At 37.3% G+C, this 269,906-nt stretch overlaps 12 protein-coding genes, 4 long non-coding RNA genes and 1 pseudogene across 45 annotated transcripts; 7 read left to right on the top strand and 10 right to left on the bottom strand.

The window, feature by feature from the left end:
- The first annotated feature begins 20,181 nt into the window (after positions 1-20,181).
- Positions 20,182-42,061, top strand: LUG (transcriptional corepressor LEUNIG). Of its 17 annotated transcripts, none has more exons than XM_088959245.1 (19): positions 20,182-20,565; positions 20,850-20,998; positions 21,482-21,579; positions 21,687-21,796; positions 25,264-25,668; positions 25,767-25,855; positions 26,110-26,197; positions 26,272-26,347; positions 26,537-26,586; positions 30,938-31,255; positions 31,372-31,566; positions 31,712-31,942; positions 32,084-32,201; positions 32,325-32,434; positions 32,569-32,718; positions 37,608-37,763; positions 37,901-38,017; positions 40,609-40,815; positions 41,540-42,061. In XM_088959245.1, the coding sequence occupies exons 2-19, from the start codon at positions 20,967-20,969 to the stop codon at positions 41,681-41,683; spliced, it is 2,694 nt and encodes an 897-aa protein (XP_088815371.1). In that variant the 5' UTR covers positions 20,182-20,565; positions 20,850-20,966; the 3' UTR covers positions 41,684-42,061. The 17 variants fall into 17 exon arrangements, with proteins under 17 accessions (XP_088815371.1, XP_088815362.1, XP_088815367.1 ...); XM_088959236.1 differs by having other exon boundaries at positions 32,057-32,201; XM_088959241.1 differs by having other exon boundaries at positions 31,697-31,942.
- Positions 42,062-42,869: 808 nt separating this feature from the next.
- Positions 42,870-43,941, bottom strand: LOC148842796 (leucine aminopeptidase pseudogene; annotated as a pseudogene).
- A 19,238-nt stretch (positions 43,942-63,179) lies between these two features.
- Positions 63,180-67,720, top strand: LOC148842795 (putative 2-oxoglutarate-dependent dioxygenase AOP1). Its single transcript, XM_088959205.1, has 3 exons — positions 63,180-63,757; positions 64,628-64,952; positions 67,363-67,720. Exons 1-3 carry the CDS (start codon positions 63,378-63,380, stop codon positions 67,618-67,620), a joined length of 963 nt encoding a protein of 320 aa, XP_088815331.1. The 5' UTR covers positions 63,180-63,377; the 3' UTR covers positions 67,621-67,720.
- Positions 67,721-72,741: 5,021 nt separating this feature from the next.
- LOC148842794 (paramyosin-like protein) lies at positions 72,742-103,229 on the top strand. Of its 4 annotated transcripts, none has more exons than XM_088957283.1 (11): positions 72,756-73,178; positions 73,714-73,873; positions 76,267-76,353; positions 76,513-76,626; positions 77,252-77,428; positions 78,163-78,242; positions 79,975-80,014; positions 80,131-80,238; positions 86,316-86,396; positions 101,428-101,550; positions 102,876-103,229. In XM_088957283.1, the coding sequence occupies exons 1-11, from the start codon at positions 72,943-72,945 to the stop codon at positions 102,921-102,923; spliced, it is 1,254 nt and encodes a 417-aa protein (XP_088813409.1). In that variant the 5' UTR covers positions 72,756-72,942; the 3' UTR covers positions 102,924-103,229. The 4 variants fall into 4 exon arrangements, with proteins under 4 accessions (XP_088813411.1, XP_088813410.1, XP_088813409.1 ...); XM_088957281.1 differs by having other exon boundaries at positions 72,802-73,178; positions 76,237-76,353; XM_088957285.1 differs by lacking the exons at positions 101,428-101,550; positions 102,876-103,229 and adding an exon at positions 91,744-92,043 and having other exon boundaries at positions 72,742-73,178.
- A 571-nt stretch (positions 103,230-103,800) lies between these two features.
- On the bottom strand, positions 103,801-105,942 carry LOC148842792 (gibberellin 3-beta-dioxygenase 1-like). The gene is made up of 2 exons (XM_088957286.1): positions 105,213-105,942; positions 103,801-104,783 (listed from the first exon to the last, which is right to left on the bottom strand). The coding sequence occupies exons 1-2, from the start codon at positions 105,707-105,709 to the stop codon at positions 104,144-104,146; spliced, it is 1,137 nt and encodes a 378-aa protein (XP_088813412.1). The 5' UTR covers positions 105,710-105,942; the 3' UTR covers positions 103,801-104,143.
- On the top strand, positions 104,016-105,013 carry LOC148842793 (uncharacterized). The gene is made up of 2 exons (XR_016103158.1): positions 104,016-104,103; positions 104,197-105,013. It is a non-coding gene; the product is annotated as an uncharacterized LOC148842793 (long non-coding RNA).
- Positions 105,943-115,794: 9,852 nt separating the features above from the next.
- LOC148842791 (gibberellin 3-beta-dioxygenase 1-like) lies at positions 115,795-117,303 on the bottom strand. Its single transcript, XM_088959197.1, has 2 exons — positions 116,739-117,303; positions 115,795-116,626 (listed from the first exon to the last, which is right to left on the bottom strand). The coding sequence occupies exons 1-2, from the start codon at positions 117,242-117,244 to the stop codon at positions 116,002-116,004; spliced, it is 1,131 nt and encodes a 376-aa protein (XP_088815323.1). The 5' UTR covers positions 117,245-117,303; the 3' UTR covers positions 115,795-116,001.
- Positions 117,304-122,714: 5,411 nt separating this feature from the next.
- TIFY8 (TIFY domain protein 8) lies at positions 122,715-127,556 on the bottom strand. 2 transcript variants are annotated; one of them, XM_088958039.1, is made up of 6 exons: positions 126,958-127,556; positions 126,092-126,282; positions 125,520-125,977; positions 125,325-125,388; positions 123,076-123,328; positions 122,715-122,989 (listed from the first exon to the last, which is right to left on the bottom strand). In XM_088958039.1, exons 1-6 carry the CDS (start codon positions 127,223-127,225, stop codon positions 122,895-122,897), a joined length of 1,329 nt encoding a protein of 442 aa, XP_088814165.1. In that variant the 5' UTR covers positions 127,226-127,556; the 3' UTR covers positions 122,715-122,894. The 2 variants fall into 2 exon arrangements, with proteins under 2 accessions (XP_088814165.1, XP_088814166.1); XM_088958040.1 differs by having other exon boundaries at positions 126,092-126,274; positions 126,958-127,541.
- Positions 127,557-140,963: 13,407 nt separating this feature from the next.
- Positions 140,964-142,726, bottom strand: LOC148842789 (uncharacterized). 2 transcript variants are annotated; one of them, XR_016103311.1, is made up of 4 exons: positions 142,341-142,726; positions 142,083-142,162; positions 141,568-141,965; positions 140,964-141,485 (listed from the first exon to the last, which is right to left on the bottom strand). It is a non-coding gene; the product is annotated as an uncharacterized LOC148842789 (long non-coding RNA). The 2 variants fall into 2 exon arrangements; XR_016103312.1 differs by having other exon boundaries at positions 141,886-141,965; positions 142,341-142,698.
- Positions 142,727-151,232: 8,506 nt separating this feature from the next.
- On the bottom strand, positions 151,233-175,032 carry LOC148842788 (ABC transporter G family member 32-like). Its single transcript, XM_088958376.1, has 24 exons — positions 174,298-175,032; positions 173,389-173,509; positions 173,206-173,294; positions 173,042-173,126; positions 164,845-165,004; positions 164,683-164,759; positions 164,511-164,564; positions 162,864-162,954; positions 162,455-162,756; positions 162,085-162,366; positions 161,556-161,872; positions 161,315-161,475; positions 161,121-161,224; positions 160,652-160,811; positions 160,421-160,543; positions 160,226-160,320; positions 158,674-159,006; positions 158,309-158,599; positions 156,105-156,188; positions 155,868-156,001; positions 155,559-155,786; positions 153,367-153,538; positions 153,018-153,272; positions 151,233-151,672 (listed from the first exon to the last, which is right to left on the bottom strand). The coding sequence occupies exons 1-24, from the start codon at positions 174,570-174,572 to the stop codon at positions 151,400-151,402; spliced, it is 4,266 nt and encodes a 1,421-aa protein (XP_088814502.1). The 5' UTR covers positions 174,573-175,032; the 3' UTR covers positions 151,233-151,399.
- Positions 175,033-193,697: 18,665 nt separating this feature from the next.
- LOC148842787 (katanin p60 ATPase-containing subunit A1-like) lies at positions 193,698-199,885 on the bottom strand. The gene is made up of 7 exons (XM_088957297.1): positions 199,351-199,885; positions 198,313-198,793; positions 197,304-197,501; positions 196,881-197,125; positions 196,361-196,519; positions 196,101-196,188; positions 193,698-194,272 (listed from the first exon to the last, which is right to left on the bottom strand). Exons 1-7 carry the CDS (start codon positions 199,470-199,472, stop codon positions 193,991-193,993), a joined length of 1,575 nt encoding a protein of 524 aa, XP_088813423.1. The 5' UTR covers positions 199,473-199,885; the 3' UTR covers positions 193,698-193,990.
- A 40-nt stretch (positions 199,886-199,925) lies between these two features.
- On the top strand, positions 199,926-203,286 carry LOC148842786 (2Fe-2S ferredoxin-like superfamily protein). The gene is made up of 6 exons (XM_088957298.1): positions 199,926-200,338; positions 200,470-200,583; positions 200,756-200,809; positions 201,066-201,128; positions 201,274-201,336; positions 203,036-203,286. Exons 1-6 carry the CDS (start codon positions 200,144-200,146, stop codon positions 203,069-203,071), a joined length of 525 nt encoding a protein of 174 aa, XP_088813424.1. The 5' UTR covers positions 199,926-200,143; the 3' UTR covers positions 203,072-203,286.
- Positions 203,287-204,534: 1,248 nt separating this feature from the next.
- Positions 204,535-220,012, bottom strand: LOC148842785 (pentatricopeptide repeat-containing protein At2g41080-like). Of its 7 annotated transcripts, XR_016103164.1 has the most exons (9): positions 219,869-220,005; positions 219,647-219,737; positions 219,124-219,201; positions 217,801-217,859; positions 217,436-217,478; positions 215,215-217,303; positions 214,693-214,793; positions 214,434-214,525; positions 204,535-205,669 (listed from the first exon to the last, which is right to left on the bottom strand). XR_016103164.1 is itself a non-coding variant. In XM_088957295.1 (6 exons), exons 5-6 carry the CDS (start codon positions 217,439-217,441, stop codon positions 215,270-215,272), a joined length of 2,040 nt encoding a protein of 679 aa, XP_088813421.1. In that variant the 5' UTR covers positions 217,442-217,478; positions 217,801-217,859; positions 219,124-219,201; positions 219,647-219,737; positions 219,869-220,005; the 3' UTR covers positions 215,010-215,269. The 7 variants fall into 7 exon arrangements, 1 of the variants encoding a protein (XP_088813421.1); XR_016103161.1 differs by lacking the exon at positions 217,801-217,859 and having other exon boundaries at positions 214,434-214,534; positions 219,869-220,012; XR_016103160.1 differs by lacking the exon at positions 217,801-217,859 and having other exon boundaries at positions 219,869-220,012.
- Positions 220,013-221,794: 1,782 nt separating this feature from the next.
- LOC148842784 (uncharacterized) lies at positions 221,795-224,854 on the bottom strand. Its single transcript, XR_016103122.1, has 3 exons — positions 224,583-224,854; positions 224,449-224,488; positions 221,795-222,358 (listed from the first exon to the last, which is right to left on the bottom strand). It is a non-coding gene; the product is annotated as an uncharacterized LOC148842784 (long non-coding RNA).
- A 10,328-nt stretch (positions 224,855-235,182) lies between these two features.
- LOC148842783 (cyclin-A2-4-like) lies at positions 235,183-245,595 on the top strand. 2 transcript variants are annotated; one of them, XM_088959598.1, is made up of 12 exons: positions 235,183-235,426; positions 236,477-236,833; positions 237,116-237,428; positions 238,481-238,614; positions 239,532-239,624; positions 241,238-241,371; positions 242,398-242,473; positions 244,277-244,353; positions 244,456-244,489; positions 244,593-244,742; positions 244,835-244,969; positions 245,155-245,595. In XM_088959598.1, exons 2-12 carry the CDS (start codon positions 236,537-236,539, stop codon positions 245,206-245,208), a joined length of 1,497 nt encoding a protein of 498 aa, XP_088815724.1. In that variant the 5' UTR covers positions 235,183-235,426; positions 236,477-236,536; the 3' UTR covers positions 245,209-245,595. The 2 variants fall into 2 exon arrangements, with proteins under 2 accessions (XP_088815724.1, XP_088815723.1); XM_088959597.1 differs by having other exon boundaries at positions 235,193-235,421.
- Positions 244,355-247,548, bottom strand: LOC148842782 (uncharacterized). 2 transcript variants are annotated; one of them, XR_016103724.1, is made up of 3 exons: positions 247,320-247,548; positions 246,939-247,231; positions 244,355-244,860 (listed from the first exon to the last, which is right to left on the bottom strand). It is a non-coding gene; the product is annotated as an uncharacterized LOC148842782 (long non-coding RNA). The 2 variants fall into 2 exon arrangements; XR_016103723.1 differs by lacking the exon at positions 244,355-244,860 and having other exon boundaries at positions 246,574-247,231.
- A 6,494-nt stretch (positions 247,549-254,042) lies between these two features.
- Positions 254,043-261,563, top strand: LOC148842781 (D-glycerate 3-kinase, chloroplastic-like). Its single transcript, XM_088958357.1, has 12 exons — positions 254,043-254,492; positions 255,419-255,825; positions 256,081-256,160; positions 256,282-256,333; positions 256,415-256,456; positions 256,567-256,645; positions 260,303-260,334; positions 260,422-260,490; positions 260,584-260,658; positions 260,764-260,880; positions 261,003-261,053; positions 261,244-261,563. Exons 1-12 carry the CDS (start codon positions 254,261-254,263, stop codon positions 261,385-261,387), a joined length of 1,380 nt encoding a protein of 459 aa, XP_088814483.1. The 5' UTR covers positions 254,043-254,260; the 3' UTR covers positions 261,388-261,563.
- The last annotated feature ends 8,343 nt before the right edge of the window (positions 261,564-269,906 follow it).

Genomic DNA, 269,906 nt, shown 5'->3' with positions numbered 1-269,906 from the left:
AATGCTGGTCCTCGTCGGCACCGACGGCCGGCCAAGAAGCCAATAACTAATTACAACTACTACTACTACGCTTTTTCTTCTCTTCTCTGTACATAAGAAAAGCCATCTCACGATACTTCATCTCTTTCGATCTGTGTTTCTGGGTTTTTCATTTCCTGTGATTTCTTCCTTACCGAGTTCCGATCTTCTACTGTCCTGGCCACTCGCATAACTGGGCCAATCATCATGATTCGTGCCAGCTCCGTATGCGTGGGTCTCATGCATCTGGCTGACGTGGGATATCAGAGTTGGCCCAGCAGCATCGTGCCAGTTCCGTAGAGGATTCGAACTGCACCTTACCTGTCAGCCAAACGCTGATCTACTAGGTAGGACCTATGCGATGGTCAGTCGGGTTCTTCCAAATGTGGGACAGGTGGCAAATCAGTCCCCTCGGATGGTAGGACGTGTGGACCTTTTTGGGCAATGTATTTACATCCGCTACGATGTTACGAGGACACTACACAACAGACACTTTGGTTTACAAACGGGTCTGTGGGCTTCGTCCTCTTTCTCTCTCTGTGTGTGTCATGGATGTTCTTATAGCTCTAGTAGTGTTGCTACTCCAGCTCCCAATTAAAACGGATTAACTCCACGTGGTCAAGTTATTAAAAGGCTCCGTTTGGGAAGCGTATAGATAGAGTGCAAATACAAATGTTTAGAGTATACTCTAGTCCATGCAAATACAAAATTGGTTTAATTTTGTATTCTTGTCAAACAACTTTTTGTTATAAGTGCAAAATTTGCTTTGTATTTGATATCATTGTCTAAGACATAAATATATTTTTACCAAACATTAGCAAAATTGAATCAGAATGCATATATACATTGAACCGATATTTGCACTATTTTCAAATGGAGCTTAAGTTAGTTCAACATTCTATAGAAATAACTGATTTGGTGGGGCCAATGGGGTCTACATGTCCTGCCACCTCAACATCATTCCATCTGTCAAGTTTAGCACGTGGCATTTCAAAAATTCAATGTTTATCCTTCACGCAGGGAAATCCGATTCATGGTTTAAGATATTTATATATAGCCTTAATATTATCCCGTGAATGTACCAATCCATAAAGCTGGTGCAGTTCCACCACATGTTTTTGTTTTTCCACCTATTTTTTTCGTTCTCCGTTTCCTTATTTTCAGTCCAGGCCCAGGGTCGGTTCGGCCAGTGTTGTCGGGGTCGGCCAGACCAGACAGTGGATCAGTGGCAGCCACACAAAACAGTTTTGGGTTGCCCGGTTCTTAGAAATTTTGACTCATTAAACTTACCCCAAACCCAATTACACGTGGCAATGGGTGTTACAATCACAATCTTAAAAAAGCATTATTTCAAATTTAATTTTGATGTAAAATTAGTTGGACCTGACAGAAAACAGAAGAGCTGACTGGGTCACGGTGTTATCAGTTGACAGGGTTGTTGAATCGTTCAGTCCATGAAAACTGTTAAATAACCAGGACCCAGAAAGCTCATTGGGTCACTGCTGATTCAACCACATGCTCCAGTCCCAGTCTGACAATGTGACAATAGTGCCCAAAGCCCATCATGTGCATGGAGACAGGACCCAAGTATGAAATGGATGGTTTTGGACCTCGCCCATCAAAAAATGGATCCTTGTTTAAAAGTATTCAGCCCACTACTGGAAAGACTCGGACTGCATGAGATGGGCCCAATATCGGCCTAGCCCGTTAACGTGCAGAACTATTTATTAAAGCTTATGGCTCCATAGGAACAAGTGACTTGTCTAGGTCATGACACTCAGGCATGTCCTTAGATATATTTTCAGGAAACCCAGAGTGCCATGATAAGCCATGTATTGGGCCTGTAATCTTCTAGAGTCAATTGAGGACTGCTCCAACATAAGCTGGGCTTTATGCACTTCTGGCCGGTCCAGCCCAACTGCACCTTTCCCAACCCTAGTAAGTAGTAACCCCATACCAGAATTCCAAAATCCAACGACTAGTTTCAAAGGGAGCAAGTCGGGTTGCCCCGAATTGAAGAATTGAAGAATTTCTGGGTGGACCCAGAAATCAGAACTCATCATAAACCTGGAATTAGAACACATCATTGACTGGGTCCGAGTAAAGAATGCTTTACAATTGAAAAAGAGATCAAGATCCGATTATTCTAACTACCCGTTTTATGTAAGCATTGATTTTGGAGCTTTTCTAATAGATGTATAGATGTGAAAGAAAACTTTTTTTCTTTTGACAAGTGGCAAGTGATGCACGTTTTAAAGCATGTGGTTCATATTTATATGTTCCCTTTGTTTTATCAATTCTGTGAACAATAATTCACATCATTATCATGTAGACGTGGCAGGACCCAAATGATAAGAAAGAATAAGTTTGTTTGATCTTATTATCAACCAAAACAAGCAAATGACGTGGCAGGACCCAAAGGATCCTACAGTATGGAAGGAAACAAATTGCATTCATTAATATTTACTGCAGAATAAATTAATATCTCGACTAATTATATTAAAGTTTATTTACTTTTATTGCTTCATATTTTATAAATATATTCTTCTCTTTATTTACCATTGCAATCAACCAAACAAGTTTTTTGCTGTATGGTGCAATGAATGAATTCTGATTAGCTGAACGCGATGGCTGTCCAGCGGGCTGTGAAACCAACTCAATTGTAGTTTTCTCCACCAATGGAATATAATTGTGTGTGTGTTCTGTGTTAATTGCACAATCTAGTATATGTTTGGCATCGATGTTGTAGATAAAACGGTGCTGCTGATGTGTGGGTTCGAAACATAGTTTCTGAGAAAACAGTACCTTTTTTTTGTTTAGAAACGTTAGTGTTAGATAGAACGTTTCCTGGAGTAACAACAACGTTTTTTGTTTGGTACCAATGCTCGAAGAAACATTTTCAGCACTGGTACCTATTATACAGTGCCACATCATGTCCCTATCACTGCCACCTCATATCCCTATTGGTAGCAACGAGCTGCAGCTCCAGGAAATGCCAAATTCGGCGTTACTTCAAACCATGCCTTCCCAATTTCTAAAGTATGGCATAAAGCACTATTTTTTATGAAAAAACGGTTCCCAACAAACAGTCATTTTCTGGAGCACCATTTTTTTTTCCGACATGGCATTGATGTGTCACCATTTTCTAAAGCAACAGAAACAATGCCAAACAGACGCCTAATATAATTTGACGGTGTCTAAATTGAATTCAGAGTTCAACATATTATGCATTTACTAACATTGGTTGCACTTTATCAAGATCTCAACCAATCACATAAGAGTTTGCTTACTTTCATGTTTAATAAGGTATATTTATCACTACAATCAAAATAAAAAAAAAAAAAAAACACACGCATACACACAATTCTATTAGGAGGTAAATGAAATGCTTTTAGAAATATGAGGGATGCCAATGAAATTAACCAAGATTCAAAGAATTAGAAGAGAAAGAGTGGAGAGGAAACCAAGTTTACATGAAAACCGTATCTTCAATTATGGCCCAATATGTGATGAGCTATTTTCTTTTACCAAAGAAATTAGGGGTAATGTTGACAAAATTCAAAACATTATGGGATAGATGGGCTTGATCTTAAATATGCCCACGATATAAACAAAGCTAATTTCACCAATTTAGAGTGGAAAACACCAACAGAACTCAGATATAATATTTGGGTGGATTTAGTGTGAAGGAAATATATTACCAAAGAAAGTATATATTAAGAAAATACTTGTGTACTTGTAGATACAATTATTTTTAAACTAACAACCATGAAAAAAAAACTTATGGGGCTTGGATAAAGAATTTTAAAAACTAGAGAATTGGGTTCGGAAAAAACCATTTGTGGGCCTCTATGCTTTTATAGAGTCCACAGAATAAACATAGAAGCTGGAAATATAATAGGCCTAGAACAGGTTAATCAAGTGTTAGCCATAAAATCCATGATTTCTTATGAGGAATTGCCTACCTTGGTAATCACTACTAAGTGTTAGTTCAAATGGAGACAATGAACAAATATCAAAGTATTTACTTTTAGGCCTTGTTTGCTTTTCGGTAAGTTATTTATCCAAGTAAATGCAGTTACCTGGGTAAATTTTTTTTGAGAAACATTTATCGGATAAGTGCATTTACCCATATTCTTTTATTTTTATGTAAATAAGAAAATGATCATTTTAACCAAAAAAAATTCATAATTAAAATGATTGACTTGGAATCACAGACCAATTCATTTTCAAATGGAGAAAATGACCTGTGATTCCAAGTCATTTAGACACATACAAGTAATATAATTGGCCTATTGTCCAAATGACTGACTCTTTTTTTTTTTTTAAACAGGCAATTCAGACTACAGAATTCATAGAAATTAAAATGGAATCAAGAGAAGCAAATTTTAAAACTGAACTTGGAAACAATGGTGAAGAAGCACAATGGAAGCTAGATGAAGTGTTTTGGTTGCAAGGGAATTAGAATCTTCAAAAGTTCGAGTCAAAGGTGACTCAAAGATGGTCGTTGATAGGCTTAAAAAAGTTTGAGGTATTCATGGAGGATTAGAACTTTAATAGTTGACATATGGACACATATACATGTATATACATATATATATTATAAATACATATAAATATATTAAAGGCAGGTCTAACAAATTGGGCCCAATCCCGGGCCATAAATTTTCTATGCTTGATGTGGTCCCTGATCAGAAAACATAGGCCCAAGAGTATAAATTTGCAGGTTGGGTTGGGCCAGGCTAAAAATAATCACCCCTAATTCAATGTAACTACTAACATTTAAAAAATATTTGAAAGACAAATTTAAGAGATGCATACATTAAAGAAAATGAATAAACTCTAAATGGTAGAATAATTAAAATATGCATGCATAACTTAGGAAATTGATATAACCCCCATTAATTCGTTAATTCTCTGAAATAACAAATTGTAATAATCAAGTGTCTTAAAAGTTATAAAACTTTAAATTTATGGCGATTTAACAAGTTATGGCAATATGGTATAGTGGTAAAGATTCTTGTCTTTCAAATGAATAACCCAATTTTGAAGTTTGAACTTTGGTTGTTGCACACAGGATTTTAATATGGTTTTAATTAGATTAAGGGGGTCTTATTGGTTCTCCATCTAATAAGATTTTTATAGGTTTGTATGGATGGGAACAATAACAAGTGGGAGAAATCTAGTAAAATACAAAGAAGTATTGTAGCATAGATGAGGATTTAGAAAAATAAAATCAGAAAACCAATAAAAATTTTTGAAATAGGCATATTACAATACATTGGTATGATTTGGGAGTGCTGAATGAATAGGCATTGGTTTGATTCCAAGTATGGCTTTAAAAAATGACCCAGAAACTGAACTGTTTTAGCCATCGATTTTTGGGTTGACAATTCGACTATCTGATTTGAATGGATGGTCTATTTTGACAATAAAATAACATAATTAAAAATAAAAAGGGCCAAAACCGTTGAACGGGCTGACGGTTTGACCATCCGAATCAATGGGTCATTGATTAATTCAACAATTTTTTGCCAATGATCGGGTTTGAGGTAAAACGGAACCGGTTGCCTGAACGGTCTTACTGTTCGAGACAATGGCGGTTCAAAAACCATGATTCTAAGAATTACAAAATTTATATAATGAATTTTAATATAATAGATTGTTATTGTGTAGAAGGTACAGGTGGGATTATAGACATGATTTAACATACTAGAGTTTGTATCAGTTTATACAAATAAGCACCCAAAGACATGATTTATGGGAGTTATACCATGGTGAATGCATTTTTCTTTTCTTTTTTTTTTTGTACTCATGTTCTTGGAGCTACAAAATGAGCTCATCCCGCATTAATTAATATTGGTTGCATATTAAATCCAAATTTCAACTGATCACATTAAAATTTGCTCACCTTTTCATTGATTCATGTTTCACAAAGCGTGCCTCCATGTTTAATAAAATATACTAATCAACATGTTCAACCAATCATGTATTTTGTTGCACGGTACAGTGGATGCATCATAAATTTTGCCTACTTATGGATACTGGTGGAACTACACCTAAACTTGGTCATTCCAAAATCTATTTAATAGTGCTTGTTAGATTAATCATGCTAAACTATTTTTTATTCTTTGGGGTCTATTTGATTTTTAAGGCTCAGTTTGGAAAGAGTAGAAATGCAAATATATGCAATAAAAAAACCTTGCATATTGTTTTAAACTGAGCCTAAGAAATTAAAATGAGATATATAAATATAATCCCACCATTTTAATATAAAGTGATGTAACGGTTTCTATTCACATATCATTTTTTCGTAATGTATCAATTTTTTGGATGAGTATCTCGTTATCTCATCTACTCCAAGTGGCCTGTGACTCAGAGGCTGGAGCTCCCTGGTGGCAAGCTACCTGGTGGTGAACTGGTTGGTGTTAAGTTGCCTGGTGGTGAGCTACCTGGTGGCGAATTGCCTGGTGCCGAGCTGCCTGATGGTGAGTTACCAGGTGGTGAACTACCTTGATGAGCTGCTTTGAGGTGAGCTACCTTGTTGAGCTACCTGGTGGTGAGCTACCCGGTGGTAAACTACCTTGATGAGCTGCTTGGAGGTGAACTATCTTGATGAGCTGCCTAGTGGTGAGCTACCTTAATGAGCTTTGTTGCTCTTTTAGAGGCTTGCAATGAATCAAATGTCAGATGACCCGGGATGGCTAACCCGATGTCACTTTGATGCCTAAGTTAGCACTTAGTGGAGAGAGCTGAGAATGATATTAGAGAATGAGAGAGCTAGAGAGCAGAGGTTACCCCTCCTTTTTTCGCATACCTTTGCCCCTGGGGGGTGAGGTCTTTATATACTGGATTCCCGCTGTGATGGGACCTGCTTTCGTGTTAGGTGAGGATAAAGCTACCAACTGGTAAGTTTGCCCATTTTCGCCTGACTCGAGGAGTGGGCGAGCTAATATAGCCGTTACAAGTCACAATCTCGTAAAATGCGAGGTACGGTGGTGAGGTCCTCGGGGTTGTTAGGTTGGCGCCCGTGTCAGGCTGCCAGGTCGGTGCTTGGGCCAAGCTGCTAGCTCATGTTAGGGCCAGGTCACGCCAGGGCCAGGCTGCCAGCTCATGCCAGGGCCAGGTCACGCCTGGGCCAGGCTGCCAGCTCGTGCCAAGGCCAGGTCGCACTAGGGTCAGGCCACCAGGTCATGCTTGCGCCAGGCCGCACCTGTGCCGGGCCGCGCCTGTGCCAGGCCGCGCTCGTGCCAGGCCGCACCTGTGCCAAGCTACGCCTACTAAGACACCATCAACTTAGCAAAGGCAAGTTATTACCAAAGTGGTCACAGGTGTCACCCAGTTGTTATGAGGTGCCAAGTGTCATAATGTCATTGGAGGGCCAAATCCGCCCTCATCATAAAGCATCTATTAAGATGTTGTTCAAGTTGTTAGACGCCTACCAAGTTGAGATGCTCTTCAAGTTGCTTGAGAGGTCCACTAGGAATGATTCAAATTAAGATTTTCCAAAAACATTTGTTTGGCTTATGCAATTGGATTGGTATCTTTTGTACACTCGTCCAAACTATCATAAGAAAATTCTAATTAATCCATTTGTTTCTCTCTCTCTCTCTCTCTCTCTCTCTCTCTCTCTCTCTCTCTCTCTCTCTCTCTCTCTTCTCTTGAAATTCAACATATAAAAACTAATAATAAATGACAAGTCAAAGAGCTTAAGTTAAGAAGAGAATTTTAAGATATACCCCACAAACACCATCCGGTTGGCATACCATGTTCTTAAGGCCCGACTGTTTTCAGTGTGATTTTATTTGTGTTGGCATACAAGAGTATGGGAGTGCAAATGATTTAGGGGGTTGTTCTTTTTCTATATTTTGGGAGGGGGGAAAGTTGGTCAATGGGATTTTGGTTCCTATTAACTAAGAAACCAATGTTCTTTTTTTCATATTTATGTGGGGACCATGGAAAGTTTATTTTCCTAGGTACTTACTTACCCGAGTTAGTGATATCCATCTCTAAGAGGGTAAATAATTTTTCCACTCATGCCTTATTCTTTTGTAACAGTGCAACTTATTTGGATAAGCGAGGTAAATAATAAAATGACACTTTTACCTATAAAAAGTAACTATTAAAATGGGTAAAATTGTCCCATCATATTTTATAAAAATTTATTCCAGTTGGAAAACTTACTTGCCCACCTGGGAGATGGATAAGTTTTACCTAGAAAAGTAAGGGTAACTTTCCCATACATATTTACTATGGGGACTATTGCTTAATGCAAAAAGAGCATAGAAAAGTTGGTCAATGGGAAAATGTTACTCATTAACCAACTTTCCCATACATATACGAATGGATAAATGCACTTGAATGGAATTGGGTTTTTATGGTTAAAATGGTCATTGCCTTATTTACATGGGAAATAAAAAGAAGATGGGTAAATAGACTGCGTTGGGTAAGATTTTCCTAAGAAATACTTATCTAGGTAAATACATTTACTCGGATAGATAACTTACTGAAAACTGAACAGAACTTGCAACTTTTGATTTATTTTTGTTTCAATTATTGCCTTATTTTTATTTGTTTAAATTGAAAATGAAGTAAAATAAAACCTGAGGTAAAGTAAAGTAAAACCCGAATCAAATAATGAATCAGATATTGCATTATTTTCATTTGCACATTCATGCATTTGTACTAATGCAAATGAAAGTGTATCTTAAACAAATAAATCACTAGGAATGAAATAAAATAATAAAAAGGCATCAATTACAGCATTCACTGTATGATAATTGTCATAACTTCATGTTCAAACCACTATATACAAAATCCAATCACTTTCGATTTTCTTTTTTTCCATTCTCTCTCTCTAAGGATGCAACTTGGGTGGGTTTAGGTTGTTGGCGTTTTATTAAAATTTGAATGAATCCAACTCAAGACCGAGTCCAGTGCAGTGTAAAATATTGAAATTGGATACCCGATTTGCACCCTCGTGACTCCCTCTCTCTCCATTTGTTTCCTCTCTCCACATTCTACGTTTTCTTCCTACACGTACAAGTGTCTAGCCCTCATTGAAATGGGTAAATAAATTTTATTCAAAATAAAAATATATGTAGATTGGCATGGATCCCACTCTACCTCGTATGTATTGAAGCAAATCTTTCAGACAATGACCTCCTTCATACTTGAGACTAAAGGGGTAAACAATTTATAATTTAATGTGAAATGGAGCGGGCCTCGCTCTATCTCTCAAATTGTGCTATTTCTAACTCAAATAATTAAAAATCACATTATAAAGGTCCCATTCTAAATGAATTATTTAATTAAAAAGTTCGAATTAAGTGCTTTAAGACTAAACATTTGGATGGTAAATTTCAAACAAAATATACAGATTTGAGAGGAGGGAAAGTTGGTCAATGGGATTTCGGTTCTCATTGACCAAAAATCCTATGTTCCTTTTATATATTTATGTGGGGATCAAGGAAAGTTTATTTTCATGTGTATCACTTATAGGTGGGTAAATAACTTTTTCACCTAGGGAGAAGGTTGCCAACACTTAAACGAAATAAAAATGTCCCTTTTAATAATGAATTTTTATGGCTAAAATGGTTATTGCCTTATTTACCTAGGAAATAAAAGAACATGAATAAATACACTTATCAGGATAAGTATTTCTTAAAAAAACCTTACTAAATTAATTGCATTTACTCAGATAAATAACTTATCAAAAAACAAACAGAGCCTAAGTATAAGATTAACCAATGGCCTAATAGTTCTCCGTGGTAAGGTTCATGGAACTCATGTGCTTGCTCTATTTTCACCGTGTTTTGGGCTTATCTATCAATTATATTCATCAAACCTTGCTTTAACTTTTGTGCCCACTCCAAACATAACTCTGAACTAACCTAAAGGGATTCCCCTATCAAACAATAAGAACTTCACTTGGATCAACACAAATTACACCATTTAATTTTAAATATGGTAAAAAATAGAGCATCTCGATTTTAAATATTACACTTTGTTGACCTGATCTCCCCAGTTAGCTTCATTACTTTTTCACCAATTCGCCTTGTCCTTTCCTTTTGGTGGATGGATAGAAAGCTACAGTATGTCATTGTCCTCTTCGTGAACACATAATATAAACACAAAATTCGTATTGTTCTCAACCGTGCTACACATGGATCTTTGGCTTATTAATACACCTTAACAAGATCTTCTGCTGCTCACATAACTGTATATGACAGGCTATGTAACCAATCATAATGAACATGCCAGTGAATACATAAAGCCTACAGATTGGGCTTTCATCTCCCAAGGAGAAAATCAGCTAAAGTTGTGTAGTTTCTTTTCTCCCATCTTCATTAAAATAGAATTTGGAAGGGGAGAGATAAAAAAAAAAAAAAAAGAAAAAGCTTTGAGAGCTGGTGTTTACAATTGGAAAAATTCCCGATTAATATCCTGTATTTTGGGTCTAGTACCACTGTGGTTTCCAAATTTTAAAATGCGACAATTCAATATCCGAACTTTCAAAGCGTAACAATCCAGTACCTATCGTTAATTTACTGTTAATCAGTCGTTAAGTAGTATTTTAAAAAGATACAAATGTCCTTCGAATGTCACCTAATTTTCTTTATCAACCATCCAAATAGTGACAAAAATTTAACAGTCTCAAATCCTTGCCTCTTCTATTTAAGAAAGTTGGGATTAGTAGAATGTCCACTCAAATGTGACCCCAACTTTCTTGAATGGAAGAGGCAAAGATTTGGGACTGTTAATTTTTTGTCAATGTTTAGATGGTTGATAAAAAAAATTAGATGACACTCGAAGGACAATTGTGTCTTTTTCAAATGCTACTTAATGGCTGGTTAACAGTTAATTAACAATAGGTACTAGATTATCACATTTCGAAAATTCATATACTAAATTGTCGTCTATCAAAATTTGGGGACCAAAGTGACACCAGGCCCAAAGTACAGATACTAATCGAAAATTTTCCCTTTACAATTTAACATGGGAAGAGTCCAAAGGCTTTTGTTGGATGCCAGTTAACACATCGGCATCACAACCCACAAGCCTCCAACAGCTATTGGATGACTTGGGCTGCTTTCAAATTCAGATTGACTCAACCATGTTGCAGTTCTTTATGGGCCAGAATCACCATCCATCCTATCTTCCAATGCTACTGCAGCAATGTCGGGGATGGTTCACTAACAAAATGGAAACTTCGTTTTCAGCTTGGCTTGTGTATCCTAATTCCTGAACCAGCTTTGAAACTCAAACCAGTCACTAACAAAATGGAAACTTCGTTTTCAGCTTGGCTTGTGTATCCTAATTCCTGAACCAGCTTTGAAACTCAAACCAGTGAACAATTTTAGCGATTTTTTTGTTATCCTTTGTGGATCGGCCCACATTATCTGTGGTACACAACCCAGATTTCCTTAGCCCATTTTTGGTCCATCTATTATTTGTACATTGCCCTTATGCCATGGTTCTGTGGGAGATAAAAGGATAAGAGAAAGAAAATAAAAAGGTAGGAAAATGTCCACATGACCAACCCAGGTGGTCCAGCAACTTGGGTTGACACACCAACCCTTTAGGCTGTGCTTAGAAAAGATGCAAATATGTAAAGTGTAAAACGGTTCATATAAATTGTAAAGTTGAGTTAGTTTTGCATTGACAAATTTACCTTCTTACCAAACAATATTTTAGTTGTAATGGATGCAAATACAAATTCCAATAAAGCATATGTTTTTTTTTTTTTTTATCAAAAGCCCACTTGAATGCAAATTTACTTCTTTGTTATTGATGTACTTTTACATATTATAATTAATGTAAATATGCATTGGTCTGTTATTTGTCAATGCAAAAATGTAATGTTCCCAAATAGGCAAAAGTGAACTAAAGTGCAAATTTACCCTAAATCGGGATTTATACTCATCTTTTCCAAATGCAGCATTATGTAATGAATAAATTTGTTATATATACTAATAGAGGATTACTCTCTTTTTCTATTGAATCTGAGGAAGGGTAGTCACACAAGAGGATCCCAAGCTTTTCTAGCTAAAAGTTACAAAAAATGACAAAACAAATCTAGGATATTAATAATAATTGAATACCTCCAATTCTACCACTAATCTTTCTTTCATTGTCTCTTTCTCCACCCACCATTCTGTCAAAACTCATGAATCATTTTGCTAACATTTTTCTCTTATAACCTTAGAGGTCAAATGCTCTAAAAAAATTAAGTTTGGCATCTTATATTTGTCAATTTTGGATGTTGTAAGCAATGGGACCCTTAAAATGGACCCATGTGTGTTTCCCACATGGGTGAGTTTTGACTCAATAAAAATGCAAAATGTAGGTGGTGTTTGGAACCGCTCCCGTCCACGGGATTTGGTCGTGTTCAGTTGGGTGTGGATGGGACCAGTGCTATCCACACCCCAATATAGTGCATATAGGTCCCGACCACACTCCAATTTCTCATCCATGGTAAAATCTCGTGGTTGGGAACTGTCCACATTTGATTTTTGATCCCCTGCTTCACACTTTCCCTGAAAGGCTACCCTATTGTCTATTTTACATTTCAATAAAATATTAATTATTTTATTTCATTTTTTATTTTTCTATTTTTAATATTTTATCAATAAAATTATATTTTAAATATATTTTTTAAAATTTTAATTATTTTACTATTGTTTTTATAAAAAATAATATTTGTTGGTTAATATTAATGCGTTGATGCATTTTTTAATATATTTATCATATAAAATGCAAAATTTAGATATTTATGATTAACTATGTAGATCAAGGTTTTTGAACCGTCATTTACCCGAACGGTCGTATCGTTCAGCCAGGGAAAAGTCCAGGCAAGCAGTTCCATTTTACTCCAAACCTAGTCTTTGGCTAAAAACCATTGAAAAAGTCAACAACCCGTTGACCCAAGCGGTCAAACCATCAACCCGTTCAATGTTTTTTATTTTTAATTATTTTTTAATTTATTTATTAGAACGGGCCGTCAGTTCGAATCGATCAGACCGTTGGCTCAAAAACCGGTGGCCAAAATGGTTCTATTTTCGGGTCATTTTTTAAAATATTGGTGTAGATCATTCATAAAATGTATACAATATACTTGAAATAAAAAAAAAAAAAGTGCACTACAGAATGCCTCTATGGGTGTGGATTGGTCTAGTTCACACAGTTTGTCCATAGTTCAAAACAACTGTGGACTATGGTGTGGTGTGGATTAGTCCCTGCCACCGAGTATAGTGTGGACTAGTCCACACCCACCAATTTCTCATCCACACTACAGAATACCTCCGTAAATAGAAAAAAAATAAGAAAATAATTTGTTATATGAAGCAAACATGGACAAAGTCTTGATTAAGATGACTGATATAGGCTAGCCTTGTCTCCCAACTGGTTGAAACCTATACATTGCACATGCATTGCATGCATGCTTTAAAAAATCTAGAGTATTCCTTGTAAAACATTTAAACAATGTATTAATAATAAATATATTTCATGCCTTCATGAGCATTTTTCTCAACATATCATTTAAGGAATAAATAATAGTGTAATAGAAACAAGGGCTCTTAGAGCTACCTATAAACAACATATCAATTGACTAAACCATTACTAGCTCATGTGTAGTTATATTATTCCATTAATCTCAAGGCTAATATTGCATGAGGATATGTATTTATTACAAGGTAGACTATGTGAAGGCCACTTCAAAAGCAACAAATTGAGTGCCCCTTTGAGTTTTGATGGCTTTAGGGCCTTCTTCGTCTTTTGGGGAGTTAATTATCCGAATATTGTAGGCTTGTCAATGATATCCAAAAATTTGAGGTCTAATTTGATATCCAATCTAATTATCTTGGATTCAAATATTGTAATGTATATTTGATTAATAGTCGAATTGGATTCGGATTTGACCTCATCCAGTCAAATTAATATCCAAATATGATTATATTATAATACTTATTGATTTTAATGTATAAGTTTTATATATTTATATTTAAATTTATAAAAAATATATTCTATATATTATATTATATATATAATAAGTTTAGTATGTTATATTTACATTAATTTATTATATATAAAAGTTGAAAATTATTATTTTTAAATAAAAAAATTAAAGTGAAGTTAGATTAAATTTGAATCCGATCTGAGTCTGTTATGATTCAAATAGAAACTCGAGGTATTCAAATCCAAGCGGATTTTGGATTGGATTCGAATGCAAGTTTTCGGTAGTCAAATTAAATTTGAATCCTCTTCAAGTCCAATCTGATTTTGGATTGGATTTGAATGCAAGTTTTCAGTAGTCAGATTAAATTTGAATCCTCTTCAAGTCCAATATGATTTTGGATTGGATTTGGATGCAGGTTTTCAGTAGTCAGATTTAATTTCAATCCAATATGAGACTGTTATGCTTTGAATTCGAACCCAAGGTCTTCAAATCCAATCGGATTTTGGATTGGATTTGGATGCATGTTTTCGATAGTTGGATCATATGCAAATTTTGGCTGAATCCGATCCAAGCCCAATCTGATTATAGTCCTACAGATAAGTGTTTTTCACTAAATACTGTCTATGTTCTTTTATTTCCCAAGCAAATAAGACAATGGCCATTTTAGCCATAAAAATCAATTATTAAAAGGGACAAATTTGCCCCATCACCCACCTAGGAGATGTAATACCAACTTTCCCTATCTTAAAATCCAAAACCCAAATGGCCCCTAGTGTTGCATGAACCATAAAACCTAGAAATTTGTGAAATCCTGTTTAATAAAAAACCAGAAAGACAAAAATAGGCTTCCATGAGTCAAAAAATGACTTACCCATAAAGCTATGGAATAGGTAGCTTCTTAGAAGTGGCTCGGTTAGCACAGTTCATTCATTGCATAAGCCCTCCCAAATGGGCTGAGAGAGAGAGAGAGAGAGAGAGGGATTTGTCTAGTGGTAAATGGCTCATTATGTATATGTTGGGCATCAATGCTGCAGATACAACACTGTTTTTCTACTGCTGATGTATGGGTTGGAAGCATTATTTTATGAGAAAATTGTGTCTTTTCTTGTTTGGAAACGTTGCTGCAAGGTAGGACGTTTCTTAGAGCAACAACATTTTCTGTTTGGTACCAATGGTCTAGGAAATGTTTTCAACACTGGCACCTATCATCTAGTGCCACATCATGTCCATGACACTACCACCTTATGCCTTAGTTGGCAGCAACAAGTTGCAGGCTTACAGCTCCAAGAACCGCCAAATTCGGTGTTACTCTAAAACATGCATTCCCTATTTCCAAGGCGTGGCTTGGAGCATTGTTTTTTATGGAACAACAGTTACAAATAAACAAGTGTTTTCTGGAGCACTGTTTTTTTCGATGTGGCACCGTTTTTTGGAGCAACGACATCGATGCCAAACAGACGCTATGTTACCACTAATTCCACCGAAGTGTTCAATCAATTCTCATTTGATTTTTTTTATTTAATTAGTTGAATAGTTCATTCAACCATGGTTTTTAAAACCAAATCGATTAGGGGTCCGGCTACTAGGTCGAATGGTTCGACTGTTCAAACCGAATGGTTGGCCCGTTCTAACAAAAAATAAAAAAATTAAAAATTAAAAAAACAAAAAAATGATCAAAACCGTTCGAACGGTTAACCGCCCAAGTCAGCAATTTGCTGCAAATTTCTGATTTTGAGGAAAATTGAAACCAATCACCTGACTGATTTCCAATTTTTCTAGTCTAACCGTCCAATCCGGTTCTTGAATGGTTAAAACTTCCAAGCCTTTTTCGGTATGCCTGTAACTATTCTAACCCTTCCAACTTGTAATAAAATCAGTTTTTTCCAACGGATGTTGTTGATAGCCTTCTATACACATATTGGAGCCGGTGCCAATATACATGTGTTATAAATTTTTGTAATATAAAATATAAATCTTGTTACTCGTAATTTTTTTTCCTTGGCAAAATATATTCATTTTTCCTTGCATATTTTACAAAAAATGCACCATTACATTTTGTGATTTTTTAAATGAAGAAAAAATCGACCATTTTAACTCCAATGGTGATTCACGAGGATCTCATTTAGTAATTACTTTGTCGATCTGTTCTACCATGTAGCTACATGTTTTCAAGCCAATGAGTATTATTCACTAACGTTGTTACACTGGACCGACCATTGATCCTCTAAGGGGTCATTTGATAATGGCTGAAGTCACAGGACTGAATGACTTATGGATTTGTCTTTAGTGAATAAAAATAATTAAATGATAAAAACATTAAGTATATGATAATTAACCCAATTTCAGTTTCAGCCATTAAATAACTCAAATCTTTTCTTTTTTATCCCAAACTTTAGTCTACATGAAGGGGGCCACCTTAAAATTTTATTAATTATCCATCTTCAAAAGTAACAACACCAAGCAATAAGAAGAGACATCAGCCAATACTAAGAACAATAAGTTTCATATAATCCTCTTTGAACAAGTTTATAAGCTCATGTGGAGCACCATGCATAGACTCCGCTTAGTTATGCCTATGTTTTTTATTCTTATAAATTTGCAAATCTTTCTGATATCCCCTAAGGCTCAGTTTGGAAAGAATACAAATACAACTATCTAGAATGTAAAACCTTGTATTTTATATTATTTTGTATATATTTGTATTTGTGTTTTTTTCAAATTGAGCTTAAGGCTGCATTTGGTTGCAATGTAAATGCAAATATGTACATTATATATTTATCCATTTTTCGTTTCATGAATGCAAATATGATTCACATTTTAAACTGTTTTTGCATTCATCTTGTTTGTTTGAGATAGGTGCAAAGTGCGAACCCATCATTAAATGCTCCAATGCCTTTAACTTTGGTAAAAAAGTTAAATTTTCGAAAGAACACAAAATTGTATCCAAAAAATAGGTACAATAATGCTCTCTTCTCATAGTATAAAAGTGTCGGACAATACATTTTTGCTCTGATAATCATTACTTTTTTACATATCAAACAAACGCTTGCAAACGCGAACCAGTGTACATAAATACCTTGGTTCGATGTTTGTATCGCAAACAAACAGAGCCTAAGTGATAAGTGATGGACCACGGGCAAGGAATCTTCTCAAGAAGAATTTCGACTAGGTGTTATTAGAGAGCATGTCAAACATATTTTAAGGGCTTATTTGGGAAGGGTGAGGTAAAGATTGAGTTAAGTTGGTTCAACTTCTTTGGTTTGGAGTACTCTGAATTCTGGATAAATAAGCTATTCTTGTTGGATTCTAGTTGAGGCCTGAAAGGCTCAAATAGACTACACAACGGAAATAGCTTTATCCCCCCATTTACAGTCATATGGGTCATACTTAGACCTGTTCATGAATCGGGTAGCCTGACGGCCCGGCCCGACCCAGCCCGCACCCTGGTCGAACTTGGACATGTAATTAGGCCCGCGGGCCTGAACTCATACCCAAAACAACAAGTCTGACTGTGTTTCGGGCCGGGCTCAGGATTTGTCAAAAAAGCTTGACCCGACCTGACTCGACTCAACATTATATATTTTATAAAATATATAATATGTAATTTATATAATATATAATATATATTAGAATATATATATATATATATTAATAATTTAATATATACATTTTTTATTTTTTCTTTATAATCTCTCACTCTCTCTCTCTATTCAGCCGCTTCAACAATAACAGCGGCATGAACTAGACTTTGGGCTCGGGCCTTAGAAAAATCTATTAATGCAAAGTGAAAATCTGGTGTAACTCGGCCCATGAACAAATTTAGTTATACTCATAATGCTTCGATCCAAGTCTGACAACATTGATGGGCACATAAGATTAACATACGAGATCTCCTTCTCATTTGATAACCACTGTTTTGGCTTTGTTGCTGAGGTGGTGAGGTTTGATGGGCCACATGATTTGCAAGCAACCAAAAAAAAAAAAAAATCATGTGAACCTCTCCGGTGTCATGTCTAGGAGTTTTGCTTAAGCTGTCACGTGTCCCTGTTCCTTCACATGTATCACAAAACCATCATCTGTATGGCATAGGATGTTGAGTCATGTTGCAAGGAAGGGCCTGTTTGGGAGGGTTGAAGCTTTAGTTGAGCTACTTTTACCAAATGGACAGAGTAGGGCTATCACTATCAAGTATCAGCCTCTGATTCATGCCTAAGCTCGGTCAAATTTTAACAAATTCTCAACCATTAGGCTATGCTTGCACCTAAAAATACGATATTTAAATTTTAAATTAATTGCTGTCGTATTTAGGTGTGGTTTGAAACTTAATTTGAACCCATTTTCTAATGCAGCCTTTTTCTTTCCTTCAATTGAAGCTCGAGTCTAGTTGGCAAATGAGTGTGATTTTTGGACCCACGCAAGCTGTCACGTGTGCAGTTTGTGTAAAATAAAAATTGAATGCATTTTACTTTGAACAAGTGCCAATTTCTCATTTGGCATTATTTAACAATTCATTCTATAGATTTGAGAAACAATATCAATATAACACTTTTGGTGCTCTATGAATAAGTGGATTGGACAAACACCTTAATATTTTTTCTTCTCTTGTCTTTGACAAACACATTGAGGTGGTCAAAACCTAAATGAAGTATGAATGGACCCATGGGAGTAGATCTGTTCATGGGCCAGGCCGGGCCGGACTTTCACTTGTCATTAAGGGAAATATGTTAGGCCCGAGCCCGAGCTCGATCCGGACAACGGGCCTATAACTTAGGCTCAAGTCCGGCTCTGATAAAAAGCTTGAAGCCCGAAGCCCGACCTAATAAAAAAAAAATTCCCTATTCAAATTAGAATTAAAAATTCAGATAGTTTTTTTTCTTCTATTTAAATGAACAATGGGCCTACAAGATGGATTTTTTCCCCTTTCTTTTATATTTTAAAACACACTTTTATATTCTTAAATAAAAAAAACTATTCAAATGGACATAATCACATTATTCATTTTAAGTCTAATATTAGGTAGGGCCGACAAAACCCGAGCCTGACTCGAATTTATTGCAGGCCAGACTTTTTGGCCCGAATTTAAGCCAGCGGACCTATAACCATGTTCAAGCCCATTCGGGGACTGGGCTGGCCCGTCGGGCCACCCGGCCCATGAAGAGAGGTCTACATGAGAGAGACTATTGAGGTGAAGAGTGGGAGGAGAGGAAAATTTACATGGAAACTATGTATTAATGCGGGGTGCATGGCTCCTTTGGGTCCCTCTCGCTCCGCCCCTAATGCCAAGGCCGTGTTTGCAATGCTTTCAAAGGATTATTTCTGAAAAATTTTGTGACTCAAAGGATAATTTTTTAAATTAAAACCATGAAAATTGTTAGAATTAATTATTACCTTTGCCCAAGCAGTGGTTAGGGGTGCAAGTCAGGCACCCGTTTTGTTTTGGGTCGGGCTATTCAAGTTTTGACAAAATTCTAACCCGTTTTGTTTGTTAGTATTTAGGGAGGCATTAAATTGATCAATCAATAAATTGATCATGATCTTTGCATTCATTTGCCACTATATTTGAGTTCTACGATAAACAAATATAAGAGAGTATGAAGAGTATCATTCAAAAACACTAAAATCTCACTTGAGCAAATTTTACTGGAAAATACTTGCCTATGTAACTAAAACAAATTGGGCATGGTAATTAAACAATTATAGAATCAAAAACTTATTTTAGGCACCAAACCCATAAAATTTTATTGCATTTTCATACCGCTGGCAGCACCGGAATCTCTTTTTTTTAAAGGCGGTCAAAGAAACAAAATTAAATATATATATATGTATATATAAATTATTTTTGAAGGTCTGAATGCACATTTATTATAATACCCTTTACAATTTTAAATTTGCTAATGCGGTCCCACAGCTACTTTTTATAGGATCCGAGTGGTCCTTCAGTCATCCACCAGGCCACCAGGACCATCTAAGTTATTTAGACCATGGTGGCCCTTTTCATCATTGGCGCTCGGATTTATGGAAGATTCTCGACTTTGACCCAATTTGTTTTCAATAAAATAATAAAAGAAACAGAGTAGTCCATGTTCACAAATGGGACGAAATGAGCAAAATAAAGTAATGGGCGCCCCTTTTAGACAATTTCTTTTAAATAAATGCCCGTTTTAGTGACTCGAGTTAAAGACTCAAGAATTCTTGAAAAGTCCATCCCAAATCCATAACACAGAGAGAATTAGAGAAAGACAAGAAAAAACGGGGCACAGCCCTTGGATTGGAGATCCCAATTCTCAAGGGTGGGAGATTGACAAAATTTTGAATTTTTCGGAACTTGGCTAGCGGGAATGATGGAATTTCTGAAAGATTTAGGGGGCATTTCTAGCATTTGACGTTGCAGAAAGAAGTTTGGTCTAGAGAGAGATTTGGCAGGAAGACGGGGCTAATTCTGGTCAATCATGTATGGAGGCAGTAATGATATCTGCAGCAGCTCAATCCACCACCGAAGCTACAAAAATTTTCCAGGACTCGATAAAAAAATAAGACCAAAATAAAGACTTTTGCTCAAACAAAAGCAGGTTTTGGGTTTTCCGCAGGTAAATCTACTCTTCTTTCCTAGTTTGTCTTCCCTAAGCTGAATTAGAATTTTCCCATTTCCTCTTTTGTTCATTCTCTCTCTCTTCTTTCTATCCTGTTGTTTGTTGTTGTGTCTTCTGTGCATTGACTGTTCTCCTTTTCTTATATTACTTTGTGTCTAATTTTGGTTTTGTTTATTTTTTTTATTCGTTTTGGGTATGTTTGAGAAGCTGTTTTGAGCGAAGGAATATCTGTTTTTTTTTTTTTTTTTTTTTTTTTTATGGGGTTATTTTCTCCAGAGCAGAGTGTGGAGAAGATCGAGCTTGTCCCAAAGAAGAAGAAACTATGATCTTAGAATCTGACTGAAGGGTAGAGTTCTCTGACATTTCTGCAGGGGTATTGAGATTTTGAGCTGGGAACCATGTCTCAGACAAACTGGGAAGCTGATAAAATGTAAGTATTTCGTTTATATGCGTTTTTTTTCCCTTCTTTTTCTCTTTCTTTTTATTTGTTCTGTTACTCTCCTTCTCTTTCTAGTGGGTCTCCTTTTGGGTTCTCTTGTAGGTTTCCTGTTTTTGGTTTCTGGGATTCTTGTGGTCTGGTTTTCTCTTCTGGTTTTTTATTTGGGGTTTGTTTCTGTAGTGGGTTCTTTTCATTCTTCTTTTTCTTTTTTGGTGTTTTCTCATTTGAACATCTCTGACTTTTTTTCTTAGGGTTTAGGTTCTTGCAATAGCTCCTTTGTTTCTGCTTTTACCTTGGGTTCAAGATTTTCAACTTTGAAACTTGGGTTTAGGTTATAAATGAGCTAGGTCTGTCGATGTTTCTTCTCTTTTGCCCCTCCTCTGGAGTCTGCAGTTTTTTTTCTCCGTATCATTTATGAAGTTTCAATCTTTGTTTCTGAATGGTGATATTTTTTCTTGTATTTCTTCGTAACAGGTTGGATGTGTATATCTATGATTATCTAGTGAAAAGGAACTTACAGGCTTCAGCAAAAGCCTTTCAAGCCGAAGGGAAAGTGGCTTCAGATCCTGTTGGTAAGATTATAAGAGATACGACAAATAAGTAATATCTCTTTGAGTTTCTGATTTTCAAATTTTCACATTTTGAGGGTTTTGAAATATGGGATTACATTGGTTTTCAGCTATTGATGCTCCTGGCGGTTTTCTTTTTGAATGGTGGTCCGTGTTCTGGGATATCTTCATTGCAAGGACAAATGAGAAACACTCTGAAGTAGCTGCATCTTACATCGAGGTGGGTATGTTTGTTTTTGTGTCTTGCATACTTTTTGGGGGTGAAGGATTTTTTCGTGTCCTTCCCTCCATAATTATATTTTCTTCCTTTTCGTTTCCTTTCAGCTTTGATGATTTTAAGTTTTAACTTCACAAGGCATATGTTTTTATTTGCATTTTTTGTTCATTTGTAGTGTTTATTCAGTTCTGTTCTATTCTTTAATATGTACTTTGCAGACAATAAAATAAGACCACTCTGTTTGAGAATCAGAGAATATGCCTTGTTTCAGAAGTATCATCAATATGTTTTGAGTATCTTATATGCTGCATTTTCTGCAGGTGGTTGAAATACACTAGAATTGATTCTCTAGGATTTGGGTTGGGATTTTTCATGTTGCATCTAAAATGTGGTTATCTTTTCCACTGGGAAGAAAATTCCGCAAACATACTCTTGTTTTCATGAGGCATTTTGTGGACTGTTTTGATGTCTATCTTCAGTGGCATGATTTGGCACCTTTTATTTGCCATGGCGTATTTGTATTTGGTTACTTCTGCTTGACATGTCTGTATATGTCTATACCACTCAAACCATTGAGGATTCACTGACTAAAATTAACTACCCAAGTAACTCAACTATTCTGTGTCTTGAAATCTTTTTTGAACTATCTGGAGGCAGTTACAGGAATCCTGTATGCCATTTACTCCATCTAGGACCTGAAAGTCCTCTAATATTTTCCATAGTTGTCAAGGCGTTGCCTAGGCGACAAAAATGACAAGGCAGACACCTTTTATAATGTCATTTATATTGATGTATCTTATTAATGTATGTGTTACTACATTTTATTATATGTGTTGAAGATTAATTAGTTTTATGATGTTTTTCTGAGTAGATGTTTTATGTTAGTTGTTAGATAGGAGGAGGTGGGGACCACAGTAGTTATCTCAGTCCAAATTTTATTATGTTTTTTGAGTGTTATATATGCTGTTTTATGCTTTGCCGCCCAATAAGGTCATAGTTGTCTTTGTACTGTTCTATTATTTTAGTATAAATAATAAGTGAAGGGGGCGGCCAGATCATTGTTCTCTTTTCTTTCAACTTCTCTTCTTCTCTTCTTCTCCTTCTCTCTTCCTTCTCTCTTCAAGAAACTTTCTTTCATATTTTTTAATTCAGCAGATTTCTACTATATGTTATATATATAAATTATACTTTGTTTTAATGTTTTACTGTTGAAATTTAAAAGATCAAAGGGTTTTGAGGAGAGAAAAAGAAAAAGAAAGAAAGAAATGAAAGAGGAAAGAAAGAATAGAATAATAAAGTTCTTTTTTTCTATTCTCTCTCTCTAATTAAATAAAAACAGAGACTCCATCCTTGTTTTTTTTTCTATTTACTTTCTATCTTGAATATTTATCATATAAAGTTAATAACCTTCTTTAGCTGCTAATTAATATGAATTTGCTCTATTAAATACTTATTATAGTAGTATTATTTTTGAAAATAATGAAATTAATATATGTAAAAGATTTTTATCTTTTAGATGTGATGATTTGCCACATTTTTAGAGGAAATTTAATGTTCTTAATAAAGAGAATTGCTATTTTTTCAATTAACACACATGCTGAATGGTATATAAAACTAGGAAACTAGCCAAAAGTCAGTTTTTTATATTATAAAACTTTTATCGCCTAGGCGCCCCAATGTCGCTCAGAATCGCCTAGACGCCTTGAAAACTATGGTATTTTCTCCGTACGACCCATGTCTTTCACTCTTCATTTTGGAGTGTTCAACTTGCAAAAAATTTCTTCTCCTCAATGGTGTAGTGGCTGGTCTTTGGCATAGATGTTCTACTTTTAGGTTCCTGCTTAGGCCACTGCTCATCCTGCCATTAATCTGGAGATCATTTGTTCTTTGTTACACTCATCTATTCTACTTTTACCAAGTGTAATTGATAGTGGAAAACCTTGAAGAATGACATGTATAACTTGCAGGAAGCACTTAGCCTTCAAAAAAAAAACTTGCAGGAAGCACTTTGTGCTAGGTTTATATGTGATAAGAATTATTATGATTCAAACCATTCTTTGATGAGATCATATTAGACCTTGTTTGGGATTTCAGCTGGAAGTATAGCTTGCAGGAAGCACTTTGTGCTAGGAATCTTATTTGAAGTTGCTTATAGATAAGCACTTGGATGAAAAAGAACTATGCAATTTTGTGAAAATAACTTGTCAGAAGAACAAGGCAGTTTGGTTGTTTTGGAAACACATTGAAGTATTATGGGTAGGTTGGCTATTGAAGAAAATTATTAGGACAGTTGGTCATCTATAAACTTATAAATGGATTAGGTGGACAATTTTATCATTGAAATGATCACAGGAAGAAATAATCCATTTCTTTCTTTTTTTTTGGAGAAGAGGTAAAGTATCAATTCATTAAAATAGGAAAATAAAGGACCCACACACAACCAGAGGCTGTACAATGGGGTGGTACAAAACCAGTTAAACCACTATTCTGTTCAAACTCAAAAAGAGAACTAAAGAAAGAACCATCAACGGCTAACTGTGCTGATGACCGGGAAAACAATTCCCCACTATTTTCTGCCACACTTTCTCCTGTTGACAGCCTTTGTTTTGGAGTAACCTTGAGTTCATTTCCTGCCATATCAACCAGAAGACTGCTCTTGGAATCAAATACCCATAATATTTTCTCTTTCTTACTCAAGCCTTGTATCCACCACCCTTTTACAAAAGCATCCAGAGGCTGGGCAGCAAATTCTGATACCAAAGATCCTGAAAGTTTTCACCCAAATGTTGTAGGTGAAACTGGAATGCAATAACACGTGGTCACCTGATTCTTCTACCCTGTTACATAACACACACCTAGGTGACTCAATCACCATTACCCTCTTAATCAAGTTGTCTTTTGTAAGAATCTTGTTCAGATACTCAATCCACATACATTTGTTCTCTATTCCTCAGAAAAAGTACAAGCAGATTAGTAGCAACCTATCTCCACATCTTCCCATTATACTAAACTTCTACTTTAAATTATCCATGCTTTGAAGGCACTTAAGTAATTCACTAGATCAGCATTGCTGCTTTTTCTTTTATTTTCTTTTCCAAAAGGGCTTAATATCTGCAATACCAAATGGAACCTCACCCTTTTGCCAATAAAATGGAACCCTAGAGTTTTCTGTTTTTGGTGGCACAAAACATTTCTTACATACTATTACTATAATATATCTAAAAATCAAGTGAATAAAATTAATTTACCTCTCAAAGGAAGGGCCTAAGGTTTCAATGAATTGATAGATAATCACTGATTATTTAATGCCACAAAATTTTCTCATTGCTCCTGTAAGCTTTCAAGAAGGGTTTTTCCCACTTGTAATTATTTTTTAAGTGTATAACTGTATATGCTTTTAAAGTAGATACTTATATTTATGTTGATATTTTGGAGGGCTATCCATGCGAGTTTATGTTCTGGAATTTCAGACCCAATTAATAAAGGCAAGGGAGCAGCAACAACAGCAGCAGCAACAGCAGCAGCAACAGCAACAACCTCAACAACAACAGCATCAACAACAGCAACAGCAGCAACAACAGCAAATGCAAATGCAACAGCTCTTATTGCAGAGGCATGCACAACAGCAACAACAGCAGCAGCAGCAACAACAGCAACAACAGCAACAGCAACAGCAGCAGCAGCAGCAACAGCAGCAGCAACAGCAGCGAAGAGAGGGTGCCCATCTTCTTAATGGTACTGCAAATGGGCTTGTTGCCAATGACACTCTTATGCGACAGAACCCTGGAACTGCAAATGCTTTGGCTACAAAAATGTACGAGGAGAGATTAAAACTGCCAATTCAGAGAGATCCTTTAGATGATGCAGCTCTGAAGGTAGTGCTCAGTTCATAATTAGCATTAGAAACATTACTTTCTTTTTTCACATCTTTCTTGTTGCCATTTTTAACAAGTTAACAAATTTTCTTTTGCAGCAAAGATTTGGTGATAATGTGGGCCAGCTTCTGGATCCAAACCACACCTCAATGTTGAAGTCAGCTGCAGCAGCTGGCCAACCATCTGGGTACCTTCCATTCTCATTTTTTATCTTTATTGCTGTTCTTACCGTTAATGTTATTTTTAAATGTTGTTGTCATTCTGATATGTTTATTTCATTAGTTTTAGTAAGGGTGTATTCTCAGTTGGTGTGTAGATGTAAAAGTTATTGTTTTTATTCCTTTATCATCATTACTTGATATACATGTATTATCTGATGTACTTGGTTGTATTAGATGTATATGCTGATTTTAACAGTTGAGCTTTTTTTTTTCCCTCCAGACAAGTCTTGCATGGGACTGCTGGTGCCATTCCAGGGACCCTTCAGCAAGTTCAAGCTCGGAATCAGCAACTTCCTGGATCTACACAGGTGTGGGTTGTTAAGACTGAGCTCATTTTATGTCTTTCCTCTTAATGTATGCTATATGACTGGAATTGAAACAGGATATAAAGAATGAAATGAATCCAGTACTAAACCCCAGAGGTCCAGGTCCTGATGGATCATTGATTGGAGTTCCTGGTATTGTCTTCTGGTTTCCTTCTTGTGTTGCCTTTGAGTTTAACTATATATGCATGCATGCATGTATCGTGGGGTGTGTGTGTGTGTGTGTGTGTGTGTGTGTGTGTGTGTGTGTGTGCAGAGGCTAAGTTCAAAAATTGATTTTATGTAGGACCATTTCTTTCTGACATTTCACATCATTTGTATCAGGATCAAATCAAGGTGGTAACAATTTGACTCTGAAAGGATGGCCACTCACTGTAAGTATTTTATAGACTTTATTATCAGTCTTCCTTGTCATTCTAATTTTATTATCATTTATTTAACTGCATAATCATGACTATTAATTTGTTTATTATAGTGACTGTTAACCTTGTGGTATTAACAAGTGTTTTGAGTCATGTATGATTACTGGTAGAGTAAATTATACATGGTTGCTGAGTTAGATCGGACATCACCTAAGGACCAATTTCTGGTGAAAGAAAGGAAAGAACATGTATTATGGTTTGCACAAGTGGCATAATTTCTTTACTTTTAAGGTTGTGGCTTCTTGGTTTTTGCAATGGATGGTATGGAATGGGATCTCTTTAACTGTTTGCCAACTTTAAAATATTCTCCTTCCGTCAATGTTCTTGTTGTGCAGTTTTAAGAGTGAGAAGGTGCATTCTTGAATGCAGTGAGGTGCCACTTTAGAAAGAAAATCAAAAGAAAATTTTAATATATAAGAATAGGCAAATCTAGTTTCTGAAACAAAAAATAAAATCCGTAAAATGCCTATTAGTTAAATTGGTTTGGTTTCTGCATCATGCTTTCAAGTCCTAATGGGCTAGATTGTATAAACCTTATAATCTGTAGTTACATCTATAATGTTGTAAATTACCCATTCTGTTATTTATCAAAAAAATTGTAAATTACCCACTTGAACCAAATATTTGTTAATTAATCAAATTGTAGCAGCGAGCCACAACTTGAGCCTTACCTGTGAGGATTTTTCAGAATACTATTGCTGTGGGACCATAATCTAAGAAAGGGGAAGCTGAACCCTTACTTCTCTCTTGGGATAAATGGGGCTTCATTTCACTGTCACAATTAGCAGCAATTGGATTTTCATAAATCCATGTGAACTGGCCAATTCCATGAGCCTAAAATGTTGCAATAGCAGTTGTAACTCTAGTACGCCATTGAGTTGTGAGCCTTGGGACCAAGGCCCACAAAGTTCAGCCTATTCCAAATATCCAATAAATTTACTGTTCTATTCCCAGTAGACCTGTTCATGGGCCAGGCTTGGGCTGTGATTTTGCCAAAACTTGAATTGGCCCTGCCTGAAAACTGAGCTAGAAACAGTGTAAAATGTTCATGGGCCAAGCCTAAAGCTAGGCCCATGAACAGGTTTAATTCCCAGACGATCCCCATCAACACAATACGAAGGAAGCTTCTCTGGAACTGCACTAGAGCATCTATTCTTTGAACTGTGTGGAATGAGCACAACTCCAGAATTTTTGAGGATAGAAGACCCAAATTGATTATTGTATGGTAAGAGCGGCACATTTGGTGTTGACTAGAAAGTAGAAATGAGTTCAAAGGCATTGCAGTGGGCTCTATTTTTAGAGGTTGATCAATGTTGGCAGGCTTCTATCATCATAGACAGGTGGCTTGTGGACCTTCAGTGGTGTTAGGGATGGACTGTAAAATTTAACATTGGCAATCTGAATCTGTTGGGTGTATGGTTATGTTCAGTGGTCATGCAGGAAGCATTCTGATGAACTCTTGAGGTCCAGCTGGAGTTGGAAACTCTTTAAGGACCAAACTTCTTGCTGTATTCCAAGGGCTGAATTTAGCTTTCAGTGTGGGCTGAAGTTGATTACCCGTAGGAGACTGTCAAGTGGCAGTAGGTTGGTTTCTATTGGGAATGGGAAGACCATGGATCCCAAGACTTCCGGTTATAGAAATTAAAATTTTAGCTTCCAACTTGAATTGCTCATTCAGGTGGATTCTTAAGTTGGCCAGAAACTTGGCTTAAAGGCTGGCTGGAAAGGTGTCAATAAAGCTGATCTAGAATCGGAGAAGCCAGGCCTGGGGATTAACATGTAGTTTTGCCATTTTCTTTTCATTATTTGTTCAGCCATCAAAAAAGCTATTGGTGATGTCAAACCTACTTCTTTAAGGGTTTCTCATGAGTCATGTGTTCTATTGCATATGTTTGTCTTTGATATGTCCTTTCTGTTTTTCCCCACTCATCCATCTTAGTATTTTTGTCTCATCTACTCTTTATTTGCTAGCATGTCCATTCCATGTAACAATTTTAGGCCTTTAGCCATCTTGTAATGCTTGGCCATTACTTAGTGTAATGGTAAAACCTCAGGCTGACAAGTGTGAGAATGTGGGCTTGAGTCTGAGAGTGGCTACTTTGTGTAAAAAAAATGCCAGTCCACCTCTTGGTCCCCTTCCAACTTCCAAGACCCAGATAGTTGGGCCCAACATTGGGTAATGGCTTTTTCTAGCCATCTTGTAATGCTTCTCATTTAGTGTCATTTATGGGAAGCCCTTGCTGGTCTTACTATGAACTCAAATAGTTTTTATTGATCCTGAATTACATTGTTGGACTAAGAGATTATTATGGCCAGCAATCAACTTAAAATGATAATCCGGCAACTATGTCATTTTTTTTTTATTGTTTCCATTATTCATTTAAACAGTACTTGGTTAGCATGGGAGATCAGATAAGATGGACTCCTAGATAGTTGAATTTGATTGCAGCTTTTTGGGTGGACTTGCTACAGCTGGGATTGGGAATGCATTTTTGTGATTTGTACAGTGACAGCTCTGTTACTGTGTTGTTTATTGTGGTGGGTGGAGCTGCCTATCCATATTTTGTGCATCAGTGTACATCCTTTAATCTACTCCTGCTTTTGGTATACTTTACATAATCAGTGTAGATGACTAGCCTTTGCTATATGTGTAGGGTGAATGAAGATGCAATGCATTTTTTCGCCCATTGTTGGGTGGCAAATTTTGTCTGGTGCTTTTTCTTCACATTATTTAGGGTTCAACCAAGCCAAACAAGTAATCCTAAAGGAATTTTTGCTGATTGGCCCCATCTACAAGGAAGCAGGAAGGCTAGATTTTTTCTGGAGTTGTTTTCCTTTTGCTATCTGTTGTGGAATTTAGAAGGAAAGAAATGGAAGGTTGTTTGATTGGAAGAAGAAAGCTGTAGAAAGGATCTGTGCAGACATTGGCGTTATGATAGTGGAATGGATTCTAGTTCTACCAGAATTTACCAAGACTGCCGTGGAGTCTTTTTGATCCAATTTTTGGTCTTCCATTTAGGCGGATGGAGTCTTTAGGAGTTTTATTTTATTTTCTGTTTTTGATGTCTATTCTATCTTGTTTGGTTCTTGTATTGTTGTCTTCTTTCATTATGGAAGTGGTCTGTATTATTGTGAGGGGTGCTATCTCATAACCTTCACTTTTTGTATTATCCTTTTTATGTTTTAATAAAATTTCTTCTATTTACTATTAATAAAATACATAATTGTTACCTTTTTTGGATACATTTTGTATGTAGCAACTTAAACAGAATGGCATGGAAAACAGAATTCTTGTAGCCAACCGCATATAGTTGGGATAAGGCTTGAATGATATGAATGATGATGATGATTTGTAGGTAGTAACTAAAAAATTTAAACAAGGTTATAACAACTTAAAGAAAGATCTGAAAACAGTTTGTAGGTATCATTATCATTGCCATAATGCTTTATCCCAAGTGCTTTGTAGGTAGTAACTAAAAAGCTGTAATGCTTTATCCCAAGTGCTTGTTTTTCATTGAGCATTGGTTTTTGGGAATATATTCATAATGTTCTTTTAAATTCTTAAACTTTCATATGCCTATAAAAAGACATTAACTTTCATAACTAGTCTTATAGGATATCTATTTTGACTTTATTATCTCTTTTATATACATTTTATGGTTTTATTTTTTGCTTTTTCACCCAACATCCTGCACTTTTAGATTTTGGCTTATATACATGTGCACCCAAGCCAAAATTGAAGGGTGGTTGTAGAGCCTTGCCCCTTGCCTTTGAGATCCTCAAGTATGCCATGAACAAGCTATCTAATCCTTAAACAAGGGTTTTTAGCTTTGTTAGTAATATATATTTCTTCTGTTGAGCCAGAATCTCTTGCAAAGGGCTGGGTGTACTATTACTCAGTATGTACACCTAATTTTTCCAAGGAATCTGACAATTAATTTCTTCCCCTGTGGATATGAGTTACTTTGAAGTCCATCTTTAGGAATTTTATGTAGAAATTCATACTTATTGTTCAATATAGCAATTTTATACCAAGAATAATTTCAACCATAGGTGACGAGTCACTTTCAATAATAGCTTGGGCCTTATCCATGTTATGATGTCCAACCCATAACTAAGATGGCAAGAAAGCACTAGGTTACATTGGTAGCTTTGTAGTGGAATGCATTACCATTTGGTATTAAAGTTGCATATATCACTTTTTCCTTTCCTATGTTTTCATCTGGTTATAGATAATCCTGTGAATTTGCTCTAGTAAGATTTAGCTTTTCTAACCATTCTCATTTGTTTTACCCCTTAATAGGGAATTGAGCAGCTTCGTTCTGGGATTCTTCAACAGCAAAAGCCATATATACAGTCTCCTCAGCCTTTTCATCAACTTCAGTTGTTGACACCGCAGCAGCAACAGCAACTCCTGCTTCAGGCACAGCAAAATATGAATTCTCCTTCATCCAATGAAGTAGACAGCAGAAGGCTGAGGATGCTTCTTAATAATCGAAATTTAAATCTTGGAAAGGATGGCCAGTCCAATTCTGTTGGTGATGTAGTTCCAAATGTTGGATCACCAATGCAAGCTGCATGCCCAGTTTTACCCCGTGGGGAGACAGAGTTGCTAATTAAGGTGTCTCTTTCCACCAATGATTATTCTTACAAATTTCTTCTGGTTTTTGAGCTATCAGTAATTCTTCCATGCTCTGGGTTTCTTTCATCCTCATAGAACGTGTTCCTGTGTAGTAGAAAATAGCTCAGTTGCAGCAGCAGCAACAACAACAAACCAGCAATCCACAGCAACCACAACTTCAACAACATCCACTTTCTAGTCAGCAGTCTCAGAGTTCAAACCACCATCTTCACCAACAAGACAAAATGGGTGGTGCTGGAAGTGTCACTGTAGATGGTAGCATGTCAAACTCCTTTCGAGGAAATGATCAGGTCTGCCTTTTTATGACTGAACTTCCTATTTCAGTTTTATCTGTCACTCATTCTTTCTAATGTTATCATAATATCTAATTTATAAATTTCCATTAGGTTCCTAATAAAGTTTTGTTCAATGCACTTTAAGGCTTCGAAAAACCAGAGTGGGCGAAAGAGAAAGCAGCCTGTGTCATCTTCTGGACCTGCCAATAGTTCGGGAACTGCAAATACAGCAGGACCCTCCCCAAGTTCTGCACCCTCAACACCCTCAACTCATACCCCAGGAGATGTGATCTCAATGCCTACTTTACCACACAGTGGTAGTTCCTCTAAGCCTTTGATCATGTTTGGGTCTGATGGATCTGGTACTCTAGCATCACCATCAAATCAGCTGGTGAGCGGATATTCAACTTCTTGTATTGGCTTAAGTTGGTGTCTCCTCGGAAAAAAAACGAGTTTTCAAAACTTCTACTTGCTCAAAATTCTCATTAGCACTCCATTTTGGCAGTGGGATGATAAAGATCTTGAATTGCAGGCTGACATGGACCGATTTGTGGAGGATGGATCTCTGGATGATAATGTTGAATCTTTTTTATCTCATGATGACACTGATCCTAGAGACACAGTTGGCCGCTGTATGGATGTCAGTAAAGGTGAGATTAATGCCACATCGTGTGGTGAAACATGTATTCCAGGAGTCTATAAAGATTTAAATTAGTAGTGGATTTTGATGGACTATTTTTTGCATTGAGACTTTTGTTTGTGATCTAAAACAGGCTTTGCATTTAACGAAGTTGGTTATATTCGAGCAAGCACAAATAAAGTTGTCTGCTGCCACTTTTCATCAGATGGAAAACTGCTTGCTAGTGGTGGGCATGATAAAAAGGTTAGGTCTAAATGGTGTTTTTTATTTTTATTTTTAGTGTTTATAGTGCCACAGACGAATTAGCCGACTTGATAGAAAAGCATCTGGTTTGTTAAAGAATAACAATTACCTATTGTTTTATGTTTGTGTTGCAGGCTGTATTGTGGTACACAGATACTTTAAAGCAAAAGAGTGCACTGGAAGAACATTCTTTGCTGATAACTGATGTTCGTTTCAGTCCAAGCATGCCACGTCTAGCGACATCTTCTTTTGACAAAACTGTCAGGGTTTGGGATGCTGACAATGTTAGTTTCCAACATATTACTTTTTAATGATTTGGCCAAAAGTTTGTTAATTATTATTCCATTTTTGTGGAATCTGATTATTACTGTTACAAATTTTAATTGTCCTAGCTAAGACTTGTAGCACAGCTTCTGTTCCTAAACATGATTTATTGTTACAATAGATTGTTTCTTAATTGTATCTTTATCCAATATCCGATATTTATGATGTTGCCAGTAGGAATTCTCTCATATTTTAAATTGGTATTCTTAGTTTGTCTTTGGGACATTGACAATGTTAGTTGCCTTCATGTTATATTTTTTTATGATTCATCCAGATTTTTGTTATTTTTCTTTCCATGTTTTTTCTGGAATGTGATTATTTATTGTTTCTAAACATGATTTGTTGTTACAAAAGATTGTTTATAGTTGTATCTTTGATCCATATTTACGATGTTGTGTATGGTCATGGAAAATCTTGTAATGCAATTCCTGGATAATGTGTGAGATGTTTCTAATTGTTGTAGTTAAACTTCACTGCTCTTTGATTGGTTTTACTTAAAGAGTCAAACGTTATGCCTGGTTCTTAATCTTAGGTACTGAATAGCTGTCAAGGTGTTGCTTAGGCAATTAAGCATCCTTTGTTGGGTGCCTTGTCTGAATGCCTTGATTTATAGCATCAAGGCAGTTCTCTGGGTGACTAGGTGCTTGCCAAGTCTACAAAAATATAAGGCAGTCGCCTTGTTATAATAATCATTAATATATGTGTGTTAAAATATTTTATTATAAACTGTATATTTTTATACTTTTGTTTTTTGCATTGAAATTTAAAAGTTTCTATAGGTTTGGGAATGGAGAAAGGAAGGAAGAAGAGAAGGGTTAAGGGGTTTGTTTTTCTTTTGTTTTTCAACTCTCTTTCTCTCTCACATTAAATAAAAAATGGTTGTACCCTTGTTCTTTTCTCCTTGTAGAGAACACTGATGTGGGCCCCATGGCTGTGGTCCCCACTGTGTTCGTATGACAACACATGTAACCTTTGATTAGTTGTCAGTGTTAGTTAGTAGTTATCTTAGACAGCTTGTTATCTTAGTTATTTATTTGTTTTATTTGCCATGTAAGCATTAAGGGCAATTTTGTCCTTTCCTACATTTATTGAACATAAACCATAAATATTGAGAGAGTGGCGGTAGCAGATTGATTCGATCTGCCCTTCCTTTCAAAACCCTTGTGTACTTCTGCTTCTCCTTTCTTCTCCCTCTTCCTTCTACTTTTCTTAATCCGAAATCTGTTGGAATTCAAGACTGACTATAGTCTTGATCGACTACTTGGTATCAGAGCTTATCTAGGGTTTCTCATGTGATCACATGAGAACTGTCTAGGGATGGAAGCTTACAAAGGACTGTTTGTTGGCTGATTCTTGGAGGTTACCAGAAAAGTATAGCAGCTGTTCGAAGACTTGTCGAGGCTTGCAGAATGTTTTGGTAATCAGGAAGAATCAGAGTGTTCGTTGGCTGATTTTTGGACTGTTCGTTGATCGATAATGCAAAAGAATACTTTGCTAATTCACTGGCCTCTTATCTATTTGATCATGGGGTTATTCACCAGAGCACTTGTCATCATACACCACAGCAGAATGGGGTTGCCGAGAGGAAGAATAGGCACATTTTGGAGGTGGCTAGAAGCATCATGTTTACCTCCAATGTGCTTATCCGTTTCTAGGGTGATGCTATCCTCACGGCTGTGTATCTCATTAATTGGGTTCCTTCCCGGGTTCTTGATATGAAGTCTCTGTTTACCCTTTTATACCCAGACGAGGAGTTGTTTACTGTTCATCTTAAAACCTTTGGTTGTACCTGTTTTGTTCAGCTTCTTGGACCTCATCATTCCAAATTTGACCCTAAGGCCTCCAAATGCATTTTTCTCGGTTATGCACAAACTCAAAAGGGTTATTGTTGCTATGATCCTGTTTCAGGGAGGAGATTTGTCTCGATGGATGTCACCTTCTTTGGGGAGGCTCCCTATTATCCTAGGGTTTCTCCTCAGGGGGAGAATTTGGGTCATTTTTCTCAGGGGGAGTGCAGTGAGAGTGGGGTTAACTCATCTGAGGTTGTTCCTTTACCCATTCCATTGAGTGATGAAGGCTGTAATGGTGAGGGTTGTCAGAGGGATCAGGAGTTGAAAGTCTATCACAGGCGATGCAAGCAGGTTGATCTCGGTCATCGGCAGTCCAGGCCACCTCCAGTTCCTTCTGCGGATCCAGATCTAGGTACTACAATCCAAGAGCCCACTGAGATACCTTCCACTGTTGCCACTTCCTCCCCTTCTTCATATGACCTTGACCTCCCTTTTGCAGTCCGTAAAGGGAAACATTGTTGCACCACATCCACAACTCACTGCATTTCATAGTTTCTATCCTATGATCGTCTGTCTCCCTCTTACAGGTCCTATCTCACTTCCATTGCCGATATCCCTATCCCCAGAACAGTGCAAGAAGCCTTATCAGTTCCAGAGTGGAAAGATGCAATGAAAGTTGAGATGGATGCCCTTTTGAAAAATAATACTTGGGAGCTAGTTGACCTACCCGGAGGAAAGAAACCGGTTGGATGTAGATGGGTATTTACTGTGAAACATAATGTTGATGGCTCCATTGAAAGGTACAAAGCCCGGTTGGTTGCAAAAGGGTTTACTTAGACTTATGGTATAGACTACTTGGAGACTTTTGCTTCAGTAGCAAAGATGACCACTATTCGAGTTCTATTAGCCCTTGCAGCAAGTTAATCTTGGCCCTTGTTCCAGATGGACGTTAAAAATGCCTTTCTGAATGGAGACTTATAGGATTCTATGATACAAAGACAAGTAAGAAGGTTTGTTGACCGAACAAGGCATTGTATGGATTAAAGCAATCCCTTAGAGCTTGGTTTGATAGATTCAGACTAGCCCTTGGAAAATTCGGCTATGTACAGGCCCAGTCAGATCATACACTGTTCGTTAAAAGAGTGAACTCTTCTTTGACTTTGCTTGCTGTATATGTGGATGATATTATAGTGACAGGGTATAATAATAGTGAGATTGAGTCCCTCAAACAACTCCTTCATCAAGAGTTTGAGGTGAAAGATCTTGGTGCACTGCGATATTTTTTGGGTATTGAGGTTGCTAGATCTAAGCAGGGGATCTTTATTTCTCAAAGGAAGTATGTTCTAGATCTGTTGGAGGAAACTGGAAAGTTAGGTGTCAAGCCTGACGATACACCCATTGAACAGAATCACAAGATCAGTGCAGAGGGTGGAGAGCCTCTCGAAGACAGAGTTATGTTCCAACGGTTGGTTGGAAAGCTTCTATATCTCTGCCTCACACGGCCATACATCAGTTATGCAGTCAGTGTTGCCAGCCAGTACATGCATTCCCCTAGAACTACACATCTTCTTGCAATTGAAAGAATATTAGCATACTTGAAGAGATGCCCATGTAGAGGTATACTGTTCAAGAACAATAATCACATGAACGTGGAGGTCTATACAGATGCTGATTGGGCTGGGAGTGTTGATGATAGGAGGTCTACATCTGGATATTGTGCCCTTGTAGGAGGTAACCTTGTCTCTTGGAGAAGTAAGAAACAAAGTGTTGTTTTCCGCTCTAGTGCCGAAGCTGAATACATGTCAATGGCTAAAGGAGTGGCTGAAGTCACTACTTGAAGAGTTGGGTATTGATTATGAGAAGCCCTTGATGTTGTATTGAGATAATCAGGTGGCTATTAATATAACTCACAATTCGGTGCAGCATGACAGAACTAAACATATTGGAGTTGATCGACACTTTGTCAGAGAAAGAGTTTCATCACAAAAAGTGTCTCCCGTATATTACCTCCAACATGCAGCTCATAGATCTTCTCACCGAGGCCATTCCAAGGAAGAAGTTAGAGGCAGGCCTATTCAAGTTGAGAATGACAAATATCTATTCCCAACTTGAGGGGGAGTGTAGAGAACACTGATGTGGGCCCCACGGCTGTGGTCTCCATTGTGTTCGTATGACAGCACATGTAACCCTTGATTAGTTTCTCATTGTTAGTTGGTAGTTATCTTAGACAGCTTGTTATCTTAGTTATTTATTTGTTTTGTTTGCCATGTAAGCATTAAGGGCAATTCTGTCATTTCCTACATTTAGTGAACAAAAACTATAAATATTGAGAGAGTGGCGGCGGCAGATTGATTCGATCTGTCTTTCCTTTCAAAACCCTTGTGTACTTCTGCTTCTTCTCCTTTCTTCTCCCTCTTCCTTCTACTTTTCTCAATCCGAAATCTGTTGGAATTCAAGACTGACTGTAGTCTTGATTGACTACTATCCTTTTTGATAGATTTGCTCTTTTCCTCTTTTACTTAATCTCTATCTTAAACTTTTAACATGTAAAATTACAGCCTTCATAGTTTATATGAAATTACTCATTGTTGATGAAAAAAAACTCTATTAAATGTTATATTATTATAATTTGTTCATATATTTAACATACTATTCACTTTTAGATATTGATGGTTTTTCGTGTTTTGAAGAAAATCCATTGTTCCAAATAAAGAGAATTGCTATTTATTTTCATCTAATGTGCATACTGATGGGTATATAAATGTAGGGAATTAACCAAAATTTATATTTTTTATTTTATAAAGTTCTTATCATCTAGGTGCCTGCCTAGCTAAGTGACTAGGTGCTTCACTGTTACCCATCATCACCTGGACTCCTTGTTAACTATGGTGCTCAAATCCTAATTTTTTCTTGTGTATGATTAACATGTATAGCTATCCTTGGATTCTTTGATTTTGATGTCACAAGAATGTTGGTGGTTTCCCCTCTTTGTATTTTTTCTCATTTTCCTTTTGCATGCTGGATATCATTTTCACTTGATACATGAATCCATTGCGCAGCCAGGTTATTCTCTTCGTACTTTTACGGGGCATTCTGCCTCTGTCATGTCACTGGATTTCCACCCAAATAAAGAGGATCTTATCTGTTCTTGTGATGGAGATAGTGAGATACGCTTCTGGAGTATCAACAATGGAAGTTGTGCTAGGGTATTCAAGGTATAAAACAATTGGTTATTTTTTAGTTTTTTAAACTTTTATTTAATGTAATATTATTTCCTTAGTTTTTTATTTTTGTTTCGTGTAAAACTTATGAACATTTTGACTAATTTTGTAGTTTCTGGTGTTCTATGTAGGGTGGCACAACACAGATGCGATTTCAACCACGTCTTGGGAGGTGTCTTGCAGCTGCAGCGGAAAATGTTGTATCTATTCTTGATGTGGAGACTCAAATGAGCAGGCACTCGTTACAGGTTTGTTTTTAGAGCCAATGGTTGGTCATCTTTCTATCTAAATATGGTGCCATGAAAACTGTGGATCTGGTGCATTTTGTAGTATCCAATTAACTGTTACTTTTCTTTTTGAACCTTGGCCTTGCATGAAGTGCCAGATCCATGGTGTTGAAGGCACCATGTTGTTAACTCCTTGTTGTTGTTAACTCCTTCAGACAACTTGGGTGCAACAGAGATGGGTTGAGGGTGGCCTTTTGTATAGTGGTTCAATTATTCAATCCTTACCCAGTTTGGTGTGCGATTTAAAATTTTCTGTCCTGATAAATACAAGGGAGTTTTTTTGATAAATAAATTTCATCAGTTTTCATTAGAAGCAAAGGATAACATCTGTTACAAGCATCCCAGTGGGAGGCGCGAGGTGCAGCCTCACTCTTTAACAAAGAAATGCAACACATTTACAAATGGGCCCAGTACATCTGATCCCTTGTTACCCCTTGCTTAGCTAGAGAATCAGCCAGTGCATTGGCCTCCCTTCCCATCCATTGTATAGTTAAAATCATCTGTTGTATTAGCCATTTGAATTTCTTCATTTCATTTCTGTAGCATCGAATCACTGAATGTCTTTTAGCCAACCCACCACCACCTTGGAGTCCCCTTCTATCACCAACTTCTCCACGCCCAACTCTTTTGCAATCTAGGTGCCTTGTAGGGCTGCATATAGTTCTGCCTTTAAAAGGTCTCCTTTTCCCATTGGTCCTGAATAGATGGCTCTAAATTTCCTTGTCTCTTACAACCCCTCCTATGCCAGAAGGACCTGAGTTACCTTGACTGTAAGGGAGTATTTTGAAATTGTATTTCTTGGAGCATGGGGTTATACATCAGGACAGTTGCACTTATAATCCACAACAGAATGGGGTGGTTGAGAGAAAAAATAGACACACTGTGGAAGTTGCTTGAAGCATTATGGTATCTGCCTTAGTTCCTGTTCAGTCGTGGAGCATGGGGTTATTCTCCTGTGGTCTCATTTGTCACCACAACATTGGCAATGCCCTTCTTGTTCCTAAAATGAGCTGGAATAAGATTAGAATGAAGTATTCATCAAAAAATAAGATTAGGATGAAGTTTCCAGCATGTGTAGGCTTCTTACAGTGATCACACACCACATCTTTCTTCTCCTCTTTCTCACCACTACCTCCCTTGTCTCCTCTAGTTCAAGGTCTGGCACTCACCATGGCTGTAGGCTCACAGGGTCTCATCATAACATTCCACCTACTCTCCTAAGAGACACTATCACAAGTGAGAGTGTTTTGTTTGGCAATATCATGCTTTGGTCTGAGTCCATTTAAGAAGTCAAACACTATTCTTCTCCACTAGCTTCTGAGAAACACTATTATCTGAGAGAGTATGTTCTGTTTGGCAATATTGGACTTTGGGTTGAGTTCATTTAAGAACTCAAACACTCTTATTCCTCTCCACCAGCTTTTGATAAATAGCATCCTCGGTACACTCTCACCTTACTGTTTCAAGGTGAACGATCACTTGGCACAAGGTCTTCAGAGCAGAGAAGTAAATTGCAAGTGACTTATCTTCTTGCTTCAGACTACTTTTGACATCAATTGATAGGCTCATGCTACATTCATAGCTTGAGAATAAGTTCTTCTACTCCATCCCAAATCTCCTTGGTAGTATTCATCCACAAGTTCTTACTAATATGTGGCAAACATTGAATTACACAGATTCATAAAAAAAAGAAACATTGAATTAGACAGCTTGGTGAGGTCATCACCATGTAATTCTCTTGCACCCATTGGGCATAAGATAGATCAGAGGACTCTAGGTCCTTTGTGTCCCCTGTGATATATCCCAATTTTCCTCTTCCACCAATGGCTATATGTGTAGATCAAGCCCATGCAAGGGACCTTGTTCCATTCAGCTTCACAATAGTGATCTGAGTTCCTTGCATCTCTCCCATTACTCCCAGAGACCCACCAAGCTCTTCTGTAACTTCTGCTCACTTCTTGATGCTTCCATTGTTTTCAAAAGGGTCAGTTATATGCCAGTAAACAAACAAAGAATCTCAGAGGGGCACTATATAAGGAAAAAAAGCATTCAAGGTTCTCTCAAAGCCACTAAACAGCAAACAAGGGTTTTGGACCGACTGGGCCTTCTAGATTAATCTCAGTAGAGCCTTTAGATCTCTTATCTGGTGCATTCGATCTCTTCAAGGGATAAAAACAACAGAAAAAAAAAACCTCTTGGGAACAGGTCACTTGTCATACTCCAGGTCTGGACCTTGAGTTTAGGAGAAACTTGAGATGGGATCACCTCTCCAGATTTAAAACGTTGAGAAAGCTGAAGCGCCCCCTCTAGAATAGTGAAAGAAAACTAGGGGAGCCCAAGTACTAGACCCAAACTGAAAAATAAAATCCTATCTCAAACCTACATACCTCCTTGTATCTGCTTGGTTTTTCCTGTTTTTAGTATTTGTAGTTGTATTCATTGCATCATTTTTCAAGTTTTTTGCTTCTATCTTGTTTTTTTTTGGCTTGGCTTGCCATATCATAGACATTGGTGGGCTGATTTCGTCTGTATTCTGGATGGACTTGTACCAGGGACATACAAAACCTGTTCATTCTGTATGTTGGGATCCTTCTGGTGAATTATTGGCTTCTGTGAGCGAGGACTCTGTCAGAGTATGGACTTTTGGTTCTGGGAATGAAGGGGAGTGTGTTCATGAATTGAGCTGCAATGGGAACAAATTCCATTCTTGCGTTTTCCATCCCTCCTATCCTTCTTTATTGGTGATTGGTTGTTACCAGGCAAGTTATATTATTTCAAACAAATATTTCCTCCAGCTATGCCTATTAGCATGCTTTATGTGTGATATTTAATTAGTGTTATCGTTAGTTCTCTAGCTTATTTTTGGCTTGAAAATTTCTTTTTATACGGTTTTAGTTAAAATATATATAGATTTATGGATGACGTATCATATTGAACTTACTAACTGAGAAGGGCCTTGTATTGGTATTTTCAGGATGTTCTCTCTCTCTCTCTCTACTAATCCATTATCTCTGATTCTTCCACTCTTTCATAACATCTACTTATTTAGCGTACAACAATTTAACAAAATAATATGAAAATGATAGAAAGTGGGTATCCACATATTTTGTTCTAACTACTCCTGATGCCCCTTGTTGAAGTATACAAGTTCATGCTCTAAGGCGTTCCAAATTTGGGTGGTGGTTTGAATTTGTAGCTCCAACAATTTACTGCCGTGTCTGGGCACTTTGGTCTGTGCACAACTCAAAAGTTGCATGGTTTTGGTAATACATGTGGTGGAAAAAACAGGACAAATAACCGGCCAGTATTTTGTCTTTCTTCTTAACGAATGGTGTTCTTCAAATAATAAATAATGTATTAATATCATATTATGTTAGTTCATTTTTATCAGCTTATTACATTCAATTTATAGGGACTTTGTATCTATCATGAAAAAAAAATGACTTGGCCGATTCGTAACATGTTATTTTGGCATTTTTACAGTCATTGGAACTTTGGAACATGGCTGAGAACAAAACAATGACTATGTCTGCACATGAAGGGCTGATTGCTGCCTTGGCAGTATCAAATGCGACTGGGTTGGTAGCATCTGCCAGTCACGACAAGTATGTCAAGCTCTGGAAGTGATCGCTGTATCAGTGCCATCATAGAGGGTGAAACTGTTGTGTCTTGTGTGTTCATAGATATTAGCAAGTCTAACATCTCTTTGTTAGTGGTTTGTTTTAATTGCAGTTAAGTTGGTCTAGCAGGGGAAAAAAAGTTGCTAGGCCTTGTCAATTTCTCTTCGTTTTATTCCCTTCCATCTAACACGAGAAGATGGCATTGATGCAACAGATACTAACCTTGTTGCTGTTGTGGTATTAGCCGGCTATATTTATACAACCCAAGCTAGCGGAATCCGTCTTTGAGTGCTTCCTTTCTGTCAACACATGGAAGTCTTTACATAAAACTTGAATCAACTTGTAAAGTATATACTCTCGTTAAAGAATGCGTCGATTTTCATAACCTTGCCTTCATTTTTGCCTGTCATATGCTGTCCTATCAACTATTATCTTTGTTTCCTTGTACTATAACATATAAGGCTGCTTGGTGCCCCTAAATGGTTTGTACTAATGCACAACATCGCTTATTACTAAGTTCTGGATTGACTCCAATGGGTGACTGCATCCATTATCGTCCATGGTCTGGGCAGTGGTGGGCAGGTGTTTGACAGATGATTGCTCTTGCATGGTATTGCCTAGTGTCAAATCCCTATGGTGGGTTGAATGGAATGACATCTGGGTGGGTGTTGCTGGATCAATTGGTCTGATGATTATTGCAGCGAGCTTGTGTTCTTAATACTGGTTTTTATATCTAAGTCATTCAGTGAGTTGATTTATCCTATCAATGAAACCGTTAAAATTTATGATAAGTTGGATTTTAATTTGGTGGTTAAGATGTTCAATTTTGAAAGAAATAGGATTATTATTATTATTTTCGTGAAGAACATGCCAGAAAGGTGTTGATGAAGTTGGAATTGGAGACTCGAGAGGATTAGAGAGGGAGAAGGTACACGCCTACACCTTTTAAATAAATTCTTCCTTGTTTCAGTCTTTCTCTGGTCAGTATGTGTCCTGAAAATGGGTTTTTTTTTTTTTTTTTGGTTATTGCTCGAGGGTGGTAGGGTGAGTTTATGAAGAAAACACAACCTTATTTACAGTCAATCGTATATTATAAGAATAGAAAAAAGGTAAAGAAATCATATATCTTAACAAAAAACAAAATTAAATTTCGATTCATTAGTATTAGTGAGGTATATTTGTGCATGAAGAAGCTACAGGTGTTTGGAGAGAATGGAGTGGAGAACACCTTGAGCTATGGGATGATAACAGCCACGGGCTTCTGCAAAAACTCTTTTAGCCAATATCTTCGCTTCTTCCTTTCCACTGCCTTGAACCAGTGCCGTATACAGAGGGCGAAGGTACTTCAGCCTCCCAACTTCCTTCAAAGTTTTCTCCACTTCACTGTAGTGTTCTTGCACCCAGACGAAATGGCCAGTCGGAGAAATGCCGCCTTCACCTCATAACCTTTGGATTCTGCTAGCCTGTACCGGGCATCCAATGGGACAACCTGTGAAGCTTCAACGGATTTATGCAAATTCTCCAGATAAAGCTCCCATTCCTGCCCTCGTCAATCCGCAACTTCATCCTCCCTTGGCATCCTCCCAAGTCTAAACTCGTTTGCCAGTAACACAATCTTACTATAGATGTTGGAGACAGGCTCAAAGGCATCTACAGGGATACCTGTATCCTCGGGCCAAAGAACCAAATCTATATGCTTCTCTATTCCAGGAATATTTGCTTTCAGGAAATTCAGAAATAATTGACTGGAACTTAAATGTAGCGATATGTTTCTTAATGAATTCATCAAATGCAGGCCGTCTGATCTGACGTTCAATGCGCCAAACAAACTGGAAACCTTTCTCATATGGAACTCTGGAGTAGATATCATCTGGGTTCACCCCTTCCTGTTTGTTTTTCAGCTTAATGAACTCCATGTCATCCTTGAATCTCCATTGCATTCAAAACTCTCCAACCAATTCCAATGCTCAGAGCAGCTCTGTCCTCTCCCTGTACAACTTCAATGATTCTCCGTTCCCCGTATGTTGTGAAGCCCTCGTTCAACCAGAAATCCTCATTGGTTTTATTGGTGATCAGATTCCCAGTCCAGCTATGAGCAAGCTCATGGGCTACTACTTGGGCACCACCAGCATCACCCTTAATCGCAGTCTGTGTCAAGAAGACCATCCTCGGATTCTCCATACCACCCAAGGAATAAAATATACGGTGTATCGTATAGTAAGGGGCGATATGATCTATACCGCACATCTGCATCCATGCCTTCATCTGATAACAACCAATTGCGTCTCACTTTAAAAAAAATGAGGCAAGACATAGAACTAAAGTCGCCCAATGACCAAGAGCATATACCTCTTCTACTACTAATCCACTTACCACTTTTTGTTAATAAAAAAAAACACATTAACCTTTATCAACATTAAAGTCTAGTAGTCTACATATAACCCGAATAAACAATATATACTAATATTCAACAACTCCAACTATAAATTAAAAAGAATAAATTTTAAAATTAATATTTTATTAACAATAGAATAAATAATTTATCAAATCTACATATATACCAAAAATTGATTTTAAATTTCAAGAAATTTATACAAATAAAATTATTATTAGTAGAAAAATTATTTTAATACTTAAAATTTATAAATTTGCAGATATGTATATTCAAATTTTTATAAATTATTAATTAATATTTTAATTTGTATTAAACAATAATGTATTTATTATTAACAAAAATAAAAATATTATTTACAAAATATTTGAGAATATAACATAAATTGAATTGGTCAATTCCACTAATCTACATTTTTATAAAAATAAAATAATTTTGTATTTTAAAAATTTATAAAATAAAAATATTAATAACGGAATAATTATTTTTGTAATTAAAGTTTTTGAATTTTGATATGATATATATCTTCAAAGTTTTAATAGATTTAATATATTTTAACTTTAGATTATATGTTCTTTAATGAATTATTATTTACTACTTTACTTTAAATTTTATAATAACATATTTACTTTTTAAAAAATAAAATATTGTTTACCAAACATTTGGGAATTGATTTTTTTTGTTGATTTTTTGTTAATGTTAAAAATTAAAAATAATAAAATATAATTATTGATATAGTAATTCAAATAGAATAATTGCATATATTTTGTGCCTTGGACTTTAATAGAAAATAAAATAATAATGGTTTTGTGCATGTATTAATTTCTAAGAATTTATGTAATATGTCTTAGATTATTGATTGATGCATTATCAATAAAATTGCATAATATCTATGCATCTCGCTATATTAGTGTAATGTATTTCTTCATATATACCATTAAAATATAAAGCTCTTATGTATTTATATATTATTTATAATTATTTTGACATTAAACTTAATATTATTAATATATTTATGAAATTCTTGTGCATTTTCCTAGCGTATCCAAGCGTTTCCATATTTTTCGTTCGTATCCATGCGTTTCCCAAATGTATCTGTATTTATATCCATATCCAAATTGTTTGATACGGTGCTCAATATCGATACTTTGATCATTGCTTGCAACCACTTTATCACTTTGTTTAGAAGGTTGCACCATTTTTATGACTTAAGTATAATTCACACAGAGGACGTGTTCCCACGTGGCAACAACATAAAAAGGCTTTGAATGCTGACTTTATACTCAGCTCGTGTAGATTCCATTTACTCTACGCTCAGGCCATCCACAAATCACTGTTTTGTAATAATATATACTAGCGAGAAGCCATGGAGGAGACGTTCCCACCTGGCAAAAACATAAAAGTGCTTCGCATGTTGACTTTATACTCAACTCGTGTAGATTCCATTTACTCTACGCTTAGGCCATCCATGAATCATTGCTTTGTAATGATATATACTAGCGAGAAGCTCATGCATCAGAGAGAAAATGATAGAATTAACAAATGAAATCAAATTAAACCTATTACATTTAGATTAATAAATGAAGCATTTAAAAGAGTTTAGTCCCCTGCGAATTGTTTTATTGGTTTTCCCAAATGTATTAAGTAAAGAATATTAAAGAAATTATCATTAAATAAACATATTATCACAAAAATTAAAAACACCACATTGGTGCATGGATCTGTGCAAACCTTTCTTGTAGCAAACTGGATTAGACCATGAAGAAATGGGTGCATTGGTTGCATCTTGAAAGACCAACACTTAAAATTAACCTCCAATTATAAACAGGGTGATAAAAGAAAATAGATCCCTACAAAAAGGAACACTAATAGGTAGAAAGAGAAAGGCTTATGTTAGGAGACAAGTTTCTATTATATTAAAATTGGTTTTTTTTTGGGCCGTTAGAAAAAATAGGTTCTCTTGGAATTGAATAGCTTGTCCTAATTTTTAACAAGGAAAGAATAAGGGAAAACAAAAAGGAAAAAGGGGGGGGGGGGAAGTAATAGCAAATTAGAAAGAGAATAATAAAACATTTCTAGGAGATTATAAAAGGAAATTGCAAAGTTATGAGAAAATGGAAAATGAGATACCAACCAAATAGCACCAAAAACTAAACCCACAATTATCTTGTACATGGGTGGATTCAAGTTGAGCCGAGCCGATTAGTACTAGGCTCGCGCTCGGCTCGAGACTGTTCTTCAAGGCTCGAGCTCAGTTCAAGCTAGAACCTTGAGCTTGAGATCGGTTCTGTTCGAGCTCGATTTTGAGAAAAAATATTTTATAGAAATAAAAATTAGATATAAATATATTTTTATTTGTGAAAAAATATTTTAAGAAAATAAAAATTAGATATAAATATATTTTTATTTTATATCTAAAAAATTAAGAATTCTAATTTTTTTATTATATATATTATTTTCTATAATTTTATTATATATACATATATTCGAGTTGACTCACGAGTTGAGCTCTAGCAGGCTCAAGCTCGACTCATTTAATAATCGAGCCAGTGAATTGGGTTCGAGCTTGGTTGAAATTGAGTCAAGCTGAGCTTTTCACGAGACGAGCTCGAACAACTCATGAAAAGCTCGGCTCGTTTCCACCCCTATATGTACAGATCCACTTCAGTAAATAAAAAACATAATTATAAAGGAATGTAAAATGAATTAGATAAGAAAAGGGTAAATATCAATCAAAACCATGGAATTTAGATTTCTTGATTTGATGAAGACGACAAGTTCTAAAGGACAAGAGTAAAGAAGAATTAGAGGATAGCAATAAAGTGTATCCCATGTCAAAGGAAATACCAAAAATACAACAGAAATGCATAAATACATCTATAAAATTATTAAAAAATGGCAACGGAAATAATAGAGTAAAGCATCAAAAGAACCAACAAATTAAAAAATAAAAATAAAACAACCTATTCTAAACCAAACTAAACTCCATAAAAATAGCAACCTAGGTCGTTTTGATGAAGCACTTCCAAGGAAAAAGGATGACGAATGTTAGAAAATAAAATACATTTAGTTTCCCTTCCATCATACACCACCCAAATCCTACCATCATCACATCAAAAGTGGTTCAGATAAAATGAACCTGAAAACTGATTCTAACAAAATAAAAATAAATAAGTATAAGATAAAATAAAAAATAAGACAGTAATCACTAATTCCAACAAAATAAAATAAATAAGAAATAAAAAGTAACTAGTGAATTAGAAAAAAAAGAAATTAAAAACATAAGCACTTATGTGGGATTTCTACTAGATTCTCCCCTGTAACCAGCTATATAATATCACTTTGAAACAGTAAAGGGTAGCCATTGCTTCCATGAAGTAAAATAAAAATAGGAAAAAAAAAAAAAGATACAAAACTTATTGTGATGATCAATATGTGGTAATCTCTAGCAGGTTCAGTGTAGCAATAAGAGAGTAGTCACCATTTTCATTGAAATAAAATAGAAAAAGAATAGAGTAGCATTGATCATAATTGAAGGAATAGTATAGTATGGTAACGAATAGCAAATATAAAATTATAATATTCAAAAGATTAAAAAAAAGAGAGGGGGGTAGAGACTCTTGAGAAGACAAAAGCAGAGGTGTAAAAGACTAAAGACTCTTTCTAATTTTATGTGATTAATTAGGAAGGATTAAAGTGAAACTAATGGGGTGGTGGGAATTAAATAGTATGGTGTAATGTACTATTAGTATGGATTAAAGTGATTTTTATAATGGGATGGTGGGTAAGGGTGGATTCGAGCTGAGCTGAGCCAAATAGTATGAGGCTTGAGCTTGCATGGCTCGACAAGGTAGTATAAGGCTTGAGCTCGAGCTTGATTTGAGAAAAAAATGTTTTATAAAAATAAAAAATTGTATACAAAAAATATTTTTTATTTAATATTTTAAAAAAATAAGAATTATAATATTTTTATTATATATATATATATTAGAGCGTAAACCTCACGAGTCGAGTTCTATTAGGCTCAAGCTCAGCTCGTTTATTAATTGAGCTTGTAAATTGGGCTGGAGTAGCTCGTGGCCACCCCTAGTGGTGGGAATCAATTTCATCAAACCAAAATTTTAATTTAGGTAATTAAATGTGATGGATTAAAGTGAAACTAATGGATTATGGGAATTAAATAGGACACTATACTAAATTGTAATGGATATGAAGTAGTTATGAATTTTAATATTTTATTTTTTCCTTTTGGGGCCACACATGCGTTGTAAAAGAATTGAGAGGATTCTGTTTGAGGCTTGTGGGAGAGGCCCCTTTAATTACCTCCCCTCTTTCTTCCTTATATTATAGATATAGATATATTGATTGGTAGTTAAATAATAATTAATTTAATTTAATATTAAAAAAAATATTTTTTATTTAATATTTTAAAAAAATAAGAATTATAATATATATATTAGAGCGTAAACCTCACGAGTCGAGTTCTATTAGGCTCAAGCTCAGCTCGTTTATTAATCGAGCTTGTAAATTGGGCTGGAGTAGCTCGTGGCCACCCCTAGTGGTGGGAATCAAATTTCATCAAACCAAAATTTTAATTTAGGTAATTAAATGTGATGGATTAAAGTGAAACTAATGGATTATGGGAATTAAATAGGACACTATACTAAATTGTAATGGAGATGAAGTAGTTATGAATTTTAATATTTTTTTTTACCTTTTGGGGCCACACATGCGTTGTAAAAGAATTGAGAGGATTTTGTGTGAGGCTTGTGGGAGAGGCCCCTTTAATTACCTCCCCTCTTTCTTCCTTATATTATAGATATAGATATATTGATTGGTAGTTAAATAATAATTAATTTAATTTAATAAATAAATAAATGAGATGAATAGATAATCAAGTGAGAGAGTAAATATATATATATATATATACACGATTCTATATCTTACTTTGCTAGCAATAATAATTTGTTAGATTATTAAATTATTAGCTAATTAAATAATTTAGTAAATAAGTAAAAAAATAAATAAAAACATTATGTATTATCAACACAAGATTGATAAAGGCTATATCAAATTATTTAATTAATTTAGCACTATTAATGGGTCGGTCTGAACCATTGGGCTACCAAGCCCATGAACATGCTTAGCTTAGTTTGTGGTTTGGCCTGGCCTAAGACTTGCCCTGTAGACCAGCCTGGCCTGTGGCACGGCATGGGCGTGTGCGAGCTTGGGCTAAAATAAAATTTTAAGATCTTCTTTAATTTTTTGTCTATTTTTTAATTTATGTCAAAATTTTCATTATTTTTTTTCAAAATTAAAAAAAAAACATGGCTTAGCCCAATTTGTGGCCCGACGTGTCCCAAGACTTGGCCCGTGGCACAACATAGGCTTGTACGGGTTTGGGTTGTATATTATACAATAATTATATAATATATTAATATATATGATTTTATTTTCAATTTTATTATATTATTGCATAATAAACTATTATACACATCATAATTCATATAAAATAAAAATTTAAGATTCTTTTTAAATTTTATCTATTTTTTAATTTATAAAAATATGGCTTAGCCCAGTTCATGGCTCGATAATTATTATATAATATATTAATATATATAATTTTATTTTCAATTATATACATCAAAATTTATATAAAATAAAAATTTAAGATATGTTTTTTTAATTTTTTGTTTATTTATTTTAATTTATGTTAAAATTTTCATTATTTTTTAATAATTTTTAAAAAACATGGATTAGCCTGGTTGGCCTAAGACTTGGCCCGTGGCATGGCATGAGTTGTATATTATATACTGTATACAATAATTATATAATATATAATTTTACTTTCAATTTTATTATATTATTTCATTTTATTATTACATATATAAACAAATGTATACATCAAAATTCATATAAAATAAAACTTTAAGATCTTGTTTAATGTTTATCTATTTTTTAGTTAATTTTAAAATTTTCATTATTTTTTTTTCAAAATAAAAAAAAAACATGGATTAGCTCGTTTCGTGGCCTGACTTGGCTTAAGACTTGGCCCATGGACCAGCTCGACCTACGGCATGACAAAGGCCTGCGTAGGCTTGGGTCAAGGGCTGTGCTAGAACGACCCCCTAAAGTATCCTAGGGGAGGGAAGCACGACACGCACGTATGAAAATGGTGGAAGTTTAGTGGCATCATTATAAATAATTAGTAGTGGTACCATTTTAAATAATTACATGTTTAGTATCAATTATCTAACATGAAAGAGGAAAAGGAGAAATGGCAATTGATTTTTATTTTTGTTTGATTCAATAACATTATTGTAATTAATAAAATTTATAATGGTAATGATTAAAAACATGAAAAGAGAAAGATAAAGATTATAAGATTTCATTTAAATTATATAACAAAGATTCCATTTGTTAAACACATAGTATTCAAATTTTCCATTTGAGATTTGATGGGCTGACAGAAAAACTATCAAAATGACAAGAATAGACATTTAAACAATTAAACCTATTCTAATCAATATATTAAAAATTATTATGTATATATAAAATATAATTATGAATATATAGTTATTATATAAAATAATATAAAGTTTTTAATTGATAAATTTAATGTAGGGATTTATTATTTATGTATAAAGCATTCAGTTTTTTTTTTTTTTAACTTTTTTTTTTGTGATTTGGGATGTGGATAAAACCTGAACCCGACCCGAGTCTGACATATCAAATTTTGGATTGGATTAGAATCTAAATCAGATCCGATTCAAATTAACACACGAGCATGGTCGAGTTGACATGTGGCAAGAATTCATGGTGTGTTGGCACCTATGTGGTACATGAGACATGTTAAATAAAATGTCAAATTTGTATTTATTATTAGTTGTTAAGATCAGTTTAATTAGTGGACTGTGATATGCATGCATTGGCCCACTTCAAATTAGTCTAGACAATGACAAACAAAGTATTTAATGTTGTAGTTGCTTACTGTCTTAATTTGTTTCATTGAAAAGAATAAAAAAAGGCATTTTCAATTCAGCTTCATTGAGTGGCATTCGCTAGCTTTGATTGAAAGGCATCCCGGGCTGCTTCCATCCTTTTTGGTCAAAATCTTTTGGTTTTTGGTTGTTCTCCATCCTCCATTGCATCCATTGCAAATTCGATCCAATTGTCACCCTAATTATCAAAGTTTTGGCCCAAAGAGATTTTGTGATTTAATGATGGAGTTGTACCTTGGTCTGGTTGGTTTCTTGCCACCTGGCAAGGGATCCAAATGTTGTCCAACTATGTCATCAATTTGAGTCACTGCCATGGGCGGAGCAGTACTACTGGCCACAGAACGGACCGAGAACCCTGGACAAAGAGGGACATATGGTAGAATGACAAGTCCTACCGCCCCCACCGATAGTGTCACCCTAAAACCTCGAGTGAGGGAGCCTCAGCGCACACCACGTGTCCTAACAGGCGGGGGTATTTAAGGGCACTCCCCTCATTTCTTTCCTCCACTTTTCAAGTACTCTACCCCTCTTGATCTCTTACCTTCCCTTATTCATCAGCTTTTCGAACTATCTTTGGGTGTAAAACCGATCTAGACAATGAATCGGTCAGGGCTCTCATTCTCGGGTCGAATGATTGGCTCATTTTGACAAAAAAATTAAAAAATGGTCAAAACTGTTAAACGGTTTAAATGATTCAACTGCCTAGATCAGCAATTTGTTGATCAAATCAAATCAACATTTTTTTGACAAAAATCTGATTTTCAAGAAAAATGAAACCAATTTCTAGTTTTTTGATCCAACTGTCTGGTCCGGTCCGATTTTGAAAAGCATGCCTTAGGGCCTCTGCCTTAGTTTTCTTGCAGGTCGTCAAGCTCTCATCACTTTGCCTTGCTCATTACATTCAACACTGCTCGTCTAACATGGATCATCCATCGTGGCGCATCCAGCTCAGTTTGTCTCATTCAACATGACAATTATCTGTTGCTCATCCACCCTAGCATGGACAACATCATTTTGATAGTTTTTTTCTTTTTTCTTTTTTTTTTCTCTCTTGACCCATTAAATTTTGAATGGACAATTTTTGTAATTTCATATTCACTGTCAACTGTGTTTACACAATGGAGGGCAAAGTTTTGAAATTTAAAAGTCTAAGAGTCTCTGTCGTGAAACAAAGTTCGGGGGTCCAAGTGTTACCACCCCCTAGGCTGTAATATATTCGTGATAATTTTGCAACTTTTTGCTTGTTATCCGATGGAACGTTCTATGGTTGGTTCCTGCGATGAGAATGAGAAAATACGAATATTTTCCTTAGGTTCTCTTTTTTCGATGTTTATTCGAATGAATGGGATGAGAAATCATGGGATGCAGGTTCCCGAGTCCCGACCCCAGTGAGAAAATAAAAGTTTGGGAAAAAAGGTATCGGGCTCTTCCTCAAAACCTTGTGCAACCATCACCGCCTACCTGCATCCACAGCAGTCATGTCGTCGCCGTTATTCCTGTCGGCCTCCAGCTAAGATATGATTAGAACCATGACCACCGATGACTGACGACTATTTTCATACCCTTTTTGAAGTCGTCGTCCTCCTCGTGTCGATGGGAAGAAATGGTCATTCGTCGTCCAGAAGTCATTCTTTCATGCGGTTTAACTTATTTTTTGTTTTTTTACAGATCAACAATCTTTCCGATGGGAAGAAATGCCTCATTGCCTTGTTCATCTTTTTTTTTTTTTGTATTTTTATCAATATCTCTTTCTTTCTTTCTTTCCATGAGTTCCACTCGCCTAACGGCCAAAAGTCTAAATTGTCTTCTTCATCCTCTGCGAAGGTCCGATCTGTTGTCTTCTTTCTATATATGTTTTCTTTATCTGCTAACCCCCTGTCTTCTTCCCATGTCTCAGCAATCAAACAACGACAGTGATAGAAATGAGAAAATGAATTTTCCTTTTTATCCCATCCCATCCATTTTAGTAACCAAACGGACCATAAGACTCTCATGGTATAGAAAAGTCTACGAAGGTATCTCCAAGTAAGGGAAAATGTTACGTTAATATTTAATTATTTGGTATTTGATTTTATTGTTATTATTATTAATTCACAAAAAGCATGTGCATGTGCGTGTTTGTTGTATGTGTATGTAAATGATAAATTCTGACAAGTTTAATTACTAAATTCTTAACTTTTGCTAAGTCTTAATAAGAATTAGTTTTAGACTTTTAGTTCATTAAACATAAGAATAGGTATGACCATCTAGTAGAAAGATTTGGATTGATGAAAGTATGGAAGTTCAGTGCTGGAATTTTTTTTCAGCAATTTAGTCTTGCTTGTTTTGATGTGTTTTGCTTGAAAGATATGTGGTTTTTATTTTCAGTTTGCTAGTTTAGTTCATTCTTATCACGGACACTTGGAGCATGGTTTTCAAAACTGGATCGGACTGGATGGTTGGACCAGAAAAACCGAGAATCGATCATCTGACTGATTCCGTTTTTTCTTAAAACTGTTGATTTTGGTCAGCAAACCGTTGAACCGGTCAGTTAATCGTTCGAACCATTCTGACCGTTTTCCAATTTTTTTGTCAGAACAGGCCAACTATTCAGGTTGAACGGTTGGACCGTTCATACCAGTAACCGGACCCCCAACCGGTTCGTTTTTAAAAACCATGACTTGGAGAACACAAAATATAGAAAGTTTTGGTTAAAACATATAATACATGAAAAATATGGATTTTCAAAAATAGGGGTTAAGGATTACAATACATATTCTTAAAAATATCTTTTAAATGTAATAAATTATTTTATCTGTAAATAAACTAAATATGAATAATTTTAATAGACATGAGTAATATCAACTTTCCCATATCAAAGAATGCGTCTTTTGACAATGCAACCACTATGACACCAAGGTGTGGCAATTGTCTACAAAAAGAATAGGAGAAAACAGTAATAATACCAAATTCCCAAGTCATGGCTGTTGTCTAAGAAAACCTTAAGTTATTTATGGAATTCCTTCGTATGAAAAAGTAAAAATAATACCAAGTATATAATCAAAATTGAAAATTGAATATTCTCTTTTCCTTTTGAGAGAGAGGGAGAGAAGAGAATATTCAATTCTAGTGATGCAAGTATCATTATTATATTTTTATATTGTTATTTGGTGTTAGTTAGGGGTCATTGTGCACCAAGGCAAAAAGGATGAAAATAGTGTTTTCATTGTAAAAAATGTCAAAATGGTATTTTCTCCTATAATTGTTTTTATAAAAATTAAGTCATCTGGTATTTATTTCATACGGCCTAAAAATGTGCAGCCAAACAAAAAAAAAAAAAAAATGAGGAAAAGATAAGTGTGGCATAAGGAAAAAATGTTTTAAAGAAACGATTCCAGTACCAAATACCAACACAGCATTTTCCTATAAACTCTGTAATACAGCTAGCATTCATGCTAGCAAAAGAGGGTAGGTGCTTGAAAGAGGTTTTCCATCATTCAAGTGGAACAAGTAGGCTTAGCCCAAGTGGTTGGATTTTATTTGATTCTCCTGTTCATGGATCCTTCTATCTTGCCTCATGTCGGTTACCTACAACAATACCTACCATGATGTTTTTATCCCTGTGTATCCATTAAATTAATTCAAAGGCCGTTTTGAATTCTAGCACTTGTGGATCCGGCCATATTCCAACTCTGCCCACCCGAATTCACATATGGATTTGGTTTGAAATTCCAAAATCCGAATCTTATCCAAATAGAAAACTGGGGATTCTATAACATGAATGTTTTTGATTTTATTTATTTTTGAAATTATTATATCAATTAAAAAATAAAAATATATATATTCTTAAATTCTACTTTTGTTTTCAAAGAGAAAGACAAGATGCTTTATTTCTATGGTATTAATAACCCCAGATGAAAATATGCTTTTAAAACCAGAAGTCCAAAAATATATTTTCTGAATTTGGTTTTGAATATATATATATATATATAAAGAATATGCTTTTTTTTCGTGTTTTTCTTGTGAAAAATAATTTATTTTCAAACCAGATGAGTTTGATTTATTTTTGAAATGGGAAACAACAAAGAACAATTTATATTAATAGAACGGCTCTTAAACTTTTGAATTTTGAGGCACTCAAAGACAAAGGGCAGCCATACGGCCCATACCCATATTTGAGAGAGAACAGATTATCATAATAGCCTAGCCTTCCCTAGTGCTACTGCTACATGAGTAACATGACACATCGTTCATTCTAGGTTATTTAAGTGCCTAAAGCCTAGGAATTGTGGGTCATTTTGCTCTTAACCTTTGAAGGACTTGACCTTCCTCTTGGCAAGTTGGCAATGTAGACTTTTGGATGGGCCAAGAAAATAAAAGCTCAACTTCCTCGATTTATCATCTTTATGGTAGATTTGAGCCCACAGACTCAATTATGGGCCCCCTCCCCCCTCACTGTTGTGCACCAAAAAGCTTCCTTCGAGTCTAGCACCTCTAATCTAAATTCCCTTAAGAATCAGATAAATACAAGCAAAAGGGTCAAGACAAGACAGTCTGAGTTGTAAAGATAAGGTGCGAGTGATTAATGAGTTGCAGAGAAGGTCTCACTCTTTTACTATAAAAAGTTGGCTTCTTTTAAACTCCAAAACCACAAGTTATGCTTTGGGGTTTATATGTGTTTTGGCCTTATCATACTCTTATTGAGAGTGATACTGATTCCTTTATTATCAAATGCTCAAGGAATCCCTTCTTTCACTAAGTTTTCTTTTTCACTTGCCAAAAATTCAAAAGCAAAAACTTATCCGAAAAATTTTCTTTTGGGTACGTATCTTAGCAGTTAAAGCAAAAGATCAATAGCAGCCCAGAACCTTTGCAACCTACACCAGATTTTTGAGATTGGGAAATCAATTTCTTAGCTATACTAGGGATTTGTTGTTTGACACTTAAACCATGTACAGCTAAGCATCATACAAGCACTATGTATAAATGGAAGTGAATTATTATTGAATATTCTCCTTGGTATTGACCTTTTCCAAGCCATGTCATTTTCAATACAAATTTTGTTTCAACCAATCGCATGTCGATGTTTACTTTTCATTAGTCCAATGTACTTATAACGAAGACTTCAACAATGCTGAATATATCAGTTGTGTATGTTTTATCACCCCCAGTTCATATTTTTGACGGTGCAATTCATTCAACATGGGTTTTGCCCTAAATTTGATTTTTTTTCTTTGATTTAACAATTACTCCATTAATGTGTAATCAACTCATTAAATGGCTATTTTTCTTGATCTTTTATTTCTGCTCAAAGGCTCAAATCATGCATTTATTTTTGGTTAGTGAATGTGAAGATCAATTTGAGACAAACGTCCATGTGAATCAATTAAGCCACCTAATGTTATCATATGGTTTTTTCATTCAATGCATTTTTTTTAATAAAGGAGTTGGTGCTTGAGCTCTAAGATAAATGAATCTCGTGTAGCTGCAAGTCGGATTGGGCCAACCCTAGCCCAATCCTAACCCTAACTCAACCTCACCTACTCAATTCTAACTCTAACCTTAACTAAATTCTTTCAACTTAACCTAATCCAACCTGATGAGGGCAGATTTAGCCCTCCAGTGAAATTGTGACACGTGGCACCTCGTGACAACTAGGAAAACACCCAGCCAACAAACTTACAAAGTTGGTGACCCACCCGGGCACCAGTCTGGCCAGCCTGACGCGACCTACGTGCGGCCTGACGCGCTCCTGCGCGACCTGCGTGAACTGCGCATGGCACGCGCGGCCTGCGCGAACTGCGCTCGGCCTAGCGCGCCTCTTGCGCGAACTGCGCACGGCCCGCGCGAGCTGCGCGACCTGGCCGACCTGGACCAGCATAGCGCATGATCCGGCCTAGTGCGCGGCCTGCGCGAACTACGCACGGCCTGCGCGAGCTACGTGCGGCGTGCGGCCTGCGTGACCTGGCCGACCTGGACCAGCCTAGCGCATGATCCGGCCAAGGCGCCCTCTAGACACTGACCCGCCGACTGACACAGGCGCCGACCTGACGACCTGGCCTAGACACTGACCCGCCGACCTGGCCGCCTGACACAAGCGCCAGCCTGACGACCTCGAGGAATTCACCACCGTACCCCGGTTCTGACAGGATGCGACGAGTCTCACCGTTTGGAGGCTTTTTCACCCACCTAACCCGCGAGGACTATGGTTTATAAAGACCTCACCCCCAAAGGGGGGGGGGGGGGGGGAGAAGGGAAGTAACCCCTGCTCTCTAGCTCTCTCATATTATCTTCAAAGCTCTCTACAATAAGAGTGTTAACTTAAGCGTCGGAGAGCCCCCACCGGGAAAATATCCCCGGGACCTCTGATTCAGTTCTCGTAGGTCCTTCAGCTCCTGTCGCCCACAAAGAGGAGGAAAAGATGGAGTTCTCGCAGGTCTCTCAGCTCCCGCCACCTACAAAGAGGAGGAAAATATGAAGTTCTCGCAGGTCCCTCAGCTCCCGCAGCCTACAAAGGAAAGAAGACCACCTCATGCTGAGGGCAGTCGGATTGTGCCGCACCAGGGAGCTCCAGCATTCTCTAAGTCATCGGCCACCTAGTAGGCAGTCCGCCACCAGGCAGTTCGCCACCAGCCAGTTCTCCACCGAGCAGCTCACCACCGGGCAGTTTGCCACCAGGTAGTTCACCACCAAGCAGTTCGCCACCAGGCAGCTCGCCACCAGGCGGTGCACCACCAGGCAGTTCACCACCAGGCAGTTCGCCACCAAGTAGCTCGCCACCAGGCGGTGCGCCACCAAGCAGTTTGCCACCAGGCAGTTCACCACCGGGCAGTTTGCCACCATGCGGTTCACCCCCAGGCAGTTCTCCACTGAGCAATTCGCCAGTAGGCAGTTCACTACCAAGTAGCTCATCACTAAGGCATTTCACCACTGGGTCAAATAACGAGGTACTTAGTCAAAAAATTTTACATCACAAAACATTGGTACGTGGCCGAAAACGGTTACATCACAACCCAATCTTCTTCCCATCCCTTAAAATCTTATAGAACTTAATCTTAGATCTTAATTCAATTTTAACTATATATATTAATCCTATGTTTTATTAGTATTTGTTTGTTGATATTTTTATTGGTTCTTTAGGCTCCATTTGGAAGGAGTACAAATACAAATATGTAAGTGCAAAACCTTATATTTTGTATTATTTTGTATGAACTAGTAATTAAGCACATGCGTTGCACGTGAGAAAAATTTCTTCATATCAATTACTTAAATTTTAGATATATCATAGTTAAGATGAAAATTGAAAATTAACAAAAGTAACAATATTATTAAAATTAAACTTAAATATTTGTTATTCAATTATGGCACCATGGGTTTTTTTGGAAAATTTTGATCATTGACCCACCATCTAGATAAGAAAATATCATTGTTTTTGGATTAGTTTTAAATTAGGGAAAATTATAGTCAAAGCCGACTACACATTTAAAATTAGGCTACAAGTTGGTCCATAAACCAACATAACTTTGACGATCGACTCTTCATGTCAAATTATAAAAACCCTCACCATGTCTTCGGAGGCTTATGTGGTTGTTTCCAACATGTGACTTTTAATCCATATTGGACATAACAAAAAGCTTATACTGAAATTGCCCTTTAATGTTGGGTGATTGGAAAAAGAAAAAGGGTTTTTACTCACTCTCTCCCCCCTCACACCATCTCACCCACAGTCATCTTTATCTACTCAATGACTATGTGATTTGAAAATAAATAAAAATGGTTTTTGGTTTCTGCATTTACGTTCTCTATATCAATTTCTCTCATTCTCTCTCTCTACCTATCATTCTCCCTCAATCTCTCCCATTCTCTTTTTTTGGTTGATCTCTCCTTCTCCCTTAATTTCTATCGTTCTCTTTCATTTTCTCTCCCGCTCCCTCTCTCATTTGTTTTATTTTCTTACACACTTATATGGTATTAATTGGATTGTATAAAAGAACATGAGACCAACTTGGTATGATTCAAAAATTATTACACCAATTTGATAAAAATTCACAAAAAAACTCTTAGCTATGAAATTTACACCAATTTGAAAATGATAGAGATTAAGGGAGAAGGAGATATTGGCCGAGAGGGAGAGTGAGTAAGAAGAATGAGAAAGATTGAGGGAGAACAATAGAGAGAGAGAGAGAGAGGGAGAGAGAGAGGTTTTGATTTGGCTACAGACCGAATCTAAGAGAGTGGGAAAGACAAAGAGAGTGGGAGATCGAGAGATGCCTGTGAGAGTGAGAGAGAAGAGAGGGAGATCGAGAGACAAAGGGAGTGGGAGAGAAACTGAAAACTTATTTTCGGTATAAGTTTTTTGTTGTGTCCAACATGGACTAAAAGTCCCATGTTGGCAACAACCACATAAGCTTACGATGACATGGCAAGGGTTTTTATAATTTAAAATATAAAGACGGTTGTTAGAGTTTTGTTGGTTTCTGGACCAACTTGCAACCTAATTTTAAATGTACAACCGACTTTGACTATAATTTTCCCTTTAAATTATATTTTTTATTCACATTATATAAAATATTTTTTACTTTTCACACTTAATTTTTGTTTATTTCTGGTATCATTTATCTCAAACCACTAATCCACCATCTAAAAATAAAAATTGTTTGATTTCTAGGTTGACAATAAATTCTGTATTACATTTCATCATTGATAAAAGGGAAATTTCCCAATCATTACCCTATACTTTGGCTCAAGTCACAATTTGGTCTATGAACTTTAAAATCTGACAATCCAGTATCCGTACTTTCAAAATGTGGCAATTTAGTACCCGAACTTTCAAAATGTGACAATCCAGTACCTGTTGTTAACCAGTCCATTAATCAGCTGTTAAGTGACATTTGAAAAGTCAAAAACACCATTTGAATGCCATTTAATTCTCTTTATCAACCATCCAAATGTTGACAAAAAATTGAATAGTCTCAAATCCTAGCCTCTTTTATTCAAAAAAGTTGATGATTGTTTAGAAGAATATAGAATTTGGGATTGTTCATTTTTTTGTCAATGTTTAGATGGTTGATAAAGATAATTAGATGACATTCTTAGGGCCTTTTTGACTTTTTAAATGTCACTTAACGATTGATTAACGATAAGTACTCGATTGTCACATTTTCAAAGTTCAAGTACCCGATTGTTGCATTTTAAAGTTTGGGGACCAAATTGTATCTCTAGCCAAAGTACATGGATCATGAATTTTCCCTTGATAAAATTATTTATTATGTATAAAACTTATTTTTGTTTAATATAATGAATGCACAATATTAGAGATGCATCAAATATTTTATTTTTTATAAATATATAACATTAGATATCTGCCCAAAATTTTCTCTATCTTTTTTTTTTAGTTTTATGATTCTTTGTATTTTCTATTATTAAAAAAATTATTATTTTACTATGACATCATTAATTTCTAGGTAGATTTTGAATTTGGAATTCCATTTTTATCATTAATAAAAATACTTCTTACATTTCATAGTTATTTATTTTAATTTTTTATTATTTAATTATGGCATTATTTATTAATCCATTTGACCCCAAATGGTCGAATTGCTTGCCTACCACCGGGAGGGAAGAAAATGATTTTGTTTTCAAATTACTTTTCAAAATATTTATTTTTATACTATTAAAATTAATATTATGGATTTAATTACAATAATTTAATGATGAAAAAATATATCTTAAATATAAGATTTAATGAGAGAGAATAGGAAAATATTTTTATTTCCAATTGGTTTTAAATTTTACATCCATTTCCATCATGAATAAAAACAATTCTTATTTATCATACTTATTATTGTTTAATTTGTATGTTAAAAATGTCCCCAATTTTTTTTAATTTTATTATTTAGTCGTGGCAACATGGATTAACCCATTTGACCCAAAACGATTTAATTTCTTACCACCACCTAGATGAAAATACTATTTTTGATAGGTAGATTTTAAAAGTATAAGCTTTTATGTTATTGAAATTATTAATTTATTAGGTATGGATTTAATTAATAGAACTTAATGACGAGAAGAAACAAAAATGACTTAAATATATGATTTCAATAAACATGAATGCAAGTTAATAACTTAAATGTTGGATTTAATGAGAGAGAATTGATTGAATTGAATATTTTTAAATTACCTCTTTTCAACTCATTTAATATCAAGAACCAATTACCCTATTTGCCCTCATTTGTTATCAATAAATTAAATATAAGGGTAAATTTTTTCCTTAGAAAATTCCAAAAATATTCTTGAGGTCATTCGTGATTTTTAAAATAGTATAGATTTGTATTGTACATATTTGTATATGTACTCATTCCAAACTGAGCCTTAAGTACAAAATTCAGAAACACAAAAGTGATTGAAATGACTATGGTTTATTATGAGTTATAACTTATAATAGATCTTTTATAAAGAGCAAGCTATGGGCAGCAAACAACAAAGAAGATATAAAGAATAAAGTATTCAAAAAACATAAAATATGTTATTAAGGTTTTGGTATTTCTAATTAGGCTCAGTTTGGAAGGAGTACAAATGCAAATATGTACAGCATAAATACATACAAAATAATACAACATATAATGTTTTGCACTCTACATATTTGCATTTGTATTCCTTCCGAACTCAGCCCTAGGATTAAGTGAAGTGGTTAACAACTATTATGCAACTAAACAAATCAATGTATGATATATCATATTTATAAAATATATTTATATATGATATGTACTATAGAATCAGATTCGGGGTGGATTGGATTGCCTGAAAAGTTTCAAACAACCCGAAATAAAATCGGGTTTATAAATTTCAACCCTAACCTTAACCCGAGCATCAATCCAACCCGATCCGACTTTTTTTGGATTGGGTCTGGATAACCCGGCCCAAATTACAGCCTTACTCGTAGAAAACCCTCCCATTAAATTCAGATTTCAGCCTGCCTTGAATTGTCTCGTTTCCCTACGAGGGGGTCAGGACAATGGTCACTTTTACTAGACACCAGGTGCTGAATTTGCAAATATGCAAGAACCACATTGCTAAATAGGGTCAGGACCATTTTGGCAACTTCCGTAAGAAAATTAAATTGCTTGGGGATGAGCTGGCCCATTGCTATGGCAACATAAGGAGAGAAAAGGAGGTCAGACTTGATATGGTTATTTATGTTTTAAATTAAACGTTTTTTTGGAGAGTTTTTTTTTTAAGTTAAATTAGTAAGGATAAACGAAGTCAAAATAAAACCCTCTTACGTCATAATAGTCTTTAATAAAATCCCTCACTATTCACCCCCACACTCCAAGTATAGGCGAGCCAAGTCTTCCACCTCAAATGTGGACCTTATATTAGACCCAATTTGATATTAAAATCCAAATTTGTCAATTCAAACCTGACGGTATTCTATTTAACCCATGCATTATGTGGATTTTTAATTGTATAATAAAAACCCTAAATTAGTGGGGAGACAAACAAATCCTTTTAGTTAAAATATGGAGTCCACTCAAGTAAGGAAAACGTGCACACAACAAACATTGTTGTTTTTAATTAACATCTTATCCTGACGGTTACATTAATTAAGTAATATTTGGTTTTCAACCTTTACCATTACAAGCAACAAATAAAAAAAAAAAAAAAAAAAAAAAAGAAACAAAGGTGATGCAATGAAATTCAATGTCAAACCTAAAAAACCTGATAATTCCCGAATCTGGATCACCTGTGAACAAAACACGTTTCAATATTTTACCAACATGATCTGATTTCACACATTGAGACATGGCAGGTCCCACATTTACGATAGGTCCCAATCTGAGGGTGAGATGTATGGTGTCAGATCATATTGATATGATATAAAAACGTGTTATGTTGGCAGTAGATCCTAACTCATAATTCCTGCTGCTGGGGAGTCAATTATCCGTAACAGCTGGCCCTTACTTCCAAAAGCTCTTCCAACGAACCTAAAGAAAACAATAAAAATCATTAGTGTGTTGGTACGTTAGCAGAGAAAAATAATCAGAGAATATTGATTTTTTATTTATTATTTTATTTGTCAAAAATCATTAATTGCAAATGGATTTATAACTACTACATCAGGACAAGCATAAATGCCACGTGATCAAGTGCCCTCTACAGTCTTCACAACTCTATTCAGTAGTGAAAATTTTGATATGATAACCCCCTCTCTCTCCCCACAATCAGTCTGTATATAAAGGGAAAGAGAAGAGAAAAGAGAAAGAAGAGAGCAACCAGTCTGTACATAGAGGGAAAGAGAAGAGAAGAGAAGAGGAGAGAGAAAGAGAGAGATGGGTTTTGAAGGAGTGAGAGAGATTCCATTTCTTGGTTTCTCCAAGCAGAGTCTAGACTTGGAGGAAGGCAGTGAGGAATGGAAGGTCCTGTGCAACAAAGTTCGGGAGGCGTGTGAAGACTATGGTTGTTTTCAGGTGGCCTACGATAGGATTCCTGTGCAGCAGCATGAAGAGATGTTCGTGGCCATAAAGGAATTGTTCGAGCTTCCTGCGGAGACCAAGAAGAAGAACAGCAGCACCAAACCTTACTTCGGCTACGCAGGCAAGTCGGACGACGTTCCTCTCTATGAGAGCCTCGGCGTCGAGGATGCATCCAGACTCGAATCTGCTCAAGCTTTCACGGAACTGATGTGGCCGGACGGGAACCCGGGTTTCTGGTAAGATCGATCTCTTCTAACCTTGACTCTCCATGCACTGGATGGTTTGCTGCTTCAGTCAAGATGCATTTACAAAAATACATGCAAAACCATGCCTTGTGATGAAAATGTGAAATAACAAACTGCTTCTCTGAGGTCATCATAAGAACTGATCTTCACCTCGGTTATTGATGTAGACCTATAACCAAACACCCCCAGAGTCTGTCAGAAAGGAAAAAAAAAAAAGTTAAAAAACACCCGAGTTTCTTTCCTTTGATTAGGGCTACACAACAGGGAAATGATAGAGATGGATTAGTGAATATTTTATTTATCTATTTATTCATTGATTATTGGTTACAACAAATTCTACTGTTCTATTAATCTTTAATTAAGTTAAGATTTGGTTTTTTCTTTTTGGGTAAATCAATCTTTTGTGGTAAAGGGTCCATATCTGACAGCCTGATTTAAGTGTTGGGAGAGTACAAGAATTACAGAAACAGTGACAAATATCAGTTCTCATAGGTAGACAAGAATTACATCATCATCATCATCATGTTCGGAAAATTATCAATTCTATAGACATGGATTAGTGACTAGTCGACATGCCAGGTCCACAATATATGTTGTCTTCTACAAGATGCAGCTGGATGGTTGTCATCTCCTTTGAACATTCAAATCAATCTCTGAACAAGTTATATCTCTGTACTCAAACTAATTGATGATATTTCGATCTTTAAATCCTTTCATGAACATCACCTGAAAAAAGAGAGAGAGAGAGAGAGAGAGAGAGAGAGAGAGAGAGAAACATTCATGGATGAATTCCCATAGAAGTTTACGTTCCTTTTCAAGAATGTAACTGAAGATTGATTGGAATTGTTCTCTTTTGGGCAGTGAAAAGCTCAACTCCATGAGCTCAAAGATGCAGGAACTGGGGCTACTAATCAGGAAAATGATCTTCCAGAGCTTGGGCTTGGAAATGTACTATGATTCACATGCGGAAAGCAGCAATGGCCTCTTGCGTCTGAATAAGTATGAAGCTCCGCCAGCAGGCAGCGAGTCGGCCATGGGTCTGTTAGCCCACAAGGACAAAAGCCTCATAACAATTTTATCTCAGAACCACGTAAAAGGTCTCGAGGTGCTCACTAATGATGGCAGTTGGGTCTCTGTAACTCCATCTGAAGGCTCGTTTATAGTTTTCATCGGCGAAATGCTAGAGGTATGTCTTTTCATAACTCACTCTAATTCAGTCGTAGTGAATTCACAAATTCACAATCAGAACCACCGAGAGCGAGCGAGCGAGAGAGAGAGAGAGAGAGAGAGAGAGAGAGAGAGAGAGAGAGAGAACAGAAGACAACAAGGCAGTCGTCCGGACTCCACACGGTGACTCGGATTTAGCGATCTCGGTTAACCAAAAAGTGAAACAAACAGTGAAAAGACAAAAAATAATATCGCCGTTGCCGGGGATCGAACCCGGGTCGCCCGGCGGGAATACTCACCACTATACTACAACGACTGGCTGTTGTGGCTTTACAAAAAAGCCTCTCAAATCAAAATTCAGACATGAGTAGCTCAGTCATCAAGACTCAAGAGTCCATTGAAATCGAGTCGGCTGCTTCTGCTCGGTTATGGTCGAATCACTTTTGGATTTAATTTAGGGCCGGAAAAAAATTATTTTCGCCGTTGCCGGGGATCGAACCGGGTCACCCGCGTGACAGGCGGGAATACTCACCACTATACTACAACGACGTATTAATTAAAGGGCTTCCTATTTTCTTATTTGTAAGACGATTCGGATACTACCTCATGCCGAACCAATTCTGTGTATAAAGCTTTTTTGTGGGTAATTCTGTCTTTTTCGTCTGCTAATGAGTCAGAAGCCAATTTACATAGTGGATGGATTGAACCCAAGTCATGGTCCTTTGATGCTTTGCCGCCTTCATTTCAAGCATGTCACTAACCCATCAATCACGACAGCTTCAACTTGCTGATGGGTCCATCTGCACCCATTTCATTTGGTACCGAAATTATGATGCAGTGAACCTTTTTATCCATATCCAACATCTTCCTTACTTCCTAGTTCCAGCCTTACAGTCTTACTAAATTGAGGTGTGCAGAGTTAGAAGAGTGAAAATATTTGTTAGAAAATAATAGGGTGGTACTGTAATATTTTAATTGCATGGGACAAAGAAATCTACTGTATGTATGTATGGTACACACATGATTGAATATTTGAATATTTTTGGTTTATTAAATGAAGAAAAATAAATCTATGGGTGGGCCCGGATGGATCACCTTCTTGGTGAGCCTCCGTGTAAAGGGATGTCCATTATAGTGGCATCACAGTCCACACTAATATAAGGATAATACTGTAGATTGTAGAACTCTATACCATCATACATCCACTAGGGGTGTCAATTCAACCTTGGCCGAGTAAAAGATATACAGTATTTCACTCTAGAATTCTAAATTTCATTGCAGATTTATAATAATTCAAAATTTAAAACACCTCTACCTCTAACACTAATGCCTACTCATATATTGACATCAATTTCGAGTTGGCACCTATCTTGTACAGTAAAGTTAAGATTTATTGGAGTGAACTGAACAATAAAAACTTCTTTGGCCTATCCGATCTGGTCCAATATGAATCCATTGCAGATGGACCAGTCTAATATGTTCAAATTGGTTTTAACTTAGATTGATTTCAACCCAAGCCTGGTCCATTGATACCTGCATTCTTCTTTTCTATCAATGGATTGGATATTGGTTCAATCTGACTCAATTTAATAAAAATCCATTACGGATGAATCAGGTCCAATTCAATCTAATAAATTCTTTGGACCATTAAATCTATACTGATCCAATTCAATATGTCTTATTGATCCATCCAATCTACTAAATTGATTTTGATTTAGACAAGACCCAACCCAAACCCAGTCCACTATATCCACAGCAACCAGTTACTGGAGTACCAGTGTAAATGTTCACCTTTATAAATTCATCTGACCCCTGTTTTTTCTTTTTTTTGAATCTTAAGGTACATTGAGTGTAAAGGGGTCGCCATGGTTTTAGGAAAGGTTTTTAATAGGCGCCAGGTTTACTTATTACCTTCACTGAATCCTTCGTACTTTTAGCACCTGAAAATTATTTACAATTTTACTAGCATCGTCAATATATGTACCATAGTGTTTTTTAAGACATTGTACTTTAGATTTTTCTGTGGTCATTTCTTACAATAAGGCTTTACAAACAAACATGGACCCCACCATTATTCACTACCCATTGATTTCGGTTGGGTTCGGGCCCATTGAAAATCTAAGAAATTTTCAACCCAGTTCGACCCAAGTTGTATGCAAGAAACCCACAAATCAGAATTAAAAATATTTTAAATATTTTTTAAAATAAAAAAATTAATAAATGAAAAATTTAAGAAATTAAAACTAGATCTCTCTGTCTCTATCTTTTGTGAAGTTTTTTTTTTTTTTCTTTTTCTGCCTCAAAGTATTTTTCCCTATTCTTATGAAAAAGAGAATTGGCATGCATAATAATTATATTGAATGAATATATCTCAATTACGTGAATCAAGATCAAGTAAGAGTTGATAATCATGAATTGATGGTTGATAGGCCTGGAGTAATGGGAGACTTCTTGCACCAAAGCACAGAGTGGTAATGAGCGGAGACATAGAGAGGTATTCGTTTGCACTGTTTTGCATACCAAAGGAAGGAGTAGTGATTGAGGTCCCCAAAGAGCTTGTTGACAAAGAGCACCCACTCCTCTTCCGACCCTTCAAATACATGGATTTTCTTCGCTACTTCCAATCAGTCGTTAATTCCAACGCATTGGAAAACGAAAATGTACTGGGTGTATATGCTGGAATCTGATGGTTTTTATATGTGTATGTGCTTATATGCAACATATTAACAATATGCGATGTTATTTATATATATATATATATACTGGGAAAATTATAGTGGTTGTGAATATGCATCTTTTATTAAATTTATCTTTTCCTTTCTCTTCTCTATCCATTCACTTGTAAGGTGTGATGAATTATAACTATGGGCTATGTTAAAATAAAGAATGGTTGATGTTTAACTCATGAAAAGGAGAAGGATTCATAAAAATAGAAATGAGACCCATTTGTGAGCAGTGCATTTTGAGAGAAAATTATATGGGATTGGCTTTATGAATCCTGTTTTATCAATTTGTTCTAGTTAAAGCCACTGTGAAATATTTTTAAGTATCATGTTCTCTGAAAAGTTCCAATAACTTGGTTCCACCCTTAACGATAGGTCGATAGGAGCTGCATATTGTTGTGCGAGACACTCTATATAACTGCTATGCCAGGCTTATATTAGCAAGTCATGTTCTCTCGTTGAGAAAACTATAAAAAGTTGAAGAAAATGTCTATTTTGATGGTTATGGAACCAACAACAGTATATAAACATAAAAAACACTTAGGTTACGCTTGGTTTAAAGGAAAAAGTAGGAAAAGGAAGGGAAAAGTAGGAAAACTTTTATAAACATTGTATGGATCTTCCTATCTTTTCTTTCCTTTCCTTTCCCTACTTTTTCTTTCAAACCAAACACAGCCTTACTTCCATGGTGACTTGCTCATGAATCAGATGAAAAATGAACACAATCACAAACTTACATTACCCAGCAAAAAAAAAAAAAAAAAAAAATCACAAGCTTACACACTTGTAATTTGTGGCACCTACCTCCTATTTGGCTTTCTCACTTTCTAGGAAGAAGAGAAAATTCATTTCCAAGAATTGCTTGCTCCCTCAACCAAAATAATCCAATGACGACAAAAAAAAAACAAAAACAAAAGAAAAAAAAAACTCCAAATAACACAAAATAAGCATTTTCACCATAAAAGATTATGAGAAACAATATACAACATCTTTTGATTTGCAAATCAAACCAATCATTAATTCTTGTATACCATTTTCCTTTCCTTCTCTCAAACTAAAGAATCCTGACAGGTATAGAAAGAAGAACCCACTTTTACATTAAAGCTGTGATTGGTTTGAAGGAAAAGGGTAGGGAAAACTGGAAAGGTAGGGAAGGGTGGGGAAACCTATCTTTCCCGACTTTTTCCTTCAAACCAAACATAACCTAAGAGAACTGTTCTCAAGTCTCAACATCTCCCTCTTTTTTTTTTTTTCATTTCTAACAAGAAAAAAGAGAAAATTTCTTATCTTACACATAAAAAAAATCTTTTAAATGTAAAAGATTTTTTAAAAAATAAGACACAATTCCAACATATTTACTGTTTAAAAAAATAGATTTAACATTTCTTGGGTTGAGTGGTTTAATTAAATTAGTTATTTTGTACGGTATAAGGATCAAAAGTCGAAACCGCCAAAACAATAGAGCATATAAGGTGCTTGGGTTAGGTTGAAATTGGTTTCAATGTGCCCTCAGTCAAAATATATTTTATCTTTCACACTTTTAAGCCCCAATGCTCAGTTTGCAAGGAGTACAAATACAAAAATATATAGAGAGTGTAAAACCTTGTATTTTATATATATTTATATTGTACACATTTGTATTTATACTCTTTCCAAACTGCGCCCAAAGAAACAAACCTTACAACCCTAGCTAAAGTTTAAGACTTTGTGCAGCGGGTTTAAAAGTGTTTTGGCTATTTTTAAAAGCAATTCTTAACAAACTGATTTAAGATTAAAAAGAGAAGAAATATGCAAAAAGACGAGTGGGTCTTTGGACAACAAGGGCTCCTTTTTCATGACTGAAGTTAAAATTGGGTAAATTACCACTTAATAAGTCGTTTAATTCAGCAATTCCGAGAGTTATCAAACAGGTTCAAGGACTTCTCTCCTTTCACCTTCAACCTCTTTCGAAGGCCCGGAGAAAAATCTTCACCGACGATCTTCTTGTGTTCCATATCAGCATTGACCTGCAAATTATCTTTTAGGGTAAATGGTAGGGTTGTTCATAAGAAGGCCCAATTCAACCAAACCAACCAACTCGGACCGACCCAACCCGAGTCGGCCGGGTTTTCATCAGCACCGGTTGGTTTCGAGTTGTACAAATTCATAAACCGATGGTTTGGGTTGGTTTTGATTTTCTTGTGTGAAAACCAAAACCGACCCAAACTGAACCGACTTAGTTCCTATTTAACTAAGTTGTCTCTATCCTAATTTCTAATTACAACCTAACCTAGTCTTCTAATTAAGATTCTATAATCTTTTACACCAAATAAGCAACCAATTAGGCAATTACAATTAGAATTAAGTGTCATTTTTTACTTAGATTAGAACTTAGAAAGTTTCTTGAAATATACAAATTTCAGTCTTCTTTTTCTAATACAGTTTGACTTTCTATTTTCTTGATAACTTTTGTCTTCTATTCTAATTCTAACTTGGTCCACCCCCCTTAGCCCCTCAACTCAAGCACAATCTCTATTCTCTAATACAATTTCACTCTCAATTCAAGAATCATAAATTTAAAATTTCAGGTTCTCAAGTCTCAACTTCAAGACATCATTTGAACTTGTCTCTCCCAACTCCCATCTTCTCAAAGTTCTCATTCTCTCAACTCAAGCTCAAGTCTCATTCTCAAAGTCTCAACTTCAGTCATTCAAAGGTTAGTATTTTATTTATTTTTAATTTAATGGATGTTACAAGTTGATATGTTTTATTTGTGTTTTGTTTAAGTTTAAGCTTTGAAAAAAATCCGGTTAATGATGATATATTTGCACAAAAAACTTCAGTTTTGAATGAAAAACCTAATCTATTTAAATATATATTTTGGTTTTAATTTAAATATATTTTATATTTAAAACTGTTAAATAAAGATATTTTAGTTTTACATAAAAACTGAAATATCTGAAAAAAAATATATCTAAAAAATATATATTCTGAAATATGTGAGATATATATTTCTAGAAAATATATATTCCAATATATTTGTATGTATATTTTTGTTTATATATATATATATATATATATATATATATATATATATATATTTCTAAAATACATATTTTAGTTTTAAATATATTTCCATAAAATATCTTAAAAACTTTAGTTTTCAGTTTTGTATGAAAAACCTAATCTATTTAAATATATATTTCGGTTTTAATTTAAATATATTTTATATTTAAAACTATTAAATAAAGATATTTCAGTTTTACATAAAAACTAAAATATCTGACAACCCAAACTTGCATCACACAGGCACATGGGCCATGGGGGGCATGGATGAACTTAGAGCCGAAACCTACCCAAACCAACCCAACCCGACTCAAACCGACCAGGTCGGTTTTGCTTAACACTGGGTCGGTTTCGGTTTCCATCTCAGGTAACCCGACCAGGTTGGGTCGATTGGGAAAACCTCAGTAAGCTGACCCAACCCGACCCGTGAACAACCCTAGTAAATGGGTAAACATACCCTCAGCTTTTACAAATTTGAATTAATTTTAAATTGGCATTTAATTAAAATCCATTTAAATTCAATGAAAAATAATGTAAATTTGTTTAAAAATAGTAAACGTTTAAAATATAATAAAAATAGTGAAAATTATTATAAATTTATCAGACAATACATAAGCCTAAAAAAAATAATGATTATGGATTCCATTTGACTTAGCTAAATTAGGAATATCACAAAAATTTGCCTAACAAAACCCACCATCACACTGTTCCTTACTAGTATATGTATGCTTTTAATTGGATAAAAACAATTACAATTGATTGTTTTTTCTTCAACGTTACAAGGTGTAAATGTGTAATTGATGAAACACATGAAAATGAACAATAATATGCTGCAAACACAAGTGGCAGGTCCCACTTTTATGTTGGATCCCAATTTCATCATATTGGTAGAGCCCAGATCTTCTACTCACATAGTGCTCCTCACACCAACCTCACTATATGTTCTGGTGGAAGTCAAGAACACCTACCGTATTTATGTTTATTATTCATGGGAAGATATTCCCAATACATGGTAGGATGTGGTTGTTAGGTCAGCGTGAGGAGGATATTCCAAGTTATTGGTAGGATGTTAGAATGTGTTTTGTTGGTAGGAGATCCCGGTCCCTATGTAACTAATCGCAATGCTCCATCATCGGTAGGGATCTATTACTCTTACCAACCCATGATCCCAACACTGTCCCAACTATCCAATGTAATGGCTTGTTTGACAGTGTTGGAAGTGTTTGTTAGGAAAAGATGTGAACTATCTATCATAACATCATCCAATTGAGTTGGGATTTTCTACCAATATAACAAGTTCCTACCCTTTACCAATTTGATCTAGAGATCAAATTAGCCCCCATAACATCCCACAACACATCTCTGCCGTGTATTGAAAACATCTCCCAATGGTAGTACTAGAAGTGATGATGTCATTATCAGGAGATGTTCCCAATACATGGTACGAATGTGCTATTGGACGTTGTGGAGCACTGTCTTGTGGGGGGCTGATTTGAACTCTTTGATCTAACACCACATATTTCACCATAAAAACCAATGCCCACAATAAAATTAGGACCTGCCATGTATGAGATGCACGACATAAAATCATATTGATAGAGGATTGGAACGTGTTTTGTTGTAGGTGATCCATACTTCATCCAATTACCCATATTGAGCAAGATTCATTCGAGACTGGATCGGCTCCTTACATAGCGCTCCTCACACCGATCTCACATCTACCAGTCGCACATCAGAAACATCTCCCTTACATGTATGTTATTATTCACAGGAGATGTTCCCAATAAACGATGGGATGAGGCTGCGAGGAGCATATCTCAATTTTTAGAGTCCTACTTCAGTCAGGGCAAAGCCCATTCAGGCAGCATTTACTACCTTTTGCATTGAGAATATCTCTGTACTTGTGCGTTTTATTTCATGGGGAGATATTCCCAATGTAAGACTGGAAAAGACCCTTAGAACGGTATGGGCACAGGTTTGCCTTGATAGAAGCTCCAATTCTTAGTAGGTATTAGTGGAACACGAAGACACATCCACCGTGTATTGGGAGCATCTTCCGTGAATAATAACTAGGGAGATATTCCCAATGCCAGGTAGAATGTGCGTGTGAGATCGGTGTGAGAAGCAGATCCGATCTCGGTATTACCCTGTTATAATTATACGTACTCGTGGACCGGGAAGGTTTGTCGAGACTCGGGAGAGACGAAACCGAAGTAACGCGCCAACGAAGCAGAAGATACCATGGGCCGCGCAATGTCGGAGCCGGAATTGGAGGTTCAGTCCGATCCGTCGATGCTTCTCCTGCAGCCGGTTCTCGACCTTATTGCGTCGGCCGGCTATTCCCCTGACCGAAACGTCAACTTATCGGCCTCTGATAAGCTTGTCGCCGGTCTCGCCTGGTGTATTGCCACCGCCAAAGCTATCGTCCCTGAACTGCAAGCCCTCTCCGGTCAAGATTCCATCCTCCAAGACAAAATGCAAGTAATCTATCCTCTCTTTGTCTCTTCTCTGTTTTATAATTTGCAGACGGTACTGATTTGTTTCCAGTGCATAATAATCTCTTCTTTTGACTTGTTTAAATTATAAATTTGAAAGGTTGATGAAATATAGGAGGTTAATTATAGTTAGCTTTTGTAAGATTCATTCTAATTTGCCAGGTTAATTAAGATTAATTGAGTCCAGCTTTTACGTTCTTTATAGTTTATGGCTACCCAAACCGGATTAAACTTTGGAAACGAGTGCTGAAACCGCTTGCTCTCAAGAGTAAATTTTTTTTCTGTCATATTTTATCATATTGCCTAATCGTTTCCTTTTCTGCTGAGAAATGATAATTAATCTGTTTGAATTTTGAATTACGCCACGGGTTGGCGACTTATAGAGAACAATCTTCTAATAATTTAAATATGCATAGTCTCACTGTTTGAGGTAATTCAACTTGTGGTATTGTTTATTATATTCTCTTGTGTACTCTGGCCGTAATTCGAATATAATTGGTGTTATGATGGAGTGCAGTAAGACGCTAGACGTCATTGAATCAGCTCTAAGATCGATGGGATGTCCATATCCTCTCCAAGCTAACCAAATTCGAGACCTTGACTATGGAGGGATTTATCCTGTTGTACAGTGGATTGTCAGTCGTGTCTCACCAATGCAAACTGAGACTACGTGCGAGGTACTGGATTTTTCTTGGAAAGGGTCAATTTTACCAGCAGTGTTATGGTGGTTATTTGTATTTGATCTTCAGTGTACATTACATCACTTGATATATTAGTGTCCTCATCATGCAAAATATCTCTTTAAACTTCTGTTACTGACATTTTAACAGATGGACCTAAGCCTCTTTTAATTATCTCCGAGACTTCCAGTGCTCCTTTTGGGTAGTTCCAAATAGTAAGCTGAACCGAAATTTGGCAAACAAAATCAACATGCTTGTGAAGATCATGTGCAAATTATTAATCTTTTATGCAGGAGCAAATCTGTTGAGTGGCAATTTAGGCAAGTAAATGAATAAAGATTCTGAAGCTGATTTTTCACTGGGCCTTATTTTGTTTTCATTTAGAAGGGATAAAAAATCCAGCTATTTCCTTGTCCATTTGATGGAAAATCTAGTAAAGAAATTAAATTAAGAATTCATCTAAAGGACTTCAAAGTTCTCAAGATTTTGGAAAACTTAGGTTCATCCTCCAACTCATGATGTTAGGTTATTAATACCATGTGGAGGCCGGGATGGAGGAAAGATGATCAAGTTGACCTGAAACATGATTGGATCAGGAGATCAACAGAAATATTGGCCTAAGAGGGGAAACGGGATGTTTCCTTTCCTTTTTTCTTTTTGAACAATCAGATAAAAGAGTTCAGTATAGACATATCCTCTGTATGTAATGGCTTATTACTCTTTTTATTAATAAACTAACCACGATGATTAGACCGGAAAGGATATGGCTGAACTCAGCACAAGTCTATTTATTGAGATAGCTGAGAAGGGCATTTGTCATTTCATCCATCTGTTTAAAATTTGTCATTCTGTCCATCTTTTAGGCTTAGCTTGGGAAGAGAGCAAATACAAGGTTTACAAAATACCAAATACAAGGTTTTTCACTGTACATATTTGTATTTGTACTCTTCCCAAACTGAGCCTTAGCTGCAAATTTTACGCAACCAAGTACTATTCTAATTGAGAAGTCCTCTTTGTAGTCGTGGAGAAATTACCTGGTCTGATGGCCAGTCTAGACCTTCCATCTGACAGGTGACCCTTTGATACAAATATAATTTTGTTCATCTTTATTCATCCTTTTAAACAAAAATGGCAATAAAAGGCTACTCTTTTGGCACATAGCTGAGGCCTATGGACTAATACTATCCATACAAAGTGATGTTGAGATGGATGGCATGTGGAACTCTTTGGGCTTTCACTTTCAGCTACAAAATCCTTTGTATCTTTGTATGCTTCCATTCTCAATTAGTATCTGTTTGTGCATGGGCTTGTTTATACAAATATAATTTTGTTCATCTTTCTTCATCCTTTTAAACAAAAATGGCAATAAAAGGTTACTCTTTTGGCACATAGCTGAGGCCTATGGGCTAATACTATCCACACAAAGTGATGTTGAGATGGATGACATGTGGAATTCTTTGGGCTTTCACTTTCAGCTACAAAATCCATTGTATCTTTGTATGCTTCCATTCTCAATTAGTATCTGTTTGTGCATGAATCTGTGTGTGTGGAGTTTGAAGTTTTTTAGACTCGACCAATATGGATTAGTCTCTCATTGGCTTTATTTATTTTGGGAACTCAAATGTGACAGGCCAGTAAAACAAAGGTTGTAAATCCTTTTTCTCTGATTGAGGAAGCTAGAGTATCCCTTTGGTCGATATTATAATTGAAAAGAAGCAAAATTAAAGTAACAAACCTCCATGCATATGACCTGTTTTGTCATCCTCTTCAATCTTTCTGTCTATTAGGATCAGCATAGTTTAGTAATAATTCTGTTTCATTATGAATCTTTTATTTAAGAGGAACGCTGGTGGAGGTATTTTGTTGCTGTTGCATTTGCTTCTTTCTTGAGTACATTCTGAGTTCACACAGGTTCCTTGGCACTTGTGTAGTCAATTGGATGTTTGAATGGTATTTCATTGGTTTTTGCTTCATCTTGAGGGATGGGGGTTACTTACTTTAAGGCATCTTTCACATCATGGATTGCCTTCAGCAGCTTCATTTTTTTTATGAGCAACATTAAATTTTATTAAGTATGAGCAGAATAAATACATACAATTCAAGCATCCCTTGGAGAGGATAACATCTACTACTCCCTTAAAAATACATACATTTACTTTACAATTGAGCCCAATATAATTGATCCCTAGTGATCCCTTGTTTGGCTAGTACATCAAACATACCATTTGTTGCCAGCCATGTAATCTTCTTTAGTTCACTTTTTGTAGAACCATACTGTTCAGTAGCTGCTTATTCTTCTATAATTCCTTTTTAATCTGTTTATTTGACATAATGGGTAAATTCCATTATGAAAAACATAGGTTATTTATGTTGCACATGGCATTGAGCAGGAGCAACACACTATTCAGTTACTTGAGAAGGAGTTGTGTCTCGCAGAAAATTCAATTAAGATGTTGCATGCCAATTTGAAGGAACAGGTTAGATAAATTCTGTTTTCGATATAATATTTCACAGGAGCAAATTATTTGGTTCATGACATTCCTTGGAAATGAGATGTTTATCGAGGAATTGGACTTGCTGGACTTGTTTAGTTTATATTGTGATCCCTGCATGTTGTAACCTGTGCTATTTGTCAGAATATGAAGAAGGAAAATCTTCTGAATGCAATGCAGCATCTACATGAAAGAATTGATAAAGAAGGTGGTATAAATATGGTGCAGAAAATGGTTTCACTGTTGAAGACATCAAAGGTTTGTTGTTCTAATCTTGTAGTTTCATTTTTTCCCTTCATGTTGAATATGCATTTCGTGTTAATTGATGAAGTTTGTATTGATTTTATTAATGAATTAGAACTAACGTTGAAGGAGCTTGGGACCTGTGTTGACCCTCCTCCTCAGGGGCTTGGGGCCAGCATTGCTACTGTTTAAATCTCAAAACAGGAGAAATCAAGTCCATTTAAACTTAAAAAGACTCATCCAACATGGAGAGTAAAAATTCTATCAAATAATCTCCACTTAACTTTTTATTTTTTTTTCTAGGTTTTAAGCACCAAAGTTGTGTTGAAATTTTCATGAGATATTTTTTTTTCCAAATTCAGGAGACTTTTTTGTTGCTGATAATAAGTAATAGTTATTTTCTGCTAATGATATTCAATATTAAACTTATGCATGATTTTGAGTCTTGTCCTTTTTATTTATTGTTGTTTTTCTTGAAGTACAAAGCATATTATTTGGTCTTCAAGGCTCTTACAATATCATCAATATTAATTTTCTCTTTAATCTTAAAACAAAAGCAATGTGATTATGTAGAGAATGCCATGTCCAATTGCTTCTTTCAATTTTGTGGCAAGAACTGATTATTTGAATGCTTTGCCAGGATTTGGAAAGGGAAGCATTGGATTTCCGTTCCTGTTGCAAGCAAAAACATTCTGATTTGCAAGCTGAGGTTACTGAATTGGAGACAAAGATAAATTGTGACAAAAGCAATGACCTCCTTGGTGACATTGACCATTCTTTATGTAACTCATTGGAAAAACTGAATTTAGTAAAGAGTGTAAGATTCTGCTTCTTTTTTTCATAGTAAATAAAAAAGTCATTAGAAGAAAGAAAAGAGGTACAGTCTTTGGTAATGAGACATCACCAAGTGATCCAACAAAGAACAGACACAACTGACCTTCTTTTCATATAACATTACTACCAGTCAGGAAAAATAAAACTAAGAAGAATGAAAACACCTCCACCCCTCCCCTGCCAATTTGCCAAGCCCCAAAGCCATCACACCTCTCCCACCAATGACCAAGATCATTACCATGATCCATTTATCATCTTCCACCCTAAAACCACCTCCTACGAACCTTTCCATTAACCATGCCGCTCATAAGCATCCTTTCCCCTTCACCTCCCAAGCCCCTTGCATCACCAAAGATTGTACTTTTGAGTGGAAAGAAGCTGGTTCCTGCCATTTTTTTTTTCTCTTTATCCCTTAGAATATGCTTGAAAATTTCATTTCAGCAATATATTTTAAGATGTTTGTGTATGCATGTATATGCCATGTCCGTGTCTATTGGTCATCATCATCCATGCATTATCCCAACTATATGGGGTCGCTAGTTAGTGTCCATTGATATAGTAAAACTTAAAAATAATTGCTTTCCAGGCTTCTCTTCATTTATAGAACACCTCTCTATATGTCACAGCCAGTTTAACATGGGAATGCTCTCTTGAAGGTCTATATTGTAATATATAATTTCAGAGATATAATTGCAAAATTTGTATTCAATTTTATAGGAACTTGCAACCAAGCTGAGGAAAACTTTGGTGCTAAAGAGGCAGCTTGATGACAGGCCATCCCAAACAGAACTAATTCAGTATGTCAATCCTTCTTTTGATCTGTAGTGCTTTTAAGAAATATTCTTCTCATTTCTTCTTCTTTTTGTGATGTAATCTCTTTTCTCCTTTATTGATCCACAAGAAAAATGTGCTATTAATATAGATGGAATTTTACAATGTCAAATTATCCCCCACATGGAAAAAAAGGAAAGTTGATATATTATACACTGCCTTAGTGAATTCCTTACGGGGGACACAACATAAAAAAACCTAGATCTGCATAGATTTAACTGTAAAGTGTACCACATTCCATCGGATCTTGCATTTTTTCTGATAGGGCCCATCAGATATTCTCTGGAGCCTGAGAAGAACCATTTACAAATAATAAATATTGCTTAGCCCGAAAAGAACTTTTTACCAATAAGAAACACCTCATGTGGCTTACAGGGTTCAAAGAATTGATGCATAGCAGTGTGTATCCCACTGATGTGCTAAATACTGGGATTTAGGACTTGTAGCCACTTTTGAAGGGTAATAGCCTTCCTAGAGATGTCTTAGCTCAATTCTTGAAACTTAAAGATAATTCAATCCAAGTGTATTGCCCCTTTGAATTGTGTGATATGCAACTTTCGTGTATTACATGTACCAATACTTTGAACCTTGGTGACTCATAAGTGAGCCCACTTGATATTAGAAAGGTGTGAAAAAACTCTAGATATGGCCAATCAGTTCCCACTGTAAAAAGGATAACTAGGGTTTATAATTCCTCTTTCGTATTCATCATAGCATTGATACCTATGTCATAAATCATTTCCCTTCAAGATATTGGTCTTTAGAGACTGACCAAAAGAACTTGAAGCTCTTCACCCTTGCCATTTGCAGAAACAGTTTTAGGATGGCCTTCTTGGTCTACAATTTCTGAGAGACCCAAATTCCTAAACAACTACATGTCAAAGTTAAATTTGAGGATGCCAAATAGTGCAAGGGAGAGACAACTGAGCTGCTGGCTCTATTTTTTTTGATCAATAACGCATTCATTAGCAACTTCATTAAATCAGGAAAAAGATGATTACAAAGAAGAAGACAAGCACTCTTGTCTTCCACATACAGCTTGAGAACTTAAGAAAAGAAAAGGAAATGGAAACAGTAGTTTACAAATTGGCCCAAAATTGTTGATTGGATGGCTCTATTAGTATGCTGCTATGTCTTTCTTAACTCTAAAATTGTTGATTGGCTATATAACTGGAGAGAGTGAAACAAGATACAATTCCAAAGGACAGAACGCACTTATTTTGGGGGTGGGGGCTAGGTGAGAGGGGCCCCCACCCCAATATGTATTAAATCTCAATATCTATAATATGTACATCTACTTGTATCCTCATTGATGGATGTGGTTTTAGTTTAAAGAGATCATGAGAGGTCATCAGAAGGAGCTGAGTACCAAAGTCAATCATGATCTTCTTTGATGTCTCAGAATTGTCTGTGAAAATTTTGGAGCTCTTCTTCTCCCAACTACTCCAGAAACAGTAAAATGATACACCTCTCAACCTCACCTAATGGAGACTTAGTTAAAGTCGCTCTTAGAAAGACATGGGATGCCATCAAGAGGGTTTCATTTCAGTATCAAAAAGTGGCATGTAATGGTTCCGTATCCCCACAATGAAAGCATGGGATATATTATAGTTACACACCATTAATTTTGATTCGTATGTCCTGAAACATTAACTTTACCTCAGCCTTGCACTATTTATTTACTTCAACTATTTTCAGGTATGAGCGCCGGTTCTCAGAATTATATGTTCAGATCCAGGTATGAGAATGATTCTTGTGTTCAGATTTTATTTTGATCACCTGATTAGTAATTCAATCAAGTATCATATATTGAAGTATCACCTGCTATTTCCTTGTTTCCAATTCATATTGCAGGAAAAGCTTCGTCAAACTCGTAAATACTATGCTACCTATAATGCTCTCTTGGAGAAAAAAGAATTAATGCTAAAGGAAACATCCTTATTGAATTCAATAAGTTCACAGGTATGGCCACTTTTCAAGTCTAAATTGGAGATTGTATTCTGTTAGGGAGATCCAACCCCCTATAGCAATTCTATAAATTGGGTCCTTGTAGTTGATTTTTTAAAAGAAAAATAATAGAATAAAATTTTATTTCATACTCTTTCTGTCTTCTCTCTCCCTCTTTTTAAGGTGAGATCTCTTCTTCTCTATTTTCTCTTTGCAATATCTATTTATCTTTACCCATCAAATACACCGTGGTAAGATTATTCTTCTTGTCCTGCATCATTACCCAATTAACCAATATCATGTTTCTCAATCCAGAAATCTTTTTTTCTTTTACCTACCACTGTAAACCATAGTCAAGACCTAGGGCTAATCAACTATACTGCACCTTTTTTCTTTTTTACTTTTATGTTTGTGCCTTCCCTACCTTAGACTGCATGGTCTGAAATTCTTTTAGACTATATTGGGATTGGTGCAATTTAGTGCAGTGGAAATGGAATTGGGGCCCTTGAAATCCGTTTCCAGAGTTTGGGTTGCATTGGGGAAATTGGCTTAATTTTTTTTTTTTGATAAATGAATGAATTTTATTAATCACCAAAGATAAGGAGTACAAGCATCCCAAGGAGAGGCACAAGATGCGACTTCTCCTGAAAAGTTAGATACATCTTTCCAGACTTACTAGAACAAGTTACAAACTAGCCCAAAAAAGACCTTCCCTGAATACCCCTTGCTTAGCCAAGGAGTCGGCCACAGTATTTGCTGACCTGCTCACCCATTTAACATCAACTCTTATATTGCTGGTTAGCCACTTCACTTTTTTGAGAAGGTCTCTATAGCCCCATATAGCAGTATCCGGGTTTTACAGCCATCCTGCTATCACTTGAGAATCTCCTTCAATTAAAAGATGTTCCACCCCAAGTTGGTTGGCAAGCTGGATCCCTTGAACAGCAGCTAGTAACTCAGCTCTAGTGGAGTCTCAACTCCCACTGGTCCTGAGAACAAGGAAATGATGTTGCTGTCCTTATTTCTTAGCACACCCCCTACCCCTGAAGGCCAGGGTTACCTTGGCTGCTCCCATCAAAGTTCAATTTAAGGACACCTTCTAGAGGAGGTTCCCACTCTACCACCCTTCTATTCTTCCTAGTAGAGGTATTAGCCACTTCTAGCCAATTCCTCCAAAGATCATCGAATGAGAATTCAGCAAACAGGTCCACTGTCTTCATCCAATGGATTACTCTAGTTAAGATACAATCCTTTACTTCAGCCACACTTCTTTCCTTTTCTAGGAAAATCCTAGTATTCCTTTCCTCCCAAACAGTCTATAATATAGCTGCCCTGATACATTTCCACATGATTTTACCTCTTTTTGTGCACCACCCAAGAGTAAATGGATTAAACAGCATACTTAATCAGACGTCCACCTACGTCCAAATAAATTAAAGCTCCAACTCCATAAGACTGCAGCAAAGGGGCAAGAAATCAGTAGATGGTAACAGTTTTCATTCTGGGCCTTACACATGAAGCACCAATTAGGGGAGAGGCAAAGAAAAAGGTATCTTCTTTTGCAAGTTTTACAAAGTGTTGATTTTCCCATGGAATACTTCCCAGCAAAAAACAACAATTTTGGGGCGAATAGGTCTTATCCAAACTTCTTTAACTAAAAACACCCGGGAGTTAGTATTGGCAGTGAGGGATTTTAGAAATGAAGCACAAGTAAAGGTCCCTTTTGGAAGAGGGGTCCAAACTCTTTGATCAGATTTAGTGGGGTCCAAATAAACCGACTCAAGTAACTGAAGCAACTCAGAAATACCAAATAATTCGGCATCCCTTAATCCCCTATGAAGGCCGAAGTCCCAATTTAAAGACAAGGGAAGTACCGGACTAGGGAGAAACTTTGAAATAGGCTCATTTTTGTAAAGGGAGAGATAATAGAGAGGGAAAAAGATCCTTGAGAGGTTGGCTACCCGCCCAAACATCCTCCCAGAACCGAATAGAAGTACCAGAGCAAGCTTCATACCTGATAAATCTGAGGAAGCAGTGGAGAATACTGTGTATCACCTTCCAAGGTGTTTTGAGAGTAGCCCAACGAGATATCCCAACATCCCAACCATTCTCTGAGCAACCATGAATTAACACCACCTCATGCCATAATCTCTCCCTCTCCAGAGGCCATCTCCATAGCCACTTACCTAATGGATCTTCATTCTTTTGAACTATGTTTTCTAACCCCAAGCCTCCTTCTGGTTTACTTTTATTGACTATCTCCCATTTGATTAGACGATCTTTCTTCACCTCTCCTTGTTCCCACAAGAAATCTCTCATTACCTTTTCCAATTTCTTAGCTTCCCTTGGGGGAATCCTAAAGACTAAAAGGAAGTATGTTGGAAGGTTGGCAAGTGTTGCCTTAATCAAAGTCACCTTACCCCCTATATAGATGTAATTCTTTTTCCAGGCCGCCAAATATTTCCCAAATTTCTCCACAATAGGGGACTGGAAGCTACTCTCTTTAGGGCCTTCTCCTAAGGGAAGCCCTAAGTAGGTCAAAGGCCAAGAAGAGGTAGCACAACTTAAGCGAGCTGCAATGAACTCTACCTCCCCATCCTTCAAACTTATTCTAGCAACACAACGTTTTTCAAGGTTTATCCTCAAATCGGAGAGACATTGTCAAAGACCCTTATTAGATTCTTAGGGTTGTCCACCTTTCTAAACTCACTCCCTTCACCAAAAATAATAATATCATCTGCAAAACGAAGGTGAGTCACCAGAACGCTTCTCCTACTTAATCTCCAACCCCTAATTTGCTCTTGCTCATATGCTTTTGAGATTAGTCTACTAAAAACATCAGCAACAAGTGTGAAGAGGAAGGGAGAGGGAGGGTCACCTTGTCTTAGGCCTCTCCTGGTTGGGAAGAAGTCATTGACCACTCCATACACTAAGACTAAGTAATGGCATGAAGTTATGCAACCACTTATCCAATTGCACCATTTATCCTCAAATCCTTGCCTTCTTAACACCTCCAATAAAAAACTCCAGTCCACTAGATCATAAGCCTTTTCCAAATCCAGTTTACACACAAATCCTTGACTACCTGATCTCCTCATTTCCTCCACACTTTCATTTGCTATGAGGATCTGATCTACAATTTGTCTATCCTGTACAAACACACCTTGTGCTTATCTGATGAGAGAAGGTAGAACTGCTTTGATCCTCCTGGAGAGTACTTTTGCCAATATCTTATAGATGCTAGTCACCAAACTAATCAGCCTAAAATCCTTGGGATGTTTAGCACCAGTCTTTTTGGGAACAAGAGCTAGAAATGTAACATTTACTCCAGGACTCACCATATGCTTGTCCTCAAATTCTTTAATAACCCCTATTAAATCTTCTTTGAGTATATCCCAGCAGCCTTGGTAAAATGCCATTGGAAAATCATCTGGTCTTGGAGCCTTAGCTCTATCCATAGAGAAGACAGCTTGCCTGATCTCCTCTTCCTCAATTGTTCTTACTAACCATCCCTTGTCATTCTCATTCAAAGTTGGCCAATCCACATCCTCCACTCTCTCTCGAAACTCCAAAGGTCTTTGAAAGATTGATTTGAAATGATCCACAAAGCAACCAACAATCTCCTCTTGAGAAGTTATGCCAATTCCATCGACCTCGATATTTACTATCAAAATTTTCCTTCTCCCATTGGCCATAGCATGAAAAAATTTGGTGTTCCCATCCCCTTCCTTGATCCACTTCCTCAACAGGACCTCTTCTAATTCCTTTTTCAGTTTCCATCTCACTTCTCGGTCCTACCCATTCATCAATTTTTGGGACTCTTTTGCATCTAGACTCTCAATATGAGTCAATAAGGTAGTTTTTGTTTCTTCCACTCTTCCAAATTGATCTCTATTCCACTCTTTTATTTTGGATCTCAATCTTTTTAATTTTTTGTGAAATCTGACTCCTTTCCATTTCACCCCCTCATTTCTTCACTCCACCAATCCTTAACCATATTCACAAAATCCGGATGTGTTAACCATGTATTCTCAAATTTGAAGGGTTTGGGTCCGGATCCAAGTGGTTCTTGTCCTACTTCTATAGGGCAGTGGTCGGAAGTAACTCTAGGTAAAGCCTTAGCCACCAAGCCTCTCCAATGATTCTCCCAACTTTCATTGAAAAGAAACCTATCTTGCTTCGAACAGGTTGGATTTTCCTAGAAGATGGACCAAGTGAAGATAGATTGTAATAAGGGAAGCTCTTGTAACTCATGGGAATTGATGAAATCATTGAATTTCCTCGTACTAATAGTGATGGCCTGTCTAGGATTATTTGACTCAGAAGTAAATCTTATTGCATTAAAGTCCCCCCTGACACCATGGGCTTTCCCATAAACCTTGGATGCCAAAAAGCTCCCCCCACAACTCATTCCTCTCTTTATAATTATTTGGCCCGTACACATTTGTTAAGACCCATGTAAAACCATCTTCCATCAACCTGAATTTTTTTTTGATGAATTCCACCATCCTCTACTGGTTCTATAACATCCTCTCTCCAAATGAGATTTTATTGCATGAAGAAAAATTTACTTTTACCCAAGAAGATGGATAATAATTTATAATACAAACAGCCAAAAGCTGACCACTCCAATTACTGTGCTAAATTAAATTCTTTACAAAACATCCCTTAGCCTGGGAGTTACCCACTCCAAATTTTCCTTTGTAACCCCTGTTCTTTGTAGAGTCTTCCAAGCTGTTATCAGCCCTAGGAACCCACATGAACAATGTGATTGTCAGTAGTTCTAGCATGATATCTGGTAGAACAAAGAAATGCTTATCTCGCCCTTTGCTATATTGTTTGATATGCCATTTTAGTTTGTTAATTGTTATTTACTATATTGTTAATTGTTATTTACTTATCTCACCTTTACTATTTCTTGAGGCGTATGCCAGAGGCACTAATATCTCTGAGGCGTACGCCTCATGCACACCTCATATAAAAAGATAAAAAGACAAAAAGAAAAAAAAAAAAAGAAAAAAGTAAACGGAATGAAAAGAAAGGGAAGGGAAGAGAAAGAAAAAGAAAGAGAGAAAGAGAAGAAAAAAAAAAGAGAAAAGGAAAGGGAAGGGAAGAAAAGATAAAAGGAAAGAAAGTGGTCTGCCCCCGGTCCCTTTGGCTGGGGGGCTTCGCCCCCCTTTTCAAGACCCCCCTTTCAACTAGTGCTATACATCTTTATTCTTCTTAATATAAAAGATTTTTATCAAAAATAAAGAAAAATGAGATCCCCCTTCCTCTTCTTCCTCCTCCTCCTTGCTCTTCACTACCCTCTTCTTAAGGAGGCTTACGCCTCCTTGTGTTTGGGAGGCTTACGCCTCTTACGTTCTGAACTACGCCTCACACCTCTAGGTAGTGAAATGCCTGCATCACGCCTCTGCGTTTTAAAACATTTTTTCCTACTTGTGGTATATTTGTGGTTTTAGTGATTTTTTTTTTCTTATAATAGAAACTTTATTGCTATCTAGTTGGAAAATAAAGTCAGGTCCTTTTGATGTGATCCTTGGCTTTTACTTCTTGATGTTTCAAGGAAAACAAAGAATATTCAAGTCTATCAATCTCTTACCGTTGATAAAAGTATTTAGTTGATAAAACATCTATTCAGGAAGTTGTTCAATCTTTCCTCATCTGTTCTCTATCTCTCTTTGATTTACGATTTTGCTGTCACCCCTTCACACTGTCACCAAAAAAATGTCCTTTCCACTATGAAGAACAGGATATGTCCAAAGTACAAGTTATTCCTGTGTTGAACATAAAAACAATCAAAATAAACCCAGATGATAGAATTATCAATTCAGTTCATTTTAATTTAATTCTTCGTGGACAATTCCATTTAAGCCAACCTCAAAAGAACCTCCGTTCTTTTAACCTAAGTCATTTTCCTAAACCTTAATCCTTCTTACTCTATGCTTTTTGGAGTATATTTCAAACTAATTTTTCTCCTGCAATTTTATTACTTCTATTGAATCCCTTTTCCAAGATTATGTCCATCATTCATAAATTATTTATGTTCATTGTTTATAATATTATTCATTGGACTTGTAACTTTTGTCTAGTTTCAAGATGCCATTAATAGCACAGCTGGTCGTGTGAAACTTATCAACTCAATGGAGGGCATTGTGAAGGGTACACAACAGGTAAACATCAAATCTTCTTATGTATAAATGCATGAAACAAGTCCTAGATGCAAAGGAGATATTCTCTAGTTGATATAAGAACCTGGTAACAGAGAAAACTTAAAATTGGCAAATACCTGTCTAGTGACAAAATCCAGTATTTTATATATGATCTTCACAAGTTATATTCAGTTCTCTCCCCAAACAATAGCAACGGAAATTTACTTTATGGGGGATTTATCTATGAGGGAGAAGCAAGCAAAATATATAAAAGGTAAAGAAAATGTGGAAGACCTTAGCTTCTTTCTAAATTAGAGAAGACAAAGGTCTTTGTTCTCTTTAAATGGGAGTACAAAATGGTATAGGAGACTTTATAGTGAAATATGTAATACATTTTCCACAATCCGGATCTCCTACCACAGGATACTACAGCTGTACATTGGGAACATCTCCCCATGAATGGTAACATGTAAGTAAGGAAGATGTTCTCAATGTACAGCTATAGTGTCCTGTGGGTAGGAGATTTGAGCTCCATTTTCCACCAAAAACAGTGTTGAAAACTTCCATAGTGAATATATGAGATGTAAATCAGTCCTCTAAAACTGATGTAAATTTGCAAAAAATTAGAGAGAAAAGAGGAAGAAAAGAAGAGAACAAAAGTACAAGAGAAAGAAGATGGAGAAAAGAGGAGGAAGAAGAAGAAGAGTTCGAATGTCCCTTCCCTCCCTTCTCTAATCCTTTTACTAAACTTCAACCTTAACATAATTACATGTATGCCCTTAAGTGGGCGGCCAGCTAGGCAGTAACATAAAGAGAACTAGCAAAAAGAAATAACAGGCCCATTAGCTAATAGATAAATAAAACATACTACAACAAAAGATACTAGGGCCCATTCGGCCCAGTTTCTTTACACTCCCCCTCAAGCTGAGCATAGATGTCAATCATGCCCAGCTTGCTTATATAGTGTGTCAGGTTCCCTCTCGGAACTCTCTTGGTCAAAATATCAGCCAACTGCTCTTCTGAGGTGATGAATGGCAAACAAACTTCTCCTGAGGAAACTCTTTCCCGTATTAAATGTCTATCAACCTCAATGTGCTTAGTTCTATCATGTTGAATAGGATTATGTGCAATATTGATAACTGCTTGGTTGTCACAGTAGAGTATCATTGGCTTCTCATAGTCAACCCCCAATTCTTCTAAAAGGGATCGTAGCCACAATAATTTTGACACACCATATACCATAGCCCTGAAGCAGAGGATCTGGCAACTACAGACTGTTTCTTACTCCTCCATGAAACAATGTTCCCTGCCACCGAAACACAATAACCCGAGGTGGATCTCCTATCATCAATACATCCTACCCAATCAGCATCAGTGTATTCTTCCAGCTTCATGTGTCTATGTTTGGAAAATAGAATACCTTTCTCTGGAGTACCTTTCAAGTAACACAGAACTCTTTCTGCAGCAGCTAAATGAGTATCTTTAGGAGAATGCATAAATTGACTAATAACACTCACTGCATAGGAAATGTCCGGTCGAGTCATGCAAAGATATAACAACTTCCCATGTAGTCTCTGAAACACTTTCCTATCAGATAAAACTTCACCATCTGTAGCAAAAAGCTTATGATTGGGATCAATAGGAGTGGAGGTTGGTTTAGCACCAAGTTTATCAGTCTCAGCAAGGAGGTCAAGGACATATTTGCGTTGATAAATGAAGATACCATCCTTAGATCTAGCAACTTCAATCTCAAAAAATATCGGAGATCTCCTAAATCCTTGATCTCAAATTCAGAGTTAAGAAATCTTTTGAGTTTACTGACCTCTTGGGTGTCATTACTCGTGACCACAATATCATCAACATAAACTATCAAAAAGGTCACCAGAGAGCCACTTCTTTTCAAGAACAGGGTATGCTTAGATTGAGTTTGTGTGTAACCAAATGAGACGAGCAGCGTTGAACCTCTCAAAGCAAGCCCGAGGAGACTGTTTGAGACCGTAAATGGATTTCTGCAGTTTACACACATTCTCTTGCATTTCCTTTCCATACACCCCTGGAGGCAAAGATATATAGACCTCTTCATGTAGATCTCCATTCAAGAAGGCATTTTTAACATCAAACTGGTGGAGAGGCCAATCAAAAGATGCAACTAGAGATAACAAAACCTGGACTGAGGCCATCTTAGCCACAGGAGAAAATGTCTCAAGATAGTCAATACCATACATCTGAGTGTAGCCTTTAGCAACCAACCTGGCCTTAAACCTCTCAATAAAGCCATCAGAGTGATATTTAATGGCAAATACCCATTTACAACTCACTGGTTCCTTCTCTTCAGGCAAGTCAACAATATCCCAGGTATGGTTCTTATGCAAAGCATCCAGTTCATCCATCATAGCATCCCTCCATTCAGGTTTAGATAAGGCTTCTGGTACAGACCTGGGTATCACATGGGAAGAAACAAAAGTAAGAAAAGAGTAGTAGGTAGGAGATAGAAGGGCTATAAGACAGGTGTTTGGAGATACAATGGGCTGTACACTTACACTTGCCCTTGCGGAGAGGAATAGGAAGATCAAGGTCTGGGAAAGAGGTAGATGGGTCAGAGGAAGGCTGACCTGTCTGACCTGTTACCTTAGTAATGATGGGAGGAGCAAGAGGCACTTTTGTAGGAGTGGAAACAACTTGCCCATGTCTGAATTTGTGCCTTTGGTACCACCGTTGAAGAACAGGATGAGAAGGAATTATAGGAGGATGAGGTGGAGGAGGAGGAGGAACAGGAATATTGGAGGTAGGCCCAGTGGCAGAAGTGGACACCTCATGAGATGACTCAAAAGGAACACGAAGAGGAACTGCTAGAGACATAGCAAAGGGTTCCTCAGATCTCTCCCCCTCGGGAGGAATACTAAAGAAAGGAGTAGACTCAGCAAATGTGACATCACGAGATACAAAGCGAGTGCCATTAACTGGATCAAAACAGCAATATCCCTTCTGTGTGGGGGCATATCCCAGAAAAACACATTTACAAGCCTTAGGTTCAAATTTGTGCTTTTGATGGCTGTGAACATGCACATAGCAAGTGCACCCAAAAACATGGAGAGGAAGAGAGAAGAGATCCTCATCCGGAAAGAGAAGGCTAAAGAGGGTTTTGAAGCTGTTGTAAGGCCTATTTAATTGTTACTTTATAGTTGCTGTTAGTAGGTTGTCCTCTTAGGATACTGTCAGTTAGTTATTTTTCCTTCTTTTTTATTAGTTTGTCTCTAGGGTGTGCCTCTAGGGGCATACTTGTAATTTCTATTCTTTTTATTAAGTTAATATAAATAGTGAACTGGCGGCCACCAGAGATGTCAGTTCTTTTTCTCTCAATCGTATCTTCCTCTCCTCTTTCTCTTTCTCTCTCTCTCTCTCTCTCTTGTCTCTCACTCTCCATAAACGATTACATGGTATCAAAGCAAGTTTTTGGGCTGTAAAAGAATTTCGGTCTCTCCTATTTTGAACCGGCTCCTCATCTCTTTTCCTCCTTTAAATTCTTGGATGTGGAAGATAGAGAAACCCTAGCAGACTACTGGCGGCACTTCCTTTGGGTTCTTCCTTGGTCATAATATCAAGGAAACCCTAGTTGAAGAAGGGCGGTGCAGATAGAGACTCCCTTTCCTCTCAGTTCGATGCTGTGAAGTCATTTTCTAGTTGGCACCTTCGTACAGGTGCTGGACAGGGCATGTGTTCTTGTTTTTTGTGTTTTGGCCAATGCTGTGAAGGCCTTATTCCTTGGTTCTATACATTCGTTTGGATGTTGGTTTATTAGACTGTATGGGTTGTAGTCGGACTGATAGTAATGTCTGCCTTGGCTGTGTTGGACTGATTACCGGGCTGGTTTAATGACTGAACCATCACAGAGTTGATTTCAGCAGTTTCTTGTTTTCTTTACCACATCCCAGAAGTAAGTTTCTTGAGGGGTGGTATTCTGTTTGTGGCTGTTGTGTAGTTGTATGGGATTTGGAATGTTTTCAATGGTACTCTATGGCAAATTATGAATCAACTTCATTGGGGGTTACACCGACCCGCAGCACAGCTGGTATGGGAGGTGAAGACATGATGTTTCCCATGCCCATCACCCCCTTAAATGTTCTAAACTATTTGGAGTGGGCTAAAAGTGTAAAACTTTATGTAACGGCAAGGGGAAAAGCTGGTTACATAAATGGAAGGGTGAAAGAACCCAAGAGTGAGACAGCTGAACATGATAGGTGGGACCAAGAAAACAGTATGGTGATGTCTTGGCTCCTTGCAGCCATGGAACCTGATGTGAAGAACTTTATGTGGGCAGACACCGCTAGTGAGATCTTGGAACAGGCCAAAACTACCTATTCTGAGCAAAGGCATTATGCCAAAGTTTACTAGTTACAAGCTGAATCCTCAACCTGTAAACAGGGAAATCGTAGTTTATCTTCCTATTATTCTGCCCTTACTTCCATATGGAAAGAATTGGATCATTATCAGGCTATAGAGTGGAAACATGATGACGATGCTAAGGCCTACAGGAAGCTGGTTTCTCAGCAGCGTGTGTTTGCCTTCTTGTTGAGACTGAACTTTGCCTATGAACCTTTGAGAGTTCAGATCCTAGGAAGCAAAGAGTTTCCGTCGGTTCACGAGGTATGCTCCCTTGTTCAATCGAAAGAAAGTAGGCGGAGTGTGATGGTTATAGTTGAGGGGGAGCAACAAGTTGCTTTGGCTGCGATGAATAATAACAACACGGGAAAGAAAAGTGACACCAAGAAGACTGATGATAAAGACAAGTTGTTTTGTACCCACCGTTGGTGTTCACGGCATACACGTGACAGATGTTGGGACATTCACGGGAAACCCAAGTGGGTAGTAAAGAACCAAGAACAGGGTAAAGGTCAAGGCCAGAAGAAGATGAACACAACACAGAATGCAACACATGTGGCAACCCAAGATACTCAGGTTGCCGGTACTACCCGGGACCACCTTAATAATTCTGACCCCAAATGGATAGCTCAGTCACTGGTACTCCCTCTACTTCATTTACATCTACATTAGGTAATACAACTTCTGCATTCCATGCCACTCCCACGGGTTCCCTTTGGATCATTGACTCAGGGGCCTCCAACCACATGACCGGTAAGCCGAACTTTTTCAGACTTATAGCCTTTTGTTAGGAAGGGATAAAGTGAGACTTGCAGATGGCTCATTTTCCTCCATTGCAGGCCAATGATCAATATCTCTTCCCCATGGCCTTAACCTGAATTGTGTATTGCATGTCCCTCAACTTCCTATAAATTTGCTTTCAATTAGTAGTATCACGAGCTCTTTAAATTGTAGTGTAACCTTTTTTCCTGGCTCATGTGTTTTTCAGGACTTAACTTCTGGGAGGACGATTGGTAGAGGGAGCCTAGTGGATGGTCTCTACATTCTCGACAACAAAGTTGGTATCTCGGTGTCATCCTCAGAGCCACATAGTCAGTCAAATAAGAGTCAATTTTTTTTTGTGGCATAGTCGATTGGGTTAAGTTTCTTTTGAAATAGTAAAGTCTTTGTTTCCGGTTTTATTTAAGTCATGTTCAGTGTCAGAGTTCCAGTGTCAAACATGTTAGTTGAGCAAACAATGTAGAACAACTTTTCACTCAAATAATAGAAGATCAAGTGTTCCTTTTCATGTTGTGTATTCTGATGTATGGGGGCCTACTATTGTAATCTCTGATGGTGGATATAAGTACTTTTATCACATTGATCGATGACTACTCTCGCTATACATGGGTATTCCCTATGCGTAGTAGAGACGTTCCAAAGATTGTGAAAGACTTCCAGAGGATGGTATTTATGCAGTTCCATGTTGAAATACAAATCTTCCAATCCGGCAATGAAAATGATACTTCCTTGGTGAGCTCAATGAGTTCTTTGTCTCCCACGGATCTATTCATAGGAGCTCATGTGCTAGAACACCACAACAAAATGGTGTTGTAGAAAGAAAAAACAGACACTTGAGGTAGCTCGCGGGATGATGTTACACATGAATGTTCTGAAAAGGTTTTGGATGGATGCTATACTTGCAGCTGCTTATGTCATCAATCGCATGTCCTTCAAAGTGCTGAACTACATGATTCCTCATCAGTTGTTGTTCCCTCAGTCCCCTTTATTCTCCATTTCCATGAGAGTTTTTGGTTGTCGTGCCTTTGTCCATGATTTGTCTCTGTCTCGAGGTAAGTTAGACCCTTGGTCCATTCCTTGTATCTTTCTGGGGTTTCCCTTCTCTCAAAAAGGATATCGGTGCTTTGATCCCGTTAGTCATAATTTTTTTGTATCTATGGATGTGTCCTTCTTTGAGTCTGAGTCATTCTTCCCTGCTTCTCAGGGGGAGAGTAGTAGTGTGGAAGAGGAGAAGCAGGTTCAGGTCCGCAAAGTCTCTCTTCCTTCTATTCCGGACCTTGCTCCCTTTGGTGTCTTCCAACGTACATGTCGTAGAGATCAGCAATGTGATAGAGATGTGAAGCAGCCAAACATTGAGCAACTGACACCATTAGATTCCTAGGAGGTAAGTCCAATCCCTGTTGCACCTGTTGATACTCCCCCTACTCCTACTGTGGATGACCTTGACATTCCTATTGCTCAACGAAAGGGAGTCAGGTCATGCACTACCAGACACCCCATTACCCATTTTGTCTCCTATGATCACCTTTCCCCCTCATACCGAGCCTTTCTATCTGCAGTTGATTGCATCCCTATTCTCAGAAACATTGCAGAAGCCTTAAAATGCCCCGAATGGACAGATGCTATGAAGGAGGAGATTAATGTTCTTCACAAAAATCAAACTTTTGAGTTGGTGGATCTTCCAAAGGGGAAAGACCCCGTGGGGTGTAAGTGGGCGTTTACTATTAAACACAAGGCAGACGGAACAGTTGAAAGGTACAAAGCAAGATTAGTAGCCATATGGTACACTCAAGTGTACGGGGTTGACTATGATGAGACTTTTGCTCCAGTAGCTAAGATGAACTCAATTAGGGTAGCTAAGTTGAAAGGTACAAAGCAAGATTAGTAGCTAAGTTGCATCAATTGGACATAAAGAATGCTTTTCTGAATGGTGATTTAGATGAGGAAGTATACATGGTTCAACCCCCTGGATTTTGTGCCAAGGGAAGTGAAAATAAGGTGTGCAAACTGCGAAAGTCTCTTTATGGTTTAAAACAATCTCCCAGAGCTTGGTTCAATAAGTTTCACATGGCAGTTCAGCAGATGGGCTTCAAACAATGTCAGTCTGATCATACACTCTTTGTGAAGAGATGTCAGGAACATGCTGTTGTATTGATAGTGTATGTGGATGATATCATCATTACAAGAAGTTGGAGTTCAGAAATACAAAAATTGAAACAATTCCTTGCCTCTAAATTTGAAGTGAAAGATCTAGGTCCCCTGAAGTATTTCCTTGGAATTGAAGTTGCCTGCTCAGAAAAGGGTATCTTTATCTCTCAAAGGAAATACACCCTTGATCTATTACAAGACACAGGAAAATTAGGTGCAAGGCCAGTAGATACTCCCATGGATGTTGACCACAAGTTGGGTGACTGTGATGGTGAACCTCAGAAAGATGTGAAACAGTTCCAAAGGTTGGTGGGAAAGCTGATTTATTTGTCCATGACCCGTCCAGACATTGCCTATTCAGTTGGGGTTCTAAGCCAATTCATGCACTCTCCTAAGAAACCACACATGGAGGCAACAGAGAGAGTTCTTAGATACTTGAAAAAATATACTGGAGCAGGTTTACTATTCAGTAAACATAATCACCTGAAGGTGGAAGTCTTTATAGATGCTGATTGGGCAGGCGCTGTGGATGACAGAAAGTCCACGAGTGGGTATTGCACATTTGTGGCAAGAAACCTAGTGACCTAGAAAAGCAAGAAACAAAGTGTGGTAGCAAGGTCAAATGCTGAAGCTGAATATAAAGCTATGGCACATGGGGTGGCTGAAGTCCTTTGGCTAAAGAATCTTCTAGGGGAGCTTGGAGTTGTTGTTTCATAATCCTATGTCTCTTTACTATGACAACAAGGCAGCCATAAACATCGCCAGCAACCCTGTCCTACATGAGAGGACGAAGCACATTGAGGTGGACAAACACTTCATAAGGGAAAAATTGGAAAAAAGAGAAATTTGCATCCCATATGTCAACTCCAAGGAACAACTCGCTGATGTCCTCACAAAAGGGCTTCCATACTCGCGGCACAATGAGTTATGTGACAAGCTGGGCATGATAGACATATTCAGCCCAACTTGAGGGGGAGTGTTGTAAGGCCTATTTAATTGTTACTTTATAGTTGCTGTTAGTAGGTTGTCCTCTTAAGATACTGTCAGTTAGTTATTTTTCCTTCTTTTTTATTAGTTTGTCTCTAGGGTGTGCCGCTAGGGGCATACTTGTAATTTCAATTCTTTTTATTAAGTTAATATAAATAGTGAACTGGCGGTTGCCAGAGATGTCAATTCTTTTTCTCTCAATCGTATCTTCCTCTCCTCTCTCTCTCTCTCTCTCTCGTTTCCTATTCTCCGTGAATGATTATAGAAGCCAAGAAGCCGGGAAGGCATACAGTTAATCGAAAAGGTAGCAGTAAGGACAACATCTCCCCAAAATTTTATAGGAACATGGGATGCAAAAAGGAGGGATCTGACAACTTCAACCACATGCCGATTCTTCCTTTCCGCCACTCCATTCTGTTGTGGAGTGTAGGAACAAGAACTTTGATGAATAACCCCAAAAGTTTCAAGATAGGCCAAGAGGTTTTCTCAAAATACTCCTTAGCATTATCAAAACAGAATATTTTGATCCGGGTGTTAAACTGGGTAAGAATGAGTTCATGAAAATTTTGCACAATAGTTGGTACTTCATCCCTGGATTTCATGAGATAAATCCAAGTGTAATGAGAGTAATCATCAATAAAAAGGATAAAGTACCTGTAATCCCCCATAATAAGCAAATGATATGGCCCCTACACATCAGAGTGAACAATATGGAAAGGAGAAATAGATCTTTTATTGCTTACTGAATAAGATTGTCTCCAATGCTTTGCTAGTTCACACGACTCACAATGAAGACTTGATAAATGCACTCTCTTAAACATATTTGGAAATAAATGACTCAAAGTAGAAAAAGACAAATGACCAAACTGAAAGTGACATAACATAACTTTTTCAACAGACTTTGACAAGACTGACTCCAAGGCAACTCCATGAGGTGGTTTAAGAGCACTATCAGGTGTGTCCAACAAGTATATTCCGTTCACCTCATGGCCACTCCCAATCATCCTCTAAGATTGTAGGTCTTGAAAAACACAATGAGTGGGAAAGAAGGTTATGCTACTGGTCATGGATTTAGTTAAGCTACTAACAGATAAAAGATTTGTATTAAGTTTAGGGACACGAAGGACAGGGGATAAATAAAGGGTGTTAGAGGTTTTTATATCCCCTTTGCTAGAAATGGGAGCAAGAGACCTATCAGCAAGGGATATTTTCTCTTTACCAGAGAGGTGGTATGAATAGAAAAGGTTAGACAAGTTGGTCATATGGTCTGATGCACCAGAATTAATGACCCAAGGGATTTTATGATTACCTGAAACTAAAACATGGTTTGCAGAAGCACGAATACCTGAGTGAGCAAATGCTGCTGATGATGATGTATTATCTGAAGAGTGAGATGTAGAAACAATAGCCTCCAAGTGATTTAACAACCTTCCATACTTTTCAAATTCTGCCTTCATTGCTGCTAACTGTTCAATGGTTGATTTCTCTTCACTCTCCTTACTTCCTCCTTCCGGTACTGTGGCAACACTAGCTGTCTTAGGCTTTCCTGTCTGACTGCCCTTCTTAAAATTGTTGTTATTCTTAAACCGTTCAGGAAGAAGATCAGGATGAAACTTCCAGCAAGTGTCCTTTGTATGCATCGGTTTTTTGCAACATTCACATACCTACTCCTTCTCAGTTGGACTCTTCAGCTTAATTCCATCATGTGCAAAGTGTTTTGTAGGTGGACTCTTTAACTGAACCTGCCGCCTACTCTCCTCACTACTCACCATAGCATATGCCTGGGCAAGAGTAACCTCATCTTTGGCCAGAATATTCTGCCTAATGATGTCAAACTCAGGGTTGAGTCCAGTAAGAAATTCAAAAACCCTGTTTCTTTCCACCAACTTCCTAAACATTTATGAATCATTCTTAGTCTCCCATGCAACTGTCTCCATAACATCAATTTCCTGCCATAAGGATTTCAGTATAGAATAGTAGATTGCCACACTCTTCTCCCCCTGTCTTAGGTTCTTCACATCACTTTTCAGCTTGTAGACTCTAGCCACATTCATCTTCTGTGAATAAGTTTCAGTAACACTGTCCCAGATCTCCTTGGCAGAGGACATCCAGAGATAGTGTTGACTTATATGATGCTGCATAGAATTGACCAACCATCGTATGACAATATAGTTCTCCTGCATCCATTTCTCAAATTCAGGGTCTATCTCTTCGGGTTTCACTTTACTGCTTGTGAGGTACCCTAATTTTCCTCTACTACAGACATAAATCCTTATAGATTGTGCCCAAGCAAAGATAATTTGTCCCATCTAGCTTGATTGTGGTCACACCAGTTAAAACGGAATCTACCGAGCCAAGCTTGAAAACTGGCACCTACTTGAACTTACTTCCGTATTGCTCTATTAATCAAACGAAAATAAAAAAACCAGAAATTTGATCTTTATAAACTCACTTGAAGTCAAACCAGTACCCAGATGCTTGAAAACTAGGGTTTCACTGCGTTCGGCTATTGGGGGGAAAGAGAGAAGATGCAGCCGCTCCTACTAGAGCTTCCTAATTTCTTCCAAACCTGAACCACCCTCTTTTAGAAGTCAAAAGACACCTCCCAAGCACAGAGCGCCACACCCAATGCTTAACTTTTACTTGTAACCTCAAAAATCTCTAATCAGCTAGGGTTTTGGGCAGAAAGAGCACAGCACCACTTCTTGGCAATGTCTGGCCAGATTTAAACTCTCCAAATCCTCTACCAACTAGGCAAAAGATCCTCCAAACTGTAGGGAACCTATCTCTTCATACAGTCTCTTAATTGAAGGGTGTATGGGAAAAGAGAAAGAAGAAAAGAAGGAAGAAAGAAACCTGCTCTGATACCAAGATGTAAATTAGTCCTCTAAAACTGATGTAAACTTGGAAAAATTAGAGAGAAAAGAGGAAGAAAAGAAGAGAACAACAGTACAAGAGAAAGAAGATGGAGAAAAGAGGAGGAGGAAGAAGAAGAGTTCGAATATCCCTTCCCTCCCTTCTCTAATCCTTTTACTAAACTTCAATCTTAACATAACTACAAGTATGCCCTTAAGTGGGCGGCCAGCTAGGCAGTAACATAAAGAGAACTAGCAAAAAGAAATAACAGGCCCATTAAGATAGGCCCATTAGCTAACAGATAAATAAAACATACTACAAGAAAAGATACTAGGGCCCATTCGGCCTAGTCTCTTTACAATATGAATGTCTGTATATGTATGTACTTTTAAACTAGGGTCTATTGCTTGGTGTATTTGTAAAATCTCGGATTGACCAGCATCAGAATATGGGTCTTCATCTGAAAGAAGCCACTTTGTGTAAAAAACGTTGAAGGTTAGGTCTGTATCCAATTTTACCCTTCCAAGACCCTAGGTATCTGGGGCCCACATTTGGTAATGGCCTCTTCTTATGTATGTGCTTTTCAATGAAGCTATTCCAGTTCTTAATCTGAAATTAGTTCTTTTAATAGCAAAGAGGTATAGGCTTAATTTTGTGTCTCCTATACTACACATTATCTGTATGGAACCTTGTGATTTTTTCCAATATAATAACAATGATCATGCCCTGTTGTGTAGTCTATTTTCCTGGGAAAAACAACTTAGTCCCACCGTGAACATGTGCAAAATCTTTAATAGTCACTCTGTTGGGTATGATAAATTCTGGTACCTGTTTGCAAAAAAGAACACAGTTTTATTTTTCTTTCAGTTCATGTTGCTGGGGTATTTATTTTCTTTTCTCTTAACACTGTAAGCACAATGAATATTGTGGAAGAATTCAAATCATAGTAATCTCCATAGATGCATGTGACAGAAGTTTCCTGTGAGCACGAATGGCCTATTTCATGACTGAATTGTGTTTGATTTCCAAATCTATACTTGTTATTCTTTTTGTTTCAGAGTTTTGATGGATTGGGTATATTATCAATACATGACCAATCACATAAACAAAATACCAATAGATATTGCTGCAAAAAAGCTACAATTAGAAGTCGAGCTTTGAATTGTCATCTTAAGTTTGTTGTTGCATTCTCTTGTTATGTTTAATTGGATATCAATAATAGAAGGCATCTATATTACAGAATATAATTTTGCTTGGTTGATTATATGGAATTATACATTTACTCTTTAATATCTGTCTATGCACTGCCACTAATAATCTAATAGTCTAACTCCCAATTTAGATAATGTTAGCAAATCCCAAGATTTGAGGGTCATAGGGATCTGATTCCTAGAAATGCTAAGAAAATATCACTGGTGATCATGGTTTGAACTTTGAAGTTTTGATTTCTTTAGGCATATAACCATGTGCAAATGGGTTGTTAGATAACTGAAAATTTGAGGAAATTGGGAAATACTAAAAATGTATGATTGTGTAATCAAGATCTAAAAAAATAACAATTCATTATATACCACAAATATTTAAATATAAAAAATCTTAAATAGCCATCAAAGGGAACATCATCCATTCATTGTCATGCAACGTGAACATCCTCTAGAACCTAATTTAATTCTTACAGCCTAACTCTTTAGCTTTGAGGCTCTCTAAGATAATCTCTATCTTAGATTGTGAGGAAAGTATTACTATTTATATAATTTATTATAAAATTAATTACTCTTAAATTAGTTATCCAGTTAATTGTTTAAAAGAGCTTTATATTCTGAAATCCTAATTCAAGTTGTTATTCAAATGTGTAGAATCAATAAATCCATTTACCTTTTTTTTGTAATTTTATACAGAAGTTGTGGTTTATGCATGTTTTATGCCTTGTGATTAATTCCAAGTTCATCTTCCTAAATGTTTGGCACTGCCTCTTGAAGTAAAGTGTAAATAAAGAGCAATTTGGGGTTTGATGGTGGAATGGTTTGAAAAGAGACTATCCTCTTTGAAGGATAAGTACCTTTCAAAGGGAGGGGGGGTGACATAAAAAGTACATTAGTTAATTTACCAGCCTACGACCTGTTTATGTTCCCTATTCATAGTAAGGTAGCTAAAAAGTTAGGAAGAATTCAAAGAGAATTGCTTGGAAAGGGTGGAGGGAGGATAGCCATTGGGTTGATTGGGAGAAGACGTATTCATCAAGGAGGAAGGGGATCTTCAGATAAATAATTTGAAATTGGTAAGTGCTGCATTGATGGGGAAATGACATTGGTGGTTTAGCATTGGAAGTTAACAGTTGGTGGAACGTGGAAGGAGGTTGTAGAGGCAAACTATGGAGCAAGCAATGGAAACTGGAATGCAGGAGTGGCTCATGGCACATATATATGCCCTGTTCAGAAAGGGATTTATAAATCCTTTGAGGCCTTCAGAAAGGGTACAATCTTTAAGTTAGGTAATTGAGAAAGGTACAGTTCTGAGCAGATACATGATGTGACAATAGGCCCCCAATCTGCATCTTTTCCTATATTCCTTTTCCAAGGATCAGGAAGTAAAAGTAGCTTTTTTATGCCAGTTAGAGACAACGACATTGTTTGAACTCCATAATTTCATTGGAACCTTCAAAACTAGGAGGTAGATGAAGTAATGGCACTCAGGTTGCAAAGTCAACAGCCAAACACAGATTCAAGAGATGCAGGGTATGGATTTAGGAGGATGGAAACTTCTCAGATATCATTAGCCAGACACCTCATCCCAGTGGGTGACAGCCCTTTTCCGAACAAAATAATTTGGGAGTTCCAGGTTCCATCTAAAGTCTCTTTCCTTGTTTGGATAGCAACACTTGGCAAATGCTTGACCTGTGACAAGATAGTAAGTAGATGCATGAGCATTCTACAATGGGACTGTGCTTTTTGTGACTATGAGGTGGAAATGGATAGTCATCTATTCATCTATTTTCCCTTCTCTCTCACAAAATGGAAACCTCTCTTTAAGTCGCTTAATATTAGTTGAATCCTTTCTGGATCAATTCAGTAGCTGGTGGAGGTGTTGTGGATCAGGAAGGACAAATATGTGTGGTATACATTTCCAGCTGTGGTTATTTGAGCTGTCTGGTTAGAAAGAAACAAAAGAATCTTTAAAGGAAAAGCTTCAAGGATAGAGGATGTGTTAGGAAAAGCTATGGGCAGGTTTATCTATCAAAAAAAAAAAAAAAGCTATGGGCAGGCTGTGATCTTGGGTCTTGGTGAATATAATCTTCAGTAACTGTTTCACTCTTTCCTGTATGAAAATGATCTGTTTGGAGTGTAAACGGGAGATTTTAGTGCTAAGTCAAGTCCTTTGTATCTGACTATCTGTTTCTAGAGTCTATTCCTTGGGTTACATCAATACAGATCCTCTCTCTATGGACGGTGTGGCCTCGTTGTAAGGCTGTATTGTTGTAGTATCAGATTTTTATCTAATACATTACCTTACAAAATTTTGACATAGTGATAACGGATTATATGTTGATAAAGTGACTATTGTTACCACAAGCCTAGGTTTAATAAACATCCACACTTTTGGGGTGCTCTGTCATTGTCATGGGCCCTATTCTTTCATTACATCTATGCATATTCTAGCTTAGGATGGGTTTAGAGAGAATTAGAACAATGATCCCTCTTTGATCTGCATGGTTTGTCATCTATTCTCTATTTCTATTGTCATGTTATTGTTTTATTTTCTGTAATTTGTGATTCGTTATGATCCATTATATACTTCAACTTTGTTTGTAATTTCGTTCGTTCGGTGTTAATTTTTTGAGTCTGTATACTTGTTTTTAACTTTTACCGTTGGAGAATGTAACTTTATCTACACCCTTTTATAGAAACTGGAAAGGGTACAGCTTGGGCTTCAAGCAGAGCAGAAAGTTTGTGATGCCCTCAAGGAGAAATATACTGCAGCTATAGCAGAGCAAAGGCATTGCTCTTCCCTTCTCAAAGCTTTTCAGGTGAACACCATTGTCATGGAATAATTATAACTAGTGTTTTAAAAGTGAGAACTGCAACTAAAAGTGCAAGGGGTCCAAGAGCTTAAGGTGTAAGGCACAATGGAAGGCTGACACCTAAATAAAGTGAAGTATCACCTATGAAAAATTAAAATATAACAATATGCAAACCTAAATTCTTAAAGAAGAAAAGTCCTAATAGCTCAATTGGTTTGAGCATCGTGTTGTTAACAAAAAGGTTGTAGCCATGTAGGTTCAATTCATATATGGACTAATCAGCTTCAGCATTGGAAATTATAGTTACAACCTACAAATGCAAATGACCTATTCAAACATAAAATTCAAGGTTAATTTATCAAAATATAGCAACAAGCAAGTGAAGTGAACCTAGGTTTGGGTGAGGTGAACCCCCATGAAACGAGGTTCCCTTGTGAGCCTATGCATACCTTTTAAAACAGTAGGAATAACCAAGGACTTCTCTACCAAAAACTAGAAAAACAGCAAGGACATGTTGATACTCATCTGCACCCCTAACTGATTGAAAATTTGCACTTATTGACAGTGCAAATTTTGCACACCAAAAACTGATGCAAAATTTGAACCACCTTCTTCCTCTCATATAAAATGGGGACCGCATTATTTTGCTTCTCCCAAACAACCAACTTTTTACTACCCTCATTTCCTCTCCTATAAAGTGGGGACCACATCATGTCACTTCCCATTTTATTCCTCCCAAATAAACAGGACAGTAAAATCTGAAGCAAAAATGAACCCGAATTTGCACTCAGAAAGAATTGATGGTTGCAAATTTTTAGCTGGATTTAAAATTTTAAATAATTTTCATAGGGGCCATTACATGGTACAATGGTAAAATTCCAGTCTTACAAACATGAGAGAATACGGGTTCAATTCTGAGAGCAGCCACTGCATGAAAGAAATACCTATGAAGTCACACATCCAATCTACCCCTCCCAAGACCCAAGATGGAAAGGGGCAACATTGGATAATGGTCTTGTTACATGCTGACGCTGACGATCTTGTAATTGAATTTGATCAAACATCCCGATGACAATTTCACTGGAGTGATGGACTGGTTGTCATTGATCACGATATTTAATAAAATTGTTATATTGTCTCCACATGCTAAATTGCTATAATTGAACAGTCCCTAGCTTGCTTGCTCGGTGTTGTCATTTTGAGGATTGAAATCCATTATATGCACCAACAATCACCTCATTCTATTCCTGACTTCCTGTTGGTGTCACATGTATTAAATTCATATAATATTCATTTCTTTTAATTAGAGATTGATGGTTTTCACTTTTCAGGAGGAATGTGCAAGGAATGAGAGACTTCGCAGCCAATCTTCCGTGTAAAACAGCTTCACAATGGAAGCACTCAAGCATGTGTTATGTTAAGAATGTAAATTAAAAAATAAAAAATGTTCAGTATGCACTCTACTTCTACTACTATTTTTCTTTTGTTATTTTTACTTTTCCACATTGTCAAAAGTTCCATCTCCCTTTTTTGTTAGTGGGTCGATCCATCCATTGGGTCCCTTTTATTCCGTTAGTACAATTCCTTCAGAGTTGTAACTCCGAGTCCGATTGTGAAAGTACAATAAGACAGCTATAATTGCAGGTCTATATTTAAATGAACCGACTCCTGTTTAAAAAAGAAAATTACAGTTGTTAATCAGGTGACTGAAGTGTTGAGAGTGAATGGCATAGGTCACACTTGTGTTTCCGTATTACTTTTCTACATGCTGATGTTTTCCTGTCTCCAGACTGCAGAGTAAAACTCTATACTTGGGGTGGAGTTTCCTTGGCCATAGCGTACTTACCAGTGATGAAAAAGATGGCTACAAATACATTAAAACGGTAAAAAAACTGGTTGTTGCCATGAGAGAGAGAGAGGGCGGCAGGGAGTTCTCAGGCTGGCCTGGCAGTGTCAACGAGCACGTGGAAGCACAACAATAACATCTTCAACACACAATGCTGTGCCCAACATTGAAAGGACTGACACTGGTGTCTTTACGATAAGGCCGAGAATCCCATTGAATTTCAAGAAGAGAGAGAGAGAGAGAGGAGAGGGCCCAAGCAGAGTCGAAAATGACAAACATGGCCCTCTCACTTTCTTCTTTATAATATTGTGTGAAATTTTTGGTAGTTTTCCTGTGTCATCTTTTGAGGGATTGATCTCATGATCAGATGATCTAACCCCATTATTTTTTCTCTTATCTTGATGACTGTCTTATTCATGGAATAGGGTATCCTCATTCATATCCGGGGCAAGAAAGTGTCGGTTTGTGTGTCCCCTACATGAATATTCAAGTAAGCATCTTTTCCCCATCTTTTTTTTTTTTTTTTTTATATACACAAAGACAAGGGAAATACAGAGACCGTTTGTTTTGTATTCATTGACATGATTTGATGTAACTTATCCGCTTGGGCCCTTGTCCTGGGAAGTAACCGGATTCCCCTCTTTTATTTACCCACAACCGTCCAAGCGAGGAGAGTCCCTAGAACATGGGCAACCAATAAAGCAACAACCAAGGTGATAGTGAAGATCCTATATATGCAAACTGATTATTCTGCTAGCTGACTTTTACGCTGTTGTGATCATTCACGTCGACAAATCCGTTTACAGGGTTGCAGAGGCGAACTGATGATAGTGCCTTGTTGAAATGCTTTGCCTTGGCTCCGAGATACTCGGCCCATGTCACCGGGCGATACAGTGGTGGGTGGTTTGGGTCGACTAGACTTGAGATGGGTGAGATTTGAGCGTTTGTTGGTGGTCCATACAGGTACGCAACCGAGAGGCGGTGGTGGGTCCGGTTGACGATGGCACGATGTAGAACGCTGGGGTATTTGCCATTGGAGAGAATGTGGAGGAGGTCACCGACGTTAACCACAAGTGCACCCCGGAGTGGAGGTACAGTCACCCACCCTGCAGCTCCATCTCTCAGCACCTGTAGCCCGCTTGTGCTATTCTGATATAGCACCGTCAGAAGGGTTGAGTCTGTGTGCGCGGCCAGACCCATGGCCCGGCTTGGGTCTGGGCAGGCTGGATATGAGTTCAGCTGCAACGCGGCACAGACACCTCCGGACTCGCCTTTGGAAGCTGCTGCTGCCCACTTTATGTCATCCTTGCTTATACCCAGTGACCCTAGCATCAGCCACATTAGCCTTCCGGCAAGCTGTTTCATCTCTTTCTCATACTCTTCCATTACATCACTGCATCATCATCATCATCATCACAAGAGAAAAGAAAAGAAAAAAAAAACATCAATCGCTGTGTCTTAATTACTTATCAGCTGGTACCGTATATATCCAAATGGGGTGGGGTATGACCGAATGAATGAATTATATGTAATTAATATCTCATATTAATTATGATATAGTATAACTAGCTATATCATTAATAAAGGAAGAAAACAATAAGTAGATTTCCTCTTCCTATGTTATCGATCTCTCTATATCTTCCTGGTGGAGCGTTGTCACCATTACTATCTCAACTAGCTAGTTGCAGAAGTGCTGGCTTGGATTTATTCTAGACTCCTTATAATTTGTTGTGTTGCACGTGAATGCACCTAGTTAGTAGATAGGTGTAGGTAGAGACACATCACACATCACACATGGTTAGGATGAATAATTAGTAATTACCAGAAGTTGCTGTAATCCAGTGGCCAAAGTTGGCGGGCATGTTCGACGGGGGAACCAACGATGGTAAAGCCTTCGGACCACATGAGTTTGGGGAAGAAGGAGGAGATTCGAGCGAGGCCATAGCCGGAAATGCCATCAGGCGGCCTTGCGGCCTTGAGCTTCTGGTGGGGAGGGAGAGAGAAGAGACGACGGCCCTGGGACTCGACGTTGTCCAGCAGACGCATGGGGAGGCCATGGTTGGTGACTTGGAAAACACCCCACGTTTTGCATGCATGTCCAACAAGCTTGACTGCATTAGGGTCAGTGAGATCGATCACAGGCGGCACGGACTCAACATCAAAATTGGAGTCCTCCACAGTCACAGCAGATGGGTAGTCATCGAGTTCTGGCCAGGCATGGGAGTCGGGTACCTCTCGTACTGATTCCAAGTCCAACTGATTATGTTGGAGGTGGACAGGGTGGGCTCTGAAGGCATCAGAAAGTCTTGAAGGCGGCATATCGAACTCAAGTACACAAACCACAATTGGTGGCGATCGAGACGAAAGAGATGGGGCGAGAGCCTAGCCAGCTAGCTAGCAATGAGATGGATCTAACTTTGGGAGTCAGTTTATAACAAAAGGGTGGATGGATGCAAAACGCAATGGCTACTGGAGTTAGAATTAATATCGATAATAACCTGTAGTGTGGAAGCAGTGGAAGTACTAGTGGTATATAGTTAGTAGAGAAGAGTAGAGAGAAGAACGTAAGGAAGATATAAGATGGGGGGGGGGGGTTGTGAATTGTGAGGGTATGTGGCTATATATATAGAGAGAGAGATGATAGCCAAGAAGGCGACAAGGTGGGCGAGAGTGGTTTTTTGGAGGGAGTGGGTGTCTTTTGAGTGGTGTTGGGGAGAGAGTTGATAGAAGGGGACAAGATAAGAAATGGGTTAGTGTATGTGTATGCTGGACAAGAGAACTAACAAAATAAAAAAAAGGACCATCCGGTCCTTTAGAAAACAAGATCTTTGAGAAATAAAAAGTAGGGCGTCTCTCTATCTCATATATTCATTCAATTCTTCCCTTGGGCCTTGGCCATGGCCATGGCCAAGTAAGAGAGGGAGAGGGCCTCTCCATGTGCCTCTGTCTTGTCTTCAAGTAGAAAACCATCCTTGTCATCCTCTTGGATCTACTTCTCTCCTTACAAGAGGACAACAGCCCACCCTTCTTCATCACTTTGTTGCAAAATGACCAAATTGACCTTCTCTCTCTCTCTCTCTGTCACTCACTCACCCTTTTGGAGCTGCTGAAGGTGAAGGTGAAACTGCTTAACTTCAATACATCTATATAGACTACAACAGTGAGAGGAGTGGTTTTTTTCTAGGATAACCTAGCTAAAAGATGTTTATCCAAGCAGAAAGCAGAGGCAGCAAAGCTAACTCTGATTGCTAAAGCCATGGGAGAAAACAACAACATCTCTTAGGGCACTCTTTGTCATCTACCATAATGAAGGTTGGATGGATGTCATTACACTTTTTCCTGGATTTTTTGCCATTTCTATGAAAAGTAGTAAAGTTTGTTTTGTACTTAGCGGGTGCATTTGTGTCGACTGAGCTGACCTAAGTGGGTCTGCCTAGCTATGACCACCACAAAAGTTGATATGTCCCTTAACGTCCCTTGGTTCTTTCATTCTGTGATCAAGTAACCCCCACAATGTCCCGTGGACCTTTTTCAGTTTGCTCCTTCTCCTTGGGCAAGATGACGCCCTCCCTCTCTTTTTGTTCCTCCTCCTCTCTCTCTCTCTAGATCTCTCTGGTCTCTCATCTCTGCATCGCACTAATGGAGCCAAACCAAGTGTATTGAGATCACAATGCTTCTGATATGCATGCAGAGGCCTTTCTCTCTTATCCTCTTCCATGAGCTGCTGGCCCACTCTGTTGCATGCGACATGCCCACGCGAGGTAGTGCACATACACATTCTGTTCACGTGGCACACACAAGCAGCGGTCAGATTGTCATTTTTCCTTGGATTTGATCGGCCAATGACTTCGTTTTGGTTAGAAGTTTTCTCCATGCACGGTGCCTATCAAAAAAAATTTGATTATTTGATTTTATCCATCCATTATCCATTATCCATCTCTCTCTCTCTCTCTCTCTCTCTCTCTCTCTCTCTTACAACTTTTTCAAAGCTTGTCATCCTTAATCCTAGCTGGTGTTCCAGTTTTTCTACCAGAACCCATTATATTTAGAATACCTTAGATTGTTGATCTCTTCCTAGAGAAACTGTCACTTACAGTTCTGATAAAAGCTCTGATACTGAATACATCACTATTTAATTTGTTAGACACCATGGTTAGTACTGAGAAGAGTTTCCAACTAGATCTGAAGGTAGTTTGCAGAAATAAGAGAAACGCCATGGATGATGAGAAAACAGAACAGTAATCGAAATTAAAAGCTGGAGTAAATTTTGCTAATTAAACCCACTCCTCCTAAAACTGACGGTGTTTTTTTTTTTTTGTGGCTGAGCAGCAACTGAACAAATGACCGTGTGGGTCTGGAAATTCCATTTGTAATTCCATCTGCATGCATGCACATGTACGTACGGAAGTACTTGCATGCATGTCTATATGTTCATGCATGTATTCATTTATATACTCTCTCTCTCTCTTCATGTATATATGTAGGTATATATATACCTCTACACTTCCATATATATACTTTCACACCTACTCTATTATTGCTCTCGACTCTAGTAGTTTTATTCCAAATTAAAGCTGGTTATCCCTGAGCAGATAATTACAAAGAGGTTTTGGTTTGTAATTCATCACTTGTATATGTTTGCCTTTATTTGGTTAAAGGTTTCCAAGAAAGAACCATATAAGCTGTTTAAGGTATTGAACACGGCAAGCAACCATGTCCCTCCATGTGATATCTCTCTCGCATTGTTTCAATTTATATGGACATCTCTATATCTTTTGCTATTGCAATTACTGGAGAGATAATTATTAATCCTATATGTAGTTCCAAGGTTCAAAGTACATAAAGATATTGCATATCGTGCAATTCAAAGGGGCCAGGCTCTTTTATTATTATTATTTTTTTTTTTATAAGTTTGAAAAGTTGAATTAGGACACTTTTAAGAACAGTATTAACCTTCAAAAATGGCCGATGTCCTTATTCTTAGTATTTAGTATATTAGTATATTAATTATGAAGATAAGGAAATGTTCGTTCCTCTTAACTCTTAAGAGGAATCTTTTAACTTTAAGAGAAAAATGGTTGTTCCTTTCCTCTTATCTCTTAAAGTGCAATAATACAACTTTTTGTTTTTCAATGATACTCCTAAAAAGACAAATAAAACTCTCATAAATGGTGTCAAAATGGATATTTGATCATTTTCAAAATTCAGAGTTTAGAACAACATTTTATGCACTAAATGTTTAGAGAGGAAAAAAAGTTCACAAATACCAATATACCTCTTAGTGTAATTATTACACTTGTAGATGTCACACTTTAGAGCAAATCAACAGGCCCTTAAATGTTATAGAATAAAAACCTATTCAGGAATTTCAAGTAACATTTGAGTTTTTAAGTTGAATAGTTCTTTGAGATGGTAACAGAGTCTGCTTGACTAAGTGGTCTAGTATTTGATCATTGTGGCCTTCATTATAATTAATTAAGTAGCTTCTCCATAACTTCAAGCTCAATGACTTGGGAGGCATGTTAAAGAATACAAATCTAGATAGTACTCTATCTACTGACTCAACTATATGGCTCAGATTCTTACTTAACAGGAAAGGATAGGGTAATAAGCTTATGAAAGGAAATTAAATGATGAAGCTTCTGTCATTCTTGTGCATTATTGGAGTTGATCAGAAATGGGAAAAGCCTGCATGATGTCTGGTAGAACTGCAAGCTTTTCATTTTCATTTAGCTTGCTTTCAGTATAAGCCAAATCAGAGTGAGACCCCCACCTACTGGGTCCTACAGAAGATTCTGATCCACACCATTGGCTTTGATACATACATACATTAATTAAATCACAGTCAAATGAGTATGGCGTCCTTTTCGACGGAGCCAAAGGTTTGGATTTCAAATGAATGGTAATTATGATGGTACTAGCATTAGAACATCAGTGTGTTGCCATTGGATATCAAGACTGTGACCTGTCACAGAGACGTGTCCTCGTACTTGTGGAAGTAAAGTTTTGATCAATTTGGACCGTTCAACTCAAAGTGTCATCCATTGGGCGTGGCCCACAGCCTCTTTTGGATTTAGCCCATGGTTTAACTTTGGGCTCTTCATCATCTAATTTAGGTAAGTCATGGGCCACCAAGCATTCCTGGATGAATGCGTGGTTCTATTATCATAAGACGTCCATCTGTCAATCATATTGATCGTTTGTCTAGAGGATTATTCTATTCTTAGAGCGACTAGAGCTCTGAGTGGGTTGGGCAGACCCGATAGAATCGAGTCGAATTAACCAAGTTATATAGGGTCTGGGTCATTAGATGTCAATTACAAGTATGGCTGCCTATTAGAATCGGGTCAGACCTATATTTGGTTCAGCTCTGGTATGTTATTACATAGCCTATCTGATTCTGATTCTGGTGATTTATTTTATAGGATCAAGAACGGGATCAGACCTGACCCTTTGAGAGAAGTATTTTGTCTTGAATAGAAACACCACAAGAAAGAGTCAGCACATACAGAAGAAATAAATATTCTACTGGTGGGAACTGAAAATGCAGTACTAATAAATTAAAGGCAGTTTCTTGGGGTTGAACTGCAGATCCCCACTGTAGGGCCCTCAATATTGCCACGTCGAAGGTCAGCAGACACCGAGTGGGACCCAACAGCCCAGCCTAGGTTAACTGGATTCAATTGGACAGTAAAGAAGAAGGTTTACCATTTGTTGCATGCCGTTCATTAATTAAGGCTCGGTTTGGAAAAAGTGCAAATTGAAATATGTGCAGTAGTATAAATACAAGGTTAAGAATAATGGTATATAAGATTTTGTACTGAATATATTTATATTTTCACTCTTTCCAAACTGAGCCTAGTTTTTATTTGATGATAATGATGGTGATATGGTTGTTTTTTTCATTAAATGAAACAGCTACAAAGTGATAAAGGGGCATTTGATAACAGCACAAGTAGTAGCTGAATTGAATGACTTATTGCTTTGTCTCATAGTGGATGGATTATTGTAACTTGTGTGCTCAATAGATGAATGGCATCTTGGGGTGAATACATCAAATATTAATTTATTTATGACTAATTTATCCACTAAAAACAAAAGCAATAAGTAACTCAGTTGAACCACTTCTGCTATTACCAAACAACCTCTAAGGCAGCCCAAGAATCCACATATGACAATCTTGGGTACTAGCCAGAAGAAGTACTCCATGGTATCTGCTGCATCACCATTTGCTGCAGATTGTGTCGATTTTCAATTCAGTAGCTTCATAACATGTGGAAAAAAGCTCAAAAAGAAAAAAACAGAGGGTCGTCCTTTTTTTAACATTTCTATTAAAATTTGTACAATTAACAACCAAGGATTTGTTATGAATACAGCTAATGAGGACAGGGGGATATGTGGCCAATCAAGCTAGCTAGTAGAGTCTCCTACCCAATGGACAATCCAGACTGGTTATGTATCTCTAACAACTCAGTATATATACTGTAGCTACAGAGTTTTAATTAGTTTGCCTAGAATTTGATCAACACTCAAAAAAAAAAAAGGAAAGTTCTATAGTCTTGATGTATTTGGTGTATTATTCAATTAGTTATCTATGCACGAGAGAGAGAGAGGTGGAAATAATATTTCAGTCAATACCTTCTTAATTCAATGAGAACCCTCAAAATTAATTTGCTTCTGAAATATTACAAAGCCAAGAAAATTTTCAAAACAGACTGAACAAAACTCTAGAATTTCAGTTCAACATAAATCTCCAGCGGTATTTGATGCCATTTTTGTCCCAGTCCAATTGTGACATTTTACAAAATCTAAAATTCTTAAAATGAATATATTTATATCATTGAATTTCGATAAATTGGGCCTGGATCAGACAAAAGAACCTTACGCTCAGTTTGCTTTGGTGCAAAATTCATTTGCACTGGTGTAAATGCATGGGAGTGCATGTAGGCTGAGTGTAAATTTGGTTTACTTTTTGCTTCATATTTTACTGAGGTCTCCACCTTATATGAAAATGGAGTTAGGAGGGGCACTATTTGTTTGAGAGTGAAGTAAGAAGCAAGATGAGGTGGTCCCCATTTTATAAGAGAGAATTGTAGAGGAAGGTGGTGCAAATTTTGCATCTGTTTTTAGTATTAAAATTCATACTGTTAGTGAGTGCAAATCTATACTACTATAAAAAGCATAAATAAGGCTTGAGATTTTTGGAATTTTATTTGACTAAAATACCCCTCATTTTGAATTTAGATATTCTTTATTTTGTGGGTAAAAAATATAATTTCAATACCACTATTTAGTTCATTCAATTCACTCTCATTAAATCCTATATTTAAGGTATTAACTCCTATTGATTTCTAATTTTTTTTGGCTAAAATACCCTTCATTTTGAATTTGGACAATTTTCATTTGGGGGCAAAAATGTAATTTCAATAGTACTATTCATTTTATTCAATTCCCTCACATTAAAACCCATATTTAAGGTATTAACTCCTATTCTCTATTGTTTACAAAAAAAAAAAAAACTATTCTCTATCATTGAATACTATATTTAAGGTTTTTGTTTTTGGTTTTTTATTTTTAAATTCTATTAATTAAGTATAAATCATAATATAAAAACCTATATTTTTAAAAACAACGTTGAAATGAAACCATTTTTTCATCTAGGTGGTGGGTAAGTAGTTCAACCATTTGGGCCAAATGGATCAATCCAAAATACCATAATTAAATAATAAAAATTAAAAATAGATAAATATATAAAAAACAAAGAAAATCTGTAGAAAATTTTGGATGCATCACTATTATTATTATGTGTTGTATTAAACATAAGTATGATCTTTTTTTGTAAACTAGAACTTTATTAAAAGAGAAAAAAATGAAGTTTATACAATAGAAATACCCAAATGGAGTATGCAAAACCCGGGCCACACAATAGCAACCCAACAAATAAATATGATAAAAAATAGAATATAAAATGCAAAATCAAACAAAGTTAAAACCATTTTCTATATAGATGGTAGATTAACGGTTCAACCATTTGGGTCAAATTGGTCAACCCATGGTTTCATGATTAAAAAATAAAAATAAAGAAATACCAAAAATATGAAAAAAATTGGAAATATTATATATTTGGCATATTAACAACTACATGTGATAAATAAGAAATATTTTTTTATTAATGATAGAACTTGAATATAAGAGTTAGAAGAATTGATGTCTAATTTGTGATTCCATTAACTAGGTTAAATGGTTAAATTAGGCCACCATGATGATAACCAAGTAAATGACTAAATGGCCCTTTGCAAGTAAGTGGTTTGGTTGTAAATGGACTAGAAATCATTGTTAGGTGATGGATTACCCATTTGACCAGTTGATTTGACTATAAGATAAAACCATGTTCTAAAAGTCAATTGCAATTGCATTTCCCTCCCAATTAAATAAGTTAATTTGTAATGTCATAAAATAAATAATGAAAATACAAAATATAAAACCATTTGATTAGTATTTTAATGAATACCAAAAGAATTTTAACCGATCATACCCCACTAAGAAATTTTAATGAATACCACTTGATTAGTGGCATATGAAGGAACCTATAGTCACTCCAAAAGGTGAAAATTGAGAGAAAGTAGATTGAGATGATCTGGTCATTTGCATGTAAAACCATATATAAATCTCTTTAAAAAGGTGTTCAATTTAATATTAAAGGGGTAGAAAAGCCAAGGATAAATCGAGAAGGACTTAGGTGGAAGTAATAAAAATATATAAGTGTCCATAATTTAATGATGGATATAGTATTGAATGGTGAAAGGGGATTCATATAGCTGATCCCATATGATTTGGACAAAGCTCTTAAACCACGATGATAACCACCTAATTGGTTATCATTTTTATGACATCAACTATACTATGATTTGATCACTTATCTTTGAAACATGAACTCTAATAAGAGCATTTAAATTTTATTATCATTATCATTATCGTTGGAAATTGCCACATGCAATGCATGTATACATTTACTAGTGAGACAAAAAGTACAAATTTTGTATCATGTAGGAGTGAAAAACATATTATGTCTTGTTGACAATCCGAGGATTTTCCATGTGGCACATAAGTGAGGATGGATCTCTGAAGAGCAAGGATAAAGTGACGTGGTATCATACTTTTGCATGAATAACTACTTTAGGCTGTGTTTGGTTTGAAAGAAAAGGTAGGGAAAGGAGGGGAAAGGTATCCCATGAAATGAGAAGTTGGGGTTTTCTTAAAATTTCCATGTGCTATGAATTTGCTAAGCTAGTATGACTATATTTTATTTTAATACTTATTTGTTGAAGAAACTCTGGCACGAAGAATTAGAGATATAGTCTGACCTGGCATACCCTTGCTTTTATAATAATGGAAGGCCTCATCCACATCATCCTCCACGGGGCTAAAAAGACAGATGTCAGATACAAAAAGAGATATAAATGGGCTATATATGTAGGGATATGCATGAATGCTTATATATATACATAAAACATGTCTACTATTTGGAGAAAATAAGTTCTCCAATTCTGTTTCTCCACCTTTTGACATATTTGATAGCTTGAGTGGCACCATATAATGGAACCTCTTATGTCTTTCAAGCTCACTCTATCCTATAACATCATATGGCAAAAGGGTCATTTCTCTTACCTTTTTTGCTAGAGCATTTTTTTCCTAATCTAATTACTCTAAGGGCTGCTGATTCGTGGAATCAAGTACCAACGAAACCCATTCCACACCACAGCCTGTTCCTAATGCACGATTTGAGTTCCTTTATAATAAGAGCAAAACTATATTTACCTTGCGGCAGAAAGCTACTCTCTCTCTCGTGTAAATTTCGACCCCCACCTTTCTATTTCTCATCTCTCCGATAGATGTATGTATGTATGTATGTATGTATACATGCATATATCTATTCCTAATAAATCATCATTCTTTCTCCAATTCTTGCGCCTTGGACCTATTTACAATAAAACCTGAAATTTATTCAGGATATATATATTAACATTCCAATTAGGCTTTACTCAAATCTATCCGATTAATTTGATATAATAGTTTGGAGATGAATGAAGTGCACATATACACTTGTTCATGAACCAGATGGTTAGTTAAGTATGAATATTTGATCAATCTAATTAATTACTTTTCAAAGTTAATTTCTTTATTAATTAAACATATTTGTACAACTTAATAACTCATACATTATATATCAGAGATGATGAACTAATATTCATTGACTTAGCTTTCTTTCTTTGGGTGACCTCCCTCCTATTCAGCCAACCAAATTTCTTCTTCTTGAACAGGAGAAGGAATTAAGAGGAGGAGGAGGGGCAATAGGCTGAATCCATGTCGGGAGAGACTAGTCATTAGGCAAACAACATACCAAATAGACAAATCTTCTTCATCACCATGTCGGGAGAGAGTAGCTGGTCACTTCACTTGGGGCAAACAACAACAAACATACCTAGCTGCTCCGAGGCCCACCACTAGGTTGCCACATGGAATCCTGGGTCAGCCCCTGCTAGGTGACTCAACTAGATAAAAATCAACACTGTCCATCAGGTAGGCGACCGTCTAGATAGGCCACATGTTCAGTGGGTAATACAGATCAGTTCAGCACCCCACCATAATCAGACTCTTGTCCCTAGCTGATATGTTTCTCTCAAGAAATTTTAAATTCAAGGGATTTCCCAAAAAGATGGTTTCCATTCTCACATGGTGGTGGGGGGAGTATCAAGCTCTAAATCGCCACATGATGAGAGGATGACGCCAACTTATTGTGGAATGTGGAGCCACATTAGCCGCCTTGGTTCTTTTGATGATTTTATCAAAAGTGCTTTTCCCTTTTCTTTTCTTTTGGATTTTCCCCCACATTTGAGGGTGATGACCTTACCCATTTCAAAATTTTCTCTTTTTTTTCCTAGCTTATGCCCTCTTCTGCTATGGTGACCCACTTCATCAATTAATGTGTCAAAACAAATCCAACTATACTCTCTTCTTCTTAAGACAAACTCATAACAATAATAATTAAAGAAGAAGAAGAACAACAACAAGAATTGGAGGAATAAAACCCCATTTTCAGGCCTTAACTCTAGCTCCTAACTTCTTATTATTGTCAAGTGTCAACCAGTTGGATAGGATTTGGGTACTTGGGTTTAGTGCTCCAATTAACTGTTACCTTTGAAGTTTGAATTGGATTTGCATTTATTACGTACTAAGGAATAATAGTGGCCTGATTAATTGGGTTTTGCTTGTCTTGTTTACAATTCATTTTAAGGGTCTAATCCCTTTGTTTATCTTGATCATTGCAGGAATTATTGTCCCTTCAAGTGTCGTATGCTGAATATTAAAATAAACACACTCAAACAACGACAAAAGTTGGTTCATTTGTTGTTTTGGACTCATTGATGTGATTTCATATTAAATTATTCCAATCCAATAAGTTTCCAACTAAGTAAAATTCCATCCATTCACTAGAATTCTAATTGAATTTGGTTGGCCCGGCCCGACCCGTTACTCATCCCTAGGAGGCTAGCTAACAGGATACCTGTCTAATGATTCATTCATACAATATTGTCTCTAATTAATTTTGATCATTGATCATTCATGTCCAAGGAACCATTCATGGGTGCAAGCTGCTGCAGGCGAACTAAAGAGAGCGCCCTGTATAGATGTTTGGCCTTGATGCCAATGTACTCTTTCCATGTCAAGGACCGATAGAGAGGCGGGTCACCGGGGCCAATCAGCTTGGACAACGGCATGATCCGGGTCTCAGTGGATGGACCATAGAAGTAGGCTATTGATAATCTCTGGTTGGTCCGGTTCACCACTGCACGGTGGAGGAGGGCCGGGAACCGTGCGTTGGAGAGGATCTGGAGCAGGTCGCCAACGTTGACGATGAGTGCACCGGCCAGGGGAGGAACCGAGACCCACCCAAAGCCATCTCTGAAGATTTGCAGACCGCTTGTATTGCTTTGGTATAGTATGGTGAACATGGATGTATCAGTATGAGCAGCTAGGCCCATGGTCCGGTTGGGGTCCGGGCAAGCCGGATAAGAATTCAACTGTAGAGCAGTGGTTGCACCTTGAGTGAATTCACCGGCTGGATCAGCCCACTTCGTCAGATCTTCTCTAGCCAAGCCCAACGAGCTGAGTATGAGCCTAAGCAGCCTCACGGATAGCTGCTTCATCTCATTCTGGTATTCGTCCATGACACCACTGCATGAAATCGAAACAGTATACATGCATGTTTTAATAAATTTATGTGTGTATGTGAGAGAGAGAGAGAGAGAGAGAGAGAATAATATTCATTTCTGTAGTATATATATACCAAAATCTTGTGTAGTTATGGGGCCAAAGTTGATGAGCGTGTTCAGCTGGAGAACCCATAATGGTGAAGCCTTCATGCCACATGAGCTTGGAGAAGAAGGGGGTGATACGAGCACGGCCATAGCCAGTGGCTCCATCGGGCGAGCGGAGGGCCTTGAGCTTCTGCTCGGCAGGAAGAGAGAACAGACGGAGAGACTCGGATTCAACAGCCTCTAAAAGGCTTATGGGCAGGCCGTGGTTGGTGATTTGGAACACGCCCCATGTCTCACAGGCCCTGCCCACAAGCTTCACGACGTTAGCATCGGCCAGGTCGATAACTGGTATCGGCCCACCAACACCGATCACCGAGCCCCGGCGGCCGTGTGGCTTGTCATCCAGCAGCAGAGACGACGTCCATGCATGGGAGTCGGGCAACTCCCGCACCGAACTGAAGTCCAGGGGAATAATATGTTGGAGGTGGATAGGGTGGGCTGATGATCTATAGGCTTCTGAGAGAGAAGTACTCATAGCTAGTGAATATAATTGAAGCAAGAGTGCAACTTACAACCATGTATTAATTGAACACATACACATACCCACACACATATATATATATATATAGAGAGAGAGAGAGAGAGATTTAGGCTAAAGGCAGTAGCTATCAGAGGAAAAAGAATGGGAGAAGTGGGTGACACGGTGGGTGAGGGTGGCTCTTGGAGGAAGCGATGTCTTCAAGTGGGATGTTGGGGCAAGTGTTGTTGATACTTGGTAGAATGGGACAACAGAGGGAACAAATTTATGGAAGAAAAGCATCTTGAATCAGCTCCCGCATGAGAAGAGGGCTCTATTTCTCTCGCTTTTAGTGCACATGCCTTGTCCTCTGCTGGAATGAGACACACCCATATGATTTATATCATCACTCCATCCTCTTCTACTTCATTTCTTTTACAAAAATTTTGGGCTCATTTCCATGAAAAGTACTTTTCTGTTATTTGGTTAGGCTTCCGTCCTTGTCTTCTTTGTATATATAATATATTGGCTCTGTTAAACCCTTATTTTCCCTTTCTTAATTTACCATCCCACATCAGTAGCCTGTGGTTATTGCTTTATTTTCGTCATCCCTTACTTATTGCTATATGTTTAAGTTGATTAATTGACATGTATATTGAGCGTTTTTGGGGTAAGCCCCTGAGTCCTAGTTATTATATATAGAAGAAAATCCCTATTCTGCTAGAGCTAGTAGATCCATCCTTCTAGAATTCTTCTCTAAAGTTCCAACATGGGTCAAGAAGGCCAAAAAAAGCAGCCCATCTCTCTTGAAAAGTGCATTATCAGAGATTTCCCATGGTTAGAACTTACAAATCCTTCATGCATGATTCAAACATCTTGAATCAATTTTTAGTTAATAAACTCATGTCATGTTCCACCTGAAACCATGCATTGACTGAGAATCAATAAGAAGTTATTTGTTACAAGTTGAAGTAACTATATGAATCCAAATTACAAAAAATGATTTAAGCATTCATAGTTTAGCAATGGGTTCTAGCCGACATTAAACAGAATGCAATGGTAAAACAGGATTACATGCAGCTGACTTCATCTTATATAATTGGGACAAAGCTATTGGATGATGATGATGATGATGAAACTCTTGTCCTACCTACGTCTAGGAACTGCTGTAATTGTTAGAATTAACTAAATACACGTCAAATGGAGATTATTATCATCTACAAGATCAATTCAAATCTTTTATTTTTATTTCTTAAGTGACCCATCTCTTTCTCAACAATGTGGCATTTGATCCACTGGCCTTTACTTTAATATTAGAGATTTATTTGATAGATAATCCGTTTACTCTGTATAACGAATAATCAAAAGCCTTGACGGTAAGAGATAATGCACTCCTCCCACGTCACAGTGCGGTAGCTAGAGCATGAGATGGTCCAGCTCATCAGCCTATTTGGCGAGAACCTTTTGGTTTTGGCATTCACCTGCGCGACGGATAGACTATAGCTGGTACTTTATTCACTCTTTGGATTATAGTCGAAATCAGAATGATCTATTCCCATAGTCTGTTAGATTCAAATGAGAATTGCAATTAGCTGGAATGGGCTTTCATTCCCAAGAAAAAGGAAGGGAATGGCCATTCCTTGGAATGAAGAGAATGTCATTCTATCAGAAATGAGTGGGATTCTAATTCCACACAACCAATCAGTTGGAATCAGAATGGCCCATTCCATTTCAATTCCAAACTCCCTATTTCTAAAAGTCATTCTGTGCAGAACTATGTACAATGGATTGTGGGTGAAGAGAGCTCCTGTAGAGGCAATGATACAGTTTTCTGATTGCATTTACTAGTTAGAACTGAACCATATATATGAAGGGAAGTTCTCATCATTTCATTTACATTGGAGTGCTTATTAATTTTCAACAACTCTGACGATTCATATATATCGAGACCAAACCCGTGTATTGTCAGAAGAGAACATGTAATACAAAGCCCTAAACTCAAGAAGAAGAACAGAGATATATTCATCATCAGGGTCAGGGCTCTTGTGCAATAACATTGCTCCTCTTAGGCTTCATGTTAGAAGAAGCATGAATGTTAGCAGAAATACAGATGATACAAAGAACATAGTTGGTCCCGGTTATCTAAGGGGGTATTGGAAGGAGTGAACTGGATAGAGACCTAAGACTAACCTCTGCCAGCTTTTGCATTAAGTTGCCACTTTCAGAGTCAAACCGACATCCTTATTCTTGTCAGCTCCAGAGTTTATATATCATTACATCAACGCCCTTAATTAAGCTCGTTTCGGTCAGTTTGGGAAGAGTAGTGTCCAAATATAAATATGAACAGTACAAATGCATACAAAATACAAAGTTTTGCACTCTCTGTATTTGTATTTATACTCCTTTGATTTTTTTAATTAGTGCAAATTACCTGAGTGTAGTATGCAAACTTTGGTTTATTTTTGCTCTGATTTTTACCTTTGTTTTGTTTAAGATTAGAGCCAGAGGAGAAAAATAATAAGTATAATGATGTGGTCTCCACATTTTTAGAGGAAAATTAAAGAATGATTTTCCTCCAAACCAAACATAGCCGGATGGAAGAGGAAGGCTGTTTCTTTCGAATTAGCAGTAAAATAATGTGATCAACCAAGTGGCTCGGCTGGTAGGGTTTTTGGCTCCTTGTAGCAGCGGATACTTGGAATCAAATTCTGCTGCACCAGGGTTGGTGGGGGGCTGGTTACCCCATTGTGTAGTCCCATGAAACAAAAAATTAAAAACAAAATTATGTAATCACTTCCCATGAGAAAAGATGTAGAGAAAAGGTGGCACAAATTGTTTGTTAATTTTTGGGCAAAATCTATGGTGCATTCTATGAAAATTGTTGCAATATAATTCAAACATGAATGAGTCATTAATAAGAGTCCTGATCTCCTGCCCACAAGAACTCTGTTCATGTCTATCCACTGTAAAATTGCAGTCACACATAGAGAACATCTCATCCTCCTACATAATATTATGCATGGGAGATGTTCCCAATGCATGGGGGGTAATACACCTTGTGAAACAATGAAAAGAAAATAAAGCCATGTAACATATTTAATGTGATTAGTTGACATTTGATTCAATATGCAACAAATATTCAAAATATGCCATAAGTAAACTGTAATTTTTGAAAATTTTGCATTGAATATGAATATGGATGAGACAAAAAGTGCAAATCATGACTACAAAAAACACATGCGAATCTGAACTAGGTGCAAATTTTGCCTTCAGTTTTGTACTTGCATTGCAACAAGTGAAGCTTTAAGAAATGAAATATTGTTTTAAGATTAAAAAGAATCAGAAATGTAAGGAGAAAATAAACGACATCAACTACTGTTTTGAAAATTCATTTCTTTCTCAAAAAGATCCTTCAAAAGCTATGTAAGCCTTTCAAATTGGCTTTTACGTAGTAAGTATGAAATTCTTAGGGGATGTTCTCCAATATGTATGATTTTATTTTGAAAACAAAACAACTGCCCCCATCAGCAAAAGCCTTTTTCTTTGTGTGTGTGTTCAAAAGCAAAATCATTTACATTGCCAAACACTCCTTAATCTCTTATCATTCATTCTCAAGGAAGAATTTTGACTACTGAGATTCAATGTGAAGTACACCAAAATGATATTAAGAACATCAAATCCCATTACCCAATCAAATCAGATTAGACCACATCACCTACTTTGGTACGTGTTTATTTGTGATTGGAGATGTTTGAAGTCTCGTTTCTAGCAGATACGGAGTCGTCCTGGAAGAGTTAAGGCCCATTGACGAGGATAGGTTTAGGTATGGGCCGGGCCTAAGCTTTCAAGTCATGGATTTTGGTTGTAAAGCCTAGTTAAAAGCAAGTGTATCATTTGGGCTGGCCCCTACAAGCTACACAGCCTTCTCTACTTCCACGCGGGAGAAATGATGTACCCAAGATATCCTTACTACACCGTCTCATCATCATCATAAACCCGGTGAAAAGTGAAAAAATGCTGAAACAAAAAACAAATCATAAATTACACTTAGAATCATTTGCACTTCTATACTTTTCCACCAATCTATTTATATTATCTATAAAAGAGCGAAAATCCCTTTTTTCTAGAATTTTCATTGAATGTTTTCTATCCCCTTGTCTAAGAATACAGTAGGCATAAAGAGGGCATATATGTCCTTTACTCACTTCAGAAACTGCCCACTTGTAACCGTTCAGAAATTGTCCATAAATTATAAATAGCTTTGTCCTAGAGATACTTTCACATGCAAATTCACGTACATATGTACTAGTACAAATAAAAATTGCACTGAAAAACAAACCATGAAGACCTTTTCAGCCAAAGAAACTGCTCTGAATCATTCTCCCTGAATGTCAAAGACCTTAGCAATGAACAAGGATTAGCTGAACACGTTGGTTGTTTAATGGGCTGTGGAACCAATGATAGATTGATAGTGTTCCAAGCCAGTAATAAAATTCATAGTACCCACACCTTTTACAGTGGAGCCCATGAATTTATTACTGATGCGGAATACTACTATTGGTTCCACAGCAGCTGAACAGACATCGTGTTCAACTAATCTCAATTCATTAGCAGATCTGGGATGAGCTGCCTCATTACTATGCTTCGCCACAAAGTTGAAAGAGCACTTTTAGATGAAGTGTATCTCCCCAGAAAACCCCAGATGTGGGCCTAAAATTCCATTTACCAGGTCCAGATAGTCACTACAAGATAAATGTTTGACATTGATCTTGGCTAGAGTCACCCTTTCCTTCAGGACAATAGCTTCAGCTTTTAGCAGAGGGGCCTTACAAAAAACCCCAATTTTGAAGCAAGAAACTTCCATTGACGTGATATGATAACAACTCCAAGTGCTTTATGAATAGTTAACGTTGCCTTCGACTGATATTTTGATGGCTGCAAATGGAACATGTTTGCCTAAATTGGAATTCAAATCCAATCCCATTAAGGCAAATCTGAGTTTAATTCATTTCTAATTGGATCAAATGTGAATTTGCCCCGATCTGATATGATCCAATTCAATCTGATAGTATTTGAACATTTAAATTTATGATTATATCTGAACATAAAATTAACATGTATATCGCAATTTGATCAAATTTGTTTGCAGCCCCATTTATGGCGTAAAATCATCTATTGAACAAATTGACCATCACATGCACTGTCCGTAACATCTGATCAATTGCAACTCTCGTTCTTCATCATTCGTACCAAAGTTTCCTTATGCCATTTTGCTTGCATTTACAAGTGTGCAATTTCTTTTCTTTTCTTCTTTTTTTTTTTTGATAAGTTAAAAGTGTGCAATTTCTTTTCTTTTCTTCTTTTTTTTTTTTTTTTTTGTTAAGTTAAAAGTGTGCACTTTTTTAACCCAGTAGGGCGAGATGGGTGAGCTATATCATATCAATCCTTAAAATGTAAAGAGCAAAATGAACCCATTCAAAACTGAATATGAAATGAAAAATGTGAATTCTGGAGAATGGATTTTTTTTCCCTTTTTTTGTAATTTTGAATCCTACAGCCGATTTCGTCTGGTGAAGCAAATATTTAAAAGCCCAGATGATACCAGAGACATTTTATGAAGGGGGAATAACTGCAGATAGAATGGAATGACAAAGGTCTTCCACCACTTCTATTTTCCCACCTCTCTTTTGCCTTTTGTATCAGTCTCTGCCGCTGGAGCCAGGGGCCTTGTTTCTTTCACTATAATGCCACTTTGATGAAACCCTACAACCCAAATAAGGTAGCTGGGATAAACCAATTCAAGCCTTATAAAAGGAACACATAAAAGTGGATGAATTCTAACGACATACCTGAGGATGACATCCGAGGATCGACTTGAACTGTTGAAATTCGACCACCTTGACTGAACCCTTGACCAGGATTCCCTGAAATGGACAATCTCCCATGAAATTCTTGCACAGGCTTCATGTTGTTTTTACCCATTTCAGTCTCTCCATTAGGCACAGAAGCTTTGTTTAGGGATGACTGCTCATTAGATTTAGGCAAATAAGTTGTGGACCATGACTCTCCATTTGATCCTGCTAAAGCCATAATGACATCTGCCTGTTACACAAATATGGAGCCTCAAATTAATGGTGAAAGGAACGTAGTTATCTATACTACAGATTCGTCCTAAAAGTCTCATGAAGTAACAGTTAAACCTCACACAACTATTGCCACAAAAATCACATGCTAAGAATCTGGGCCTAGAATTCATTGCTCCTTTCCAACTTATCTTATTTCCATATATTCCATCTGTACTCAATAATAACTTGTTATAACTGCCTTAGCTAAGTTACCAAATGGTATCCAACTCTCTTGGAATCCACAAGGGTGTTGGAAAAGAGCTTAGATTGTATTCTCTTAGGTAATGCACCAATCTCCCAGGCCCCAGCCCAGCAAAGAGCATCAGTTCCCCAGGAACTAGTAGAGAAGAAAGAGGTGGCAGGTGGCAGCTGCATTCTTTTGACTATTCTTGAACCTCTAAGAATTGCTACCATTTCAGCTTCTGATGCATCCAAATGTACAAAAATCTCCACCAGATCTCTTTGTATACCATTTTGGGAAATGCCCTTAAATTCCTCTTTTGCTAAGATCCATGAATAGCAGCCCACAACCTCTAATTACTTCAAAAGTTGCCTTCAAATGCATAGTTCTTACTTTCTCCCCACACTTGACATTGTATGGGAGATTATTTTCTAGTAGAGCTTTCCCCAAGATCAACCAACCAGTTTCCATTGCTGAAATAATTCCCCAAGTCCATGAATTCACAGGGAACAGCAAACAACCTTAAATGGCTTCAAACGTTGCATTCAAAAAGACTGGTGTTCCTCTCTTCCCATACTCTCCCTATGATTGCAAGAAAAATGGCCATTACCCAATTCAGGTCCGAGCTGCCAAGGGTCTTGTGTGGAGTGCATTGGATATGGATCCAAGCTCTGGCATTTTAGCACAAAGTGGCCACTCTCAGACTTGAATCTGCATCTTCACACTTGTCATCCTGAGATCTTACCCTTGCACCAAACAATTGCCCCAACTCTCTAAATTATTGTATGGGAGACTATTTCTGGTGAAGCTTCTCCCAAGATCCTCCAAGCCAATTGGTTTCTGATGTTGAAATAATTCATCAAGCCCAACTGGTGCCACCATTCCAGCCCACAAGCCAAGTAAGAAATGGTACAGTTCCTTTGACTACCCATGAACCAACAAGTGGAATAACTAGATGATTTGCTATGAGCCTTGAAGAATTGAGAACATGTAAATGAAGAAACAAGCTAGGTGCCAATCTTGCAACCAAATGTTGTGAAATTAATCGTTTTTTCTAGTGAATTTCAAAGAATCTTTCTGAACTAGTCAAGGTGAAGTTATAAATCATAATAAGTTAATTAGTTATAATGTTATATTCAATGACAAGATTTTAGAAGAAAATACATTATCATTAACCAGATACCATGTATTAGCCATTAGAAGTTGTGTCATTAAGTACATTATACATTAAAGAGAAATTTGTGCATAACCACTAAATAGATTATGGCTAACCAATATGTAGCAGAATACAGCTGCACCTACTTAATTAAATCACCTGTGGTGCACATAAAGAACCTCTCAAAAATCTTAATTTCTTCTTATGTAGATGGGAAAAATAAAAAGTCATGATAGTAAAACTCTCATGACAGGAAGCTAAGGATTAAAAAAAAAAACTCAAGGTTATCATTTCCATCAAGACCGCATGTTACTTAACGTGTACAAAAGTCAGCATTCAACATCATGATTTAAAATTAAAGTCCTGTTCGATTAGACTGAGATACCTTATCTTTGGTTAAGGAATAACTATTGATTACTGCAATACTAAATATTAAGGTACTCATATGTAATATTGAAATAGATGTGGAAATTTAGGCAAGGGTGACATTGGGCACTAAGTTGTATGTTTTCCATACATCCAAATTAATACAAATCCTTTTTGACATGCACCACAAACTGAACTATCTCGACCATATAAATGTGGAAAACCATACCATTTGAAACTGATGCTGCAATTAACAATCAGAATGCTCACCTTATTTGGGTGGACATCATCAAAAACATGAGCTAGTCCTGCATAAAATATAGTCATCTGCCGACTGGTAGACGTAAGACCATGTTGACAGGACAATACATCAAATATAAAGATGGAATCAGTTTTCCTTCAGATCCTCGGTAGAAAAGTTGAACATGGGTAAAATAAAGGGAAACAACTAAAATAGAATTTTACCTAGGTGGATTACAAGACTCGGGGTCAGCAGCCTGAGATCCAGACTTTGGCCTGCTGCAGCTCGGAAGCATTGTGGATGAGTTTCTCTCAGTGGTTCCACTGCTGGCATTAATGGCACTCAAAATTCCAGATCCTTTTTTGCCAGTTCTAGACCCTTCATCAGCAGCTGGTTGAGGAATTAGTGAATGACCGGCATTGGCCTCTCTGTATCTGTTTGAAGAGACCTTATCCACAAAAGTCACATACTGACTCATCTGCAGGGGGTATTGCATCATAGGACCCACATTCATCGTCATAGATCGATCCCACTTGGAAACAACAGAATCAGGTCTGCTGCCAATTTGCCGATTTAATATGATGGGAGAAGTAGAAGTTGGCCTTGGTGGTTGCATTCCAAAGAACAAGTCCTCATCAAAGGTTCTTCTTGGTCTCTCTCCCCCCGCTCCATTTCGGAACATCTGAATTTAAATGCAGCAATCAGCATGAGATAATATAAGTGGAATACTATTTTAGCTACATCTGGATTACACTAAGCTGGAGCATAACAACATGGGCAAAGATATTCTGCATACCTTCATGAGGTGAGAGCTTTCAAGGGAGTCTGGTCCTACTGGGGGCATCCTATCTCTGGCCGAACCCATAAAGGTGGAATCTGAATTGCTCCTCTTTCTCCCAGAGAATCTATTATTTATCTCAGTCCCAGAGAAATCACTCTTCGAAGCGTAAAAGGGAACCCCCTCGAAATGATTCCCAACCTGCCTTTCTACCATTAATGAAAAGAATAGAACCGAACTCCAATTACACAATAAATCTCTAATAAGGAAATACACCTCTTAAAAGGTCTCCAATTTTAACAAAACAACCAGTTGGTTTCAACATTTTTTAGTATCCATTAACTGAAAGTAGGAAGAGGATACCAAAACAAACAACAGAGATAATATGAAAGCAGAGTAATAAGACATTAAGAGGCTAAGCCAGCACATTCTGGATTGAAAATGTAGAAGAAATTTTCATAAGGGAAAGGGTATTGTGAACACAAAACAGTGTACATTATTTGTTCCTTTAAAACCCATCAACTGCAAATGAAGAAGAAACAACAAACACATTTGTGACCAACCATAGACTACTTAAAAGAATACAAGTAGGTAAGCAAAGCATGTCTCAAAAGAGAAAAGTGTTAAATATACCCACGTGAGAGAGAGAGAGAGAGAGAGAGAGAGAGAGAGAGCAAAAAGCTACCGAACCCGCTAATGACTTTAACATAACCACTCCATTAACAAAAGAAAGCAACTTGTACATACAAGAGAACCAAACTATTAAAGAAAAATGAGAGAAGATGAACAACCTATCAACTTCTACAAAGCCCAGTGCAATGAAAAGCACCGACTAAAGCAAAATAGTAAAACAAAAATGACGGCATCTAAAAAATGGGGCTTACCGGAACCCAGATCAGAAGTGGCAGAGACGGGACCATGCCCTCCGGATGAAGCTCCGACAGATACAGAGGCCGAGGCAGACGCCTCTGACGGACGGATTTCGCCACCAAAACTGACGCTCCTCACCGCTAAAGCAGCAGGAGAATCGGAAGCACAGTTCATGCCTAGAAAATCATGGAAAAGGAAAAGTGGTTTTTCTTCCTTGCTGTTATTGTCGTTGTTGTTCTTGCTACAATTACTGTTATTATGAGCCATCATCAGTACAGCCATTTCATCAGGAAATCATTCTGTGGAACTCTTACCGAAGACCCCCCACTCCAAAAATAATAATTTTAATAACCATCCTCACAAAACAAATTAAAAAGAAAGGAGAAAAGGGAGCTCGAATTTTCAGAAAAGATAAAGTAGAGAGAGAGAGAGATAGATGTGAAGAGAGGGAGAGGGAGAGGGAGAGGAGAATTAAAAAGCAAAAGTTGGGTTTCTTCACTCTCTGTGTTTCATTTCATGGGTTCCGTGTTCTGTTTTGTTCTGTTCTGCTCTGCCTCTGCCTCTGTGCTCGTGTTTTATGGCAATGTTGTGTTGTTGCAGAGAGAATACGAGAGTGTTTTTCTTTAATTTTTTAATATTAAAATATTTTCCATTACATGAAGGGACAGAGTCAGAGATGAACCAATGAGAGTTGGGCACGTGCGGGGAAGTGCAAATGTCATGTGAGAGTGTGATGGGATGAAGGGGACTCGTCGGTTGGTTGGTTTTTTAGTGAGTAAAGCAATTGAGGTAAGTGGGTGGGGACTGGGGAAGGACTATAAAGGAGGAGTGGTCCGAGTGGAGAATTTTTGGGGCATTGATCTTGGTTCTCTCAGCTTCAAATGTTGACTCCTGTTCTCCGGTTCCCGCCTCAGCCGTTTTAATTCTCTAAACGGATCGGAATGGGTCAACCCGCATTTTGAACCAGATCCGTGTCTTCCTCCCCTTGCCAGCCTGGCCAAGTCTTGGGTTAGACTTAGATCCATATCATATGGGTCTGGTCGGATCAAACCGAAATTCAACACAATGATGGACAGAATTGCATCTGTTTTTTTTTTTTTTTTTTTTTTTTTTTTTCAGGGGGGGGGGCTCAAAAGTCAAATGTTTAGCACTTGGGCAGGCCGGGCCGGGTTGGGTTGCTCGAAAAAACCCAGATGGAATCAGCAAGAGTAAACTCCGCACAATTCCACTTGAGCAGTGGGATGCAAGTAATCATTCTGATGAGGGAAGAATAGAATTCATTGTCGACCACTAGAAAGCTGACCTGCTCGTGGGTTGACGGTTCAACCGGACTACAGTTAAATCCAATGAAATGATCAATCAAATCAAATCAAATCTGTAAAAGATCAAGACTAGACCAGCCTCGACAGTTGGAAATCATTGTGCCAAAAGATATTTGGAATTTGGGGGGTAATGGGATTAAGTAGATGGGTATCAGGATTAATGGTGCTTCGAGATGCTATCCAACTAGGGTTTTGAGTGGGAGGTCATTTGAAATGATCAAGAATCCATCAAGTTGATTATCTACATGATATTATAGCTTGATTTACCATGGTGGAAAAATGATTTGTTCAATATATACTCGATCTTTGCCTAAAAGAAAGAAAAAAAGATACTCAATATTAAGATCCATGGGTAGCATTTTGAATGTTTATTCTTCTTTCTTTCTTCTTTTAATGAGGATTACTCAATGGGGTAATCCGTCTCTCATACCCACGGCCTTTCAGCCAAGTGAAGGCCGGCCAGAATCGATCCCATGTTTTCACTATAACTGAGCCAGAGACCTGACCAATTGAACCAATTGACACCTATGGGTTGGGGGAGGGTTTGGTTTACCAAATAGATCTCATGCATTTCCCCCTAGTGAAACTTTTAACATTTACCTTCTTCTCCTGACACTTTAGAATCTTAACAATATTTTGCTGTCCTGTGACAATGACTTTACATGATTTACAACAAGGAATGAGAGAAACAAAGCGAATGACATGGGACAAGAAAATGGTGAAACTTCACATTCAAAAGGTAGGAAGATGTTAGATAGATTGTAGACAAGGAAGAGTAAACGCCATGGTTCCCAAAAGTTAGGATTCCTCATGCTTATTCTGTTCAATGAAGTAAGTAGTGATCAATTATTTATTTGCTTCAATAAGAGTCCCTTTGCTTTTATGTAATATGTTCCTTCATAATGATTTACGGATGAAGACTGTGTGTAACCAAGGTTCAAAGTATGGATATCAGTTTTGAGATTGCTCTAATGAAGTTTAATGAACATTAATTAATATTAAACTTATCTATGAATGTACTGAATTTTTCAATAAATAGTGTATCAATACTTTGAACCATGAATGGAATTTATGTCTTTTGCTTCTTGAATTCCCAACAAATCAAAGATACGGTTGATGGCAATCCTCAATCATCATTTAAAAGCTCAACATATTGTTTCAAAGGAATGGGTGTCACTTCCATTCTGCTAGAAGCAATCTTAATTTACTAAGCTGCATTTGTATAATTGTTTAAGGTTTTATTTTATTTATTTTGTCTAATTGCATAACTAGTTTTATATTATTTTTTTGTCATAGTTCTTGTTTTGTCTTATTTTGAAAAATACTTTTCCTTTCTTTTGAATTTCAAATGTCCTTACCAAAATCACAGTTTTCTCTCAATTGCCCTTGTCCCATATGGTGGCATATAATAAAGAATATTCACTAAATGTTACAATATAAATAGTTCTACAGAAAATAGTTATTTCAGGTGGATTAATGAGAGTAGGGACATTCTTTATACACCAAACTCTTTTTTTTTTTTTCATTTGTTCCTTGACACTCCTTGCCAACACAAAATAGAAAGAAATTCAGAGTCGGAGTGACTATAACATGCTCCTCCACACCTATACATGCATGCCATTTTGGAATATGCTAAACCTAAAAGTTGAAAGCTAAATTAACTTGTTTTGCCAAATTGAGCTACAGTACAAAAATGAACCCAAATATGCTAAACCTAAAAGTTGAAAGCTAAATTAACTTGTTTTGCCAAATTGAGCTACAGTACAAAAATGAACCCAAGCTACACAAATCAGATAGTTATGGAATTGACAATTGCATACCTTTATTTTAAATAACTAATGCATATGTGATGGATGTTGAGTTATTGAGGCAAATGATTTAAACCCAACAATATTGTATAAAGGTTCTTGTGTGTGTGTGTGAAATTTTTATTTTATTTTTCTCAAAAATATAAATTTCGAAATAAAAGGTTTTAATTAAGTTTCTTTATATTTTTTTAATCGCTTTTGGTTTACTATATTCAGAGTACTTTTATATAGGGTTGTAAACAGACTAGATTCAACAAAATCTGAATATATCTGATCTGATTAATGAAAAAGGGAACCAGAACCCGATCAGATTTAAAGATCTGGATCGGATTGGAATCCTATTCCCATCATACTTAGAACGGATTCAGATTTAATCCAACTCTCTTCATTTTTTAAAATAAAGAAAAAATTAATTACTTTTTTAACTTCTATATAATAAAGAAATATAAATGTAAAATATTGAATTCATTATATATATAGTCTAATTATATAAAATTATATTTATGTATAATTATATAAATTTTACATATTAAAATCAATATATATTATATAATATAATTGGATTTGAATTTTAATATATAGGATCGGATGGAGTTAAATCTGCATCCAATCCCCATTATTAATCGGATGTAGATTATAAAATTCGAATCCAATTTGATTATCTACAGAAATAATCTGAATCTAAGATAACCGAATTACATAACAGATTGGATTAATTTAGACTTTTGGAGTCCGTTGGCAGACCTACTTTTATACAATTTCTATTGAAGGCCTTTGCGCTATTTCATATTGTTCGGGTGGTGCCTCAACTATCGAAAGTTGCCACGTGTTGGCTTTCGTGACCAATGTTTTCAGACCACGTTAGCACATATCATTGCCATCGCGTCATGAAAAGTCATCCTGAGGAAGCAGAGTCCTACACAGATGATGAAGGGTGATTTGGCACGACCTAGTAAGAAGGGGACATGTAGATGTGATTTGTTCGAGGGGTGACAATTCAGCCAAATGAACCCATTTCGCAACATTCGGAGCTCAAGTATCCAGCCACTTCGGCCTAAAAAACCACTTCGGCGTAGAGACACCTCGATACTCATTCCAGTTCGGGACTAAAGAATCGAAGTGTCAGTTCGGAGATAAAGAGCAAACGCCACATAATTGACTCCAAAGGCCTCCCCAACAGACCCCGAATTTCTCAGGATCACGATGAGACTCGTCCTAGCTCCGCCTGAATCGGAGATAAACGATAAACCTTATCAACATATTGTTCTTCTTCAAAAACGGAATAAACCGTATCTACACAGCCCAGAGATCCCAGAGCTCTTTCGTGAGGCCCACGACTACTCCATTATATAAGGACATGAAACCTCAAGGCAAAGGTAAGTGTGACTATTTTACTCACTAGCATTCAAGCACTCAAGTATTCAGCTTGCATCCACAGCATAAGTATTGACTTAAGCATCAGAGCGACCTCGCCGGGTTAGCTACCCCAGGTTCTCTAATCTATTATTTTGTAGATTGGTCCAGTTCATCGTGCAACTGGAGATTGGATCGTCTTTCAGCTAGGAGTATTTAGATCGCATACCATCAATAGATAAGAAGACACACCATGTTGGGAAAGAGGGACCTCCCAAGTGTTAGACAGTGTATGCCCTTAGCTCCAATCAGATCGATGTACTTTTGACATTTATTGTAAATGGATAATAGTACATAACAGATTCATGTTATATCTGGTGTGTTTCTATGTAATACCCTTAAACTTGACACTTATGAGGCTCGTGTTAGTTTAAAATGTTCACAGCCGTTGGATAGACCTAGGGAGGTTTATCCTACCAAGGCTGACACTAATATGCTATCAAGTTGGCTGGGGTGGCTTGTCTCAGCTGCTAGGGTGAGACGCGAAGCACATGTAGTGTGGGTTTGCTTGAAACTCTAAACCGGACCATTTTCCAATCATGCCCTGGACCTTGGAGACAGATGGGCAAAATTGGAATGTTACACCTAACCCCTAAACTTGATTATGGTACTGCACTAGGTGTTGGATTGGGTTGTCTTTGATATGTCAATCAGTGAGATCCTTAGTAGGGGTCAAAACCTAGATATGTCATAATATATATATATATATATATATATTATGTTTTTATGAAAAATGTTTGCAAAGATTTTAATTCCCGGGATCCATCTTGAGCAAAGATTGCGATACTATACCTTACAGCTGAGGGAGAGGTCCTCTTTTGTCGGGCAATGTTTGATCATTATGGGCTGAGAGGTTAAGTGTAAGACCATTTAGGAATTATAGACCTGATGAGCTAATCTCACTTAAAACCATAGTCCTTGGGCCTTCATAAGATGGCTGGACCCAAGGACCATTTACTGTAAATGTTGGGCCTGCTAAGAGCCCATACTGATGGGCTCAGGGGTTCACTATGTTCAGTAGTGAATTCGGCCAGGCCTTATAACAGAGCTAGGCTGAACCCATATGGTTTTTGTGGAAATCAATGTTAGGGTCTCACGCCACACAAAGAGAGCCAAGTTAACCAACAGTTAAGTGGGAAGTGAGCCTGGTGTCTTAATGGGGCTAAAGCCCATATTGAACTGAGTTAATGTGATTAATTAAATATGGGCGAATCTGGGTTTAGATCTGGATTTGGATTAACAAGAGGATAAGATAAGTCTTATCCACTTAAGAGTTCAGATCCAAATAAAGATTTAGATCAAAGAACTCTTTCCTGATAGGATTAGGAAGCTGATCTTGAAAGGTTATAAATAGAGGGCGAACTCCTTCAGTTTAATACTTTTTCCTGAAAACAGTTCTTTCCTCTGTTCTTGCCATCCTACCCTGTTCAATCTCTAGTTCTTGGACTGATCAATATTAGATCTTGATTCTGATTTTTGCTAGAAAATCAAATCTGAAGTTGTGCTTACCTCCCTTGTGTGATCCTTGCTGAAGAATTGCAGTTTTTGCTGAAGGACTGCTTTGCTGATCCTGCTTCACCTCAAGCTATGTCATCTTCAGTGGAGGCAGGATTTGGTGACCTCTTTGGGCGTGAACACCTACTTTGGGAGCTACGTTTGTGAATCCTGTATCAGGTATATCCGTACCTTTATTTTGGTTATAGATCTAGTTCGGTTTATTTCAAGAACAAACCTGGAAAAATGCAATTTTTCTAAAACAGGGAATAAGATTCCTGGAAGGGAGAAAGAAATTTTTTGAAATTTTGCCTAGCCACCTTGCATGGTTCGGCTATCCATATGATGGATTTCCTTCCCTTCACCGAGAACTTCAGCAGGCGACCTCATCCTGACAACCCTACAGACCTCATCCAACTACAACACGGATGTTCGGCTATTTAAAGGCATCTCCCCCTTGTGGTAAAGGACTTATGCTCCCTAGCATTTTGCTCTCATACCCATCTCTTCAGTTCAGACTAGCTTGCCCTTAATAGTTCATCCAAACCGCTCTCAATCCCTCGTCACTCACTTGAGCGTTAGAGTGCCTTCTCAAGAAATAACTTCTCAAGCCTTTGATCCACTCTATGATTGCAGATTACCTCAGTGTGACTTCTTCCTTCCACCTTGGCCATGCCTAGTTGACAAGGAGTTATCTGACTATGTCCTCAATCCGATACATTTTGGATCGGGCAACATCAGATCCTAATGTGTCTAGTTTGATAGCGGTCAATGATTTTTCAAGTGGTATAATAAACAATTTTATAGGCTATTTAGTATCATGGTTCCAAGCCATACCATTTCTAAATAATTTTTAGCTTGGCAACCTATAATGTTTGGTGAAAACCTATAAAGCCTAAAATAGCTATCTTATAGCCCTCCTAAAGGGTGACCCTACATCTCCCTAGAAATGTAAGGAAATCATTGTCAGTTGGGCTTTCACAAGAACAAAAGGTTTCCAATCGAACTGCAAACCATAAGATGTCGGGTATCATTTTCATTAGAATGGCCCAACACAGAAAAGCTTTGAAGTAGTTCATGGACCAAATTGTAATTGGGCTTCCAAATATTCGTCAAAAGCTTTAATGCAAAATATGCCAATTTCGATCCAAACCTGGAAAAGGAAAGGTTGTGGTTTCATCAGCTCAGAAGAAAACTTGTGCATGTAATCATCTTTCCAGTGCAACAAGTACATAGAAAAATTAGAACAGTTGTAAAAAAGGAATATATAGAAACCATGGACAGAAAGGGAGGAAATTTGGGTGGTTGCATGAATCATGTAGCCTTGCTTCAAGCGGCTTTATTAACTTTCGGCAGGACTCTTTTCAATCTTGCTAGTCCAGGGTTTGTCCAATAAGCCCATCTCAAACTAACTTTTATCCCCAACTTTGAGCCTGAGCCCTGCCATAGCCCTATGGATTGACCCCACTTCTGGTAAAAGCGGCATTTGAGTCAGTCTGGCCCAACCCAAACTGCATTCGAAATCTAGGGTCATCTTTATCTGATGATTTATGTCCTCAACGAAGAAAAAGCAATAAGTTTTAGTTCATGGTGGGGATGCTGCCATGATTGCCCAACTCTTTCTGCCATGACCAATTTCCATTGGCATACACAATGACACAAACAAGTGGTTTGGAACCCGGCTTGGAGTTGGAGGTTCAATCGTTTGTTTTTTTTTTTTTCTCCGGATCATTGGGTCAGCGATTTAACCAGTTAATGGATGAACACGTGATGTCATTAAATACAAAAACCTCCTCTAAATTTTCTGACAATCATAAAAACTTTCCTATAATTTCATTTCAGCAAAAACCTCCCCTGGATTTTTAAAGAATTTGGCAAAAACCTCCCTTCCATCAATTACCCAGATGGAAAATGCCAAACTGATTCATTAATTTTGTTCCAAATACCCATTTTAACCATTTGCATACATTTTTACTGAAATACCATTGTCGACCTGTTATCCTCTTTACCTCTCTCGTCAGCCTCTTCTATTCTCTTTCCTATCCCTGAACTCCACCGTCTGAAGGTGAGAAAGGTGGAAGCTATCCAAACACAAACAGAATGCAGTTCTTTCCTTTTCTCCCTGTTCTTTCTTTGTCGATCTCTTTCTCCTCTTTCAATCTCCCAAGAATCTATAATTTTTTGTTCAGTTATGTCTCTCTTTCAAAGTTCTGTTGATTCCAAGTTTCAACTGACATAGAGAAAACAAAGCAAGATGAACGGTTTGATGACTAAATCCTTCCTCAGCTATGTGGATCTGAAGAAATAAGCCATGAAAGATCTGTAAGTTGGCAAATATCGATTGAGGGTAGATATGGTATTTTACAAATTCATTAAATGACACTTTGAGGGTAATTTTGTAAATGATTACATTTTTTTACTCGATCATTAACAGAAGGGAGGTTTTTGTCAAATTCTTTAAAATTCCAAAAGATTTTTGCTAGAATGAAACAATAGGAGAGCTTTTTATGATTGTCAGAAATTTCAAGGAAAGTTTTTGTATTTTACCCTCCCATTTATAAAAAAGAGAAATGAATGAGCGTTCATCCTCCAACACCCTGATTTATATTTTCAATCCTACCTCCTCATTGATTTCATATTTCCAATCCTATCCCCTCTTAAAATGTTGATTTTATATTTCTAATCCTACCCCTCCTTGATTTCATATTTCCAATCCTATCCCCTCTTAAAATGCCTGAATTATCATGTTTTTTATTATATCATATATATATATATATAATGTATCTGTATTTGTACCATTTATAAAAATGGTACTTTCCATTTTTACTCTTTATCATGTTTTTTATTTTAAATCTTGATTTTCACTTTTCGTTTTTACCCTTTATTATGTTTTTTATTTTTCCAATTTTATTTAATTAACAGTTAACACTTGTAATTGGATAATCTCTGTATCTCATCATTTTCATTTACAAAAATGAGGATGGTGACAATGTTTCGTCAAAAAGCCTAATTTTCATGTTTCATTTTTATCCTTTATCATGTTTTTAATTTTAAAGCTTGATTTTCACTTTCCATTTTTACCCTTTGTTATTATTTTTTATTTTTTTAATTTTATTTAATTAATGGTTAACACTTGTATTGGATAAAGCAAATAAAGTAACAAGAAGACTACTGTGGAACCTATTCCTTGCCTTATCTGATCTTTTCCCGAAGCACCTACTTAATGAACCTCTTCATTGGTTAGAGCCAACACGTGTCAAAAAAAACTTAATTTTCATTTTCCATTTTTACCCTTTATCATTTTTTATTTTAAAGCTTGATTTTCACTTTCCATTTTTACCATTGTTATGTTTTTATTTTATTTTATTTAATTAATGGTTAACACTTGTAAATGGATAAAACAAATAAAATAACAATAAGACTACTGTGGAACCTATTCCTCGCCTTATCTGATCTTCTCCTGAAGCACCTACTTAATGAACCTCTTCATTGATTAGAGCCAACACATGTCAAGTATCGGATGGTTTGCCCAAACCACAAATTTGAATTGAAGGGAAGAACGGATTTTTTCAACCTCTCTCTTTTCATCAGGGAACAATCAGATGACTAAATGAAGTTTTTTTTTTCTTTTCTCCTTTTTTTTTTTCAATTGTCTTTGTTAACGTAATAAGTTGTATTGGATCAAGAAATGCTCTTAGGTTCATTATATTGATTCATTTTAGGTCTTTTTCTCAATGATCATCGGGCCAATCCGGTAATCTGACACCCTACCAACATAATATCGTAAGGATTGTACTTGGTAGGGCCATAAGGGTTTGGAATGCATTTTGTTAGCAAGAGATCCGAATTCTTCTATATAAATCAAATGGATGTCCAATTCGAATTTGAATATAAATGAATCAGGATTAACCTATATCCTAATGCTAGCCATTAGATATGCAAATAACGGCCCCACCATTGACAGGCAGAACGATAGGAGGCAAAAGGCCAAATGTCATCATTCGCACATGAAGCAAAGACATAAATCCTAAAACCCCAATTCTCTCCTTTAAACCCTTCTCTGCATATTGTATATCTTATCCACTCCCCCTACTTTACAATAGGAAGGAGGAAGCATAAATGACATTTCTCTTATCCTACGCACCTTTCTCCTCAAAATGAAGAAAACAATATAAATTACAGAAAAAAACAAAGAAATATGCAAAAAAATTACAAAAATATATAAAATCATAAAAAATTCTATACCATACTAAAAAATGAGAATGTTTTCTGTACTGTTTATAAAAATAAGGATGGTGACAATGTTTCATGAAAAATCTTGATTTTCACTTTCCATTTTTACCCTTTTCTAGTTTTCAAATTTTATTTAATTAACGTTTAACACTTGTAATTCGATAAAGCAAATAAAATAATAATAGTTTTTTTTATTTTTCTAATTTTATCTAATAAATGGTTCGCGCTTGTAACAAATAAAATAATAATAAAACCGCTATGGAACCTACTCCTCTCTCCTCTTAGGCCTTATCTGATCTTCTCCCCAATAGGGCTGCAATCGGATCGAATTCTAATTGGATGTAGCAAAATCCGCATCCGATCTGAATATTAAGAACCTACATTCAAATTTGATTTGAAATTCGATTGGACTTAAAGACTCGGATTCGAATTTGAATCCTAACAAACTCATATAGGATTCGGATTTAATCCAACTCAACTTTAAATTCTCTAAAGTACTAGTAAAATTAAAAATTTATTTACTTTTCAACTTTTATATATAATAAATTAATATAAATATAACATACTAAATTTATTATATATAAATTCATATATAATATAATATTTAAAATATATATTTTTTAATTTTAATATAATTATATAGAATTTATATATTAAAATTAATAAATATTATAATATAATCATATTCAAATTTTAATCAAATCATATTGGGTCAAATCCAAATCTGATCTGACTATTAATCGGATGTAGAATGTAACATTCAAATTTGATCCGATTACATAAATATGTAATTTGAATCCAAGATAATCAGATTGGATGTCGAATTGGGCCTCGAATTTTTGAGTATCATTGACAAGCCTACTCCCATCAGGTCTACCTGATGAACCTCTTCATTGATTAGAGCCAGCATGTGTCAAGTATCGAATGGTTTGCCCAAAACCCATGAATTCAAATTGAAGGGAGGAATGGATTTTTTTCGACCTCTCTATTTTCATCATTGAACAATCAATTAAATGATTAAATGAAGCCTTTTTTGGTTTTCTCCCTATTTTTTCATGTATATTTTTCCCATTTCCCTTCTATTTCGATTGTCTCTGTTAACATAATAAGTTGTATTGGATCGGAAAATGCTTCCAGGCTCATTATATTGATTTGTTTTAAGGTGTTTTTTCTCGACGATTGTCAAGCCAGTCCAATAATCTAACACCCTACCAACATAATATCGTAGGGGTTTGGATACTTGGTAGGGTCGTAGGGGTTTGGAATGCGTTTTGTTGGTAGGAGATCTAGACTCTTCTACAAAAATTGAACAAATGTTCAATTCAAATCTGAATATAAACAAATCAAGATCAATCTATATCCAAACGCTAGCCGTTAGATATGCAAATAATGGTCCCATCATTGACGAGTAGAACGACATGAAGCAAAAGGCCAAATATTATCATGCACACATGAAGCGAAGAAATAAATTCTAAAATCCCAGTTCTCTCCTTCAAATCCCTCTCTGTATAGTGTATATCTTATCCATTCCCCCTACTTCACAATAGGAAGGAGGAACTAGAAATGGTGTCTCTTTATCCTATGCACCTTTCTCCTCAAAATAAAGAAAACAATATAAATTACAAAAAAAAAAAAGAAGAAATACACAAAAGCATTTACAAAAAAATAGAAAATCATAAAAAATTCTCTCTCTCTCTCTCTCTCTCTCTCTCTCTCTCTCTCTCTCTCGCTATATATATATATATATATATATATATATATATATACACTAAAAAAATGAGAATGTTGCAATTGGTTTGGTCAAAACACCCTAATTTTACTTTCCAACTTTACCCTCAACTTTCTACTTTTTCCATTATATATATTATCACTATAAAATAATTATGAAAACATAAAATGAAGAAAACAATATAATATTATATACAAAAAATAAGAATGTTGTAATTGGTTTGGTCAAAACACCCTGATTTTAATTTTCAACTTTACCCTCAACTTTCTATTTTTTTCCATTATATATATATATATTCACTACAAAATAATTATGAAAAACATAAAATGAAAAAAAATATAAATTACAAAAAACAGAGAAATACAATGAAAATTTACAAAAAATGTAAAAATTCATAGAAATTTATATATCATATTGAAAAATGAGAACGGTGCAATTGGTTTAGTCAAAACACTCTAATTTACTTTCCAACTTTACCCTCAACTTTATATTTTTTCCATTATATATATATATATATATATATGTGTGTGTGTGTGTGTGTGTGTGTGTGTGTGCGTGTGTGTATGTGTTATTGCAAAATACTTATGAAAAAATACATAAAATAAAAAAAAATAATATAAATTATAGAAAACAAAAAATACATAAAAAATTTACAAAAAAATATAAAATCATAAAAATTGAAAAAAATAACATAAATTACAAACCCTTACCCGATATATAATATAGTCAAACATCACCACCAATATCAAATACCCCATGCATCGCTTGGGCCATTCCACTAGTATACCAAAAAAAAAAAAAACGTGTAACTCATTAAATGGTCAAATGGGGCAACGGTTCAACCATATGGGTTAAAGGGTTGTTGACTGAATCGATAGTTTTTATTATACAGTGGATAGGCTAATGGAAATTGGGATTGTGATCAGACCAATGGCCTCACCATCTTGAAAACACTGCACAAATTGAACAATTTTTTATTTCAGAAAACCATGATAGTGGTGGGAACGCGCATCTGCAGCAACCCCGGAATCCAGGATGTCGTATGACCCGGCGACCTTCGATAACAATTCGACACGTTTTCTCTTTTAGCTTTTTTGAAAACTAACTGTGACGTGAGACCGGATCTGCTCTTCACAGATCCGTACTTATTAATTATAATCCCATTTGTGAGTAACAGATTCCATTACTCTTGACTTAACGGACGGATTTATGAGAAAATAAAAAATAATTTAGCGCCTTTTGAATTCCACCGCAGACAATTCGTGAATCGTGAACATCCCGCCCATACGATACGTTCCTTCCCTCTCACCACGTCTCAAATGAATACCCTTCTACTGAACCCCCTTTCCTCTCTCTCTCAGCAAACCCACTCTATATTCTATTGGAAGAACTTTGCAACATGCCAGTGATCAATGGTAGCGTTTCCCAATTCAGGCCGAACTCTCTTCACCTTCTCGTTTGTATATAGAAAGCTTGAGTTTATTCGGGTTATAGCGGAACAGGGGAGGGGAGAAAAGAGAACTAGAGAAGAAGAATATGAAGGGGGAAGAGAGAGAAGGATGGATGACTGGTTCGGTTCTCTTCATTGCCTCTGTTTTCGACCGGAGGAAGATAAACCAATGACTTGGGGATTTCAGTTGCAGGTTGTGTGTTGCAGCAACCAAGGGAAGAAGAAGAAGATGAGGAGAGAGAGAGAGAGAGAGGAAAGGTAGATGGGGCAGAGTTACCACTGCTACTTTGATTCGGTGCTGTGGTGCTCCGTTAACTGCGGCTAGAGGAAGAAGGTGGACAGCGTTTTTCAGTCATTGAGCATATAGTGATCACCGTATTGTCCGTTCCATTAGTCGCCGGAATCAATTTTCTGAGTAAATTAGTTTTGTGAGAGGAAGGGATAGCAAGACGATGACTTTTGAGTAAATTAATTTTAGGGTGAATCTCTTAAATTGACAAACTATATCCTTACATATTGTCTTGCGGTTCCCTTTTTCTAACAATTAACACCCCGTAAACACTAACAGAAAGAAATGAAATATCGATTTTATTCTTTACTATTTATCAAAATTACAAAATAAAACCCAACTGACCGTATAAATCTGTTCATTATTCTTCATGGGAGAGGATGCCGGTTTTCAGCATTGCTCTCCTTAACTTAGACTACACCTCCGTCTGCTGTTGATTGGACTACACCGCCGCAGCAGATCTAAATGCCAGTCTAGAATTTCCAATTCCTCTGGAAAACTGGAATCTTTGGACTTACATGCCTGTCTTTTTTTTCTCCTTTGATTTTGGTTTATACGGACCGATTCAATGACTCTTGTCCATCGTGTTTGAAGGTCGGTCATAGCTAGCAAGGAGCGAGAGCAGGAACCAGAGCAAGAACGCTACTCTGCTATGGACTTCATCTCCAGTTCCTGTCTCAGTAGAGAGGAACTTGAAACCGAAATGGCACTCCTTGCGTCTCTGGATCATGTTGCTCTGCTTTGTTTTGCAACAGAATCTATTCGAGGCTTGATCTCAGGGTGGAGATGATGGCTTCGTTGTTCCTGGTGAGATTGAACCACATTCAAATGTAGGTATGTTTGGGAGAGAGAGAGAGAGAGAGAGAGAGAGAGCTCTACTGCCAACCAGTTCATAAAGTACATGTCTTGGCAGAGAGATATGACGGTGAACCAAGTGGTGGCAAGGAAAGAGATTACATGTCTTCAAAATTTTCAGTCGGCCCTGTTCTGCTCTCCCATCTCTCTCTCTACTATTCTTCTTCTTTTTTTGTTCAAATTAAAGGGGCATTGAAGCTTTCAACGAACATGAACCACCAAATCAATGACTCCACTACCCATATAGCCTTTATGTTAAAATCATGGAAAGGCTTGAAACAAGATAAATGGTTGTGAAATTTTCTACTGAAACAACCTATTTATGTGATAAAGGTTTGAAGTCTCAAACCAAAATTTGCTCGTATCTTGTAGAAGATGAGCTCCCGCCAGCCTCTCTCAGTGTTTTCAACAACTGTAGCATTGCCATATCTGCACCGCAACTTGCAAACAGTAATAATCAGAAAAGAAAAACAATTAAAAATGTCCCAAAACCAGAAGAATATAAATAACAGATCAGAAAGAACCACAGAAACCCGGGTACCCAACCTATCCTCCTCTGGTACGTCCATCTGGGTTAGCTTAACAATGGTAACACCGGTTCCAGGCTCTTCAAAAGTAAGCTGCACCTACAACGTTGAACAAATGTATATCCTCGTCAATTCCAATTCCCTAATCCATGAAGTTATGAGGAAAAAGTAAACAAGGACAGTGGTATCCCCGTCGTGAAGTGAGACTTGACGGAAGGGTAAGACGTGGTATCCCCGTCGTGAAGTGAGACTTGGAGATTGAATCCATGAACCAAACCTCGAAACCAGCTTGGAGATTCAGATATTTTACTTCTGTGAACCAAACCGTTCTCCGTATTCGATCCTCTGTCCAGACTTAATGGCCAGGCCTTTTACTCTTGAATATACGCGGGAGATGACGAAGGTACCTCTGTATTCGATCCTATGTCCAGATCGGCTTTCGGATCTACTCCGGTGAATGGGTGGTTATTGATCAGTGTTGTGTGATCACTAAACTTTTGCCGTTCAGAAGTTGTAGTGGTTGCCGTCGCTTATAACAACGATATCAAAATCATCGCCACCACTGCAACTTCTGACAGCGGCGGTGAACGAGGAGAATTAGAGACATTTAGGTGATCGTGGCGTTCCTTCACCCGGATTGCCACCTGTAAATAAGGGTATTTTAAAAATTTTAAAATAATTAACACTCACATTATACATGTAAACCGAGTGTGATGGAAAATTAATGGCAAGGAAGGTGTTAGACAGTTGTTAAAAAAATTAAGGGCAATCCAAGACAATACCTAATCAGTAAGGGTACAGTTTGTCAATTTTATGAGCAGTTGGGGTAGTTTAAGAGATTTATCCTTAATTTTAGTGCTTTTAGAATTCTACCTCTTAAATGTATCATTGACGTTAAATTTTGAATAACTTTTCTAAAATGACGTGTACATTTTTCATTCGAGGTAGCCGCGCTCTCCTCCTCTCCTAGTGGAAAAAACTTAGGGAAATTGTCTACAATTCACCATAAGCTTTCCACATTTTTCTTAAATTCATCACAACTTTTCAAAATGTCTAAAACTCACCATATCACTAACTTGACCTTTAATAGAATAATGGGTGTTAATATATTACCATTTTAACTTTCACAGAAAAATTATAAAATATATACAAAATAAATTAACAGGTGTTAATATATTACCATTTTAATATTTAGACATGAAAAAAGGAAAAAGTTTCAAAAAAGTATTTTCAAATATAAAATACATAAAATATAGAAATTACAAAAATACATAAAATTATAAAAATTGCAGACAAAATAAAAAATTGTTTTCAAATTATAAAAACTATAGAAATTGAAAAACAAAATTATAAAAAACATTGGAAATAAATAACCAAAATACAGAAAAAATTATAGATTGTAGAAAATAGAAAAGTGTAAAAAAACTAAAATTATAAAAAAACATTGGAAATTATAACAAAACACTAAAAAAATTACAAAAAACAACAAGAAAATTGAAAACTGAAAAAGACCATTTTTCCTCTAACTCACCATTCAAGGGTAATTTGATCATGAAAATTGTTATTTATATTGACATAGACACCTCTGTTAGGAAGCATTAACGTTGCACTATTGGAAGACAAGTTTTGGAAAATAAAAACCTACTGACATGGTGAATTTTAGACATTTTGAAAAGTTGTGGTCAGTTTAAGAGAAATGTTGAAAACTCATGGTGAGCTTTAGACAATTTCCCAAAAACTTATAATCAACCAACCAATATCATAAAAAATCGTCCTGGGCTTTGATTGGTAAAATCCCTTTTTTTATCATGTCTTAGGGTAAAATAAAAAGAGAAAAAAAATCTCTGTTGAAGTTTCTGACAATCATAAAAACTTCTCCTATAATTTCATTTTAACAAATATCTCCCCTAAACTTTTGAGAAACTCGACAAAAGCCTGCCTTCAATCACCTTTTAAGACAAAAAAAGTTAAACTGGTGCACCAATTTTTCTATAAATTATTTTATATACAAAATTACAAAATTAATTAAATTCTTCAGTTTTTTTAAGGCTTAAAGCATTCATTCAAGAAATTGATACAAGTATAGAGAATTGCCAAGTAGAGCAAGGCCAATCAAAACCTAAATACAATTTCGCAAGTAGAACAAAATATATAAAAGGATAAAGGAGAAAGATAATGAATTTCTGCAATCAAACAAAGGTGAATTTAAAATCACCAACAGAAATAGTTAAGCACAACTCCAATCCACCCACCAAAAATGGCAAGAGAAATGACAAGAGAGGTTCCCAAAAGAGAAATGGACATATTCTTTACCTTGACAAACCAACATATCTCAACCCCACAACACCGCGGCCGGTAGAGAAATGGACATATTCTTTACCTTGACAGGAGATTTGATTGATAATTTTTGTGGAGTTTGTCGGGTTCTAGCTATCATAGGGGACCTTGTTTTGCAGAATTTGCATTGTTTAGATGTCTGAGAAGATAGAAATATCTAATGGATTTGGAAAGAGAACGGTCTTTTTAACCAGATGTTCTTAGGAGATTTCCGATGGGCAGTGTGTCAATTTTCTTTCCCCACTTCTCTTCTGCTTGCTTGGAGGTGAAAGAAACTTTGAAATTGATACGTGATGGAGACCTCTGGTTTTCACCGTAAGACTTGATCACAAGTCAACTTGAAATGTGAAGATCTGGCGTCTCTACAGAGTATCTAATAATCTAAGAGCAATATTAAACGACTCAACATATATCATCGCAACCTCGTATAACAATCACTACGATATATGGCTTCCATGATTCCTCTTCTCTGTTTCTTTTTCTACTTGTACTTGTTTCAACTTCTGCACAAACCAATGGTAACATAACCTTGGGAACTTCTCTGTAGTCTGTCCACCCTTGACAAAAATCCTTTTTGGGCTTCACCTTCTGGTGATTTCACATTTGGGTTCCAATCCCTCACAGGAGATAGCTTCTTGCTGGCAATCTGGTTTGATGAAGTATCGGAAAAAAAACCATTGTTTGGACAGCAAATAAATTAAAGTTATCCGGTGCGAGGAGGATCTAGACTGAGTTAACTAATACAGGAATCGTTTCAGGGATGGCCAGGCCCGAGAGATTTGGAATCTGAAACCCAGTAATGGTGCTAATGTTACTTCTACAGTTCTGCTACCGTGCTTGATACCGGAAACTTCGTGCTAACCGATATTGTATGGGAAAGCTTTGACAATCCAACTGACACAATCTTACAAATGGCAACTTAGTTAAACTGAATTCTGTAGTTACGATTTCAACTGCGAGCTTCTACCATAGTGTCATGCGGTCAACATTCCAGCGACGCGTTGTGCGCTTGAAATCCCAAGTGCTGTAATGGTGGTTTGTTGGGGCAGCGGGGATGGAGGTGTAAATCGGGCCTTGCCGGGCCGCTGCACTAATTTGGACCAGCCTGGCATGACGGTCTTGGGGCCGTGCCAGGTTTGGTACGATCATGCAGACCGTGTTGGGCCTGGGGTTTTAGGTCTACGGGTTGGCATGGCCCATGACAGCCCACGGGCCAGTACGGCACAGCCTGCATTTTGTGTGGGCCGCCCACGAGTTGTGCCATGTCGGCCCAACACGGCCCACTTTACACCTTTAAGCGGGGAGAGAGAAGAGAGGAGAGGAAAAAGAGAAAGATGAAAAGAGTAGACTCCAGGGGTTTGTGTTGAGTTAAAACAGGGTTATTTTGATAATTTTGCATGCAAGATCATTTATAAAAGGGTAAAATAGGTATTTAAAAAAATCGGTGCATCATTCTAAACTTTTCTATCTAAAAAGGTGACAAAAGGGAGGTTTTTGTCAAGTTTCTCAAAAGTTAAGGAGAGACATTTGTTAAAATGAAATTATAGGAGATACTTTTATGATTGTCAAAAACTTCAAGGGAGATTTTTGTATTTTACCCTAGATTTTTTCAAATCTATACTACTTTAAAAGCATAAATAGCCTCAAGAATATTTCTGAAATTTTTTAAGGACAAAAGTTACTCCTCCATATTTAAATTTATTGATAAAAAATGAGGGCAAATAGGGTAATCAGTTACGATATTAAATGAGTTGAAAAGATGTAATTTTAAGATATTCAATGCATTCAATTACCTTTCATTAAATTCAACATTTAGGGAATTAACTTACATTCATCTTCATTAAATCATATATTTAAAACATTTTTGTTTCTTCTCATCATTAAGTTATATTAATTAAATCCATACATAATAAATTAATAATTCCAATAACAAAAAAAATTATACTTTTAAAATCTACTAAGAAAAAATAGTGTTTTCATATAGGTGGTGGTAAGAAATTAAACAATTTTGTGTTAAATGGGTTAATCAATGTTGCCACAATTAAATAAAAATTTCAAAAAATAGATAAAATGCAAAATTATAAAAATAAAAAATAATTGAGAACATTTTAGCATCATATATTCGGCATATTAAACAATAATAAGTATGATAAATAAGGAACATTTTTATTAATGATAGAAATTAAATGTAAAATTTAAAACTAATTGGATATATTCTCTCATTAAACCCTATATTTAAGATTTTTTTTTCATCATTAAATTCTACGGATTAAAGACACAACATTAATTTTAATAGTATAAAAATAAATATTTTGAAAATAATTTGAAACCTATGTTTATCAAATATTTTTTAGTAATATGAAACCCATGTTTTTAAGGGGTAAAATTCTAAAATCTCCCTTGGAATTTGTTACCATTGCTACAAACCTCCCCTAAGGTTAGGTAATTGCAACCACCTCCTCTGAACATTGTAAAACAATCGCAAGTAGACACCTTCTCTTATAATCCACAAACAAGAGGCATGAAAATGTCCAAAATAACCATGTAGTTAATTTGACTAATATGTTTATTTTCCAAATTTTCCCTTCATATCAATCAGTACCCCAAACCCTTCCAATCTCTTTTCCGAAGTTGATTTATTTTATAAATTTTTCCTTCATATGAATCCCTCAAAGTTGCAATTTAAACTTTTTTTTGTTGTTGTTTATAAAGTTTGTATTGTTTTTCATGCAAAAACCAATCTCAATAGTAATTGCATGGGTATTTTGGACATTTGTGTGCTTCTTACTAGAGGATTTTAAAAGAGGGGATCTACTTGCAACTATATCAGAAAGTTCAAGGGAAGTGATTGCAATTACCAAACTTTAGGGGAGATTTCAATAATAGTCATAAATTGTAGGGGAGGTTTCAACAATTTATCCTTTCATAAAATTAACAAAAAAAAAACAAAATTATTCTTTCATGCAAGTGGTGGGTAAGCCAATTCAATCATCCCGATTAATTGGGTGAATCCATGATATCATAATTAATATTTCCCATTTGGTCTGGGTCAACAATTCAACTCTTAGGTCAAATGTGCCAATATTTGATGTCATAATTAAATAATAAAAAATTAAAAATGAAAATATATAAATTTTACAAAAAAACAAAACACATTTGAGAGCATCTCTAATAATTGTATATTCATCTTATAAAATAAAAACAAGTTCCATAAATAAGAATGACTTTTATACACATGTAAATATAGAAAAAAAAAAAGTAATTTGAATTTAGTCCATTTTTAATTGTGAGGCAAAAACATGTAATTTTAACTATTATTTTTCAACTCATTCAAATCCCTCTCATTAAGTCATATATTTAAGGTGCTAATTCCCATTCTTGGGGGAATAGCCATTCAAGGCTTCCCACCAGGAATGGGATTCCCATACGAGAATCTATAAAGAAAAAAAGAACTCATAACAAAAGGCCCCCCAAACCCTAATGTTAATAAAATAATAAAATAATAATAAGTTAATAGTAATAATATATTAATAATAAAATAATAAAATATTAATATAATATAATTAAAGTAATAATGATAAAAATAAATACATAATTAAACAATAAAGTATTATGAAATTAATAATAATAATATAATAATAATAAAATATTTATAAAATAATCATACTATAATAAAATATTAATAAACCAATAAGAAAAATAATAATATAATATAATAATGTAATAAAATATTAATAAAAAATAATAATAAAAAGATTATTCAAGTAATAATAATATAATTATATTTTAATAAAATATTCATATATTAATTATAAATACTAATGAAATAATAAAAACAAAGTAACAATAAAAAGCTAAAATATTATTTATTAAATAATAAGAATAATTAAGTACAAATAATATATATATATATATATATATATATAATATAATTAAAGTAATAATAAAATACTAACATATTAATTAGTCAATAATAATAAATTAATTCTAAAACAATAATCAAAATGATAATTAATAAACTAATAAAAAGTACTAATAAAACGTAATAAATTAATAATAAATACTAAGGTATTAATTATTAAATACTAATAAAATAATAATTATATATTCATAAAATATTACTAAAGTAATGAGAAAATAATAAATAGACTAATAAAATTACTTTCGGTCCTCTCCGCAAATCAAACAAACCCTAAATCTCTTTTTTTTCAACATTGAACCAAAAAATGAAATTGTCCTATCTAGCTAGGTAATAGGTAAGCAATTCAACCATCTGGGTCAAATGGGTCAAGCCATTATATCATAATTAAATAATAAAAATTAAAGAAAGACAAAAACACAAAATATACAAAAAAAAAGTACATAATACTTGTAGAAAACATTTAGAACATCTCTAATATAAAATTATTTTATAAACATAATATTACACTCTTTGGGACATAATATTTGAATGTATATTACTATTTTCATCATCTAAAATTGCCACATGCAAATTTACTAGTAAATAATAAGAGGATAGATCACATATTACCACCCCGAACTTTGGGGGTAATGACACTTAGCCAGTTAGCCCCCGAACATTTATTATTTGTGATAAAAACCTTCCTGAACTTTCAGAGTCAAGCACACCCAGGATCGCCTGCTCGCTCTGCTGTGCATCATTTGCTACATAACCAATCACAAGTGACCATGGTGCGAGCAGCAGATCTGTGCTCCTCTAGATGGAATGCAACTCCTAAGGGATGGTTTGGTTTGAAACACCCTCATTTTTCTGTTTCTCCCTTATTTTCTATCAAACAAAACATAGCCTAAAGACCCAATATGCTTAATCCTAGCTAGTGACTGAAGCACAGAACTTAGATGCATGCATGCACACACACATGCATGTAAAAGATTTTAGAGCTAGGGATATTCTTGGGTCAATTCAGTTTCAGCCCATTCCCATGTATACCTAGAAACAGACCCAGATTGAACTGTAAAAGAAGAAAAACTACACTACCATCTAAGCTAAAACATCTATATCTACATAACACAAAAGAGTGTAAACAGAAATTCTGTTACAGAATAAGTACATAAATAAAATGTTTATTAAAAGGAAAAGGAACAGTAGTAAACATTCCTTTTTGTTTTCTTTTGAATACAAGTTCTAAATGCAGGCAAATCTAAACCACGATATTTCCATTAGAGCTTACTATTTGTGTAGCCATCATGATGGCCATTTTCAATGTTTAACTTGAGCTTTTCAGCGTACTAGTTCAGCTTTCTAGTGCACCGAAAAAGGTAAATTCACATGGTGCCCGGTGTCCTATAATAAAGCTTACAAGTTACAAATACAATGAATGAACAAATAAATAAGCATATTTTACTACATCAGATGCTACACCATCACTTAAAACAAATACATTTCTTGAAAAAAAAAAAAAAGAATATCCAATGGACATTCTCAATAAGACTGTTTATCAAACCAATGAGGCAATTAAACCAATCAACCCAAGCTGATCAACTTTTTAGTATTTAATATGGAAAAGTGGAAATTTCTCATATTTTCTACTTAAATATTTTATATTGTAAATTTAATTTTTAATAATATAGTTGAAATTTTTAATTTAAATTTAATTTTTTCAGTTTAAATTTTTTGTCCTGACCCAAAATGATACAACCTGAATTGGTCAGTTTTCACTAATGGTCAATCGGTTTCAAGTTACCAATTTTTCAACCCAACCAAGTCGGTTCAGTTAGCCAAACAGCTTACAACTGAACCAAACTGACCTATAAACACCCCTACTTTTCAACCATTTCTTCAAGCAAGAAAACACTTGATCAACAAGAATTTCGTGCATAATATACTGGATATATACTTCTCTCAACCATTTCTCAAAACACAGTGCTTAGTCCCATAAGAGAATAGAACAATAACAACATAGAATATGTAGCAAATTTGAACTCTAACGTCAACTGCCTCTATAATTTTTGGTAGGTAAATGGGCTACACAACCTGGGGATGGAAGCCCTTACCCAGGTTGGGGAATTGAATGCTATTTGCAAAGCTCTTTCTTTGGCTAGGGATAAGGGATGGCATCATCTAGTTATTTATTCAGCCTCCCCTTCAATAATTAGGGTTTTGCAAGAAGCAACGTTGAAATTCCTTGGCAGTGTTTATTTTGTGGATTGTATCAAAACCCTTTCTTTTGAATGTGGATCAGAAGTTGTGGTTGGATCAACCACCTACCTGTTATTACGTAATTTGAAATTTTGAATATTGTTTTTGATTTTCTGAAATGAATTTCTTTTTTTATAATACTTTTATCTAGCAAAAAAATGTGGGATCAGTTGACACAAACCAAGATTATGATCAATACCCAAAAAAAACAAGAACCAAGATTATGATCGTATCACTGGGTCAGTAGTTGGACCAATCTGAATCAACGATTGAAAACACTGGGCTCTACTGGACTTGATTCATCTGCCACTGAAAGTAACCAATTTGCCACTCTTCCCACATACCAGGTTTTGCCAAAAAAAAAAAAACATTTATAAACAAAAATTTCAAAATTAAGAGCTTTCAACATCAAAGATAATAGTCCAGAGTTCAACATATGGAATCAATGAGAAAGACTGAACCACCCCCTTTAACCTTTTAATGAATGGATGTCTACAAGAAAAATTCTTCAGTTGGCATAAAATGGATGAATGTGAACTTTACAGATTTAAACTTAGAACTACAGCTTTAAATTGACTCTTGGATTTACGGGGCAACAAGATTTTTCTTTTGGGTTTACTGGTGGTCTGGAATCCAGGCTCAAATAGACAACCAAAGTAGGAAGCTGCCCTCTTAACAAGAAAACATACAATTGAATTATATATACCAAAACGCTTCTTTACAGTTACAGATTTCATCTAACACAGCCCTCTTATTAGGGATGAATACACATCTTACATCTTAACTGCAAATTCTTAAGAAACATTTTGCATTATTGAAAGCAGTCAGACTCCAGCTTGTCATCTCCTTAAAAAGTTGAATGATTTGATTGCGTACGCGAAAATCAATGCAAAGATAACAGAAAACATAACCACCATAAGACTCGCATAACCCAAAAAGTCATGCCTGTATCCTAACTGGTCCTGAAGTAACTGTCTTATGGGCACCGAGTTGACTCCATCAGAGAGCTTCACGTGGTCATCCACATCACCGTATTGGGATGTCAAAAGGCCATACAGACTCCAGGCTACAGGATTTGCCCAGTAATACCATCTCCACCAGATGGGAATCCTCTGCAAAGTAAGAGACAATTTAGTAGTAGCAAGAGGCAAACATTATAACTTGCATTAAATAGAATGGAATAGCAAAACAGATTTCATGTAGCCGACCCCATATAGTTGGGACAAGGCTTAGATGATGATAGTGAAGGCAAACATTATAACTAGTTCCTTTGGCCAAGGATCACTTTTTTATGAAGCCCATCCAGGCAAAACATTCGCTAAGTGCTCAGAAAACAATCTTTTACAATACAATCAGATAGAAATTCTGGAGTCCTAGACCTGGTCTGAATTGTGTCAATTGCAGAGAATATCTTGCCAGCAAGCGGGCAGCTAAATTAGCGGACTTGGGTGTGAAAACCACAAAGCACTGGTAGAAGAAAGCCAGTAATGCCCTGCACTCAGCTGCCAATTAAAAATGATATGCCAAGGGGCATAAAAAAATGATATGCCAAGGAGGATCGGTACTCTCCTCAACAGGGCTTGAATTACCATTAACACACCTCCCTCCACCATCAGATGACTGATTCCAAGCTGCGCTGAAACTTTTAGGCCCTCCATCAAGGGTAATTGCTTGACAATCCAAAGATAAATGTTCACCTCCCTTTGTTGTCAATGAGTATTAACAAAGGGATAATGATCTCCAAGCCCATTAATCAGTTTAATCAGATGTTCAGTGTCTGATTAGGTTGTCTTCGGATGATGGCAAATCTAATTCATTGCCTACAAGGCTACAATTGAATGCCAGCTCCCCTTACTCTTCTAGTTAAACCAGGTGGATAATGCCTTCATGATACACCCCAATTAAAGTATCTCAATAAACAATAAGCCCTATCCATAACCCAACTCAACACAGAAAAAGGGTGAAAAGCATGATAATAGGGACAAAATATTGGATTCTTCACAGTGAAATAACCATTGGAGTGAAATCTTCCATGTTTTTTTGGTAGACAGACCCAAGACATGCAGCAGGATTCTAGACTCTAGTCCTAAATGTAATCTCGTCCATTTTACCAATGCCTGACATGAAATATTTGTAGTTTTTCTATGGGATTGTGGAAAGCACGCAGAAATGCCAAAAAGATTAAAAATTCCAACACTTTCAGATAAGGTTTCCATTGTGCAATCCTGTCTGAAATCAGTCCATTTCATCAATGTGTTGGACAAAAGATTCTAGTCTAGTGGTTTCTGCACAGGTTCAATATACCCGTCTCCTACTCTAGTGGTTTCTGCGAGTTTCTTCCCATTCCAAGGAAGAAACTTTTTTGCCAAGATACTCACTTTGTCTCATAAAATGCACATTGCATGAAAGAATGCTTATCAGAAAGGAATGATGTGCAAAATGAGCATTGTATGTTACCTTGTGAGCAACCATGAATCCACTGAATAGGTTCCACATCATATAGAAGGGAGCAGCTATAATTGCAGCGACATTATGGTTGGGCGTGATTGCAGTTGTCATCATCCCAAAAAATGTGAAGTACAATATAGTGAAATACATAAAAAATAAGTACCAAATGAACTTTGAAAGGGACCATTCAAATGCAGCCATAGAGTAAAACACGGTACTGTAAATAAGTGTTTGCACAAACACGTAAGGCAACTCGATGGAAACCTGTCCACAAAAGAAATTCCCAAGTGCTTATCAATTGAAAATAAATGATTTTATCAGAATATCAAAAAATTGGATAAGCAAAAAAATTAGGGACCTGTGCTATTGCGAAAGGTAGAGCTGAATACATTCCTGCTGCTCGTTCTCGGTAAGACACGAACCTTTCAGTGGAAACTACTGGTTGAACAGCTGTAGCATTAGTTATCCCAATAAACAGAACTGCTGCATACATGGACCCCATGGCATTGAAAATATCTTGTCTGGTCTCCCTGTAAAATTGAATGCAGACCCCAATCTTAAGAATATCAAAAGGAAGCTCTGAATTTTTAGGTCATAATTACAGAAGAAATAGGAGATAAAGGAAAAATGATCTAGCTGGGATGCAAATTATATCTGTTTGTCTGAATTCAAATTCAAATCCAGTCTGATAAAAGTGAGCCAAATTCAATCCATTTATAGTTGGATTAAGTATTAACCCACCCCAGTCTAAATCATCATGATCCAATCCAGTAATGTATTGGGCACAGTTGTACAAACAAATCGATGGGATGGACTCTAGCAAAGTCCGTATAGGGGTGCTTTTGGCAAACTGTAGGGTGATTCAGAATTTAGAGTTGCATGCACAGGTAGGGTGATTCTTCAAGAGCATTATTGTTGGCAGTTCTACAAGGAGTATAATGGGGGAAAATACTACATTATAATGGATTGATAGTAGAAGGGGACTCACAAAAGTAGTTGTGGGTTGGTTGAAGCCTAACAGTATTGCCTTGTAGACATATAGGAATGTGATAAGGAAGTGTAGGCTAAAGGCAACTTTCAGATGGACCCAAATGTCAGCCAATAGAATATCTGATGCTTGTCAAGACAAGGGGTCAATAGCAGGAACCAGTTATTTAGGGGGCAGTTTCCCATGGTGGAAATTCATGATTTGTACATTTTATTGTGAACATAAATAGGAGTTGGTAGTTGGACTAGCCCAAACACAAGGGCGTTTGGCATCATTGCATGTACTTCATTTTAACTATAAATCAAAAGAATTGATTACTAGCAAAAAAAGTTAGATTTGCATGCACTTGTGTTTTGTTTTTTTTTTTTTTTCTTTTTACTATTTTTCAACAGTGGTGTCTCACTTAATGCTAGTGTGTACCTTGGTTTTTGCCTTGCTCTAAAAACCCCTTTGCCCTTTATTTGCACTTCTCACTTTTAAAATGCTACTAATTCTACAAGCAGCCATTAAAACTATCAACAGCCTACAAATTCATCACTAAAGCGATTACTTAACATTTTTAAAGGACTAAAGCTGATTCAGGTACATTCTCCTCAAATTTACAACAAATCTTGACTTACACATTTCAATAGTTTTCATCCTCTTGTGCCAACCCTTTGTTTATCAGTAATTTGTTTTTTTATTGATTTGTAATAAAGAATATGGTATATGTACAATAGAAAAAGTGTTTTGTGCAAAACCATCTTCCAAATGCCTTCATATTAGATCACCTATGATAAGATTTTATGACTTTATCACCTTCCATCCTACAAAATTTAATTCCTTTAAACCTTAGTTTTTAGAATTTTGGAAATTAATCTTACAAATGAAATTCTTTGTCCTTTTTCAAAAATCTTATCAGGATAGTTTTAAATTAAATGTGTTCATAATGTATATCATCTTAAACATCTCTACAAATTTTCATTAACATATTCCATCACCATCCTTAAACTTAGTCTTTGAGTTCTTTTATTTTTCACAATCCCGAGGAGAATCTGCAATTCTTAGATATTTTGGCTATAACTTTTCTAACCCCTATTAATGTTTTAGTCGTAAAGACATACCTAAACCCTTCTTGGCCATTATGACCCCTCCTAGTCTCATCATTGGTTCTACCTCACCAACCTGTCATTTTCTAATCAATCAAGGGTTTAATGGATAAAATATAGGAGATTAATAATTTCAAACTTTAGTTGACAAAGAAATAACATAATCATCCTAGCAATAGACATCCTTGAATGATTAGTCATTTCCTGACCAAGGACTAAAATACAGTTGGAAGGTTGAGATAACATATTAAGACACATCCTTGGTCCTGGACATTTAGGCATCATTTACACAAGTATAGGAACCATGAGTAGGGTGTACTGCAAACTTTCAAGGGAGGAAAGATCCCTTTCATCTGCAATATTAAAAATGCACTCCTTTTAAGTAAAAAATATATAACACAGTTTACCGCAAGAGAGAAAACATCTAAATAAGGTTAAAATTAAAACTAATGCAGAAATGTCCAAAGGAAGAACCTTTTAGAACCAAATCTCCAACATATTGTTCCAAACATCAAAGAAATGATGACTGTGTAGAAGAACCGAACTGCAGTGTACTGAGGGTTTCTCCAGTAAGACAGGTTTTGCTTCCACAGGCAGCCAAGAAATTGAGCTAAAAAGGACCGACAATATTTGTTGGGAAAAAATAACTCTTTGGAATCACTATTTGGTTTGCTCAGACTTTCAACCAAATCCCTGTTCTTCCTGCAGAACCCAAAAACAAAACAATTAGAGGCCTGTGAAATTGCAATTTCCAACAATCTTTCCTGAAAGAACAATACATACTGGTACAGACTAGATCTCCGGTATACTTCGGCAAAATCCACTCCAAGGCGACTTTCTTCAGAGGAGGAAGTAACCTCTAGCATCCAAGCAGCTGGATTATAACCAGGCCTGATCTTCTGAACCCCTTCAACCGCCTGCTAAGACAAAATGTATATTTAACCCAAATAATATTAGGGAGGACTCAGTGCCATTTTCCAAGGACCTTATGTGAACTCACATGTAAAAGCATAAGCCTACCTCGAAAAACTCAATAAGCTTGCATGACTTGGCTCCCAATGGACCAGCATAAATGAGCTCTCCTCCCCGCTTCATAAATAAAAGCTGCAACAGGAAATGAGAAGCGATAAGATAATTTAGTCAATGTTGAATTGAGGTATGGCTGTTTTCAAGGTTCAAAATTTGGTCATGTATTGGCCCAAATCAACCAATACATACCGTACTCATGGGTCACACATATGCTAAGTAGGAGAGTTTTGGGATTTTGACCTATTTCAGGGGGTAGACAGGCCTAAGACCTACCCCTGACATGTTTTTGAAAAAAAAACTAAAAAACTAAAAAAAAGGTGGCCACACCCTTGCACCATATCAGGGTGTATCGATATTTTGAATCTTAGCTGTTTTCTAGAAAATGTGAAACGGAGATCTAATAAGCATTATAATTGTCTTTAACAATACAATTGAGCATGGGTATATCCTCCATAGACAGACAGGAGCTGGCTAGAATTTACAGAATATTTGAATACTACCTGACATGAAATGATTTTATTATGGTTCTCAATTTGAGACAAGAAGCTCACCACCTAAAATGGAGTGACTTCTGGTTGCAAGGAAACCATATAAATCTGTCATTTTAGGATTTCAAGATATTAACTCGTTTCAATTTTTTTCTTAAAAATAAATAAATAAATAACTAAAAGGAACTGATCAAGGTTCCTGTCTGCAATAATTTTGGCTTGTTGTCAAAACAGAGGTTTTGAACTGTACAGAGATGTGACATGGATAATTCTTTGTCTCTTTCTACTTCGCAAAGGAATCACTGGATACTAGTGCTGAAACTGGGTCATATTCAGCTTCAGCCACATCTGAATCTGATCTGATTATTGAAAAATCAAGTCTGAATCCAACCTGAAATGTCAGACTTGGATCAGATTCAGATTTAATCCAAATCCACTATTGTCTTTAAAACAAAGGAGAATTTTAAAAAGTCTTAAAAATTAGGGTGATTGTCTAGAACTCCCCTTCTCTTTTCTCCAATTACTTTAAGCAAACCCTGACTTTTAACCTCCAGAGAGCCCCCTGCCAGAGAATTTCTTTTATCAGCTAACCACCTTCTATCAGGCCACTGTACTGACCATGACAGAAATTGTTTGTATGGACAATTAATTTTTTACTGACCAAACTAGCCCTGATTGCCCAACCTTAGCAAGGAAATCAATGGACCATAAAAAAAGGTAAAGATCTAATTTTCCAAAGCAAAACGAAGATCTGAATATTGTCATGGAAATCCTTTGGGTGTGATGAAGTACTGGAAATCATTGGAAGCTATTGGATAAATTTAAACAAAAGACCATTGTATCCCAACGTTGTCCACAAGAAACAGATGTAGTTAGGGGTGCTCATAAAAGACTGAAAAAACAAACCAAACTGAAAAATGCGGTTAACCAAACCGATCCATTCAGTATTTTTGGAAAGCTGAAGGACCAGTTTGGTTTTGTTACAATTTCTTTATTTCCTGTCTCAAGTGGAGGGTTAGAATGGTAATTTTGCAAAAGTCGTTCTTCAACTAACGACAACTCTCTGACAGAGGGTCTCTGGAGGCTTTAAAAAGTCATGGTATGTTTAAGAGAATTGAAGAAAAGTGAAGGGGAGTTTTACATGATAACCCCAAAAGTTAATTACCTCTTAACTTATACATACATAATCATATATAGCTATGTACATATAACGAATTTTAATCGGACTTGGATCTTAATTGGATCAGATGGAATCAAATCCACATCCAACCTGATTGTTAAATGGATGCATGTTTTAAGATCTGAATCCAAAATAATCAGATCAGTATCAGCCAGGTTTCAGACTTTCAGGGTCCATTGACAGCCCTAATGCACATTACCCCCAACAGACCCACGCATTTGGACAAATCTCATGTGAAATGACAACTGAATTTTTCCATTGTTAATGTTATTCTAGAGAAAGTGTAAGAAAATAACTTTTTTCTCTTTGCTACATGGAAGGCTCCTTCAGAAGAGATTTGGAGAAGGGATGAGTTCAAAATCCGTGGACCCCTTTGGTCCTACAACCTCAACTGATGCATGTATGAACTAAGATTGAAACTTACACCAGTAGCATCAACTATGTATATAACTGTCTCTAAATGCAACAGAAAAAAAGACCAAATGAATAACAATTTTTACAAATCATAACTAGGAAGAGAGAAATACCTCATCAAAGGATTCAAAAATGTCAATGCTTGGCTGATGGATTGTGCACACAATCGTCCGTCCAGTATCAACAATATTCCTCACAGTCCTCATTACAATAGCTGCAGCTCTTGCATCCAGTCCTGATGTTGGTTCATCCATAAACACAATAGATGGATTCGCAACCAACTCTACAGCAATTGTCAGCCTTTTCCTTTGCTCTGTGGACAACCCATCAACCCCTGGTAAACCAACCAGGGCCCCACTCAATGAAGTGAGCTCCACAAGTTCCATCACCTCTTCCACAAATGCCTGTAAGTATACCATTATAGAAATCATACCATGACCAAAATACAATAAGTAATCCAGCAATGTTTTATTATTACCTTTTGTGTCTCCAAGTCAACATGTTGAGGTAAACGGAGCAAAGCAGAGAATAAAAGTGATTCACGAACAGTTAAGCATGGGGAATGAACATCATTCTGCTCACAATAACCAGAGATCCTGGCAAAAGTTTCTTGCTTTTTGGGATAACCTGATATATAAATGCCTCCTTCTATATGTCCACCACTTTTTCTACCAGCTAGAACATCCATAAGGGTAGTTTTACCAGCACCACTAACTCCAACCAACGCTGTCAACACTCCAGGCCTAAATGCTCCAGAAACATTAATCAACAACTGCAATCTTTCTTCTAATACACCTTGCTGCTTCAGTTCCTGTAACAAATAGCAAATATTACACAAAAGAGAACCCTGAAAGAATCCCCCTTAGGGAAACAACAAAGGTAGTCCTTCTTAGCTTAAAGCTATTAATTTGTAGCTTTAATTTCAAGGACTAATAGGAGGTCTGGAGACTCTGCAGCCAGGATTTCAGCCCCTGGATATTTGCTACTGCCTATAATATTGGGTGAGAGGCATAATGTACCCTTTCTTTCTTTTTTTAGTATTGAGTTGTATTAAAAGTGAAAGCTAATTACATCATCAGCCCGTTTACAATGAGAGCTTGTACATTCAGAATATACAAAAAACCTGAGAAACCACTCAAGAAAAGGTCCAGCTTGCAAAAAACCATGAAAAGCTTTGTACACTCAACCAGGAGAACAGTAAACCTATAAGGTTGTTCTTAACTGAGTCTAAATCAGAACATTTGTTCTCTTCCCAAGGATCACATTTACTATATAAATTAAACCAACATGGCTGGAATAGTATACAAAAAACCTGAGAAACCCTCTCTCTCTCTCTCTTTCTGTGATCCTTCCAGCACTCCTCCCTCTCTCTCCCTCCTCTCTCTCAAAGTATGTATCATTGACTCCTCTACAAATGCATATCAAACATAGATCTGGAATAGTATAGTGGGACCACTGGACTGACAGATCTGTAATCCATCTCAAATAACACAATGTACCAGATGTGTGTTATACAATGCATTATGTAGATGTGTGTTATACAATGCATTATGTTGAAAGACCATTGTTTTTTACTATTATTTGTTTGATATGGGTGCCAGGGGTAGATTTTTCATTTCCTCAAACCCTCTCCCTCTCTCCTCTCTTTTTCTCCTCTCTTCTCCACATTAACATATAAACTGAATTAATTCTAGATCAACAAATCATTATAAGGGGCACCATGCATTGCTTTTTTTTTTGTGATAATTAACAGAAGCATTATGCATCACATTGCAGTTCTTTTTAATGTTAATTTTATATTTTATCGTTATCACAGAACCCATCTGAAGTGATGCAATGTCCAGATCGGTGGTCTATGAATGCATTACAAGGGGCACAATATATTGCATTGTAATTACTTAAAATTAATTTTATTTTTTATTTGCCCGTACTAAGTGCAAGCTCTCAGCTAGTAACAGCTACAAGATAAATGAAAACTTAGAAAGAACTTAAAATAAATGCTACACAAGGGATGGAGTCTTTAAACATACCACAGGCACATCCACATAATAATCAATATTGCTGAAAGACATGGAGAGAGGTAGGAATGGAAGAACCATGCCTCTTTTCTCTTTCCCATTTTTTCCTGCATATAAAAATTAAGTAGAACAACAACAAATGTAAGCATTGGGTGAGACTTGAAAAAAGAATAATATGAAACTTGAAGAATTAACAGTCTTACAAACCAGTAAGTGATCCTGAATGCTGTAAATATTGTCTTAGCTCAGTCACAACATTTTCACCTCTCCGCCTTTTCTCCCTTTCTCGTAGTTCTTCCTTGGAAATAACAGCTTGTTGTTTTCCCAAAGCTGTACAGGAATCGGAAACCATGATCTCAGATGGGTATTATCTTTAATAGGAACATATATGAACCATAATTCATAATAACCAATATATGTTTAGGAGAAATTCCTTACGATTTAGGTAAGTCAGGAAAATTGTGAAGAGAATGTTAAATAAAATTGCATAACCAGCCAAAGCTCCAATGCCAATCCAATACCAGTAATTCTCAGGAAATAAACTCCGCACTTTCAACAACTCCTTGCCTAATGGTACACTAGTGTTCATCTCAGCTACCTACAATCCCACCAGATCACCACCATCTAAGAATATGTGAAATAGGGGGGGGGGGGGAGGAGGGGGGAGAGAGAGATTGAAAAAAAAAAAGTTTCTGTGCAGAAAAGCAATATTGAAAGTTCACAATAATTAAGAACAAATAATACAACACTACAACAGTATTCCTCTACAATGCTCCTTGTGAAGCATGCATATCCAATGTGCTAAAATTGGCATTGCTTAGTTGCAGACTATGTTAGAAAAGATGGAATATTCATAATTATCAGAATGAAATAAAAAATCAAATATTCCACCAAAACTATGTAATACCTTATCCCAAGAATGCCCAAGAAATTCATTTACAGAAGCAGCATTTTGAGCGTACATTAAAGGAGAAAACCAATAACCCCAGATCCACCAACTTGGAATGCTGTCTGTCACAATAATACAAAGCGTATAAGCCAACCGACAAACTGAAGTTATTACTTATTAGAATTTGACAATGGCAGAGATTTGGTTTTGACCTCTGGTAAGGATAAATCCCCCAAGAGCCATGACAACCAGCATTGCAAAAGATCCGAAAGTGTTGGCAACTATCATATTTCTACCTAAGGATGCCATCAGACGAAATAGAGCTATAGACATCTGGTGCAAAAAGAAAAACAACAGGAACTGCCGGAAGAATCTGAAAACCAAAACAAAATGCATCAAGTCAACCATCAAAGTTACAAAAAGAACCAGATTAGCATAAGGAGTGGATCTTACCTAGTTATTTGTGGATCAAAACCGACTACATAGTATGTAACCGCCACCCACATACCAGACTCTATAAGTGAAGTTGGGATGCTTAACACCCAAGAAGGAAGCGTATAAACCCAACATGGATAGAAGTGCAAGTCCCTATGCTTGTAAAACACTGGAAGTTTAGCTACCAACATGGAAACCTCTGTAAATCCATTAAATAGAATCATAATCATTGCAAAGTACAGTGCCCCCAAGTACATGATACCATCATCGATGGTGTTATGATGCATTGTTGTCCGGAAAAATACTGTCATTGTGATCACAGCAATAAACAGAAGCTGCAAAACAGTACACATGGTGTTCATAATGAGAAATCATAATCTTTTACAGTCCCAAACTCTACCTATAAGCCTCCCTCCACCTCCAGTTCCCCACAAATATAAAGCTATAAGACCAGTGAGATCAGTGCTGTCAAAAAGGAACCATGAGAATTCAACCCAATCCATCCTCAATTAAGTGGTCAATAAAATATTCAATATGAGGACATTACCTGAATGAACTTGAAAACATAAATAAAGGAATTTCGTTTCATAAGTAACTTCTGCCAGGAAAAGCTGTTATTAAGAAGCTCAACCCTTGAGACACCATAGTTGGATGTTGACAGGGCAGCTGGATGATTATAACGCTTGTCAAATGGAACAGCTAGTTCCTCTGACAAAATTTTACCAACACGAAATGAACGGAAAGCTTCTGCAAACTTCGACACAGATATGTACTGGTATGGGCAGTCAGGAACTGACCAATACTGCCCTTGATCTTTCTTAGAAGTAACCTAACAAGAATATCCAGATATAAAAATAAGCAATCTGCAACATACTAGTTATACATAAGATCTTCAAAGCCAAATTCTTACGTATTACCTCTTGCAAGAAGTCTGCTACATTCTTCCGTTCAGGACATCTAAAACCCATGAATGCAATGAAGTCAAGTGCAGAATTGCGGGGTCCCTGATATACAATCTGGCCTTCAGATAAAAGAATAATATCATCAAATAATTCATAAGTCTCTGGAGCTGGTTGCAGAAGTGAAATAACTGTGGTCCCATCCAGTGCATGGGTTGAATGTTTAAGATACTTGATTATTTGATATGTAGTTGAACTATCTAACCCAGTCGATATCTCATCCATGAAAAGCACTCTAGCTGGGCCAATTAGCAATTCACCTGCCAAACTTACATGTAGCAGCTGTAAGCACTGAATTTTTTTGGCTCTTTTACACCAAGGAAAATTATAAAAGAAAACGGAAAGGAGAAATGTCTAAAATACATACCTGTAGTAAGGCGCTTCTTTTGTCCCCCTGAGATCCCTTTGAGCATTTCATCACCTACCAATGTATCCGCACAAATGTCCAACCCTAGAATCTTTGGAAGATAACAAAAAATTAAAATCGGATATGATACTGAAGAAAAACCAGAGTTGTGAAACCTAACATAATACTAACATGACAATACACATCAAAAAAGTCTACATGGTAATTTAAAATTTTGAAATGTTACGCATAAAAAGTTTAGCTTATAGAGCTAAATGCTTAAACACAGTCCTGTAGAACTGAAAGGAAGATTCTAGATGGGTCACTCTGAAGCTCAACCAAAAAATTGTTTAAATTCAGATAAAAAGGAACCAATTAATTTGGATAGACCAGCTACAACCATCTAAGGGTGAGAGCCTGAAGGAAGGAACACTTTGTAATATAAACAGTTTCACTGCCAGTCAGTGTATATAAAGTAATGATCGTTTGTTGTCAACGTCTCCACCAAGATATAGAGAGAGAGAAAGAGATGCTGATGCAATCTGATAGAAAACAAGAAATTTTTGTTCTTCAACAACATTACTTCCACAACCATTTCAATTTGAAGAGGAAGTTTCAGAGATTGGGAAGAAAGTCAATCACATGTCTCTGAAGAGTAGGGATGGATTCAAGCCAAGCCGAGCCGAATATCTAGGTATTCAAGCTTGGCTCGCCAATAAACTATGAGGCTCGAGCTCGAACTTGAGCTCGATTCAAACTAGAGACTTGAGCTCGAATTTGGCTAGATTCAAAAGCTAGTAAGTTCGAGCTCGACTATGAGCCAAACGTTTTATAAAAAAACAGTTATACATATAAAAAATTATATTTTATTTGACATATAAAAAGTTAAGAATTATAAAAACTAGTTGTTATTATTATATATCTAAAATAAAAAATATTATATATATTATTTTTTATATGTATAATATTTTAAAATTTATTTTATATGTATGTAATCGAGCCAAACAAGCCTATATATTGGGCTCGAGCTCAGCTCAAAGCTCGGTTTAGACCAAGCCGAATCGAGCTTTTAACGATCCAGCTTGAATAGATTATGAAAAGCTCGACTCACGGCCACCCCTACTAAAGGGGGAAGACTATAATACAAGGAAGAAATGGAAAGGAAATAACAAATTAACAACAATAATAATAATAGCAATAATAGCTTGACTTGTGGCCATCACCCAATGATGGTCCTATGCATCCAGGGTAGACTGGATATGAACCTAAGTGCATAATGATGGTATTAGGATGTAATGATTCCCCTTGTATGGTCTTCAAAATTTTTATGTATGCTCATCTTATAGTATTGACCTGGTAGAACCCACCTTAGTGAAGTGTCACAAGAGCATTGGCATGAATCAATTATTAAATCCACAATCCTGTTTCCAACATTTCATTGTTCAAGAGGAAAATTGGATATATACAAAATAAGATGAAAGATAAAAATCTATTCATACCATCTAATTGAGATATAATTCCTACCAAAAAGAAGCACTACCAGTCTGAAAAGTCAAAACATTTTTAGCAGGGTTGGTTAAATATAGAGAGGATAATGAGATGGGACCTCAAAGACAGATACATAATTGCTATTACAGATAACAAAGATTGCAGCATGAAACCACATACCTTTAGAATATACTCCACAACAAGGTCTGTCTTCTGTCCCCCTAGTGCTAATGCCTAAAGAAAGGAATATAATTGTGACATTAAAATATACATAACAACTATGAAAAAAACAAACCACTAAAAATTAACAGAAAGAAAGGTTGGAAAAAAAAAGAGCTTTACAGGTATATACCTTCATGAATATATCAAGATCTTCATCAGGTTTTATGCCAGCATTCTTCTCTCTTCTTGTGAGCTCAAGAAGCATATCTGTTGTGTGTATGCATCCAGGTTACCACAATTCCTAAGTGGAAAGCTGCTCATAAACATGTACAGAGCAATTCATTAATCTTACCATATTTGAATCCAACGCCTTGACAACGTCCAGAGAACTCAAGAGTTTCCCTGACAGTCATCTCTGCCACATGCCAGTCATGTTGACTAACATATGCAGAGGTCCTCTGGGGAACAAACTCATTTAGATCATGCCCATTATACGTAATTTTCCCTGACATCTTCAAAGCATTTAAACAGTATTAATAGATAAGAAATGAATTAAGAACTCAATATATATAATACTAAGAAATCATCTTCAATTAATCATCAGGAATCACTGGGGTTTACATAACATCAATTAAAATCCAGAATGTGAAACTCTTTTTTTATCTTCTTTTTACAGATGATAGTAGTAGAACATGCTATATACCTTCTGCTTCCTTTTTTCTTAATTTCTAAGAATTATAGCACCCTGACTGAAAAGATACTGATCAAACCGAACTCAGAAAAAAGGCCATTCTACCATTTTGAAAGTAGGTTCTGCTGTGTAAACATTGTGTGCTTATAGGGCATGTCTGTGCGTGTGTCTGTGTGTGTGTGTTGAGAGCAAGAAAGAGTGAGAGAGAATTCATTTATGTGATTAATATTCTCATTCTTGACAATGTTCAGATAAAAGTTCTAATTCAATTTAAATTCTATCTACTGCCCTAGTTTCCAACACTTCCACTTTGATTTATTACTATCTGAAAGAAATTTTCAACTTTTATACTGTAGAGAACACTGATGTGGGCCCCACAGCTATGGTCCCACTGTGTTCGTAGGGTAGAAGGTGTTCTAGTCTTCTTAGGGTTAGCCGTTGGTCATTTAGTTGTTTCAGTTGCTATTTATTTCAGTCTTATTTTGCTCTATTATGTTATGTAAAGACTAAGGGCAGATCTGTCATTTCCATGTAATGAGCATAACCTATAAATATTAATTAAAATGGCAGCGGCAGAACATTAAGCTTCTGCTCCTCCTTTCAACTCTTGTGCTCTACTGCTTCTCCTCTCTCTTCCTCCTCTCTTCTCTTTACCTTTCTTCTTATTTTCGAACCTGAAATCCATTAGGGTTCAAGACTGATAACAGTCCTGAACTTCTACTTGGTATCAAAGCTGGGGTTTCTCATGTGAGTCTAGTCCAGCCGACCACATGAGAACCATCTAAGGCTGGAAGCTGAGAAAATAGAGTTCGTTGACTGGTTCTTGGAGATCTCCAGAGGGTTTAGTAGCAGTTTGAAGAATTGCCACAGTTGCAGCATGTTGGTGATCAGGAAGAATCAGAGAAGGCTAGGGTTCAGGTAACCTTGGAAGGCAACGAACAACATCCTATTGTAAGTTTTTTTATTTTCTAAGAGAAGTAATATCAGAGAAGATAGGTTGGACCTATCTAGCAAGGGTGGCCGAACCACTCTAGGGTTTTATCTTTCTATTCTCTAGGGTTTTGTCTTAACCCTACGGCAAACCCTAATACTGGACTGAACCTTGTGATCTAATACCGCAGCAAACCCTAATAGTTCTCTCCTCAACATTGATCAGCTTTAGGGTTTCATATTAACCCTACTACAAGCCTTATCCGTACGATACTGTCTGGAGTGTACGGCTGAGAATTTGCTTTTAGGATTGATTAAAACCCCAATTCGGCTTCAGCATATCAGATTGTTCTTCAAACTATTTTTCAGTTTTCTTTTGGGGTTTTCGAACTATTCTAAGGGGGTGGAAACAGTTCGGACTGTTGCTGTTGTGTGTGGTTATTGGTTTCAGATCAGTTTTATACCTGTTTCATGCACATCTACTGTGAGTACAGATTGGTTCTATACTGATTTTGTGATTGTGGTTGATAGTCCAAGTGCTGCTTTGACTGTAGTAACCCTAATTTTGAGACTTCTGGTTCTTGACCGAAATGGAGTTTAAGAATCAGGCAGAAGACAGTTTTGGGAACAACAGTTATGGTGGTGGTTCTGAGACAGGTTTTCAGATTACAACTGTAAGATTTGATGGATCAAACTATTTGGAATGGGCCCAATCAGCCATGATGGCTATTGGGGGAAGGGGCAAAGTAGGGTATCTCTTGGGAGATGTGACAGAACCTTCCAAGGTAGACCCTATGTATACCAAGTGGGTCTAAAAAAACTACTTGGTTATGACATGGCTGTGTAATTCTATGCATATGAATTGATCACTTATGGGCAAAGACAGCCAAGGAGATATGGGCAAAGACAGCCAAGGAGATATGGGATGTGATGAAAGAAACTTACTCCCAACCCCTTAATGTTGCCAGAGCATATGAATTGAAATGTGAGGTGAATACCCTTAAACAAGGAGAGAAACCGGTTTCGGTCTACTTCTCTACCTTGAAGTCCCTGTGGCATGAGATTGATCACTTAGAGACTCTTTAGTGGGAGAGTCCCAAAGATGCTCAGACCCATAGAAAGCACATCGAGACAAACAGAGTTTTTGAGTTTCTGGCAGGACTGAATTCAGAATATAATATTGTGGGGCAGCAGATTTTGACCAGAGATAGTGTGACCCTCTCTCAGGCATACTCCTTAGTGCATAGTGAAGAGACCAGGAGGAAAGTCATGATGCAACCTCAGTCGCTTACACCTGCCTTGGTAGCTGTCAAACCCAAAACAGGGGGTGATTCAGAGAGGGATAGAAAGAAGGAAGATAAAAGGGATGTGGTGTGTGAGCATTGTGAGAAACCTAAACACACAAAAGAAACATGTTGGAAGCTGCATCCACATTTGGTCCCGGCAAAGTTAAGAAACAAAAAGGGTAATGCTCATGTGGCTGTGACTACTGATTCAGCATGCTCGTCTAGTACAAGAGGCACACCCTTAGAGACCTTAGCTGCAGTTCGGGCTGCTCTAATACAATTGGAAAAAGAAGTTGGCAGTTCAGCTCAGCCACCGCAGCCATCATCAGCCCCTGCCACATCAGCCTTTGCACATTCAGGTACTCGAGCCTCAGCCTACCATGCCTCCGCTCCAGGTACTACTGAACCCTGTTGGGTAATAGATTCAGGTGCATCCGACCATATGACTAGCTTGCCCTCATTGTTTACTACTTATCACTTATCTTCTGGTAGGGATAAAGTATCTATTGCTGATGGCTCTCTTGTCCCTATTTCTGGCAAGGGTGACATTAAACTGTCGGATACTATCTCCTTGTCTTCTGTCTTGCATGTTCCTAAACTTGATACTAACCTTCTTTCTGTTAGTAGTATTACCAAACATATGAACTGCTCAGTAACTTTCTTCCCTGACCGATGTGTTTTTCAGGACCTAGAGACGAAGAAGGTGATTGGGACTGGCCGTGAGACGAATGGGATCTATCTGCTCGGGGAGAGTTCTCATCGGGAAGAGTCAGTGGATAAGAAGTTACTTGTTTCTCAGGTTGTGAGTCCGGTTATGCTTTGGCATAACCGATTGGGTCATTTGTCTTTTCGGTCCTTAAAGAGTCTGTTTCCTACTTTGTTTGAGTCTGTTGAGTCGTCTCAGTTGAAATGTGAAAGTTGTGAGTTTGCTAAACATTGTAGAAACTCTTATTCATTGAGTAATAAAAGGAGTAATAGTTCTTTTGATATTATGCATACTGATGTTTGGGGGCCATATCACATTCCTTCTATGGGTAATTACAGATATTTTTTGTCATTTGTTGATGACCACACCCGGTTTTCTTGGGTTTATCTTATGCGTTCACGAGATGAGGTTCCTACCCTGACCCAAAACTTCCACCAAATGATCCTAACCCAGTTTGATGCCAGGATCAAAGTTCTTAGATCTGATAATGCAAATGAATACTTTGCTAAGCCATTGGCATCGTACCTTCTTAATCATGGGGTTATCCACCATAGCACTTGCCCTCAAATACCTCAGTAGAATGGGGTTGTAGAAAGGAAGAATAGGCACATCTTGGAGGTGGCTAGAAGTATTATGTTTACCTCCAATGTCCCTATTCGCTTCTAGGGTGATGTTATCCTTACGGCGGTATATCTTATTAATCGGGTTCCTTCCCGGGTTCTTGATATGAAACCTCCTTTTTCACTTCTATACCCCAATGAGGAGTTGTTTACTATTCCCCTCAAAACATTTGGTTGTACCTGTTTTGTTCAGCTTTTCGGTCCCCATCACTCCAAGTTCGAACCCAAGGCCTCCAAATGCATCTTTCTTGGTTATGCACAAACTCAAAAGGGTTATTGCCGCTATGATCCTGTCTCGGGGAAGAAGTTTGTATCCATGGATGTCACTTTCTTTGAGGAGACACCCTACTATTCTCGGGTCTCTCCTTAGGGGGAGAGTAGTGAGCGTGGAGATTTGGGTCATTTTCTTCAGTGGGAGTGCAGAGAGGGCAGGGTTAATACTTTTGGGGTTGTTCCTTTACCTATTCCATTGGGTGATGAGGGCTGTAGTAGCGAGGGTGGTCAGGGGGATCGGGAGTTGAGAGTCTATCACAGGCGATGCAGGCAGGTTGATCCCGGTCATCAGCAGTCCCGGCCAGCTCCAACCTCTTCTACGGCTCCAAGTCCAGATATTATAGTCCCAGGGCCCACAGAGACTCCTTCCATTGTTGCTACCTCACCCTCTGCAGATGACCTTGACCTTCCCATTGCCATCCGTAAAGGAAAACGGCATTGCACCACATCTATAGCCCACTGCATCTCCCAGTTTTTGTCCTATGATCGCCTATCTCCCTCCTACAGGTCCTATCTCACTTTCGTTGCTAATGTCCCTATTCCAAGAACAGTGCAAGAAGCCCTATCAGTCTCGGAGTGGAGAGGTGCAATGCAAGTTGAAATGGATGCCATGTTGAAAAATAATACCTGGGAGCTAGTTGACTTGCCCAAAGGAAAGAAACCAGTTGGATGCAAATGGGTATTTACTGTGAAGCACAATGCGGATGGTTCCATTGAGAGGTACAAAGCTCGACTAGTTACAAAAGGGTTCACTCAGACTTATGGTATAGATTACTTGGAGACATTTGCCCCGGTAGCCAAGATGACCACCATTCGGGTTCTATTATCTCTTGCAGCAAGCCACACTTGGCCTTTGTACCAAATGGATGTTAAAAATGCCTTCCTGAATGGGGACTTGCAGGAAGAGGTTTACATGCAGTTGCCTCCTGGTTTCTATGATACAGAGGCATGTAAGAAGGTCTGCCGGCTCAATAAGGCATTGTATGGTTTGAAGCAGTCACCTAAAGCTTGGTTTGACAGATTCAAACTAGCCCTTGGGAAGTTCGGTTATGTACAGGCCCAGTCAGATCATACACTGTTCATCAAGAGGGTGGAATCCTCTCTGACATTACTTGCAGTATATGTTGATGATATTGTGGTGACAGGAAATGACAGCCATGAGATTGAGTCCCTCAAACAGCTCATTCATCAAGAGTTTGAGGTGAAAGATCTGGGTACACTACGGTATTTTTTGGGTATTGAGGTTGCTAGATCTAAATAGGGGATCTTTGTCTCTCAGAGGAAATATGTTCTAGATCTGTTGGCGGAAACTGGAAAACTGGGTGTCAAACCTGTGGATACACCCATTGAACAGAACCACAGAATTAGTGCAGAGAGTGGGGAGCTGCTTGAAGACAAGGTTATGTTCCAGCGGTTAGTGGGAAAGCTCCTATATCTATGCCTCACTCGGCCAGATATCAGTTATGCAGTTAGTGTTGTCAGTCAATACATGCATTCTCCTAGAACCGCGCACCTTCTAGCAACAGAAAGATTACTAGCATACTTGAAGAGATGCCCGGGTAGAGGTATACTGTTCAAGAACAATGGCCACATGAAGGTGGAGGTCTATACGGATGCCGATTGGGCCGGGAGTGTTGATGACAGAATGTCTACCTTTGGATATTGTGCTCTTGTGGGAGGTAACCTAGTCTCTTGAAGGAGTAAGAAACAGAGTGTTGCTTCCCGATCTACTGCTGAAGCTGAGAACAGGTCAATGGCTAACGGAGTGGCTGAAATTCTTTGGCTGAGATCACTACTTGAGGAGTTGGGTATTGAATATGAGAAGCCCCTGATATTGTATTGTGATAATCAAGCGGCTATTAATATAGCCCACAACCCGGTGCAGCATGACAGAACTAAACATATTGAAGTTGATCGACACTTTGTACGAGAGAGGGTCTCATCACAAGAAGTGTGTCTCCCGTACATCACCTCCAACATGCAGCTAGCAGATATCCTCACCAAAGCTGTACCACGGAAGAAGCTAGAGGCGGATCTATCCAAGTTGATGATAAACATTTATTCCCAACTTGAGGGGGAGCGTAGAGAACACTGATGTGAGCCCCATAGCTACGGTCCCACTATGTTCGTAGGGTAGAAGGTGTTCTAGTCTTCCTAGGGTTAGCCGTTGGTCATTTAGTTGTTTCAGTTGCTATTTATTTCAGTCTTATTTTGCTCTATTATGTTTATGTAAAGACTAAGGGCAGATCTGTCCTTTCCATGTAATGAGCATAACCTATAAATATTAATTAAAGTGGCGGCGGCAAAACATTAAGCTTCTGCTCCTCCTTTCAACTCTTGTGTTCTACTGCTTCTCCTCCCTCTTCCTCCTCTCTTCTCTTTACCTTTCTTCTTATTTTCGAACCTGAAATCCATTAGGGTTCAAGACTGATAACAGTCCTGAACTTCTACTTATACCAAGTGACAAGACACCCTTGGAAGCTCACGTCGCCTAATCGCCAAGCCATTTTGTACATTGTGTTATAAAATACTTGTATATTCTTCATTCTTTGATATTATAATTATAAAATAGACATTATCAAACTAAAATAATCATTTTGTGTATTTATATACTACTTGCTTTCTATTATTTTCTTGTTTGTTAGGGTTTAATCAACACACAAACATTGTTAAATGCTGTATTGAACCCTCAAAGACTTCCAAACCTGAACCAATAAGGAAGAACTTAAAATTTTGTCTAATCAACATATTTTCTTCTTCCTCTGCTTCCACCTTTTTTTTTTCTTCTTTTCCTACAACAAATAGGGGTTCGGCCCCTTTATTTTTTTAATTTTCTTTTCTTTCTTCTTTTTCTCCTCATGAACATGTTGATTTTCTATACTTTAACATGAAGGTTATACTTTTCTTATGAAAATTATGGATAATTATTGAAATATGGTTATGGAACCTAGGGAACTACCCTAGGATACATGTTTTTTACTTAAAAAAATCCATCACCTAGGCGACTAGGCAATAAGGCACCCCCTTGGCGCCTTGAAAACTATGGGAGCGACTTCCCCATTTATGAAGAATGTACATACATATAAAGGGAAAATCTATGATGCTGGATTCTGGAAAGGTATGATACCAGAAGAGCATTGACCAATCAAAACACATCGTGAATTTTGATGAAAACCACCCTGATTAGTTACCACTTTTTTGGTACCCATTGATTGGTTAAAAGTTTTTCCAATATCATAGTCAAACCCACATATAAATTGTCAAAAACAGGATATAACATTATCATGGCAACCTACTTCAAACTCAGTAATTAAAGTTTTACATGGTGTTTGGGTTGTTCAGGTAATAGAAGTGGAAATTCTAGAAGGGGAGTCAAGACAAATGGAAAATGGATTTACTACACCCCCCCCCCCCCCGCGGCACCCCAGTGGATTCCAGAGTCTGCTATAACAACAGAAACACATAAATATCTACTGTTCTTGGGTTTCTGCTCCATTCTTTCTTTGGAGTCAAATGGTAGAACTGATCTTGTTGGTGTATTGCCACTTCTGCCCCAATCCAAAGATAACCTCACATCTTGGATGCATCATGATTTTGGGGGTACAAACACAAGTTGATTATTTATCATATGCCAAATAAGGACAGATTACATTTAAATTTAACAGAGGCTTGTCTGAATCTCAATAAAATGACCCAAGTAAATGAACACCAGCTTCAACATTTGACAGGCATCATGCAACCAAGCTCTTCCATATGTTAGAACCTAATTTTAGGAATAAAGTGATTTATATTCTAATACTATATACCTTTATATTTTCATTTTTTAGATGAACATTAATATTATCTGTAAATTATCAAATAACCAAAATCCATTGAAGATCTTGAGAGATTTTCTATCCTATTTGCACAATTACCCTATACCCAATTCCTGTCCAGGATTCCACCATTGCAGATACCTTATCATACCAAATAACAATGATCCCACTAATATCAGTAGCAAGACCAATAACATGGCATACTAGCATGAAAAACAAGGATGGTACCTGCAAACCAGGTCCAAGACGTCCTGCAAGGGCCAAAAGCAATGTTGTCTTTCCAGAACTAGGTGGACCCAGTAGCAGTGTCAATCTACAAAGCACCACCAGATAAGTGATCAGAAAACCTGAACCACCAGTTCCGGAATTGGATTTCTATTGCAGTACCTTACCTGGAAGGCCTAATAATCCCACTTATCTCATCTAGAATTGACAATCTCTTCCTCTTGCCAGGAAAAATCCTCAATTGCCTTAAGAATGCCTTGACAATATAACAAGTAAAAATCAGGAAAAAGAAGCTGCAAAAAAAAACAGATTTTTATACTCAAAACCTGTTAGAAATTACTGGATCTTACCTCAGTCATGTTAATAATGAAGTTGGGAATGGTTGGTAATGCTCTGCTACCAACATGGACATAAGTATCCACTTTCAGATTCTGAAATCGAACCTCAATTTTTGGAAATTCCAGATCAACTCTGCAGTGCAAAAAAAGAGGAAGCATGTCTACAATGATGCCTATGCAAAAAGGTCTCACTCGCAAGAAAAATGTAAGAGAAAAAGTAGAAAACTAAAAGGTAAAATGATAGCAACATGCAGAGTTCATCACTAAGACTTCCACAGTTGAATTTCAGGCACCAAATGACAACCATGGATCAACCCCCCACCCCCCCAAAAAAGCGAAAAAAAAAAGAAGTGACCATTTGCATAAGTGGAATAGCATACTCTTAGTCAATGGGAAAATACCAAATCATTGAAAATAAATAAACTTAACAATTTGCATTCAAAGGAAATAAGACAAGAGAAATTTTCCCCGATTCATAGAAAACCAATGAGAAAAATAAAAAATAAAAAAAAAAACAGAAATTAAACACCATAAGCAAAATAAAGCGAGGACAAAAATACTTCTTAAGTTCTTTTTTTTTGGGGGGTATTATACGTTTCGAGTTCAAGAGCAGAAAAGGAAAAAGGAAAAGGAAAAGAAAAAGGTTATCCAACCGAATAGAATTAACAAACGCAAAACTCAAGCTTGAACGTTCCAAGAGAGAGGAAGAGAGAAATATAGGAATGCAAATTCGATTTTCGAAGGCAACAATGGCAAAAGAAAAAGTAAACAGTTTAGCGTAAAGTCTGAAAGATAATAGAAAAGTTACACCAATTATACCAAAATGATGAGGATCACTAGTAGCATCTAGCATCTACTCGCTGTAAACAGCTAAAATTAATAAATAGCTATAGAAATATAAGAGAGTAGAAGAGCATTTACGCGTCGAATCTCCGCCGTATCCGATCAAAGAAGCGCTCGGGGTCTTGATCGACCGAAGAAACCAAGCGATCCAACACAAGCTTCTGCTTCTCGACTTCAAGCTCAGAGATATCAACCTCGGAGGCATCTCCAATAATGTTCCTGAAAACTCCTCTACGGACCCGGTCGTACGTGGGCAACCTCTCCAATGCGGCCCAGGTGAGAGCCTCCACGTCGTCTCCATCTTCCCTGAAGGAGCTCGACCTTGCAAACACATTCTCTGCGGAACTCCACATGGCGGTCGAGCTCCAGCAGAGAGAAAGAAAAAGAGACAGTAGGAACTAAAAACCCCAACCCTAGGTAGTGAAAAAGGAGAAGGATGAGAAGAGTGAAGATAAGAGGAGAATTTAATGTGGGCTCTGCAGTCGGCATTGTAGAGTAGCAGTGTGCTTCCATCCAACGACTTAAGCAGCATCAAACTGGTTGTTGAGCGTGCATTAATGGCTGTCGAGATTTTTCCCTACTTTTTTATTTCTTTTCTTTTCTCAACTGAATTTCCCCTCTCTCTCTCTCTCTCTCTGGATGTGTACTGTTCAGAGTGTTGTACAGAGAGTATGTTTGGTTGGGAAATTTGCAGTTTTACCTCCGGTTTGAGAGAGAGAGAGAGAGAGAGAGAGAGAGAGAGAGAGAAACACGAAAGTTCGGTTGGAAGAAAGTGGAGTGGAGTTGACAATTGAGCATTTGAGCGAGCGAGCCAGCGATGGTTTGTTCATTGTCGCGGGAAAAAAGAACAAAAAGGCGGTGTTTCCGAGAGAGAGATTTAAATTAAACGGTTGAGAAGTAGGGTTTAGCGAAAGCTAAAACGGTTGCAAAAGTAACCTACTTAACATTAAAACCCGGAGTAGTTAAAGAGAGATTCGATTGCGATCCCGGTTAAGCTGCTTTTGTCTTTTTCGTGTTTTCATGTATCTCAATTCTCCCTACTAAAATATACAGATGGAAATTGATCATTAGAGATTTGGCGTGTGGCGCCACGTATTTATAGCGTAGAGTTAGGTGAATCTAAAGTAAGTACCCTCGTGGCTCATCTCAAAACCGTTGGTTTGGAATCTCCCACTTAAAAAATATAATATATCGTAAACATAAAATAATCATAGGCACAAAATAGAAAGCCCGCTGTGGGCAAGCAACTTTTGCAAATCCAAACTTTTCTCTAGAAAATGAAAATCCAACCCAATTGGGTTTTTTATGTATTTATAGTCTTTCTAAATTGAGCCTAAGGTTGTGTTTGATTATAGTGCAATTTTACTTGTACCGGTACAAATGCATGGGAGTGCAAATGTAAAAAGTATAAATTCTTATTTAATTTTGTTTTAGATTTTACTTTATTCTGTTTCACGTCTTAATTTTCTTCATTTATACTTCAATCAAACAAAATAAGTTAAAATTTAAAATGTCAGAATTTACATCCAAATAATTTATACTGTCATGATTTTACAACCAAATACAGCCTAAGGTGTAATAGCATTTGACTGAAATTTAAGAAAATATGGTAAAGTGGACCTTTTGGGGCCTTTGTCACATATACCATTTATAATATCTCCTTTTTTAGGGAAAAACAAAAGGGAGACTCAACCGCCTGATATGATGTGTAGGTAAAGAAATGGGACAGAGAGTGTGAATTTACTACTGGTCTACTACTATAGTAAGAAATGGGCCCAAAGATGTGGTAGGCCTAAGTTTGGTGGGCCTCTCTGTTAATTACATCTTTCCATTTCAATAATGGTCCACGTCCAGAATGGATTGGTTGGATGGCCAGATGTTAATGGTTATTACAATGGACGTACTTGCATAGTTGACACTATTTATGTTGTTTGCCTCTTTGGCTATGGCTTATATACTTTTTAAAGGACAAAAAAATCACTCATTTTTTAGATAAAATTCAACTCAAGAGGAATATACAAATCGGGTTACTGAGACATAGGGCATGTTTGGTAAGTTTTTTTTGGAAGATCTTCTGGTAGCTTTGACAGTCAAAAAACTTATTAAGTTTTTGCATTAAGATCTTAGCAGCTCAAAGTTAATTTGACAGATACATGTCTTTTTATATCTTTTCACACAAGAATAAAATGCGAAAATACAAAAAACTTCATTTAGACCTTCTCGAAATCAGCCCAAAATGGGTTTTTCACGTATTTTCGAAGCTCCAGTTTTTAACGGCTAGATCTTCCACGAACCAAACAGGTATAGACCGAATATCAGTCTATCCAACTTATAAACAACCGAAAGACTACTCAAAAAGACGCATCAAACAAGCCCATTGTTAATGCAAAATGGAGTGGGTCTGATTGGCCAAACCATTCCTCAATGTGGTATAAATAGGTGGGGACCATATAAAGCATAATGCCTAATTGACCTCATCACGCTATTACGTATCTTCTCAAAATAAATTGCGAGAAAAAAAAAATTGTTCAAATGGATATAAAATTGTGTATTGGCAGTATTGCACCATCCAAACGGGTGATACTCATGGATTAAAAGGATTTATCCAGTCGAAATGGGAGAATATCATTCCACGGAAGTGGGAACCGGAATGAGATTCTGATTCTGTCCAATAAAATAGTTGGAATTAGAATGAATCATTCCAATTTCAATTTCAGACCCCCATTCCCATGAATCAAATAACCTTAAAACCGTCTCAGGTTTCAAGCTTAGAAGCTGACCATCTTGGAAAAGGTAATATGGCCACTTGTCCTTTCAGTGATCCTGAAAATCAGATAGATATTGATGCTTTAATTTGAACCATAGGCTGCGTTTAGGTTTTGTTTTACTTCAAACAAAATAAGGTAAAATTCCAAACAAAAGTAAATTAGAATTTGCACCCAATCATTTTACATTACCATAATTTTACATCAGTGCAAATGAAAATTTGCACTGCAACCAAACCCAGTAATAGTAAAAACAAGCTGCCCATTAGAAATTCCAGTCTTTCGACTATAATGCCAGAAAGACATAGTAACGAAAAAATATAACCAATCAACTCTGAATCATATAGCAGCAACCATAGTATTTTCAAATTCATGTCGATGGATGATTTCCATCCAACGTGGCAGTTGTCCATTGATCCATATCATTACTGCCTGCAAGAGCTTTTTATCTAACCTTCATTCTTGCTTGATGAACTGTGTGCGACGGATGGCAAATGTTGTTGTGCATTTAGTTGCCAGACGGGTTTATCTCTCTCAAGACTTTTTACTTGGTCTACTATTCCAGATTTTTTATGTAATACTGTTGAAATGGATTTTTCATCGAACTAATGGAATTCTGCCTATAAGCTTCTTTCAAAAACATAATGTGGATTTTTATCAATATTCCGAGAGGAGAGTTTTGATTGGTCAAATCTTTTTCAATATCATGTATTGTAAAAATAGTAAATAGAGAGGCAGAATGGAATTTATCGATAATCGCTTTTTAAATTGAAGTTGCAGTGGTGTGAAGTTGTTGTAAGAACTTGAAATTGGGAATTGCAGGAAGATAAAGGGTTGAGTCGTGCCATGGTCACTCTCCTTAAAACCGTATTTATCCCCTACGGTACAGTCGGGTGATCGCAAATTGATCATCAAGATAAAACAGCCCACAGGCCACTGGTAGGCATGCACTCACTTACCAAACCTCCACGAACCACTGAATATTGATGCTCAGATTTCTTAGATAAAAGACTGTCGAAAAATGGTGTGTGTGTGTGGCAAGACTAGGTTGGCCAGCACTCTTCTTATAGAGTGCTCTCAGATCCTAATGGAGACAAATGTGTCCTTTCAGACAAGAGCCTCTTCAGAACAGTGCATCTGTTCGAAAAGGCACAAGGAGGAAAAAGAGATACGAAAAAGAAAACAATTTATTTGAAAATTAAATTTGAATTTGAAGAAACATGTTTTAAAATTGAAAATGTGAAATTTGGATAAAACAAAATGATTCAATGCATTACGCGTACACTACATGTTAGACAATCTTGTATGCCCTTAGCTTCAATCAGATTTGATGTACTTTTGTTATTTAGTGGAAATAAATTAAAGTGCATGTTTGATTCATGTTGTTTGGTATAATTCTGTGTATGACCTTAAAACTGGACACTTATAGAAACTTGTGTTAGTTTTAAATGTTCACAGCCATTGGATTAGTCTAGGGAGATTTATCCTGCCAAGGCTGATACTAGTGTGCCACCAAGTGTTGGGATGGCTTGTTTCGATCATCAGGGTAAGACCCAAGGCACATGCAGTATGGGATTGCTTGAACCCTTGAACCGGACCAGATTTCCAGTATTGCCCTAGACCTTGGAGATAGATGGGCAAAACTGGAAAGTTACACCTAATCCCTAGACTCGATTATGACACATCACTAGGTGTCGGATCGGGCTGTCTTTGATGTGTCAATCAGTGAGATCCTTAGTGGGGGTCAAAACCTGGACATGTTGGGGCAGTCTGAGAATTCATCTGAGTGAGTGGTCATAGTGACAGGATCAGCCCCTTTGTCGGACAATGGTAATGATCGGGAATGCACTCTCTTTGATGGAAACCAAACTACCGGCAATTGATTTCAATCGTTGGAATTTTGTTTTGCAAAAATAATATATATATATATATATATATATATATATATATATATATATATATGTATATGTACGGTTTCAAAATATTTGCAAAAGGTTTTAATTCCCGAGATCCATGTGAGTAGAGAGTGCGGCACTGTTCCTTGCAGCCGAGAGAGAGGTCTTCTCTTGTCGGGCAGTGCTTGATCATTAAGGGCTGAGAGGTTAAGTGTAAGACCATATAGGATAATACCTGATGGGTTAATCTTGCACATGCCCACAGTCCCTAGGTTTTTATAAGATGGTTTGGCCCAGGGACCACTTAATGTAAGTGTTGGGCCCATAGGGTCCATGTGATGGGCTCAAGGGGGTCACTGAGTCTTTTAGTGAATTCAGTTGGGCCTTGTAATAAAGGCTGGGCCAAACTCATGTGGCTGGTGTGTAGATCAATGCTTGGGTCCTACGCCATACAAAGAAGCCCAACTGGGCAGCAGGTTGGAAACTAGTTAAACACTGAACACTTAATGGGCCAAAAGCCCATTTCGAACTGGGCTGATATGATCACCAGTTCATAGGACGAATCTGAGATTAGTGTTAGTAAAATGATTGGGTCTTTGACCTTATCCACTCTAAGAGACCAAATTCAAATTAGGTTTGAATCTGGTAACCTCTTGATAAGATCATGAGTTAACTAACTTAATCTGCAAATAGGATTAAGATTAACCTCTATCCAAATATTGATTTGGATTGGGATAACTCCCAAAATATTGGAAGATTTCTTAATCAAGAAGAAAAAGGAGAAAACCCTAGCAAAAATATCAGATTTCGAACTAGGGGGTTTGAGTAAGCAAGAAACACATTCTGCAATCTGAGATTTGATCTCTCACAGACTCCAGAGAGAAGAGACAGTTCTGCCCTCTTCGTCCCTGGACTTCTCCTCTTTTAGCCGCCGCCACTACCTGTTGGAAGATTGGATCTTTGCAGCAACAGGAAGTTAAGAAAGCAGTTCTTGACAATAGTCTTGCAAGATAGACAAAAGGATTCGGTGTTCAAGGTTTCCAGAGGGTTCTTGTGAAGAATCCAGTGTGTAGGACGCACTCTGCTGGTTCCGTTCCATCCACAGCTGTGTCATCTTCAGCAGGATATGATCTTGGTTACTTCTTCGGGCATGAACACTAACTTTGGGAGATATTATTTCTCCGGATCATGTATAATCCTTCTTGTTTCCTTTTGGTTCAGATCTGGTTTGTTTATGGTTAAAGTAGGATCATTGAATAATGTATTCTAAATTTAGGGAATATGATTCCCAGTTGGAAGAAGGTAGGAAATTTTTTTTAAAATTTGTCCCTCATTCCGCACCTTTCTTGGCGTCCATTAGATGGATCCTACCATTCTTTCAGTACATGCGCCCGTGCCCCAACCCGACCCGCCCTGGCCCACATATGTGAAAAGCACCCCCAACCCCCCTCACATGCATAGAACATCTATAGTGATCTCTTCCTATAGGTCCCTACCCATAGAGGGAGCAAAACTACAAATATACTCCAATCCCACTCTTTTTCCAAACAATGTAGGACAAAGAATCATTCAATGGAGAAAATGACAAAAACAAGAGAGTGAGGAGAGAAATTCTTATAAATTTGAATCTTCCTCCAACATCATGTCTTTTGGGCATCATAAATTTTTCCTCAAATAATCAAATTTGTTTAGAAAATTAACAAGGTCCTCTCATCTCGTGCCTTTTTTGTCTTTATCCTCTTTTTGGTTTTGGTTTTGGTTTGGTAGGCCAAGAAACGTGTGGAGGGAACGAGATAAATGCCGCCATCGAAAAGGTAAGAGAAATAGAACCGTCCATGTGATATTGATAACGATGCAAAGATATGGTCACGTTCAAAATCGGGAACTAGTTAGAGAATTGAAGCTTGACCCATGTTTTGGCGGAGACATGATCTGTTCCTTACACCTGGCCCCTCATACACATCATATAATATATTGGGAACATCTTCCGTATTTATTTGTTATTATTGAAGGGAGATGATCCCAATGCACGTGGATGTGCATGTGAATCACCCATTTGTGATGAGTACATTCCGTCACGTTTTGGTGACGATTCACCATTGATGAGCCTTCGTCTTCATCTTGTTGAGTAACGTGGTTGTTGGGTCTATCGATCCATAGTTTCGGTCATCGCTCCAAAACTGTATGAATTTGGACGACTTCGTTCCCCATTCAAGCGGAAAAAATAAAATTGAAAAATCAACATGGTACCATTTCATTAGAAGATGAGGAAGGAATTTGCAGAGAAGTTTCAAATAAAGGTTTCTTTTTCTGTGGGTGGGGGTGGGATGGAGGTGGGGAAGGTGGATTTCAACCAATAACATTGATCCCTTAAATTAGAGTCCCACCTCCCTTCAATGTCCGCCCCAACTTTGATGGAGACTCGTTGTCCTTTGCTCTAATTCACTGTTAATTATTTTCCTTCTTAATCTGATGCAATGTTTTAAATGTCAGTTTGGAATTAGAACCGCTTTGACCACTGGTTTTTGGGTAGGTGGTTTGATTGTATGGTTCAAATAGATGATCTGTTTCTAATTTAAAAATTAAAAATTAATTAAAATAAAAAAGGCTAATAAATATTGTTCAGATCGAACAGATTGACGGTTCAACCGCCTGAATCAGTATATTACTGATCAAGTATCAAAGAACAAGTTAAAGGTGAAATAGAACTAATTGCCTAGACGCTTCCCAGGCCAAATGGTCTGACCATCCAGGTCAATAACGATTTAAAAACACTGGTCTGATGTCAATCACTATCATCTCATCATTAATCGGTATGGGAAAACATGTATAGATATGCGTTAATGAGAATTCATAAATATTTACGGGATAGTTTTTGAGTGATTGGACTCTTATGACAGTTATGACCCAGACATAGCGCCCAACATCCTAAGTTAGCCCTCTTTCTCAAGGGTCAGGCCAATTGCACAAGTCAGGACCATTGATGGTCTCAAGAAAGCAACCCCAACCATATCTCATATGAGAACGTTTCCCCGTCGTGTTTTCAATATAATATATGGCTGTAGTGTCTTGTGAATAGATGTGGGTAGCGTTCTTGAAGATAGCATATCAGAGCACTTTTAAAGTTTATCCTCACTCATTCGATGAAGGATATATATGACCGCTCTACTTATGGACACATGATCAAGTTACACGGCAACCTTAGGATCACTTTTGGGAAGAGTGCAAATATGAAATTGTCCAGTACAAATGCAAATATGTTGGGTTCATAAAAATTATGCAAAGTTAGGTTAGTTTTATAATGATAAGTATAAATACCAATCACAAGATTGAAATATACCTTTTTAACATTGATCAACTTTAAGTGCAAAGTTTGCATCTATTTTACTCTCATGTTGAATATAAATATGTCTTGAAATCCATATTTGCTATAATTTTCAGGACATAAACATAATCTTAACAAACGCCAACGAAACTGAACCAGAATACATATATGAACTGAACCAGCATGTGCATCCTTTCCAAGCAAAGACTTATAAAATGCTAACGGTGGATGCATACTCTCGCATAATAGGGTGATTGGATTGAAAGAATGGTTTGTTTCATGATTATACCTTTCTCTTGAAAAGAGACAAAGTTAAATAAGCTTAGCTTTCAATTTATGCAACTTTATAGTTGTTCACACTGCATGAGCATTCCTCTAGGCCGTGTTTGGATTGGGGCATGCAGGAAAAGGAAAAGATAGAAAAGGGGTTTAGCAATCCCCTCACTTTTCCATTCTCAGCTTGTTTGGCTTTTAAAAAATGGTAAATGATACATATAACATAAAAATAATAATAATGGACTTTATGTACAGAGATAGACAAAGAATTTAAATTTGTATCTTATAGCCAATTTCTTCAAATGCATATGTGAATATATGAGTTTTAAGCTAGAAAGAAATAAGAGATACAAGATTTGACCAACAACCTAATGACTTAAGTTTACTTGTCAATTGGATATTGTATTAACTAATTGCCACAGTTCCAAACATTAATTTAAAATAAAAAAGATTATTAAGATGGAGGATTTTTCTTTAATACAAATCCAAACTGATCATAGCTGGATTTGATTCATATTTGCATGCATTTATTTACAACTATGATTTGCATCCCTATCAGATATAAAAATTACATATTTTCTCTCACTTTTATTCCTTATAGATGCAAATTTTATCTATATTATATAATTTTGATAATGGTGCATACTATGCGCATTTGCAAATAAAAGGTAAAGATATAAACTAACATCATGTTATTATTTTTAATTTTTATGACATAAACCAAAACCAAGGCAAATTCCTTAAACCTTTGAATTAAACCAATATCCTAAAAAGGAATACAAATTTACCTATTGAAAAAAAAAATCAATATTTGGATTGTTATTTTATTCCAATACAAACAACCTTCCCTCTCGTAATTGTAATAGAGTAACCCATTGGCTAGCTCAAGATGCTGCTAGGTATGATAGATTCATAATTTGGTCTAATATGGGCTTCAAAAAAAAAAAAATCATCCTAATTCCGTTTTCTTATATATATGAAGTGGGGACCAAATTAGGGTCCCTACTTTAAAAATATTTGTATGAATCATGGTTTTTAAAACTGAACCGGACTGAATAGTCGGACCGGAATTTTCTCAAAAAATCGTTGATTTTGGTCGATAAACCGCTGACCCGGGCAGTTAACCGTTCGAACTGTTCGAATGGTTTTGACTATTTTTTATTATTATTTTTTTTAATTTTTAAAATTTTTTATCAGAACAGGCCAACCGTTCGACCCAATAACCGGACCCCAAACCGGTTTAGTCTCTGGGTTGATTTTAAAAGCCATGGTATGAACATAAATATAAATAAATCATATGCATCGGTTGCAATTATAATTGTAAATCAATTATAAAGGCTTTATCAAGCTTATAGTGAGTAAAGATAAAAGGATAAAAATAAAATAAAAAGACATTATTTTAATTTTTTTTGTTGTGCTTAAAATAGTTGGATATACAACTATGTTTATAAACATTGACATCTGATATCATTAAATTATTTAACTTTTATTTGGGAGATTGTGATATTGAGATGCATTAATTTCATTTTGAAATGTGTTCTCAACTTCTCATTCTCACGTAAATGAAAAAGAACAACAACATTGAATAGAGATATCTCTGCTCTTTGGTTAAAAATGAATTAGAAAATAGTCGAAGACTATATTACTTTCACTTTGCTGATGCCAACAAGCATACAGCGTAGTTTTAGTAGGTAAAGTCCTGAATATAAATTTATTTGAGTTGGAGCATGCAGATGATGCCAACTAGATCTCCTTTTATATATATATATATATATATATATATATATATATATATATATATATATATATATATATATATATATATATGTATCGTATTCACAGCCATTTGCAGTCGTGTATTTGAAATATTTTTGTTTTTATATGTTTTATTTATGGGGAAATATTCTCAATGCACACCAGTAAGTGGCTGTAAATAAAGTGTGACTTTGGTGAGAACTGAATCTGATCTCTTGTAGTGGCATTATTGACATCAATGGCCAAACTTGTACCCACCCTTGTAATATAAACCGTGTTAGTGTCATGTGCATTTTGCGTTCATATTTGTTTCAGGTATTTATATCTAGGGAAAATCTATGATGCAGGAAAAGTATGGTATGGAAAGAATTTTGACCAATCAAAATCCATCCATGAATTTTGATAAATAGCACCTTGTTTTTTTTTTTAATAACAACAGAAGGGACTACACAAGACGGAGGTAGCGCGTCCCAAAAAATCAGCAAAACAAATGAAAGAAAAAAGAGGAGAGAGGGAAGAAATATTAAAAAACAAAAAAGCTAAAGAATTAAAAAAAAACGTCTCAAGAGCCAATCAATCTGCAGCTTGATTAGTCTTATTCACTTCTTGGTTTATGATTGCAATTTATTGATCAGTTGCTTTTTGAATATCATATCTTTTTTCTTATCATAGTGGAACCCTTACATCTGTTGTACCAGCCTATTAATTATTCTTACCAATTTATTAATTTTTCTATCTATTTGAGTGATACGTGCAAATGTACATACATGTGACATGTAAATAGATGAATGGCATAGAGAACGGGATTTAAATGCAGAGATAGAGGGAAAATGCTTGGCTGTCTAATTTCAACAGCCTCGGCTGTTAACAGGGCCCTCTCCGCTTGGCTGTAAGCAAAAATGAAAGCATGTAAATCTAATCTCACATTGAAAATATCTTTTCATTAATTTAATATATAAGAAGATATTCCGATGCTATGTGCATTCCCTTGATTCAAATTTCATAAATTCATTACAACAGTAATATATATTACTGTGAAAATTTCTATAAAAAAGAAAATGTTAGATGCACGTGCACTATAGGGTGAATTAATTTGTCAAATATAGGGATGCCAATGGGTTGGGTTGGGTTAAACAGTAAATCCGTCTTGACCGAATCAAGTTAGGGCCAAATTTATTTGAGAGAATAACCGTTCAACCCAACCCATCCTAGAATTCTTAGCCTCTACCGATGCCGTGTATAGAGGGGGCTATAATTTCAGATTTCTGCAATAAAGTGCAGTGTACTTCACCAAATTTATTTTTAGCGTAGAGATGGGTTAAGGTTTTGATTCTTTAACCCAAATTGTTTTCATGACAGATTTGGATTTGGCTGACACACACTGCCGGGTCCCAATATTCCTACCGACCTACCTACCAAACCCAACCCATTGATACCCCAAGTCGAGCAGGCCACCCTTTCGATATAGAAAATGGGAGGAGAGAAAAATAAATAGATTAAGGTCGTGTTTGGGAGTTTTCTTAGTCTAAACAGGTTTTTTTTTAAAAGTATCTTTTTGTGTTTCACCAGCTTTTTTCTTCAAAATAGCTTCTTGTAAATGTGAAAAACTGACTAATTAGAGTTTTTTTTTTCACGTTTTGAGTTGTTTTTTTTTAATGCAAAAGTTTGTTTTAGGCTTTTTCACCAAAGTATTTTTTTTTTATTGACTATTGGCTTCCGCAGCATAAAACACCACAAAATAGCCCATTGGAGAAGCACTCCCAAACACAGCCTGAATTTTTCCGCACGATTCTTCAGACTAGGGTGTGCAACTTTTGTGGATTAAGATTGGGATTTGATCAAAATTTCAATGGGGCCAATCTGAAACTTGAGCCCGAAACAATATAAACTGTTAGTTCAGCCCAACCCGACTTGCACCCTTAGTTCAGATGCGACACAATGCAAATATTAGCATTATATAATGGGTTCCACTATAATATGGAAAAGATATGATATCTGAAAAAACTTCTGACTAGTCAACTGGAATCATAAACGTGATAGCCAATCATGTGTTATTTATCAAAATTCATGGATGGATTTTGATTGGTCAAAACTCTTCTCATACCATATCTTTTTCGCATCATAGATTTTCCCTTATATAATAGATAGATTAACGAGTATTGGGCACTAGGACTTGCTGCTAACACAAGCGTATGAAACATGCTATGTAGCCAATAACGATTTAACATGCCGATTAATTAATGTTCCATGCACATCCAAATTCAATCCAACTAATGAAAATATAGAGGACGATCCCTTTCATATTGCTGAGAAGGCGGGTAAGGCGTTCTCAGAATATCAGGAGCTTATTGAAAAGTAAAAACCATAGTTTTCAAAATCGGATTGAAAAAATCAGGTGACCGGTTCTGTTTTCTCCAAAACTGGATTTTTCCCAAAAATCGTTGATTTTGGTTAGTAAATGGCTGATCCGGGTGGTTAATTGTTTGAACCTCGAACCGTTTGAACGGTTTTGATCATTTTTTATTTTTTTTTTATTTTTTGTTTGAATGGTCTGCGGACCATTCAACCCGGGAACTGGACCCTTGACCGGTTTGTTCTCCAAATTGGTTTTAAAAACCTTGGTCAGAACACATCATAAAAAGGAAAAAAAAAATGTAATCTTATTACTTGGACCCCCCCCCCCCCCCAAGTATGGTGAAGTTAAAATTAATTTTGATGCCTCTTGTTTAAATGATGGTTTTTGTTCTATTGCGGCAACTGTTAGAGACCATATGGGTAGGGTCTTGGATTTCAAATGCTCCACTCTCGGCACTACTTCTATTAATGTGACTAGGCTTGGGCTGCATGGGAAGCTCACAATCTAGCCCGTTATTTTATTGGTCGTCCAACTATGATTGAAGGGAATTCAAAGATTGTTATTGACTGTTTAAAAGAGCAGATTTCTCCCCCATGGAATCTTAGGAACATCATCTTGGGTTGCTTGAAGATGAAGGAGCTGCAGGAGAGTGGTGTACGCTACAGACACGTGTTTGGAGAGGCAAACCAGGCGGCAGATTGGCTCTCTCACAAGGCGATGTTTTCTATTCATTCTATTTTTTCTTTTAACTATTGTAATCTTCCTAGGGACCTTTATTTTATTTGTTTAAATGACTTGTGGGGTCGTGCTTCCCCCCATCTTGTGTAGCACATTTTATTTCATATAAAAAAAAAATCCATCAAGATTGGGGATCTTGGACCGAATTTGAATTTAATTTGATTCACTCATAATTTTTTAAATAAAGAAAAGTTGGAAAAAAAGATAATTATTTTTTCAACATACAATAGATTAATATAAATATGAAATGTTGAATTTACTATATATTTATCTATAGTATAATATGAAAAATTATATATTATTATATTTATATATAATTACATAAACTTATATATATTAAACCAATATATACTATTCAAATTTGAATTTTCATCAAATCAAACAAAGATAAATTTACATCCGATCCAATCATCAATCAAATGTCTATTGTAAAATCCAAATCCAATCCACATAATCTGAATTCAAGAAAATCGAATTGAATTTCGAATTTCAGAAGTCCGTTGACAATTCTGAATATGACATAAGCCAAGATAGGTATCGACAATAATCCATGATCAATGACTTTGTGGACAGTGGCAAATATTTGATCATTGCATTATATCCTACAAACATTTGAAAACTTTTTTTTGTAAGGTTTAATTTGAAAAGAGTACAAATACAAATATGTATAGTTTAAATACAGACAAAACAATATAATATATAAGGTTTTGCACTCATATTTGCATTTGTACTCCTTCCAAACTGAGCTTAATTGAAAAAAGCACTAAGATGGGTGGACCATTTGAAAACTTGATTGCCTTTTAATCATGGTTTTCAAAATCAGACCGGAACCAATGGCCAAACCAGAAAAACCGGGAACCGGTCAGGTGACTGGTTCCATTTTCCCCAAAACCGGGATTTTTCAAAAAAAAATGTTGATTTTGGTCAGCAAACTGTTGGCTCAGGCGGTTAATCGTTCAAACCGTTTTGATAATTTTTTTTAATATATTTTTTCAGAACCGACCAACTGTTTGATTTGAATGGTTGAACTGTTCGGCCCGATAACCAAACCCCTGACCAATTCGGTCTCCGGGTCGGTTTTAAAAACCATGCTTTTAATAATCACACCCAAAAAATACTTCCATCTCTTTAATGGTTTAGGTTGGCACGTTAGGTGTTGCCAAAATAAGATCACCAAGCCAAACAATCAATGGCTCACCAAAAAAACCCAAACAATTAATGAGCATCGGGCAACGCATTGATGCTGTGCTAAGAAATCAGCTTAATTAGGTGTAAAAGTAAAACCTGAACTAAACTGAACATTATTGGAGTTGGACTGTTGGAGGCACTTGGGATCTCTTACTAGGCATGATATGTGTAAAATTCTAAAGGTTCATTTGATTCACGGAAATAGGGGTTTAGAATCGGAATCAGAAAGACAATTGTTTCATTGGGCGGAATTAGAATCTAGTTCTCAGTCCTATGGAATAACATCCCCAATTTGAGGGAATGGCCATTTCCTTCCCCTCCATTGGGAATGAGAATCCCATTCCAATCAATTTCTATTTTGATTCTGATTCCCATTTTAACCAAATAGGCAAGAGATAGACCATTAGGGATTTCAATTCTGACTCTAAGGGGGCATTTTTTTTTTTTGGATTTTGGGAGGGAGAAAAGTTGGTCAATGAGATTTTGATTCTCATTGACCAAGAAACTCATAATTCTTTTTTCAGATTTATGTGGGGATTAAGGAAAGTTTATTTTCCTAATACCCATCTCCTAGGTGGATAAATCGCTTTCCCACATTAGGGGAAAGTCATTAACACTTGAATGAGACAAAAATGCTTCTTCTAATAATGATTTTTATGGCTAAAACGGGCATTGCCCTACTTACCTAGGAAATAAAAGAACATGGGTAAATGTGCATACTCAGATAAGCCTTTCCAAGGAAACACTTACCCAAGTAAGTAACTTACCAAAAATCAAACGGGGCCTAATTGCTAACCAAATGGATCTTAAATGATTAATTATGATAATAGGGCAGTATGTCATACATTAGGATCCACATTGATATATACAGAACATTGGTATATTCACATGTTTGGTTACACAACATCCTATGCAGCAAATCTGGGCTCGTCTAAAGGTCATTCTAGTATAGATGCACCCTAATATGTTTATTTAGTAGGGATGGCAACAGGGCGGATTCGATGAGGGTTTTGTAAATTCTAGATCTTACCCATCTCCCTAAACCTCCCAAACTGTACTTGCCCCAAAACCCATAACGGGTAAGATTTTGAAAATCCAAACCCTCCTCACACATGAAAATGCAAAACCCTCCTCGACCCTACCTCTCCACATTTAAGGGTAGGGACGGTTGGGTTTAGAACCTATCTAATTTCCTATTATTTCTTATTATATATAAGCAATTAATAAGTAAAATTAGGGATGGCCACAAGTCGAGCCTTTCACAAGTTATTCGAATTGGCTCGGTTTAAACCGAGTTTTGAGCCAAATTCGAGCCTGATATATAGGCTCGTTTGCTAATTGAGTTGAGCTCAAGCCTAGTGAAGCTCAGCTCATGAACCTAGTATTAAATAAATATTTTTTATTAATACATACATACATATAGTAAATAATTTTATTATATATAATAGTATTTTTATTTTTTATGTATAATAGTAAATAATTTTTATAATTCTTATTTTTTTGTCAAAAAAAATAAAAAATATATATACATATAATTTATATTTAAAAAAAATTAACTTATAGTAGAGCTCAAGTCTCTATCTTGAATCGAGCTCAAACCTGATACTATTCCTACGAGTCGAGCTTGAATAGCCAAGTATTCGGCTTAGCTCAGCTTAATTCGAATCCACCCCTAAATAAAATAATACAGACAAATAAAAAATTTCTAATTATTTGATTAAGACATGTAAAAAAATGCATAACCATCAATTATCATTCATATACAATTCAAAATATTATTAAATTCAACACCTAATATATAAATTTTATATTACTTTTCACCAATATTTAGGTCATAAATTGAGTGGGTTTAGCCTAATACCATACCTTATACGTATTCGTATAACATGCCCCGTGGATATATGTATTCCCATCCTTAAGCAAAATAACATTCCCCGTGGATACATGAATACCCATCGGATCGGATAAGGTAGAAATTGCCATGCCTGTAATTGAAGTGTTGGTGTAATGGTATTCCTTTTTGTCACTTTCGGTCAAACATATCTAACCAACCAACATTTCAGGCTCTTTAAATGATGTTGTCTGGTTATGACCATGAGCCTTACAAAATTAAAAGATCCCCTTCAGAATGCGGTTTCTCTGAGTTGGGTCTCAGCCAGGATTGTGACCCTCCTCGTGGGCGCCACAGTTGCTGTTTGCCACACGTCTGGGTCTTATCTGCTGCGTTGTGACATTATGGAGGAGCTCACATTTCAACATTCAACTTCATCGATCACCACCTAATAAATTCGCTCATCATTTATGATTTAACATGGCGTCCAGCCTAAGGATAATTAAGCTATGTTTGGTTTGAAGGAAAAATGTAGAAAAGAAAAGAAAAACGACAATATATATCACGTTCATATGTTGACCACTCCATTCCACCGTTTTGGTTGAGGTTTCAACCTTAAAATATAAGGGGATGTTTGGTATCGTTGTGTTATATGCTTGTTACTTTTGTATCTTATTTATGTAGAGGAAATCAGAAAAACAAGAAATGTCAAAATGATGTTTCCTTTAAAGTGAATTTCACATAACTTGAGACAAGAGTCGGTACAAAATTTTTGTACATGATAGCCCATTCAAACAGGGTTAAGGTTAGGCAAAGCCTAATTACCTAAGGGTGCTGATGTATCACTCAAAAGAGAGAATCACAGCAGATATACAATACAATAATACCACAAGTTCGACTATGATATCTGAAATATTTTTGATCAATCAACTAGAATCATAAATGTGATAGCCAATCATATGTTATTTAGCAAAATTCATGAGTGAGTTTTGATTGGTCAGAACTCTTTCAATACTATATCCTTCCCCCATCATAGGTTCTCCCCAATACCAAACACCGCCTTTTTTTTTTCCGGCACTAGTAACAAATCTCTGTCCAATTGAAAGTTTTTATAAGTTCAATTTATCACCATTCGCTCCCAGAGATTGCAGTTATCCGAGGTTCTTATGACATGAGAGAATCATTGAAATCTAAGGCTGTGTTTGGTTTGAAGGAAAAAGGCAGGGAATATAAGGTTTGTATAGGTTTCCGCCTTGCCTTTCCCTACCTTTTCCTTCAAACCAAATATAGCCTAAATGGCCCATTTGCTTTGATTAAGGAGGTGTGAAGACACTGCAGACGTATATCGGTTTACAATGACATGGAGGAATAATCTAGTAGACCCAAATAGCCCATTTGATTAAAGAGAGCCCGGCCCAATTTGCTTTGTATGAATAAAGGGAAGGGCAAGAAAGATTATTCTATTAATCTATTCATATGGTAAAGGACCGAAGAGTTGCTTGTTTGGAACTTGCAAGTGGAGGACATATATGAAGTCATCTGATTCAGGGAAGCATCTGTCCTTCCATGTGCTAAAGTTTAGTTGGGTTCATATCCCAAACCTTCTGGGTCCAACAGCTGACTTAGGGCATCATTTGTATGATTTTGATCTGGGGCCATGAGCAAAAGACAAGCAGCAAGCAATAAATCAGATTCAGGCATGCCCTAAAAGTGAACTTGGGCCTGGCCAAAGGCCCAAAGTCAGCTTAACACCAAGTAGGGTTTGCTTGGAATAGGTTTGTTTTGGGCTAACAATGGATAGGCTTATCTCTATCACCTGGCTAGATATGCCAGACTCGGGCCTACCCAAGGGAGTGATGCATATTTGCATTGCTGATTTATAGAAATTGGCAACTACAAAATAAAACCTGCACCCCATTTTCGTTTTAGATTTGTAGTTGGACAAGCATGAGTTGGGAAATTAAACAAAGGGAAAATTCCCGATTAGTACCCTGTACTTTGGGCCTAGTATCACTTTGGTCCTGGAACTTTAAAATGCGATAATTCAGTACCTGAATTTTCAAAACGTGACAATCCAGTACCTGTGTTAACTAGATGTTAAGCAGTCGTTAAATGACATTTAAAAAAGACACAAATGCCCTTCGAGTGTAATCTAATTTTTTTTATCAACCATCTAAACATTGACAAAAAATTAACAGTCATAAATCCTTGCCTCTTCTATTCAAGAAAGTTGAGGTCAAGTTTGAGTGGGCATTCTAGTGACCTCAACTTTCATAAATAGAAGAGGCAAGGAATTGAGACTGTTAAATTTTTGTCAATGTTTAGATGGTTGATAAAGAAAATTAAATGACACTTGAAGGGCATTTGTATCCTTTTCAAATGTAACTTAAGGGCAAATTAACATCTGATTAACGGTAGGTACTGGATTGTCACATTTTAAAAGTTCAAATAGTGAATTATTGCATTTTAAAGTTCGAGACTCAAAGTACAGGATACTAATCGGGAAATTTCCCTTAAAGAAAATAAGATCTATTTGAGTGACTTTGAATGGAAGAATGTTAACGGGTTCCTCTAACACTACTCTCGTTCTGTAAGACAACTTCCTCGTCACTCTGCAGATGATTGGTATGGGAGATATTCTTTTATGTGCAGTTGGATTCCGTTGTGCAGAGTTCATGCTTGCAAAAGATCCGAGCTCGATAAGATAAACCATTGTATCATTTACATTGAAAGATTGAACATATGTTGCAACCATCAATTACATTTGTGAGTATGGAGGGACATACTGTCCATTTAGAATCAGATTCAAGAAATGGTTCATCTATATCTGATCCACTTCTCTATGCCAGTTTAAGTCGTTCGTATATTCTCCACAAACATGGTGTAATGGTAAAATCTCGGTCTGGCACAATACCAACAATTGGGTATCAATTAGACCGATACACTTGCTTGTTATTATGCCAACATGGGTGGGACCAATGAGTTTGGATCTCCTACCCACGAGAACCCTACGGATAGGAGATCTGAATTCGGGACCAACATGAGTAATGGATTTTTTGGGGTAAACAGGTACACATGGTGGGCACATTGAGTGAGCACTTAAAAATTTTTTGACACTCCCTTACCCCAAGCCTACTCTTGAAAAAAAGATTAAAAACAACTTATAATACAATTATCAGAATATTTATCAAGTGCTCATAATGCTGTGCCTAGTGCCTATCGCCGTCCATAGCTCGTCCAAATCAATAGCCGTATACCACATGTAAGTAGTATACCCAATTGTCTAGTAGCTTCTATGATAAATCATCCTGCAGCCAAATCAACCCATGAGGTTCCATGCCATTTTCCATGAAAGGCTTAGTAATACCATGCTATGCTATTTTACTAAATGACCTTATTCTCTGAGCCTGGGATGACCCCATAGAATACATAATTCTTTTCTTTCTTCTCTGTTTCTTTTCATAAAAACAAATTCCTTTTTTTTTTTTTTTTCTCTCTGTTTCTTTTCATAAAAACAAAAGGCGGTAACTCGCAAATACACAACATTTATACATTCCCATTTTCATTCTGAGTATCAACACGAAGCTGGAAGAATCAAGAAAAACAGAGGAGCAAACAGCCAAATCTGGCGTATCTTGGTTTTTATGCTGATCCGAACTCGGCAAACCATTTCTCATGTTTTTCAATGTCAGCTGCTGATACACTCGGCTGAACTTTAGTTAGAGCTTCTACAAAGTCACACATAGCAACTGGGTCCTTTGAGATCTCGTCCTTGGACATGTTCTTGATCTCATCCCGTGTCTTGCCTGCAATCTTGCGCCTCATTCCATTTAGGGAAGCATCTCGGCAAACATTTGTGAGATCATCTCCACTATATCCTTCTGTTCGACGTGCCACTTCATCAATGTTTACATCTGGAGCCACCTGAGAGAGAGAGAGAGAGAGTAAGCACGAATTCACCAACAGAATGACACATTCCAAAACAAAGTCAACAAATTAAAGTGACAAACAATAAGACACATATGTCAAGCAGCAAGGACTTGCAAAAGAAACTTTCTGAACAAAAGTCTCCCCAATTACAAACGGTGGTGCATTAAAGGATTCACCGTGGATTAACTTAGCTAAGCATCTAATATTACAACAAGCACATATTACCCTATTAAATGAGGGACTGCCTTCCTGGGTAAGTGGTGAGTAAATGGCATGGTTTTAAACATCTATACCTTTCCTAATATTTTCACAACATATTTCCATTTCCATGGGTAGCAACACAGAATTTACTGGAATCAACATATTCCCCAATGAACATACTAGCACTATGTGGAGTACAAGAGATGGTATTAACATACATTGGGGACAATTTTATAGATATGTGGAATAGCAATGTTATTGCCCACCTAATGTGCATGATTATTTGATCCAGCTCAATATTCATTTCAAACATGAAGTTAAATATTAGTTCCTGTCTGTATAATAGATTATTTGGTTGATCTATTAGAATCATTTGCATTTTCTATGAATCTAAGTTTTGCTTGAACTCGGTATATCATGTAATTTTGAACCTCAAAGTTTACAGGACAACTTCACAATGTATTATTTTGTCTATAGCCTTAGTTTCTAGGCTTTGTTTAATGATTTGGAACAAGATAATAATTTAAAAAGGTCTGCCTATGCTTCTTTTATCTCATTTCAAAAAATACAATTTTATATTTTTGCATATTTTACAATGTTTCCACCAAGTTATAATTTTTATAATATTTCCGACATATTACCTTTATTTGGACAACCAAAATTTCCACCAATACCGACATTTTAAACCATGGTAAATGGCTTAAAGTATTTTCTATGGGGTGGTGCAAACCAGTTTGCTCTATTGTGCATGCTTAATGAAGTCAAATAACCTTTCCTCCTGCACCTTCTACTCTCACTTCCATGATTTTAATAAAGGTTTACAGATCTATTAATGATCAAATAAGTATTTCCTTGTAGAAAAGTCTCAAATTTTCTTTCTTGTACTAGAAATTTGGATGCTTGCTTAAAAGAAAAAGAAAAAAAAGAACTTAACAAAAACTAGGATCTAAGAATAAAAAACACAAATTTAGTTATAAAATTGATGGTCATAAGGACTGGCCTAAATATGCCAATTGTAAAAGTGCAACAGACGAAGGCATATGTACTTAAACAGTGGTGGGTGGGGCAGAAGAAGTACCTCTGGCTTCTGAAGTTGCCTTTGGGTTCCACCATCACAAAACATGTTTTTTCCCTAATCATTAGCCAAATCTAAGCGTTTTTCTCAAAAACATGTTATAATTTGGAAAATCATTGTTAACAACCCAAGGAACAAGTCCCTCCAGACATTCAAGGACTGGATAATCTCACCTTCACCACAACATCAGATTTCATGGGTATAATTTTTTGATGAGTAATCCTTCTGGTTCTACTTTTTTTTTTTTTTTAAATAATTACTGGTATTTCCAGATCCTTTTTTTTTGTGATAACTAAGCATGTTTGAAGACATGAGCTCAGTGAGTAAAAAAATGGTAAGGAGAGTCCTCTGATTCCCAAACATGACTCCCAATAAGTTCTGGACCGAAAGAGCAAATCATATGTTGAACAATACTAATATGCAACTAGGCAACATGCCAAACATGTTTCCATAAATATATGGTACAGAGTAAGTCTGATCTTAAGAACGAAGTTGTCTTACTAGGCAGACGATTACAGAGAAAATACTGTTAGAAAAATATATTACCTCAACAGTTCTTAGGTTGATCCGTATGAGCTCCTTACGACTCTCGAAATTTGGAAGAGGAATATATATTCTCTTTTCCAGCCTTCTCCTGCATTCCATTAATGCCAAAAATTATACCAGCAACAGCAGGATGCCTATAAACAAATCTAGATGATAATCAGTTGCTGTTTTGCAAGGCTAGGTAATCATGTTAATATTCAATTTCATTGGAAATTTTAAGGGCTCAAGGAGATCTTTAAACACTAAGGACAATATCCCACCTAAGTGCCTCATCTATATCCCAAGGAAAATTGGTAGCTGCCAGGACCATCACTATTTTGCGACTACCATCTTCACCAGTGGAGCTGTTGTTAACACCATCCACCTGTACTAGAAGTTCAGACTTCACCCTTCTAGATGATTCATGCTCTCCTGAAGCCCTGAAAGAATCAAGATGTCAGAGAAGTTCAATGAATTAAGCATCAAAACTGGAGATCCCATCCACCAGAAAAGACACTACTAATTGAATCATAGAAGAATAGCAAACTTTAGCCAGTTTTGGTCAAATCCACAAAAAGACAACAATGACAATGATGACAAAGAAGCATAATTACGTACATACCAAAAGAGTGTTTTAAGACAACTAGAGAACCATGTAAATGTATACACCAATATACATAACAAATCAAACCACTGAAGTTTGTTCTAAAGGAAAAAAAATGTTAGAGGGGCAAACAGAAAGAGATCTCAAGCCCCTACCACTAGATAAAATTATAAAAAATAAAATAATGAACACTTTACCCTCTAGCATTGCAAAGAGAATCAATCTCATCAATGAAAATTGTACTTGGTGCATAAGCCCTTGCAAGATCAAACAAACACCGAACCATACGCTCACTCTCACCACGCCATTTGGAGGCTAAGGTGGCAGAAGAGACATTGAAAAATGTTGTTCCACACTCGGTAGCAACTGCCTTTGCCAAAAGTGTCTTCCCTGTGCCAGGTGGGCCAAACATAAGAACACCCTTCCATGGTCTCCTAATGCCCTGAAAGTGTAGAGTTTAAAAAAAAAAGGTAATTAGGATGAAAACCCACCAGATCTATCCTGAATAATGCATAAGAGTTCCATGAGTACATTGGTAAAAAGTATGAAGAATTGGGTCCTGCCAAGCAAGATAGAGAGGCCCATTAACACATTGCTCAGATTTGAAGGATCTATAATACCTGGAAGTATTCAGGCATCCATATAGGAAGGACAACAGCTTCCTCCAAAAGTCTTTTGGCTTCACTCAACCCCGCAACATCATCCCATCTTACTCCAGGAGTATTCTCCAAGACATCTCTTTCAAGCATTGCAGCTAAGTCAGGATCAGGTCCCTCATACTGTCCTCTTCTTGGCTTTCCATCTTCTGCATCACCATTCTAACAGCAATTGCAAAGACAAATCAGTAGATATGACTCAAATGACATGAAGGGGAAAACCATATGCAACATGAAGGAAAATACTGAAAAATCAACGCAAGCTACAGGTACAAAAAACATAAACAAGTGCTGAGCAGTTTTTGGAGCAATAAAACTAACCAAACACCTCTAATATTTATTATTGTTAATACCTTTGAATTCTGCAGCTGCTCATGAGGATTTATCTCACATGAAGCATGAAGGCCAGAGAGACAATGATGGTTGGCCTTAAAGATGAATAGAATGCAGAGTTAAATGAATTTTGTAAAACATGTTAATGTATAATATGGTGGTTAATCCATAAGGATATTTATCCTCCTTGCCAAATGGCTAGGTTTATCCTCCTTAACCATTAAAGGGGATTCTGCAAATACTATAGCTTGGTTACAGGAGAAGGGAGGGCCCGCCCTGGAGACTAGCCCACTTCTTAGCTGAAGCTAGGGATATCTTAGGCTCTATGAATGTGAAGTTCATCTGGATTCCTAGGGAGCAAAATTCTGTTGCTGATATCCTAGCAAAATCAGGGGTCTCTAGAGATTTCTTGTTTAGTGACAGTTGTTTGCCTTTGTAATCCTGCCAAGCCACTTGGCTTCAGTACATCCTCTCATGTACTTCTGTTCTTTTCTTCTTCAATAAAAGTTATCTTTGCTTCAAAACAAAAAGGATATTTAGTTTCCATTGTGCTCATAAATTGCAGAAAGTTGGTTCTCAATGTTATAAGTCAACTAAGAGTATAACTTATTTACCAAAAACAATTAAGAGTAGAACTTACCACTGAATCTGCCTTGCTAGAGTTGGATTTGCCTGAAGAACTGCTTTTTTTCCCAGAAAGTCCAGAAGCAGTCAATGCTCGGACTCCGGATTTACTTGAAGCATTAGCCTTTGCTCCACGACTAGTCATTCCTGCCCTTGTTGAACCACGAGCCCAAGTGGCATCTTGTGCTGACTTCCTCGAACCCACTTGGCCAGACCTTGTAGGCCTTCTGCTTCCTGAGTCTCGGCTTCGTGGTCTCCAAACATCAGGATCATCCAATGGGGCACCTGAGGAAGTGGGGTACTCATCTAGTGGTTGGAACACGAATGACGATTTAGCATGTATTGGAGGTGGCGAAGAGCGTATGGTCCCAGGAACCTCCTTGAAGGCCCTTCTCTCTGCATCCAACCGTTTTACAATATCTATTTCCTCGGAAAGATTTTTCTTTACGTTCATCCATTTGGCACGGAGTAAAGGGTCATCAAGAGTGCTTAGGTGCCTGCAAAAAAAGAAGGTTGATGAACCAGTTTAACAGCCACAAAAGGAAGAAGCTATTAAATATTCAGACATACTCGGTTAGCTAGTAGAAATCCGCAAAGCATTCCTTTCTTTCTTTTTTTTGATAGGAAGGCAACAACAGGCCCCAAAATAGATACACTAAGTAATTAACCTCCCAGAAGATTTAATTAATTCCCTATCAGCGGATAAGAACGTAGGAAAACTCGAGGAAAGCTAAGCACATTAAATTAAGCAATATATAACGTACTTAAGATTCCATAGTTAATATCAGAGGAAAAATCTACTCAGAAGAAAGATTTTTTCAGCATTTATTTCGAGAATTATAAGCATGGCATTCAATTCTGATATAAAAAGCACTTAAAGCAATAAGAAACCAACAGTAGCTAAAACAATAAACTTCCAATTAAAGAATAAAGAGAAGGAAATAACTGAAATACAAAAGCTAACACTATTAAGCGATGTAGAAAACATAGAGGAGGGAAAAAGGATAGGACCAAAGAGGAGAAAGATAGAGGAATTGGAAATGGACGGAATTACTTGTTGAGATGAGCAATGGCGCCATCAAAGAAGATAATCGCTGTATCATAGAGGCCTTCAAGGGCGTATTCCTTCGCCAATTTCAGATGATCCTGCAAGCCCGCAAGAGTTCCCACCATCATCCAACTCTAAAGTTCTAATCAAGTACGCGATTCCAAGAATCCAGAGCTTATTTCTAAAAAATAGGGCTTGAGAAACGAAGAGCTCGCCGCAGTTTTCCTTTCTTTAAGTTCTAACTCGTACATTCGTACTTTTTAGGAGGGATTGGTTATTTGAAATGGCTGCCAAGAAAATCGTCTACGTGAAGAATCAAGGAGAGAGCTTCTACCTCCCGCTCGCTCTCTCTCCTGCTGCTGCTGCAGCAGAAACGACGGTGACGTCTAAACGACCGACTAGCGACATACACAAGTTTGCCCTTTATAGTTACAAAATTGCCCTTCAATCTTTCTTATTTTACTTCTGCTTTGGAAGTCTTGATTCAGTATGCTGTGCTCCATAAAACTTGCAATTTTTAACTGTTTCATTTGAGATGCGCAGATGAAGATTCGCATAACACGATCTATATTGAATCTCAGTTGTAGCTACGAGGAGATTATCTCGAAAGATCGTATATGATGGTGAAAACTCCACGTGGCGTTGTTTATTGTGGGAGGTTTTGGGTCCCACCTGCCCAGATCAAGGTCCATAATCAGCCACGCAATCGGAATTAGGAGTTGGGACCATCTCTAGAGAGTGCCATTGCTCCACTAGAAAATGAAATACTAAAAACGAGAGAAGAGAAGGAAATTAGGAAATGGCTTCTTCGGTGCATTTGGTCTCTGTTCCCTCCTTCAGACGGCGCGAAATCCCCAGCAGTCATCGGAACTTCAGAAAGCCCATCACCCTCACTTCCGTAAAGAAATCAGTCTCAGTTTCTTGCGCTGCAATTCCGTCGGAATCAGCACAAGCAGCGCCTGAGAAACCCGAGATCGAGCTCGAGTTCATAGGGGTATCCATCTCTGTAGAGTCATTTCTTTTTCTTTTTTATTTCTTCTCATCTGTTGTGTCGTCCGAGTTCCTATTTCATGCTTCTCGGTTTTTGAGGTTTCTCCTTTCTTGAATTTCTTCGGCGGTGCACAGCCAAAACCAGGAGCTGATGGGCCGTATCCGGTGGACAGAGCGACGGCTATTAGTGGAGAGAAGCTTCTCAGGAACATCATGTTGGATAACAAGATAGAGCTCTACGCCGCGTATGTAAGTCCAGAGAGAGAGAGAGGCAGAGACTTTCTGGTTTTTTCGACAAGGTTTTACTTTCTGTTTTTTTTTTTTTTTTTTTTTTTTTTGAGGGGGTGGGGAGATAATAAGATCTCCATAGAAATTCTGAAAATGTAGTGGTTCACTAATGCACTCTTTTTCTTCCTAACAGGGAAAGGTGATGAATTGTGGAGGAGGTGGAAGCTGTGGAACCTGCATCGTGGAGGTATGATTTTAGGATGTATCTTCTCTTCTCAAGTGGTTATTTCATTTTCTAATTCCTATTAAGCCAAACCACAGATGCTTCTGCCTTCTGCTTTCATCACTGCAGAACTTGTCTATCTAAACTCTAACTCAGAGGCCAACCCATTCGTTAAGCAAAATTTACTGGTTTTGTGTTGAATTTATCAAGATCAACTATTGGAGTCATTTAAAGCTTACTAAGACAATACCTGGATAATGTATGCATTTGCTTTGTGCAGATTGTTGATGGGAAGGATCTACTGAATGAAAGAACAAACACCGAGCTCCGGTACCTCAAAAAGGCATGTTAAGTATACTTCTTATATATGCATTTGTCTACAAGTCTCCATACATTTGTATAAACAGTGAAACATTTGTTGTCAATTCCTCATTGGATTCCTTGCATCCAATCTCTGATTAATATAAATTATGTCATTAACCTTACAGAAACCGGAATCTTGGAGACTGGCTTGTCAAACTATTGTGGGCAACAAGGAAAATTCTGGCAAGGTATGTACTTCATAAATCATTTATTCATCTGAGGATAGATGCAACAGACCATTGATCACCTTTATAAGAACATAGTGCTAGTTCTCTTTAGAAGGTTATCAGAACGTAGTAGTTGCCTCACACACCTTGGATTTATTTCTCTCTCCAACCAAACTTAATGGGTCAAGAACATGTTAAATACCCAAAACTCCAAAGTGCAATTACCCCACCATATTGGTCCAAGAAATTGCTTGTGTGAACCAGGGGAATTCCAAAGTGCCTCACACACCGTGAATTTTGATGAATGGTTAGCGTAGAACTTAACAAAAAACTTTTAAACAAAGGGAATTCCAAGGTTCAGGGTTTATTCCACCATTTGTTAGAACTAAGGGGTAATACTTCTCTTTCTTACAATTTTGGTGGAGCTAGGGGATGACACTCTTTCTTACAATCTTTTTTAAAAGCAAAATTACCTGCTTATGAGGACATATACCCTAAACATTTTTCTCTTCCTCACTTTCTCTCTTACACATCAAAAGGGGAAGATTCTTAACCCACTTCCAATACCAGATGCTCTAAACTGTTTTTCTCTTCCTCTCTTTAGGGGGAAGGAGGAAATCTTATAACTCCCAAGGAAAAGGTCTTATTACCTAAGATATACGAAATGAGGATACCCCTTTTTTAGACCAAAAAAAGATACCCTTTTTATAGTTTTTAAGGCAAAGGAGAAGAATAAAATTGTACATCATGATACATTAAGGGGTAATATGGTCAATAATGTACATCTTGAGAAATGATGCGCAAGAATGTACTAGGGGTGAGCATTCGATTTGTTTGGTTAAAAACCAAATTGAATAAACTGAAATTTTAAAAACCCAAACTAAAAAAAATTAAAGTCGAACCGAAACCGAATTATAAGAAAACCAAAATAACTGAAATCGAAATTTTCGGTTAAAACCAAACTTTAATAATATATACTTTATTATATATATTACAACATATGATATATTATATGTTAAAATATATATTATGAACAAATTTTATTATATTATATATTATATACTACATATTACATATAATAATAGAAAATTTAGTTCATTCAGTTAACCAAATTTCTAATTCTAAAAACCGAAACCAAAAACCAAATTAATCGAACCAATTTAACCAAAAACCGAAAATACCAACCAAACAAATCGAAATCAAAACTTTTGGTTTTAACCGAATAGTGCTCACCCCTAGAAGGTACCTCTCATGAATGGTCAAATGCCATAAACATGGATCCCTAGACTGAAGATTTGCATAGAACAAGCAGGAGATAGGAAAAACTTCAAGAAAAGTCCAAATGTTGTTGTAAATATAGAAGATAAATGGATATTGTAAAATGCATTCTCCTCCAATGGGTCTCCACCTATAACAATAGCAAGTTATAAGCTGGACTCTTGGGATAAGGTATTTTCACATGCTTCAAGAGGCTATGCCAAGGGAAAATTCAAAAAATAAATAAATAAAGACAATTTTCCTAGAGAGAGAGAAATTCATATATTTTAAATCTTCCCTCCAAACATGTAAGGAATTCTTGTACACGTCATGCTCATAAAGAATGGACAAAAATAAAGAGAGGTTGTGACTACAAGCCTAAATCCAGCAAATTCCCATGTGTTTCTCTTTACCTTTTTTTTAATCCTAACTGATCCCCATCCATTATTTACAATTGATTCAGGTGGTGGTCCAAAGGTTGCCACAGTGGAAGAAATGATATAGTCATCCTACCAATTGTCAGAGTAATTGATGACAACCAATGGAGGAGGGAGCTGATAGCAAACACTGAAGGAAAAAAGAGTGTTGTACTATTGATTGTTGCTTAGTGGAAAATTGAGAGAGCGAAGGAAAAAAAAGCGTTGATACTAGACACTTCTGTGAGTCTAGTTGCCTCCATTTGAATTTTACAAAGTGCAGCCTATTGTCTAGCTAGTCCGGTTCTACCATGCTCATACACCTTATATTAAGACATACACTAACCAATGAAAATTCATCAAAAGGGGTTTTGATTAATCAAATTCTCCAACGTGAGAGCTGATGGATATGATACGGAGATAACTTTCACCGATCAACTCCCCTCCATGAATTTTTTACCGGTTGGTTTACACCTTAGCATAAAGGCGCAAGCAAGTGTATGTGTGATCAACCCATACTTATACGTAGGGGTGGCAATTTTTAACCCAACCCACTGAATCCATCCCGTCCATTTACTTGGTGGGTTGTGTGATCAACCCATCACCCAATTGGATTGGGTTGTGGATAATCATTGCGTTAACCATTATAGACATAAGTATTAATTCCTTAGCATTTTTTTTTCTTCATTTGAATTAAATAATTTATAATTAATACATTAATTTTTTATTAATAATTGATTAAATTTAGTTTTGTCTTGAATCAATACATTTCACCCAACATAAATCTAAATCAATTTGACCCAAGTCCGTATCAGTTCAACGCGGTTTGACCTAATCCAGCATATACTGATCCGAGTCAACCCAAATCCGAAATAGACCCCGGGCGGGATGGTTCGATGCCACTTGCTCTGTCCAATTTGGGTCGTCCAGTCCAACAATATTTCATACAATCCGACCCGACCCGATACAAGTCAATCCGGGTCGACCCGAATCCGAAATAGACCTCGGGTGGGATGGTTCGGTGCCGCTTGCTCTATCCAATTTGGGTCGTCCAGTCCAACCAATATTCATACATTGATCCGACTTGGTACAAGTTGATCCAAGTTGACTCGAATTCGAAATAGACCTCAGGCAGGATGGCTCGATGCTGCTTGCTCTGTCCGTTTTGGGCTATCCAGTCCTAAGTGGTTCAACCAAACCCGAAATCCGAACATAATCAAATGGCTTCGCCGCTTGTGTAAAAATAACATGCATGTAATGTGATTTGATTCATTTGAACCTTCACCACTTATGTAAATAATAACTACAATAACCATCAAGCTACAACTAACTTATTTGTTAAGAGAGAGAGAGAGAGACCTTGATTTTAAGTCCATAAATATAAGATTAATGGGCTTGGGCGGGTTGGTTGAACCCAACCCATTTAATTTTATAGAACTGGGTCATTAATGGGTTGGCGGATTAGATGGATTGGGTTGAAACTCAATCCAAACCAAACCCAACCCACCCCGCCCAATTGCCACCCCTACTTATACGCACTTCCATGGGATGGAAAACAATCATGAATCGCCATTTGATATAATAAATACCAAGTGCAATTTCAAAGAGCACCTTTGATACAATAAATTGGAAAGTGTGGTGAAAGGAATCAATTGGCCAAATCTGCTTCCTAATTGTGGCATTATAACCATTTTAACATGTCACTACCACATTTGATAAGCCAATTCCTCAGAAACCAAAACTGGAAATGGAGTCAGTCATATCTGTTTACGAGTTGTTCTTGAAACTTTGGAAGATCATCATCATAATCATCTAAGCCTTGTCCCAACTAAACAGAATTGACTTTCTGAATTAACATTTTATCAGTCAGGAGTCATTCTCCTGGGTTCAGACTGCTCCAAAAGGGCACAGAAGGTCATTATTCAACTCTTCAAGAATAAAATATTCCACAGGTGTGTATGACTAGCCAATAATCTGGATATTTGATTTTAAATGGTGGTAGTTCACAGTCACTGCACCATCCCATCTCTCATCAGCTCTTCTAACCCCCTGCAGAGCCTTCCTGCAGCAACTTCACAATCAACCTCCGGCAACCCCCCCAAAGGAAATCCGAATATAACCTGGTCCACCACATGGAGTTCCAAGGATTACAACAATGTCATACCTATGTGCCAGCCAGTGTACCACATCAAAATCATCCAGATATTTCTGAGGAAGCTTTTCCCAGAGGTAGATTGCACCTTCCCCGCCTTTCAGAGTCCTTTCCAAGGGGTGAGAGTGCATTCAAGAGGAAAGGTCTGTTCTTCGCACTGTTTTCAAAACCGGACCGGAAAAACCAGGAACCAGTCACCTGACCAGTTCCGTTTTCCTCCAAAACCACTGAACCGGCTGGTTAACTGTTCAAACCATTTGAACCGTTCGAACGGTCTTGACTGTTTTCCAATTTTTTAATTGTCAGAACAGCCGGACCGTTCCAACTGGTAACCGGACCCCTGACCGGTTCGATCACCAGTTCGTTTTTAAAAACCATGGTTCTTCGCAAGGTCCTTCACCCCATCTCTGACCCATTCAACCCCAACTTCCAATGAGTAATGAGCTAGACGCTGAGAGATTATAGAAGGTCCTGGACTTAGAGGAGTTGAGCTCCAAGACGCCCCCCCCCCTTCGGATAGATATGCTATCTGCAATAATGCACATTATCACTTATCAGTAAACACCATAGCCACCAAATCTGTTATTATTGATTATATTATAAAGAAGGTATAGAGACATTTTTGCAGGTATAGAGGATGCGATACTGGAGGTGCATTTTTTCTTCATTCAGTGTCACAAGTTTTGCATTAGGGCTCACAACTTACCAAAATTGTTCCATCTTTCATTTTTTTCAATTTTTACTATTACTTTACTCATTTCCTTCTCCAGCTCTACAGACAAAATGCTGGTTCACATGTGTAACTTGGCACCCATCTTTTGTCAGGACAGATACCAATGTCCTGAGCCATGAGGCATAAACTGGTGGAACAGAAGGGGCATTAGCCTCCCAAGCGTATATGTTTTATGAATTTCAAAAAAGAAATAAAATCAATAGAAAATATGGATGTAAAGAAAACTGAAAAATATAGTTGCAATCTCCAACAATATAACCATCATTCAAAAATAAAGCTGATAATTAAGCATAACATGAATCCATAAAATTATGTTAAAAGGGTGACATGTATGAGATGCATGCCTCTCATATAGGTCACACCTTATACAAAGTGCATGCTTTGCTATGTACCTATATACAAGAGGGATATGCCTCATATGTATGCCTCTGGGCATTTTGTTGACACTTTTTGCATGGATGAACACCTCCAGAGTAAGCTACCCACACTTTTTCAAAATATTGCCAGGCACTTCTTTGGCACAATATCAGTTAGGATATTTATTGAGAAATAGACAGGAAGTCATTTAGAAAGAAGATCTATAAGGGGCATGGCAATACATATGGCCAAGAATCAAATTTTCAATATGTATCGGGTCATATCAGCCGATACATATCATATCATGAGACCATTGGTACACCTCTACAGGGGGTGTTTCAGGGTATGACCTGGTTCAGGGGGTAGACGGGCCTTAAACTGACCCCTCTGAACCAGATTAAAAAAACTAAAAAAAAAAAAAGCAAGCGAAGATACAGGCCGATACGCCGGTTGGGGTGTATCGGTCTGTATCAATATTTTGATCCTTGCATATGGCCCCCATTCTGGGGATGGGCGTATCGGCCTGTGTCAATATTTTGATCCTTGCATATGGCCCCCATTCTGGGGATAAATGGCTTGTATCTCTAGGGCTGACCAACATTCACCCAACTGGACAGTTGTAGACTTTCTTTTCTGTTAAAAAGATGGCTCAACTTGTTCTCCTAAATTTGTGATAACAAAAGGCCCATTTCTCATTGTTAAAAGCAAAAGATATTCTTACATATCCAACTCACCATCCCATCACCCCATAGGCTTTTGAGAAGGAAAAGACGTTGACTATGTGATTGTCCTCTATACAGGAATGCTTCAAGCCATCATACATAAAATACATGCAGAAGAACCATAAGGTTCTTCAGAAACAGAATGCATACATGTATATTTTATCAAGTAAAATGTGAATTTATTTTTTTTTTTTTTTGAGAAAAGTTAACCAAGATTCATTAATAAAAAAGAGGTACATGGGAAAATGTACAAAGCAGGGGAAGAACCCCTGTAAATTACGAAGGAGGAAGCTTGTCGCTATAAAGTTGCTCTAAGAACACCCCACATTTAGCTAAGCCATCTGCTGTATGATTGTATTCCCTTGGAATCCAAACTAACTTTACATTTAGGCAGTCCGAATAGTCCCTGGCCTCTTCCAGACAGTGACTTAATCTCCAAGGCCCTCCCTCTTTGTCTCTTAACCATTTTATAGTATTGGCTGAATCACCTGCAATGGTTACATTTTGAATTCCCAAATTTTTTATTATTTTGATTCCTGTGAGCACAGCCATAACTTCAGCCTTTTTGGAATCTGCCACGCCAATTGGGCCGCTGAAAGTCCAAGAGATGTTTCCCCTTTCATTCCTTAATGTTCCTCCAATACCAGCTAATCTGGGATTACCTAGAGCACTGCCATCTAAGTTTAAGATCATCACCCCTTCACTGATGGGTTCAGGAAATCTCAAGGGTGGTTGATGGAGGTGAGGGAGAAATAGAAAGGGGAAAACATCTCTATTGAGGTCATTGACTGAGACTCCTTTGAACAGATCTGAATTCACCGTCCATAGGTTGCATAGGTAAGAAATGTCTGAAATCAACTCCTCCAGGGACCTTGGTTTGTTGTCAAAAAGCCTTTGGTTTCTTTCGTCCCAAACACCCCACAGCACTGCATGTAACACTGTTCCTTGCCACTGATGTAGAAGGTCCTTAACATCCTTTGGTATAGTCCAACTGTAGCTTGCCATTTTCAGAAAATGGAACCAAATCTTTTGGGTGAAATTGCAATGAAGGAAGATGTGATCTGCTGATTCTCCTTCACTGAGGCATAAAATACAAACATGAGGGGAAATAGACAGTCTTCCCAAAAACTTTTTTTGCAAGAGATCACAAGTGTAACTTTCTGGAGCCAAGCTTCCCAGACAAAGAAGCGAACTCTTGAGGGGATGTGGCTGCACCAGATCTTTTCAAAAGGAAAGGGGGGATGATGATTATCAATAATCAAAGCCTTGAACATAGACTTAGAAGAGAATTCGCCAGTGGGGTGCAGGGTCCAGATTCGGGTGTCAGACTTGGAGGGGGAGATGCAAGCTTCTTTAAGGGTCTGAATTAAAGATATTAATTCAGAAATTTCTGAATCCCTTAGGGGTCTTCTGAGTCGAAGGTTTAGGGTGTTCTCAACAGTTCGGTCAGGAAGGCAGGCAGAAATGGTGGCTTCTTGGTCAAGGGTAAGGGTAAAGAGTCTAGGGAAGGAGGCAGCAAGGGTAAAATCTCCCTACCAAAGGTCTTTCCAGAATTTTATTTTTGAGCCATTTCCTACTTTATATCCTATGGAAGGAAAGAAAGAAGAATGGGTGGAGATGATACCTTTCCATGGATTTGTGGATTTTATCCTGTTCAAATGAAGATTGCTATTCCACCCGTTTGCATTTGATCCGTATTTACTTGATATGACAGCAGTCCAAAGAGCATTGGGTTCTTTAGGGAACCTCCACAGCCATGTACCTAAAAGAGAAGAATTTTTCTCTTTGAAGTGTCCAATTCCCAGGCCTCCTTCCTCTTTAGGCTTACAAACTTGTTTCCAAAATGACTCCTCTTTTCCCCACCTCCTTCCCAAAGAAAGTTCCTTCGAAGCTTCTCAATCTGATTCCTGATTTTGTTTGGAGTCTGGAAATTTGAAAGGAATTAGACCGGCCAATTTGCTAAGGAGGCCTTGAAGAGAGTAAGTCTTCCCCCCTTTGAGAGAGAGCATTTCTTCCAAGCTGAAAGTTTCTTCTCACATTCTTCCAAGGTATGAGACAGGAAGTCTTTACACCCCAATAAAGATTTGAAGCACTCCAAGAGTTCCACTTCCACTGAATTCAGAGCAACCATAGAACTTTTGCAGAGGTTGACCCTCAAACCTGTGACCATTTCAAAGCATTCAATTATCCTTTTAGTGTTTGTGATGTTGTTCAAGGAGGCATCCAAGAACAAGATTATGTCATCAGCAAACTGTAAATATGAGATATGAACCTTGTTCCTTCCCACTTCGAAACCTTTCACCAAGTTGAAGAGTGTTGCCTTATTGAAAAGGTAGCTGAAGATATCCATTACTAAAGTGAACAGAAAGGGAGAGAGCGGGCAACCTTGTCCGAGACCCCTACTAGCCTTAAAGTAGCCTTTCGCTTCGCCATTTATCAACACCAAAAACCATGAAGAACCTATGCAACCCCTAATCCATTTGATCCATCTGTTACCAAAACCTCTCATCTTTAGGCAATCAAGGATACAATCCCAATCCACTTTATCATACACATTTTCTAGATCTAATTTCACTAGGACCCCTAGATTCCCAGTGGATTTTCTGTCTTCCACACACTCGTTTGCAATTAGAATGCTGTCCACAACTGTCTCCCTTTCACAAAGGCAAATTGATTTGGGGAAATAAGATCTTCAAGGACTTCTTTAAGTCTATTGGCCGAGACTTTAGCCAGAATTTTATAAATGCTCCCTATCAAGCTTATTGGCCTAAAGCCTTTTGCTTCCAAGACTCCCCCTTTCTTTGGGATGAGACAGAGAAAGGTTGAGTTAAGGCCTTTGTTAACAATGGCCAAAGAGTGGAATTCCTTGAAAAAATCCAAAATATCTAACTTTACTATTTCCCAACACTGCTGGAAGAAAGAGATGGGAAAGCCATCCGGACCTGGAGCCCTATCTCCATCCATGCTGAAGACAGAATTTTTAACTTCTTTCCAACCAATCCCTTTTTTCAGTTGATAAAGTTGTGCCTTCCCATCTACTAAATGTGAATTGATTACTGCTATCCTTGGAGTAGAGATTGTTGAAAAAGGAGAGGAAGGCTTCCTTAATTTTCTCGGGATTTTCCTCTTCCCTCTGGTTCACTTTCAGCTTGGAGATGAAGTTTTTCTTGCTCCTTCCCGAGGCATAAGTGTGAAAAATCTGGAGTTAATTGTCTCCTTCTTTCAGCCATTTCACTCTTGATCTTTGTCTCCAGTAAATTTCTTCTCTTCTGATTAGTTGTTCCCATTCCTTTTTCAAATCTGCTCTTCTACTTCCATTTAGAGCATCAAGGGTCCCATTTTGTTCCCTGCTACCCAGCTCCTCGATCTCTGTAAGAACTCTTTTCTTCTCTTCTTCAACAGTTTTGAATATCTCTCTCACCCAAGCTTTCAGGTTTCTCCTTAAAGCTTTTAATCTCCGTAGGAGCATAAAGCCAGCCCAACCCTCTACTTTGCAATCTTCCCACCATTCTGCAACCTTTTTATTGAAATCTTTGTGAGATAACCAGAATTTTTCCAGTCTAAAAGGTGTCTTTCTTCTAATGATTCTTTCTGTGTTTAGCAAAATAGGCCAGTGGTCTGAAGTACATCTAGGGCGAAGTTCTTGGCAAAGATTGGGGAACCTTTCCAGCCACTCCTGAGAAAGCAGAAATCTATCAAGTCTACAGCTTAAGACATTTTCTTGCATATTTGACCAGGTGAGGTCACACAAGTTACGCCTGGAGATGAATTTTGAGAAGTTCCTCATACTTCTTGTTGGGGCTCTACCATTAGAATATTCCAAATTGAATCTTGTGACATTGAAGTCTCCGGCTAAGCACCACGGGATATCCTCCTCTGCATGCAAGGAATCCAGTTCTTCCCAAAATCTCTCTCTACCGGAGGGAGAGTTGGGGCCATATACTCCGGTAAGAATCCAGCTGAAATCATCTTTTAAGTTTGTGAACAAGACCGAGACTGAGAACTCACCTTTGTCTATTTCCAAACCTGAGATTTCATCTTCCTTCCAAGCTAGGATGACGCCCCCACTAGAACCCACTGCTGGAACAGCAGTCCATTTTCTACCCCTTATTCCCCAAATTGCTTTCATAAGTCTCCTATCAATGATTTCCTTTTTAGATTCCTGAAGGATAATTATATTTGGGTTTTCTCTTTTCAAAGTTTCTTTCACTAAGCTTCTTTTGATCTGCCCACTCCAACTTAATATCTTCATTTGGTCACTCTACCAGAATTCCCCTTGTTTGTCCTACTTCTGTCTGCAGTGCGATCCATTAATCCCTATTAAATCCTCTTTAGTTCTTTTTTGAGACCTTTTTTCTTACTTTTCTTATGACTCTTTTCGGTTTTGATCTTCACTTTCTCAAGAGATGTCTGTTTTTCATCTTAACCATAAATTTTCTCATTCAATTCTACAATTCAATCACATAATCCCTTATTTCCTACAAATATGGTTTACATAATCTATAACTTGTGGAGCAACTAATAAGCATCACATGCTAATAAGTGCTCTTTTAAGTTTTAAATATAAAAATGCATGTCATAACTTATAATACGATTTCAAATCAATAAGAGTTTCTCTATATGATTGAGAAAACTTTTATTTTCAAGTAAGAAATAAAGAATAAATCCATGGCCAGAGTTGCAAAACAAAGAACCAATACACAAAACCCAATCCTAAACAACTTTTGAAATAATAGTCACCAAAGCATTTTGCTGCCAAATAATGACCTCATTGACTTTGCTTTTTTCTTCTGATGTTACTGGACAGTCATCAGGACATCTAATATGTATATAGACAAGAGGTATCTTATCTTCTCAAGAAAGAACATCTCAAAAGTGGTTACTTCCACTCTCAAAAAGGTTAATGGTAGTTGACTACACTAAAAAAGCAAAAACTCATTTCATAAAGTGGGTTAAAAACTTGATTTTATTTTTTTATTAGATAAAATAAAGAGTACATGAGAAGATGTACAACATAGAAGGGGAAAACCCTGGGGACTACACTAGAATCAAGTTGTCACTATACGTTACATCCATGTGTGCTCCTAACTTAGCTAAACCATCCGCAATAGAGCCAGAGCCAGCACTTTTGTAGAGATCTGAAATTATAATGTGCAAGACAAGTTAAAATGGAGAAGATCAAATAGTCCCCTGAGAGCTTACCTCACCTCTGTTTCAGAGCAGCTTTTTCTATCCTTAGAGAGAGAGAGAGAGAGAGAGAGAGATGACTAACATTACAGGCACCCATCCTTAGTTCCTCCCAAGTGACAACTTAGGGCACACAGTTACCAGCCCGACCTGCCCAGTCAAAACCAAAACCTCAACCCAAACTAACCTCATCCTCGTCTCCTTTCAACTTCTACCACATGCCGTTTAAAAATTTGTCTCTCTGCTCAAAATCAGCACCTATCAAAGCCTGAGCCACCAGTTTACCACTTGCCTCATCCCCTTCCACAATTAGATCGCTATTCTTCGAACTCTGCCTTGCACCTTTTGCTCTACCCCTCTTTATTTCTTCATGTTTAGCACAAACTGCTACCTGTTTGAATTCCCCAACCAAACCTTGCCATGCAACACTTCATCTTCTACCTTCTCATCTCCCTCTCTGCATCCCTCCTTCCACAGCAAAGCTTCAAGGAGGAAACCAACCAAACCTCCTAAAACTACTTCAATCTTCATGGGAATATTTCCTGGCTTCACTCCACCCATCCTAATGGCAAGAAAGTGAAGATCATGCAAGAAAGTTCTAGCTAAAACACAATCACTGATTGAAGATATTAACTGTGCAACTTCTAAATTCCAAAGGTGAAAGAGAAGTCCAATGATGTGCACTGTTACCCCATCTTCAGATTCAAAATTCTTTACATTGGAAAAAGGGGTTAAAACAAGTGTGCCCTTAAGATTCAATCTCCAAATCAGTGCACCAGCCACTCTTCTCTAATACCCTACAGTCTCCTTGGCTTCAACCACCAACTTCTTCTCCCAATCTTCCTTCCCCGCATTGACGCCCATCCTCCCAAGGTTATTTACTTCTCACTGCCATCAGAAGTCCTTGTGGTAGGGAACCCTAAATTAGGGCCCACTTTCTTTCAACTCTGTTTTCCTTTTCAAAAAATCGTCCTCCAGTCGTCCAAGGAAATCTTGCAACAGCTCAGAAATCTTTTTTTTTTTGAAAAAGATGGTAACTTTATTGATGAAATAGAGGGTACATAAGAAGATGTACACAGAAATTACAACTCAAGAGTTAGGTAGGAAGAGAACTATCACTAAACAAGAAATCCCTGTGAGCACCAGCTTTTGCTAGACCATCTGCATCAGTGTTTAGCTCCCTAGGGATCCAACCCAGCTGTGCATTTAGGTTGAGAAGGATATCCCTTGCTTCAGTCAAAAAATGAGCTAAAGCCCATGGCCCGCTGCCAAAGTCAGCTAGCCACCTGATTGTATTTGCTGAATCTCCTTTTATGGTGATGTTCTGAAAACCCAGATCTCTTGCAGTCCTGATTCCAGTTAGTGCTGCCATAATTTCAGCCTTTGTTGAAGAGGCTATCCCTATTGGTCCACTGAAAGCCCAAATAACAGTGCCATCTCTTCTTGAAAATTCCACTGATTCCTGCAACAGCTCAGAAATCTCCATCCAGCCTTGACCTTTCCCTCCCTTTAGGGAAGCAAACCAATTGCTTCCTACCATCACCAAAATATTCAAAAAGAGCAATGAAAAACCCATTAGCATTCTGCTTCCTTTCAGCGAGATATCTTCTGTCTTCCCCAACTCTCATACTCTTCCTAACAGTCTTCCTACGACACGAGAAAGCTCCTACTACAAAACCCCTGAAGCAATCAATAATTTATTTTTTTAATTGGAAACAGTAACTTTCATTAATGCTAGATAATCAATAATTTCTTTACCCATTAACATCACTATGGCTAACTTCTTTTCCCTGATTTTCAGACTTAGAATACCCTTAGTTCTTGTTTCCTCTATCAAAAACAATTTGCTTCGATCTTCTTCCATCTTCTCCAGTGAAACTTCTCCATCTGTTCTTGATGCTTAGTAGTCCTAGGCTAACTCATAGAACTCACACTTCAAAACCTTTCATAACCATTGACTCAACCAGAAAACCAAAAGCTATGTTACAATGCCTATGGTAGATGGCTAATGCCCCCAACACAATAACATGTAAGAACAGATGTCTTTCATCATCCAATTGCATTCATAAACTAGAGGTGCAAAGGTTGTTCATTCTAATGGTAATATAAAGTAATCAAAATCCATATAAAAATCCCTTAACTTTTTTTGTGTGATGGATAAAATCCCTAAACATGGTTTCACCATGAACTTCATAATTCATATAATCCCAATTTAATGACTGCAAAGCAGCTATGAAGTAGCAAAAAATTAACTGGCAGAAAACAAGAAAAGCAGATGCCCCATACAACAGTACCTTATGCTGCTTTTAGCCAAGGTTCCAAAAGCTTCAATCCAAGTTTTCTAGAACATTGACAGCATTGAAGACTGATTGCCAGATCTGCCAAGCTGCAAATTCTGATCCAAATATATCAAGTAGAAACAAGCAGCAATAATGAAATGCCAGTAGAGGAAATGAAACCATGATGGATAAATTTTTTCCCTGCTAGTTCATTATAAAGAAAGCTTGGAAAAAGGAAATTAGCATACAAAGCAAAAAGGTTCTTCAAAATCACCTTGATGGTGCACTGATATACCATGTAAGACTATGAATGGGGACAAACCGATAACCATTCAGATCCCATCCATTTCCCCAGATACTAATAAAGAAACTCCTCTGATTACAGAATTACAGATAAAAAACAGTGTAAGATTTTATTATCACTTAATAATGTTAAATCAAAGAACTTTGAATTCCAGAGATCACATTAATGCTTTTCAACCTGCAAAATAATGTAAAAATTGCACTGTGGTGCAGATTGTAAATGGTAGAATGTTCAACTTCTAAAATAGTGTGCTTGAATAAACCTTGTCCATAAGGGCATAGTAACAATTAACAAACAGGCAAAACAACATAGAATCCTTTGAAGTAGATGGCAATGATGAAGATCCTGATCATAGATAACAAATTTCCATCTTTGAAATGTAGAGGTTTTCCCATCATATGCATGAATTTAAAGGAATGCCAACAAGAATCTCCTTCAGAATAAATAAATCCAATAACCTTAACTTTAAATATTAAATAAAACTAATCTTACCATAAATAAATAAATAAACTTAATTCCCTGCACTTGTAAGAGCAGCATCCTGTATCTACCAGTAATCACCACAAGAACATTTCCCGGCCTTGAAATGGTGAAACCGACTAGCATCACGAACAATAATTTCTCTTAAAGTAGCCTCTGATATGAATTTGATTGCCACATGGCAATCATTACACACACGCAAATTCTTCATGATCCTGATTGGGGAACCAACAGGAGTGTTCAGGAGTGCAAAAGCAATAGCCACTTTCTCACTGTGGTGGGCCAAGCTGTACTCTTTTTCCTCAGCGTCCATGTCATGCAAAACAGAGCTTGTGTCCGGCACATAACCTCGTTCCTTAATCTCCAGTATTAGTTCTTTCAGGAACCCATCAATCTCCATCCATTTTGGATGGGATTGATCACCCATACAGAACTGATGAACCTGGTTCTTCACCTCCAACCAACTTATCCCAGGCTCCTTCTTCACCTTCATCTCTCTCATGGCCTTCCTCACATCTGAAACATCACCCCATCTCTTAGCGGAAGCATGGATGTTTGAAAGCAAGACATAAGGTGCAGAGTCCTGAGGATCAAGTCTAAGAACTTCTTCAGCAACCTTTCTGGCCATCTTTGCATTCTTATGGATTTTACATGCAGATAGCAAAGTCTTCCAGATAATTGCATCTGGCTTTATGGGCATTGACTGGATTAAAGCTTCTGCTTCCTCCAAACAGCCAGATCTCCCAAGGAGATCAACCATACAAGTATAGTGCTCCAAACTAGGGCTTACTTTGTATTTATCAACCATCAATTCAAAGAATTTTGCTCCCCTTTCCTTTAATCCACTATGACTACAAGCATAGAGCAAGCTCAAGAAGGTAACATCATTTGGCTCCACACCTTCACTCTCCATCGACTCAAACAACTTGATAGCTTCTTGGCCCTGGCCATGAAACCCATAAGCAGTAATCATTGAGCTCCATAAGACAACATCTGCATCTTCACATTCCAAGAAGGCCCTTATAGAGTCTTCCAAACACCCACACCTTGAGTACATGCTAATCAATGAACTGACCACGGATACTGCCAAAGCAGTTCCAGACTTAATAGCTTCAGCATGAATCTGCTGCCCTTGTCCAAGGGTTGCCAATTCTGAACATGAACTGATAACACTGACAAAGGTAATTTTGTCTGGCCTGAATCCTGCAATCTTCATAAGATTATACTGATCCACAGCTTCCTCGGAGCACCCATTTTGTGCCCTGCCAGCTATGAGGGTATTGCAGGCAACAACATTATGAACAGGCATTCCCTTTATTACTCTTTCCCCTTCTTCCACAAACCCACATTTCATGTACATATGAGCCAGAGAACTCCCAACAACCAAATTGCCATCAAACCCAGACTTCATTATGTAGCAATGGATCTGGTTTCCAGGAATAAGTGCTTTCAGACCAGCGCAGCCTCTAAGAATACTACCCAGAGTAAACTCATCAAGTCGAAATCCAATTTCATGCATTTGAGATAACAAACCCAATGCCTCTTTGTTGAATTCAAACTGTGTAAGTCCAGTAACCATTGCATTCCATGTCGCAAGGTTTCTCTCAGGCATTTCTTCAAACAGCTTCCAAGCAGTCTCCAAATCACCACTTTGTATAAACCCACCAATCAAAATGTTTGATGTCATGATGTTCTTCCTGGGCATTACATTGAACAGTGCAACCGCAGTATGCAATTCTCCAAATTTGGAATACATGTTGAGGAGATGGTTGGAAATAAATTTGTCTGAAGAACAACCAGATGTGATAATTAAAGAATGGAGCTGCTTGCCTAGAGGAAGTGACTGTGAAAGAATACATCCTTGAAGAAGGTGAGAAAATAGGGATGGTTCTAACCAGATCTCCGTTCTGAATTTTTCAAATACCTCCTTCAACATTCCATTGCAAGTAAGCTCAATGAATTCATCTCTAGACTTGACAATACTTTTAGAAGTGTCGGTGGACAAAAGTTGACAAATTGTGATGCATGAACCTTTATTATGTTGGGAAAATAAGCAAAGAAATCTTAGTAAAGGCTTGCTCATGCACTTTATGTGTCTTCCCTGGTAGTCAAATATATTCAAGAGAATGTTGCAATTAGGGACCCTTCATCATAATACTAAATTAAAACAAGGTTCATATAAAAAAAAAAAAGAAGAAGAAGAAGAAGAAGAAGATTCTTCTTTCTTACTCACCCACATCCTTCATCCATAAAAAAATTGGTCTCTCATCTATAATCTACAAATCAATGGGGAAAAATCGTAGATTAGAGATGTATATCATAAAATATTTCAAGTAAAATGATATATATTAACAGATTGATAGCATAAAAATTACCTGAACAAAATTATCAAATGAGGTTTCATTCATGAGGTGGTAATGGGGTGTGTTTCAAAAGAATCAAGAAAAAAAACCATGCGACATCTAAACATTATATAAATCAAAAGACCGAAAGAGCAGTGGTTGTACAAGATAATAATCACTTTTTTAGTGGATACTTGACCAAATTGATAGCTCCTAACAACAGAAACATGACTGTTATTGAGATAGAAATCATTACAATGCAATGTCATTTATGAGATATATCAATGCACTCTGTTGCCCAATCATAGAAAACCCCTGCATTATCAATGAACCAAAATCAATGTTATCAATGAAAAGTGTAAAATAATACACTTATCAGTAGCATTAAATAATAGGTTGGAAGCATTGCAAGTGCCCATGTCAAGTCAACATCATTTTCTCAGAGGTTAGATCTTTGGCTTCCAAAGAGAGTATCTTATACCAATGGATCACTCAATAAGCCATTTCCACACAGATAAGATGGCTAGGAAAGGAGTAGAGAGGGATGACTTCTTCTAGGGGCAACACCCAAGGGGAAGGAGGATTTTTTTATCACCATACTTTATCGTTGATAGTTCCATGTTTTTGGTAACCTCTAGTTTTAAGTTTCCAGTCTAGATCCACCTCTATGAATCTAGATGAACCCAAATACACTCCCTATAATAATGAACTCCTTCAGTCTTGTTATTGATAAGAAACACTAATTAACATAAAAAAGAAGCACAACTTCTTTTATAGGAGACTAGTATGAATTCAATCTCCAGATTCAGATTATTAATGTGGTAATTTAATACTATTTATGCCAACTTTAAATATTAGGGTGGCATATACCACATTATTGATAATTCCGTTTTTTGCTTCCCTCTGGTTTGAGAAAGTATATTAATCGATTATATACGAATGAGAAAGTATGTCACATGAAGAAGAAAATTTATAACCCTGTTTTCTAAATTCTATTATTCGAATGACCATCCAAATAACATCCATTTGTATAACAAAGGTGTTTTTTCCACTTTTTCTTGTTAAAGTGTATTAATATTAATATTTAGACTTATTAATTATTTGATATTTACATTTTTTATCAGATATTATTTGATATTTATATTAATATATATTAGCTGAATGTTATTTATATATTCCATACTATTTATATCTACCAATTCCATTTGCATACTGATTGGCATTGAAGTACTTTTCTACTTTCATCTCACAATTATATTCATTTGAGGTTTACATGAGTTTCCCTAAGGTGGATGATAGGTATTTTTCTTGTTTTTGGCTCCATTATCAAAATTCATGCCTTTCCATAAGTATCTCAATTTGCTCAGTGGACATGGTTAAAAAATCCGAATCCGTTCATTCTATTCTTCATGTGACAGTCAAAAAAAGGATTAAGAATAACCATAGCCACTGAGTTTTAAATTTTTAAGAGAGATAAAAGAACAATGGACAGCAAGATAAGTAACCAATTAAGCTGTATAAGTACTGAAGAAGCAGATTAAGATTTATGAATAAGAAGAAGGACTAGACGAGGACTTACCTTGGTCGTGAATCCACTTAATTGTGATTGGTCGTTGCCTTGTTGGCCAGTCGAACTCAGTCTCTTTTGAGTTACCGCCTGAAAATAAAAATAAAAAAAATAAAAAATTAGAATGAAGAAGAAGAAAAGGAACCGTGGGAAATACCTCTTCCTTTTGTATGGTTCAATTTCCATACTTTCATAAAATAGAGGATTTTTTTTCTTCTTAAAAAGAGGATATGATTCAAATAGAAAATCAGTTGCTGAAACGAAACATTCCTCAAGCCCCAAATCAGCAATCCCTTCAAAACACCCAAGTCCCAACCATGAATCTCAAGAATCCCATATACTTGCAACTTGCAAGCTATTCATCCTTGCTTCCAACTAATAAGGTAAAGTCCTGCATCTACCATGCCTTCATTTAACATCCCTAGGAGATTGACCATGCACATAATTAAGTGTTCAATAAACAGGGCGGTTCAGACTTCAGAGTGCACCCACAATGGTAAGTGAGTTGCCAAGTGGCATTATTATAATTGCTCACCTGAAAATGGCTTGAATCAAGGTGCTCACTTCTTTCTTCATCAGTTCGTCTTCACGTTTTGTGACGGTGGTACTCTGTTTCGAGTTCTCACCTGAGAAAGAAAAACAAAAAAAATAAAAATAAAAACTAGAATGAAGAAGAAGAAGTAATCGTGGGATAGGGAAACTCAAAACCCTATGAGCCAAAATGAAAGGAGGAGGAGGTAAGAGAGAAAAAACTCGCCTTGGTCGCCGGTCAAAAGACTCAAAACTTCAGTCTTTAAAAGTCCTGAATCGATGACTGGAGGTTGTGGTTGTGGAGCCGTTCGTTCAGTTCAATAAGACAGGAAGAAGAGGGAAAATCGCACAACACAAAGAAACAACACTCGATTACACGAAGTCACCATCATTTATGTGTTATTCCATATTTACCCCCATTGAAAATGAAAGTCACGGCGAAATGTTCATTCTCTTCGATAGGGCTGTTTACAAATAAATTCAAACCAATTAAACCGATTAACCCGACTCGATCCAAATCGATTTGACCGATTTTTCTTCACCATCGGCCGGTTTAAAGTTAGAAAGATGGATAAATCGAACCAAACCGAACCACCATTTGCAACTTTGCATTAGAAATCTCTCTCCATAAAATAAAGTACATAAGTATGGATCAAGACCGTAAAGGCTGTTCTAATAGGCTTTGCCACGGAATTTGAACTCTCTCTATACGCACACCATTCGCGCAAAAGGAGGACGCACCACGCATCCTTGTTACATTATTTCGAAAATGTCACGAGTTTTCAATACTTCCCACTCCTCTCTTGCTCGTAGGGTTGTCTCCTCTCTCTCTCCCTTTCAACCGGTGGCGACCAACAACCATCACCGGTGACTGGTGGTCAACCTCAGGTATTGAATCTTTTCAATTTTTTTTTACTTCCCCTTTGCATTTTTCCCCTACTACAATAATCACCATCAAAACTGAAGTTCCTTTTGTCGGTCACAAGAACGAATGATGTATCATAAGAGCCATGAAAAAAAAATCCTTAGCTTCTTATATGGTGGTTATGGTTTTCTGCATATGAAGAAGAAAAAGTTTTGTGAGTTAAGAATCAAGCGGGTATAATCAATGGAAGCTCTAGAACTAACAGAAGTCACCCGCCAATGGCTAATAGATCAACTCCCAAGCTTCGTGTATCGTTTGTGTTGCGTCTTTTTGTTGTCCATTATTTTTTCTTTTATGCTTTGTTAGTTCTTGTTATAAATCCCATTATCTACATCTGTAGCAGGGGAGCTAACTGCTATGGCCCGATGGGATTTCTGCAATATTGGCAATGAGAGAAATGATATCAACATATCTACCCTTTTTTTTCGATGAATAACATATCATATCTACCCTTTTTCCATTTCATTTCATCTAATCCTACAGACCAAGTGTGGCGGAAGAAGGGTCGAGTCTCTCTCTCTCTATACCTGTTTTCTTAACAAGTTGCATGACGATTGAAGGGCTGATGGTGGAAGGGATACCTTATAGTTTATTTTCTTCTTTGCCTCCTTTTTTTTTTTATTTTTAGTTAGAATTGAGACTGTAAATCAAAGATTCGAAGTTAAAGGGTATATTAGGTTTTAGAGCTCTTACTCAGTTCAATCAAGTCTTATTAACAATATCTGCTCCAGATCTACTTCACGATGATCATTTCTCTAGCCTTTCTTCTATAGGATGAACGAGTGAATAGTATAAACTTGAGGGTGGTGGTTGTGGAAGAGTCACTTACAGGGAAAAGGTTAGCTCAGAGATATGGATGCTTGGAGAATGACAGTGGTTAGAATTTCAGTATTTGGGGCAATCCTATTTAAATTGGGGGATACCGTAAGTTCCAATAATTGTAGTGGCAACGAAAACCAAGGAAGATAGATACACATAAAAATTAAGACTGTCTTCAGTGATTGGGAATGTATTAATTAAGTCCCTTTTTTATTTTTCATTATGCAATAGCCAAAGGTTCTCCGCTCTCTTTTTTATTTTTTCATTAATTTTCATTAGTGGGTGATAAGAAATTAAGGGTGTGTTTGGTTTGTGGACAGGATGGAATCGGAATTGGAATTGGAATTACCTATTCCTAGCACCTATTTTGTTCAGTCAGCAATAGGAATCTGATTCTGATTGTTACTGTTTGGTTCAACTAGAAGCTGGAATTAAAATCAACTAAAATTTCCAATTCTGCTCTTATTAAAAAAAAAAAAACTCAAAACAGCCACTCATTATATATTTTCAACATATACACACATTGGCAGCCTGCTAACAAGTGTATATATGTAGAAAATATAAAAAAAAAATAAAAAGAAAAACACACAAACAAACAAAAATCACAAAAAAATATCATTCTCCACCATAAAAAATGAAAAGAAAAATGCATAAACAAAAAAAAAAAAAACAACATCTACAACTCTATAATAAACATCCCCAAGAAATGGTCCAGCTTGAATCCATGCACTGTTATCTTCTATATCAACGTCAATAAATCGAAAAGTTAGCAGGTCAGCAATGACGAATGGAGCATCGGATACATATGAAAGTCCCTCGTAGTCGTGGCCACCACTTTGTACTCTAAGTTGCATTCCTGCTTTTCTAGAACAAATAACTGTTGCTTGGATATGAGGAACATCAGGCCTGTAATGGTAAATGCACTTACCAAGAGGCTAGGTTTCAGTTGGCAAAGAAAGTACGAGTTCTTACCTGTGAATACAAGGAAATGTGAAACCTTCTGACTTCTTCTAGCTGCAACATCTCATCTTTAATTGCAGTAGCATTTTTTATTAATTCAGTTGCACCAACAAGATCAAGAAACCTACTAAAAAATATGGCACAAACATTTATACAGAAATCGAATCAAAATTTAAGTAAGTTTCCATTGACACCTATCAATTTGTGAGGTTCTATCAATTAGAGGACCCATTGGTGGAAAGTAAAACCATATAGGTGGAAGTGGGGAAAATGTAAAATACTGGAATTTGGACCAAGCACATAGGAGCCTCTCAAGAGAGGAAGAACCTAGCTAGGTTTTCTATTGGAAATGCTATATTCCGAAAACTATAGTCACTTATTTTGATTTAATGTTTTTTGAGTGTTTCTTTTATCAACTATGTTGATTTACTGATAGAAAAATCTCAAATAATGTTGAGTTATTGTCTTTAGACATGTGCATATATGAGAATTTTGGTAAAGGGAAGGAAGCAATCTAGATAAGCCCTGCTAAACCAAGTAAACTCACTTTTCAGGTAAAATCACTATAACCACTACAAGCTGATTTGATTTGGTTTGTTTTAGGTTGAAGCCTTGGAACTGGAGTTGGTTAGTTAGCCTTGGGTTGGTTTAGAGGATTGGTCAGAAGAAACCAAGGCTCAAGAGCAATTGATCAAAAAAATTGTGGTTTGTGCTGCCTAATCATGATTGTCATGGCAACTTTAAAATTTGCATCCCTTCCTACTTGATACAAATTTTGAATTTCTACCTTTTGTCCTGCCCCTCTATTTTTGCCACTTCAGCTAAAGTTGAGAGAACTCCCAATGCCAAGAAAGCAATATAATCTGAAAACATGGAAACGCTTTCATCCAAGTAATCAACCCACCACATAGTAGATTGAAAACACATGCCCTCAAATGAAAATTTACGGCAAATAAGGTGATCCATCACATCAAAGCAGCATGACCACAATAATGGGAAATCATGGGTATGTCTAGATCTTTGATGGCACAAACGCTCTTCGCATGTTCAAAATTCAACATCTTGAATCTATAAACATTCTTCGTATGTCTGATCACCTCTTGTTGGTTGAAGGATCAATTAACTTATATAATATGAACTGAGCTAATTTGGGCTTTAATGCATGCAAAGAAACATATCACTCAGATACTCACTATTTGTAATTTGACCCAACTCCCAAGCTGGTGGTTTGTGGTGAGAATCAACTATCCATCTATTGGTTGTATCAATTTCAACCTTGTTGATGGATGTAAGAACTACTAACAAAATTTGAAAGAATGTAATAATACTGGGATTTGGAGTGGAGTTTGGGTTTTGCTTTCAAACAGTTCGTATAATTGGTTGTTGGTGTGTGCTGAGCTAAAGCGTGGAGGTGCAAGAGGGTGGTAATGGATTTTTTTCATTTCTTTTTTGTTATGTTCTTCTTTATATTTATCTCAGATGGCTGTTGATTATCTTTCTTGTCATTCTCACTAGTACCTTCTAACAACTATTTAGGATTGGCAGCATAAGACTACTGACTTTGCTTGGATTTCAAACTCCAAATCAGCACTTATATGAAGGGATTTGGCAAAACTTTTTCAACCAACACCCCAATTTGACACGATCCCCTCTGATCCGTACCTGTTTGCCATTGGAAATGCACAGCATGAGAATAGTCTAAAAGGTCCTAATTTATTTTTCTTTTATTTTTTTCTCTGAAGAAAGCTCATTATTGGACTCTAGTACATGAGATTTGGTTTATAAAACTCTTGCTATTGTTTATGATTTATTGATTTCAAACTCTTGCTTTCTGTTGCCACTGTTCATGTTTAATAAGACTTCTATCTAATTTGACATTAGATTAGAATGTTATTGTACTCTAATCAACTTGATAGAGATATTTTTAGACATTAGTTACAAACACCATAAGGATGCATTCCAAACTGAAATTGGGGAAAAAATTAAAACACATTTAAATATTTGAAAGAAGATATGCTAAATTTAACATGCATTTCAAGGTCAAGTAGAAAAAACCAAATTTAACATGCATTTCAAACAAAGGAAAATCGAGGAAAGCATACCTTGTTGTGGTTTGGTCTGATCTAGTCTGCAGCGGAAAAACTAGAGAAGAATGAAAAAAATAAAGTGAGAGAGAAAGAGGAGAGGAGGAAGAAGAGGAATAGGAAATAAGAGAAAAATTTTGATGGTGATTTACCTCATCGTCATCATCGCTGGAGTTTTGATTCAAATCAGTACTTCAAACTTTTTCTGGTGGAGGGAGTGACGAGAGAGAAGGGGGAGTGAGGGTTAGAAAGTTGGATTCAAGTAGAGAGAGATTTGAGTTTTTTTTTTTTTTTTTGTCATTTTGGTTTTTTCTTATATTACATAGCGGGAATGGGATTCTGATTCCGGGGAGGTGAGTCAGGAATGGCCATTCCCTCGAATGGGGGATTTTCATTCCGTTCGGAATGGGAATCTTGAAATCAAAATGGACCATTCTTTTTTGATAAAAAACAAGAGATCAATAGAAATCTACACGCAACTCAACGGGGGGTGGTACAACCCCAAATGTCAGTATAAGAAAAATACTTTAAAGAGAAAGGCAACGAATAAACAAAAGCAAGTTTGAATGAGCACAATTAATAAGCCAATCAGCAACTTGGTCCCTTTCCAAAAACGTTATACTAATCAAACATATCCTTAATCCGGAAAGGTTGTGCTCTACTGTTACATTAAAGGCTTCAAAATGGAAGAAGTGTTTAATAGCACTTCTACTTCTCCTCTTGGTCTTGTAGAATGTCATTACAAGAGTGGAATGATTGGGCATTATTTATATTAGTATTCCAATTTCTCAGGTTTCAGAATTATATGGATGAAGTACGGTCGCCGCTGGTTGGAAGGAGAGAGAGAGGAGTGGGAGGTCTCGAAAACTTTTGACATTTTCGAAATAATGTAACAGCTTTGATAGAAGACGCTATTTCCTATAGCCCGGACACTTTAAGTGGTCACAAGAAGTTTTAAGGATGCGTAGCGCGTCCTCCTTTTGACAAATGGTGCGTGTATAGAGTGCATCCTGATTAAAGCTGAATTTAGATAAACGTGGGCAGAGTTCTTATGGGTGGTCAAGTGGCAGGCCCTAAACCCAAGGGCCTAGTCCAAATGAATGAAATTGGATTTGGTCCTCACACCATCCCAACAGTTCCTTGTAATTGTGCATTAGGAATATCTCTCCATGAATAAAAGCATATAAGGACTGACATATTCTAAATGCAAGGTTGCAAAGTGCTATGAATATAGTTTAATGAGGATAAAATCCAAACTCCAAATAAATGAATTAGGACCTGCTACTCACCCAACCTCACAGTTACATCCCACTATGTATTAGAAGCATCTCCCATAAATAATAAGGTACAAAACTGGGATATATTCCCATGCAATTGGTACATAGTGTGAGGTCAGTATGAGGAGTGATCTGTGAAGAGGATATTCGGATTCCAAATAAATGGACCAAACTAAATTAGTCTTGGCGATGAATAAGGAATCCCGAACTATTTGTGGTTAATCAGCACAATTGCCTTTTGTTTAATTGAAGTTGTTGAAAAGCGAGCTATGAATCCAGCATGTGTTGTTCATAAAACATATGGAAAAGTCCAATAGCCCTACTTGTCAATTCATTTTCAACCATGCATTTGAAATCATGATTAAAACATATGGAAAAGTCCAATAGTCCAATAGGTGGGTATTAAATTAGGAATCCAGATTTACTCCTTACACGCATCCCACAACACTTACAATCATGTATTTGAAATATCTCCCCAATAATGAAAGCATACAATACCGAAGGTGTTCTTAATGTACAGTTGTGAGGAAGGTGTGAGAAGAAATCCAAACTCTTGGGATAGATTATATTTTGTACGAGCCCAAGCCCACCACAAGTATGATGGCTGTACTCAACCTAATCCTTGGGTTGTACAATTTTAATAATCACAAAAGGCATATATTAAGGGTTAAATATGATTTCAAAATGCAGGTTGATGTAGGCGCTTATGGCATGCCTATGGTACGTCAGGCATGGTAGAGGGTGGCGTACAGCGTGGATCCAATAGGGATGTTGCGCAGAGCATAAGCTGGCATGTGACATGGGCCCAATGGCACAGATGTATGGAGTGGCATCGGATGGTTGCGCAACAAGGTTGGACTGCATCCTAGCCGTTCATGTCCATCTATTCCCAGGTGGCCTTAAGTATAAATACGGGGCGACCCCTCACAGGTGAGGGACTTAGACTCTTTGTTCTTAAGGATTCATTTATCTTCATTGTGACCTTGTCTGAGTTGTCCCAGCCCAGGCTCCGTCCACTCCTCGTCACACCGTCACTAACTTGACCTTTGGAGTCCCCATCTTGGGTTAGCACCCTAGGCCTTTGATGTCTTCTCTCTTCACATGACTGACCTACAGGCTCTCGGCCACAACAGACCTCAGACTCATCAATTAGCCCTCGGTTGGGAAAAGAATTCACTTTGATGCCCTCGGCACATCCAAGGCAGCAACACAGGTTTTGGAATCAAAATCCACTAAAATTAGGATTTGAATCACCAATTTCCCTCTATATTTGCTTCAAATAAAAACCTGAACTGAATTTTATAAGATATATACAACTTCCAAGGAGGGTTAGCAATGAGTGAAGAGATATAGGGTTTGGGAGGTTTTTAAGTCACTTGTCTTTTTTATCCCAAAGGTCCCTCAAATAGGAAAATACCAATCAACCCGGAATGAGAACCAAAATTCCATTCCCGGAGGAAACATGACTAAACAGCTGGAATTGGAATGGCCATTTTCGAATCCAATTTCAAGCCCCTGTTCCCAAAAAACAAATGAACCTTTGGCCTTGTATTTCCTACTGTCATTTAACAAGAATAATAGCAAAACGGCTAGAAGATGTTATGATAAATATCTTTGATAATCAGTTATAGATATCACAGCAAAAATAAGATTTAATTTGAAAGTCACTTCAATAATGACCATAAAATAACTAATAAGACAATTCGAAAGCCTCAAGGCCTCAAACAAATGGTTGATCGATTCTCAACTTATTGAGCTTTATTTTTTTAAGAAGAAGAGCATGTATTAATTCGAAGGATAATCAAGTACGATAAGCTGATCATGGTTCAGAAACCAGGGATAGAATAAACAAACTTCACTATTCAACGATCAACGATGTTGAACTGATTCTTAGTATGATCACTCTCTACTGAGATCCTAGACAGTCCCAACTCCTTTACAAATTGCAACGCATAGAGTACGGCCACAGTCAATTTCTTCAATAGAGCACACCTGGGGATGTCTAGCTCCTCCCATGAAGAAGTTGCCTTTGAAATCACTTATAACAACACCCACACCCGCGACAGTAGTGTTAGCCACCTGTCAAAATTTATTTTAAGGGTATTTTCAGTAAGAGCCCAGATTTCCTACTCACTTTTTTTACCCACTCTCAATCTGCAGTGAATTGGAGTCATATCTCTCAATTTATAATAGAGATGTGTGACTCCAATTCACAACGGGTAGAGAGGGTAGGAAAAGTGAATAAGAAATCCTGAGTGCTTCAGTAAGGAGAGTCCATTGTAAAGGTTTGGAGATCCTCAACAAGATGTGACTGAATCCTGCACTGGATTAAGATTGTTCCATAGTTCTATAATGTGAGCATTTACTGATGAAATTATCTCCCGTTACTTCCTTACGCCATCTCTAAGAATACCATAAACCAGCTAACAATGGTTTTCATCATTGATTTATTCTATTGGCAGTAAGTCCACCAAACCAAATTGGTTTATAGGAGGACATCTAAGAAATCTATGATTAATCGATAGATTCATTCTCTTCACCACACGTAGGACAAATGAGCCATTGAACCCTCAATAACCACACCCCTAACATTAACTCAGCCCAATGGCATTGGGTTGGGTTTAGTCGCGGTCTCAATTTTCTTCACTTGTTAGTGCACACCTTTAAAAAATGTTGTCACTTCTTACACTTTACACCACTAGGAGTGGAAATAGATTGGATTCCAATAAAATCAATTCATATTTAAGTTCAAATTCAATTAAATATTTCAATAATCTATTTGAATTCAACATATTAATATATATATATATATATATATATATATATATATATATATATATGAAATATCAAAATATTTAAGCACCCCTTTCATACTATACATATGAATTACATAATCAGTCAAACATGTTTACTTATCAAATAGAAACAGTTCATGTTTGAATTTGATTCGGTTAACTTAACAACATGAATAGGACACCTAAATTCGACTAAATATGATAATCAAATTATTCAAATCCGGCCGATTCAATTATACCAAAACTAAAAATTGAGCTCACCCCATTGGTTGCCCTAATGGCTAATGCAAATATGTGCAGTGCAAACACATATTAAATAATATAAAATATATGGTTTTGCACTTTACATATTTGTATTTGTACCCCTTTTAAATTGAGCCAATGGGATTAAGTAGTTTTAGCATTTCAAAGAGGAAATAGCATTCCTAAAAATTCTATATGCAGAGCAAAGTGAGAACTCACCATTGTTGGTGCGTTTCTAAAGGACCATATCTTCAATTTATGACCTGTCAACAAGAACCTTGGTTAACATGGTGCACGTCAATTCTATCAAACAAGAAGGCAATGAAGTCTGTTCTTCAAGAGTTGCGTGTGTCAAGTAACTCACTAACTCGTAAACAATCTTTTGTAGCAATACTAAGGGGAGACCTTGAAGGGACAACACCAACAATTGAGGGTATCTAGGGATTGTGGGAAGCAAAAACATTCCTGACATCAATCACTTCAAGGCATGCCATGGTAACATAACTGAGTATCTTCATAGTTCTCATCAGTACATCAAGATATGTCATGGTTCAACATTCGCACCATAAGATATGTCATGTTTGAGAAGGTCACGAACCTTAATGATTTGTTTCCACCAATGCAAGGCATCGCTTCCATTCTTGACTTGTCAGAAGGAGGTTCTTTCCTTTACAAGGCTCCAAACTTACTTTAGGCTATTTTGGTTGTAATGCAAATAAATTTGTAGTGATACGAAGCTGTGGCAGTACAAATGATTTGAGTGTACATTTTTACCTATTTTTATTTCAAATTTTACTTTATTTTGTTTGATTGCACTAAAAATAAAATAAATTAAGATATGAACCAGAATAAAGTAAAACCCAAAACAAAATTAAACAATAATTTACATTTATTTCATTTACACTCCCATGCATTTGTATTAATACAAATAAAATTGCACAGCAACTAAACACAACCTTAAGAACAAAACAAAGTTCATTTCACCTTGTTCTTTAGGTCTACTAATATTTTCCCAAACAACATCGACTGAGTTGTGTTTACCCACCTCGTGGTACAAAGCTAACACGGGATGGACTTCTCTATCTCTACAAGATGGCCATGGGGTAAAACAAGGGTACTCATTTGGTAAGTTGGTAGAGCTTGTATTACTAACCTAACAAAAGTGACATATCCCACTTATGACAATAATTCTGCGTGCTTTATCTAAAATGTCTTTGTTGTCTATGAGTTTATCTTGCCCAATCTATAATTGAACTGCCAAATATTTGTCATGTTGATTCACTAGGCTAATGTCAAGGACATGCCATAAGCATATTTGATGCCTTCTATGAGCATTTGAGCTTTTTTTTTATAAGAAAACCAAAGGTGCTACACAAACATGGGGTAGCACATCCCCAAGAATCACAAAAGTAAATAAATTTTAAATCCAAAACGGGGGAAGATAAGTCCAAAGAAACAACACCAAAAGGTAAAGAATGAGCCAAATTAGCTGTCCAATTTATCACCTAATTTGCTTCCCTATAGACATGCTTGTAAATGACACCCTTGTTCAGCTTCTCTTTAATATGGAGACTATCCGACACGATACTCAACATCCAAGGAGGGGAGGTTTGACCCTTGAGGCAGGAGATGACGAGCTTTGAGTTCCCCTTTGATAGTGATCTCACAATCCTTGAAATTGCATGCCAAATTGTGTGCTTCCCAAGCCGCCCAAGCTTCTACTGCGTTCCCAGAGAATATCTTTTAGCGTCCAAGGTCTTGCCTACATGGTCTCGAGCACCTACCATTTTCCAAGCAAGAGGTATCAAAATTAATTTTAATAGACCCTTGACTGGGAGGAGTCCAGCAAGTAAATTTACACTTGGAGATCTTGTTGGAAATGGTAGTTTTTTCTTCCATTTCCTTAACCTCCAAAAAACCTTTATAAGCTCTTTCAATAACAAGCTGAGGTGTAATGTCTTCATTATTATTATTATTATTTTTTTAATTTCTACTTTTCCAAGTATATCATAATATAATACCCACTTTTCTTTCAGATTGATGTTTTCCTTTACATCCTTCTTGTGAATCTCAGTCCACCATACTAGTAGGTCAGATTTTAAGTCATTGGCAGTTACCAAGTTCAAGTTGATTAAGTTCCAAATCTGTCGAGACAAAATACAACCCTAAATATATGATTAATATTTTCCTCCTCACCGCACCTGTTACAAGACTCTTCATTAAATCCCCGAGCTTTTTGTTCAATAACAAGAAAAGGAATACTTCGAGTTTCAGAGGGCATTTTAATCCCCAAAGTAACCTATTCCATTTCATTGCATTACTCTTAGATGAAGGGGCCCACACTCAGCTTATAGGCCGATTTCATGGTAAATTTACCATTTAGGTTTTGGCTCCATATTAGATGGTCTTCCCTTGGCTCCGATGGAATGAAATACATTTGATTTTACTCAATTGATTGTGGAGACCATACTACGAATTTTATTCTCGCTCCACACGCCTCTATCATGAGTCCACATTTGCTCCCCACAACGTCCCATAGCACATCTTCGCCATATATTGAGAATATCTTCTGATGATGATATCATCGGTTCTGATATTATTATCGAGAGATGTTCTCAATACACGGGGGATGTGCTGTGGGATGTTGTGGGGTGCCTCCTTGTGGGGCACAGATATGAACTCCTCTATCATGGTCAACCAAGTCGCTCATTGGAGCATTAATCTCATCACATTGGCCAGGATTCAAAGTTTCAGCTAGGAATTCTTCACCTGCCCTCCTATCAGTCCAAAATCTTATGGACTTTCCATCACCTACCTCCCATCTTAACCTCTTCATTAGCAATTCTTTGGCACTTAAAACGGCTCTCCAAGTCTAAGAAATCCCCTTCTTAGCCTTGTCTTCCTAGACTTCTAATAATTGATTTCTTGGCTCAATAAGAAGTAAATCAGACCAAGACATCTTGTAGTTTTCTTAATTGATTCACCTCTACTCAATACAGTATGAAACAGTCATCAACAAACAATAGATGAGAAATGTCACTTGCTATTTTCACTCCCTGGAGCATGCCTAAAGCTAGTTCATTCTCTAGTAGTTTGAGAAAACATGCGGACAATGATGAATAGGTATGGTGATAGGGGGTCACATTGCTTAACGTCACACCTTGTGGTGAAATTACCATATTGGATCAAAACCGGTATTCTGATTGGCTTGAACAGTATATTGAAATGTAACCCATCGAAATGGCATATTTCAACACTGAATCAAAATGATCTAACCCATAAAAACGGTATATTGAAATGTAATTTATTAATTTCAGCCATTATTCAAGCAATGCGCCGAGATTTTAAGTAACTAAGGCTCAGTTTGGAAGGAATACAAATATAAATATGTACAATACAAATATATACAAAATACATAGTTTTGCACTCTACATATTTGCATTTGTACTCCTTCCAAACTGAGCCTAAACTGCTCAAGTAATAAAATGCCAAATATTCTAAAACATGCAAGTCTGTGTTTGTCTTTCTGGTGGATAAGGTTTTTTTTTTTTTTTTCATATAGGTGGGTAAAAGGAGTTTTGACAGAAAATAGTTTCAGAATTAAGATCTCCTTTTTCCACTCATATAGAAACTACTTACCCATATTGAAGTTTCAAAGATGCAAGTGCATAAATTCTTACTTCAACAAGATTGAAAATATAATAGGTAAAATCTATGCATGGTACGTTCTATGGAAATTATTGCAACATAACTCAGACATGAACAAAACAATGATAAAAAGACATGTCACAATCACATGTTAAATAATTACATCTTATGCAACATGAACAAATGAAAAATGAAAAGTAAATAAACTATACACTGTCTTTAATGTGATTGGTTGAATTTTTTATTTAATTTGACAAAGATTCAAAGTACCATATTGGACACAATATAATAATTCACTCCAAAAATAATACACTTCTTTTACCATTAAACCCCTATAGGTGCTTTTACACCACATGAACCACCCTTCTACAATTTTAAATGACTAGATTGTCACTTACTTTATTAAGACTGCATTTGGAAATGATGCAAATAGAGTGTAAGTCCTGGTTCAGGGTAAATTTGCACTCTATTTCACTTTTGCCTGTGTTTGGAAACATTACATTTATGCATATGACAAATGGCCGACCAATGCATATTTACATTGATAATAAGATGTAAAAGTACATCAATAAAAAAAGTAAATTTGTATTCAAGTGGGCTTTTGATAAAAAAAAAAAAAACATATGTTTTATTGGAATTCATGTTTGCATCCATTACAACTAAAAATCTGTTTGATAAGAAAGTAAATTTGTCAGTGCAAAACTAACCCAACTTTATCATTTATATGAACCGTTTTACAATCTATATATTTGAATTCACACTTGTTTGCATTGTTTCCAAATGCAGCCTAAAGAACTTATTTTATCACCATGGTTATCTGATCAAGCTAACTTTATCGTTAAGATGCAAAACCTACTTGTTCATATTGGAGATAAGCCATCGATAAGTTATGCCAAAAACAACCTAAGTTAGACAATAAGTCAATTATCTAGTAGACTATCAGAGTTGCCTCATATAATGGTGTCTGTGAGGTGTGTTGTGTTTGAATCTTACGGAGCTCCACTCTGGTGAGGTTTAAATCACACCACACTCCACAAGGTGTCATATGATGTAGAGATGGTGTGGATGTATTGTTAATAAAGTTTTAAGATAAAAATATTCCAATCATTCATTACATTATATATAGTAATAATGATATAGATTGATCCACCAGATTTTGGCATTAAAAATAAAAAATTGCAGTAAATTGTACTTCAATACCATCTACAAATAGCTCCAAAACACATTACATCTGTAAAGGTACCAAGCAATCCACAAACCCTAATTTATCCATAAAAAATTGTAACAAATTAAACAAAATATACGATCTTTATATGTAGAATATACCATGGTTTTTGAACCACGCATTGACCCAAATAGTTGGACCATTTAGCCCGGAAACCATCCAGACAACCGGTTCCGTTTTATCTCAAGCCCGGTCCTTAACCAAAAGCCATTGAATCGGTTAATGACCCATTGACCCAGGTGGTTGAACAATTGACCAGTTCAACATTTTTTTGGCTATTTTTTATTTTTAATAATTTTTTTTTTCAAATTTTATTGTCAGAACAAACCATCTGTTCAAATCAGACGATCAAACTGTCGACCTAGAAATCGGTGGCCAGAATTATTTCATTCTTTCGTCTTTTGTAAAACCGTGAATATACAAGCTTTGCCATTTATAAGCACCAAAGTTTAGCCAGAATACCGGTTTTGATTCAGTCTTGAAACTGTTATATATCCCTGCCAAAACCACTAAATTGGTCAGCGGTTGACTGAGAAGTCAAACTATTGACTTGTTCGATCTGGGCAATGGTTTCGATTGTTTCTTTTTAAATTTAAAACATAATAAGCTGATCCATTTAGACCGAATTGTTGAACCGCTGACATGAAAACTGATCGCCAAAACGGTTCGGGTATCGAGCCAGCAATCACAGACTGCATAACAATTTGGCGTTAAAATCATGAAAAATAACATGTGGGTAATCATGTAATTTTTCACTCACCGAACTTGGAAGCAAGAACGGGCTTTTTGTTTTGGGCTAACCTCGATGGGCTCCTTTCAAGATTCAAGATTCAAGGACCCAACCAGCAGATGGATCCGACCACGTAGGAGGATCTCTGACTCCATACGAACCATGGGCCTGAGCTCTGAATTGGACCCTCTCAATTTCTCCATTTTCAAAATGAGAGGATCTTATTTACATGTGACACCGCGTATTAATATTATTAAGTAAATAAGTACAACTCAAAAATAGATTTATTTTTTGAATACCTACGAAGATAATGGACCAAATTTTCACGACCATCCGATTGCATCAAAATTTGATTGATCAAAGAGAAGCTCCCTCATGGGTCCCGCTGAAGTATGATGGGCCCACACTTCCACTCCAGATTTTCTTTTTTTTTGCCAATTAAAAACCAAGGAAATGAAAAAAAAGAACTTATTTTATTGATTAAGACGGAAATTCCCGGCAATAAAGTTGTTAGATCACGTGCGATGTAATTCCCATGCTCATAATCATTTCAAAATCCTCCGATCCCTTCAAATCTGGGCAAGTTTGAAAATTTCAAAATGAGGCTACCCTCGTAATTTCACCTGATAACCAACGCCGCTGGGCGTTTACTTAAATTCGCTTTAAAACTCGTACTCAAATGGCTAAAATACCCTCCGCCAACGCTTCACATATGACATATCCGTAAAACAATCGGTATTTAAGTGAAAACATGATGGCTATTTTCGTCTCCAAAATGTTATCATCTGTCTTAGTCAATTGGATCAAATGTCAGGGCCGTTTCTGTAAATTGATGCACTATTCTTATTTTCATTTTTTTTTTCAATTTTGTTTTGGAAGTTTGAACTGCATGCCGTCCCGCTCACGCTCCGCTTATTTTTAGGATGGTTCGTCTCTGTTGTTTCTCTTCGCAAGCTCACTCCACTCTCTCTCTTTCTAGCTCTCTCCTCTACCGCCCTTGAATGTTCGTCCACTCAGAAACCCTACTCTGTTCTCCGGACCACCATTGAAGGTCTTGGAGCTTGGATAGCAGAGTAAGGTTAGCTTTCGTGGATTTTTTTTGCTGTTTTATTTTTTGTTCTTTCTTTTTATCTTTCTTTGAACTGTGGAATTGGTTTCTTTCTTGGTTTCTGATCAATTAGGGGGTGTGGATTTGTTGTGGTTTGGAGAATGTTGTAGATTTAGAGCAATGATCTACCAAGAATGTGTATTTGTTATCAACACTGTATAAATTTGTCTTGAAATGCTGGCTTTAGTTTGCCTGTTTTCATCCTTTCTGCTTCTGTAATTTTCTTGACATTCTATGGATTAATTCAGCATGTTTTTGTTGTACGATCTAGGTCTAGTTTTGATTGTATGCGACAAAATTTGGGCTTTATGCTTGAAAAGACGCATCTATTTTATTTTGATGCATGCCTTCTTGCCCGGTTGATTTTTGTTTTGCCTGTTTGTTTTGATGGGATAGGACTATTTTCTCAAGTTGCTGGACTAAGTTACTTTTTTTTTTATTTAAATTTGTTTGATCTTGGGGTTTTCTTTTATTTTTCTTTTCGGTTTTGTTACCAAGTTAATTATGAAATTTTAAATTTTGAAGATCAAGTCCTATTTGATTGATTTCTACATGTCATTGAATATTGTTGTTCAATGAATCATCTATACTTGTAATTTGACATTCTTATACCTTTGTCTTAATGATATTACTCATTTTATTGGAGTCATATTGACATGATTGTTTTCATAAATATTAATATTTTCCTTAGGGTTTGTTTCTGCAAACATTATGCTATCCCAATTGATTTATGGGGTTGTCCTGGTCTTCTTGATCTCCGATGATTAATGTCCTTCACAACAACAATCAGAATTTCTCTGCTGCTGTTGGTCACTTTCCATCTTGTACATATTTTAGGACAACCTTTTGTTGGTTTCTATGTTAGTGAGAAATTGTTTTTTTCATGAAAATGTCTTTTAAGAGTTTGAGATTGTAGACTAAGGGAGGGTTTCTGGTGTTTGTTTTCATGGGCTTTGTTGGCTTTCTGATTTTGAATTTCATATCTTTAGGCCCCATCTAATGCCTCTGTACAAATTGCAGGTTCCAATGAACTTAATTTCAGTTTAAAAACAGTTTTGCTCTTTGACAAGTTCTGTAAATATGAAGAAAGAAAACATGGCTTTTGCTGCTTCTCATGAGCCTACTGGTTGTATAACACGATCTCGAGCTGCAGCAATTCATGCATCCAGTGGGATGCTTCCTTCGAATCTGTCTATTAAACAGGATCAGAAGCGGATTCTACGGTCAAATTCAAAAAGGGGAGCCTTGGATGAGAACAACTCTATTGCTCCAGTCACTGCATGTCTTCAGCATAAAAGGAGGGCAGTGCTTAAGGATGTAACAAATATCTGTTGTGAAAATTCATATAGGAACTGCATCAATGCATCTAAACTTAAGGTCAGGGAACCATCCTTTGTAGTTTGTTCTACATGCCTTGATCCTTATTTTATCTATCAATTCCATTGTACAGTGGCTGCACAGAACTTGAAAAATTCAATCTCGGAATGTTTTCTAATTGCATAAGCATAAACAGATATTTTAGATTATTGGATGGTTTTGACAATTCATTACTCAGTTATTAATTTTGAAGATTCTTCTGTTTTTGGTATTGGGGATCTTGCATTCATTATAGAACCTTCCCTTTCTTTGTCTAAAAATTTGAATTTGGCTCTTGTTAAGTCTTCTGGTCTACACAATAAGAATTCCAGGCAGGGCAAAAGAGGTCCTCCAAAGAAGGATTTGAAGGTGGGCTCTGCTGGTGCTGCAAAAAATTCTGAGGTACAAGAAGATGTTAATAAAAGGACGGCTGAAATGATAGAGAAAACAGTGACTCTTGAACCACAAAAAGTAACAGCTACCGAAGATTTGGAAGAAAAGGTGCCAATGCAACCTAAGATGGAGAATGACACAACAGAAAGAGGTGTAGACAATTATAAGCTTGGAGACCAGGTCTTTGGAAAACCTTCTCATCTCCTAAGTCCTTCAAACAAAGGTTTGCTTTCTAATTCATCTGTACTCCCAAGTCCTTCAAAGTTTAAACAGAACCTTATATGAATTTATTGTATGATCTGCCGCAAAAGTCTAAGTGTAACTTTTTAACTTTAGGTCTCAGTGGTAAAACTCTGACAGACTCATTAGGTTATTTTATGACGTACTGATTTATTGGTTTAAGCTACTGCTAATATAAGAAACAACAACAGAGTTGAAATAATGGCAGGACAAACATTCATCCTACCTGTGTGACTGTGTGTTCTCTGTGTGTGTATATGTTGCTTGAAAGAAAAAGGGAAAAAAAAAGATTTTGTTTTGACAATAATGTTATTGAAAATGATAGCTATCTTTAAATGATACACAACTTGAGAGTCTTTAGATTTTTGCCATGCTTGTTGTTAGCATGCAGAAGCAACTTAGTATTCTCATTTCTTTTCTATGTTTCATACTATGAGACTTAGCTCTACAGGGGAGTGGGGACTTAATTTAAGAAAACATTTCTACCATCAAGAGGAAAGTTATATGACCTATACACTAAATGGGAAAATAATATGAAGTAAATACAAATTCTAGAGACAGGGAAATACGTACAAACCACTTGCTGCAAAATACAAGTCTAAGGAGTCATGAGATCCCAAGATTGAAGGGTTTTGAAAGAAACATCAAACAAGTAGGTTGGAAGAAGGTTTTTCTATCCAGTGGTGGCAAACTCATGCTTGTGAATAGTGCTGTAAATAAATTTCCCATTTATTCTTATCATTATTTTACATTTTGGTATCTGCGGGCAACACCCTTGAAGAACCTTTTACATCAATACAATTATACTTTACCTTTTCTCAAAAAAATTAGACTTCTGCAGCAAATCATACAAGTGGGCCATATTTTGCTGAATTTGGCTGAACTAGGACAATGTTTTAAGAGGAAAGGGGATAGTGTCATTGTGGAGGAAGAGGCATTTTAGCATTTCAGTTAACACTTCTTTCTCTTCTTTCCCAGTCGTTATAATGTAGAAAAGAGTACCAAATGTGATATTGTTTCAATTGGTTATTGCAGATGTGGATAAGCTTTGTGTGGGCTTAGGAACTTTGAGCGGTCAAGACATTACAAATATTGATTGTGACTTCAAAGATCCTCAAATGTGCGGCCTCTATGCCCCTGACATCTATAGTAATTTACGTGTTGCGGAGGTTAGTGTTTATTGTGTTCTTAATACAATTTGTGGCACTATTTATTTTTTATGTCATTAGATGTATGCACTTATCCACCTTTTAATGCATGGCATACTGCAGTTTAAAACTCCATGAATAGTATACATATGACCCTTTTGAAAATTTTAATGGGAGACTTCTGTTAAAATTGTGTTGGGTTTTATTTTAAAAATTATTTCACCAACAGTTTTCAAGTTTTGTTTTTCCTTTTCTTTTTAAACCATGACAAGGCGAAAGACCAAAATATATGGGCCATTGCTCTATGTGATGGAAATCATCAGGTATCATGCACGGGATATATGGGTTCGAGCCAGCCAGTTCAAACTAAAAATGCTGGTGGTTATGTCCATATCCACTCTTATCTGCCCAAGACTCTGGATGGAAAGGACCAGCATTGGGTAATGACCTTCTTATGAAAAAACCACAATACCACATGCTTTTCAAAGTTGTTCTTCATATTGAAAAAGAAAATTAAAAAATATGGTTCAAAGAGGGTGGTCAGCACCTTGATATTTTCAACTCAAGAACTTAAAAATGAAGAACTGGGCATTCATGCTTGAACTAAAGTATATTACAGTGCTTTTCTATTTAAAAAATTTCACAGGACACATTGTGATTCAAAACTTGCAAAATGGCCTATTTTTAGTTGTCCAGGATCTATATGCAATCTGCTACTTAGAAGTTTCCCTTTCTAACTTAAGACTTGAAAGCCAGGGTTTATGTTTCTTGCAATAATAAATTCAAGTTATTGGTTTTAAGGTCAAATCTTCTGTGCCTTCTACTCTTTATTTACTACTGCAAAGAATTTGCATATATTTTTTACTTTATGTTGTTTCTTTTCATTTTTGCATCAATAACACATTTGGTGCTAATGGTAAAGCTTCACTTGTACTCAGCTTATCCGAAGACCTTGTTCTGATTTTATGGAAACACTACAGCGAGATATCACCCAAAGTATGCGAGGAATTTTGGTTGATTGGCTTGTGGAGGTTTGCATTGTTTCTTTTAATGTATCTACATCCACATATGTTGACATAAATATACTATAATGTGAAAACATGAGCAAGTAAAATTCTGTTAGGCCTTGTGATCCAACATAAAATGAAATGGCAATCTTTGTCTGTGCATTCAACATTCCAGTATTTTGTTTCATGGGAAAGGCTGCTGCAAGTCTGCAGGGTGGAAAATATTGTGCTAGAATTGCAAATTCATCATTCAATGGATTAACTCTGGAAATATACTTCTAACTTGTAGTATTTCTTATGAACATCTGTAAAATTTAAATAAAACTAACAAAAAGGAATTTTCTGAAGTGATTTAATTTTGGAAAAACTATTGTTCTTCTGTAGTGTTTCTAATCTGGCTATAGAAGAGTAACAAAATGCAGGGTACTGATTTTGAAAAAAAAATCCATTTAATGCAGTACTTTTTTTAGTAAAGTAAAAAAGAATTCATTAAAAAGAGAGGTGAAGAGTCAAATAGGAAATCACCAAAGAAAGGGAACCAAACAACTATGGCCCCATCCTACTATTTGGCAAACCAGGCCACAAGCACAAATAACAACTCCCCATACAAATAAAAATTCCTTCACATACATAACAAAAAAACCACCCCTATAATCCTCATCCAATCAACTCTGCTTCAAATAGTCTTCAAATATTGATTGTGCCTTCCTCCTCTCCCCACCTTTCTTCATTTTACCAATACCCATCCCTTCCCAAATCTCATAGATTAAGACTATATTATTCATCTCAACACACCTTTACTCAGATTAAGACTATACTAAATCCAGACTTAACTCCAGACTCCTTTGGTGGGGTTTATCATGGTTTGGGCTTAGCATTTAGTATAAGGAGCTTAATCTAGGATGAGGCCCGGTCCAGCCTGCACTTCAGGCTTGAAATATTAGCTTGTGCTGGGGTTGGGCTTTATGCTATTTTTAATATAATGTATTATTACCTTACACAAGTCTATGTTTTTATTCACTTTTCTTATCTCCTCTAAGTTCCTCCTCCTTCCCTTCTGAATCATCTATAATAACTCTGAACTCCCACCCTGTTTTTCCTTTTCATCTCTACAATCTAACTTTCCTCACGAATGCCCTGTTCTTGGATGCAAACGTTTTTTTTTTTTTTTGAGAGAAACATACCATTTTCAACCCCATCTGGTCTCCCCAACACTTCAACATATTCTCTTCTATCAATACCAAAAGACTTAAAAAGCTTGAGCAATATTTTCTACTCTCAAAACCTGAGGATCAACTTCAGATGCTTATAAATTTGCAAGAATCACCAACCTTGACAATAGGGTAACGTGTTGATACCATATTGTCATGGTCTAACTTCCTCTTTTCACTTTATTGATCATTGACATGATGGCAATCTGACACTGCATTTCCTTTATATTTTTCTTAAAAAATTTGCGAGGACCAGTCCCAGAAATGAGAAATCCCACTATTAAATCTTGAAAGCACCTGAGTGATATGCACTGTATAATGCAGTCTTATGGTCAAATTAAGAGGTTAAAGCATCAGTTTGGGTTCTCCAGATAGAAAATTGATGGTGAAAGTGTTTATCACTAATCATGAATGCATATGTTTCAGGTTTCTGAGGAATATAAACTGGTTCCAGATACACTTTATCTTACTGTGTATCTCATTGATCGGTTTCTTTCTCAAAACTTCATTGAAAGACAAAGACTGCAACTGCTTGGCATCACCTGCATGCTAATAGCCTCGTAAGTACCCACCTTCATAGTGGAATTTGTTGCATTATTCTTTATTTTTTCCCATGTGGCTCAGTTGGATTAGGGTGGAAATGAATTGGAGGATAAAACAAACACCCCTCCCTTAACCAGGGGAAATCTGCTGTTTCTGTATTCTACTGTTTGTCTCAAGAAGAAACTGCTGCATGAAACTTTGGAACTTGCAGATATGGGGGATTGACCTTAGAAATGTTTGCCAGTTGAAAGACAGCCTGGTCGTCCTAAGGTTTTTCCATTGAATAGCACACTTTGTACAAACAGCCCTCCCTTAACCAGGAGAAATCTGCTGGTTTCTAGAATCCACTATTTGTCTCCAGAAGGACACTACTGCAGTACTGCATGAAACTTTGGAACTTGCAAATGTGGGGGGATTTGACTTTATGTTTGCCAGTTCAAAGACAGCCTTGCCGTCCTAAGGGTTTTTTTCCATTGAATAGTCTTCAAATAATAGCTTTGTAAGCCTTTGGTGACAGTGTGTTTTCTCAAATCTATTTTAAGGGTGATCTTAATTGTGAATTATGATCTTCACCTTGTAGAAAGGGAGCATGAAGTACATAATAAAGAAAAAAAGCAATTGTTTTTCTTCCACTTCTTAGATGTGAGGAAAAACAAATCTATCTCATCTTGGTTTTGGGGAACAAAAATCCATGTTCAATACAATGGGAGGCCAAACAGAACATAGCCATGTTTTGCGTGATTACCTCTGTATTTGGACTTTTCTGTTTTAGAATTGATGCAAGCCTTTTTTTTTTTGTTGGGGAAGTGTGACTAAGTTTGCTTTTCCATCATATTAGTTACAGATATCATTGTAGTGATTTTTAACTTGGGGATGATAAATGTCTGTTAGGCATATTCTAACCTTTATAGTTAAAGAATGAATAGTTAGTTGAAACATTAAGGAAAACATATGATCATTATTGTGATGAAAAACTAGACAAAATGTATACTGTGTTGCTGATGGAATTTTCAACTTGCTTCTTTTCTATTTATGACTTGAAGGAAGTATGAAGAAATATGTGCTCCTCGTGTTGAAGAATTCTGCTTCATCACAGACAATACCTACACAAGAGGAGAGGTAATTTTGTTGCTTCCCTTTAAACTTGTCTTGTTCTACACTGTTAAGAGTTCACCAACAGAATAAATTATAGCAATGTATACTATAGAAGGGGAAAAATAATAATGCTCTATCTCATTCACTTGAACCAAGACTTCTCTACTATGTACCTTTAACAACTGCTATCCATCAAGGCTCAAAGTATTACTGAGTTCTTGTCATATCTCATGTGAGAATTCGTAATCCTTGATTGGATGTTAATGCCTTCATCCTCTTCTTTTCAGTTACTGGCATATGAGATCAAGAATGGGTAGGATATATTTTATCTGTTATGACATTGAGAAACTGATGATTGATTTTTATCGAGCACCATTATGCTGTGAAATATGATGTCTCCTAGAGTTGAATGTTGAAATTGTTTTCCAATTTTGTGTTTGAAATGTTTGACAATGTCATACCTTTAAATTATCAGCATTTGGGGTCAAGGACGGGATATGTCTTAGCACGTTAAGAAAAATAGTGAACGATTATCACTATCTTCTTCTTCTGGCAGCTTTTTATTGCTAAAACACTTCTTTCTTGACTTATTTAGTTCAGAATTTTCACAGTTGTATTCAAGCATATTAGACATTAGGAAAATTGACTATAAGATATTTTACAAAACCTGTTGCTGTATTATAATCCCTAGCCATATTGGATTAGTTTCTTTTAATAATTTGGAATTTATATACTATTTTGAGAATATACTTACCAGTATACCCTGATTAACCATTTAACCTTTATCTTTTCTTTGATGTTTTGAAGGTGTCAACTGTCAATAACTGCTTGTTTATTATTGGAATGGCTGAAGGAGAAGACTTTTGCAAGGAAAACCAAGGAACACTTTAACTTAGTATGATGTACAAGTAGCCTGGAGTTTTTGAACAAACCAAATGATATAAAACAGTTGACAGTAACTGCCTAGAAACCTGTGGAAACAGGAAACCCATGAATGCATGAAAAAAAGAAACATAAAATTCATTTATTATTAATAATGCACATACATTTTTACTACTAGTAATATGATTTTATTAATATTTACCAACATTATTATCTGATTTTAATATTGCTTCTGATGTATTTTACCATCAAAATTATGCTGTCGTACTTCTTTTTAAAATATAAGAGCAACTAGATAAAGTTAACAATGGATATGGCACTGAATGGTGCAGAATGGTGGAACAAGATTCATGTAGTTGAGATAACTAGATAATCATCTATTTTTGGTATAAACATCTGTTGGTATTTCTTGATGCTTCTTGCCATATAACTATCAAAGGCTGCATTTAGGGGCCAGAGCCAGCGGGAAATGATGTGGGGAGTAATTCCCTTCCATGTCCCTGGTTGCATATACAAGGGATAAAAAGGGCCAGTGTAAGCAAGGTTGGTCAAAAAGAAAATGTCATAGCAAGAACGATGTTTAGATGATAACATGTAATCATTTTACATATTAAAATTATGATGACATGGCTTTATAATAAAGTTATAGAACAAGCTAATTATATAATCAAGTGATCACAATGTGATATCACTATTGTAATTAGTACAAATTATCAATATAAGATGTACAATCCCTATTTTCCCATGCACTGCACACGTTAGTGATTGTTATGAACGTAGTTATATTATTGGCTCGGTTAAAAAGCTTGAGGCTTTGTCTACATATAACATATAACATTTAAAGGAAAAGAAAACCACACTGTATTTGTTGGAACTTTTTGGTTTTACCAGAATACTGTGCTCCCTTGTTTAGCATTATGGTTTCTGACTGAAGTAGACTAACAGGTCCTGAAAATGGAGAGTCAAGTCTTGAACTACTTGGGCTTTCAATTATCAACACCTACCATAAAAACATTTTTGAGGTGAGCTCAACAATATTTATAATTTTTAATGGCAGCTTTGGTGATACATATCAATTGAACTTTCTAAAACATTCTTCTTTTTCTCAACTTCTTGAATAACAGGAGATTCCTTCGAGCAGCACAAGCTTCTTACAAGGTAATATCTCATTTTCATTGGACCAGGGTTGGAGAAAGCAATTTCACATTCTGGTTTCTGTTCAGATAGAGGATAGTTTTGAAAGTTCATGTACTATGTACAGGTCCCTAGCCTTGAATTGGAGTTCTTAGCCAATTATCTAGCAGAGCTAACTCTGGTTGAGTATGCATTCTTGAAGTTCCTTCCTTCCCTCATTGCAGCATCTGCTGTATTCCTTGCCAGATGGACATTGGGTCAGAAATGTCACCCATGGGTCTGCGTCCTTTCTATTCTCTTCCAGATTCTCTGTTCCACTCTTTTTATTCTGCATATGTAGTGCCTTAACTTTATTTATAATTCCTGCAGAACGCAACTCTAGAGTACTATACCACCTACAAGGCATCAGATATGAAAATTACAGTTCTAGCACTTCAAGATTTGCAAATCAATACCAAAGGTTGCCCCCTGCATGCTATACGTGAAAAGTACAGGCAACAAAAGGTCACAATTTGATCACTGTTTGTTCTTGTTGGCATATCCCTAATGCATAGCCATTTTAAGTTCATACTAGGAAGTATTACTGCAAAACTTTGTCTAGAACTGGCTCCTACAATTAGCATTTCACCAGTTTATCTAAATTATAAAACTAGTTTGTTTTCATAATATGGTTATTACTATGTTGGCAGTTTAAATGTGTGGCGACTATGTCTTCTCCAAAAATACTTGAAAGTCTCTTCTAAAGATTAAGGATAGCAGAGCTGATTCCTCACTTCTCCGGACTGTTATCCTATGGTGATCAGACAGAAGTCTCTTCTGGATGTTGGCATTTCTCCATTGAGGATCTGTACCTACCTGGTATCTAATGTTTAATTTTTTTTTCCTGTTTATCACATCATTGTTGTAGCTTGTCATTGTAACCTGGAATTTTGGGGAGCAAGGGATGTTCAAGGCTGTAAGTTTGAAATTCGAATGCCCAAGGGCTAATTTATTTCAAACTTTTCTAGCCCATGTAAAGTGACTTGACAGTGGCTGAAATTAATTTGTTGGTTGTAACAGCCAATGTAACTAATTGGCGTTTAATATTGTATCCCAAAGTCATTTAAATCTAAAAAATAACCTTTCTTGTACTGTTCCTGTTCTGGAACTTTGTTCTTTGTTGTCACTTGAGAAGGTTATTTCAAATAACTGATAAAGAGATAAATTATTTCAACTAACTTTGTTCTGGAACTTTGTTCTTTGTTCTATTTGAGCTTGCCTTACTACCCTGCTGGTCCAAATCCTGGTTAAAGGAGGGTTGTGTCAGGTTGGCAACCATAACTCAAACTTTTGTCAAACTCTCATGAACATGGATCCTGATGAATAAGTCTGCTAAGTTGGGTTTGTGAGAGCATGATGCTGTTTCTAAGGGAATAGTTCTGAGATAAGATTTAGAGCTGAGTATGGTAAGATGAAACTGGGTTACTTAAATCATCTGTTTTAGTAGTTGAAGGAAGTTGGTACCAAGTCTTGCACATAGAAGCATGTTTAACCACTATCCCATAAATGCTTACTTTGCAGGTAAAATATGATTCCTTCCTGCAATTGTGAAACTATGGAAGGCTAAAGCAACTTGACTTTGACATGGCCCTGATCTACTTGATGTTGATGAGCAAAATAAAAGTAGAAATTCCATATTTTTTATCAAAAGCAGAAGTAATCCGATGAAATTTCCCTTTTTGGGGTTTGGGGTGGGGGTAACTGTGCATATTTAGTTTGGTGGTGGACCAAATTGGAGATGTCATCCTATTGTTGGTACCTACACACTGGAAATAAAAACAAGTGAAGGAACTAAAGCATAGACAACACAAAAGGGAAATGAAGAATCTTTTCTTCTTTTTTGTCCCTCTAACCACCCTGGTGCAGGTGGCAGTTGATCCCAAGTCTCTGTTACAAATTTGCAATCACAACAACCCATTTATTGTTTGTTTCTCGGGTTGTGTTGCAGTACTGAAATGACACTAATTTGGCAAGATGGGAACCAAAGGTTTGTAACAAATACGTTTCTCTGCAAAGAAAAAATGGTCAATCAAGTCATGTGTGGTCTGATTCAGAGTTTGGACCGGTCATTTGAAAATAAATCTAGCAAATACATTTTAGTAAATAAATTTAGCAAATACAAAACTTAATACATGATACAACAAAACACATCTGGAGCATGTCTTCAGACGAAATCAGGAAGTTAATACACTTATTTTCCTCCTGTGGAAAGCTGCTCTGATATCATATAGCTGCCAGTGCCACTTTTCAAGATCTATTTTCAGAAGTAAAACTCAGTCGAAAAGACCTTGTTTTTGGTCTAGATTATCATCTACAGACTACAGCATGCATGAGAGATAGCATTGGAAACCTAAAACACCTGCCAATAACATCAATGCTATAAGAAGAGACTCCACTTCCACGGTTCCACCTGCTATTGGAAACTTGAAAATACCTGTAGATTTTCTCTTCCCGAGTAGTGAACTAGTAATCTATTCTGATTCCATGCTGCCTGCGGCACTTTGAATAGGGCCCCTTGTCACTGCAGCAAACAAGTGAACAAACCCTTCATCATATTCAAGCCAGTGATGCAGCACAGCCAAGAGCTCCATGATTAGGGCCCATAACGGGAGTGTCCCAACGGAATCAATCTTGCACCAAGCATCCATGAGAGGGTTTACTCCAAAGTCAGTAATTTGATTATTGCAAAAGAATGCCAATATCGCATCATATAGATGGCTGTGAAGCCTATTAGACAAAGCAATATTCGGGAGGTGGCAACGAGCATCAATACATGGATGCAGGCTATAAGAATCAGAAGATTGAACATGCTTACCCATAAATACTCCAAACCAGAAGGGCCAATCAAAAGCGCAATACCGAAACAAATGACTAATATGATTGCATTCATGCTGATACAAATCACAAGCCAAACCCAGATTTGTGCCTTAACTAATCAACAAGCATCCTCACAGATGAATGAACCTTACTGATCTGGCGATCATTTTACAGAATTAGAGAAAACCCATAAAGCTATTATTGCTTGCATCAATCTTTGGGTCTGTGAAACATGTTAGTTGTCCATCATTAAGTGTTATAAGCTTACTGTTGTCCTTTGAATTGACAGAGAGTTCAGGAATCTCCGAGAAATATCCATCAGTCTTGATGGCGTTCAGCGTGAATTAGAAATTTGGCCTACTACCCCTGGAATCATTTTTTTGTTTTTTGTTTTTTTTGTTTTTCCCTATATTTTCAATGTAGTTAATTTGTTAGCGTCAATTAATCATAACAAGTGGTCGGTCTTAAAGTGGTCTATGGTCGGTCATAAAGTGGAGCCGCCTTGAATTGGATCAAGTAACTCTGATGTGGGGTCACAGCAACGCATCAAAGGCGGTGATTAAGGGTTTTAGCCCAGCGCTACACCAAGTGGAGTAGCTGATTTCTGCCGAGCTTGACTGCCTTGTTAATTTGTTATCATCTGAGAGTCCAATTTCTCAGAGGTGAAACCTTCTATGTCCTACGCGGGGCGTAGCCTTAGGCTAAAACCTAAAATCACGGCCTTTCGATGTATTCTAGACCCCATCTAATTTCACCTCATCATCCTCTGGAGTCACATCAGAACTGTGATTCACGGCTTTAGTCCAAGGTTAGCGTAGCAGATATTCAATCAATTTCTGTCTTCAAAGAAATTGCACCAACAAAATGGCTCACATTGTAAAAAAAAACCATTTAATTGGTATATGTGGGCCCATCTATATCAACTCTACTAAGAAATTAATATTTTATTTACTTTTCAAAACCCATTATTTTTTTCATACATATTAAAATAACTCCATATAGTGATTATAGTCCACCAACTCTAGTCCAATTCCAGCTTCTGATCACCCCACTGGTGAGAGCAATACCTGTAGTGTGGATTTGATGGGCTGGATTGGAACATTTATTCGTATCGGGCCTCCATCTTAAGGGTCCGACATCCTTTTCAAAAGATTATCAGAAAATCTAGATGGATTTCAAATCCTTGGACCATATGAATTTCGAATTAATCGGCTGATAAATGTAGCTGGTTGTCAATTTTCCACACCCTGATAAAAGGTGCAGCCCAACTGCCAGCTGCCTAGCTCATTCAACCCTTTATTTAATGTCTTGTTTCGTTGGGCCGCCTAGCTCATTCAAATCCTTGGACTATGCTGACTGTTTTGTTTCTTTGGATTGGGCTTTTTCACACTTGAATTGGATAAGGTTTCTACAGCATTTGAATATGCCAGGCCCAAAAATTTTGGTTGAGGGCCCATAAACGTTTTTTTTTAGAGGAAAGGACCCATAAGCTTTGAACAGGTACCAGAATACCATTATATAATTTTTAAATGACGTAAGGAATGGCATAACCCGATAACAGCATAACCGCGTTTCTTTTATCTCCAAAGAATTTCATTTAACAATCCGTGTATCACAATGTGATGGATTTAGTATCATTTAAAACATGATTGTTGCTTTTGCAAGGAAAATTTTATATGTGGACCAAATTAACCCTTATCTTTTGTCCAATTATTATTTGAAAAAGAAAGCAGATGGAAAAACAAAAATCTTTCTTTATACTCCTCATACTCAATAGGTTTCAAGTCCATTTGAATGAAGGGATGGACCCTTAAATTTAAGATGGAAGGGTAGTGTTGCTGCCAAGGATGTACCAAGGGTAATAAGGTAATTTTATTTCCTTAGCCAAGGGCTAGTACGTCCATGGGCTGATGTATCCAACCTGAGGATCAAAGAGCACGTCAAAAGGCCCCGGGTATTATCCTAGGGGCAGAGGCCCCGATGGTCAACTTAGTTAAGTGCATAACAAGGGGTCGGACGAGGCCTGAGAGGAGGAGCTCAAATGAGGTCACCCAAGTGCTAAAGAGCCTGAGTAGAAAAAACCCAGATAGCTTACATAGGGAGTGACACACCTATTTATACTTGAGCTTGCCTTGGAGGTGGTTGAGGTTGTTACCAACGGACGACCAAGAATCAATCTAGCCGATGCCACATGGCATCATCCTGGCCCTGCCATATGCGCCTACATCAGGTAGTACAATAAATTTTATCATGGCACAATTTTTGTTTATAAGAAACTAAAAGGAAGGGTAGTATAATAAATCAATAATTAGAATAAAAATCGAAATTAATTTTTTTTGGAATCGAAATCATAGTGATCTATTTCCATAGTCTATTTGGTTCAAACAAGAATATATATGATAATTGAAATAATTTAGAATGAGATTTCATTCTCAAGGGGGGGGGGGGGAATAAATGGGAAGTACCATTCCATCAGGAATGAAAATGAAATTTTGTTTCTTTCCATTCAAATAGTTGGAAATGACCCATTTCAATTCTGATTCTAAACCCCTATTCCCAATAACCAAATGGGTTTTATGTTTAGGGAAATATGGAAAAGTGAAGGGGAGTTTTTGAGATAACAACCCAAACATTATTATTACTCTTGCAGTTTTGCAAACAAAATATAATTTTCGGGAATTAAGGGTGCAAATGGTAATCTTGTAACTCGAGAGGGTCAGTGGCATTTTCGTAATTTCAATAAAGGACCAGGTGCTTTTTGGTCAGTGTGGATATCACTATATCAGATCCTAGTCGGTTTCATTCATGGTTATCGTAAACCGTCCACCCACTATGATCCTCGTCAGAAGCGTGTATGTGCTTGCTTGCTTCACGCTACTACTGACCTGGACTGCTTCTCTTATCCTACGCTGCTTTCGAGTTTGGATGGTGACCTTAATGACTAAATTATCCCTACCGTTGAAGTTTCCTGATCAGTTTACCCTCCGGAGTGTATATACGTATGCCTTTATAACTACCTGCAGCCACGGCCCACGGCTAAATGTGTTTCTGATGTAGTTTACTAGATTCAGCTATCAGTAATACCAATTAATTTCTTGCAAGTTTACCAAATACCAGATTAATTGCAAATTAAGGCAGTGTTTGGTAAGGAGTTTCTCCAAAGCTGGAAACGCTTTGCCACTTATACATTTTGTTCTCTTCCTTACTTTTTTTAGAGTATTTTTAAGTTATTCAAAAGCAATTTTTTGGAGAAAATGCCATTTTAAACGTTTATTGCAATGAAAATAACATTTTAATCTAATGCTTTAAAAACCGACCTGCAATAGGAACTATTTTAGCCACCAGTTTTTGGGTCAGCAGTTTGACTGTCTGGCCCATTTCAATTTAAAATAATAAAAAAATAAAAAAAAAACAAAAAATTATTATCTCGAATGGATCAATGGTTCAACTACCTTGATCAATAGGTTGTTGACCAAGTCAAGGGTTTTTGGCAAAGAAACAGCTTATGGGTGAAACGGAACTAGTTGCCTGAATGGTTTTTGGGCCAAGCAGTCTGATCATTCAAGTTAGGGTTGTTCATGGATCGGGTTGGGTCGATTTACTGAGGTTTTTCCAACCGAACTGACCTGATCGGGTTACCTGAGATGAAAACCGAAATTGACCTAGTGTTAAGCAAAACCGACCTGGTCGGTTTGAGTCGGGTTGGGTTGGTTTCGGCTCTAAGTTCATCCATGCCCCCCATGGCCCATGTGGTGCAAGTTTGGGTTGTCAAATATTTCGGTTTTTATGTAAAACTAAAATATCTTTATTTAACAGTTTTAAATATAAAATATATTTAAATTAAAATCAAAATATAATATTTAAATAGTTAAGTAAGAACTAAGTCGGTTCGGTTCGGGTCAGTTTTGGTTTTCTTACCGACCTGAACCATCGGTTTATGAATTTGTACAACTCGAAACCGACCGATACTGATGAAAACCCAACTGACTCGGATTGGATCGGTCCGAATTAGTCGGTTTGGTCAAATTGGGCCTTCCTATGAACAGCCCTAATTCAGATCAACAACAGTTAGAAAATAATCACCCTTTTGTCTGGTCTCTAATTGACACCAAATAACAAAATAAGATATGAACCGAATCCAAAGTTACTTTGTTATTTCAGAAAATGACAATGATGCCAAATATGTTCCTCTCTTATGGCCCCTACCAAGTTCTATCTCTCAACTGAACTTTTCCATAGAAACAAAAAAAAAAAAAAAAAAAAAAAAAGAAAAAGATCTCTCTCTCTCTCCAGACACTGTCTCCAACCAACTCTCCATACTTCCATGTAGTCACGAGATACAAATTTCAGCTACCACCAGTACACTCTTTTTTGAACCGAAAAGTATCCACATGAGTTCCAAACTCTTGAGGTAATTGGGTAGTATGCCTAACTCCCCCTTTTGATGAGTTGTTGTTTCACCAATCTCTAATGAAGATGCTTAGTAAATTTACGAGCAAGGTTTTCTTTTTGACTGTGTCTACTTGCAGAGAAACTTGAGGTTCCCTGTATTATGGTGATAGTGATGAAGACCATTCCTTCTATGCTGCATTTTCTAGGTCCGGCATGAATTTGGAAATGGAGCTCCCTTTCTTAGAGTTACTATAACAGACAGTGTAATCGATTCCATCTCTTCGCTTTCGTGCTAGTTGGGCGTCGAGATCTTTGTCTTGTTCTTATGAGATCATCTGATTATGCTGAGAGATTTGCAGGATTGGGTGTATCAGACTGTTGTTTTTCATCCATAAACAGTTCCTAATTATGAGGTTGAAGATCATTGGAATGTCTATTAGATTGGGACGTTGGAGATATAGAAACAGAATCTGAACCACAACCCTCACTCCATTCTTGTCCTTAATTTCTTCTCCCCAACAACAATATCAGTGTCTAGTAAAAATCCTTGCATTCTTTCAAATGGGAAAAATGAGATTGTTATCACTATGAAAATTGGAACTTGGATAGAATCTTGAGATGTGTGGAGTGGAGTAGGTGACAGATACATATTGAACAACTCCTGGTCCTGAAAATGTCAAAACAAACAACAGAAAAAAAATTTTGACAGCCTTTTTGTCTGTATCCAATCCAACATGGATTGAGGTGGTCCATATTCTAACAGGTCCTGGCCCATTATGGGATGTTTGGAAATAAGCATAAGTCAGGCATCCCACCAAGGACTGATGCAGAATGGAATGATTAAATATCTGGGCTTGGGATGAGAAGGGTAATACGAGATCAAATTGAACAGAATGGAATGATTAAATAGGATTGGTGCAGCCTGACCCGGTATAGTTGGGCTTGGATGATGATGATGGGGTTAGAAAGAATGTACTTAGACGCCATAGTTTTCCTTGACATGAACTTGCCATCTAATGAGTTCAATTTTTTGTACCAATAGAAAGAAGAATGAGATGGTGAAGTTTGGGGTTAAAGAAAAAAAAAAAAAAGATGAATAAGATGAATTCAAGTTTTGAAATCCCATCTTTACTAGTTTACTGATAGTGAGTTCATTTCAAATGACGAATTGATACAAGAAAAACTTGGAATTCATGCACAGTGCCAATTGGCTAATTGCATGGTAAGGTCTCTGCCCGGTTGTAGTGGAGAATTGGGATTGAATCTTACCTGCATCAGAGTTGGGGGCAGGGGGTATGGGTTTGGGTGATGGGCTACCCCTTGTTACAGTCGAATTCTTTACCACGCCATCAAGCACATTCCACTGCAGCATCAAAACGCCATTGGAGTGTTTTGTGTGTGTCTTGAGTGGGAACATGTATGCATTTTGTATGTAGGGGAATGTTAACGACATTATTATAATTATTAGCATGATTATTTAACATTTTGATGTATCTTTATGTCAAAACCCTAAAAGTTTAGGTGCCCCCGTAAAGGTTAAGAATAGGGGCCCCCGTAATTGTGTCTCTGTATTTGCCTTACTATGCAATACAAAATACTATATTACTAATTCGTGCATTTTTTTATTGCCTTTTGTGTGTTATTACTTGTTTTTGGAGGTTTGTTCATCCTTTTTTTCCAAGCACTCTTAGGAGGCCTCATCGACTAGCCTAGTTTGTGACACCCTAGATTATATAGCCTCCATGAAGCTGGAAAAAATGGAATTCATCTTATTCCAAATATTCTCTAGTTGTTTTTCTTTTCATTTTGATGGATGGAGGAGTAAAGTATACACTACAGAACGTCAATGGCTCTATTCAGCTCGATTGAACTGAACCCATTATGTTGGTCATGGTTCTTTGATTTTATCTTGATTAATAATGAATTGGTTAGTTAAAATTAAGTTATTAACATTACAAATAATTTACAATTTTACTGTCATTTTTATTAAATCTATATTATCAAAGTTCAAATTTTAAATAAATAAAGGGTCAGACCCATGATTTTATGCTGTTTAAATAAAGGGTCAGACCCAGTTGTCTTAATTATTAACCGGTCCATGATTCTATGCTGTTTAATAATCAGACCCATCTTAACCCAAACTCGACCTTTTGATAGCCAACACTTAATAACTTATGTTTGGTTTGAAAGAAAAGGTGGGGAAAGGAAAGGAAAAGTGAAAACATCTTTACAAATCTTATATAGGTTTTCAGTCTTTCCCTCCCTTCAAACCAAACACAGCCTTAACGCATCGGTGGGTTCAAAAAAACCGAAAGTCCGGAACGTTATCGTATTACACACACCGATTCGATGAATTGTCATATCTAGACGATTAGACAGACGTACTGGTCTAGGTGGAGGATAGTTTAGTAATTTCAAGATGGACATCACCAACGAACCTGCAGGAGAGGATTAACGTTTCGTGCTGTTTTTTCGCGCTCTGTGGGGAAGAGAGAGAGAGAGAGAGAGAGAGAGAGAGGAAACTGAGGAAGCAGCTCCGAAGGGGGGATGACGATGGCAATAGCTAGCACCTTGTCGCAACCGCCGCCGTGGCTGACCGCACCACCGCTTTCTTCCTCCTATAAAACCCAGGCTTACTTTCAAAGCTTCAACGTCGTCTCATCATTTCTCTGTACACCGACAACGGTTAACTTCTCCAATTTCGATTCTTCATTTTCTTCTAACTATTCATTCTCATTTCGTAAAATCTCCGTGATGCCGATCCAAACAGCAAAATCAGGTAACCACTTCTCATTTGATGAAGACGAATCACCTTTCGTCTCTGCTTTTGTGTTCTAAAATATTTGCTTTTGGGTTGCTTAATTCTCGCGTTGTTGTTTTACTGATTTGCAATTCGATTTCCCCACTCGTTCTATAATACTTGAGCTCTTTATGTTCTATTCTTATTTTTGTTGCCTTATCTCGGGTTCCTGGAAATGAATTAGTTCGAGAAGTGGTCCACTCCTGCTGATCCTTCACCTTCTATTCTTTTGTATCTTTTGTACTTCAATAAATTTATTGAAACATTGCTAGTGTAACTTCTCTGTGTATGTTTCTTTCCTTTTCTTATTGAGTTTCTTTTTCTAAATGTTTATTAATTTTCTCCGGTGAAGTACTGGAAACTATGCGTCCTACACAGTTCTGTTTCTTTACATTCGTTATGTTATTTTACTTGACATAGTAAAGAGGGTTAGGGTTATACTGAGCTTTATGTCTTACTATTTAATATTTCAGTAATTCAAACACCAGGAATTTATTTTTATTTGTTTTAATTTTTTTTTTTTCTGTTATTCTGGATTTGAGGTTCATTTAGTTTCTATTCCCATATATCCCCGCAATGGGGAGTCAGAGAAAAGGAAGTATAAATAACCTTGTTTGTTCGAGGAGATCAAATTGAATATGGTTATTCCTGACAGAATTTAAGCAGACATGTTTGTCAAATTCCCTTCTTGTTGAACAAAAAAGGGCTTTCTTAGTGCAATACTTTTGATGTTATATAACATAAAATTGTTTACTGAAAGTGGCAAAGCACCCTGATCATTATTTCTGATGTACACTGGTGATAATATTTTCGAGTTAATTACTAGTTTCCTGTCACACCTTGTAATCCTGTCATAGTTTTGGGAACTTAAGATTGTAAATTTTTTCCCTTTTCTCTATTGACAGGGATCCTTCCTCTAGCACGGGGATGCTCATGGATACAGGACAATTCCATGTGTTCTGATTCTGATGATATCAGCAGCAAGAGATGGAGACAGGCTCCTTTGCATTCAGTTTTTCCTGCCACATCTCCAGTGGTTTCCTCAGTGCAAGACCTTTATGACTTTATATGCTCAGGTCCTCTTATAGAAAAATTGGGTCTGACCCCAGAAATGGTTGCAGAGAACATCGACAGGTGGTTAGAATGTGGACTTTACCTGTGCAGATTATTTCAACTCAATGAGCTTAACCTTACTATTCCTCAGAAAGCTAGAATTTATCACTACTATGTACCAGTATTCTTTTGGTGTGAAGATCAGATTTCACATCACAGGTCCATTTTCAAAGATGGAGAAGAATTCCCTCCCTTAGTGGTATAATATCTTGTCAGAAGCTATCCTTTTCTTTTTCCTGATTTTTAGCTGCTCCCAATTACTATTCATTGACTTAGGGTTTTCTTAATCATGTCTCATATAATGCGGTTTTGTATCTCGTAACCATTGGTTCGCAATAGAGGCACTGAAATAGAACAACCGAGCTCTAAATCTATATTTTCAATCCTCTGCATTAGAAGTAGCTGAATCTCAGTATAAGCAACTGACATGGATAAGATATTTTTCATGGTCCAGATTGGCTTTAGTGCTCCGCAAGGTTGTGGAAAGACTACACTTGTTTTTGCTCTAGATTATCTTTTCCGATGCACTGGAAGGTTGGTTGAACAAAAGGTTAATTTATTACTTTAAATATAAAACAATTAATTTTCTTATTTATTGCGAATTGTGAACTCTCTATGAAAAATCTTAAAGTTCTGACACTCATTTAAATCTCAGGAAGTCCGCAACAGTATCTATAGATGATTTCTATTTGACAGCTGAGGACCAGGTACGCATATTGAAGTTAGATTAAAGACTTGTTGTTCATTTTGAATTTTCATTTTCCTAATTCAGTTTATATATATTGCAGGATAAATTGAGAGAAGAAAATCCTGGAAATACACTTTTAGAGGTAGTGATAGAAAAATCCTCACTCCAATCCTTCTCTAATCACCAGTTAAACTAACTTGTTTGAAGCAGATCTTAATATGTTGCTTACATGTTTATTTGTTTTTATTTTAGTTTCGAGGGAATTCTGGAAGCCATGATCTTCAGTTTTCCATTGAAACACTCACGGCCCTAAGTAAATTGACAAAAGAAGGTAAGACTCTGCAATGAACACTTGATTTTTTTTGATAGATAATGATAATTTTATTAATTAGAATAAAAACACAGTATACATCATACAACTCCCCACAAAGAGGCGCGAGGTGCAGCCTCCAAACTACATCATAAAGCTTACAATTGAGCCCAAAAGAGCTTATTCCTATGTACTTGTTTGGCTAGGAAATCTGCCAGCCCATTTGCCGATTTTCTTTCCCATTGAACTGTGACTGAGATATTTGATGTTAGCCACTTAAAATGAGATCCCTCCTTCCTCTTCATCCTCCTCCTAACCCCCCTCCTCTTAAGAAGGCTTACGCCTCCTTGTGTTCAGGAGGCTTATGCCTCTTGCGTTCTGAATTACGCCTCACGCCTCTAGGTAGTGGAACGCCTCGCGTCACTCCTCCGCGTTTTAAAACATTGTTTCAAATGGCCCCGGGTTGCCCAAACTACTGCCATCAAAATTTAATTTAATGAAGCCTACATCAGGAGGCTTCCAATCCACCAAAGACTTGCTTTTGACTGCAAAACTTTTGGCTAGTTGTTCTCAATTCCTACTTATATCGTCAAAAGAGTAGGATGAGAACAGGTCCAAGGATTTTACCTAGCTTATGGCCCTACATAAAATACTTTCTAACACACATGTCAGATCCCTCTCCTTCTCATTGTAGCTCTAGCACACCTCCACAAAACTCTTCCTCTTCTCTTTGATCACCTGAAAGTTGTAGGGTCAAAAAGATTGCAAATCTGCTCCGGTTCTGTCCACCTACACCCAAAAAGGTCAAAAAGCTTTTCCCAAAGGCTTACAACAAAAGGGCAAGTGATTAGCTCTTCCCAACAGGGCTTCCACTTTTGGAGGGACAGGTTTGGACCAAACTTCCTTGTTATGAAAAGGTTGAGGCAGCGGAGAGGAGCATAAGGAAGCAAAGAAAGAAGCACAAGAGAAGGATCCCGAGGGAAAAGGCTTCCAAATATGGGTATCTAAAGAAGAAGGGTCCAAGCAAATAGGATCAATAATTTTAAGTAGCAAAGCAACCTGGTCAAGCTCAGAATCTCTCCAATCTCTTCTAAAACCTAGGTTCCTGTTTATACCAGAAGAAAAGGAGGAGGACACAAACCTTTGAATTGGCTCATTTTTAAAATGCGAGATGGAATACAAGGAGGGAAAGAGGTCCTTGAGGGTGAAGTCACAAATCCAAACATCCTCCCAAAACAAAACCCTATCTCCAGAACAAGCGTCATACCTGATCAGATTCAAGAAAACAGGAAGAATACTATGAATAGCCTTCCATGGAGATTTCCGTGTAGCCCGTCAAGATACACTAGCATCCCAACCATTTCCTACAACACCATGCACACTCCTTACAACTTTATGCCAAAGTCTTTCTCTTTCTAGAGGCTACCTCCACAGCCATTTGCCTAGCAAGGCTGTATTTTTCTTCCTTAGATTGCCTAATCCCAAACCCCCCTGCTCCTTCCTCTTACACACTATTTCCCACCTAACCACACGATCCTTCCTCCCTTCCCCTGACTCCCACAAGAAATCCCTCATGACTTTCTCTACCTTCAAAGTCACATTTTGTGGCATTCTAAAGACCGAGAGAAGGTAAGTTCACAAGTTATCTCCTAAAGGCATACCCAAGTACTTCAAAGGCTAGCTAGAGGTAAGGCAACCCAAGGACTAGTTCCTAGCCTTTAAGGGACCTCTAGTCTCACAAAAAATGATTGTATCATTTGCAAATTGCAAGTGTGTTACCACAATACCCTCTCTTCCTACCCTTCATCCTCTAAACATGTCCAAACCATCAGCTCTCAAAATGAGCCTACTAAACACGTCAACCACCAGAGTGAAAAGGAAAAGGAGAAAGGGGATCCCCTTGTCTCAACCCTCTAGAGGTTGGAAAGAAGTATCTAACCACTTCGTTAACTAAAACTGAAAAATGGCAAGTTTTTAAACAAGCCTCGATCCAACCACACCATTTCTCTCCAAACCCAAAGTTCCCAGGGACTCCAACAAAAAAGACCAAGCAACCATGTCATACCCTTTCTCCAAGTCCAGTTTACATACGAAACCTTTCTTCCCACTTCTCTTGAAGTCCTCCACACATTCATTTGCTATCAAAATTTGATCTATAATCTGTCTTCCTTGAATGAAGGCCCCTTGTGATTGGCTTATTAAATTAGAAAGGACTAGTTTTAACCTTAACGACAACACTTTGGCCATAATTTTATAAATGCTGGTCACTAGGCTGATGGGCCTAAAGTCTTTCGGTTGGACAGCATCTCCCTTTTTAGGTATCAAGGCTAGGAAAGTGGAGTTGGTCCTTGGACTTATAAAGTGAACATCCGCAAAGTCCACAAATACTGCCAACAAATCTAACTTAAGTCAAAATCCTTTTCCAGCAAATTTTCCACCTCAGGATCCAATCTAGGCCATCTAAGCCTCACATCCCCCTGTCTTTTGTAGACTGCCTTGAAATGGTTCATGAAAACATTGACAATCTCCTCTTGATTATCCACAACTTCACCATTGATCTCTAACTTTTCCATGAAGTTCTTTCTCCTTCTTCCATTAGCGATTGCATGGAAAAATTTATTATTGGAATTTGACACCCATCCATCCCAAGGGTTCCTACCACTTCTTCACTCCACCACTCTTTAACCTTATGGGTAAAGTTTGGATGTTTTAGCTACATATTTTCAAATCTGAAAGTTTAGGCCCACTCAAAAAGTTCCTAGTTCCAATGCTTATCGGCCAATGATCTGAAGTGACTCTTGGGAAGGCCCTAGCTGATAGCCCTAGCCAATGTTCTCCCCAATCTGAACTAAAGATGAACCTATCCAGCTAAGAGCATCTTTGGGGGGGGGGTATTTTTAACAGTTCACCCTCATAATAAATTCATTGAATCTCCTCATGTTGATTGTGCTCGCTTGGTTGGGATTATTGGTCTCATTTGTAAACCTGATCACATTAAAGTCCCCACCTAAACACCACGGACCCTCCCACAAACCCCTTATATCAAAGATTTCTTCCCACATTTCACCTCTCTCGGACCGTAGATGTTCGTCATCACCCAGGTAAACTCTTCTCCCACTCTTAAATTTCAAAGAGACCGAAAACCGACCTATTATCTCTTCCATTGGCTCCACTACCTCTTTGCTCCACATTGTCACTATACCTTTTGAAGCCCTGCATGAAGGCATAAAAGACCATCCTAATCCTCTAGAGCACCACACACTTCTCATCCATTCCCTATCCCAATCTACCACTTTTGTTTCTTGAAGCAAAACTATATCCGAGTTTTCCTTTCTAATCATATCCTTTATTACCCTCCTTTTCCTAGCACTATCCAACCCTCTTACATTCCAATGCAGTATCTTCATGGAATCACTTAAAGTTCCACCCTGGAAACAATCATCCCTTACTTGAACCCTTTCCTTCTTTCCCCCCTAGCATAGAACTCTAAGTCTGCTGCAACATCTGATTTTAATCTTTCTACCTCTAATAGCTTCCTCTTTAATGAACACTAATGAAAAGTGATAGGTGAAAAAAATTATGGTATTTATATTAACTTGCATTTTTTTCTGTTGATTTTCTTACCCTTCTATTTTTATTCTTCTTTGAGGAATAATGAGTTATTTCTAAACTATTCAGGTATGAAGATGAAACTGCCACGATATGACAAAGTATGTAAAGAAATTACGAATTCTATTTGTTTCTTCATATGTAATGAGTTTGAGGTCACATGTTGATGGAATATTTCTGTTCTGCAGTCTGCATATGGTGGGAGAGGTGACAGAGCTGATCCTTCAACATGGCCAGATGTTGAAGGACCACTAACAGTAAGAGAGTGATCCTCCGTCTTTTTTCAATAAGTAGTCAGACCAATAGTTTTTCCTCTCTCATTATTCTTTTGCTCTTGGATGATCAATTAGGTTGTTCTGTTTGAAGGATGGATGCTTGGTTTTAAACCCCTTCCAGTGGAAGTTGTCAAAGCTGTTGATCCACAGGTTTGTAGTTGTCAAGTTTGTCTGGCTGAGGTTTTGTTTCTAGGACTATCTCATTTTTCTATGTTAACCGAACCTTCTTATCTTAAATAAATCCTAATTTTGCAGCTGGTAGTTGTAAACAAAAACCTTGAAGCTTATTATGATGCTTGGGACAAGTTCATAAAGGCATGGGTAGTAATCAAGATTAAAGAGCCAAGTTGTGTGTATGATTGGCGATTGCAGGTTTGCTACTCTTGGAATTTAAACCTGCTCTCTTTGAAGTTTGAACTTGAACACACGGTATTCCTTAGTAACCAATTATCATATTCATAAGTTTATAACACAGTTCCTTCTGTATTGTGCAGGCAGAGATTGCCATGAGGGAGGAAGGCAAAGAAGGGATGTCTGATGAGGAGGTGGGTTTTTTCGTATGCACTAATGTTTTGTTTATTTATTTTTGTTTAAATATATGCACTCAGGTTCAGTTTATCCAGTTGATTATTTGCATATCCCAGCAGATAAATACTAGCTCATTCCAGTAGTACTTTGTTACGCTAATGTTATTGGTGGGTTGACTTGTGAAACAAAACTTTCTTCATTTTGCAGGTTATGGACTTCGTTTCACGTTACCTGCCAGCATACTATGCTTATCTTCCAACCCTCTATTCAGAAGGACCAAATGGATCAGATCCTAAGCATCTCCTCGTTGTAGAAATTGATGAAAAGAGGAACCCAATCTTGGCTGACTAGCAGATCATAGTTCCTTATAGTATTAGTTTGTAGTAGAGGCCATTTTTTTATTTCTTGGGCATGGTTTAGTGGTTACAAGCGCTTACCATTTAAAGTAAATATCCACCAGAGTAGTCATCGCTATCAATTAAGTGTAAATGTAATAGCATGTATAATAAATGATTTTTTTTGAACCAGATAGTGCTAAAGAGTAAAATCTATGCTATCGGAAAGTCGTGATATTGGAAGGGCTTTGACCAATTAAATCTGTCTCATGAATTTTGATAAATATCATTTGATTGGATGCCGATTTTATGATACTGGTTGATTGGTTCTAAATTTTCTGATATCATGTCTTTCCAATATCATAGTCGAATCCAGGGCTGTTTTGCTCGAGGTTCATTTTTTAAACCATGACGTGTGTATTGATGGTTTAACTCATGTCTTAGATGTACTTTCACTGTTTACTTTGATCATCTGGCCATTAACTTTTTGTGGAAAATATTTGGCTCCTATCCTGTTAGAGGACACGCGTGATGGCTTCTATTGAAGGGTTAAGGGATTTAAACTTTAGGATTTAAGGTTTATAATTTAGATTTTAAGGTTAGGGTTTAAGGGTTTAGAGATTTAGGCTATAAAATTTAAGGGTTTAAATTTTGGAGTTTAGATTGTAGGGTAGAAGGTTTGAGGTTAAGGTTTAAGGGTTTAAAAGTTTAAATCTGAAAATTAAGAGGCAGTAGGTTTCCAACAGGTTAGGAGCCTAAGGCTATGTCTGGGAGTGCTTAAAAATAAGTGTTTATTTGAACTGAGACCATGCTATTAAACACTTGAATTATTCCTATTGTTCACGAAATTGACAAATTGTATTCTTATTATTTGCTTATCGTAAGGTACCCTTAAATTTTCTAACAATTGATACACCGTTAAAAACTAACTGGAAAAAAATGAAATATCAAATTTATCTTTCACTATTTATCAAATTTTCAAAATAAAATCCAACGGATGAACAAATAAACCCAAAATCATATTGCGGCAACAACGACATTTCCCGGCCAAAATCATATCGAGGCTGCAGCCGACGACGTATCAAATTAGGAAGATGATGCTAGGGGTTGTGTTGCTAAGAAGACACGATGAAAATAATAGTTCGACTAGAGCAATGATGAAAACGATTAGCAGAAATAGGGTTTTCTCTATAAATGGTTGGATCCAAATCTTCTCCTCTTTTTCCCGCAACGTGCCTCACCGGCGCTATCTGCATTAACTCGACTGGAGGAAGCATTCAACGCTCCAACACAGTGTTGGAGGCTTACACGATGACGGAGGCGTTGCTTCTGATGGATACGAATTCATTGCCTGAGGATGGTGCGCACAAGCCGGGGTCAGTTGGGAAGCTAGTGGGGCAGGAGATGGCGATACTGGATGGATACAAATCCATTGCCTGAGTACGGTGCACACTGCAGCTCCACGAACGGCTTGCCTCCAGGCCATCATGCCACAATCATCAAGCTTCTGGGTTTTTTTGGTGGCAATTTGTTCTATATTAGCTTCACGAAAATCTTCAGGCATTTTGAGGAAGTTGAGAAAGGACAAAGTGCACACTTCAAATGGCAACCTCTGTTGCACCCCTGCAACTCAGGTTGCAACTCTGCAGCTCTTCACGAGATATTTGTTGCAACTCTTTAGGTGAGATAGGTGAGATGGTTAACGGACTGATGAGAGAGCTAGCTCAACTCAGCTCTGGCCTCTGTAACGAATACAATCTCAGTCTAATTACCTTCACTCAGATTCCATCTCTCTCTCTTCTCAGCCCAGCTTACCGTCCGTCCCTTCCCTCACCTCACAATTATCCTTCCACCACCACCGCCTACAACATCAGCAGCAGCAGGAACTATCTTCAACCACCCGTTGTCAATGCATCTACACCCTCAAAGACCATTCCTCTTACGTTTGTCCCTCGTCCTCGCTGGGAAGTTCCTTTACAACGGCTCCTCTGATGAAGAGATCTGAGTCTGGCCACAGTACTCACCCATACCAGAAGCTGACGTTGATGCCAAAGAGCCGTCTCAGACCAACAACGTGGTTGCTATCAGCAAGGGCGTAATTAAGTCTCTTGTGGTCTCCGGCGACCAACTATTCAGCGCCCACCAGGACCATCCGTTCAGAAATCGAAGAAGATATATTCAATGCATTGAATCCACCGTCTGCTGCATCCTCATCACCGCTGCTGCAACAGCGGCTCTCTCTCTTCCCGTCCCCTACGTTCTCTCTCTCCCTCTCGCCCCTATTTCATCACCGCCGTTGCTGCGGACCTCTCCAGCAGCGGCTCTCTTTCCCCGTCCCCTTCGTTCTCGAAGATGCCCAAGACGAAGTGACGAACTACGACTCTCTCACTCACTACATTGGATGTGGACAAAAGAGCTTGATGTAACCGTTTTCGGTCACGTATCGATGTAAATTTTTTTTGGCTAAGTACCTCGTTATTTGACCCGGTGGTGGCGTGCCTTATTGATAAGTTACTTGGTGGTGAACTGGCTACTAGCGAACTGTTCAGTGGAGAACTGTCTGATAGCGAACTGTCGGGTGGCGACGGTGGTGAACTGTCTGGTGGCGAACTGCTTGGTGGCGAACTGCTTTGTGGCGAACTGCCCGGTGGCGAGCTGCTCGGTGGTGAACTGCCTGGTGGCGAATTGCCTGGTGGCAAACTGCTTGGTGGCGAACTGCCTGGTGGCGAACTGCTTGGTGGTGAGCTGCCTGGTGGCGAACTACCCGGTGGCGAGCTGCTCGGTGGCGAACTGCTTGGTGGCGAATTGCCTGGTGGCGAACTGCTTGGTGGCGAACTGCCTACTAGGCGGCCGGTGACTTAGAAAATGTTGGAGCTCCCTGGTGCAGCGCAATCCGACTGCCCTCAGCATGAGGTGGTCTTCTTTCATTTGTAGGCAGCGGGAGCTGAGGGACTTGCAAGAGCTTCATCTTTTTCCTCCTCTTTATAGGTGGCGGGAGCTGAGGGACCTGCGAGAACTCCATCTTTTCCTCCTCTTTGTAGGTGGCGGGAGCTGAGGGACCTGCGAGAACTCCATCTTTTCCTCCTCTTTGTAGGTGGCGGGAGCTGAGGGACCTCCGAGAACTCCATCTTTTCCTCCTCTTTGTAGGCGGTGGGAGCTGAAGGACCTGCGAGAACTGAATCAGAGGTCCCGGGGGTATTTTCCCGGTGGGGGCTCTCCGACGCTTAAGTTAGCACTCTTATTATAGAGAGCTTTGAAGATAATATGAGAGAGCTAGAGAGCAGGGTTACTTCCCTTTTTTCATCCCCCTCCCCTTTGGGGGGTGAGGTCTTTATATACCGGAGTCCTCACGGGTTAGGTGGGTGAAAAGCCTCCAAACGGTAAGACATCGCATCCTGTCGGAACCGGAGTACGGTGGTGAGCTCCTCGAGGTCGTCAGGCTGGCGCTTGTGTCAAGCGGCCAGGTCGGCGCCTGGGCCGGGTTGTTAGGGGGCGCCTGCGTCAGTCGGCAGGTCAGTGTCTAGGCTGGGTCATTAGGTCGGCGTCTGTGTCAGTCGACATGTCAGTGTCTAGACCAGGTCGTCAAGATGGCGCCTGTGTCAGTCGGCGGGTCAGTGTCTAGGCCAGGTTTGTCGATGGGCGCCTTATGGGCGGCTTGGCCAGATCATGCGCTAGGCTGGTCCGGGTCGGCCAGGTCGCGCAGGCCGTACGCAGTTCGCGCAGGCCGTGCGTAGTTCACGCAGGCCGCGCCAGGCCGGCCAGACTAGTGCCCGGGTGGGTCACCAACTTCGTAAGTTTGTTGGCTGGGTGTTTTCCTAGTTGTCACGAGGTGCCATGTGTCACAATTTCACTGGAGGGCCAAATCTGCCCTCATCAATAGCCCCCCACTCCCGAGCTGATAATAACTCAGCGAAGGGAGTAGATTTCTTTTGGCCCGTAAGTCGATGAGCTAGTAAGTGTTGATCCAATTACTAGTGTGGCCTGTAGGCTTTGGGAGCGACTCGTAGTCTACTCTTCTTTGACTTTTGCCCGTGCCGGAGAGGCGACTGGGTCTTTAGTAGTAATGTGGCCCGTAGGCTTTGGGAGTGACCAGTGGTCTACTCTTTTCTAACTTTGCCCGTGCCGGAGAAGCGACCGGGTCTTAAGTAGTAATGTGGCCCGTAGGCTTTGGGAGTGACCAGTGGTCTACTCTTTTCTAACTTTGCCCGTTCCGGAGAGGCGACCGGGTCTTAAGTAGTAATGTGGCCCATAGGCTTTGGAGTGACTAGTGGTCTACTCTTTTCTGACTTTGCTTGTGCCGGAGAGGCGACTGGGTCTTAGGTAGTAATGTGGCCCGTAGGCTTTGGAGTGACTAGTGGTCTACTCTTTTTTAACTTTGCCCGTGCCGGAGAGGCGACTGGGTCTTAAGTAGTAATGTGGCCCGTAGGCTTTGGAGTGACTACTGGTCTACTCTTTTTTGACTTTGCATGTGCCGGAGAGGCGACCGGGTCTTAAGTAGTAATGTGGCCCGTAGGCTTTGGAGTGACTAGTGGTTTACTCTTTTCTGACTTTGCCCGTGCCGGAGAGGCGACCGGGTCTTAAGTAGTAATGTGGCCCGTAGGCTTGGCCTGCATCAGCTTCGTAATGTCGGTCACCTACTCCTACAAGAAGCTACTAGGGGCTCGACCTTCGGGGGCAGCACTACTAACTTTACGTTGCCAGCTCACACGGGACCCTTGGAAGGCTCGACCGGTAAGGGCGCCTATGTAGTCAGTTGGTCGCCAACTCCCGCGGAAGCCACAAAGAGCTCATCTTTGTAGGGGGGACCTTGTGGAGAGGACTGATGTGGCATTATCTGAATTGAAAGTAAGGTTGGTAGAGCTACTTAGTCCGTTAGCTCCCTGCATAGTCTTTGAGTTCTTAAAAAATGTAAACTATAAAGCGATAGCTTCAATTTCTAAAAAGTGAGGACTTAGTTTTGGCAAGATGAGAACTTAGCTTTTTGTAGCGTGTTTCCAAAGACGACGCCAATTGATGTAACCGTTTTCGGCCAAGTACCAATGTTTTGTGATGTAAAATTTTTTTGGCTAAGTACCTCGTTATTTGACCGGGTGGTGGCGTGCCTTAGTGATGAGCTACTTGGTGGTGAACTGGCTACTAGCGAACTGCTCGGTGGAGAACTGCCTGGGGGAGAACTGCCTGGTGGTGAACTGCCCGGTGGCGACGGTGGTGAACTGTCTGGTGGCGAACTGCTTGGTGGCGAGCTCCCTGGTGGCGAACTGCCTGGTGGAAATCTGCTTGGTGGCGAACTGTCTGGTGGCGAACTGCTTGGTGGCGAGCTCCCTGGTGGCGAACTGCCTGGTGGAAATCTGCTTGGTGGCGAACTGCCTGGTGGCGAACTGCTTGGTGGCGAACTGCCTGGTGGTGAACTGCTTGGTGGTGAACTGCCTGGTGATGAACTGCCTGGTGGCGAACTGCTTGGTGGTGAACTGCCCGGTGGTGAACTGCCCGGTGGCGAATTGCCTGGTGGTGAACTGCCTGGTGGCGAACTGCTTGGTGGTGAACTGCTTGGTGACAAACTGCCTGATGGCGAACTGCCCGGTTGTGACGGTCTGACACAGGCTTAGCCTTGCCTACGCTTGGCAGGCTTACGTTAGGGACATGCCCGCCATTTTCGCCTGTAAGATTTTTGGGAGAATTGATGTCATCTTCAGGCAGACCTCCAGAAGCTTAACGTACTCTTTGAGGAGGTGTGGTTGACTTCCTTGGGTGCCTAACCTTGGCACTCCTAGACCATCATCCCCTTGTGGGGCGGCCCTGGTTAACGGCTAGCATGGCTACCAGGGTTCCTCATGGGCGCACACTTGCTCATGGGGACAGTGTTGGACCGGTACTGCGCTACCGATACTCAAGGGAGGCTTGGCATGCGGGCTTGGCTCAAGCACGTCCCTTCTCCACTCCAGTCCCTTGCCCAAGCCGAGTGATCTACCCCGTTGCCCTTGGAGCACGGGTGTGTTCCGGCCCAAGCGGTTGCCTATCATCATGGCACACAGGTGCCTGTCATCATCGGCTCACAGGAGACCTATCACATCGGTGCCAAGTCACCCCATCGGTGCATGGTTGCCTTCCATTATGGTTGTCCCCCTTTAGCACGTAAGCGGCGCCTCCCATGGGCCGGTCTGAGCCAGGAGAGTGCCCCGGCCATTGGACTTGAGGTCATGATCCAGTGCTACTGACTTTGGTGGAGCCATCCCATCGGGCAACTCCTAGCCTCTATGCGTTACAAAGGCTTGTTCTGGCCCACCTTGGCCAAGACGCCACACGGGTTCTTCCGCTGTAGAACTACCCCCGTGACAGTTGGTATCAGAGCAAGTTGGCCAATTGCAGCCGTAGTTGGTTTTCAGTAGATTAGCCCAGAGCCAGTTGAAGCGGTCATTCTGACAAGCAACATTTTATGGGGTGCGGTCCCTAGGCACTTCCACCCAGGATCGAGCAGAATTCAGATCAGGCCTGGAAAGAGGCCATTTCAGTGTTCGTGTCCCCGTTCCAATGACACTAAAATAGCTTCCCTTGCGGTTGCAGATGCATTGGTTGCTGTCCTCAAGCGGGGGCAGACGCGTGAGCCTTGATAGGAATGTGGGTACACTGTTTGAGCAGATTGTTTATCAGGCCTAGCAAAAGGCCATTCAAAGTTCGCGTTCCCATTCCAATGACCCTAAAACAACTTCTCTTGTGGGTGCAGACGCATTGGTTGTTGTCCTCATGCGGGGGCAGATGCGTGGGCCTTGTTAGGAATGTGGTTACGCTGGCCGTTGGAGCATGGCGGCCTTCCACCGGCAAAGTTTCAGGTGGACATGCTCAGTTTTCTGGTTGAACACTTGCAGCAGCAGAAGCTCATCACAAGGCGAGTGGATGTTTGGCAACTCATGGGTAAAAGTTGCCACACTCGCACAGATTGCGGTCAAGTCTCCTTGAGGCAGCAGCAGTGGAGCCCCCTCGGAGTGAAGATGTAGCCCGAGTCAGTGAGGCAAAGCGTAGTTTCGAGGGCCAGGAGAGCATAAGCCATGGCTAGGTTTGAGTAACCCGGATAGGGTGAGGTGAAGTCTGCAGGCCAGCATGGTGAAAGGGTACCCAGGTCATCGCCAACATGAGGAGTAGACCTATCAGCGTGTTCGGTAGCATCACTGAAAAGCTACCAAGAAGACGGTTGAGCCTTGAGGTAAGATGATACATGGGGCGGACCACCGCGAAGCACCACACACATTTCTTTGAGGGCCCTTCTTTCACAAATCAACGGCATAGCCATTGCACGGTTTGAGTAACCTCAACATTGGAGGGGTGAAGTCTAGGCAGGCCGGCATGGTGAAATGGTTCCATCCCCATAAATGGACACCAACATAGGCAAGACCCGGGTTGACCAGGTGAGCCCAGGAACTGGTGGAGAAGTGGATGGCACGGGACACAGACGCGCATTCACATGAAGACCATTGTCGAGGTCGACAATGGATTGAGTGGGGGAGCCTGTGACGGTTTGACACAGGCTTAGCCTTGCCTACGCTTGGCAGGCTTACGTTAGGGACATGCCCGTCATTTTCGTCTTTAAGATTTTTGGGAGAATTGATGTCATCTTCAGGCAGACCTCCAGAAGCTTAACGTACTCTTTGAGGAGGTGTGGTCGACCTCCTTGGGTGCCTAACCTTGGCACTCCTAGACCATCATCCCCTTGCGGGGCGGCCCTGGTTAACGGCTAGCATGGCTACCAGGGTTCCTCATGGGCGCACACTTGCTCATGGGGATAGTGTTGGACCGGCAATGTGCTACCACTACTCAAGGGAGGCTTGGCATGCGGGCTTGGCTCAAGCACGTCCCTTCACCACTCCAGTCCCTTGCCCAAGCCGAGTGATCTACCCCGTTGCCCTTGGCGCACGAGTGTGTTCCGGCCCAAGCGGTTGCCTATCATCATGGCACACAGGTGCCTGTCATCATCGGCTCACAGGAGACCCATCACATCGGTGCCAAGTCACCCCATCGGCGCATGGTCGCCTTCCATTATGGTTGTCCCCCTTTAGCATGTAAGCGGCGCCTCCCATGGACCGGTCTCAGCCAGGAGAGTGCCCCGGCCATTGGACTTGAGGTCATGATCCAGTGCTACTGACTTTGGTGGAGCCATCCCATCGGGCAACTCCTAGCCTCTATGCATTACAAAGGCTTGTTCTGGCCCGCCTTGGCCAGGACGCCGCACGAGTTCTTCCGCTGTAGAACTACCCCCGTGACACGGTGGCGAGCTACTCGGTGGTGAACTGCCTGGTGGCGAACTGCTTGGTGGCGAATTGCCTGGTGGCGAATTGCTTGGTGGCGAACTGTCTACTAGGCGGCCGGTGACTTAGAAAATGCTGGAGCTCCCTGGTGCGGCGCAATCCGATTGCCCTCAGCATGAGGTGGTCTTCTTTCCTTTGTAGGCAGCGGGAGCTGAGGGACCTGCGAGAGCTTCATCTTTTCCTCCTCTTTATAGGTGGCGGGAGCTGAGGGACCTGCGAGAACTCCATCTTTTCCTCC

The sequence above is a fragment of the Nelumbo lutea genome, chromosome 8 (assembly GCF_056320005.1).
Source record: "Nelumbo lutea isolate HS-2025 chromosome 8, American lotus-T2T, whole genome shotgun sequence".
Classification (NCBI taxonomy): domain Eukaryota; kingdom Viridiplantae; phylum Streptophyta; class Magnoliopsida; order Proteales; family Nelumbonaceae; genus Nelumbo; species Nelumbo lutea.
The sequence above is the reverse complement of the archived record's forward strand: the minus strand, read 5'-3'. Positions and strand labels throughout refer to the sequence as shown.

Bases quoted from the DNA above. Each gene is read 5' to 3' on its own strand.
- LUG (XM_088959231.1), top strand. From the start codon at position 20,967: ATGTCTCAGACAAACTGGGAAGCTGATAAAAT. The intron at 21,797-25,263 runs GTGGGTATGTTT...CTGGAATTTCAG, and splicing joins TAGCTGCATCTTACATCGAG to ACCCAATTAATAAAGGCAAG. The intron at 37,764-37,900 runs GTATAAAACAAT...TGTTCTATGTAG, and splicing joins GTTGTGCTAGGGTATTCAAG to GGTGGCACAACACAGATGCG.
- LOC148842795 (XM_088959205.1), top strand. From the start codon at position 63,378: ATGGGTTTTGAAGGAGTGAGAGAGATTCCATTTCTTGGTTTCTCCAAG. The intron at 63,758-64,627 runs GTAAGATCGATC...TCTTTTGGGCAG, and splicing joins GACGGGAACCCGGGTTTCTG to TGAAAAGCTCAACTCCATGA. The intron at 64,953-67,362 runs GTATGTCTTTTC...GATGGTTGATAG, and splicing joins TCATCGGCGAAATGCTAGAG to GCCTGGAGTAATGGGAGACT.
- LOC148842794 (XM_088957281.1), top strand. From the start codon at position 72,943: ATGGGCCGCGCAATGTCGGAGCCGGAATTGGAGGTTCAGTCCGATCCG. The intron at 76,354-76,512 runs GTTAGATAAATT...GCTATTTGTCAG, and splicing joins ATGCCAATTTGAAGGAACAG to AATATGAAGAAGGAAAATCT. The intron at 77,429-78,162 runs GTAAGATTCTGC...TCAATTTTATAG, and splicing joins AACTGAATTTAGTAAAGAGT to GAACTTGCAACCAAGCTGAG.
- LOC148842792 (XM_088957286.1), bottom strand. From the start codon at position 105,709: ATGCCGCCTTCAAGACTTTCTGATGCCTTCAGAGCCCACCCTGTCCAC. The intron at 104,784-105,212 runs GTAATTACTAAT...ATGATGATGCAG, and splicing joins CTGGATTACAGCAACTTCTG to TGATGTAATGGAAGAGTATG.
- LOC148842791 (XM_088959197.1), bottom strand. From the start codon at position 117,244: ATGAGTACTTCTCTCTCAGAAGCCTATAGATCATCAGCCCACCCTATC. The intron at 116,627-116,738 runs GTATATATATAC...GATTTCATGCAG, and splicing joins CATAACTACACAAGATTTTG to TGGTGTCATGGACGAATACC.
- TIFY8 (XM_088958039.1), bottom strand. From the start codon at position 127,225: ATGGCTGTACTGATGATGGCTCATAATAACAGTAATTGTAGCAAGAAC. The intron at 126,283-126,957 runs GTAAGCCCCATT...CATTAATGGTAG, and splicing joins CACTTCTGATCTGGGTTCCG to AAAGGCAGGTTGGGAATCAT. The intron at 122,990-123,075 runs GTATGTCGTTAG...TTTGGGTTGTAG, and splicing joins TCCTCGGATGTCATCCTCAG to GGTTTCATCAAAGTGGCATT.
- LOC148842788 (XM_088958376.1), bottom strand. From the start codon at position 174,572: ATGTGGAGTTCCGCAGAGAATGTGTTTGCAAGGTCGAGCTCCTTCAGG. The intron at 161,476-161,555 runs GTAAGATCCACT...TTTGGTTTTCAG, and splicing joins TTTGATCCACAAATAACTAG to ATTCTTCCGGCAGTTCCTGT. The intron at 159,007-160,225 runs GTATGTTTAAAG...TATTTGTTACAG, and splicing joins ATTATGTGGATGTGCCTGTG to GAACTGAAGCAGCAAGGTGT.
- LOC148842787 (XM_088957297.1), bottom strand. From the start codon at position 199,472: ATGATGGTGGGAACTCTTGCGGGCTTGCAGGATCATCTGAAATTGGCG. The intron at 197,502-198,312 runs GTAAGTTCTACT...AATTGCTGTTAG, and splicing joins CTAGCAAGGCAGATTCAGTG to AATGGTGATGCAGAAGATGG. The intron at 197,126-197,303 runs GTATTATAGATC...CTACACTTTCAG, and splicing joins GGATGCCTGAATACTTCCAG to GGCATTAGGAGACCATGGAA.
- LOC148842786 (XM_088957298.1), top strand. From the start codon at position 200,144: ATGGCTTCTTCGGTGCATTTGGTCTCTGTTCCCTCCTTCAGACGGCGC. The intron at 200,339-200,469 runs GTATCCATCTCT...GGCGGTGCACAG, and splicing joins TCGAGCTCGAGTTCATAGGG to CCAAAACCAGGAGCTGATGG. The intron at 200,810-201,065 runs GTATGATTTTAG...TGCTTTGTGCAG, and splicing joins GTGGAACCTGCATCGTGGAG to ATTGTTGATGGGAAGGATCT.
- LOC148842783 (XM_088959598.1), top strand. From the start codon at position 236,537: ATGAAGAAAGAAAACATGGCTTTTGCTGCTTCTCATGAGCCTACTGGT. The intron at 236,834-237,115 runs GTCAGGGAACCA...GCTCTTGTTAAG, and splicing joins TCAATGCATCTAAACTTAAG to TCTTCTGGTCTACACAATAA. The intron at 244,970-245,154 runs GTCACAATTTGA...CTATGTTGGCAG, and splicing joins AAAAGTACAGGCAACAAAAG to TTTAAATGTGTGGCGACTAT.
- LOC148842781 (XM_088958357.1), top strand. From the start codon at position 254,261: ATGACGATGGCAATAGCTAGCACCTTGTCGCAACCGCCGCCGTGGCTG. The intron at 260,659-260,763 runs GTTTGTAGTTGT...CTAATTTTGCAG, and splicing joins TCAAAGCTGTTGATCCACAG to CTGGTAGTTGTAAACAAAAA. The intron at 261,054-261,243 runs GTGGGTTTTTTC...TTCATTTTGCAG, and splicing joins AAGGGATGTCTGATGAGGAG to GTTATGGACTTCGTTTCACG.